Source organism: Notamacropus eugenii, chromosome 2, assembly GCF_028372415.1.
Source record: "Notamacropus eugenii isolate mMacEug1 chromosome 2, mMacEug1.pri_v2, whole genome shotgun sequence".
In the NCBI taxonomy this organism is placed as follows: domain Eukaryota; kingdom Metazoa; phylum Chordata; class Mammalia; order Diprotodontia; family Macropodidae; genus Notamacropus; species Notamacropus eugenii.
Genome location: NC_092873.1, coordinates 291,558,244 through 291,846,601, shown reverse-complemented (window position 1 = coordinate 291,846,601; position 288,358 = coordinate 291,558,244). Strand labels below are relative to the sequence as shown.

At 40.7% G+C, this 288,358-nt stretch overlaps 7 protein-coding genes and 1 long non-coding RNA gene across 24 annotated transcripts; 4 read left to right on the top strand and 4 right to left on the bottom strand.

Annotated features, from left to right (window-relative positions):
* Positions 1-31,139: 31,139 nt before the first annotated feature.
* On the bottom strand, positions 31,140-41,410 carry TAFA3 (TAFA chemokine like family member 3). Its single transcript, XM_072644377.1, has 6 exons — positions 40,925-41,410; positions 39,102-39,188; positions 38,669-38,784; positions 37,694-37,843; positions 35,903-36,027; positions 31,140-34,065 (listed from the first exon to the last, which is right to left on the bottom strand). Exons 3-6 carry the CDS (start codon positions 38,781-38,783, stop codon positions 34,054-34,056), a joined length of 402 nt encoding a protein of 133 aa, XP_072500478.1. The 5' UTR covers position 38,784; positions 39,102-39,188; positions 40,925-41,410; the 3' UTR covers positions 31,140-34,053.
* Positions 41,411-44,690: 3,280 nt separating this feature from the next.
* On the top strand, positions 44,691-50,623 carry PPM1J (protein phosphatase, Mg2+/Mn2+ dependent 1J). Its single transcript, XM_072644374.1, has 10 exons — positions 44,691-45,046; positions 46,348-46,462; positions 46,898-47,194; positions 47,620-47,732; positions 48,013-48,097; positions 48,771-48,889; positions 49,101-49,164; positions 49,322-49,429; positions 49,686-49,837; positions 50,328-50,623. The coding sequence occupies exons 1-10, from the start codon at positions 44,727-44,729 to the stop codon at positions 50,473-50,475; spliced, it is 1,521 nt and encodes a 506-aa protein (XP_072500475.1). The 5' UTR covers positions 44,691-44,726; the 3' UTR covers positions 50,476-50,623.
* Positions 50,624-50,759: 136 nt separating this feature from the next.
* Positions 50,760-56,417, top strand: RHOC (ras homolog family member C). 2 transcript variants are annotated; one of them, XM_072644375.1, is made up of 5 exons: positions 50,760-51,118; positions 54,439-54,602; positions 54,979-55,099; positions 55,408-55,538; positions 55,789-56,417. In XM_072644375.1, the coding sequence occupies exons 2-5, from the start codon at positions 54,447-54,449 to the stop codon at positions 55,960-55,962; spliced, it is 582 nt and encodes a 193-aa protein (XP_072500476.1). In that variant the 5' UTR covers positions 50,760-51,118; positions 54,439-54,446; the 3' UTR covers positions 55,963-56,417. The 2 variants fall into 2 exon arrangements, with proteins under 2 accessions (XP_072500476.1, XP_072500477.1); XM_072644376.1 differs by lacking the exon at positions 50,760-51,118 and adding an exon at positions 53,843-54,035.
* On the bottom strand, positions 51,798-77,904 carry MOV10 (Mov10 RNA helicase). 11 transcript variants are annotated; one of them, XR_011974803.1, is made up of 24 exons: positions 76,787-76,966; positions 74,245-74,389; positions 73,997-74,097; positions 67,247-67,485; positions 66,716-66,974; positions 66,077-66,208; positions 64,900-65,068; positions 63,492-63,643; positions 62,953-63,129; positions 62,585-62,732; positions 62,026-62,184; positions 61,590-61,693; positions 61,313-61,410; positions 61,059-61,172; positions 60,494-60,596; positions 59,395-59,512; positions 58,483-58,674; positions 58,176-58,250; positions 57,954-58,079; positions 57,766-57,854; positions 57,272-57,390; positions 55,045-55,146; positions 54,824-54,874; positions 51,798-52,113 (listed from the first exon to the last, which is right to left on the bottom strand). XR_011974803.1 is itself a non-coding variant. In XM_072644371.1 (23 exons), exons 1-23 carry the CDS (start codon positions 76,921-76,923, stop codon positions 52,100-52,102), a joined length of 3,021 nt encoding a protein of 1,006 aa, XP_072500472.1. In that variant the 5' UTR covers positions 76,924-77,193; the 3' UTR covers positions 51,798-52,099. The 11 variants fall into 11 exon arrangements, 10 of the variants coding, with proteins under 10 accessions (XP_072500472.1, XP_072500466.1, XP_072500467.1 ...); XM_072644371.1 differs by lacking the exon at positions 55,045-55,146 and having other exon boundaries at positions 76,787-77,193; XM_072644365.1 differs by lacking the exon at positions 54,824-54,874.
* On the top strand, positions 67,755-70,009 carry LOC140527443 (uncharacterized). Its single transcript, XR_011974804.1, has 3 exons — positions 67,755-67,835; positions 68,531-68,562; positions 69,926-70,009. It is a non-coding gene; the product is annotated as an uncharacterized lncRNA (long non-coding RNA).
* A 32,950-nt stretch (positions 77,905-110,854) lies between the features above and the next one.
* Positions 110,855-157,675, bottom strand: CAPZA1 (capping actin protein of muscle Z-line subunit alpha 1). The gene is given in 11 exon segments (XM_072644362.1): positions 110,855-112,581; positions 112,978-113,040; positions 114,586-114,657; positions 116,333-116,411; positions 117,065-117,144; positions 119,244-119,450; positions 119,878-119,941; positions 133,830-133,881; positions 135,570-135,633; positions 157,516-157,636; positions 157,638-157,675. Coding segments are annotated over 11 exon segments (981 nt in total). The 3' UTR covers positions 110,855-112,440.
* Positions 157,676-157,870: 195 nt separating this feature from the next.
* On the top strand, positions 157,871-245,092 carry ST7L (suppression of tumorigenicity 7 like). Of its 6 annotated transcripts, none has more exons than XR_011974801.1 (16): positions 157,871-158,354; positions 162,337-162,419; positions 165,658-165,820; positions 169,549-169,603; positions 171,019-171,134; positions 186,605-186,683; positions 190,044-190,198; positions 191,576-191,673; positions 191,999-192,113; positions 193,227-193,299; positions 193,984-194,086; positions 203,769-203,919; positions 206,446-206,538; positions 215,144-215,283; positions 243,482-243,654; positions 244,815-244,902. XR_011974801.1 is itself a non-coding variant. In XM_072644356.1 (16 exons), exons 1-16 carry the CDS (start codon positions 157,871-157,873, stop codon positions 244,894-244,896), a joined length of 2,088 nt encoding a protein of 695 aa, XP_072500457.1. In that variant the 3' UTR covers positions 244,897-244,990. The 6 variants fall into 6 exon arrangements, 5 of the variants coding, with proteins under 5 accessions (XP_072500457.1, XP_072500459.1, XP_072500460.1 ...); XM_072644356.1 differs by lacking the exon at positions 243,482-243,654 and adding an exon at positions 220,274-220,371 and having other exon boundaries at positions 244,815-244,990; XM_072644358.1 differs by lacking the exons at positions 243,482-243,654; positions 244,815-244,902 and adding exons at positions 220,274-220,371; positions 220,539-221,647.
* Positions 245,093-245,873: 781 nt separating this feature from the next.
* Positions 245,874-259,599, bottom strand: WNT2B (Wnt family member 2B). The gene is made up of 5 exons (XM_072644361.1): positions 259,107-259,599; positions 253,685-253,905; positions 251,153-251,430; positions 249,602-249,866; positions 245,874-246,414 (listed from the first exon to the last, which is right to left on the bottom strand). Exons 1-5 carry the CDS (start codon positions 259,307-259,309, stop codon positions 246,185-246,187), a joined length of 1,197 nt encoding a protein of 398 aa, XP_072500462.1. The 5' UTR covers positions 259,310-259,599; the 3' UTR covers positions 245,874-246,184.
* Positions 259,600-288,358: the final 28,759 nt, after the last annotated feature.

The window sequence follows — 288,358 nt, the reverse complement described above, 5'->3', positions numbered from 1 at the left end:
ATACACACAGCCCTCAAATGTGTACCTCTGTGTGTGTGTCTCTGTCTCCCTCTGCTTCTATCTCTATCTCTCTCTGTCTCTCACACATGCACCAATATCAGGATCAAAGATGTGGAAAGGTGATTAGGAGGAAGATACCAAGTTTTGACCCCCTTTGCATATCCCACCAAGTCCTTGTCAAGAACCCATCTGCCTACACCCTTGACTTCCCTATCTGTCCTTCCAATCTTTTTCTCAAAAAGGAATCATGGCTCTAACAAAATAAAGAAGTCAAGGTGCAGAATGAGGTATGCATTTTTGGACCTGGACAATGTGGAGATTTCTTTTGTTTTACTAACAATATCTCACACTGGGTTTTGTTGTTCTTTCAATTTGGGAAGAAGGGGGGAGTAGAAATGGGGTTATTAAAATAAGGAAAAAAAGAAAAGAGGGTCATTGAAGCATTTAAAAGTGCAAAGAAGAGAACAGAAGAAAGGCCAGTAGGAAATGTAGACAAGCAGGACAACTTTTAAAATAATGTTTAATTTATTACATACTTAGAAAACCAAGCTGTTCATAATACAGATTTATAGCTTCATGGACAATCCTCTTTTTCTGTCCTAGTTTTGTGCATTACTCATCTTTTGCAGTGTTGGTTGAGTTCAGAATTTTTCTTAAAAAGGAAACTGGAATGACTAGCAAAGAGAGGTATTAAGGAGTAAAAGGAAAAGAGTTTCTTAATTTTTTTCAGTTTTTGGAGTTTCATCTATCCTTGGCCACTGTAACTTCTAATGGTCCCTCAGGATCCTCATCACCCCTCATTTCTCCAAGTTAAAGTACTGTTTCCAACCCCATCCTTTCAACTATAGACCAGAATCATTTTGTGATCCCTGAAACTAGGTCACCCCTCAAAAGAAGCTCCCTGATTTGCTCTCCCCTGCACCTAGATCCAAACCCCCACTGCCCAACACCTGACACTTCTCTGATGTTCTCTGACCTTAAGAGGAGGATTAGATTTTTAATCAGCAAATTGTAATCTCTGTCAAGTTCATCTCTTCAGCAAATGTCACCCGCTGGAGGCCCTTCCTTCCCTCTCACCCTCCTCTTCTTTCCAAAGCTAATGAAGACTCAGTTACTAGAGATAAGAGTGAGATTCAGAGGAAGGGTTTCCATGACCTAGGGCAGAGGTATCAAATATGAGACCTGCAGGTCACATGTGGCCCACATTTCCAAGTGTAGCCCAAACTAAATTAAAATGCAATTGAGAACTATTTAATATAATTACATTATAAAATGTAATTGGGAACCAGCTAGGTGGTGGCAGTGCTGGGCATGGAACTCATTTTCTTGAGTTCAAATCTGACTTCAAACACTTTCTAACTGTGTGACACCCAGCAAATTATTTAACCCTGTTTGCCTTAGTTTCCTCATCTGTAAAATGAACTAGAGAAGGAAATAAACCACTCCGGTTATCTTTGCCAAGAGGCAAAGGGGGCAAACATCGAAGATGCCAGTCATCCACTGCATCCGAGGCTATCACAAGCCATCCTGACTTCTGTCTTGATACTCGACTTCTATGACATCGAGAGAGAGAGAGAGGCTGATAACTGTGCAACTCTGCCTCACTTAAATACAATTCTTGGGTCAGTCAAAACATCACCCTGTAATGTCATTGGCCTTCTTCAAAAACAAAGAACAAACATCAACACAAATTTTTCAGTCATTCCCAAGTTGATATGCCTAGTTTCTGTCATACTGTTTTTCCATTTTCCTAGCATTCTTTTTTGTCAAATTGTGAGTTCTTGCCCCAAAAGCTTGTATCTTTAGGCTTATCAAACACTAGATTACTATGATCATTTATTACTGTGTATTATGTACCTAATCAATTCCACTGATATATTCCACTCTACATCTTGTTCAGTACAAGCTTGTTCTGATGATTACTGCTCTATAATACAGTTTGAGGTCTGGTATGGCTAGGTCACCTTCCTTCACATTTTTTGAAATCAATTTTGTTGATATTCTTGACCTTTTGTTCTTCCAGATGAATTTTGTTATGATTTTTTTTCTAGCTCTATAAAATAATTTTGGTAATTTCATTGGTATGGCACTGAATTAATAAATTAATTTAGGTACAGTTGTCATTTTTATAATATTGGCTCAGCCTATCCATGAGTAATTACTATTTTTCCAATAGGTTAGATCTGACTTTATTTGTATTAAAAATGTTTTATAATTGTGTTCCTATGGATTGTGTTTTAAGTTTTGTAAAGTGCTTTACAAATATTATCTCATTTTATTCTCACAACAATCTTGGAAGATAGGTGCTATTATTATCACCATTTTACAGATGAGGAAACTGAGGCAGACAGTGATTAAAATTACTTTCTTACACACAACTTACAAGAGTTTGAAGCAGGAATTAAACTTAAGTCTACCTGATTTTAGGTCCAATAATCTATCCCCTGGACCACCTAGCTCCCTCCTTTACCATTGTTTCTTCCTTTACTCCAGTCTCTCATGAGGAATAGGACCTTTTCACCAAACTCAACACTTGTTACATTCACCCTTAATTTCATCCTTTCTAATCTCCTACAGCAGATTGCCCCCATGGTCATTCCCTAATCTCTCTAATTTTCTATCTATCCATTATTTGAAGCCCTGATATCTCTCTCTCTCTCTCTCTCTCTCTCTCTCTCTCTCTCTCTCTCTCTCTCTCTCTCTCTCTCTCTCTCTCTCTCTCTCTCCTCTCTCTCTCTCTCCCTCTCCCTCTCCCTCTCCCTCTCCCTCTTCCTCCTTCCTCCTTCCCTCCTCCACCGCACACACCTTTTTATAAATTTTTAAAATTTTAAGTTCCAAATTTTCTCCCTCTTTCTGGCCCTTCCTCACCCATTGAGAAGGTAAGAAACATGATACCCACTACACATATGAAGTAATGCAAAATGTATTTCCATATTAGCCATGTGGGGGGGGAGGAGGGAATAAGCAAGAAAAAGAAGGAAAAAGAAAAAAAATGTTTCAATCTTCACTCAGAGTCCATCAGTTCTCTATTTGGAGGTGGATAGAATTTTTTAATCAGTGTTAATCACAGTTGATTATCACAATATTGCTATTATTATATCTTTCTCCTGGTTCTGGTCACTTCATTTCGTATCAGTTCATACAAGTCTTCCCAGATTTTTCTGAAACCATCACCTTCATCACTTCTTATAGCACAGTATTATTCTATAACATTCATGCACTATAATTTGTTCAGCCATTCTCCAATTGGTGGGTATCCCTTCAGCTTCCAATTCTTTGTCACATGAGGTCATTCTCAACTCTTCATTCCCATTCTCTCCAAACATCCAATATGTTGCCAAATCTTGTCATTTCTACCTCCACAACTTGTCTCCCATCTGTCTCCTTCTTTACATTCTCACAGTTACCAGCCTAGTTCAGGTCTTCATCACCTCTCACTTGGACTTTTGCAATAATATCATAATTCATTTCCTTGACTTAATAATAATAGTTAGCATTTATGTAGTACCTACTCTGTGCCAGACACTGTGCTAAGTACTTTACAAATATTATCTCATCTGATCCTCATAGAAACACTGGGAGGTAGGTATTATTAGAATTCCCAATATAAAGTTGAGGAAACAGAAGTTAAGTGCCTTATCCACTGTCACACAGCTAATAAATGCCTGGGGCTGGATTTGAACTCATGTCTTCCTGATCCCAGGCCCAGTGCTCTATCCACTGAGCCAGTTGGCTGCCTACTATATCACCTACCTGCCTCAAGTCTCTCCTCACTCTGCTTCACCCTCCACAAGGCTGCCAGAGTGATGTACCTTAAGCACAGATCTGATTATGTCAGTCCCCTAATTAATGAACTCCTGTGGATCCTATTGCCCCAAGAATAAAACAGAAACTCTTCTGTTTGCATTTAAAGCCCTTCACAGCGTGTTCCCAGCCTATCTTTCCAAGCTTAATACACACGTTACATTTCCTAAAGTCTTAGGTCTAGCTGAACTGACCTTACTGTTCCTCATACATGACATTCCCTTTCATGCCTCATGCCTTTGCACTGGCTGTCCCCTGTGCATAGACTGCTCTCCTTCCTCTGCTCTCCATCTTAAAATCCTCAGTCTTCTTCAAGACTAAGCTCAAGTATTACCTTCTGCTTGAAACCTGTCCTGATCCTTCCAGCTTCTAACACCTTCCCCATGACTACTTTGTATTTATTGGTATGCCTTTATGAGTACTTGTTGCAAAGATAGAATGTAAACTCTTTGGGGAAGAAGCTCTTTTATTTCTTTGCCTCCGCAGTACCTAACACAAGGTCAACACATAGTTGGTGCTCAGTTGACACTTTTTGGCCAGTCAATTGGTTGATAGACTGATTAATCTGCAGGCTTAGGTTGCAGTAATCTTCCCTCTTGGTTTCAGTCATGCTGAACATATACCAAAGGAAGAGGGAGTGGACTAAAATTAGTCAGATATGGGAACTAACAGGACCATTCTGTTTGACAGAGAATAAATCTGATAACTTTATCTAACCTTCCCCCACAGCCAGTGCTTCCTTTTATGACACCGTGGAGAAAAGAGATAAGAGTCTTTGCCCCTACAGAACTTAGGGATGAAGGAGGTGACAGGAAAGAGATAAGCTGGCAGGCAGAGAAAACCCAAGAGAGACAGAGAATGAACTTTAAAGCAGCATAAGAACATTTGCAATGTGTGCAGTGCTGAGAAGACCAGGTAGAAAAGGATTAAAGTTGGGACAGACTTAATCAGGGAAGTCTCCCTGGAGGAGGTAAGGATCACACTGAAGGTACTGAGTAGGGATGTAAGGGATGGTGAAGTGATATTCAGGAGGGAAGCAACTTGCTAGCCCAGTGATTCTGATTGTTCTTTGATGAAGGATTTTACCAGAAAGTAATTTCTGCTCCAAAGAATCTCATTCTGCTTCATTTTGTTATGTATTTCAATTCAGTTTAATTCTTCCAGCTATGGTGAGTGAGTGAGGAAATTCTGGGAGTGAAACAATGGTGCAAATAAGGTTCTCCTCCAAAATGACTGTACTCTATCGGATAGCAGCCCTCTTTTGTGTCAATCTGTCTCTCTGTCATATGTGTATATATTCTTTCCCCAACCTCATCCCTGGAAGTTGGCTTAGTCTACAAAAGGAAGCCAGGTCAGCACCACACTGAAGCCCCCATAGACCTAAGGTTGGGTCAGATTTTGCAGTTGCCATGGTTACCATTCTCTCTACCCTGGGCCTTATCAACTTCCCCCAAAGATAAACTGAATCCTAGAGTGAAGAGACTTGTTTCAAGGTCCCAGAGTGTCTCAGAACTGGAATTGATCAATCAGATCACTAAGTCTGCCGTTGAGGAGAACTGGAGAGGGGGCTGTGTAGAAAAGCCTTTCTTATTCATTTAAAAGGAGAAAAGGTAAGCTACTGTTTCTTTGGACCACTTCTAAAGTGGCTAGGGGAAGACCCAAGTTCAAATTCGGCATCAGCCTCTTACTAGCTGTGTTATCCTGGTCAAGACACTTAACCCTGTTTGCCTCAGTTTCCTCATCTGTAAAATGAGCTGGAGAAAGAAATAGCAAACCACTTCCGTATCTCTGCCAAGAAAAGCCTAATTGGGGTCACAAAGAGTCAAATACTATTGAACAATTGTTTCTTTGCCTTTTCTCTCCCCTCCCAACTGGCTTCCCCCTTCTTAGTCTCCCCGTCCGCCCCCCCACCCACCCATTCCTCGGGAAAAGGTGCTGTCGGACTAGACCGTGTTCCCCAAGTAGACTTGATCAATGTCTGGCTGACATTAGATTTGTCACGTGCTTAGGCCATCTGGCTCTGTCCTTGGTCCTGTTCCACAGACTCCTTCAGGAGCCAGTGTCTGAAATCAGCTCAACCAGCGCCTGAAAAGAGAACCAGGCATTCAGCATAACACAGTTTTTCTTCTTCCCGGATCCTGGCAAAAGAAATTCAGGACGAAATGGAGGTGAATGGAAAGAATGAACAAGCGCCTGCTAGTGACTTCTTCCGAAGATGGGGATGGACCCACATAGCTGCTAATTCAATTGCGTATTGGATTGTCTCTCCCAGCGTTTGTCTGAAAATCAATGCGCTGAAGCGGTGGGACTTCGATGGAAGGGGCGTGTATGTGAGAAAGGAGTGACGGGGGTGGGGTGGGGTGGGTGGGGTGTAGATTCAAACACAGAGTAAAAGAAAAAGATAGGTGCAAGGGAGGGGGGGCACACAGAATGAAATAAGTAGAGGCACAGGGTGTGTGTGTGTGTGTGTGTGTGTGTGTGTGTGTGTGTGTGTGTGTGTGTGTGTGTGTGTAACAGTGAGAGAGACAGAGAAAGAAAGACACGCAGAGATAGACACACAAAGAGAGACAGAAAGAGACAGACAGACAGACAGAGACCCTGTTGGTGACTGCTAAAGTACTGTGGGGGTCCTAATAGAAACTCACTTATTGTCACACCACCATCCAACCTTCAATTTGCCATTTACAAAGGGAAAAATTCATTTGGTGAAAAATTAGATTAAAAAGTTAGAACTGGAAGAAAAAAGAAAACAACAAATACAACCACCCACTGGCAAAAATCTCCAGGATCTGGAACTATGGGGGTTGGGAAGGAGACAGCATAGCACTAGCATTCAAAAAATGGACATTTTTGTGTCCTCAATTTTGTTATTCAGCTTTCCTTTTTGCTGAGCGGAAAAGAAGAGGAGTTACTAGCTGACTTTTCCAATTCCCTTTCACTTGACCTCCTTCTTCAGGCCCTTTTTGTACCCGCGCTGCACACACACACACACACACACACACACACACACATACACACACACACACTTTCACCCCTCTCCAGATGGTCACCCTGAGTACAGGTGGGAATGAACTGATCTAGGTCAGTACTAAGACCCAGGGACCCTCTCTGGCCACCTCTTTCACCCACCAGCTGCTGCTGGCTGGATGTTATTTACCAGATTGAAAATTACATACAGCAGCCTCAGCACTGAATTGGAAGCACCCAGATAGGGAGTAACTGCAAGAAATGGCAAGGCACTGTGAGAGGAATGGAAGGAGAAGCTTTACAAACCACTCTGGTTGTTCTCCAGTCAAAAGACACTTAAAAGCAAACCAAAAAAAAACATTGTCAGAAATGTGGAGAGGGAAGGGACTACAGATGCACCTGCCCTGGCAGTTCCTCTCTGGTTTCCTTTAGGTGGATAAGGTGAAGAGTAACAGAACTATAGATCTGGAAGAGCCCTTGGAGAGTCTACATGACTCATTTTAAAGTTAAGGAAAATGAAGCCTTGAGTGATTGTTTAACTTATTCAGTCACCCAGCTGGGATGACTATATCTGTTTTTGAAGAGGTGTATCTCTGTCACTTCATATTTAAATAAAATAGGTATTTAATAAATGTCCAATAAATAAATGAATGATTAAGAGCTTGGGAGAGGACAGGGAAAGTGATAGAGAGTCTAAGCCCCTGGAGACTTTGAGTGGTGGTTTGTTATCCTGGGAATTAGTCTATTCTGACTGTGTCTTCATATAGTATCTTCATACCTAGCTTCTTCTGATTAGCTCCAGGGATTTAGGAGTAGTTAGTTTCCCATCCAATGGGTTTAATTAAATTACCTACAAAGCATAGGAAAAATGAGTAGCCTGAAAGTTGATCTTTCCTTCTTACCACTCTCCCTGTGCTGCCTGCCCCTTCCCCCAGCCCCTAATTCATAAGCAGGGAAATCAGCCCTGTGCCAACCTGACAAACTGGACTGATAATTCACATTTGTTTCAGAACACACCAGCTGTTCTGGGGCCTCTGTCTTTCCCCTCCCTCCTCCCAGTGAGCACCTCACCAGGCAGTCTGCTTGGCCACTAGTCCCAATGAGATTAATCAATGCTCATTTAATTGTATTATGCCATTGATTTCCTTTTAAGCCTGGGACAGAGCTGCTTATGCTCCAGGAAAGTCACTAGGAGCAAAGGCCAGTTAGTTGGTAGGGGTGGGGGTGGGGAAGTGGGCTGAAGAAGCAGAGCTTATTAAAATTAGAGGTGTGTGGAATCAGCAATTCCTCTTTTTAAAGAAAGGCTTTACAAAGATTTTGTGTGTAACTCTGGACCGTAGGAGAAAGTGCGCTTAATGTGATGTCAAAACACTAATGGGAATTTTGATTCTGCTATTTGGAAACAAGTCCTTCACCTCTGTTTGCCTCAGTTTCCTGTGAAAATGAAGGAGATTAACTATTTATGTCCAACGTCTCCTCCAGCTCTAAATCCATGGTTTTGTTCTTTGTCCCTTACTAAGATGTAGGGTCCAGGGGACATGCTGTGTAGGTTATTCAGTTGATACTCATAAGTGATTCATTTCCCATGCAGATACAATCCTTTGGACTCCATCATGCCTCCAGGAACCTCATCAGCTGGAAATTCATCAATGTATGAGACTTCACCAACTTTAGACTCACAATTCATCAGTCCCCTCAATACCTGATGCCTCTTTGATTGGAGGGCTGGGGCAGAGCAAAGAACTCCTCCCAAAGCCTCCATTTAAAGAGTGCTTCTGGTCAGACATCTCTTCATTTCCAACCTAACTACACTCTTATGTACTGGACTCCTCCATCATGCCCACTCCCCCATATTCAGCTTCCTTTTGTGTGTTATCTTCCTCCAAGGGTCAGCTCCTTGAGGTCAGGGACTTTCTTTTTCATATTTGTGCATAGTACCTAATGGGTAGTAGGTACTTAATCAAGACAGACTCCAAATTATTCTTCATAGTTCATTCCTGGCATCCTTTCCCCAAGAAAAATGTCAATAGGACAAAGACCTCTCCCTTTCATTCTCCCTCTTCCTCATAGTAGGCACTCAATAATTTTTTTAATTTAGTTGAATACCTCCCATCTACTGGCATGTAAGTACAAAGCTTGACATTGTAGACAAAGAGCTGGACTTGGAATTCAACTTCCCCTCCCCCCCCATACACACACTTAATCTTTAGCTCTGTGAACTGGGGCAAGTTGCTTTATCCAACTCTTTTTTTCTGAACTTATGATTACATTGATAAAGGAAAATAGCAGTGAGGAAACACCCTCTACTAATGTACTTCCTCTACTATTCTGCAGCTTAGTCTTGGAGAGTTGTCTGGTGTCACATACTATATTTTATAATATATACATATCTACCTATTATATATTATATATGATAAGGTCACACAACTGATAAGCAGCAGAGGATAATAAATCTAGTGTTTGTACGGACCTCAGAAACTCTCTAATCCAACCACCTCCTTCAGCATATGAGAAAACTGAGGCCCAGAGAATTTAAATGTCCTGGTCACCTAGGAGCAGCTATCCACTGTGCCTCCACCTAGGGAGAATGCTGGGCCTGGAGTCAGAAAGATCTGAGTTCAAATCCAGCCTCAGACACTTTCTAGCTGTGTGATTCTGGTCAATTCATTTAACCTCTCTTTGCCTCAATTTCCTTATCTGTGAAATGGTGATAATAATAGCACCAACCTTCCAGGATTGTTGTGAGGATCAAGTGAGATAATCATGAAATACTTAGCACAGTAATAAGTGCTATATAAAGGTTAGCTGTTACTGTAATTTTATTATTGTTCATGCTGAAAATAGGTAGTACATGATATATCTTCATAGTATGTGACATATTGGATATTGACATATTCCTAAGGCATTGGGATGGGAAAGGAGGGCGATACTCTAGAGAACCCAGATTTCATCCAAATGGGTACTCCCTTCATAAGTAGAGATTGAAATTCATCTCCCTCCTTACAAGATGGTCTTCTTAAGATGATGTAGCTGAAAAACAATCACTTGGCAGCTACCCTTTAATTGATGAAACTCTTTGCCCTTGACTAGGCTAGCTCTGAGATGAATTGATCAATAAACATTTATTAAGCACCTACTGTGCCAGGCGCTGTGCTCAAGAATGGAGATACAAAAACAAAAATATAGCAGTCTCTAGCCTTAAGGAACTTACATTTTTTGAGGGGAAACAACATATAAGCATATGTAAGATAGATACAAGATAATTTCCATGTCAGGACCCTAGCAGCTAAAGGATCAAGAAAGACTTCTTGTAGGAAGTGGTGCTTGAACTTAATTTTGAAGGAAGCTAAGGATTCTAAGAGGCAACAATGAGAAGTGAGTGGATTCCAGGCATGGCAGACAGCCTGTGCGCAAGCATAGGGATAGATGTGTCCTGTGTGAGGAACAGCAAAGTCAATTTGGCCAGAAAACAGAGCACAGGATGAAGTAGGATGTCAGTCCAGATAATGGAGGATTTTAAACGCCAAACAGATTTTTATCCTAGAGGCAATAGGGAGCCACTGGAATTTAGTGAGCAGGAAGGCAACATGGCAACCCTGTGCTTAAGGAAATTCACTTTGGTACCTGCTGGGAAAAAATGAATTGGAGTGGGAAGAGATGGGGGAAGGGACATCAATTAGAAGGCTATTTCAACAGCCTAAAAAAGATAAGTGCCTGGAGTAGGATAGTGGCTGTGTTAAGTGCTGAGAAGGGAACAAATGAGAAATGTTGTAACGATAGAATCAACAAGACATGGCACCAGATGACAAAGCCCTTCCTCAGATCCCTACCTACAGCTATGAGGTGTTCAGGACCAGAACCTCTGGTGGGAGAGCTCCTGAGCCCTTTTAGGGCTGCTCACTCCCCTTTGGAGGCCACCTGGCACTGAACTTTCACCTGTAGTTCCAAGAAGCTATAGCATGTGTAGCAGTCAAACCCCAGGAAACCATCTCAGCAGACAGGCTAAACCAGATTGAGGATAACCAAGGGTCCTCAAACTTGTGGGCGAGTTAGGGGGATGTCTATTCCAAGAATGTGAAGACTTCCCCCCAGGAGAGTAGGTGGATGAGAATAATTTGTTCCAATGGCTACAAGGTGACTGAAGGAGTGCTTAGAGGGTCAGACATTGACGACACTGAGGTCATGTACGGATCCTGGATCATTGACAAACACTTGTCTTGACTTTTGTCTTGCCACTGGCCTTTGATGACTCTAAAAGAGAGAGTGCAGCTGACAACTCTGTGCAATTCTGCCTCACTTAAATCCAGTTCATGAATGAATCAAGACCTCACCCCATGGTGTCATTGGTCTTCTTTGAAAATGAAGGACAAACAAGAACTTGAAGTCTCTGCAGCTTAATAGACTCTACCAGCCATGTCAGTGGCTAGGCACTGCCATAGATATGCCTGGAGTTTCAAATCCAGCCTCAGACACTTAGTAGCTCTGTGACCCAGGTCAAGTCACTCTACTTCCTTCCAGAATGGTGCATCCTTCTAGAACCCTAGGTCACTTTCATGATTCCATTGTTTCAGTTTCATGATGTGTTGTGGCAGCACCAGCTCAAAGAATTCAGAGGCAGACCACCTCTATTCCAAGCACAGGTATTTATTGTGGATTGACACCTCTTAGAAGCAGGCTAGATTCCAAGAGGAACCAGCAACTTAGTAAGACAACATAGGCAAATTTATAGGGTAATGATGCTGATTACTGTAAAAGCAAGTACCCAACATACACAGGAGGGCCTGCTATCACAGGTTCTTAGATCTGCATTTCTAAAAGGAAGGCAACTTTTGAGGAGTCAACAATCACTTTAATCATTCACTTAGTTCAGGGGAAAAAGTCAGCACCTTAAACTTCAGAGAAAATACAGAGAAATCAAAATCAACAGACAGGATTTCCAACTGTCTGACAGTAAGCAATGCATACATCACAAATCAACAGATAGATAACTGTCTGACCATACATACATAGTTACCAGAGAGAGAAGCACCAACATCTAGGTTTTCAAAGTGGGAGGGAGGGAATTGATCCTTAGCAGCTGCCCAGAGTCTCATCTGGCCAAACAAATACTTTCAATGAGTAAGCCCCAAAGTAAAACCTTACGTCAGAGTATTTATACATTTTTCAGAGCCAGAGGTCAGAGAACTCTGGAGAACTAGTGCCTCATTAGAAAATTAACAAAAGGTGTGGGCCTCCCCTAATCAAGATTTGCTGGGGTTGGAAGCTCAATTCCATGTGGACAGTCTCGGGCGGGTAAAGGTGGGAACTTCTAAATCTTAGAGTTCTCACGAGACCCCCCCCCCCAGGAAACGACTGGGAATCGAGGTGAACCGAGCTATCTCGTGTATTTCCGCCTCTTCCCGTGAGAAACGTGATGGGAGAGAGCTCTCCCCGCCCTCGAGATTGTCCTGGATCTGGGCACACCTAACAGCACGGTATTCAGATGCAAACTATACGCCTGGAGAGCTTAAGTAGGATCAGGAAAGCCTGAAAGCTCTTTTGGGCGGAAGGGCTCGGAGCGGACAGGACACAAGGCTCCGCTTTTCCTCTCTCCTCTCTCCCCTCACCCTCTCTCCCCACTTACACTTCTATTTCCAATCTCTTATTGTAAGATCTTTGCCTCCTTGGGAGATTCTTCGCTCCCTCCTAAGGAAGAATTCCCCTGCACTTGTAACTAGACCCTGAAATAAAGCTCAACTCTTGTTCGACTCTGGAACGTTCTTTCTCTCATACGAGCATCCGGTTTGGCCAGCCAAAGACCTCCGATAGAGGTAAGGGAAGACTCGGGTAGCCCACAGGCCTCTAGGCCTGGCAAAGATTCCCTTAATGGACTGGCCCATCAGTGGATGGAGAAGATCTTTAACTCATTAGCATTACAATTACACAACAGATATTATGAATATTGAAAAGGCAGGAGGAATTTATTAAAGAATTAGGTCATGGGGGAGAGGGTCTGTTCCATGGGTCAAACATCCTGGTTGTGTTGTTTTCTGATTGGTTAGCTATTGTGGTCCTGTCTTGGGTTAAATGGATGATGAAAGGTGCAGTGGATAGAGCACCAGTGCAGGAGTCAGGAGGACCTGAGTTCAAGTCTCACCTCAGACACTTGACACTCACTAGCTGTCAAGTGTCACTTGACAAGTCACTTAACCCCAATTGCCTCATCCTGGGTCATCTCCGGTCATCCTGATGAATGTCTGGTCACTAGATTCAGATGGCCCTGGAGGAGAAGTGAGGCTGGTGACCTGCACAGCCTTCCCTCACTCAAAACAAAGTCAAGTGCAAGTCAAGTCATTATTTCTCTGATGGCATGGTCTTCTTCCACAATGGTGATTGTGGTTGAGTAGAAGGACATGCCTGTTCAAATATATGAATTGGATCTGGAGGCAGTGGCTATCTGGGGCAGTGGCTGTTTTGAGTCAAGGGGTCTGTGGTGTGGTTAAATCCAGATTGTGTGGTTAAAACAGGATATGCCTGCTGTTCAGTGGGGCCCATAAGGAAGTTAGAATGTTGGGGCTGGGGGCTGCTTTATTAGGATTCCAACTATGAGGTATTTGGAGCATTTCTTTAGCTAACGTCATGGAGCTTCCAAACTGTCAGAGGCACACAATTAACTATAATATCTATCAAACAGGAGTTAAATGGCCTTAGACCAAGTCATGTTTCAAAGCAACTATCCACCTGGCTTTCTTCTAGCTGTCTGCCCTCCAGTGATAGCTGTCCTGTTCTCACTTTTTAACTTCCCAGAAACGGGATATCAATCCACCACCCTGTGGCTCCACTCATCACTCCAGTTATTTTCCAGGGCAAAACACCCTTCCTTTCCCCCGTACCACTCTACTGTATTCCTAAACTCCCAGAGGGAAGGGAACTATCACTTTTGTATTTGTATATCCAGGACTTAGCACAGTGCTTGGCACATGATAAGCTTTAATAAATAAAATCCCCCCCGAGGGATGTTAAATAAAGCACAACTTTCATAACAAGGGAGTGGACAAAAAGGCAAAAAAATTTCCTGCTCCCATCTCAGCCCAGACTACCTTTGCTGTTCAGTTTCATCCTCTAGAACACACCCAGTAACAAAAGTTTCTCCCATCTTTTTCCCTCTCCCTCTTTCCCCTTTCATCTCTTCCATTTCCCCTCCACCTTCCCTCTCCATTTCTCTCTCCCCTCTACCATTCCGCATCTCCCTTTCTCTCTACATCTCCACCACCACCTCCCTCCTCCAACCCTCACCAGCATCAATTGGACAAGCTCCTTGGACCTGGAAGAGGGAACTTCCTCCAGCTTTCTTTTGCGCTAGCCCCGCGCTAAATTTCAGGCAGGAAGTCTGGCCTCTGTAATTCATATCAGCTCATTTACCGAGAGGGGAGAAAATGTCCTCAGGACTGGAGCGGATTCAGAGAGAAATGTATTTAATTTAAAATAACTCACTTCAGGGAGCTCGGAAGCAGAAAGAAGTACACTTAAATAATTGATCAGCCTGGGACTGAGAAAAAAGAAGCCGGAGGGAGGGAGACAGATTCCGCCCAGGTAACTTGCTTAAGTGAAAACACGCAAATATACACACGCGCGCGCATGCACGCACACACACACACACACACGCACATACACACCTACTCGCTCTCTCATTCCCTGGCAAGGGCTCCCAACGACCTCTCCGGAGCCCCAAGCAGCACTTAATTAAAAAAATGAAATATACAAAATCCAAAGGGACCCCCTCCCAGCCGAGAAGCTCCCCCAGCACATACCCCTGGTGCGTGTGTGAACACACACACACACACACACACACACACACACACACTCACCGCCACCCCGCCCCATCCCCAGACACTACGACACTACACACTCGCGGGAGTGCGGGTCCTATCCTAGGAGGCGCCTTAGCCTCGGTCCTTCAGCCGCTCTTAAACCTGCCCCACCCAACAGTAACTCTCCACCTGTCCTCACACAAATGCTCAACCCCTAGCTTGTCCAGTGAGGGGCTTTTTCCACATCCATTCTTAGCTCTCCTTCACTCCTATGTACCCTTCATTCCTCCAGTCGTCAGAGTCACAAAGTTTGCTCAGAAAAGAAAGAACCTCCCACGATCTCCCTGGCTTCTTTCTTCACTGCCTTCGTCTTGATTTTGAGAGCTCGCATAATAGTTATTAATAAAATATGCTCACACTGAGTGGTAGACAATATTTACATCTTCAGCGTCCACTTCCCCAACCTGGCTCCTCATCTTCAGTTTGGGCTGGACTGGGAACCCACTGGGTGTGAAGGTCCCTGTCCTGCTCAGTGGCTGGGGTGGGGGTGGGGGTGGGGGTGTAGGGAATGGGAATGGGGAGAGGGGGAGGAATCACCAACAATTCACGGTTTGGTAGCTTTTGGGAATCCACATCTTCCTAAGTCCTTCTTGGACCAATAACCAGAAGCACCTCAATTGACAAGGAAATATATTCGATAATATCTTCTTGCTCCTATCCGTACAAATGAACTTTACAAATAATTACAAGCAGATATTATAATTTTTTAAATTAAATTTTTCCTTTAATTTTTATTTTCTCTTTGCCTTATGGGCCAAAAAATATATACAATTTTGTCAACTGAGAAGCTTGATCCTTCAAAATATTTTTTATTTCGATCCTCCTTTGGTCCTCCTAGTATTTTAATCAGATAGTCAAATGCGGCGGAGGGGGGGGGGTTGGGGGGGAGAGGGGGGAGGGGGGGAAGAATGGAGGGAGAAAGCCACAGTAAGGTTGAAATGGGCAGTAACAGCCAACTGCTTTTAAGAGTGGGGCTGTACAGTTACTGTATTATTACTGGCCTTTATCATGTTCCTTTCTTTTTTTCCTTCTAAAAGATGGTTCATTTCTCTTTGACTTTTGGGAAGGGTAGTTCCTACTCCCTCCCTCAGATCACAGTTGTATTCCCCTGCCTTGTTCTTAATAAGACTTACTCCCTCCTCTTGGCCTACTAATTCCAATCCAATCCACTCTTAAAGACCCTGAACAACATCTCATTTTGCACTCATAATAGCAGCAATAATCATAATGGTTAACATTTGTAATAGCACTTTCAGCATGCCATGTCATCTGATCCGCACAACAACCTTGTGTTAGTATACATATTACAGAACCACAGAATTTTAGAGTTGAAAGAAATATGAACAACCCACGACCAGAAGGAATTCTGATTCTGGAAAGTCATCTAATCTCTTCTACCAGGAGGGAGAATTTAGGCAGTCCCTTACACTTTGGCTTTTTGTCCTGTTTTTTATTTTATTTTTAATGGATCTAATAAAACAAGCATTTCCATAACATGGCATAATTTTTTAAAAGTTGATTGCACGTGAAACTGCAAATCTATTATGTACCACTTGTTATTCCTTTTAAATATATAATAGTTATCATGTAAATGTCTTTTTTTCTCCCCCTCCCACCATGGTTACCATTAGACACAAATATGCACATATGTAAAAATTATTCTATACATACTTTTATTTATTAGTTCTTCCTCTGGACTTTGGGACAGATCTGTTAGGAAGTTTTGCACATTAAATTAGTGTCTTTGCAATTTCCATCCAATGCCTCTAGGTCCAACCAGTCTCATCCCTCTTTCACTTGTTATCCCTTGAACAAAGCTATCATGGGTCCTCAATACCTTCTCTTCTTTGGGATAAAGATTTGTACTCCTGGTGCATAGCAGAGCATGTAGCCACAAGTGCTTAATAAAGGCTTTATCTATATGACATGGAATCAAAATCCTTCACCAGTCCGATTGCTCTCCTCTGAAGGTGGGTGCCTAGAGCTGAATAAAATAATATAGATGAGTTCTGATGAGGGCAGAGTATAGAGGAATTATTACTTCAACATTCCTAGAAACTATCCCTTTCTTAATGCAACCCAAAATCAGATTAATTTGTTTTGTCTGCTGCATCATACTATTGATTCATACTGAACTTGAGGTCCACTAACACTGTTAAATTGTTTTCAAACAAACTTCTGTCTAACCATGGTATGTTGTAAAGGAGATTTGGATCATCATTCCTATTTTATAGTAAAACTGAGGCCAAGAGGTAAAGTGCCTAGTACAAGGCTACACAGCAAGGAGTTGTCAGGGTATTCCCCAAACTGAATTTCTTATTTTCCTCTCATTCCATCGTAACCTACCTCTCTCCCACCCCCCCCATTCAAACTTTGGTCTTTCTGTTAATGCTGCCATTATCCTTCCAGTCCCTTAGGTTCACAAGTTTGGAGTCTTTCTTGACTCTCCCCTTCCTCTCATCCATCGTGACCAATCAGTTCCTAAGATTTGTTCATTTTATGTCCACACCTCTTGCATCTCTCCTCTCCACTGATAAAGCCTTTCACTAGTTCAAGCCCTCATCACCCTTCACCTCTATTTCAATAAACTTATCAAGCTCTTCTTTCTCTTACCTCTATCTTCAACCCATCCCCCACTCAGCTGTCAAAATTACTCACCTAAAATGGAGGTCTGACCCTGTCACTCTCCTACTAAAAAATCTTCTAGAATAAAATAAACACTCTTTTCTTTGACATCCAAAATTCTCTACAGACTGGGCCCCACCTACCTTTCCAGTTTTGCTCATAGTAACTATTTTCACCATTATAATTAAACTGGCTTCCTGTTTCTCATAAATGACATTCCATCTCCCACCCCCATGCCTTTGTATAGTCTGTTCCCCATGTCTCTCCCCACTCTACTTTATCTTCCACGTAAAGTTTTTCCTTCCTTCCCCCTCCCAGTTGTTAATATTTTCTTCATCTTTAAATTATTTTGTATTTACTTGTCTATGTACAAGCTATATTCTCCCTACCCCCAGAAGAATATAAGCTTCTTAGAGGAATTGCTTTTTCAATTTTATCTCTGTATCCCCAGTACAAAGCAATTCCACTCCATTCAATAAATATTTATTAAGCACCTACTCTATGCTAGGCACTGTGCCAAGTGTCTTGCACATAGTAGGAGCTTAATAAACAGTTGTTGACATTGAAACTGAAGCAAGGACAAAGACCAAGCACGTACTGCTTAATATTATTAGTAAATTTCCATGTTGGCTCATCTTTGTATCCTACCTAGTAGATGCCCAATAAATGTTTAATGGGAACATATATTCTGAGAGAGAGAGACAGAGACAGAGAGAGAAAGAGAGTTTGGATGCCATTTATTACAAGTTATTTTGTACCCAAAATAAGAAACTCTTCTACAAATTATACAGACTGGATAGTCATGAGTTGATGGGGATCTCATTACCTCATGGGGTTTACTGTTCCATTTTCGGACAGCTCTAATAGTTAGAAATATAGATCATTCCACATAACTCATTCATTAGGTCTAATTCTGCCCTCTCAATATCTTCTCAGCACTTATTTGTGGTCCTCAAGAACCCCCAGATCTTTTTTCATAAAAACTGTCAGTTTGTGCATGGCATCGTAATGCTTACTAAATGCTTATTGACAACTGCCTGACTGATAATGTTTATTCCCCTTGTATATGATGGCTCTTCAGATATTTGAAGAAACTTCTGGTGTCTGCCCTCCTCACCCCAATTTCTCTACAAACTCCTCCTCCAACCAATGAGAGCCTTGAGGTCACACTGCATTCTCAAAGGCTATATCAGTGGAGTCCAAGATCCATCAAATTCTACCATGGTGGAAAGACTTTGAGTAAGGTCAGGGAGGACATTTCAACAGAACATCTTTCAAATATTTCTTGAATGACATGACTTCTCAATACCCTGATCTTCCATAAGCACTTAACTTGTCAGTGGCCCTACTTTGTTGATTGATTAATTGATTGATTAAGAGGGAAATAAAGGAGGAAAACCTCAAGCCTGTCTATTTGACTTCAGATTAAGGATTGGATAGGGAAGGAGACTTTGAAATTAATGATTAAGGGATATGGGAGAAATTCAGTACAGTTGCTGACACATTGAAGATCCAGGAACAACTTGACAGTTAATCTCAGGGATCTGAAACAAAATTATGGATCATGGGATCTCAGTGTTGAAAGAGAACATTAGAAAGCATCTAATTCAACCTGTACCTGATGGCAAATTCCTTCTACAACTTGCCTGACCAGTAATCTTCCTATTTTTCCTTAAATACCATGAGTGGATAAGGAAATTTTATGGAGATTTTCCTGATTCAAAAAATGCTTCCCTAAGACTTCCATTCATTGTTCCTACATCTGCTGCCCTGGGGCCAAAGAAAATGAACTGTATCTTTTTCCTACATGACAATCCTTTAAATACTTGAAGGCAGAGTCCTGTCTTTTCCAAGACAAACATCTCCAGTTCTTCCAACTTCATATGATATCATCCCAAGATCTTTCACCACTCTAGTTGCCCTCCCCTGGACATTCTCCACTTATCCACTTATTTTAGGTAGCTAAGTGGCATAGTAGATAAGACCTAGACTCAAGAAGACCTGAGTTCAAACCCTACCCCGAACTCTTATTGGCTGCGTGACCTGAATCAAATCATTTAATCACTCTCTGCCTCAGTTTTTTTCATCCGCAAAATAAGGATAATCATAACCCTTCCTTCACAGAGTGGATGTGAAGAACAAAGGAGATAATGTATGTGTCAGTTAAGAAACCTTAAAGTGCCATATAAATGTTAAGGATCATGATTGTCAATGCCTTTCTTATAATTCAGCTCCCAGAACAGAACATAATATTCCCTAGCACAGAAAGATTATGATTCCCCTTGTTCTAGATACTGTCCCTCTCTTTATTCAATCTGAGATTGAATTAGCTTTCTTTGAGGCCATAAAAAATAATAACTGACATTTGTATAGTCCTTTAAAGTTCACAAAGCTCGTAATGTACATTATCTCTTTTGAACCTCACAACAAGCCTGTGAAAAGGATACTACTGGCATTATATATTTTACAGATGAAGAAACTGAGGCCCAGGGAAGTTCAGTGTCCTGCCAGAGTCACATAATTAGTAAAAATCTGTAGGTTTCTCTGACTCCAGGTCCCAATCTTTGGCCACTATATCACTTGGCTGACTAAAACTAAATGAATAAATGAAAGTGTTCAGAGAATGAATGGATGGATGGATGGATGAATGAATGAAAAAAGCTTTTATTAAGGGCCTACTTCATACCAAACACTGCCATAACACATTAATGATTCATGTTAAATTTGTAGTCCTGAAGAACCCTCAGATCTTTTTCATAAAAACTGCCTCTAGGTAGTTGTTCATGGCATAGTGAATCCAGTGCAATGTGGGCAGTTGGGAGGCATAGTGGATCCAGTACAGGACTTAGAGCCAGGAAGACCAGAGTTCAAAGCCACCCTCAGACATTTGTTAGTTGTGTGGTCCTTGGCAAGTCACCTGAAGTTTCTCAGCCTCAGGTTTCCCATCAGTAAAACTGGCATAACAATAGCTTACTTCATGGGGCTGTTGTAAGGATCAGCTATGAGTAAAGTTATTTGTAAACCTTAAAACACTATGTAAATACTTGTTGTTCAGTCATTTCCAACTCTTTCTGACCCCATTTGGGAGTTTCTTGGAAAAGATAGTGGAGTGGCCTATCATTCCCGAATCCAGTTCATCTTACAAATGAGGAAACTGAGGCCAACAGGGTTAAGTGACTTGCCCAGGGTCACACAGCTAGTAATTGTCTGGGGTCAAATTTGAACTCAGACCCTCCTGACTCAGGCACCTCCGGTTCTATCCACTGCACCCCCTAGTTTACTCTTCTGGAATCAGGGATGGTCATCATACTGATTAGCATTCTTACAGCTTTCAAAGTTGTTTGTTTTCCCGGTGTTGTTGTTATTGTACAAATTGTTCTCTTGATTCTGTTTATTTCATTCTCATCAGTTTGAGAGTCTTCAAAATTGTTCTTTTTTGATATTGGTATAACGATATAACAATATAAGTTTGTCATGCTTCACCCTGCCTTAGTTCATCTAAGCCTTTCCATGTATCTTGGAAATCCTCTATTTATTTCTTACAGCACAACAGTATTCCATCACATTCATATACCCCAATTTGTTCACCTCCCCATGTATGTATGTGCATACACCCTGACCCCAGCCCTTGCACACACACCCTACAGACTGAACTACATCCTCAAATCCAGGCTTAGAGGAAAAACACCCACATTCACAGTGGCTAATCGTTATAATTGAAGTCAATTGTTTTTATGTAAATTTAATTAAAAGTTGTTTCCAGCCTGATTGTTGATGTTCATTCATCTCATTAGAAGACTAATCTTTAAGAATCAGCAGTTAAAAAGCAAACAACTTATTAGCATCTCATTGATTCATCCCTGCCTCTCTCTTTCTCCTGGAAATCCTGAATTTGAGGGTTGAAATATATTAAGGAAGAAAAGTTGCTTTCTGGAATGGTAGGAAATGACAAACCCTACATTATAGCATTGTAAGTTAGAACATGGTGATACTATATCCGGGCACATGGTGGAAAGGGAGAAATTAGACTGTAAGCAAATAAAATCTTCCTTCTACCACTATCACCATCACTCTCACCAGCAATCACCCCTCACCTCTCGTTGCTGATTTTCTCTCCTCCCTTTAGCTAGATAGCATCCTGGGTGGTACTTGAGGACATTTTGTGGTCTAAAGGATTTAGGGGATTCTATCTGCAAGGTTCTATTATCTTGGTCTTTTAATGCAGTAATTCCAAAAGAGTTTATATTTTAGCATCTCTGTGGCATTTTAAATTTCAAAGAGCTACATTTCACACTGAAAAAAAATCAAATTGACTCTACTTCATAATTGATTTCATTTTGTAATACCATGGACATTTTTTATAACTGCCTAAGTCACATTTTATTGTCTCTGATTTAACTTTAGAAGTGTAGCTTTTCTGTGAAATCAATGCCTATTCTTATGTCAAGGAAATCTGTCATCTCTATCAGATAGAATAAGGGTACTTGCTAGCCCCACATACACAATCATATTGTTTCCCTATCTATGAAGCTAACTATTACTATGGATTCTACTCTATATTATCTGTAAGCCTCTCCTCAGGATTTAGCTGTTGATGAGAAGGTTGAGAGTCTATTGGCAAATTCACATTTTGCTAATAAATCAATCTCTCTTGGAACTTTGTGCCTCAATTTACCTTCATTTTAATCTCGATAACATACATTTCCAACCAAGTATCTAAGGGATGCAGGAACAGCTTGTGGATCTGCCTCTCTCAAACCAATCAAAAGACTTAGGTATTTTATCTTCACATGCTGGCCCAGGCCAATGCTCCCACTGAAAAGGAAAGAGCCGTAACTCAGGAATACACATGCATGAAGGGAAACTTAATTCTGAGACAAAGTGAAATGAGAGACCTGAAGCCCTAAACCACAGGAGAGTCTTTGGACAGGAATTATTTATGGTCTGAAGGATCCCCTATCTCTGTATCTCAATATTTCCTGATCAAGAGAATCTCCTCACCTTAGCCAGCCCAGAAGAGGAGAGGATGAGAAGCCCCCAGGAGGCTAAGGGGCATGTGAGCCTTTGTATTCTTATAAATTTGACTCAGTTCTCTATATATCTGAAAAATGAGGCCTTTATCAGTTACTTGCTGTAAATTTTTTATATTTGATGCAATTTGAACTCATCTACTTTTCCAACCTTATCTCCCACTATGATCATCAGAAACAGTTGGGAATAGAGAAAAGGGAATAGGATTTACAGTAGCAAGACCTGGGTCTGAATCCTACATCAGATATTGGAAGACTTACTCCCTCACTCATACTTTGAAAAATTAAAATAATACTAACTTCCATTTCTGTAGATGAAGTACTTTCTCCACAACAACCCTATGAGGTATATTGTTCAAGTATTATGATCTACATCTTGTAAATCAAGAAACAGGGGAGTTAAATTTCCTGCCCAAGTATGGGAACCAGGATTAAAGAAAAACAATAATAATAACCTTGTATATTTCTTTAAGGATTGCTAAGAGGTTGCAGATATTATCTCATTTGATATTCAAAACAACCCTGTAAGGTAGATGTAATAAGAGATGGAAATGAGAGCTGTGATTTCAGTGACACAGGGAAATACCAGGTGAGGAAATTTTATCCATCAAATCCAGGACTTTTTGTGAAATTCATCCTCTTAAAAAGTTGCCAAAAACAGGGAGAATATGAGTGACTTGCCCAGGATCACACAGCCAATATATGTCAGAGATAGAGTCAACCCTCTGGTGTTTAGCCCCTAGGGAAATTTTATTTTGGGATGCATCTATATAAACAACTTGATTTTAAAATGTATTATAAATTTAGACAAAAAGGGTTATACCATAAGCAAATTAGGAGAGCATGGAATAAATAACCTTTCAGATCTGTGGAAAAGGGAAGAATTTGTGACCAAATAAAAGAAAGCATTATGAGATGCAAAATGGTTGATTTTGATTATGTTAAACTAAAAAGGTTTTGCACAAACAAAACCAATGCAGCCAAGATTAGAAGGAAAGTAGAAAGCTGGGGGGGGGGGGGGGCGCGGAAATTTACAGCAAGTAACTCTGATGAAGACCTCATCTTTCAGATATATAGAGAACTGAATCAAATTTATAAGATTACAAATCATTCCCTAATTGATATATAGTCAAAGGATATGAACAGGCAATTTTCAGATGAAGAAATGAAAAGTATCTATAGTCATATGAAAAAATGCTCTAAATCACTATTAATTAGAGAAATGCAAATTAAAACAACCCTAGGGTGATTACTTCATGTCTATCAGATTAGCTAATATGACAGAATAGGAAAATGATAAATGTTGGACTTGATGTGGGAAAATTGGGATATTAATGCATTGTTGATGGAATTGTGAACTGATCCAGCCATGCTGGAGATTAATTTGGAACCATCCCCAAAGGGCTATAAAAGTGGGCATACCCTTTGACCTAACAATATCACTACTAGGTCTGTATCCCAAAGAGATTTTTAAAAAGGGAAAAGGACATATTTGTACAAAAACATTTGTAGCAGCTCTTTTTGTGGTGGCAAAGAACTGGAAATTGAAGAGATGCCAACCAGTTGGGGAATGGCTGAACAAATTGTGATATATGATTGTAATGGAATACAATTATGCTATAAGAAATGACAAGCAGGAGGACAACCTGGAAAGACTTACATGAACTGATACAGAGTGAAGTGAGCAGAACCAGGAGAAAGTTGCACACAGTAACAGCCATATTGTACAATGATCAATTGTGCATGACTTAGCTATTCTCAGCAGTGATCTAAGTCAATTCCAAAGGACTCATGATAAAAATGCTTTCCATCTCCAGAGTTTTAATGCAAATCAAAGTGTCGCTTTATTTTGTTTTCTTTTTGAGGGTTCTATTTATTTATTTAGGTCTGTATTTTTACAATATGACTAATATGGAAATTTTTGCACAATTGCACATGTATAACCTATATCAAATTGTTTGCTGTTTCAAGGAGGGAGAAAGAAAGGGAGAGAGGAAGAGAATCTGGAATTTAAAATTTTTTAAAATGAATGTTAGAATTTGTTTTCATACGTAAGTGGAAAAAATAAAACATTATTTTAAAAAAGAGAAACAAGGGGGTTGAACAATATAAACTCTAAGGTTCAAAAAAGTAATAAAATGTATTACAAAATTCATGGGCCCATGTGAAGTATACCGATTTACCATTACATTGTAGCATACATTAAAAGAAATATAAGAAATATAAAATTGAACTTTAATATATTTTCCAAAATGTTGTATCTTCTAAAGTATTCAAAACTTTCATTCACATCCTTGAGTAATCTCACTAAATGAGGTCCAGGATAGTTTTAAAGACCTAAGTATAAATGAATATTTTGTTACTATCAATACTTTACTTTTGATCTCTGTGACAACAAACTAGGGCAGCTAGGTGGCACAGTAGAGTCAGGAAGACTCATCCTCATGAGTTCAAATCCTTCCTCAGACATGTAGCTGTGTGACCTTGGGCAAGTCACTTAACCATGTTTACCCAGTTTCCTCATCTGCCAAATGAGCTGGAGAAGAAAATGGCAAACCACTCCTGGATCTTTGTCAAGGATACCCCAGATGGGGTCATGAAGAGTCAGACATGATGGAAAAAAAAATGACTGACTGAACAACAAACTAAGCAAATTTGGTCTCCTTCAGAACCCTTCTCTAAAGCACATTCCTGCATACTTGTATTCATATTTGGTGTTTTTATCATCTCAGTAATAGGCATTAGCACAATGAATGGTGTAGCAGAAGGGAAGACAGAAAAATCCTTAAGGCAGCTCAATATTATTATGTCTAGGTTGTGTTACCATGCAACCACTGATTAGTATATTTGATAGAGTTTTTATATGAACGTTCACAAAAACATCCTTTTCATTGCATCCAAAGTGTTGCAGGTTATTTTTGGATTTGTTTCTTACTTTTTCAAAAAAGTCCAGGGTTTTGATTTTTGTCAGTAATGACATTCATATTTTCAGTGACCTCCTCTCAAAGTCATGTAGCATTAAACAGAAAATTACATTTTAAACAATTGTCTTATGTAGAATTATAGTGAGCAGTGAACATCACTGCAATCTCAAATTTTTTATCAGGATTTTATATGATGTCTCTCTTTCCATTGCTTAAATCTAGGATCAAAATTACTTACTCTCTAGTTTCTACTGTTCACTAAACACACACCTTTAAAATACAGGACAAATTGACAGCTTTTTTGACAAACTGTCAGTTTTTGGAACAGAGGGACATATCTTGAAAAAAGGAATGATTTCATAAAATATGAGACCTATATGAACCCTAATCATTCAGTGGTAGTCATAGGTTCTTTGTGTCCTTGCCATAAAGTTTACAAAGATTTGGCTCAACCTGCATGGTATCTTGCCTTGAAATTCTCCCTTGTACAAAAATCACTGCACTGATCTCAGTGAAGGACAGCTGTGCCACTTATAAGTGCTCTGCACTGCATGGATTATGGTGACAGTCCAAAGTGAGTCCCCCTACTCATCCTCCTGGCTATTCATGGGAGACAGGGGTCAAGGCAGAGATAGTGGCAGAAGGCATGGGTTGAAGAGGAGGGGAGAAGAGACAACCCACAGTGAATGGCCTCAGTTTTTTTCAGTGAAATATAAGGCAAGTTTCTCAGTTGAGAGAGTAGGGAAAGGAGCAGGCATGGGAGGTCTGAGGAGGGTTGAAAAGGTTTTGAAGAGGAGATGTAAAAGAATTGCTCTGTAGTAGCAAGCACCCAGTTGAGATTATGTAACATTAGTTTATAGTGGATACAGTCAGCATTATTATATGATTTTTCTTCAGCTTCATTCAGCATCATGTGAGTAGGAACACAGGCAGAGAACAGCGGAAGTAATAGAGGACTGAGTCTTGGCAGGGCAACATCAGTGACAAGACAACGAGGGAAGAGATTTGAGAGAAGAGGACAGTGTAGAATTGGTTCACTATGGAGTCAAGATGAAGAGATGAGAGGACAGTATAGCTGGTGCAGGGGTGAGAGCCTGGGGAAAATGAGGGGTTGAGGAATTAGAGGTCATGGTGAGGATGAAGAACAGGGTTTGGGGGTTGCAGGACAGACAGAGTAGAATGATAATAGATTTTGATCAGATAAGGTAACTCCAGAGTTCATAAACATGGAAATGGAGCATTCATGGGTGATAGCAGGATCCAAAGGATGATCATCTTTGTGTCTAGTTGAGGTGAGCTGGAGGAGTAGGTCATGGGAAATGAGCAAGTTGAGGAACTGGGAGGTAAGATTGTGCTATTGAGAGAGCATCATTATCTAGACTCAAGTTGCTTAGTATGAGAGCAGGAGTTGGGGAGAAGAGAAAGACTGCACTGAACTGATTGAGAAAAGAAAGGGAATGTCCTAGAGGTCTGTGGATAACAGTTACCAGAGTATTGATTGGGGTAGCTGATATAGGAGAGGTTACTGAGTGATGGTGGTAGAGGGTAAGGTTGGAAGTGGTGATAGGGAGCTAGGAGTATTCCAACTCTCCCCCCAAACCTGTGAACATGTACAAAGAATTTGGAGAAGTTTGGGAAGACATATCAACTGAGGTAGAGGCAAGTAAGAAAACCAGAACTTACAAAATAATCACAATAGTGTGAGGAAAACATTGAGAAAAGATTTCAATACTAGTGACCAATCATGTCAGAGAGTTGATAAAGACTTGCTTCCCAACTTCAAAAAGAAAGGTGGTGGACTATAGGAGCAGAATGGGGCAAACATTATCAATGTGTTGATTTGCTCTGCTTAATTGTACTTCTTTCTTTGAAGAAAAGGTTATATGGGGAGGGTGTTTGGGGAGTTAAGGGTTACTGCGAAGTAATAGTGACATGAAAAGAGGAGAGCAGCAGCAAAACTTTAAAAATAATAACAATAAACATCTGTATAGCACCGAATATGTACCCCATCATTATACTGAGCACTTTACATATATTGTCTCATTTGATTCTTAATAGCAATCCTGAAAGGTAGGTGCTATTATTATTATTCCCATTTTACAGATGAGTAAACTGAAGCAAAAAGATTTTAAATGACTTGCCCATGGTCATATACCTAATGAGTATCTGAGACTAAATTTGAACTAAAGTCTTCCTGACTCCAGACTTGGCCTTCCATCCACTGTGCCACTTAGATGGCTAAAACATTAATAAATAAAACAATAAGTTTTTTTAAAAACGATAACATCCATAGATATCCAGGATATGTGTGTGTTATTGTCTCATTTATCTCTATTTCCTTTGTTGTGGTCATTATGAAGATTGTCATCTTAGTTCTGCTTACTTCAGTTTTTATCAGTTCATATATGTCTATTCACCATAGTCGTAATTTCTTATAGTTCTGTAACTAACAATTATATTCCTGTACCACAATTTGTTTACCCTTTTCCCAATTAGTGGACATCTATGTTGTTTCTAATTCTTTGCTACTACAAAAACACTGCTTATAAATATTTGGATATATATATAGGGACTTCCTTCTTCTCTTGACCCTCCATATTTATATATAGCAGTGGCATCTCTGGGTTAAAAGGTATAGACATTTTTGTAGCTTTCTTAGTATAATTGAGAATTACTTTCCAAAATGACTGTACTGATTCACAGCTCCACCAGCAGTTTTCTATGCCTGTCTTTCTCCAACCATTTCACCTTTGACTATTTCTATCTCTAGCCATTATTGCCAATCTTCTGGATTTGAGATGAAAACTCAGAAATTTTTTTATTTGCATTTCTCTTATAGTGATTTGGATTAATTTTTCACACAGCTGTTAATAGTTTGCAATTCATCTTTTGGGAACTGCTCATTTATTTCTTGTGACCACTTATCCATTGGGATATAACTTTGGGGGTTGGATATTGGTATTAATTCCCTATATATGTTGGATTTTGGACCCTTATGAAAGATAGGTGATACAAAGTTTTTCCCAGTCAACAACTTCCCTTCTTATTTGAAGTGCTGTGATTAGTGCAAAAGCTTTTCAATTTCATGGAACTGAAATTCTCTCTTTTATTTGTTTTCATTACCTAGAGGTGGATGGTTAAGAATTCTCCCCTTAGTCATAGTTGTAAAAGGTACCTAATCTGGATTCCTTCTAATTTTTTGTAGTATGGGTTTTAATATTCATTCACATAACCATTTTGAACTTAATGTGGTATGAGGTATATTTGTCCAAACCTAATTTCTGCCAAGCCACTTTCAAGTTTTCCCAATAATTCTTGCCAAATAGGGAGTTTTTATCCAAGTAATATATGTTCTCAGGTCTATGAGCAACAGATTATTTAGTTCGTTTCAGATTCTCCTTTCATCTAATCTCTTCCACCAATCTTTTTTGTCTGTTCTACCAAATAGTTTAATGATTACTGCTCTATAGTATACTATGAGGTCTACAAGTGTTTCATTTCTACATTTTTCATTATTTTCCTTTAGATTCTAGATTTCTTCAAAGTTAATTCTGAAATGAAAATTCATTATAAGCCTAAAGAAATCAGGCCAGCTGCTCTTCCACACAGGGGGAAAGGAAGACAAGCCCCATTCTCTACAGTAGGGGCTCTAACATCCCCGACTTCGGTCCACAAGAAGTGGGAGCGAATCTGTGTAGTCCTAGTGTACACAGAGATAAACAAAGAGGCAACTTTATACACAAACGGAACCAGACACGCATGAGTACACACACATGCACAGAAAATCACAGTCACACATGCACCTATGACTATTTTTTTTAAAAGATCTTAAATCAAAATGTACAATACAAGATGAATTCTCTTCAAGTACGGTGTGACTGCTTCTTTCTTATAGAATTCTCACCGTCTCGATGTCTCTCTCTGAGTCTCTCTCTGTTTCTTGTGGTTGTTAAACATCATTATGGGCATTTTAAAGGATCAATGGGAATGGAATTAGTGCAGGACCAGTCTCAATAAATCTGGAAAGATGCAGCAGGATGGCCCAGGAAATAAATTCAAATTCATCATTTAACCATATTGATTACGGTGAAGGCCTCGTTTGCTAAGATTTAATGAGGAGCTTGATGGAAGTACCAGCATCTCAGGGCCCCTCGATCAGAGCAGGCTAGTCTTTAAATAAACCACTCAAAAGACTCCTCCCACTCAACCCTGTACCTTCTCCCCCTTCTCCCCACCCCCACCCATGACTGACTATAATTCAATAGTTTCATACAGAGAATTAAAGTATTCCCCAGTGTTCTGAACACCTGACAAATTCTTCTAGATAATCCCTCCTCCCTCTTTCTCCCTAACTGTTCATCTCTCTCTGTCTCCTAATTGTTTCTTATTTCCCTTCCTTTGTCCCCTGAGCTCAGAGGGCTGGGTGACTCAAGGAGAAAGCACATTCATATTCATCCCTGCCTGGAGCCTGCTTTCTCTCAGATCCTGGGTGTGTGTCCAAAGACAGGACTCAGAGTACAGCTGGAGCTGTCAATGCCCCCAACCCTGAGAATTATTTGGGGCCGCTAATTAGCATGTAACTCACAAACCTTAATTAAGTTGCCAGGCAGTGAATACGAATCATCCACATGGTCTCCAGAGGACAGAACTTTCTTTTGGCCTGAAGGCTCCCTGCACAGCTGGCAGGGAACCTAACAGCCCTCCCTCACAGCTGGGGAGGGTCTCAAGAATCCCCCCACCCCAGGGAAATACATTAAAATTCCTAAGTTGTCATCAAAGCTGATTTTTAAAAAATTATCACAACCTCTTTAAGAAGGAGAAGGAAAGGGACCGTATCACTAGTGATGCCCAATTATTTGTATAGCACTCTCATTGATGAAGGAGAAAAGCATGATAGAAAGGAGGAAAGGGGTCTGAAAAAAGAGAAAAGAAACAGACCAGGGGATGGAATTAACTAATTTCAGCAAATGGAAAGAAGTGTGTTTAATAAATGCAGATGGGATTTTGAAAGAATAGGGTGAGATAGGTTGGGAAGCAGATGAATGTTTATTGCTTGATCCCAGTTGGAGTAGCTAAGGCGTTGTCCCAGACAATGTCTTCAATATGTGTGATGCTTCATGGTTCTCTCACAGCTCTGCCCCATCCCATAAGGGGGTTGGGAGAAAGGCAAGAGAGGTCACAGGAGCTGGCATTTCAACTAGCAGAGGTTGAGGAAGGAAGGGAATAGGACAAATCGTCTCCCCCTGGGGTCTGATTATGTTCTGTGTCTCTCAGTCTCCTGACTCTTTTACCACCACCATATTGCCCTCAGGTTAAAAAAAATTCCCATTTATATGTCTGGAAAACAGAGGGGACAATTGAAATTAGTCAGGGAACATTGCCTGTGCCGTATTTCCCACTGACTACTAGGTTCAGGCATGATTTTACCATCCTCATTCTCTGTCTCACTCCATTGCTTAGGACCCGCTTGCCCATGGAGAGAATGGGCTTGGAGATACTGGATCAGAGATAATTCAGGGAGAGTCCTTCCTTGGGCCAAAAGGTTGGGGATAGTATGATAAACTGTGTTAGGGTCTGGGACTCCCTCTTCACTTCCGGTCTCAGTCCTAGGAAGTGAGGAATCTTCTGATCTATCACCTATGAATTCTAAAACAGTATTTCACTGACCAACTCTGTGACTGCTTCCTTGTTCACATTCTAAATTATTCACTCATCAGTCTCTCAGAGAGAGCTATTAAAAAAAAATAGGTCTGCTCCTTAGGTTCCTAACACCCTAAGGGATAGGACGAACAGGACATTGTCTTGATGCAAAGACCTCCAAAGATCATCTAAACCATTTCCTTGCTTCAAAGGAGAAGAAATCAGCTCCCAGGTCCTGCAGGAAGAGATAGCAAATCTTTCACCTATTCCTCCCCCTGCACCACCTCTTAACCCCGGCATTTGCAGAGATTAAAATGAATTTAATATTTCAGAATCTGGTATTTACAATCAAATGAGAAGCTGAGATTAAATATTCAGCTACAAAAATATGAAGATAATAAACTGACAATCAGGTTGGAGTGGAGGAGGGGGTTGAAGATGTAGTTGGGTTGTTTCAGTCATGTCTGACTCTTCATGACACCATTTGGGGTTTTCTTGGCAAAGGTACTTGCCATTTCCTTCTCTAGCTCATTTTATAGATGAGGAAATGAGGCAGACAGGGTTAAGTGACTTGCTCAGGATCACACAACTAGGAAGTGTCTAAGACCAGATTTGAACTCAGGAAGATGAGTCTCCTTCACTCCAGGCCCAGCATTCTATCCACTGTACCACCTAGCTACCCATAAAAAAAAAAATTTAAATTCTTGATTTTTAAATTTTTGTTGCTATTATGTTTAGTTGTTTTCAGGCATGTCCAACTCTTCATGACCCCTTTTCGAGTTTTCTTAGCAAAGCTACTAGAGTAATTTGCCATTTCCAGCTCATTTTATAGGTAAAGAAACCGAGGCAAGCAGGGTCAAGTGACTTGCCCAGGTCACACAGCTAGTAAGTGTCTAAGGCCAGATATGAACTCAAGTCTTCTTGATTCCAGGCTCAGCACTCTATGCACTGTACCACTTAGCAACAACACAGGATATAACAGAGCAGCATTGAGAGAAGGTAGAGAGGATCAGATAGGTAGGTACTCTCCTCAGGAAGAGATAGGACTAGGTGCTGGGGTGGGGTTGGGGGAGCCCAGGTATTCCCTTACCTGCCTGGAGAGCCCCCTCTTGTTGGATTCCCTATAACTGGAGGTCTTCAGCTTGAGACTAGATGACCATTTGTTGGGGATGTGAAGAAGGGATTTCTATCCAGGTATGACTTGGTCAAGATGACCTCTGAGATTTATCCAGACATTCTGTAATTCCTTGAAGGCTTGTCAGCCTAGTTTGGGTCAACATTCAGCCTTACAGTTCTTTCCACCCAAATAGCCCTTTCTGCCCAAATTTGAGTCACCACCATTTTTCATATCCAGGATCCACTTGGGGTGATCATAGCCCAGAGGTCTTCAATAAGTTTCTTTTTTTCTTCCACTTGACTCCACCACCTTCTACTCCAATACCCTGAGTCCCCCCAAACTTAATCTTGCCAAAGACTACATCTCATCCTTGAACTCTCTTGATTCTGGTTCCAGGGACATATGTTGTAGAGGGAAATGGAGCTGACTGGATTTTAGGAGACCTGGATTCTAGCCTGGCTTTGCTACTAACTACCTATTTAACCTGGGTGTTTTATTTCATTTCTCTGGCCCTGGGTTCCTTATTCCTCTGTAAAACAAAGGGGAGATTATCTCTAAGGCTCTTTTCACCTCTGAATACTGGGGGTCTATAAGATCTATACCAGCTTGGTTATGGTAGATAGGAGACACAAACCTCTTACTTCTATCTTCCTAAGGATCAGGGGTAGGTGGACATAACACAACAGCCTTCACCCAAAATGCATTTGGATATCTGGACACAGATGACCTTTGAAAGTCAACTAGAAGCTTTGGACTTTTCAGAAATTGAGATTGAGAGCTGCTCAGTATTCTGAGACCATGCAGTTAGATTTGGAGAGGGTATCCAGCCCTCGGTGGGTAGATACTGAAGACAATAGAAATCGAATTTGACAACTCCACTCTGATCTCCCCACTCCTTATCTCCTCCCTTCCCTAAGTCAGTCCACATCATGCTCCTATACTTAGGAAAAGAACTACATGACGAGCAACCCTTATTTAAATACCTCTTCCTTCAATATCATCCCAGTTAGAACCCCAAATTCATAGGATGGACAGAAGACAATGGCTTGAGAGCAAGGGAAAAACTAGCTGTATACCCCTGGGCAAGTCAATCAGTCATTCTGAACTCACTTTCTTTGTTTGTTAAAAAACAAAAGTTGAGTAAAGGGGCCAGATTATGTGAGAGCAATACTCTTATCTTCATATAGTACTTCAAAAACTACAAAACACTTTCATATCCATTATCTCAAAGAACCTCATAGAATCACAAAAATAAAGAATTCTTTGAAGGGACCTTAGAGATATCCTGTTTAACAGATGAGAAAACTTTGGGTCATAGAGTTTAAGTGACTTGCCCAAGGTCACACAGCTAGTAAACGTCAGAGTCAAGACTCTAATCCAGGTCTTAACTCTATGAGCAATGTTCTTTCTACAACACTCTGCTACTTCATTTGCTCCACTCACAGATGTTCATTTAAAGATCCTTTCCTCTTGTAAGTAGGCCCTTATAAGGTCCCATTCCAAAATTCTATGGAAACTACTGCTCACCAGGCTACCCCACTGCACAAACTCCACTGGGATATTGTTGTCCAGTATCCTCCCACATGCCTCTCATTCATTCAAGACAGAGTTTCCTTCAGAATGTCAGCAGCTATATGAAGATGTTTGATTCAATTGGGAACAGTGGATGTGATTCCCCTAGCTTGCTACCATAAACCCAGGGAGAGAGGGAGGTTTGAAAGACAGAATCTAATTTCCCAACCTCCCCTCTCCCCTAATAGCTTCAACAATGATAAATAGTTCTAGCACTCACTTATCTCTAACAGTTTGCTGTGTGTGTCTGGTCTCCCCAGCTAGACTGGACTCTCCCTCAGGACAGGAATTAGGTCATATATGTCTTCACTTAGCATAGAGCTCTCCATATAGGATATTGTGGAAACCCTTGTCACTGGCTTAATGGAAATGCCCCTGGGAAAGAGGACATTGCAATGATGTTCAGGTCCACCAGAGGACAGTGTTTCCATTGCTTTGCAATTCTGATGAGGCAGGTCCACCCAAGAGCTTCTTTGGCTCATGGTTCCATTGATCCTCTCCAGGCCAGAATGTATCCTTGAGGGCTATCGTGTGACCTGAAAAATAGGGTGAGGATTAGGTGTGGGTATGCCCAAACCCACCCTCACCACCCACCATGGTCTGCTCAGAGAGAAGCAGCTACCCCCTCTTAGCAATCACCAATTCCCCATGATTAAAAGGCCTTCCAGAGGTCTATTGACTCTTTCCCCTGACCCATAACCTTGGCCATGCTGAACAGAGAGATTTGAGAAGGGGCAACCAGGGGTCCCCACTTTGTATTGAGGGTAACTCCCTATGCTGCAGGCATAGCACAGAGACAATTAGCCAGCCTCTCTTTAAGGCAATGGTTAACTGGAGATCTGTGGATAGATTTCAGGGTTTCAGTGACTTCATTTTTTAAAAATATTTTGATAATTGTATTTCAGTATAATTGGTTTTCTGTGGAATCCTAGGTATTTTATTTTATGCATTTAAAAACATTATCCTGAGAAGGAGCCCACAAGCTTCACCAGACTGTCAAAGGGGTAGGGTAATAAAATAAGTTTAAGTACCCTCTGCTTTATAGAAACTTGTACAAATCCAATCCTATTAAGTGAATAATAAATGCTTCAAGTGGCATAGGGTGCCTCTTTTATTCTTAAAAAGATCCCAGGAAGATTCCATAGCCTTTCTCTCAAATAATTTGCAAATTGCAAATAATTATAATAGATAATGTACATACATATGTATACATATGCACATATACATACATATACACAAATGTGTGTGGGCATGTATGTGTATAAATATATACACATATGCACATATACACATATATATACATATATATATCTTTGATGTACTTTACCCACATTTTCTCATTTGAGCCTCACTTCTTTGTGAAGGAGGCATTTTACAGGTTAAATGATTTGCCTCTGGTAGTAAGTATCCCAAACCCATTTGAACTCTATTGTTCCTGACCCCATGTCCAGCACATTCCTCAATACAACATACTGGCTTTCCCAGTAGACAACTAAGTTCTGCTCTATAGCTAACCAAACTCTCCGGTGCTGCTGTTCCAATGTAAGCCCCTCTCCTTTTGTTTCAGTCTCTTTGGAGATGGAGAAGAGCTAACTGGCATCCTCCTTATAACAGTCCTTCAGACTAAGGCTGCTTTACAAAGCCTGTCTCTACCTGTCTTTTCACAATCATTTTTGGGCTGAGGCATGAAAGGGGGCACGGCCAGGAAGCTGCCCAGCTCCAGCATAGATAGATGAAGCCTTACTTGCTTATATAAATGGTGATGAGAGAATGATACTGATTAAGCAGGGCACGCATGGAATTGCTAATGAGTTTGATAAAATTTTAATTACCCCTTGTTCTGTGGGGCAGGCAGCAAACCATGAAAATAATCACTGTGTCAGGCTCTACCACAGCAGAGCTGTCAACCTAGAGGGAAGTGGGTAGGAGGGTATAGGGAGAGCTAAGATGAGAGGGAGGAGAGGAGCCCTGGACCAAGAGTGGGTAGGCAGGGAGGCTCCAACCCCAGGAATTCTGGTGGAAGTAGGCTTATCTTCACTACTATTGCATTTCATTTCATCAGTTCTTGACTTATAGAATGACTTCTCTCTTTTCAATGAGGCTTAAGGGTAGGTTTCTAAAATTTCTCTCTAACCCTGGAGCAGAGAGAGGATATATGAAAGGGACAGGACCCTGCCAGGGATACCCAGCACCTGAGATGTGGAAACAAGATGAAAATTCAGATCCTGATTAGTTCTCAGAATCCAATCAGACCCAAGGCATTTCTCTGGATTCATCCCCACGTTTTGGATATCTGCCATTGGCCTCCCCTCTCCTTTCCTTTCTTCCTTGAATAATGAGGGTCAGGAGGAGGAGGGATCCATTGCCAGGTACCTTGGTGGTTTTGACCTTGTTTCCGCTGCTACAGCTCCATCCAGACAGGTCTGGGAGCACTTTACACTCTTCTTCAGGCAGACAGGGCTGCATCTGACACCACCACTTCTGCAGGACAATAGAGGCTGTGGGAGTGGACAGTGGTGAGGGGTCAGCACTGATTTCTGTGAGCACATCTATGGATGAAGAGTAGGTCCATCCTCCTGCTGCTAGAGGGGATCATGAGACAGGCCTTCATACACAAACCCCCTGGGGTATAGGCTCCTTAAGAGCAAGGAGGGAACCAGAGCCCCAAGGCCAGCATATGCCCTCTGCCAATGCCAGGAAGGCTAAGGTGAGAAGGGACACCTGCTGGACTGAAGCCTCAAAGTGCTCCGTGTAGTGACTTCAAGCCCAGGTAATCCCTTCATCTCTGCAAGGCCAACCCAGGCCAACCAAAATCCTTTCTATGGCAACTCTACAGTTCCACCATATCACTGGGGTGAAAGTGGTTCTCTTGTACTTTCCTGTAGTCCTTTCCTGTGGTAATACAACTGTGTCTCTGCTTCGGTGGGTGAGCAAATGTTCAAGTGGAGTTGAAGGCCTGCACATGTTAATAAGTTCATGAATACACAAGACTACTAATGGATGAGGGAATGGTCAGGGAACAAGCACTAAGTGTCTGCCACGTGCCAGGCACTGCTAAGCCCCAGAGATGCTAAGACAAAAATGAAGTAGTCCCTGCCCTGAGTGTATAAGTGTGCCAGAGTAAGTGTGTGAAAAGGTATATAGTGGAGTGTTCATGTTGTATGTGTATGTGTGGGGTAGAGTAAGAGAAGACAGAAAGAAATAAAGAATAGAAAGCGGAGAGAGAAAAAGAAAGAGAGGAGAGAAAAAGAAGAGAGGAGAGATAGAGAGGAAGGAAGAGGGAGCAGAAAGGAGAGGGAGGGGCAGAGAGATACTGACAAGGAGAGGGAGAGAGAACTGTAGATATGTATGTGTGTGTGTGTGTGTGTTGTATATGTGTTGTGTATGTGTGTATGTAGGGAGAGAGACACAGAGAGAGAAAGAGAGAGATCTTAATCTATGCATATAGGGAAGTAAAGGTATGAGTTGTTGTTCTATTGTTTCAGTCATGTCCAATTCTTCGTGACCAAATTTGGGGTTTTCTTGGCAAAGATACTCAAGTGATTTGCCATTTCCTTCTCCAGATCATTTGACAGATGAGGAAACTGAGGCAAATTGGGTCAAGTGACTTGCCCAGGGTCACACAGCTAGCAAGTGTCTGAGGTCAGACTTGAACTCAAGTCTTCCTGATTCCAGACTCACCACTGCATCCAATGTGCCACCTCACTGCCCTGAGGATATGAGATCATATGAATTTGTGATGCTGGGCAAACAAGGGGTGGGTATGAGAGTATATCATGAGAGGAGAGTACAAGAAGCAAGTGGAGAGAAAGGTAAATGTGGGAAGAGACAGCGTGTGAGAAGACAAAAATGTGAAGAGAGAAGTATGCAAGAAAGTCTCTTCTCATTTGGAAAGAAGGAATAATAATGCCTTTCATGCTATGTGGACGGAAAGAATGATTATTTTTATTGTTAGTATCATCACCATTGTCAGTTACTATTACAACAGCAATGTCTCAAGTGGGCAGCGGAACCAGGAGCAGGAAAGAGAACTTTCTCTCCTTTCACAAGCCAGAAATGACACTTGAATTTCTACAATTTTCTTCACTGATCTCATGTGGTCTTGCTACTACCTCCCTCCCTCCCCCCTACCCCCCCACCCCCGCCACATATCATGTCACTCACCATCCACACAGGAGGGTTTTGCCCTAGTGGTCCCTGCCACCTGGCCTGGGAAGCAGGAACATTTGACTGTCTGGGATCGCTCCTCGATTCGGTTCCGGTTGCAGCATCTATGAGCAGCAATCACTTCACAGGTACCAGGTTCCACATGTACTGGAAGAAGAAATGTCAGAAAGGATGCTGTCCTTCCTTACTCACCCATCCTTCTTCCCACAGGACCATGCTGGACATCCCCTGACACTTAGCTCCCCACCCTCTGGGCAGAGAATATTTAAAAAAGTTATTTCCATTAAGAAATAAGTAGAAATCCCCCTGGGTATTTTCAGAACACTCCCCCACTCTTCTCAAGAAGTACTTAGTCCAAGAGAGAGCCTGAAAACACACGGGTCACACCTTCCAAAGAGCCCTACCCACCCAGTCCAAAAAGAATGAGCTTCCAGCTCCTCCCCATCTTGCCTTCAGTGTGGGGGGATAGAGAGGACTAGGGGACTTACAAATGAGTAGGGAGGATTATCCGATTACATAGGCTTTCACTATTCCAGAAGGAAAATCACAGAATTAGGACAGGGGTCCAGACTTAACCCTTGAATCTCCACTCTCCTGTATAAAGCTTCTTTTCTGGTTTCTCTCCAGGGTGGGACTACTGTGTGGAGCAATTGGGCATCTTCCCTGTGCTCTATGGAATGACCTAAGCTTGTTCTTTTTTTTAAGCGTGGAGACAGAAAGCAGCAGCAAGGGAAATAAGTCTATGGAAATTCTACCCACTAAGCTTAGCATCTGTTCAGGATGGATGGTGCCTAGCTCTCTAGTCTTTCTCCAATCCCCTGAGGCAGGGTCCAAGGTCATGTCAATCAAACTATAATTCCAGTCAAGCAGAGGACACCCCTCCTCATCTCAGCTCCAAACCTCTCCAAGAGTCCCAAGTCTTTCACAGGCACATTCCTCATGTACCCATTCCCAGAAGAAAAAAAAAAAAACCTGTGTGGGTCCGAGGATGTGATGAAGCAAATGCCAGTCGTGCCCACAGTGTGATCAAACAGAGCACCAAAAGACAGACTCCTGTGCTCCAGCTCCGAAAGTCCCTCTCACTCATTCTGAGGAAAAAGAGAGACAAGATGTGTGGGGATGGAACAGGGGCACAACTGCACACCTCCTATGCCCTTCTTGTGCCTCTTTCAGTCCTCACCAGAATAGCGTCCCCAAATACACCACTGAAGGAGGCTGGAAATTAGGTTCACAGAATAGGAGGATGGTACCCAAACCAGAAGAGACAAATGGAGAAAATAGCCTCTCAAATGGGGATGGAGTTGAAATTCACACAAAAAATAGGTGGAGTCAGTATGCTTCCTACCTTTCTTCTGCAAAGCCTTAGCTACCACCCTTTAATTTGTCCCATCTCCCCCTGACTCACCTCTTACTGGGCTCCCAGCTATTGCCTGTAAATGCACTGGACTCAAACTGACTCCACTTGGGTAAGTGGAAGAAAACATTGGGGTCTCTGGGGAGAAAAGAAGGGAGGGAGAAAAGAAGGAAGGGAGGGAGGGAGAGAGAGACAGAAAGATGAGAGAGAGAGAGAGAGAGAGAGAGAGAGAGAGAGAATTTGAGATTGAGTGTAATGTTAAAGCGGAAGGAGAGAAGGGGAAGATACTTATGGGGTTGTGGGGTGCTGGATACTAAAGTTAATCAGACAAATCCCTCAGATGTCAGATCCCCAGGCAAAATTTCCAGGGGTCCTAAACCATACTTTCTCCTTTCCTTTACCCTGAGAGGGTATGTGTTTCCTCCTACCTCAAAGACCTCAGGTCAAATGCTTGATCCTTATCCAAGGGTATCTCCTCTCCCCCTCCTACCAATGGATGGGAAATCTAGGGAACCAGGACTGAGGAATTCTTTGTGCCTACCCTGGGGTGAAGACGATTGTTATTTCCCCAGAGATTGGGGGATAGAATGGGTTGGGGCTGGCTAGGTAACAATTCTTGTGGGAACTGAGAGACAGTCAAGAAACAGAAAACACCTGGTCCTCTTCCTGGTGAAAATCAGTAAAATCACTGAGCTCCTCCCCCCAGGGACCCTGAACTTGGTTCTACTCCATCTCTCCCCAATTCTCTGTCTCCCTCAGCCCTCCACCTTTGTAGGGTTTCTGGTCACTTTCTCCTTGAAGGATAAACTGAGTTAATCCCACTCTGACCGTTCTCACATCTATTCTAGAGGGCTGGATCACACAAGATCTCTGATCCCCAGAGAGCCGAACCCCCAATAGTTACCCTTTCTTTCAAAGGATCCCCTCTACACAATACACACACACACACACACACACACACACACACACACACACACTCACACATACAGGCTGGGTGGCAAGAATTAAAACATAAAGATGATTCTCAGGACCACAAAGTTGGAGGAGGAACCCTGGTGTTTTCGTTCCCAGTTCCACGAGGAGTGGATGGAGTCAGTGACCTTGCCATAGCTGGTCACTTTACCCCTAGTAGGAAGACTATACGGTGTTTTGAAAGGAGGGAAGAGAAAGGGGGCTGGGAATCCTTTTTTGTTTCCATTTTACCCATGGAAATAATATTCACACAGTTTGGTAGGTAGGAGGAGCTCTGTGAATAAGAAAGGCCACTCTGCTAGGATCTGGTCACTTCTCCCCTCTACCTGTTAATAATTTCATTTTGATTATCACCATACCCCTATTCTCTGCTGGCCCATTCCTCCAATTCTCATAATCCATAGAAATACCTCTCTCCCAGCTCCAAGGGGCCCTAAACTGTGCGTAAGGGAAGGATGCCGAAAAGAGACAGATTGGTGCCCTCCACCGAGGCCTTTTGCAACAGTCTTCCTCCGCCCATCCACTCCCTCTCTCATTAACAACTGGAGAAAGTAGGTTCTCCTTGGGGGGGGTGGAGAGGGTCTGTTTCCGCTACGACATCGAAAGATTTGGAGTCTACTTCTGCCTCAGTTTCCCCTCCTGTCTCCGAGGGGTGATATTCATGGGACCAAATCACTACCCAGGCACTGGAAGAGATAAGACCCTCCTCTCCTCTCCCTCAGTTTCACACATCATTACTAACAACGCCCTACCTTACAGAAGAAATTCAGGGCTAGATATGGGGACATCAGGAACCCTCACTCTCTTCCTAGCCTATGGGACAGGACTCCCTCCCCCTCTTTGTCCCAGCCCCTCTAGACACCCTCCCAGATCTCGACACCTGGGACTTCCTCGTCTCGTACCTGCGGCCGCTTTTGCCCACCGAACCCGAGGTCGCCCCTGCTCCTACACTCGAGGACCAAAAACCTGAGAGCCTGTAGCCGCACCGGGCCGTTGCCGCCCTGCAGTCGCTGTACTGTCCGGCTTCGTTCCGTCGGCCACTGTCCAGAATCTCTGGATCTCTGTCCTCAAGGCGTGCGCTCTCCGGGCAGCTGGGCTCCAGCTAGACTGTCTTCGAGGATGCCGCTCCCGGAGCACTGGGGAGCTTTGGGCCCGGCCCAGCCCAGCTCTGCGGAGCTCGGCTCAGCTCCCTCTCTCTCTGGTTCTCCCGCCCCAAAAGGCTAAAAAGCGCGCAGCCGCTGCGTTATCTGTCCGCTGCGGGCCGCCTCCGCTCCCCTAGCCCTGCACCACCGCCAGCAGCCTTCTACCCACTCCTGGGACAGAGCTGGGCGCAGCGCCGCCGAGCCCCAGCCGGGACAGCAGGGACAGCGGGGACAGTGGGACCAGCGTCTGTGAGGGGGCGGCCAGTGGGGACCAGGTAGCAGCGGCCTCTGGCGGCCACACGAGGAGAAGGAAGGGACTGGGGAACACCTCGACCCCCATCCCCCGCCGGCTCTTGCTCCTGTAGTCTAGAAGTAACCTTTATTACCAAGCTGGCTGAACTCACACTGACAAGTTCGAAGGGAAGATACGCCCGGCTCCAGGCCCCAAGGTCAGATGATCTCTGAGGTCTCTTCCAACTCAGAAATGACACCATTCTTTGGTCCGTTCCCTGATGCGCCCTCAGAGCGGTGGAGGGAGGGGCAAGAGGGGGTTGAGAGAACTGGAACTAAGGGTAGGCAAGGTAGACCGTCATCCAGGGTGCAACATGGGGGGGGGGGGGGGGGGGGGTGTGTGCAGAGGGACTTAAGTGTTCCTTTTTATAGACATGTATTTTTAATGCAGGCCCCCAGGGCTTAGGAACACAGCTGTGAAAAACTTCTTTCCTAACTGAATTCTTGAAACCAAAGAAATTCCTCTTTTAAGCAATAAAATTGTATTCATACTTTCACGAAGACTAGAAAAAGGAGGGAACGGAGAAATCAATCGGCCTCAGATTCCCCATGCCTGGTAGGTCTTACCAATGCCTTGGCCCTAAGTTGGGGCATCGGGGATAGTATGGGTGAATGAGGTTGGCTTTGGATTCCCTCCCCAGAGACACTCTATAGGACTGCACCAGTCAGCAGCCAAAGTCAGAACTAACTAGTACCAGGCAACTAAGGCATGCTCTAGAGCATTGATATGCCCCACCACACCTTTTCCAACCCCTCCCCAGGGACCAACGGCCATTGTACCCATAGACTCTGGTCTGCCTACAGCCGAAAATCTCTTCAGGGTAGAGTTAAGATTTGGGGCTTGATTGCACCTACAGTCTGGTTATCCTGTGGGTCTCCTCAGCTGATCGTACCACCCTATTTCCCTCCACATCCACTACTTTCTTTGACCTCAAGTGAAAAGCTTCCTAATTATGGGAGCAAACCTGACTGATGAGCAAGTTTTTTGACTTCCAGGAACCACATTTATCCTTCTGCCCAGTGCTATTCCTAAAGTACAAACAAGTCTGACCAAGTCATTTCCCTACTCAATAAATCCTAATGGCTCCCTGTTACCTCTAGGATCAAATAAAAATTCTCTCTAGCATTGAAAGCTCTTAATAACTTAGTTCTTCCTACCACTTTTCTCATGCGTCATTCTCCTTCCAGCGCAGTCTTGGCTTACTTGATGCTCTCTCTCCATTTCCTTATTCCATGCCTCCCTGTCGCCCATGCCTGGAATATTCTGCCTTCTCACCTCTCCTCTTCTTATAATGACTGGATTTCCTTCAAAATTTCAGCTCAAGTGTCTTTTACATAACACCTTTCCTGATTGCCCTAGCAGCTAGTGGCCTCTCTTGTCAAATTACCTCATTTTTTGTGGGTAGATGGGGAAGCCTGTCATTCCTGGCTTGGCATCAGAAAGACTCATCTTTCTGAGCTGAAATTCACCTCAGACATTTTCTAATGGTGTGATCCTAGGCAAGTTACTTAACCGTGTTTGCCTCAGTTTTCTCATCTGTAAAATGTAAAATGAACTGGAGAAAGGAATGACAAACCATTCCAGTATCTTTGCCAAGAAAATTCCAAATGGGGTCATGGAGAATTGGACATGGTTGAATATTCTAAGGTCCTGACTATATATATCCCTTGTAGTTAAGTGAGGAATGTAAAGCATAAAGAATGGTTGGGTAACACAAGAAAGGAGGGAGATGCCCCAGAAACACTGAATAATAAGAACTAGGATATTTCTGGAAAATTGACATACAGTGACATTCTTATCTATGCCTTCAGTTCAATTCAACAGACATTTATTAAGATCTTTTTAGTTCCGGGGTTGGGGGGGCAAGGTGAGATGGCATCATGGCTTAGTAGCTAGTGGGTGCTGGGCTTAGACCTGAGCTCAAGACTAGCCTTTGACACTTCTTAAGTGAATGACCCTGGATAAGTCATAAACCTTTCTGCTTCTCTGGCTAAATTGTGATCTCTGAACTGGCGGAGAAAGATTGTGATCTCTGAACTGGCGGAGAAAGTTCTCTGAGCTGATGAAGTCATAGATTCTTTGGATGTATATTATATACATATATATGCATATATATGAAATTATAATTTTATATAGTCAGGATATTGTGTGTATAATATATGTGTGTATACACACATACACATATATACGCACATAAATATATATACACATACACACAAACACACACACACACACACACACACACACACACACACACAATATCCTGACTCTGTCCCTGTCTTGGTCTCTCTCTTTTTCTGATTTTCTGTTGTGCCCCTGTTTTTCTGTCCTTTTTCCCCAAGCAAAGATGGTTAGCTTGGTCTGTGACTCCCTCCAGTGGTAGTTACATGAGAGGTTCAGTGTCCCACTGAATTTACTTTGCCAGTTATCATATATATCACTTCCCCCCTAAAAAAAACTTGGGCCCCCTTAGATTTCTGATACTGGGAAAAGAGGGTGGTATGAGACTATGGCAACCAAAAAGAAAGGAGGTAGATAGACCTAGAACCTGAGAGTGGGGAGGGACGAAGGCAGAAAGAGAGAGTGACATCAGAGCCTTTGCTACAGGAGTTGGTCTGCATGGGAAAGTGACCATAGGGGAATTCAATTAATTCACTAATTCCAGTTAGTTTGCTTATTTTCAAAGTCATTGACTTCCCCTCCTCGCCCATCCTCCCCACACACATATAGAGGTGTTGTCACACCAGGTCACCAGGCAGCCTGGCACCCACCTGGAGGTTGTTGACACTGAATTGCTCAGGTCAGCCACCTAGTTAAAGCACTGAGGTATTCTGGTCCAACTCTGTCTTCAGAAAAGTCCTTCTCCAAGTCCAGTATGCAGGTGGACCCTATTCTCACAGAGATTCACTAAAAAACCTCTTGGATTTTCCCTTCCTTCTTTGGTTTCCAGCTACTCAGGAGACTCCTAGTTTTAAGTCTGGAACTTGAGAACTGGAGTCCCAAGCCACTTTCTACAGACAGGTGACCCATTTTCTTCCCGGGTCAGTGAAGGGAAACGGAGGTAAGGGAGGAGGCAGGAAACAGTTCTAGGGGATGCTGGCGGTGATGCTGCTCCCCAGCTGGCCTGGGAGAAGCGGAAGCCAGCGATGGAGAATTAAGTACAGTTTAGAGCTCCCCCCTGTCCCCGGATCAGTAGGGCTGGCGTCAGCACCTCCCTCCCAGAACCCTCAAAGGGTAGAGCGTTCCGGAGGCGTGGCCAAGAGTAGCAGCATGTTAAACCGAGTGCGCTCCGCGGTGGCGCACCTGGTCAGCTCTGGGGGCCCCCCGGGGTCTGGGTCCAACGAGCTCCCTACCCCTGCGTCGCCCGACCCCGTTGCTCACCCAGTGGCACCTCGGAGCCCTCCTGCGGGGGCTGAAAGCGGAACTAGGGCATCTGGGGGCGCTGTGGAGAATCGGGGGAGTTCCTCTCGACCGACCTTCTTGCAGCTGAGCCCCGGGGGGCTACGACGAGCCGAAGATCACGCTGGCCGGATCGTACAGAGCCCCCCGGACACAGGCCGACGCCTGCCCTGGAGAACGGGCTATGCCGAGTGAGCCCCCCGCCCCGACCCCTACATACTGACCTCGGGCATCTTGGGGGTCCGAACTTCAACATACTTCCTCTTACCCCCAGATTTGCCCCTGAAATCCTGAGATTCACTCTCCCTCCCTGCCCCAGCCCCTCAGACCCCAGTATCTTTTTGGGATGCCCCCACTCTAGGAATCTCGGCTCGAGGCTGGTATCCCCAAAGTTTCACCACTCAGGGACCCTATCACGCCCCTCGCTCTTTTCTGGGATTCCCACTCCACCATCCCGGGGTGGGGAGACAGAAGGCGAGACTGGAGAACCTGTGATATAAGTTGACCGCTTCTCGGCTCGCAAGCCGGCGGTTAAATAGACAAGTGAGTACGGAAGAGAAAAAAGGGTGGGGTGGGGATGTGTTAAGAGAGGAACTAGAATGGAGCCAGGGAGCTCCCCCTGCTCCGACTCCTGGACTCAGGACCAGATATTCCCCTCCCCCTCCAGACCCAGAAATAGCTCGGGACTCGAAGCTTCGGCCTTGCTCTCTTGGGGGTGGGGGGGGGTGGGGTAGCGCGAGGTGCTAGGGGCAGGTGGAGAGGGAGGGAGAGCTGGATAGCTCCTTCGGGGCAGCAGAGCCAAGTCAGGGCCAAGGCTAGCTCTGCGACCTCGGGAGTCAGGATCCGGGCGGGTTCCCAGCCTGGGATGCATTTTTAATATCTCTGCCGGGAAAGCAAAAGCTTGAAATGGGATGGAGCAGGTGGAGGGACTGACTTCCCTTCCATCCCCCGCCATCATCATTCCCAGGTCGCATGGGCTGTGTGCTGGGAGCATATAAGAGGGATGTCTTCCACTCCCCCTATAATTTCTCTTTTCCTAACTGAATTATTGCACTTCCTCATTTTGTAAAGGACCAGAGTCTGTTCCTTGTCCCATTTTAGGATCTGTAGCCCAGAAAGGGTTTGGTTTTCTTCCTGGAAGATATAGGAGACAGGACCTGAGGAAGTAAAATTTCCTGTCCTTTTCTTCTTGTGTCCCTCACCCCCATTATAGTATTTCCTTAAAGACTCCTTCTAACTGAAATGGCCTTCCCCCTTGTCAAAATGAGGTATGAGGGGAGGGAGTTCATGGAGCTTCTGTCATGTGGGAGGGTAGAATCCCCAAGGTTCTGTGTATGTTTCCGTTCCCTCCAGTCCTTGTGCCTGTCTCTGGCCTATATCCCAGCCCTGACCTTTCAACACTTGGCTGGCAGGCTGAACGTGATGGGGGAGGGGAGTTCTTCTGGGTCCCTGGCTATGTGTCCAGCCTGATGTGGTCAATCTGGCCCAGCAGGGTCATTAACGCAGGCAAGAGTCGGCATAATGAGGACCAGGCATGCTGTGAGGTGGTTTATGTTGAAGGCAGACAGGCCAGGATGGGTGGGCCAGGGAAATCCATCAAGGACCAGGTAAGTTCCTATGCCTCTGACCTTTCCACTGTTCTAAAATATGAAATCACTAGGGAAACTTGTTTGCCCACCTTGGCCCAAACTGTAATTAACCAGCTGCTCAGCTTTGACTTTCTCATCTCCAGCTTTTGATTTTTTTTAACCTGTTATTTAGTTGGATTTTTAAAAAATTCCTAGAGTTGTCCTTGAGCTCCCTTTTAAAAAATTCTTAGTTTTCATTTTGCAACATCTCACACACAATAAGTGCTCCAGCCCTTGTTAATCAGTGAACTGCTTACTAGTTTGACATTTGACCTTGATTTTATCCAGCCTCAGGTATTGGACCCCTAACTTTTGGCCTGGCCAAACTGACTCCGATGTTTTTCTCTGATCCCATCCCTTATTGACCTAGAAATTTCTCCAACACATCTCACTCTCTCTATCATTTCTCTTCAGGGTTACCCGGGTCTCTGCTTCCATTATTGGGGCCTCTTTGATGGGCATGCAGGGGGTGGGGCAGCAGAGATGGCCTCTAGACTCCTTCATCGACATATTCGGGAGCAGCTTCGGGGCCTGGTGGAGATCCTGCAGGACCCTTCTCCACCCCCTATCTGCCTTCCATCCCCTACTGAAGCCTCTGTCTCCTTGGAACCCTCATGCCCTGGTGGGTCCCAGTCATGTTGGCCACTGCAGAAAGAGGTGACCCATGAGAGCCTAGTGGTGGGGGCCATTGAGAGTGGCTTCCAGCGCATGGTGAGAGGCAAGAAGATTATTTGGGTGGGGAGGGAGACCCCTTAGTCCTCACAGGGGAATCATGGTTGAACCAAAGGGGGAGGGCAGATGCTGTATCAGATTGACTGGCCCTTGTGGCCAAAAGGGAGGGGTCCAAAGAATCTCTATGAGCTCAGCCTTAGGAACAGAATTGAGGGAAGGGAGAGGAACAGGTTTGCTTTCGTTTCTCCCAACTCTGTGGATTCCATCCATTTCTGACTCTTCTTCCGATTAAAACCTCCCCCCACTCTAGCAGCATTGTACCCCCTTTGTCCCTGTCATGCCAACAATGTAGTCAGGTTGAACTGGGGGAGGGGCAGATATGGCACAATTTCTCCCTGGGGTTGAGATGAGCCTCTTTACCTCCAACTCTCTGCCTTTACACTTCTCCCCTTCCTTGATGGCAGGATGAGCACATGGCACGAGAACAGAGGAATCGGTATGCAGTAGGGGGCTGCTGTGCCCTGGTGGCAGTCTACCTCCTAGGGAAGATGTATGTGGCCAATGCTGGAGACAGCAGGTATGGAGAATGGAGAGGAATCTGGTTTTAGGGGCTAAAGGTCAATGGCTGTGACAACAAAGGAACTAACCACTTACAGAAGGCAGGAGAGATATGAGAAGTTAGAAATAGCAAGGGGTTAGCATTTAGGGACCGAAGAATTGTGGGGAAATTCATTGGGAGGGGAGCTGGGCAGGGCCTTTTGAGTGATAGGTCTGGGGAGGTTTGGCCGGAGCCCCCTCAGCCCTGGAGATGTAGTTTGATCTTGAAGCTGATTCTACATTCCCTCCCCTCATCCCAGGGCTATCATTGTCCGGAATGGGGACATCATTCCAATGTCTCGGGAGTTTACCCCTGAGACAGAAAGACAGAGACTGCAACTCCTTGTAAGTGAGACCCAACCCTCATTCTTCCTTTGCATCTCTCCTGGGCCTCAGTTTCCCCAGGGCTGCCATGCTTCATATTTCATACACAGACTTTGCCTTAGTTTTTTCTGCTGTAATGAGTAACTGCTCTCTGGGATGAGGAAAGTCTACCAAAGGTGGGGAACCTTTAGCCTAGAGGCCACATGTGGTCTTCTAGGTCCTTGGGTGGGGCCTTTTGGCTGAGTCCAAGTTTTACAGAACAAATTCTTTTATTAAAAGGAATTTGTTCAGTGATGTTTGGATTCAGTCAAAGGGCCACACTTGAGGATCTAGAGGGCCACATGTGGCCTCTAGGCTGCAGGTTCCCCACTCCTGGTCTAAACTTAGATGATGATCTGATGGGAAGAAATAAATGTAGGCCATTTCAATTTCATATTGTGCATCCCTAATTGAGGAAGGGGATTAAGGTAAAAAAATGAAGGAAGGATAAGAAGATCCACTGGATAGGAAGGGGAATATTTTGGTCACTATAGGGGAGTCACACACTGCTGTGCCCAGAGGGACAGATTTATCTTGCACTAATAAATTATGTGCAAGATTGGGGGATGATGCAACACATCCCTAAGACCCTCCTGATCCCTCAATTCCTTTGGGTGCTACCTGGTCCTCACCAATCCCTGCCACAATCCATCAGGGCTTCCTGAAACCAGAGCTGTTGGGCAATGAGTTCACCCACCTCGAGTTCCCCCGGAGAGTCCAGCCAAAAGAGCTGGGTCAGCGAGTGCTGTATCGGGACCAGAGCATGACTGGCTGGTAACACTGCCTTTCTGCTGGTTATTGCTTGGTCCCCTCACCTCCCCATCCCCTTGGTAACCCAGGTACCTCACTGCAGAGGCTGGAGGGTGGTTGTGGGGACAGATGCTCCTATCCCAGGGAACTTGAATGAGAGTCAAGGTAGCCTCTACTTAGAGGGATGAAGTCCTTTGATGCCTGGGTAATACTTTCCCCACTTCCCCCTCCCCAGGGCCTATAAAAAGATTGAACTTCGAGATCTCAGGTTTCCCTTGGTTTGTGGAGAAGGCAAAAAGGTAAGTCCCATGGGGAAGTGTGTGTGAGGGGGTGGATGGAGGAAAGGACATGGGACAGGGAGGAGGGCCACAGGGAGACATGAATCTTTTAATCAGAGTGTGTACAAGTAGACCTAGGTTGTGAAGAAGAATTTAAATTTGTACCCATTCCTTTCAGGCTCGGGTAATGGCCACTATTGGAGTGACCCGAGGCTTGGGTGACCATAATCTTAAGGTGTCCAGTTCTACTCTGCCTGTCAAACCCTTCCTCTCCTGTTTCCCTGAGGTGAGTTGTATCAGGCTTCCCCTGGACATCCTGATTTCCCTGATTCTTCCCTTCATTCTCAAATTTTGCATCCCTATAATTACTCCCTTGAATTACTTACCTAGAAAGTTTTGTCAAGGGCCTCCTTTAAAGTTTTACACAATTCCCATCCCTCAGCTATTTGTCCTGCCCTCCTGACTTTCCCACCCTCTAACCCCCAGTGACTCTCTATCTAACCCACCCATCTACTTACCCACCCCACCCTATACTTCTCCAGGTACAGGTGTATGACCTTACTCAGTATGAGCACTGCCCAGATGATGTATTAATCCTGGGCACAGATGGATTATGGGATGTCAGCAGTGACAAAGATGTGGCTGCAACTGTGGACAAAGTACTGTCCAGCTATGAGCCCAACGACCCCAGCAGGTGAGGTTGGATGGAAAAGTGACAGAGGAAAGTCCAGTTCTACCTGCCTCCATGCATATTACTTGCCTGTGTTTCTCAAGCACTGGACTTGGCACCAGAAGGCCAAGTTTCCATTTACCACTTGGCCACTCTATCTCGGTGACCTACAGCAAGACACCTAACTTGTTTTATTTTAGTCTCTTCCTTTGTAAAATGGGGATAATACAAAATCTCAGCTCTATGACTGTTTCTGAGACCGTGGACAAGTCACTTAATTTCTTTAGACTTGGGTTTCCTTATCCCTAAAATGGCTAGACTACAGTCTCCAAGGCCGTTGAGGCTCTTCGTGTCCTGAGTCCATAAACCATACCGTAGGGCTGTTGTGAGATTGTAAATGGGGAAGCCCTGTCTAAACTGAAAGAAGATACAAATTAAGGTGCCATCGTCACTGTGACCATTGCTCTGACCATTACAAGAAGGTGTAACCTGAGTACATGTGTGTTCCTGGCAGGTACACTGCACTGGCCCAAGCCCTGGTCCTGGGGGCCAGGGGCATCTCCAGGGAGCAGGGCTGGCGGCTCCCCAATAACAAAATGGGCTCTGGCGACGATATCTCTGTCTTCGTCATCCCACTAGGGGGGCCCGGAAGCTACACTTGAGGGGCCCTGTCCCCCCCTCCCCCCCAGCCCAGCCGGACCTTGCAGCTGGTTCCAGAACACTCTTCAGCAGTACTTTCACTGGGCAGGGACTGTCAGCCGGGTCTATCCTACCCCGGACTGGGTATAAATAAAAGCATACGGACCCCCCAACTGCGTGCGCCTGTCCTTTGGGGAAGGGCTGAAAGTGGGAGGGGAGGCCTTCGGGAGGAGCCCCCTGCTCCCCTCCTAGATCCAGGTGGGCCCCCGGGGGCGCAGGCTGTGCTGGCCGCGGGAGGGCCGCTTCCGGACCCCAACCCGCGCGGAGCTTTGCCCAGCTTTGCCAGAGCCGCCCCAAAGTCCGGACGTCGATGTGCCCGGGCCCTCCTGCCCGCTCCCGTTCCTCTTCCCCAGAAGCGCGGGCAAGCCCAAGCATCCCCAGCCGGGAGAACGGGACTCGGAGCTGGGGAGAGAGGGGCGTGTCCCCCGAGGACCGGCCCAAGCTCAGCCTCTTCCCCCGTCCTTTCCCCGCCCTCTCCTCCGGCCCTACGCAGCCCCCGGCCCGCCCCCTCCCTGAGGCGGCGCTGAGGAGGGCGAGGCGGCCCGCACCCCCGGGTCAGTGCCTTCGCCTCGGCCGGTGACTGCGCAGCGTGGAGCGGAGCCCGAGGTACGGGGCGGGAGGCTGGGGGCCCCGCCAGCTTGTCCTGGGGAGGGGGCGGGGGGCGGTCCGCTAGCCCGCTTCTTCCTTCCTCGATGCCAGGTAGGGAGCCCTGGCTCGGGCCGGGGGCCGGGTCCTGCCTGCCCGCCCTGCCCTGTCCGGCGGACGCCGCTCCCGGCGCGGGCTGCGCTGGAGAGGAGGCAGCTCCCTCTCCTCTGCCCCCTCCCCCCGCCCCGTCGGTTTCCCGCAGCCCTTCCCCAGCGCCCGCCGGCCCCCAGGTGAGGGAGGCCGCCCCCGGCGCCGGGGCTCCCCGGTCGGAGCCCGGCGCGCTGCTGCTCACTCAGGGCCTGGGGCCAGGAGCGCAGTCCGCTCCCCGGAGTACGGGGCGGGGGCGGGGATCGGGCGGCCCTCCGGAGCACGCTCTGCAGCCCCCAGCCTCCCGAAGCATTCCTGGAGGTCAGGCTGGCGGAGGGTAGTAAGGGAGCCCCGAGCCGCGCTCCGAGGCCTCTGAGCCCTCCCTCCCTCCGGTCCCCACCCAAAGCCCTTCCACCGCCCCGACCCAGCTCCCAGTGGTTGCCGCTGTCCTGGACCACCCCAGGCGCTTTGGTGTAACCGACCGGGCCGACTTTTTTTTTAGGATAGTGGTTTGTTGCTCGCCTTCACCATTAAAGAAAATGCTCAATTTCAGTTAGAAGTTCATAAAAGTAATATTTTCCTCATCCAAGTGGGCACTCAAGTTAGAAACTCCTCGGCCCTGTAACCAGGCTGAAGAGGGAGAGCATTCCGGCCTCAGCACCCCGCGCCCGGGACCTGATCTTCTCAACATAGTTTCAGGGCTGAGGGTGGTGTGTTCTCCTGAGACCCAGAGCTTTTCTTCTGACTCGGGGACACCTGGGGGGAGGGGCAGGTCACGTCTCCCGGGAAACACCAGAAGCAGCCTCTTTGGAGCAGGGGCCTCTTCTTACAGGTCGGGCGGAGAAGCTCGGGTGTCTAGGCCCTCCAACCTAAAGGGGATTCAGCGAAAGGGTCCTGCTCCGGGGAGCTGGCTGAGGCCTAGTTAAGGCCCCACGGGTGGGGTTCACGGGGCAGCCCTGCTGCCCTTTTACTGGGAGTTGTTGGCCTCAGACCTGAACCCAGGGGTCAGTTAATCCTAAAGCCTATGTGGCAGTTTTTCACTTTACCTCCCTGGGCCTCAGTTTTTTTATCTGTAAATTTTGGAGTTGAGCTGGAACACGGGAGGAGGGAGAGCTGAACGTCCTGCCCTGCAGTAGAAGAGGGTGTCACATCCCCAAACCCCAGCCAGACATGACTTCAGTGACTTCAGCCATGCTCCTGCCTGGTACACTTGCTCTTCACTTTCTCAGTACAGAAGCCCTCGATCTCCTCGGATTGACCTTCACCTGCAGTTTCTGCCTTGGAAACTGGGATAAGCTAGAGCAGTGGCACCTTGGTGACTTGAAATCAGGGTCCCCTTCTCCCACCCCAGTGGGGCTTTCCCCAAATCTGTCTCGACCCCTTAGTGGTGACAGTACTTTAGTGGGAACTGTAGCCCTTCCCATCTCTGTCTGAAGTCTTCTATCCAGCATTAGTTGAAATTTGAGGTAGAAGAAGATGGTTTGTAGAGAGAATCTTGAGGCTATAGCTGGAGGAAGATTCTTTTGTCTTTAATTTTTGGAGAAGGGGTCCCTGCCTTCCCCCTTTTCATCCTAGAAGAATCCATGTGATGCTTATAGAGTGTGGTCATGTCTCTGCACTTACATGGTATGGCAGCTTAGGTAAAAGATTTAGAGCTGAGAGGAATCTTAGAGAGAATTTAACTCCTCAATTTGTAGACAAAGGAACTTGAGGCCCAGGGAGATAAAAAGCAGAAGACTGTCACTCAGGTAGGAGAAATGGGATTTGAAGCAGTTCTCTCCATTTTTTTAGTCCATCCTCCTTTCCAGTACACCACTTTTGCCCCTGTTGTAGACAGTCACTCAAATGGATGAACTGAATATTCATTCTGATTTGTAACTTTCGCCCTCCCCAACCCCCAAACCTCATATTTGCAACCAGCTTAACCCTAATGGTCATTATTTTCATATTGGTGGAAATGTTTTTCCTTTACACTGATGAAAGGTTTCTTCCCAGTGAAAGGAAGATTTTAGACCCTGGCAGTCTGAAATGATTTGGAGAGGGGGGTTGGTTTATCCTGGCTGCTCTTAGGATGAAGGAGCAGAAGTAGTGGACAGTAGCCCCTAAGTGAAACTGAAAACATACACCAGTGGGATTCAGTGCCAGAACTAGATTTCCCCAGTTGTCTCCCTCTCCTTGTTAGAGCTCTTAGATTAAGCCTCATTTATCTCATCCTTTTGGGGCCCCTCCCAGCTAGGTTACAATCCTCACCCCAGTCTTTAACACACTGAACTCATCAGGTTTCCAGAACTGCCCTCCTCCCCAAGGCAGAACGAGATCTATGTGAGCACTTAAAAGTGGCCAGGTCAGCCCCTCTCCCCAGGGAAAGAGGAGAAAGGGACTCTTCCTTCCTGGTTGAGGAGGGAGCTGGGCCAGACTTGGTCTCTGTGATAGGAAGGTGTGATGAGTTGTTTTGGACATGTGTGTGGGGGGAGGTTGGTGTTGGAAACCCCAGGAAGCTGACTCTCCTAGCCTGAGTCACAGGGAGGGGTGTCGGGATGGACTGGGCAGGGCCTGGGAGGGAGCTGAAGTTGGTTAGGGGCTGGAGGGAGAGGAGCCAGGAAGGGTTGTTTCAGGGAGCAGGACTGAGCTGGAGAAGGCTATTCTCCTGTGAATTCTTTTCAGCCAGAGATGCTGTGTGTGACTGCTCTACAGTGTGGCCATTGTCCCCCTCCTGGGTCTGAGTGACCCAGTGTAACTGCCAGTCCTTGGGGGAGGGGGTGGGCAAAATGCCCAGGCACCAGAGATGAGGGTATTGCCAGGACTGAGCCTCTTTTGTGTTCTCTGCTGGGGGGTGTGGGTAGAGGATCTGTTGCTACTGTCCTCAGTCTGGGGGTTCCCTGTTTTTCTACTCTTGGTTCTAGGGACTACTACATCTCCCTGGCCTTAGGGGAAGGCTGATTCCTGAGCTCTGAATCACTGGGAGTGACCCTAGCTGGACTGGGAGGGCCTACCCCCTTCCCCTAGTCCTGCCTCCAGCTCCAGTCGGGGACCTGGGACATTCCTGTTCAACAATCCTAGCAGGGATGTGCCTGGGCAGACCCCCTCCAACTCTATTTGTCTGTTTCCATAGGGTTCAAAGGGAAGGCTTTGGGCCTCATTGGAGCCTTACTGTGTGAGGGCCAGCTGTCCCCACTGACTCTTATCTTTTCCAGCTCCAACCATGGCTGCGATTCGGAAGAAGCTGGTGATTGTGGGGGATGGTGCCTGTGGGAAAACCTGCCTTCTCATCGTCTTCAGCAAGGACCAGTTCCCAGAGGTCTATGTCCCCACCGTCTTTGAAAACTACATCGCTGACATAGAGGTGGATGGCAAGCAGGTGACTCAGGGGAGAATTTCATTCCACAGCAAGGACCCAGTTATTACCTACCCTAGATGTCATTCTTTCTGATTCTAGTGCCAACTAAGAATGCCCAGTAGAACTGGAGGCAGAGACCCATTTAGCAAAGTGCCAGCCAGAGTCAGTCCCTCAGTCTGGTTGGTACAAGGGAAAGAACTCTTTAATTACAGAATCAGAATTCAAATCCTTCTGGTGCTTACTGTGTAATAACTTTAGGCAGCTCACATCACGCTGGGCCTCAGTTTCCTCATCTGTAAAACAAGGGCATTAGACTAGATGCACTCTTTGGTTTTCTTCCAATTCTAGACCCAAGGGGGTGGGAGAGGACTGACCACTGACTGTGCCTGTCCTTAAGGTGGAGCTGGCACTGTGGGACACAGCCGGGCAGGAAGACTATGACCGACTTCGGCCACTCTCTTACCCCGACACCGACGTCATCCTCATGTGCTTCTCCATTGATAGCCCAGACAGCCTTGGTGAGGCATGGGGAGTAGGGTGGGGAGTGGGAGGTTCCCTGACAGCCCTGTACAAGAATGAGAACTCTCAGAGCTAGCCAGTGAAACCATATTTCAGATTCTAAGATACCTGAGGCTGTGGGGGAATTTGGGGGGGGCAGTGGGGGCCTGTTTTGCCTTTTCCCAGAATGCCATTTAAGTGACCAGTTTTTTCCTCTTCTAAGCTCATAGAGGGGGAGAAGTAACATTCTGGGATATTTGGCAGGTATGGGGATAGATGCTGACATCTTTCCTATGTTCACATGTTGGGGGGGGGGTCTTCTGTGCAGAGAACATCCCTGAGAAATGGACTCCAGAAGTAAAGCATTTCTGTCCAAATGTGCCCATCATCCTCGTGGGAAATAAGAAGGACCTGAGGCAGGATGAGCATACCCGGAGAGAGCTGGCCAAGATGAAGCAGGTGGGGGCTAAGAGCCAGCCTAGGGATGGAAGGGTGGGTGGACTGCGTTCTTGGGGAGACTGATTACCCCTCCAAGGAAGGAGGATAGGGGTGTGGATCCAAGGAATAGACTAGCAGAAGCCCTTGAGATTTAGCTGTTCTAGGTCCTGGTTTTTCCCTCCACACAAGCACTGAGGTTGGTATTTTTAGCTTCCTGGCAAGAGTGGGGAAGCCCCAGCTTTCCTCCTAACCTCTCCCACCCTTCCACCAGGAACCTGTGAGGTCAGAGGAGGGCCGGGACATGGCTAATCGCATCAGCGCCTTTGGCTACCTTGAGTGTTCTGCCAAGACCAAGGAGGGGGTCCGAGAAGTGTTTGAGATGGCCACCCGGGCCGGTCTGCAGGTCCGAAAGAACAAGCGGCGGCGGGGCTGCCCCCTCCTCTGAGCTCCCCCCATCCACCAAGGTCTACACACCATTGGACTCCATACGGCTAGTTTTGGGTTCCTTCCTGCCCAAGGCTGCATGTGTTCTAATACTCTCCTGCTCTTGAGTAGGAAAGATCCTTTAGAAGGACAGGGACCATTTGTATGCTCATGGGTATCAGAGCTTAGTGCTTGCTCCCATCTGAAATAGGACTGTGCTTTCCATGTTCAAGAAGCCAGGGGTAGGGGTGAGGGGAGTGGTCTTTACTGTTTATCCTGCGCTATGGTTCACCCACCAGCATTTTTTTACATAATTAATTCTGGAGCCTACTTCTTTTTCAATGCCTCCCAATGAGTGGGGCTTCCTTCCCCTCCCTTCTTCCCCCCTCATCCCCCCACTTTAGGCATGGCTGAGGATTATTTCTCATTGTCCTTCCTGATGGACGACACTCAATAAAAGTCTATGGGGGCTCTAAAGATTTGCGATCTGGCGTGTCTTTCCCCCGTCTCCACCTTGTTCCCCTCAGATATCTTCCCGTTCTCCTTCCTGGAGGAAAAGGAGGCAGCCAAGCCAGGGGCTGATGTGTAGGGCCACACAGCACACCACCCCCCTTTCCCCCAGGCTGGGCTCAGAATGAGCTCAGTCTTGGCCCTGTGCCGGAGAAGGCGGGGTGGAGGGGAGTGGCCTTTGGCTGTGGCTAAAATTAGAAGCCTGTGTGGGTGGCTTTCCGGGTCCACCTCCCACTCTGCTTCCTCCTTCAGCCCTGGGGTTTGGTTTGGGGGTGGGGACTAGGACCTTTTCCCTGCCCCCTTCTCTCTTGGTCCCACCCCATCCTTGGGAAGGGAGAGTCTGGCCCAGCAGGAAGCTGTGGGGAGGTGGACTGTGGAGGCCCAGAGGTCACGACTTAGAACAAATTTTATTGTTTCCAGAGTCCTCTTCCTTCCCTCTCCCGGCCAAAAAACAATCCCAGAAGCCTGATGTGTCATCTCTAGCTGGGAGGAGGGGGGGAACAGCTTGGTTTGTAAAGTTCTCCCTTCCATCCCCTTCTTCTCCCTCCTCCTTTCCTGCCCAGTGGGAGTCTTCTGTTCCGTGTTTGGAACAATGAGGTTGGCTGATGGCTGGGTCGGGGGCTAGGCCTGAGGGGGAAGGGTCTCTTTAAAGCTCATTTCTCCAGGGTGGTTCCACTTGCTCCTGTAGGCCATTTGCCTGGGAAACTCGGTCATGAGGGTGAATTTCTAGAAAAAGGAGGAGGGAATGCCAGGTGGGCAGAGAAGGGTTTGTTTGGACCCTTGACTTGGGATGTGACCTCTTAGTGTTGGGGCTACCTTACCTGAGGTAGAGGGGCCAAGGCTCAGGGTGCTCAGCTGGTGCTCCAGGCTCTGCTCTTGTTCCAGACTGGGGAAGGGGCACCCAGTATAACCACCATTTCTTTTACAGAAATTCAGAAACCTGGGGAAGATGGGAGCGGGGAAAGGGGAAGGACAGTGACATCTCATTTCATTGTAGGGTATGATTATCCCCAGCTAACACACAGTGTTTCAGAGTTTAAGTGACTTACATAGCCTGTCATTTTAATGTGTGTACACATGTACTTGTAGATGCAACACAATTCTAGAATCTTGAATACTGTACTCTCCTTAGAGATTACAATATTGTCCACCCTCTTCCCTAGAATCTAGAGTAGAGAGAAGTGGCTGTCCCCTTCCTATACCCCCCCCATCCCCCTACCCCAGCCCTAGGTGATTCTGAAAGGCTCTAAAGTGGGGAGGAAAAGGTTAAAAGACTTGGTTAGGAAAAGAGGTAAAGGCACCCCAAGTTCCTCACAAGTTCCATTCCGGATCCTGGCACAGCAGTAGAGGGTTCCCCACGATAATAAGTAGGGCTTTGGCCCGTGTTACTGCCACATTGAATCTCTGCAATAAGGAAGGGAGAACAAAGTTGGGTGAGGAGGGCCAGGGCTATCTCCCCAGGCCTTAAACTTATCCCATTCCCCCATCCCCTCTCCTTCTAACCTTGGGATTTCGGAGAAAGCCCAGATTGAAGTCGAAATCCATCTGGACAAAACTCTGGCTGCTGCGGACAGTGGACACGAGAAGAACGCTCCGTTCTTGACCTTGGAACTCCTCCACGGATCCCACCTACAAGCAACAGAAGGGAAAGAGAGATGTCAAGGTGAGGGGTAGGGCAGAAATGGGAATGGAAATGAACCCCCAGGCCTTGAAGAAGGCCATCACCTTCAAATCCTTGATATTGTCAAGCCCTCGAAGTTCCTTATCCAGCTTGGTGATACACTGGTAGATTTTTTCCACCTGAAAGAAAAGTGGGTGCTTAAGTTGACTTCTCCATCTCTTCATACATCAGGGAAGGGCTTAGATTATATGATTTTCTAAAATCTCTTCCAGCTCTGTAAGATTGCAATTTTTCCTTTTAGTTGGGCTGCAAGGAAAGAAAGTCACACCCTTCCTTAGAATAGCCACCATAACAAAGCCCCTCCTATGGACTTCTATCGGTGAAGATGGTCCTAGGAGTTTGAGGTCTAACCTGTTTCCTGTATGGGGAGATAACTCCCACTTGCTGGGGGCTCAGCCGGCCTTGGCCTTTCTTAGGCAATGGGGTCAGAAGTTTCTTCAGGTAGGAAACAATTGTGGCTGCTTCCTCCGAGTTGAAGAAGGATGGGCTGTTTCCTTCACGGTCATCCTTGCCCATCACACCATGAAAGATGATCGGGAAGCCCTGGGGTGATAAGTGTATGGAATAAGTCAACCCAAAGTGGTCCTACCTTCTCTCCCCATCACTGGGGCCAACTGCAGAAATGCTGCACTCAGGACTAAGTGAATGTTTCTGCCTTAAACCTGCCTCCTCCCCCCAATTCCCCAAGCTCTTTGACCAAGACAGAGTGGTCTTCAGAAGTAAGGAGAAAAGAAGGGACCTGAGATACCCAGTTCCCCTCTCCACCCCAGGACCCTACACAGTTTTCCTGAGTATCTGCTTCCCACTAAGTTACCCCTTTCTGGTGAAAAATGGGGCAAACAGGACAAAGAGGCTACCCTGGGCTAGCAAAAGAAGGGATGTTTGCTGGGATATGGGGGGAAATTCCTTTCATCCACTTATAAGTGCTTAAGTTTAAGACAGCTAGTCTAGAGTCAGGAAGACCTAAATTCTAGTTTTTCTGCCATATATCAGATAAATGACCCGGGTAAGTCAAACCAGGAGTAACACACTAAGACTCAGCTGCAAAGCAGGGGTATATCTGAACTGGCATAGGTAAGTTTACTCAAGGGGAGATTCCAACACCCACCTTCCCCACAAAAAACAAAAACAGGTTAAAATAAGCTCCTTCATCCCACCAATCCAAAGAAACAGTAGATCTGCTCTTCACAGATGGAAGAAAACCTGAGTGACCGTGCTCACTCTGATTTCTCTTAAAAACTCCTACCCCCCAAACCTCCCAACCTGGTGAGGCAGCTCCTCCCAACAACAATATCGTTCTCTGTCCATTTGGTCTGCATACGGCTGTAGTTCACCATCATAGTACCGATTATTAGGGATGAACAGGATGTCAGGGTGAGACCTGGAGAGCACAGGGAGGAGGGAGACAGGAGAGGAAAGGAAATAGAGGTGTAGATCAGGAACACGATTACCCTTAATGAGCTGTCCTTATGCACAGGTCTGACCGTATTATTCAAAGTCACTGCTCAAAAACCCCAGCATTTAAAGCCTTACAGAGTCTGGCTCCACCCTCCCTTTTCAGCACCATTACTCCCATTTCAACTCACTATGCTTGGGCCAAATTGAATGACACTCTCCTGCCTCGATGCATTCCTTTGTTCAGACTGTTCCCTGTACCTAGAACACACTTCTCCCTCACCTTCACTCTTGAAGGCTCAGCCACAATGTCCCCCATGACTTCTGAAAGTAAGCTCTCTATTGACCATCATGTGCTAACTTGTGTTCATATGTCATATTCCCCCATTAGACTAAGCTCCTCAAGGGTAGGAACTAGTTTCACTTTTTTACACCATGATAGGTGCTTCACAAATGTCCTGTTGTGTGGTTAAATCTTCTTATATACTCCCCTGTCCCTACTCTCTCTACTCTCCTGAAATCCATATATGTGAACATTTACCTCCACTGGCTAGGGGGCTTTGAGGGGCAGTCACATGACAATAGTCCCATGTCTGGGTCAGGAGGAGGTATGTTTTAAGTCAGAAAAAAAACCACTAGGCTAAATAGAAGTCAGAAGACTAGCATTCTTGTCCTCACTCTGATACTAGTTGTATGGGCAAGTCATTTAACCTTACTGTGTCTATTTTTCCATCTGTTAAGTGGAGATAACGGTGGGTGTTCTCACAATCTCACCAAGTTGTTGTGAGAACCAAATGAGATACTGGTGGCGAAAGTACTTTTGTGATTTATAAAGTGCTAAAGTGAGATAAGGGGATGATTATTTTTATGGAAGGACAGTTAAGAGGGCCAACAGGAAGAGACTGATGGAAAGGAGGTGGGGTTTGGCGAGGAGAAGAAGGGACGCAGTGAATCATGGAGGGGATACCTGTAGTTGCGCAATAACTTGGTGACAAGCTGGGGGTTATACCCATTGGAGCCCTTCTGGTACAGAGGGTTGTGATTCAGAAGCCGCTCCAGCAGAGAAACACCTGCATGGGGATCAGTTGGAAACTGTTGAGCTGCGTTGGAATAGGGAACGGGTCACTCCTAAATTGTTGAGGTAAAGGGAGATAGCACGGGGTGCTTGGTTTTCTTGTGGTCCAGTTCCTGATAAATCCTAAGATCCCTTTGCCAGAGGAAGATAGATAATGTCTAGATAATGTCATAAGAACACCAAATGAAGGAAATGGGGATGCTTAGCCTGCAAAAAAGAGGCCTGGAGAGGACAGGATAACTCTCTTCATGTATCTGGTCATGCAGAGAAGGGAGGTAGAGTGGGTCCATCTCCCCTTCCCCACAAACATGCACACACTTTCAAGCAAATGACCACTTACTAGGACTTTGGAGTCACACAGCAGAAGTGGAGGAGGGCAGAGGGACAGCCTGAGTGTCATACTGGTATTTACAAAATCATCTAATATTGACATGTTCTCCCTATCATCTCTGCTTACCCAGCCCATGTTTCTGGGCAAGGGAGGACCGCAGCACAGGCCCCAACTGCTGGGGATCTCCGGCCAGGACCAGCTGTCCGCCTGGATTATTTGAATCCCTAACAGCCAGCAATCCTGGAGAGGACAGAAGCATTAGAAGGGTGAAACCTTGGAGATTTTCGGGGGAAGGCTAAGCAAAGGGGAGAGCTCCCCAGCTGATGATCCAGTACTCTGCATCCCATCTCCACAGCCCCTCACCTCACCCATCTTCTCACCTGCTACAGCCACAAGGCACTCAGGTTCCACTGCATGGCCAGCCTCGTCAATGAAGACATGTGTAAAATGACTGAGCGGGAACTCAGCTGAGACCAGCCTGGGGGTATCAGGTGGATCAGGCTTCCTCCAAAGACAGCCCTATCCCAACCAACCAGCCTTCTCTCTCTCTCTCTTTCACACACACACACACACACACACACACACACACACACTCACACACACACACACACACACACACACACACACACACACACACTCAGCCATCCACCCACCCACCTGGCAGCAGTGATGAGGGTGGTAATGAGAACACGGTATTCCTGCAGCTTTTTCTTGGAGGGGTAAATGTAAATCCCTTGGTGTGGGTCCCAATTACAGCAAGGCTGGGGATAGGAAGTATCAGGTAGGACAAGCTGAGAGTCAGCCTGTCTTCCCCATTGCCACCCCACCCTATCTCCCAATCCTCATTTCCTAGCTCCACTGAACTGATGCCATCTGCCTTCCTTTATTGGACTCTGCTACCTACTACCTGTGTGATGTAGACAAGAAGAAATTCAATCTCTCTAGGCCTGTTTCCTCAGCCATATAACAAAGCAGTTGGACCAGATGGTCAGCTGACATTCTTAGTTATAAATCTCATAAAACCTCTGTTCCCCTCATTCTCCTCCTCCCAGAGTCCCCAGATACCTTCTCAACCACCTCCATCCTCAGTCACCTTGATTTCCTCGGGCACAATGTGGATGTCCCTACTGGGTGCCAGGAGGCGGTAGATAGAACTGGGCAAATGAGGCCGGAGGTTCTTGCATAGCAAGTCAGCTGCTGAGTTGGACGGGGCACAGGCCAGGACATGGGCATCTGGCAGGTGCTTCACCACCTGGGGGTGCAGTATTCTTCAAAAACTCCCCATCCCCAGACCCCCAGTGGGAAAGAGAGAGCACAGATCAGTTTTTTTTAATTTTTCCAGGTCTGAGTTTCCCCAAGAGCAAAGGTACATTTGCCCTATGACCTACAGGAGAATTAAAATTTGGTGAGATTTTTTTTTTTTTTCAAAGGGAGAGGGAATCTGTTTTGAAGGGACGGGAGCTCCTGGAAACCTTTACCAGGGAGGGGTCTGAAATCCTGAGAATGTGCCCAGGTCAGAGTACCCTCCCCATTACAACCCCATTCTCTAGCTACTTTCAGGAACCTGGAGGGGGCGCCAAAGTCTTGGGAAACATAGATGGTGCTGGGTGGAAAGAGTTCAATAGGAGAGATTGTTTCTGCTGGACCCAGACCTGCTTAATAGCCTCCACCAAGGTGACCGTCTTTCCAGTCCCTGGAGGCCCAAAGATGATGTAAGGACTGGGACGTGAAGTGCCCAGAACTATGTGCCTCACTGCTTGCAGCTGCTCAGGGTTGGACTCCAGACTACGGTCATACAGCCTTGGGGAAACACAAGACAAGAAGGGCAAGCGTTGGGTGGACACTGCATGGACCCTTCCATTCCCAGGACCACTGGAGTCAAACAGCTTCCCAACCTGGACCTGATGCACCCTCTCTCCATTTTCCCTCTCCTTGTTTCTAGCTCTTTCCCCAGCTTCACCCCCATTGCCCCACAGCTCCAGTATCCCTCCATCCGTTTCCCCACGACCAGTTTGCTCACGAAAGCTGCAATCTGGAAGGCAGGAGAGGGATCCCACGGGGGGAAGACGGAAACAGCAGTGGCTCTAGCATGTGGGGCCTTGCCAATTCCAGGGCCCGGTGTTGAACTCGGAGGGGTTGCCGGTTGAAAGTGAAGGTCACATTGAAAGTCATCCCATTCACAAACCGGTTCAGGAGTCTGAGGAAAGGTGAAAGGGGCAGGGGAACGCATAAGATTTAGATGGGCAATACATCCCCCCTCTCTGTTTTTCCCAGGACTTTTAAAAAAAAATTCTCATAATTTCATGGAGAAAAGTTCAGACTTAACTTGGCCTCTCCCCAATCCATGGGATGTTAGACGACTCCTTCTCCTACTTTGACCTCAAGCTAAGAAAGACTTTTGCTATAGCCTCAGCTTTCCCCTCACCCCAACTTTACTTCATGCATGAAGAAGTCCATCCACTTCCCTAATCTCACTTCCCCCAGAACCAACATGAAGAGAATGCCTGTTCCCATTCCCATCATTTAATACACCAAGCTTCCCCCTTCCTTCCACCTTACCCTGGAGAAAAGCTCAGCTTGACCCGATCCAACTCAACCCAATGCACAAAGCCCTTATAGGTGACTGCATTTTGACCCTGGTCTGAGGTTAGCATAGCAAATAAGTGGTCCCCTCGAAGCACAGAAGGACGGTTCTCAGCTACTCCAGGAACCTGGTAAGAAAAAGCATGGCAATGAGCACCCACTGGGAGAAACACACACCACGTTACCATTTTAAGAGGCAATGTTTTGGGAGGGTAAGCTCTGCCATCTCTAGCCCAGAGTCTTAGGGATGTGCCACTCTCTACCAATCCCTTCTGCAACTCTTCTTCTCCCAATTCCTATCTCCAGCCAATCACTCTTTAAGGTATAGTATGTTCAGGAATTTTTTAGTCATATCCAACTCTTGGTGACCCCATTTGGGCTTTCTTGGCAAAGATACTGGGAAATGTATGTGATTTCCTTCTCCAGCTCATTTGATAGATAAGGAAACTGAGTTAAACAGGGTTAAGTGACTTGGCCAGGGACATACAGCTAGGAAGCGTCCAGGATCAGATTTGAACACAGAAAGATGAGTCTTCCTGACTCCAGGTCTGGCACTCTATCCACTGTGCCACCAAGCTGCCCACACATTCTAAGGTAAGGGTTTGGGGAAAGGTAAAAACCAAGGCTTATCAAGACAAGACAGTTTCAGCAACACAACTGAGGAGCCAGAATTTTTGTAATTAGCCTTGTTCCTTGACCCTCCAGGAAACCTTTTTTAAGAGTCATCCTGATTCTGTCTAGGGCAGCTAGGTGACGCAGTGTAGAGTCAGGAAGACTCATCTTCCTGAGCTCAAATCCAACCTCAGACACCTCCTAACTGTGTGACCCTGCATAAGGCATTTAACCCCAATTGCCTCAGTTTCTCATCTGTAAAATGAGCTAGAGAAGGAAATGACAAACCTCTTTAATATCTCATGCAAGAAAACCCCTAATAGGGTCAGAGAATCAGGCACAACTGAAAAATGATTTAACAACAATTATGTCTAACACCATTTCCTCCTCTTCATCTGTTCTCCAAAGCTTTAAAATCCTCTTCAAATTCAGTCCCTCCAAGAAATTCTCCCTAATTCTACCCAGTCTCAATCCCTATGACACTCCTTTAGTCTGTGCACCCTCAGGCATGGTTTCTCAATTAATTGCAATATATTATTCCCCGCTTGTTTCTAGTCTGCATGGTGTTCTGTTTTCAGTGTGCTTAAGTGCACATGAATGCACTTTTCTCTAGGACTGGCTGATTGTCTATCCACAGGACAGAGATCCAAGCCTCCCTTCTCTACTTCCCCACTTTCTCTTGTACTGGCTGACTGATCATCTCCAGGACAGAGATCCAAGCCTCCCTTCTCTGCCTCCCCACTTTCTCTTGGTCCTCTCACAAAATGCTGACCTCTAGGATGAGGAGCTGGGGGTTTCGTTCCTTTGGGTCCAAGATCATAGGGACAGCCTCCAGATCATAGTGGCGAATGTCTTGCTCCATCTGCAGCTCTTCAAGGTATAGAAGCAGCCGAAACTTCTCCTCATAATTCCTCCAGCTTAATCGGGTCTTCAGCTGGTTTCTAGGATAGAAGATGGGATGGATCAACCTTCTTCCCCCAATACCTTCTACCCTCTCCCAGTTATAGCCGTTCGTACAAGAGGCAAAGGAGAGGAGTAGGGTTTCAGGATCATAGAAACTGGAAGAGACCGTCTCGTTTAAACCTGTTACTTTTGTAGATGAGAAAACTAAGGCCCAGGGAGCATGAGGGACTTGATCAAGGTCACTCAGGTAGTAAGAAAGTAGCAGAGGAGCAGCAGTTCCTATCTCCATTCAATTACATTTTAAGGTGTAGTGTGTTCAGTCATTTCTCAGTTATATATCTGACTCTTGGTGACCTCCTTTGGGTTTTCTTGGCAAAGATACTGGAAGACATATGTGATTTCCTCCTCTAGCTCATTTGACAGATGAGGAAACTGAGAGAAATTAGGAGGGTGGGGGAGATAACACTAATAATAAGAGCCTATGTTTATATGACAATTTAAGGTTTGCACTGAACACTATCTCATTTGAAACTCTCAGCAACCAGGTGAGTTAGAATTATTATTAGTAGATAATATTATATTCCAGTTTTAGAGATAAGGGAAACTGAGGTCAAAGAAGGTTGGTAGCTGGCAGAGCTGGTATACAACTCGGGTATTCTGACTGTGAGGTCTGTGCTCCCTTTCCATGAAGAGAGCCTCAGCCATACAGCAGTTCTTTCTCCCCCAGGCCCAGGCTTTTTGCTTTTTCCCTCTTAGAGACTTGGGAGGACCCCATCTATCAGTCTGGGTACTCTCTGCATTGCTGTCACACACACACAAGCTATCCATATCTTTCTTCTTACACCATGTCATTCTTTTTCATATTTTTCCATAAGTTCCTCCACAAGAGCTCTACCCTACACATTTAATTAATTTTACTCCCCAAAGGGTTCTTAAAGAATCAAACCTATTCCACTAAGAGGAAAAAAATGGAGGCACAGGGGTGAGAAGAATGCACATGGCTTCAACTGAAGTGGGGCAGTGAGGCTGGAGAGTTAAGTACATACTGGATCTTAGCCACATCATTACGATGGTTGAAACTGGTTGCTTTCAGGAGCTGTGGAAGCAGTTGCTTTAGGTTGTTCGGGCAGTGGTACTTTGGAAGGCTCAAAGTCATCTCCAGGTCATACCCCTGACCCCTGCAGGGATGGGGAAAAAAGGTAATCATACATAGTTAAGACAACCGCTGTGGATTTCATACATTTCCTCCTTTCCAAAGTAGTAACCGCTAGCATAGTAATTAAGGTTTGCAAAGCACTTCACTTAATTTGATTTTCCACCCTCCTCCCAGCCCCCCCCCCCAACATCTCTGAGTGAAGTGTAATTATTATTATTTATAGATGAGAACCCTGAGACTGAGAGAGGTCACAAAGCTAGTGAGCCTCCAACTTGGCTCTTCCTTTCTGCAGTTCACTGCACCACCCCATTGCCTGCACCATGGCCTGCACCAACTCAGTAGCATAGTAGCTAGTCGTTATCTCTGCTTTCAAAATGAGAAAATTTAAGGCCCAGAGTTTAAACAGCCTGTAATAGGTCAGGAAAAAGTTAGAAGTGAGAAATCTACATCTGACTTCCAATCCACTGTAGGGTCCTGGGAGGCAGGGAGTTGGTTGGGAAATGTTTGTCCCTGGAGAGGATGTTGTTACCTGTCTGGTCTCTCCCCATCTTCCACCCGGCTGGTTAAAGCAGGGTGTGGTGTAACTTGTCTGCGTTGGTAAGGAGCTATGGGCTTCAGCAGCTCAGCCAAGGGGCTTCGGGCCACAACAGCAAGAAATCGGGCAATGCGGAAGATTTCTGGCTCCTCTATCCTTGATCCCAAAGGTCCCTGTAGCTCCCACAGAACTGTTGCAGGGAAGTAACCTACATCACTGGTCTGACAATGGACCTGGAGCTCATGAGAATCACCTGAGGGGAGAAAATTTTGAAAGGATAAGGGGGCACCCTGAAAGGATCCCTCTCCCTAACAGAGGGTCTTCCATCATATAGAATCCACCCTTGGTGAGAACTCATTCCCAAAGACAGAGATCCTGTCTTTGAAAGCCTCTTTTCCCCAACACACAGATGGCCCCTTTCTTGCAAGATCACCTTGTCTTCATCAATGACCCTCTCTTGAGAATCTTTCCCCAGAACTGAGACCTCTTCACACTCAAGAAATCCTTCTGCCACATCCCCCTCACCAGGATCTAGTGTGATCGGCACATCTTCTTGGATATCTGACTTGAAAATTATCTGGGAGACCCGGCAAAGTGGAATGATACGAAGCAGGATGACAGGATAACTTCCTTCATTCTGAAGCCTCAGGGTCAATGTTACATTCTGGTTCAAATCCAGGTGGACAACCAATTGCCCATCTCGGCACCTGTAGATTCCTTCCACCTCTACATCCACTCCATGTTTCCCACGGATGTATTCAGCCCTGCAGGACAAAGAGTATGATTATTATCTGGGACTGGGAAGGGGAGAGGTAAAGATGGCAGGGGCAGAACTTTGATGACTGCCATTCAAAGGACCTTATGCCTACTGAGGGGCTTCAGACCTTATTTGTTAAGCAACTGCTGGACTTGATAATAAATGAATATGCTCAGATTTCACTTCCTCAGTCTTTTATTAATTTTATTTAAGACAGTTTTGGTAAGCCATCCAGGAGGTTGAGAGAAGGACCCTGGCCTGAGGCAGCCTCTCAGAACTACCTAGACTTCTCCCTAAGAAGGACTATCTCAGAGGTTAGACCCCACGTCAACCACGATCTCAATCTTCAAAGCTAAGGTAAGCCTCCACCCTAGTGGGGGAGTCCCTTAAAAGTATAAAGCTAAGGGAAGGCACGGTAAAGCAATAACAGGATACAGTTGATGAGTAGCATTCTAAAAGGAATTCCAAAGGGAATCCCCCAGAAAAACTTCAAATACCCAGTTCAGCCGAGAATGATTTTTTTTTTAAAAGCACACTATCAAATTGTGTGAAACTTGGTCTACAATTGCAAAGGATTCATATGAACACCCCCTTAGGGAAGTTCTTATTGGCCTAGGAGCAGGGGAAACCTCCCATTGAGAAGGGGATGACTAAACACAGACCTCTTAAATTGTGTAAAGATTGGTATAAAATATATTTGTTTTCCTTTTTTGGAGGGGGGAAGGCAAGGCAGTTGGGGTTAAGTGAAGGCAGGTGGGGTTGAATGACTTGCCCAAAGTCACACAACTAGTACGTGTCAAGCAATATGAGGCCAGATTTGAATTCAGATTCTCCTGACTCCAGGTCTGGTGCTCTGGTCACTATACCACTTAGCTGCCCCTGTTAATAGATTTCTTAAAAATCCAGATGGGCCCCTGATCTGGCCCAAAGAAGGGACTTTCAATTACTGCAAATTAAGGCTTTGATAGAGCTTTTAGGAATTGTGCACACTGACTTTTGTTGACAGGGTTTTTTCCTTCTTATCTCCCATTGACTTGTGTTTATTGTTTCAGAGTGAGGTTAAGAAGAGGAACTTTACCAGCAGGTACATTTTATGTGTCTATCTTATTGTATTATCCATGTTTTGTGTAAATCAAACCAACTTCTTCCTGTGTCCCAATCAGTCAAAGAAAAAAGAGTGCAAGAAAAAATGAAAAAATTTTTTGAAGAACTCTGAGTCTTCTGAAAGTCTCTCTCTCTCTTTCTCCCCCTCCCTCTTTCTGCATTTCTAACTCTGGCTAAGTTGGGGGGAGGCAGACAAGAGACAAAGATAAGAACTAAGGGAACCTTATATCCAATCTGCAGGAATTTATGTCATTGTAATATAATTAGACCATAAATTTGTGACTTAAATGTTAGCTAATAAAACTCTGTGACAGTTACATGGAAACAGTGCTTAGATCTCTTATCACTCTTTCTCCAGAGAGTGGCAGATTTGTTGCAAAGCAGGAAGGTGATTTTATTCATTAGAGAAAGCAGTTTACATTTCTCTGGCACTTAAGAACTGCCTATCACTAACTCTTGATCGTGAAACAAGAGAAGGTTAAGAAAGTAGAGAAAGGAGAAAAAGAGGTAGAAAGCTGAAGAAAGGTAGAATGCCTTTGTATTGATCATGTGAGTGAAAATTGATCCGAAGGAAAAAATTTAGCATTTGGAAAAGGGTTTGAGAAGGTTCAATTCCATTGAGATAAGAAATATTTTAGAAACTTTTAGAGAAATGCCTCTTTGACAAATACTGAATGTCTTCTTCAGTACCTCTTTCCCCAATCAAGTTAGGATTACAACTTGGGGGCAGCTAGGTGGTGCAGTGGATAGAGCACCAGTGCAGGAGTCAGGAGGACCTGAGTTCAAATCTCACCTCAGACACTTGACACTCACTAGGTGTGTGACCTTGGGTAAGTCACTTAACCCCAATTGCCTCATCCTGGGTCATCTCCAGTCATCCTGATGAATATCAGGTCACTGGATTCAGATGGCTCTGGAGGAGAAGTGAGGCTGGTGACCTGCACAGCCCTCCTTCATTCAAAACAAAGTCAAGTGCAAGTCATGTCTCTGATGGCATGGTCTTCTTCCGCAATGAAGAATGAACACACACATAGGATTATAAAAGAAAACTCATAGGACGTAGCAAATGCAAACTGACTGGTAAACAAGATAATTGTTTTCTTTGGTCTGGTGTAAATAGTTATGCTAAAGGCCTTCGTAGGAATCTAAGCATCCTTTAAAAAAAAATATGTAGCACTCCCTGCCTACCATGTACCCCCATCCTCTTTGAACTTTCCAGAGTTACAACTGAAAGGCCTGAGGGTAAGGTGAGATGTACCCAAAGGCTGCTCTCTAAAGGTATCTGCTTGTGTTAGGTTAAGAAAACAAAAGGAACTGATTTGGGTTTTTGGGTGATTTTAAAGGAAGCAAAAGTCTTGGGGAGAATACTAGCACCTGCCTCCCAGGATTGGTATGAGGATCATATGATTGTAAAGTGTTTATCACACTGCCTGGCACATGGAAAGGACTATATAAACCTTAGTAAGTATAAATACTGTTTCTAATTTTTGGGGGGTGAAATTGAGAAACTACTGCTTCAGAAATGCCATTAGAAAAGTAATTTCTTTTATCTTGATACTGTTAGATAATGATTTGAGCTATTAAAATAACATGATCAAAATGTTTAAAAAAACTGCTGAATCTCAGTCTCTCACCTCTTTATTCACAACTGTTTATTTTTTAAACTTAAAAAAATTACTTATAATTTACTTTTATTTTATTGTATAATTATATAAATCACATTATTTATTATTTCAATTTATTTTAATCAATTAAATCTAATAATTACTTTTATTATAATTTATATCAATTGATTAATATAGTTTAATTAATAATAAATATATGAATTATATAATTATATCAAATTATAATTTATGATTATAAATAAATAAATAAATTTAAAGCAAGTATACCCAAAGTAATATTTAATAGGATAATTTCTTGTTGGGAGACAAAATTAACAAAATCCTTAAGTCAACCTTGTTTGTGACAGACTTCCTATGTGGACTCAAGTCACAAGAACTGATCAGCTCTGCTAACCACATGTTGTAAAAGTCTGAAGTATGGAAGTTTTAGGAACTAAGACCCCTCTCAGCCAAAGTGGGGAAATTTCCAAGTTTGTTTATAGAGACAAGTGGATTTCATCTAGGATATCTGATCATCACTTATGAAAATTATGAAATTGTTATCAGTTAATAAACAGATTTAACTTCAATACATAACTATTCACTGCATGTGTCAACTAGTATTCATTGAATATGTGTGAAACTCCAGAATGTAATAATTCTTAATTTATAAATGTAGCATAAATGAAATGTCCTTACATTGGCTCATTGTTAATTGATACATAAGAAATGTAATAACCTAGCTCTAAACTGTGATTAGCAAAATTTTGCTTATTAAGTTAAAATCTTGCAGTTTTGTGTTTTGATGTTGTTCTAAGGGTGATTTCAGGTAGAGTTGACTAAAGTGCCATTAAACTAATAGTCTACCATTCAAGAGAAATTCCATATGCTGCTCAATAACTGCTGCAGGTGGATGTCTGTGTGTGAGAAAGTTGAGGGGCCAATCTTAGTATGGACTGAGGTAGGAGCCTCTTGACTCATCTCCCCCATTTTGATATTTTCCTTTCTGAACAGGAAATTTTCCCAGCTGCTTAATTATGAGCCTGGCTTTTGCTATCCTTTGAATAATGTGTAAATTTAAAAATGACTCATGCCTTAAAATGAACAAAGGAAGAAGAATTTTCCCTTGTTAGGACTTCAGGTCAATCTGTGCCCTTGGGGAGATAGTTTTCATGTTGCTATAACCATGTCCCTCTTTTTCTGTTCATAGCAAATTTCTACAGTCAGAGAAGTGGAAGTTTAGTATGCAAGTGGGACAAATCTTACTGTTGCAACTAAGTAAATGAGTTGTTGGATTTGCCATCCACTTGCTAACAGTTATATATTGATGTTAAGATTAGGTCCCTGAAGTATCATTCTGTCAAGCAATATCCTCAAAAGGGGGGAACTAAAAATTGAATATATATGTGTGTGTGTGTATGTATGTGTGTACATATATACACATATGTGTATGTATGTGTTGCGTGTGTGTGTGAAAGAGAGATTGGCTTCCAAATGTTTCTGATGGGATATAAAGACCTTGAGTATATTATAGTAACATGTTCTCAAAACTGGATTAAGGATGTTACATATTGCATTGACAACTATAAAGAAAGTGAAATTGTTTTCCTCTTTTGAAATTTCTGATAATTTAAAGAGATAGAAGGGTTCAGTGTTTAAATCAAGCTCTCATGGACTCAGCACTAAGTTACATTAAGTACAGTTATCCCTTCCACATCTTGAGGGTTAGGGTCTCAGCATCCCCAAGATCTGGAAGATCCATAAAAATTTTTGGCCCTTCTTTTGTACCAGAGAAGAAATCTGAATTTTTTTCTTTTTCTTTTATGGGGTGTTTATAGTACCTTATTGTAAAATTTGAATTAAGTATTTGGTCATAGGCTCTGAGTCATCTTCTAGCCTTCATCTGCAGCTTCTACAAAACTCCCCCCAAAATTTCCCTTTAACTTCTTATGCTGATCCATGATATATTGAAACTGGGATGAGGAAAGTCATGACATGGAAGGCATAACTGTTATTTTTACTGGCAGATTTTAAAAGAATTACCTAAGAATCTCCTTTCCATTCTGCCTTCGCAACATCTCTTATTCACTCCCTTGTCAACTCTGACACTGCCTTGGAACCACAGAAGCAAATCTAGTAGGAAGAGATTCCTTCAGAGGTGCCCTGAGAATGAGAACTATTCCAGAAAGTCCAAGGGAAGATGTTTCCAGAAACCAGACAACTACATAGGACATCTGAGACTCAAAATGAAATGTACTGATTAAATGGCCATTAGCAGTGCGTTATCAAGTTACAAGGAAACTTGATGTTATTGTTTTTAGAATGCTTTAGCATGGTGTTTATATTTGCTAAGTTTTCTTAGTTACCTCGGTAATTTAGGTCAGGCTAAGTGTATAAATAAAGGAATTTAAAATCCTTGCTGAAACTCACTTAAAGTGTCCTGATATAGTTTCCCTTGCTTTATTTTAATTGTGAAGCAGACTAAAGTGGGAATTACAGGAAATGCTGTTTGGCCACCCTTCCATACAAGCAAAAATCATGTAAAAAGCTCAGATGCTCAAGCAAAATCACATGGTTTAAGTCTCCACAAAATGCAATATTTATTATTGCGTTGTATTAGAAACCCAATTGTTCAAGAAAGATGAACTTACCCCATGGTGGGACCCTCTTCTTGGTTTTACAACTATAATCAAATGGGGACTCACTATTGTAGGCTTCATAATTTTCTTTTTGCTTTGTGTTATACTATGTATTACTTGTTATACTAAAACTCGTTCAAAATTAATTCCCAATAACCTGATGATGGCCCAAAACATTGATCTTGAATGTACAATGAACTGTATGCAATTGGCATTGGATAAGAGATCCAGGGAGAATAGATTTCCCCAAGGATCAAAGAGGGGAATTGAAAGAACCAAACCAACTCCATCTTGTAAATGACATCCATTTTGTGACTTAAAATTCTATATTCCTATAAATGTTTTGTTCATATAATTTCTGGGAAAATGAATAGTACAACCGCAAAATGTTCTAGGACAACTTGTGGTTAGTTAGCATAACTTGTGATTAATACCCTTTGGTACTGTCATGCTTTAGCCAATCAATAAGAAGGAATATCTTTGTTGCCACTCAAGAACATGTAACCTGATTTGTTCCTCATTATTGACTATATGAAAGCTTTGATGACTACCACTGGGGTCCTTGTACCTACTAAGGGGCCTTGGATCCTATTTGTTATACAATTGCTAGCCTTGCTAATAGTCAATATGTTCAGATTTCAATTCCTCAGTCTCTTATCAATTTTATTTGTGACGTCTCTCAGCTACTGAGGAGATTTCACATCCTCCATGAGCTTACTTAGGAACACTTGTCCCAGGGTTCCCAGCAAATTCCCCACCTGATTGTTCCTGATCTCTTTAAGATAACAAAATTCATAGACCCTTAGGGCTCACCTCTCTGCAACTTCAGGTGGGAAAGCTGGCAGGAAGTCAAAACTCTGATTTATCCCAACACTTTTTTTCTCCTGCTAGAAAACTCTCTAATTCAAAGTCAAACCACTCTCCTCTCCTCTCATTCACCTTCATATCATTTAAAGAAGGGCAGGGGGAGGAAAAAACAAGAGAAGATTAAAGGAGGAAATTTCATCCCTAAGAGTACCTTATTTCCTTCAATATGGAAGCTGTCAAAGTCAAGAAGCCAAGAAGAGGGCAGAGTAACTACAGTAATCCCACCCAACAGTCCTTGGTTCTTATCTCCCTATCCCCACCATGCCTCATCTCTAGGTCCATTCCTCTTCCAATTTCTACATACCGATCTTGGAAGATCTTTGCTAGTTGGGACTTTGCCTTCTTGGATCCTGGAGGTTTGATCTCCCTAAAAACCCTTTCCTCCTCCTTCACTTTCTTCTTCTTCTGTGGGAAGGGAAGAAGAAAATCAGTCAAGGGAAAGAAACACCACCCTATCTCCTCTTTAAACTATTCTTTCTCTCCCTCCTCCTGGGGACATAATGGGGGGGATGTTAAGGGGTGAACTTAGGTCACAGGATTTCATTGTCTCACCTTGTGATTCACCTTACAAAATTTGACCTTGTCCTTGGTGACCTTAGCTTGCCCATAGAATCGCATCCCATACAGCATGGAGGAGAAGGTAGGTACAGGATTCTCAAGGTCCCCATGGTCCCCACAGCTGCTGGAGGACCTGAGACTAAGAAATGAGAGTAAGTGAGATTAGGGTCCAAGGTAAGAAGGGTCCTCTAGAGGTTCAATATATTGCCAAGTCCTTTTCATTCTATCTTCACAATTCTTATACACTCTTTTCTCCTCTGACGCTGTTACCATCAGGACACAGGCCCTCATCACCTCACTCACACCCAATCTTTTACAATAGCCTTCTAGTTGGTCTCTGTGCTTCAATTCTCTTACCAGTCTAGTCCATTCTACAAGGAAGTGATCTTCCTAAAATGCAAATCTGAAGGTGTCATCCTGCTCCCCTCACCCTTCATTCAATAAACCCCAGTGATTCCCTATTATCTCCAGGATCAAATATAAAATCCTTTTTGGCATTCAAAGAACTTCATAAACTGGCCCTTTCCCACATTTCCAGTCTTCTTACTCCCCTCCATGTACTTTACTATTCAGGGACACTGGCCTCCTTGTTGTTCTTTGAAAAGGACACCAGATCTCTTGATTCCATTAATTTTCACTGGCTGTCCTCCATGCCTGGAATTCTTTGTCTCTTGGCTTCTTTCAGGCCCTCAGCTAAAATTCTATATTCTTTGAGAGGCCTTTCCTGGTCTTCCTTAACTCCAGTGCTTTCCTTCGGAGATGATGGCCAATTTATCTTGTATGTACACAAACATCCATCCATCCATCCGTCTGCCTATCTCGTTTTTATATGGTTGTTTGTATGATGTCTCCCCCATTATATCTTAAGCCCCTCTCGAGCAGTAACTACTTTTTCGTTTCTTTGTATCCCCAGAACTTAGTTCCATGCCAGATGAGTAGTAGGTGGTTAATTAATGTTAGGACGACTTGGGGGGAAGGAGCAAATTCCTCATTACAAAGGCCTCTTTGGTGTTAATATGCTGTAATGGAGATGCATTAGAGCTGGTCCAAAAGTCCTAAAGAAAACCGTTACCGAACCCTGCCACCCAACCATGGAGATGGAGGAGCAGACCTCAGACTAGGGCCTGAGGATTGACGTACTAGTACGTAAATATGGGGGTCTAAAGTATTTAAGACATTTTAAGGAGAAACAAGAAGGTGACAGCCTTTACTATGCAAATGTATGTTGTGAATTTCTGACCCTAGGGCAATGTGAGCTATTAAAGAAAGCAGGACAGAAGGAGGACAAAGGTAAAAAGATTAGACGGGTTTTTTTGGGGGGGTGGGGGAGGATCGCTTTTAGCTAGAAAAAAAAAAGCGAAAGCTCCAGATCTAAACCTGTAGAGGTGGCGAATGCACGTAGGGAAAGGAAATGTAATAGGGGCATCTAGGACTCAGCCCAGGGGCTAGCTATTGAGCGGATGAATAGGTCCAAAGGGCTAGAGGAAGAGCCAACACAGGAAAGGACCCTGATCCTGGTGGGAACCAAGCGATACTGAAAGCACTAACTTGGACGAATTCGGGTCTAGGGGTTCAGGTACACGAGAACACAAGTAACCCAAAATACTAGGCCAGGCCTAGATGTCCAAGAGGAAGAGAAAACAGGGAGTACCTAGAAGGTGCTCGGACCTTTTGCCTAGAGAATCATCAGAGGACCTGTTTGGACCTTTGCCAAGTCACTTTCATACTCGTGGCCTCAGTTTCCTCATCTGTAAAATGACGGGGCTGGACTGAATTTGAGCTCCAGATCTCTAAGCCGGCAGTGTAAAGTGGTACTTGTGTTTCACCTCACCGAAATAGAATTAAACCCCTTCTCGCGGTCCTGCCCCTCATCTTAAAAAGGGGGCTTTAGAAACTCTAGTCAAGGCATGAGTTCATGTAAACCCTTTGGGGGTGCTGGCCTGCACAAAGCAGCCAAGGCTCATCCGTCCGGTCCGCCCACTCCAGAGGAGCGAGCCCCCAATTCATTAGCCGGGAAATGGATTGGTGGAGTTGAGGTTCCCAAGGAAAAGAACCTCTCGGGCCCGCCTGGTGCCCGCCCCCTCCGTGTGTTTTCATAAAACCCAAGCCAACAACCCTGGTCAGGCGCGGGTTCTGGGCTGCGCCGGGAAGTGGGCACAGGAGAGTCTCTCTCTCTCCCGGGCGCTCCTGGCGCGCCATCGTTCTTCATCCTCCCCTCTCCTAGATAAACCCGGCGCTCTCCATCCCTCGACATAGGGTGGCACGCGGGTGGCGGGGCACGAGACCAGTGCCCTCTCCCCTGTGGGCGCGGGGAGCGGCGGGGCACAGGGAGGACGGCGCTCGGGGCTTCACGGGCGGGTGCAGGATGGGCAGCGGGACAGGCAGGGAGTGGGCGGTGGGAGGCGAAGCCTGGAGGTCTGCGCCCCCGAGGCGGGCAGAGGCCCCGCAACGGCGGGCTGGGCTCCGCTGCGGGAAGGCGGGGGCGGGAGGGGTCGCCTGGGCTGGAGAGGGGAGGGGGGCTGAGCCCCGGGGGTACCTGCTCTTGAAGTCTTCGTTGTAAAGATCTCGCAGCCGCTCGCGGTTGGTTTCCTGGCCCTGGCCCCGGGCGGCCAGGAAACTCTTGAACCTCTGGCCGGCCTCTCGGAGCTTGGCGCGGGTGAACTTTTTGGTCATCGTGGCGGCGGGGACTGAGCTGGCGGTCCGGAAGGGGCCCGGGCTGGAGCGGGAATGAAATGAAACTGAAAGTCCCCAGGCTAGAGGAAGTCCCGGCTCTCGAGATTCGGGTCGAACCGGGGCTGCAGGGTGCCCGGAGTCCGCCCGACCTCTGACCCGGCAGGCTCCCTAGCCCATCCTCAGCTGCCCTGCCCAGCCCCGGCTCGTCCGGTCCCGGCGCCTCCTCCCCTCCCCCGCTCCCATTAACTCTGCCTAGGAGCCTGACCCCTCCCTCAGGGCCCTCCTCTCACCCTGAGCTCCCTCCCCTGGCACCCCGCCCGAATCCTGGACACTGCTCTGCTGGGGGCCCCCAGAGGAGCCAGGAAGGGGTGGCTCTCCTCGCCCTCCCTAGCCCAGGGCCTTTGTATTTATTTGACAAGTAGGGAGCAAAGGTCAGGACCGAGACCCGAATTAGCGGGGGCTGCCCCTGACCCGGCTTGGCAGACCGCCCCTGTGCCATCCATCCCCAGCCTGCCGCTCCTAGGCCGGGCAGGAGCCCGGGGAGGGCGCCAGCCGGATGGTCTGTGGGGACCCTAGACGAAGGGACCAGGGAAGAAGGCTAACGCCCGCAAAGTTTTCCTGGCAGCCGCTTCGACCTTTTTATTTGCCTCCCTTCCCCAACTCGGGTACTGGGCTGCGCTAGGTCTTGCGGTCCCCTCCCAGTTAGCTAGGACAGGGTCTGTGGCACGTCCCCTGGACAATGAAGGGTTAACCGCAGTATCAGCGCCAGGATGAGAACAAGAACAGGATGCAAAGTACCAGGCAGAGTCCTTCGGAATGAGATAAAATGAAGACAAGAAGAACTCACTGGCACTGGCTGCGTGCGGGGGTGGAGATTAGGAGAGAAACACAGCGGGGATGAGGCGGCCGAGGGGTGGGGAGGGGGGCCCTCTGGGAGCCCGGAATGGCCCCTGCACCCTTTCCTGGGTCTTCCCACTGGGTGGGAGGCAGACTGACTCTACGGAGAAGCCTGTATCTGCCACTATCCAAAGGAACCCAGCTCTGAGCCTAGGTCACCCGGCCAGAGATGGACCAAAGGATCCAAAGCCTTCAGAGCCCAGGCGAAGTTAGAGCAGGAAATAGAATGCCTTTATTTAGCATAATCTCTAGGGAACGTGCAGTACAAATGAAAAGACTGGGAAATTGACCATTACTTTTGTAGCTTTCGTCACCTCCCCCCTCCCACCCACCCCTTTCCCCCAGAACCTGGAAGTAAGAGATGAAGTCCTCAGTACCTTAGCTTGGAACAAAGTGTAAAAAACACTGTAAGAACTGGGGAGCTATCGGCCTCTAAGAGCTTTGTAACTTTGGCCAAGTACATTTTCTAACGTCTCCTCTTCCTTATCTGTAAAATGCTGGAGAGAAATGGGAGAGTAAGGAACCAAAAGTGACCTCTTGAGGAAACTGAGGCCCAGAGAAGCTCAATGACTTGTCCAAGCTCTCACATAAATGGCAGGATGAGGATTTGAAATCAGGTCTTATGACTCCGATTTCTGCAGTCTTTTCAGTAAAAAAACCCAACTGCGCCCCCCCCCACACACACACACACACTTGCCCTACCCATCCAATCATAAAAAAAAATTTGATATAGTTTTTGGGGTTTTTTGAATCACTTCCATTTTCTTGCCCTATTTCAGAACGATCCCAACAAAGAATTTTTTTTAAATAGAAGAAAAAAATCGGTTCAGCAAAACTAACACACAGAAAACAATTCAAACGTTACATTCCTTCACTTCTTTAAAGAAGGGAGGTATGGTGCATTCTCACATCTTGTCCTTGGGGCCAAGTTTGGTACTGCCCGTTCAGTCTGATTTTGAACCACTCCCTACTGTAGACATTCTCCTTACTGTCCCCTACTCTATATTCATTCCTGATTCTAAGATTTTACTCAAGTTCTTAAGCAATCAGAACAATTTAGCCAAAAATCATCTGGTTGAAAGCCTTCATTTTACAGATAAGTAACTCTTTCCTAAAGAAATCTTAAGACTTTCTTATGGGAAGAGCTTCCCTCCTCCCTTTGACTTAGCTACATTCTACTTCAAGGTTCATCCACTTGATGTCCCAGAATCTCCCTATGAAGCTTCTCCGGGTCAATACAGCCCCAAATGATTTCCTCCTGGTAAGAAATTATGCTGCTCTATAAATTGATGAGACCAATCCCCTTATATGCCTGTCTTGGAAAGCAATTATTTTTTTAATTTATAAATTTTATTTCAATAATCATACTAACTCTGCTGGCAGGGCTATCAATTAAATTTCCCTCAAAAATGAGTAAATGAATAAAAAAATAAAATGAATAAAAAAATAAATAAAACATCAAAGTGCCTACAACAGATAGTACATGAAACTTTACCATCATTGTTAAAAGAAATAACAGGGTGTATGCTTTATAGATTACTATGAGTGTTGTCCAATTTTTTTATCTGCATTTTTTTGGCTTCTTAAAAGTTATCTTCATTTACATCCTTGCAATAATCAGGCATACTTTTCCTTTGGTTCTGCTCTCTATTACCACCCACTGCCTAGTACCCTGGGGGGATAGGCATCTCCCTAACTCAGAGAGTGGGTCTCCTATATAAGGTTAAAGGTTTTCTGTGGGTCCCCATCTGAGTGAAATCTGCTATCTCTTAACTTCCCCTAATTTAGTTCCACACCTCAAAAACCTGTGAAAGTAAGCCTGTGTATAGCTGAACCTGAACAATAAGATTTGTGTTATGTAAAACTGTTTAATTTAGAAAACAGTTTTATGTGTGTGAATTGTAATTGGCACTAAGCAAATGAGTCTGTGCACAGTAGAGACTGGACTTGTGATTTTATTAGTAGAGAGAGTTACAGGACAAGGAATCTCCCTCTCCCAATGCAGGTGGGCAACTTAGTCTTAAAAAGTCATGTAGGACATTGAAAAAGTTAAGTGACATGCCCAGGATGACACAGCCAACATGTGTGAGGAACAGGACTCGAACCTAGGTCTTACTGTCTTGGAGGAAAGTTCTCTATCCAGTAGCCATGGCTGCCTCTCAACTGGTATAGGCAACCTAGTTATCTTTCATTTTCCTTTCTTTGTACCTTCAATGCTTAGCACATAGGAATGTCCAAGGAATCTTGAATGAGTTTTGACATTTGGGAGATAATTTGTTGGAGGGTTAATTAAAAAAATAAAATTAAATGAACAGAAATATATAGTATTGCATACTCCTATATAATGGCTATATATACACATATTTTAATGTATTCATGTATGTATGTACATACATATATATGCACACATATGCATATATAATAGATATATACATGTTATTAATGTATTTGTGTATCCTCATATCTGGCACACAGTAAGCACTTAATAAGTGCTTGCTGTTGCTGACCTAGTAAATAGACCTATAGATGTGAATTCTATTAGCTTAGTTTAAGTTTGCTTAATTCAGCTTAGCTTATTTTAGCTAGGTAGCACAGTAGAAAGAGCACTGGTCTGAAGTCAGAAAGACCTGAGTTCAAATTCATCCTCAAATACTAGCCATGTGACTTGGAGCTGATGAGGTTCAGACTCTGGGAACTTCCTTGAGCTCCTCTGGAATTTCCTCACTTAACCTGGCTTTTCATACTCAAATTGTGCTCTCTTTCTCCTCACAGAATCTGGCCTTTCATACACAGATCTGTGATCATTGTCTGTTATCCCTTGATTGCCCTACCTGCTTCCCACCCAAACCCTCCATTGTCTATCTCCTGATAGCCTCCAGGTGTTTCCAGTCTTTGACCCTCCTTGGACTTCTCAAGACCCTTCCCAAACCCCTCCTCCCATCACCCTGGACTACCAGAACACCCCCCCCCAGATCCCTCCTATACTCTTTTCTGTATTTAAGTCCCACCTTGCCTCCATGAAGGCGCTCAGATGCAATCCAGCTCAGACTCTGTCTAGCTGGGATTGCGTCTGGCTGGCTTGTTACAAAAGCTTAGGCTCCTTAAGAGGCAACCCCATTAGGAGAATCCTTAATAAACTTTTGTTTTCTTTGGCTTTAAGAAGGCTTGAATTGAATTCATTTGGCATGACCTGGACCATCGGTATTTTGGGGTTCCCCTCACCATTAACCTCATCAGAGCCTCTGTCTGCCTCAGTTTCCTTAACTGCAAAGTGGGGATAATAGGGTTGTTGTAAGAATCAAATGAGATAATATTTTTGCCAGTGCTTAGCACAGGGCATATACATACACACATTATATATATTATAATGAATATATACACATTATTAATGTATTTATGTATATATATACATACATACATACACACATATACATATACACATTATATACATGTGATCCAGAAGGAAATTCTAAAAGGGCACAAAGTTGTGTTGGAACAACTGTTAAATCTGATAAATATTTTTTAGAAACCAGCTGTACATAATGGACATTTATAGTGTCATATATAATTCTCTTTTTCTGTCCTTTGCAAAAGAGAATGTTTGTCAAAGCCAATGCAACCAAGATTATGAGGGAAGCAGAAAACTGGGCAGGAATTTTTACAACTAGTGTCTCTGATAAAGGCCTCATTTCTAAAATATATAGAGAACTGAGTCAAATTTACAAGAATACAAGTCATTCCTCAATTGATAAATAGTCAAAAGATATGAACAGGCAGTTTTCAGAGGAAGAAATTAAAGCTATAGTCATGGAAAAATGCTCTAAATCACTATTGATTAGAGAGATGCAAATCAAAGCAACTCTGAGGTACCACATCACACCTATCAGATTGGCTAACATGATAAAACAGGAAAATGATAAATAGTGGAAAAGAGGTGGGAGAGTTGGAACACTAATTCATTGTTGGTGGAGCTATGAGCTGATCCTACCATTCTGGAGAGCAATTTGGGACTATGGCCAAAGGGCTATAAAAGTGTGCATACCCTTTGACTCAGCAATATCACTTCCAGGACCGTATCCCAAAGAAATCATAAAAATGGGGAAAAGACCCACATGTGCAAAAATATTTATAGCAGCTCTCTTTGTGGTGGCCAAAAGCTGGAAATTAAGAGGATGCCCATCAATTGGGGAATGAATAAGTCATGGCATATGAATGTAATGGAATACTACTGTGCTATAAGAAATGATGAACAGGTGGACTTCAGAAAAACCTGGAAAGACTTATCTGAACTAACGCTGAGTGAAGTGAGCAAAGCAAGGAGAACATTGTACACAGTAACAGCCACAGTGTGTGAGGACTGTATCTGATAAAGGACCTAAAACATTTCCAGAGGACTCATGATGCAAAGTGCCATCCACATCCAGAGAAAGAACTATGGAGTTGGAACACAGAATGAAGCAGACTGTTTTCTCCTTTGTTATGTTTTGTTTTTCTCATGGTTTCTCCCATTCGTTTTAATTCTTCTGTGCAACATGACTAATGTGAAAATGTGATTAATAGGAATGCATGTGTAGAACTTATATAAGATTGCATGACATCTTGGGGAAGGAGAAGTGGAGAAAATTTGGAATTTATGGAAGTGATTGTTGAATAAACTAATAAAAATTAAAATGAAGACACTAAAAAAAAAATAGGTCATGCCTATGACCTGTTCTTGACCTAATCTAGATAAATATTATGTTGACAGATTTATTAGACTAGCAGATCAGGCATCTATCTGTATCTGGATGATGGAGGCATATTTCATCTAGATTTTGGAAAAACATTTGTCTTTGGGGGTCTTCTTGTGGAAAAGATAGAGAGATGTGAAATGAACAATAATTAAGTTTACTCTACCCCCCCCCCCAAAAAGAGACTGTTTTTTGGTTCATAATAATAAGTTTTTTTGAAAAAAAATTCTAGAGTCATATTCCCTTCTAGAAAATCAAATGATCTGGGTTCCCAGTGAAGTACCTCTGGATTCCTTCTACCTTTCAGTCAACCTTGTGACTATAAAGATGTGATCACTACTGGAAAATCTTGACAAACTCATAGACGTTCCAGCTTCCCAGAAAGAAAATGTAAAGACTCTTTAGGGAGGCTTTTCTTTTGCAGATAAGGTAAAACTATTTCCTCCCCTCACCCCCATCCCAGGGAAAAGAGATAAGAGAAGTGATCTTACAGAGGTGTGGCCCCTGACTTTCCCTAGCTTATTGTCAGGGTATTGGGGAGAGACCCCCTAAACCCACTGCTATTTGGACTGTTTCTCTGAGGATCATGAGAAACTCTTATCCTGCAAGTTTTTAAGTATTTGGTCCTGATGGGATTGGGTCCCTGCATACAGAAAAGAATGTTGCACCACATGGCCTTTCAGACTAAGAAACAAACTAAGGAACTAGATGAGAAGGAACTAGATGTTAAGAAGATGTCCTTGTCTGTAGCAATTCCCTTGGTCGAAGCTGGGCTGTAGGGATGCAACCTTAAACAAGGGGGAGGAGTTGTTGTGAGGACAGGGTGCGTGTGCTTGGGTACAGAGAGAAGGTTATGCTTTCTGAGCAGCTTGATTGTATCTGTGCACAGGAGGTGGTACTGGTCTTAAAACAGCCTGCACAAGTAACCAACAGCACTCCAAAAGTCCTTTAACGGCATATTGATTGTTACCTAGAAGGTAAGCTGATGATATAACAAAAAAGAATCTAGGGGAGCAAATAACACTCAAAGCTAGAGATCATGAGCCCTCACTGAGATATCTATCTTTATTTATTAGCCAGATGATGCAATTAGTTTGAAGCAAAGGCATTTTATGAACGAGCATGGTAATAAAAACAGGAATAAAACATTACTCTCCACAAGCATTTCTTTCCATATACTTTCTCACAAATACCAACACTCTCGTCTGGAAGAGTAGATGCATGAAAGGAGATATACACAAATAAGGAATGCCTGAAGCCAAGGGAAAAGTGCAGAGGGACACACACATCTAACACATGTAATCAGGACAAACACATAGAGAGAGGCACGTACAAGAATGTGGAAGAACACATATAGAAAACACACATGGCAAGGCACATGCGGAGGGCATCCACAGAGAATATATATATATAGTCAGAGCAGACAAGGCTAATGTGCTACTCTGCACAAGCAGAGGGACATGTACCAGGGCACATACACATAGGAAGATTCGTGGACAGGGCCCGATTGTAGAGGGACAACTTATGACTAGAGTCTGTAGGGTTATTGCGTTGATGTCTCCAGTGATGTCACTGCACAGCTTCCAAGAGGTCTACCTTCTCCAGATCTCTACCGGGAAGGTAGTATTCACTGGATGCTACTTCACTAGACCCATTATCATTGTAAGATGCCACTCCTCTAGAGCTGGAGTCTCTGCTGACTGATTAAGCATGATTCCACTGGACGTGGAGATTTTTCTCTGCTTTTGTGCTTTGCATGGAGTTAAATTCTCAATAAATATGTTTGCATTCATTCATTCCAGCTTCTGGCTTCATGCTTTGCCATGGTGCTACCTCTTCCTCATGAGCTCTACCATGTGGGCTCCACCATGATTTTTTAGTTTAAAACCTTGAAGCTCTTTTAGAACAGCATCCCTTAGCCACAGACGAGGAGAAGTCCTCTTTTCAGGGGGTTGAGGGGGGGACCCAAACCTCTTTCCTGCTTTTTTCCTGAAGGAGTGATATGTCTCATTTGCTTCAGAGTTTTTGCCAGAAGGCCTTTCTTTTCCAGCAGAAGATTCTCTGTCCCAATCACTGAGCAGAGTGTAGAATACAGAGTAGGGTAATTTCCAGATGAACAGACTTAAGTCTATCTTTGGACTTCTTGGCCACAGAGGTTTGGGTCTCTTCCAGAAACTATTCTAAAGTTTAAGGTTAGCACATCTATATGGTTTTCTATTTAATTAAAATTAAGGATCCTGTGCTCCAAAATTCATTTCAGGGGAGCTCTGTCACAGAAACCTAATGGAGGTCTGATTCACTCTCTTTGGGGACCCAAAAGACTTTGTGTCTGTTACACAAATGAAGCTAAACTAGCATAAAAACTAAATTAAAGGAGGCACAGGCATTATATTCCTTAACCTAGGCAACATTCTCATCCTTTCATATGTATATGCAGCTGCAAAGTCTTTATGTGGAGCCCTTTTACAATTCATTCAAATCCCCTCATATGTCTTTATATTTGTCACTGCCTAAGGCAGAGATATGAAAAGAATGACTGATTGTACTCTTATTTTACTCTAATCAATATTAGTCAATTTAGTGTGATTCCATACAGGTAGTGATTATAGTGATATGCTTATCGAGTAATGCACATTTAGTCTAATCAACTAATATTAATATAGGAACTACACATATTAATACATAGTTGACATATATTATGTCTAGGAATAATTACACAAGAGAGATTGTTTCTCATAATAGGCCCCAAACTTTAAACTACAAGTTTTAAGTTCACTGTTCAATAACCTGTTATAAAAGTTCCAAGGTTTACTTGCATAACCACAAGAATGCTGACTAGGAGACTCTCTTTTTTTTAATCACTGTGACCAAACTCAGCATGGATGAGATGTCTTGACATGATATGGAAAATCCCCAACTTATTTTTGTACCTCTAGACCATACTCTCTTGCCCACCATGAGGAGGGGCCTATCTTATGACCACTTAGTCAGTGAAAAGAACTCTTGCCTTGTTCATCCTGTGACCACTCATGCTGATGTATCATTTGCAGATTTCATGGAGGGCCAAGAGCAAGGTCTATCAACCAATGAGACTCTGTACTTTACTTTGCCCCTTCTGTGTCTCTGCATGACAAACACTATGAAACTAGGGCCCTGGAAACAGGCAGCATTCCAGATCGTGAGGGAGATCTGATGTCCCATTCATTTAAAGGGTCTGGTCTCTTTAAAAAATGATTACTGGTTCTTTAACCCACTCATTCTCTATGGTTAGTTTTTAATATATGTTTCCTTGGCCCCTTATTAAATATAATTTTATTGCATTATGATATGAAAAGGATACTTTTAATATTTCTGCTTTTCTGTGTTTAACTGTAAAATTTTTGTATGCTAATATATGGTTCATCTTTGTAAAGGTACCATGAAAAGTACCATGAACTGCTGAGAAAAAGGTGTATTACTTTCTATTTTTATACAGTTCTCTTCAGATATCTATCATACCTAGTTTATCTAAAATTCTATTCATTTCCTTAACCTCTTTCTTATTTATTTTTTGGTTAGGATTATATCATTCTAAGATAAGGGGAAAATTAAAGTCATCTATTATTATAGTACCACTGTCTATCTCCACCTGTAATTCATTTAATGTTTCTTTTAAAAATTTAGATGCTATAATATTTGGTGCATATAGGTTCAGTATTGATATTGCTTCATGGTCTATGATACCTTTTATCAAAATATGATTACCCTGTTTATCTCTTTTAATTAAATCTATTTTAGCCATAACTTTGTCTGAGATCATAATTGCAACCCCTGCCTTTTTTGCATCTGATGTAGCATAATAAATTCCACTCCAACCCTTCATTTTACCTCTGTGTGTATCTCTTATTTTAAAATTTTTTTTTTTGTAAACAACATATTGTTGCATTCTGATTTTTAATCCATTATGCTATCCATTTCCATTTTATGGATGAGTTCATCCCACTGATATTCAAAGTTATAATTACTATTTGTGAATTTCCCTCTATCTTATTTTTAGTCTAAAAATCCCTACCTTATCTATTCACTCCACCTTCCTAATCTTAATCTATACATCCTTCTAAATCCCCTCCCCCACCCTATTCCCCAGTTTTCTAGATGTTCTTCAGAAGACTTCTAAACCTCCTCAGATGTATATGTTGTTTCCTCTTCAACCCAGCTGAGAATAAGGTTCCAATACTACCAGTCCTTCACCCCCACCTGCTTCCTAGATCTTCCTCTCCACCTTGTTTTTATTTCTCCTTTTAATCTTTTCTACCCAATTCTTTTTTTTTTAGAATCACATTATCGTGTACAACTCAGCACCAACTTTTCTTTCAAACTACCTTAGTAATGATGATACATTTAAGAATTCTATTACTACTAATAATACTACTAATTACTAATATTACTAATATTTTCAAATATCATAAGTAAACATTATGACCTTAATCACTACCTTATAATTAATCTTTAATGATTCCCTTATATTTCTTCTAATTCTTTTACACTGAATTTTCCATTGAGTTCTGGTCTTTTTGTTACAAATACCTGAAAGTGTTTTCCATTCATTAAATTTCCATTTTTTTCATTCAGGATTATACTCAACTTTGCTGGATAAGTTATTTTTGAAGGCAACTTCAGCTCCTTTGCTCTTCGAAATACAATGTTCCAAGACCTACAGTCTTATACTGTAGAAGCTGCTAGGTCTTGTGAAATCCTGACTATTTATCCACAGTATTTAAATTGTTTTTTTTTTTTTTCTTGTTGCTTGCAGTATTTTCTTTTTAACCTGGGAATTTTGAAAGTTGGCTAAGGCATTCCTACAAGTTTTCTTTCTAGTATCTCTTTCAGGTGGTGATCACAGAGACAATTAATAACTGTATTAAAGCAAATGACCATACTGAAACAACATATCAAAACCTATGAAATACAGCAAAAGCAGTGATTAGAGAAAATTTATATCTCTATACCTGCCAACAAACCCAGGAACTAGATAAACAAAATTACAAAAAAAAAAAGCTTTTTATATGAATAAAATCAGATTTAAATAATTGGATAGATATTACTTGTTTATGGGCAGGAAAGGCCAATATAATAAAAATGACAATTGTACCCAAACTAATTCATATACTTAATGCCATCTCAATTAAATTGCCAAAAATTATTTCTTGTGCTAGAAAAAAATTTCGTCTGGAAAAACAAAAAGTGAAGAATGTCAAGAGAAATAATAAAAATAAGTGTAAAGAAGAGAGGTTTAGCGGTACCAGATCTTAAGCTGTATTATAAGGCCATAATTATAAAAACTACCTGGTACTGGCTAAGAAACAGAAAGGTAAACCAATGGAATAGAGGAGACACACAATTTATAACAGCAAATAAATATAATGACTTTGTAATTGAATACACAAATACTTAAAACTTAAGATTTGGGGATAAGAATTCATTATTTGGTAAAGATTGTTGGGAAAACTAGAAAGCAGTATGGCAGAAACTGGGCATGGACCAATATCTCATACCATTTACCAAGATACATGACATAGAGATAGAGATTTTACAAGAAAATTAGAATGGAACATATTACTTATCAGACTTATGGACAAGTGAACGATTTATGAATAAACAATAGAGAGAGCAAAATTATGTGTACAATGACAATTTTGATTACCTTAAATTAATACAGGTTTTATACAAATAAAATGAATATAGACAAGATTAGAAGGAAAGCAGAAAATTGAGAAAAAATTGATAGACAGCTTATCAGATAAAGGTCTCATATCCAAGATATATAAAGAACTCTGTCAAATCTATAAGAAGATAAGTCATTCCCCAATTGATAAATGGTCAAAGGATATGAATAAGCAATTTTCCAGTGAAGAAATTAAAGCAATCTATAGTCATAGGAAAAAATACTCTAAATAATTATTGATTAGAGAAATACAGATGAAAACAATCCTAGTTTGATTTAAAAATTGACATAAAAAGTATGACACGTTATTAATAATGCAATAATAATGCACAATCAATGTACGGAGTATGATTTCAATTTAGCAACTTTAGCAAACTTCAGCAAAATTGCAGTATATAAAATAAATCCATACAGATCATCAGCTTTTCTCCATACCAAAAAAACTCAGCAGGAAGAGACAGAAAGAAAAGTTCTTTTTACAATAACTATAGAATGTATAAAATACTTGGAGTCTACCTACCAAGATAAAAGCTAGAACTATATAAAAACAACTGTGCTATTTAGAGAAATAAAAACAGAACTAAATAACTGGAAAAATATTAATTACTCATGGATAGGTGAAACCGATATAGCAAAAATGACAATACTACCTAAATTAATTTACTTATTCAGTGCTGCACCAAATCACCAAACAACTGCTTCATATAACTAGACAACAATAGTAATGAAATTCATCCAGAGGAACAAAAAGTCAAGAATCTCAAAGGAAATAATGTGGGGGGGAAGTGAGGGAAGAAGGGGAGGAAGGGCCAGCAGCATCAGATATATAACTAAATAAATATACATATACTTTGTGTGCGTGTGTGTGTGTGTGTGTGAAACCAAGCAGTAATCATCAAACTATATGATACTGCTTAATAAAAAGAGAGACTGATCAGTGGAACAGATTAGATAACATGATATAAAAAAGCAAACAAATCTAGCAACTTAGGTTCAATAAACATAAAAATCCTAGCACTGGAATAAGAATTTACTATTTGATTTTAAAAAAACAAATGAACAAAACAACTGCTGGGAAAATTGCATAGCAGTATGGAGGAAATTAGGTTTAGACCAACACCTCATTCCTTACTTATATCAAGAGAAGATCTAGATGGATATCTGACTTAGATATAAAAGGCCTCATCATCAACAAATTAGAGAAATAAAGAAGAAATTGCCTATTAGAGCTATGGTTAGGGGAAGAGTTCATGACCAAAAGAAAGAAAGGATCACAAAAGATAAAATGAATAATTTTGAATACATAAAATTTAAAAAATTTTTGTCCAAAGAAATCCAACACAGTTCAGATTAGAAGGGAAACTGGGAAGAAATTTTTATAGCAAGTTTGTCTGATAAAGATCTCATTTCCAAAATATATATGCGACTGATTCAAATGTATAAGAATAAAAAATATTCCCCAAAGACATGAACAGGCAGCTCTCAAGAGAAAAAATTCGGGTTATTTGTTTGTATTCATATAAAAAATGTTCCAAATCACTAAAAATTAGAGAATTGAAAATTAAATCAATTTGACTTTACATCCATCAGATTAACAAAGATGATAAAAAAAGAAAACGTTGGAGGGTCTGAGGAAAAACAGGCACATGGAAACACTGTTGGCAGAGATGTAAATAGATCCAAACATTCTGTAAAAGAATTTGGAATTATTTCCAAAAAGCTACTAAACAGCATATGCCCTTTGTCCCAGATCTGCCACTGCTAAGCCTAAACCTCAAAGAGATTTAAAAAAAAAAAAAAGAGGAAAAGATCTACTATGTATAAAAATATTTATAGCAGCTCTTTTTGTGGGAACAAAAAACTGGAAACTAAGGAGATGCCCATGAGTTGGGGAAGGGCTAAACAAATTGTGGCAGGTGAATGTGGTGGAGCACTATTTTACAGAGATTTAAGTTGATTTTAAAGAGATTTGGAGAGACCTGTCTGAGCTGAGGCAGTGGGCAGAACAACACATGCTGTAACATCCATAGGAGGCAGCTGCATCTTTCTGGACACTGTCACTCCTAGAGTTCTTCTCCCTCCCTCCCCACAAAAGAGTGGGGAGAGCCGTATCTTCATAGGTCTTGTCTGATGGACAGGCTGTTTATGATCTACAATACGCATTTCCTTTTTTTTCTGTCTTCTCTTTATAAAACTAGATTTCACTGATAACTTATTTTTACACTGCTTAGATGTCTCCCTGCATCCTTCCTCCTTAGAGTAGACAATTTTTTTAAGCAAAGAAAAAAAGGAGGCCTCCTGGTGCCAACATGATGGAGTGAGGAAGGAACCTCTGAATTCCTCCCAAATTCCTCTCCAAACAACTAGAAAACTTTCTCAGAATTTGATAGGTGCAGGAAAGCAGCTTACCATCTTACCAGCACAGTGAGAAAGGTCTGTCTCACTGGGGTGGGCTGGGAGCTGAGATCTAAGAGCAGCTGCAGCAGCAGCGACAGCCTGCCAGCCTCCTAGCAGGGAGTGTTGCAGCAAAGCTCCATGCCTGGGGCAATCCACCAGTGAGGACCCACTCTGCTGCAACCAGGGAGCTCCCCTAGGCAAGCCAGCAGCAATCTGTGCAGCACAGCAAGGCTCCACCCCCAGCACAAGCCACCAGTAAGGCCATGACCCCATTGCTGACCAGTAGTGAAGCCCCACCCCCTGGGACCCTCCAGAAGAGAAGCCCTGTTTCTGTAGCAACCCAGTAGCAAGACCTTGTCTCTGTGACAGGCCAGCAGAGAAACCCCAAACCCTGGGGAGGCCAACAGGGGAGGCCCCACCCCCTAGTACAAGCCAGAAGAGAAGCCTACCCTCTAGTATAAGCAACGAGCTACCTCCTGAAGCCCACTGAAAGCCAGCAGCCAGACCCTGAACCTGAGCACAAAAAGCTCCAGACAGTGCAAGATCAGAACCCGACTTTCACATAAAAACACCAAGTCACTAAAGAGGCAGAAAAAAATGAGCAAACCCTGCCCCCCCCCAAAAAAAACCCCACCAAACAAACTTGACTATATAAAGTTACTATGGTGACAAGGGATGATCAAGCCACACATTTAGAAGAGGACAAGAGTGTCAAAACGTCTAAGTGTGAAACCTCAAAGAAAAATGTAATTTCATGTCAGGACTAAAAAGAACTCCTAGAAGAGATTAAAGAGGATTTTAAAAAAGCAAATTAGAGAAGTAGAAGAAAAATTGAGAAAGGAAATGACAACAATGCAAGTCAATCATGAAAAAAGAGTTAGCAGCATGGAAAAAGATCTACAAAAATTCACCAAAGAAAATAACTCCCTAAAAAAAGACAATTGGCCAAATGGAAAAGGAGTACAAAAGCACACTGAAGAAAACAATTCCTTAAAAATTAGAATTGAGCTAGTGAAAGTTAATGACTCCATGAGACATCAAGATATAATAAAACAAAATTTTAAAAAGTAAAAAAAAAAAAATAAGCTATCTATAATCATATGAAAAAATGCTCTAAATCACTATTGATTAGAGAAATGCAAATCAAAACAACTCTGAGGTACCACATCACACCTATAAGATTGGCAAACATGACAGAACAAGAAAATGATAAATGCTGGAGAGGATGTGGGAGAGTTGGAACACTAATTCATTGTTAGTGGAGCTGCGAGCGCATCCAACCATTCTGGAGAGCAATTTGGAACTATGCCCAAAGGGCTACAAAAATGTGCATACCCTTTGACCCAGCAATATCACTACTAGGACGATATCCCCAAGAGATCATAAAAATGGGAAAGGGTCCCACATGTACAAAAATATTTATAGCAGCACTCTATGTAGTTGCCAAAAACTGGAAGTCAAGGGGATGTCCATCAATTGGGGAATGGCTGAATAAATTATGGTATATGAATGTAATGGAGTACTATTGTGCCATAAGAAATGATGAACAAGAAGACTTCAGAGAGGCCTGGAAGGACTTATATGACCTGATGCTGAGTGAAAGGAGCAGAACCAGGAGAACTTTGTGCACAGCAACGACCACAGTGTGCCAGAGTTTTTTCTGGTAGACTTGGAATTTTGTAATAACGCAAAAACTTCTTATAAAAAAAAAAAAATCCCAAAGGTGGTTCTCAAGGCAAAATGCCTTCCACACTCAGAGAAAGAAATATGGAAGTCATTCACAAAATGTAGCAGATCATGTTTATGTATGTGTATGTGTTTGTGTATCATGTTCTGATTTGTTATACGATCTCTTTCATTTATTTTAGTCTGACTACATAGCATGACTATAGTGAAAATCTACTCAATAGGAAAGTATATGTAGAATCTATACAGAATTGTATGCAGTCGTGGGGAGGGAGGGGGGTAGTGGGGGGTAGGTGTGGGGGGGATAAAATCTCAATTGTATGGCAGTGATTGTTAAACATTAAAAAAAAAAGCTGAAAAAAAAAGAAAAAAAAGTAAAAAAATAAAAGAAAATATGAAATTTCTCACTGGAAAAACAACTGACCTAGAAAATAGATCCAGGAGAGAGAATTTAAGAATTATTGGACTATCTGAAAGCCATGATTAAAAAAAAAGGTCTGAACAACATCTCTCAAGAAATTAGCAAGGAAAATTGCCCTACTAGAACCAGAGGGCATAACAGAATTCAAAAGAACTGATCACCACTTGAAAGAGATCCCCAAATGAAAACTCCCAGAAACATCATAGTCAAATACTGGAGCTCACAGATCAAGAAGAAAGCAATGTAAGCAGCCAAAAAAGAAATAATTCAAATATCATGGAGCTACAATCAGGATTACACAGGATTTGTCAGCTTCCACATTAAAAAACTTTTAAAGGGCTTGGAATATGATATATTGAAAGGTAAAGGAGTTAGGATTACAACCAAGAATCACCTACCCAGCAAAGCTGAATATAATTTTTCAGAGAAAAAAATAGATATTTAATGAAAGAGAAGATGTTTAAGAATTCCTAATTAAAAGACCAGAGCCAAATAAAAAAAAATTACCTCCAAATATAAAATTCAAGGGAAACATAAAAAGTTTAAAAAAAAAAAAGAAAAAGAAAACATAAAAGATTCAATAAAGTTAAACTGTTTATATTTCTACATGGCAAAATAATATTTGTAACTCTTAAAGAAATATATTATTATGAAGGCAATTGGAAGGAGTATATGTAGATGGAATGTATGGATATAAGGTGACTTGGATAGGATGATATCCCCAAAAAAACAAAATAAAGGGGTGAGAAAGAAGACTGCACTGGAAAAAGAAAGAGAACAGAGATAGCATAGGATAAATTATCCCACATACAAGAAGTATGAAAGAGCTACAATAATGGAGAGAAAGATGGGGACAGGGTGGTGGTGGGCAAAGCTTAAACCTTACTCTCATCAGAACTGGCTCCAAGAGAAAATAATATACATCCTCAGTTAGATGCTGAAATCTGTCTTACCCTATAAGGAAGTAAAAAGCGATGGGATAAAAGAAGGAAGAGGGAGGTCTTGATAAAAGGGAGGACAGATTGAGGGAGGTGGTTATCAGAAGTAAAAAACTTGTGAGAAGGGAAAAGGTGGTAGGTGAGAGGGAGGGTGGGAGGGAGAGAGGGAGAGAGAGAGAGAGAGAGAGAGAGATTGGGACAAACAAGGAAAAATAGCATGGAGGGAAATACACAGTTATCATAACTATAAATGTGAATGGAATGAACTCACCCATATAATGGAAGTGGATAATAGAATGAATGAAAAAACAAAATCCTACACTATGTTGTTTACAAGAAACTCATTTGAACACAGGGTAAAAGGTAAACGGGCTGGAGCAGAATTTATTATGCTTCAACTGAAGCAAAGAAAGCAGGGGTAGCAATCATGATCTCAAAGTAAAAGCAAAAATACATCCAATTAAAGGAGATAAGGAAGGAAAATATATCTTGCCGAAAGGTACCACAGAAAAAGAAATATCAATACTAAACATATGTGCACCAAATAGTATAGCATCTAAATTTCTGAAGAAGTTGAATGAGTTAAAGGAGGAAATGGACAATAAAACTATACTAGTGGAGGACTTCACCTTTCCCCTCTCAGAATTAGATAAATCTAACCACAAAATAAATAAAAAAGAAGTTAAGGAGGTGAATAAAATACTGAAAAAGTTAAGTATGATAGATCTCTGGAGAAAACTGAATGAAAATAGAAAGGAATATATCTTTTTCTTAGCAGTACATCGCACCTACATAAAAACTGACCATGTATTAGGACTTGGACCTCGCATTAGGACATCACAACCAAATGCAGAAAAGAAGAAATAGTAAATGTATTCTTTTCAGATCATAACACAATAAAAATTATATTTAATACTGGGGCAGTGGAAAGCTATATTAAAATTAATTAGAAATAAATAATTTAAATCTAACCCTAAAAAACAAGTGGGTCAAAGAACAAATCATAGAAACAATTGATAATTTCATTAAACAAAATGACAACAATAGACCACATACCAAAATTTATGGAATGCAGCCAAAGTGGTATATAGGAGAAAATTCATATCTCCAGTTGTTTACATCAATAAAATAGAGAAAGAGTATATCAATGAATTGGGCATTCAACTAAAACAAAAATTAGAAAAAGAACAAATTGGAAATCCGCAATTAAGCACCAAATTGGAAATCCTAAAAATTAAAGGAGAGATTGATAAAACTGAAAGAAAACAATCAAACAATTAATAAAATTAGAAGTTGTTTTTATGAAAAACCAATAAAATAAACCATTGGTTAATTTGATTAAAAAAAGGAAAGAAGAAAACCAAATTACTAGTATCAAAAATGAAAGGGGTGAATTCATCAGCAATGAAGAGAAAATTAAGACAGTTGTTAGAAGCTATTTTGCCCAATTATATACCAATAAATTTGATACTCTAAATGAATGAATATCTACAAAAATATAAATTACCCAGATTAACAGAAGAAATAAAATGCTTAAATAACCCAATTTTATAAAACTGAAATTGAACTAAGAAAAATTTCTCAGGGTCAGTTGGATTCACAAATGAATTCCATCTAACATTTAAAGAACAATTAATTCCAACATTACATAAACTATTTGGAAAAATTGGTGAAGGAGTCCTCCCAAATTCCTTTTATGACACAAATATGGCACTGACACCTAAACCAGAAGAGCCAAAACAGAGAAAGAAAATTATAGACCAATTTTCTTAATCAATATTGATGCAAAAATTTAAAATGAGATTACAGCAATATATCACAAGGATCATACACTATGACCAGGTGGGATTTATACCAGGAATGCAAGGCTGGTTCAATATTAGGAAAATTATCAACATAATTTATGGTATCAATAACAAAACCAACAGAAATCATATGACAGTCCCAATAGATGCAAAAAAGGCCTTTGACAAAATACAACACCCTTTCCTATTAAAAACACTAGAAAGCATAGGAATAAATAGAACTTACCTTAAAATGAAAAGTAATATTTACCTAAAACCATCAGCAAGCATTATCTGTAATGAGGATAAGCCAGAAGCCTTCCAATACAATCAGGGATGAAGTAAGGATGCCTATTATCATCTCTATTATTCAATACTGTACTAGAAATGTTAGCTATAGGAATAAGAGAAGAAAAAGAAATTGAAGGAATTATAATAAGTGATGAGGAAATGAAATTTGTAGATGATATAATGTTATACTTAAGAGAATCCTAGAGAATCAATTAAAAAAACTACTTGAAATTATTAGCAACTTTAGTAAAGTTTCAGGATACAAAATAAAACAACATAAATCATCATCACTTCTTTATATTTCCAACAAAGTCCAGCAGCAGGAGATATAAAGAGAAATTCCATTTGAAATAACTGTAGACAATATAAAATACTTGGGTGTATTTCTTTGCTTCAACTGAAGCATAATAAATTCTGCTCCAGCCCCTTTACCTTTTACCCTGTGTTCAAATGAGTTTCTTGTAAACAACATATTGTAGGATTTTGTTTTTTCCTTTGTTCTGTTACCCACTTGCAAGTAGACACCCAAGTATTTTATATTGTCTACAGTTATTTCAAACCCAGGAATTATATGAACACAACAAAAAAATACATTTCACACAAAGTCATATCTAAACAACTGGAAAAATATTAATTGCTCATGGGTAGGCCAAGCCAATATAATAAAAATTATAATTCTACCTAACTTAATCTATTTATTCAGTGCTATACCAATCTACTATCAAGAAATTATTTTATTTTGCTAGAAGAAATAATAGCAAAAATTCATCTGGAAGAATAAAAGGTCAAGGATAGCAAAGGAATTCATGAAAAAAAGGTGAAGGAAGTTGATCTACTTGTACCAGACCTCAAACTGTATTATAAAGCAGTAATTAACAAAATAATCCAGTACTGGCCAAGAAATATTGTGGTAGATCAGTGGAATAGATTAGGTACAAATTACATTACAGTAAGTGACCACAGTAATCTAGTATATGATAAACCTAAAGACTCAAGTTTTTGAAACAAAAACTCATTATTTGACAAAAATTGCTGGGAAAACGAGAAAACAGCATAGCCGAAACTAGGTATAGACTAACATCTCACACTGTATACCAAAATAAGATCAAAATGGGTACCTGATTTACACATAAAGGGTGATACCATAAGCAAATGTGGAGAGCAAGGAATAGTTTATCTGTCAGATCTGTGGATAAGGGAAGAATTTAATACCAAAGAAAATATAGAAAGCATCACAAAATGTAAAATAGATAAATTTGATTATGTAAAATTAAAAAGTTTTTGTACAAACAAAATCAACGTAACCAAAATTATAAAGAAAGTATAAAACTGGGGGGAAATTTGCAAACGTATCTCTGATAAAGGTCTCATTTCTCAAATATATAGAGAACTGGGTCAAATTTATAAAAATTCAAGTCATTTCCCAGTTGATAAATGATCAAAGAATATGAACAGGTAGCTTTCAGTTTAAAACAGGTAGTTTTAAAGCTATCTATAGTCATAGGAAAAAATGCTCTAAATCACTACTGATTAGAGAAATGCAAATTAAAACAACTTTGAGGTACCACCTAAAACTTATCAGATGATGGATGTTAGAGGGCATATGGGAAAACTCCAACACTAATGCACTGTGGATGGAGTTCTGAACTGATCCAAACATTCTGGAGAGCAATTTGGAACTATGCCCAAAGGGCTATAACACTTGTGAATACCCTTTGATCCAGTAATGTCACTGCTAGGTCTGTATCCCAAAGACATCCAAAAAAGGGAAAAGGACCTATCTGAACAAAAATATTTATAGCAGCTCTCTTTGTGGTGGCTAAATCAAAGAGATTCCCATCATTTTGCGAATGGCTAAAAAACTGCAGTATATGATTGTGATGGAATATTATTGTGCTATAAGAAATGACAAGCAGGATGATTTCAGAAAAACCTGGAAAGACTTACATGAACTGATACATAGTGAAGTGAGCAGAATCAGGAGAACATTATGTACAGCAACAGCAGTATATGTTTGATGAAGAACTGTGAATGACAACTATTCTTAGCAATACAAGGATCCAAGATAATCCCAAAGGCCTAATGGTGAAGCATACTATCCACCATTAGAGAAAGAACTGATATTGTTTGAATATAGACTGAAGCAAGTTATTTTTCACTTTCATTCTTTTTCTTTTATTTGAGTCTTGTACAGAATGACTAATATGAAAATGTTTTACATGATTGTACATGTATAACCTATATCTGATTGCCTGCCATCTCAGGGAGGGTAGGAGGGATAAAATTTGGAAATCAAAACTTAAAATAAAAAAAATGTTAAAAAATTGTTTTAATATGTATTTGGGGGAAATTATATACACATATACATACATATATGATAAAAACTGAAAAGAAAAAGAGGGATAAAGAGAAAAAAATTATCTAAATCAATCAATACAATGAAAAAATCAGACTCCGCACCCAGAGTGGATCTTGGATTTGGTCTCTGGCCCAGTTTGGCAATGCAAAGCCATCTCCTTGAGGTGTATGAATCATAGACTCAGCACAGAAAGAATTCTTGGGTAGATTAGCATTGCTAGGTTAGCTAGAGCCAATCACTAGAAGAATGAGTAAAAAAAAATATATAAAGAATCATTATGAGGCAAAGAGTACCTAAGGCACAAAGCCATAAAGGCAGAAAAACTCCAAAGTATCTAAAAAGTAAAACCTCAAAGATCAGTTAGAATTTGTAGAAGTCATTTAAGAGCTTAAAAATGAGTTCTAAAATGGCATTATAAATGAAATGAGACTAATAGAAGAATAAAAATGAGAGCTTTGGAGGAGAAACTTAGAAGGAAAATTAACAGCTTAGTTTAAGAGGAATAAAACTTTATCAAGGTTTCAGACTCCCTGGACCAAACAAGTTAATGACTCCACAAGACAACACAAAATATTAAAAGAAAGTCAAAACACTGAGAAAGAAAAAAAGAGAAGAAAATGTGAGGTATCTCATAGAAAAAAAAACCAATTGATTTGGAAAACAGATCAAGGAGAAATAATTTAAGAATCACAGTGCTACCTGAAAGCATGACTCAAACAAGAGCCCAAATATTGTATTTCAAGATATCATAGAAGAACACTTTCCAGCTCTCTTAGAACCAGAGGACAAAGTGAAAATAGAAAGAATCCAGCAGCCCTCTCCTAAAAGTAACGCCAAAATGAAAACTCCTAGGAACTTTATAGCCAAAATCCTGAGCCTCCAGATAAAATTTAAAAAAAAAAAAAAAGGAAGCTGTCAGCTGACAAAAAGAGTTTGTGTACTGAATAACCAGTCAGGATTACCCAACATTTAGCAGCTTCCACAATAAAGAAGTGGAAAGTATGGAATACTATATAGGCTAAAGATAAAATTTACAATTAAGAATAACTTACCTAGAAAAACTGAGTATAATCTCAAAAAGAAAATAAAGAACTTCCAAGCATTCCTGATAAAAAGACTGGAACTCAGCAGAAATTTTGAAATACAAATAAAAGAGTAAAGAGAAACATATAAAGGTAAATACAAATAAGCAATCAGAAAAGTACTTTATAAGGATAGAGTATTTGTATTCTAATGTGGAAGGGGAAGGAATGATATACAAGTGTCCCTTGAAAACCTTGTTATTAGCACTGAGGGCCTGGGAGTGATATTTATTATGTTGTGATGATCTTAAAAGGAGAAAGGAAAGGGAGGGGTAAAGGACACACTAGAAAGGAAAGGAGGAAGGGGAGGATTTATCTCATATAATTGGGGTATACCAGCAGAACTCTATCCAAACAAGGAAAGTGTATGTATCATTTGAATGTCATTTTGAACTGATGCATAAAGAAATGAGCAGAACCAGGAGAATAACTTATACTATACCAACTATATTGTAAAAATGAATAATTTGGGAAAGACTTAAAAACTGATCAATGCAAGGACCAAGGAGGATTCCTGAGAATTGAATCTAGAATGCTCCCCAATTCCGAACAGAGAGGTAATGAACTAGATCTGCAGTGAGGCACTCATTTTTGGCCATAACCAATGTGGGAATCATATTTGTTGCAAGGGCTTTATTTTTCCTTCGCCACCACGGTGGAGGTGGTGGGGTGGGAGGGAAGTAGAAGGTGGAAGACAAGAGGGGATAGATGCTTATTAACTGGAAAAAAATTTCACTTGTAAAAACAGAAAATACATAATATGCATAAACATGGCTCACAAATGACATGAATAGATGAGATCCGAGCGGTGTCCTGCCTCTACAGAGAGGAAAATAAACAGGGGCTGGGCTTGCATGCCCAGTATACTAGCTAGGGGATAGTGGAGAAAGAAGAGAAACAGATTCCAAGAATTCTGCAAGACTGAATGTTTTCTCCTATCTATGAGAGGGATATTGGGTTTGAATTGTACCTGTTCATTCCCCTCAAATATCTCTGGTCTAGAGATATGAGTCTGAGTTCAGAAGGAAAGTTGCTTCCCTGGTCACTCTCAAGGGACAAAGGTAGCCTTTAGCTTATACTTGCCAGTTTAGTTTCTTCTCACTAGATGTTAGTTATACAAAAAATAACAAAACAAACACAAACACAAAAAAATGAAGTAGCAAGTAAATCTTATCAAAGCTAAACAGCAAATAGAAATTGGAGTTCTACGGATTAAAATATACCAGAAAATACACAAGAGGGAATGAGCTTTTCAGTTGGGAGTGATATAATATCTTAGCTCAAACCAATAAAGAGGGGCTGATCTCACCCAAAGAAGTCCATTCTAGCAGTCCTGAGGAAGTAAGCTGGATATCGAGAACACGTTGAGACTCCGGCTTCCCCTACATGTCTACTGCTTCTCTCTCCATGCATCTCTCTGGAAGACTCTCTGGAACCACATTTGTCTCTTTCCAAAGAAACTCTGTATGTAGTATCATCAGACTCAGTATTCTCCTGGATAACTCAGTCACATTTCCCTCTGCAAACGCAGTAGATACAAAATGTCTCTGGCTTCCTAGAAGCTTTTGACTACTTTTCTATTGGACAATGACTTTTGGTTTCATATATTTCTATGTATCTTAGATAATAAATCCTTATCAGAAGTAGCTGATACTAAGATTTTTTTTTCTGTTGACTGTTTCCTTTCTTATTCTAGATGCATTATGTGTGCAAAACTTTTCAATTTCCTATAATCAAAATCATCTACTTTTATCAATTGCAATTGTTTCTACTTGAGAAATTGTTTGAGAAATAACTACTTCTAGTTATGAAATACATGATAAGCTTCTAGCTTTTTATAATATGATTTTTAACATTCAGTTTGCATATCCTTTTCAATTTGCTGTAGAATACAGTGTAATATGTGGATCTAAAGCTAATTTCTGCCAGACTGCTTTTTAGTTTTCCCATCAGTTCTTATTATTATAGGAGGCTCTTTCCTAAGTAATTTTATGTTTTTGGGTTTCATTATTTCTTATGGTACAATAAATACATATCCATGTACTGGAACAATTATTCCTCAATTGATGGGCATCTATTTTGTTTTCATTTATTTGCTTCTACATAAAATGTTTTTATAAATATTTGGTTGGATCTTTTTTTCTGTCTTTAGCCTCCTTAGGGCTAGTTCTAAATATATCTGAAGGAAATGGACAGGGGTTGAAATATTTGGGGAAAATGATGGACGTCATCACTATACAAAAAAGGCACTGAGGAAGAGATCAATGACCACCAACCCATATGTCTACTTTCTCATTTACACAAAATCTTTATAAATAATAACTTACACAAATATCAAGGGAATCCTTGATAAAAATATAAGAAAATAACAGGTACATTTTCTAGAGTGCAGCACATTTTTACAGTCACATGATTGACTAGAAGGTGAAGAAAATACAAGATGCCTCTGTGCTTATGGTTTCATTGTTAAAAAGCATCTCATGTAGTAGAGGAAAACTTAAAGACTTTCCTGCAAGAAAGTGTCTCTCAATTCAATTCAACAAGTATCTATCTATTGTGCATAAGATACTGTACTAGGTGCTAAACAACAGAGACAAAAATCATCTCTGCCCTCAAGGATCTTTTATTCGCTGTTAAGATTACAAAAAAGCTTTTTAGATAGATGCACCATCAAGATAACTTTGTTTGGATCCTCTAAGTATTAATAGCAACCATTGTACAAAACAAGTACAGGCTACCTTATCAATCTCCTGTACCTTGATATGAGCAATACTTTGAGTATTAGTCTAGGTAAGCTACTAGGTCAGGCAATGGGGAATCTCAGATAAGGAAGGAAAGGACCTGAAAGATCATCTAGTCCAAAACTCACCTAAGCAGAAATCCTCTCTGTAACATCCCTGAGAAGTGGTTATCTAGTTTCCAATGGAAGATAACTAGCGAGAGGGAATCTTCAAAACCTCATGAGGCAGCCCATTCCCCTTGTATGTTCAGGAAGTTTTCCCTTATGTTTCAGTATGTGGAATCAGGACTCTAGGCATATCTTTATTTAATTGCTCTTCTGTGGTTTGACATTATTGCAAAGGGTGAACAACTACGTGAGATTGTCTCTGCTATGGAAAACTGCTGCCTCTAGGAGAGAACAATCAAAAGCATTTGTTCAATTTGCTATACTCAATTGTCCTGTTAATATTTTACCCTTTCCCCAGAATATTCCAAATGACAGCTTTGGTTGATGAGCCTGGCTGACTCAGTTTTCTGTAGCTTCGTTTATCTCCCAACTTTGTACCCACCCTTGTGATTTTTTTTTTCTTTTCAAAAAATTGTAAAAATGTTCAGCCTTATGCAGTTCTCAGAATAGTTTCTTGACAGATAAGCTAACTGAGCCTCAGATAGGTCAAGATCTTGGGACTAAATGCCAGAACTCCATTCTATCCATAATAAAATTCCCTTTATACTAGACATTTTCCTCTTACAACACTCACAGAGAAATGCACCACTCTCCATCCCCTTCTCCCCAAGACACTGCATCCTGACTGTTCTTGTCAGTATTGAATATCACATCTCTCATGCTCCTCCTCCCTTGACACACTGTACTCATAGTACTGTTCCCTATTGATACTCTGCCCTTCCTCTTATCCCCTATTCTGCCTCCTGATGTTCTTCATTCTTTGGAGGTTGGCTTATCCCTTGGGGTTATCTGCTGGTCATCCACCCTACTTCTCCCCCCTTCCCTTATTTAATATTTATTTTTTTTAAATTTTAAGTTCTGAATTCTCTCCCTCCCTCCACCCCCTCCCTGACCCATCAAGAAGGCAAGTGATATGAAACCCATGATACATGTGAAGTCATGCAAAACGTATTTCCATAGCAAGAGAAATGAAGTTAAAAAAGTATGCTTCAATTTGCACCTAGAGTTCATCAGTTCTCTCTCTGGAGTCTACCCTCCTTTCCTAAGGAATTCAGTACTTGGATCATAGTCTTCCTCTTGCCTTTATACTGGGAGACTTCAACATAACATGGTAATTTTTCCTCAAACATTCTGGCTTCCTTGTTCTTTGACTTGAGCAGCCATGATCTTTACCTTCATTTCACCCCAGGGACTGTCATGGCCTTATTTCATCATCATTCCATGGTCAAAAAATTGCTTGATCTGATCATAATCTTCTACTCTTCCAACCCAAGTTTACCAGGTGGTGCACTGGATAGAGTGTCAGGCCTGGAGTCGGAAAAGACCTGAATTCTCATCTGGTCTTACCAGCTGTAACTCTAGGCAAGTCACTTAATCTGTTCGTCTCAGTAAATCTATTTGTCTACTGTAAAATAAAGATAATAATATTTATAAAGCACTTAGCACAGTGCCTGGCACATTGTTGTTATTGTTCAGTTGTGTCCAGCTCTTTGTGACCTCATGGACCTCTGTCCATAGGTTTTTCTTGGCAGATACTGGAGCAATTTGCCATTTCCCAGCACTTTTTCCTGTGCCATCTAGCTGCCTTGTCTGGATAGGAGATGCCTAATAAATGCCCATTTCCTGCCTTTCCTTGTGCTTTACCTCTCCTAAACTTCTTTGTTTTTCCCACGTCCTCCAATCATGCTCTGCTAGGCCATCATACCTTTTTACTCTGTATTTGTATCCTTTGCCCCCTTGTCCTACAAGTCCCAAGACTGGGTTATCCCCACCATTTGCTTTCCTTACTTTAACTCAGTGCTGATGAATGCTGCAGAATAAAGTCACATAACTATGCTAACTAAATTTACTACAAATTTGTCATCTAATCTCAACTGGATCTCATTGCACCAAGACAATCCTTTTAATATTTTCTGATTGAATGACATGCTTCTCTTAGCAACTGTTCCAAACCTTTTCTTCTCTCCTTAAATCTTCCACACTAGCTCCTCCTCACTTCTTAGCAGAGGACGTTAGAACAGAGCTCATGCATTTGTGAGCTCTCTCATCTATTTACCTCCATAAAACCCCCCTCTCCCTATACCTCAGCTCCTCAGCAAATTTACCTCCAATCATGCTCTGTCCCTTATTTATTTTTCTCATTTTCAGTCTATCTACTGGCTGGCTCCTTCCCTACAAATATGTTCCTTTCTCTGACCTTAAAAAACCACCTAACCTTTCCATCCCCTCAAGCAATTCCTTTTCCTTACTTTCACAGCCAAACTCCTTCAAAAATCAGTCTACACTGCTTTTATTTCCTCCTCCATTTCTCAACCCTTTGTGATCTGACTTCCCACCCCTATCACTCAAATATAATCAGTTCAAGATGACCAATGAGCCATTATATATAAGATATGGCAAACCCATAGACTTTTCTTAATCTTTATTCTTCCTGATCTCCTTGAAGCACAACACTATTGACCACTTCTCCTCCTGTGTGTGTGCACGCGAGAGAGAGAGAGAGAGAGAGAGAGAGAGAGAGAGAGAGAGAGAGAGAGAGAGAGAGAGAGAGAGAGAGAGAGAGACAGAGAGAGAGAGAGAGAAAGACAGAGAGAGAGAGAGAGACAGAGAGAGCTGTCTGGACATTCCTCAAACTCCTTTATTGGACCCATGTCTGGCTCCCTGTGGTTATATTCCAGCTCTCACTTTGCCCTTTTTTTGCCCTGTACTCTCTTTAGGTGATCGCCTCAGCTCTCCAGGATTCAATGACCATCCCTATGTAAATAACTCTCAGATCAATGTAATCCTAGTTCTAGTCTCTCTTTACATACTAGAAGTTTCCAAAAGGATAGATGTCCTGTATCTCAAACTTAACATGTTCCAAATAGAACTTATCTTTTCCCCAAAATACAACTCTTCTCAAACTCTCTACCTCTGTCAAGGGCACCAGCATCCTTCCAGGTCACCTAAGGTTTGCAACCTCAGGGTTATCTTTTGTTTCTCACACTCCCTCATAACACACAGCTAATCTGTTGCCAAGTTTTGTTGACTCCCAACCGCCCCTCTTCCTCCCCCATCTCAAACATCTTATCTCCTTTCCACTCATAGCTTAGTTCAACCTATTTATCATCTCTAATTTGGACTATTCTAGTAGTTTTCTAATTGCTCTCTTTGCTTCCAGTATTCTCCATCTCTATTTAATTTTCTACCCAGTTACTAAAGGGATGTTCCTTTAAATACATACATACATACATACATATGTTATGTATATATTTATGTTTTCATTTACTTTGTGGTTTCCCAATTACATGTAAAATGTAAAAAAATATTTTATAAAGCTTGAGCTTCAAATTCTTTCCCTCCTTCTTCTTTCCCCTTGAGAAAACAAGCAATTTGATATCAGTTATATATGTGAAGTCATGCAAAACATTTCCATATCAGCCATGTTGGAAAAGAACCCACTCCTCAGTGAAAAAAAAAAAGGCTTCATTTTGCATTCAGAATTCATCACTTCTCTTTCTATGCAGGTGGATAACATTTTTCATAATGGTTCCTTATCATTATCTTGATCCGAGTAGTCAAGTTTTTCCGAGTTCATCTTCCTTACAATATTGCTGTTATGGTGTACAACATTCTCCTGTTTCTGCTCATTTCATCTATCATGAGTTCATCTAAGTATTCCGAGGTTTTTCTCAAAACTATCCTGCTTGTCATTTCTCATAGCATAATAATATTCTATTAAAATCGTACACCACAACTTGTTTAGCCACTCCTTAATTGATGGGTATCCCTTCAATTTCCAATTCTTTGCCACCACATAAAGAGCAGCTATAATTTTGTACAAAGAGGGCCTTTTCTCATTGATATCTTTGGGACATAGACCTAGAAGTGGTATTTCTGGGTCAAAGGGCATGCATAGTCTTACAGCCTTTGGGGCATAGTTCCAGATTGTTCTCCAGAATGGTTGGAATAGTTCACTTCATCAATGATGCATTAGTGTCCCAATTTTTCCACATTCCTTCCACCATTTGTCATTTTCCTTCTGTCATGTTAACCAATGTAATAGGCATGAGGTGGTATATTTTAATTGGCATTTTTCTAATTAGTAGTGATACAGAACATTTTTATGTGACTATTGATAGCTTTGTTGTCTTATTTTGAAAGGTAGCCTGTTCATGTCCTTTACCTATTTATCAACTGAGAAATGGCTCTTATTTTTACAAATTTGGCTCAGCTCTCTCTATATTTGAGGAATGAGGCCTTTATCAGAAAAACTTGGTATAAATTCCCCTCCTATGCAACCCCCCTCCTGCTTTTCTTCTTATTTTAATTGGTTTTGTTTGTGCAAGCTTTGTAATTCCATGTAACAAAAATTATGTTTTATTTCCCATAATCCTTTCCATCTCATTTGGTCATAAACTCCTCCCTTAGTCACAGATCTGATAAATACATTTTCCCACACTCCCTTAATTTACTTATGATACTATACTTTGTCTCAATTATTTATCCATTTTGACCTCATCTTGGTCAAACTGGCTGATGTCTAATTTCTGTAAAGCTGCTTTTCAGTTTTCCCACTAATTTTTGTCAAATATTGAGTTCTTAACCCCAAAAGTTTGTGTCTTTGGGTTTGGGTTCATCAAACACTAGATTGCTACAGTCACTTACCACTGTGCACTGTGTACCTAACCTATTCCACTGACCCACCACTCTATTTCTCAGTGCCAGATTGTTTTAATGATTATCACTTCGTAATATAATTTGAAATCAGAAACTGCTAGGCCACCTTTCTTCCCATTTTTTTCACTGAATACTGAGGGGACAGTCCCATAGCACAGATCTGAACATTTCAGTAACCTGGTTCAATAAACTCCAGTGGCTCCCTACCACCTCTAGAATCAAATATAAACTTGTCTGGCATTTTAAGTCCTTTACAAGCTGGTTTCAACTTACCTCACTGTGACCTCATTGTGGATCAGTCTCCTTTTCATTCTTCAGTCTAGCCAAAATGACCCTCATTTCTCACATGGCATCCCATTTCCCATCTCTTGTCTTTGCACCTGCTGACCCCTTTGTTTAGAATGCAATCCTTCACCTCTAGCTCTTAGAAGTATCTTCTATTTTTGGAAGCTTTAGTCTCTTTTGAAGCTTAGCACAAATGTGTCCTACATGAGGCATTTCTTGGATCTGTCCAGTTGCTAGTATCTCCCTCGTAGCACACAAATCATCTTCTACTTATTTTGTTCATATGTGCACGTACTTATTGACTCCCTCAATAGAATGAAAGCTCCCTGAAGGTCAAAGATTATTTCATTTTTTTTGCCTTTGTATTCCTAGTACTTAGCACAGCTAAGCACAAAGTAGATACTTAATGTTTGTTGACTTGAACAGTCATAACTGGATACAACAGGGTTGTCAGATCTTCCTGGTTTTGAATTCTGTATTTCTACTAAAATCTTTGGATTTTGTTTTGTTTAAGTACGAGACTTGATTTACTCTCTGAGGAACTTTCTATACCAAAAGAGACCAACAATTTCCCCACAATTTAAGTCTCAAGAGCTGCCTGGGGGCACTAAAAAATCAAGGTCCTGGCCCAGGGTCTAGTACGTTTCTTTTTTTATTAAAGTTAAGCAAGTCTCTGGGTCTTCTGAGAAACTGGTGGTGAGTGCTTCCCCTAGAACTGATCATCATGTCAGATTCAAATTGGAATGGGCACTGGTGACTTCATTTTACAAATAAAAGATCTATAAAGCTCAAATGAATTGTAAAAAGTTACAGAGTAACAAAGCTGGGATCTGAACCTGGGCCTTCCAATTCCAAATCCTCCTTCCTCCCACCCTGCCTACTCCAAAGCAGGTGAAGCCTAGTTAAGCTATGAAGGCCTGGTCTTCAACCTGAGACCAAGATCTGAAAAATCTCATGAGACATCTGCACTAGCACTACGACCATGTCTTGGGCTTTAATTGTTGTTTCCTCTTCCTTGCTTAACACACCATTTTCTAACAATCTTCTTGCTGAACCTCTTGCTGCTGACAGCTCCATTTTCTATGGTCCTAGAACTGGGATCAACTCTGCCATCGAACCTGGAAGAGACGATAATCTACTGTCCATGGTCTCATTCATCACCACTATGATTTCCATGACTTGCACTTGACTTTGTTTTCTCTGATGTCATGGTCCTCTTTGAAAAGGAAAGATGAACACAACCTGTGAGTGGATCAAACTGCCTAAATGGGGACCCAGCTAACTGGGTAACTCAGAGCCTTCTCCCTTTCCTTCTCCTCTTCAAAAGAAGGTAAATTTTGATGGCCAGAAGCTGCCCTGTTAATCTTCCCTAAACACTTAGACCCCGTGCACTCTGAAGCCCATGGATTGAACAAGGAAGGGTCCCTGCCCAATGTCCACTCAATGGCTGGTTTTGGACCATTCTAGCTTAGGGTGAATGTCAATAGTAACAGTTTCTCTTCCAAACAATAACCCTGAGGCTCCTGCCCCTCCCAGTGTGATTTATGTACTTATTTTCTCTCTTCTATTAAAGGGCCATCCTCCCTACCTTTTAATGAGGTCTATTTCACTGAATGGGCATTACCTCACTTTTAAGTAAGTACCTGAAAAGGCCTTAGCCTAAAAGGCCAAGGTCTCCCATTGCATCCTGGGCCATCTCCAGTCACCTTGATGAATATCTGGTCACTGGATTCAGATGGCTCTGGAGGAGAAGTATGGCTGGTAACCTTGCACAGCTCTTCCTTACTCAAAACAAAGTCAAGTGCAAGTCATGTCATCATTTCTCTGATGTCATAGTCCTCTAAAAACAAAGGACGAACACACCAGCAACAACTTTCCATACTGGAGTGTCCTTCCTTGACCACTATTAAATGATGGATGTTGTTCTGCCTCTTTACAATGTTACAAACTTACCTTTGCGATTATATTTATTTCCCTAGTGTTTAACATATAGTAAGGGGCTAATAAAATGCTTTTCACATCATTCACTTTACCAAGGCACAATTACTCAGACCCTGGTTAAACAAATAGCTTTCAACATCACTGCCAATCTTAAGCGTAGGTGTAAAGTCTAGGCCTGTGGTTGTCATCATGAAAGGAAATTCTGGCCTGGGTTTTGCCATTAACTAGCTCTGTGACGATGGGTAAATCCAATTGCTCTGAGTAGCCTGGAGAAGGTCAGACATCAGTGTTTGGAAAACTATAGTTTATGTGATGCACAAAGCTGTAAAAGAATATTTTGGTGTTAGTAAAAATTTTCCCTATATTAAAACAGGAAAATGTTAAAAAAACAAAATAAATTTCATGAATTGCTTTTGTTTTAAAAATAGGTTTAATCTCTATTCTGCTTCAAAATTTTCTATTATCTTTTGTGCCATGGGCATACACCCCCCCCCTGGCATTTATGTGTTCTGTAGGTGTATTTTTGAACCTCAAGGCATTCCATGCCCAAATCACTTTGGTAACATCTTGCTAGCTATTCTCTGAAGTTATTCCTACCTCTAAAATTCTTTATATAGCAAATTTACGACCTTAGAATACTATTGGGCAGATTACTGTAAGAATGCCAACGGTAAGCTGAAAAAGATATAGAAAACAATAAGATAACAGCATGCAGTAAGCAGCAGAGGGCTGACTTCCTCATTAGGTTAGGTCAATGGGGGCCTTCAATGGTCGTCCATGGGATTCAGAATTCTTGCATGAAGCACTGTCTGGGCAAAGATGAACTGATGGGGTATCCTGGGGCAGGCTGACATGGAGGAATACAAAGCCAGCGGCAGGAATGTTTGAGGTCAACAAAAGTTACACACGTTGCCAAGAGCTACGTTCGTTGGGAGACAGGAAGATCTGAACTGGCCTTGGGACGGGTGAGGCACAGAAACTCCCTCTAATTCTTTGCTGGGAAACGTGATAAAAGCAATTCCCACATGTCGATAGCTAAAGCAGAGTAGGAGGGGGTGAAAATAACCTTCAGAGCTAAGCCCATAGTTACTACTTCTTGTTTAAGAAGTTCAAGAATTCACAGACTCATAAAGTTAGAGCAGAAAGGGTAATCTAGACCAATCTCCTCATTTTACAGGGGAGGAAAATCAGGGCCAGAGAAATGGGGAAGGGGTAAAGAAAAGGGAACAAAACTGACTAAATGTCTACTATGTGCCAGGTACTGTGCTAAGCGAATTACAATCATCATTTAACTTAATCCTTACAATAATCCTGTAAGGTAAGTGCTATTATCTCCATTTTTACAGCTGAGGAAATTGAGGCAGAGAGCACTAGTAAATGTCTGAGGCTTGGAACTCATTTTCTCTTGCCTCAAGGACCAGCCCCACTAAGCTCACGCAACCAGTTTTGTCCTGTGACCTCAAATACATATCTCTCTTAGTCTTTAAAAAAAAACCCAAAAACCCAAAACTAATTTAAAGGTGAAGATTACACCCCTGCACATACTCACCTACTTACCCTTAGACTTAGAAATTCTGACTGACAAAGAAAGGTAAAATAAACAGATAAGGGAAAAATAGGTGTCTTCCAACAGGAATCAATGCAAGCTCTATAGATAGCTTCTAATTATCCTACTCAGGGTTAGGCTGATTTCTTTAAGTCTCTCAAAGTTCAGTGAGGGTGTAAATATTAAGGGCAGGGACTAGATTCAGATGGTCTGAATATTCTTCTCAAATCAGATCCAAAACAGACATTTTCACTTCCCACCCTGAGAGCAAAATCAGAAGAGATCATAAAGGAGAGACTCAAATAGTTTTAGAACAAAACCGTTGTATTTCTACTAGTAGGTACAGAGGATTTTGTAATATGGATGGATATTATGAATGGCAAATAATACAAATATACTTTATTTTGGAAAAAAGTTTACATAAGTAATGGGACACTTTGGAAACACTCTTGCTTAACCATGTTAGTGAACAAAAACAATGCCACTTTAAGCACAAACATCCTCCTCTTCAACGTGTATTTGGAGATAGGAAGACAGCACTTGGTTTTCAAAAGAACAAAACAAAATGACCTCATGTTAAGGCCTGGTCACCTAAGTGTAAACAATGCAGAATGAATTCACCATACGTAGTTCTGATGCTAGCTATAGCAAATCTGCGGTATCTCTGTGTTTTGAGAGATATGGAACACATACCTTCCCTCACCCTCCTGGAAAGGCTGCTATATCACAGTCAAACTTAAGTTCTGGGCAGGCAGGACTGAAGAGGAATGTCAAACAAGTTTTACAAACCATTTAGAGGGAATTGCCAGTGTTCCCTTTAAGTACATTAAAAACAGGTAACAATAGAAAGACACTGCTTAGAAGTTAATTCTTCTCACTTTGGTGCAAATCTTTTTTGTTTTTAATTGTGATTTATGCACTTGTCTGATTCATACACTTACAGTACAAACTCTAGTAACCTGCCACAAAGCATTAAAACACAATATGCCTATTATTCCTTAGGCGTCTGCATTTTTCAAGTTTCAATATTTATTCTTCTACATCCAGACTGTGTCAGCAGTACTTGAATATAAAAAAATATATAAATGGGGTAACTATATTCTAAAAATGCAGATGCCCATAACAACCATGTTACTAGGGGGAAGGGAATTTTCAGAAAAGGAAGAAAGCAAACAAATTCACTTGGAAGGAATGTGGTTCAAGTCTTTGGATTAAAAAATAAACAACAACACAAAACCCCCAAATTTTCCCCAGAGAAGCTGGTCATTATGGAACTTCCAGAAAACCCCCTTTTTTTCCACTGGAAGATGTGGAAAGATCTCACTGGACCTTAAAAACCCCATTCCAAATATTTAAAAATCTACAGCTACCAGGATGCCATTAAGTGGCAATCAGAAGAGAAGGGATGTCTGTAGATATATCTTGCAGCATCTTTACCTATTGGCTGATCAGTAAAAACCACCGGTGTACCAGAAGTGCTATTAAGGATAAGGGTAGGAGAGTATTGAAAATATTACCTGCCTGTTTGTGAGAGGGCTTTCATGGCTAGGAAATTTTCTAACCAGTACATGAATTCCAGGACATATCTTTCTCTTTCTTTTTTCAATGTTAAAATAACTGAATTAAAAAAAATCCTACAAGTAGATACAGTCACAATAGGAAGTTACATGGCAAGGACCACACACACACAAAAAAACATCAAGACAATGCTATTGGTTCAATAGTATTCCAAGAGGCTAGAAAACCTGTTAACTTTGAAAGCCCTAGCAAAATACCGCACTTATTTATAAACCACCTACTTAGAAGACCATACTTTTGAATATTTTTTTCCTTTCCTTTCTTCTTCTTTTTTTTTTGCATGTTACAAATGGCGAATTTCACATCCAACTTTAAGCATTTTGCATTTCTTTGCCAATCTTGTAGCTGAGTATCTTGTTCCAGTCGATTTTGGTGCGGGTGACTGGAAGCTGCCGGCGCAAGGCCTTGAATGTGGTGTCTGACATTGTCTGATAGTTCTCACTAATCGCGGTCTGCAATAGATAATTGATTTGTAGATAAATGTCTAGACCAGAAACTGAAGCTGGATCAGGTTGCATTAAGAAAGTAGCTTGAGTAATAAAGGAAGTGTTTAAGTAGCCCCCAATTGACAAGACTTTTGATTTTTCCTGAACGTTTCTATTAATCACTAAAGTAGTTCAAGGAAACTCTCCAGTATGGAAGTATTAAGAACTCCACTTAAATGTATTTTTAAAATGGAACCAAGGGGAAATGCAAACATAAGAATTTCAGAGGGACAAGATCCTTAAGTCTTGAATTAGTAGCATTTATGATACATATTAATATTAAACAGGTATCTGAGAAAATGTGTTAAGACAACAGGTTCAATATCTCTAGATAAATTACCAAAAAAAAAAAAATCACCTTACCTGATACTCATTTTCAGCATGTTCTATGATTTTAATAAATTCCTTGGCAGTTTGTACATCATCCTAATAAGAGGTGAGAAAAAGCATGAATAAGATTATCATGTGTAAGCCAATACATAAAAAGCTTACTGAATACAGGAATTTAATCTCCAGTGGAAGAGATCATGAACACACCTTTGGAAATATCCTTGGTGCAAGAAGCTGTGACAGAGGCACCAATTACATAAAAATTAACTAATTAATCCCCAGAACTGCTGCTTATAATTGGTGACAATTAGTGATATTTTGCTTTTTTAAAAAATGGAATGGATTTTTCTTATCTTTTCATCTTCTTGCTGCCACTGAGTAGAAAAAGATAAAAGTTAAAACCTAGGAATTGGGTCACTAGAGTGTTACAGGACTGGTGGTCTTGAGACCATGATAAAATTCTCTCCTCATAGAGGCTATAGCTTAGAGAATCTATTCATGGAAAAATAAGGCAATATTTTTTTAAGGCTAGTGCAGCTGTGTACCCAAAAATAATGTCTTTCCAAAAGTTGGCTTGCTTTTTTCCCTCCACCTGTGTAGCCCCAAAATCTCATATGTCCTGAACCCTGACATACATGGCCAGCTTCAAGTGACCATCAAAGCCAGATAGAAGTATCACGCTCTCAGAAGGGCACCTCAGAGTACACTTTCCTAGCTGAGTGGACCTGTGTCTGTGCTCCCCAACACAGGGCTGCAGAGCTTACAAAAGACTATGTGAATGTGTGTGTTTGAGCTGTATATTAACTCTCCTTTATCCTTTACACTCTTCCCCCACTGCTTGTCAATTAAGCTTTACACTGAACTAGCTCCCATTGTTTTACATACTGTTCTCAGCATCTAAACTCATTAACAGATTGTTTTTTTCTGAATTCTCTGGCTGGTCCACGGGCCTTCTTTTAAATTTACATATAAACTATGACTGGGTAAGGACTGGATGTGTTGGTAATCACACCTAGGCTGGAGGAACCAGCTGGGGAATAGAGGGACTTGTCACAAGACAGGGGAACTACCTTGCACAGTGACACAAGATCTCACTGGTACTTTTTTCATTATGGACACTTTTGTACAAATCTCTTCCTGCTTCCCAACTCTCTCAGTGGAGCTCTGCAGGATGTAGTTAGTGCTTTGCATGTAACAAGTACTGAAGTTTTTTTTAACTGAATAGAAGAGCAGCTTACAATATTAGGCACCATACATTTCCCAATCAAAGGCATGCTTTCTAGCCAACAATTCTATCATCTCACTGGTCAACATGTTCTGATTTTGGCAATGGTAGAAAGAAGAGATTTCTGGATTTTTTATTTATTATGATCATCTCACAGAAAGAAGGAACACTGCATTCCCTAGAGTCAACCCTACTGCTCTAGGTAAAAGATTAAACTGGCAACTGGTAAAACTGGTTTTACTGTTGTCCCAGGAAATTTGTGCTGCTTTACTTATGGAGACTTCCAAAATTAAAACCTTGAAAGCAGAATTTGTGTTTGTTTTACTTTTTCACTTTCAAGATCAGCTCTGAAGTAGAATAAAGATTCCTTCAGGGATAACCACAGTATGATGAGACTTGAAGCATTCCATACTTACAGTAACAGTTATTGAATCCTGTACATCTTTGTGACTAACCAACTGAACATTGCCATCTTCATAGTAATGTACCTGAGTGGGGGAGTGATTGAATAAATTAAATAATAAGCAGTTCACATGGGAAAAAAACCTAAATATCACCTTCTCTGGGCAGGTTATTCACAATATTGCAAATGGAAATTCTTAAAACTCCAAAATATCTCTGATTTCATTATTGTGGGTACTTCCTTTATCAAGGCAGAGTGTTTAGTGGATTAGTGGTTTTTATGAGTTGCTGTGACTAATATTTGGATATTTACTTCTGGGTTCATACTCTGAAATCTTTCTAAGATGGTAGGACCTGCTAGACTTTGTATTTGCTCCACAGTTATAGATTATGAAGACCCATAATTAGAAATGAGAGGATTTTTGTGGAAGTTACTCTTATTAAAGGTTTAGTAGGGATTATCAGTGAAGCATAAACATTAACTGACATTACAAATATTATTTTTGAAGAAAAGACATAATCTTGGAATAACATTCAAATAAAGACACATGCATGTAGTCTTTTCTCTGATCCTTAACTGTATCAATTGCTACTTAATTTTTTTCCTTGAGAATGAGTCTCCCTATGTCACCCAGGCTCAATGTGCCCACTAACAGCCCTGATCCTACTACTAATCAGCATGGGCACTTTGCCTGGGTTAGTCTGACCCTTCTAAGGCCTCCTAGTAGCCCCCAACTATTCACCCTACTGGTGCTGGATTTAGTGTGAACACCCACTTCACCAGCCTCAGCCTCTCCAGTGACAGGGATTACAAGCCTGGTAGTCACTGCTTAATATCCCTAGGCCTGAACAGAAATGAACCTGATGTTGAATTCTTCTTGACACAGATGCCTATTAGGACAGATGAAAAAAGACCTTTATAAGATGGTTGGTTTCAAAAGCCTTAGGGCAGTTTTCTTGTTGGCTGCTTTTTTTACAAAAAATTCTATTTAGCCTCCCTTAGCTGAAGACATATCTTTCCAGTATCTGAGGACCCTTTGCTGTTTGTACTCTAATTACATGGTTCTCCTTGCTGTTCTCATCAAGTTTTTGACTTTGACCTACTTGGCTCTATCCTATTTACTAAACTCTAAGTTCTTCAATATCTGAGAATGTCATTTTTTTTTTTTTTGCATTCCTCACAGCATCTGGTCCATAATAGATACTCAGCAAATGTTTACTTAATGAGGTAAAAATCTCCCAGTTTTGAGTTTTAGCTCAAAATTAAGACTTCTTTATATTTATAGTTTCTTTTCCAACTATAGGTTGGATCTTATCTTTGCTTATTTACTCTAGGAAAAACTTGGTAATCCTTAAAGTCACAATTCATGCCCTCAATACTAAAAGTTCCTGCATCTTCACCTACTCCCACCCCTCCCCCCAGGCAGAAGCAAAAAGAGAAAAACTGGAATCACATACTGTGTTCCCTGAGTGGGAGTATATGTGTATTACTGTCCTTTTCTCATCTGATCCTAATGCTGCTCTGGCTTTCCAGTTACAATTACAAAAAACTAGTTTCCATATCAATCCATTCTAACTCAGGACATGACACAAACTTGCCTTTTCCATTCTAAAAAGTCATATCTATTTTCTCATTACAAAATCCAACTTCTGGAATAACTTTTAAAAACACATTTAAATAGAATGCAATCAAGTTCTGGAGCAAAGTTATGAAAAGGCTTCATATTCTGGGGTCATTGTCAACTGATCAGTTGACCTCACCTGAATCTTTAGCACTCCAACCACCTGAGCTGTAGGTGGTGTGATGGTAAACTTCCACTCTGATCTCCAACGACCATTCCTATGCCAGACCAAAATGCAATTAGAGAATAAGTGAACGGGGGAAAAAAAAGGCTGAATTTTGAATGGATAGGGTAGGGAACTCTTTCTGTATTCTGACAGTGATGACTAGAGAGGACATGCCAACCAAACTTTGGATTCAAGAAGACTCAGCCATAAATACCAAGTTGCCTTACCATTTCTCCTTGGGAAGCACCATTTAAAAAACAAACCCCAAACCAAAAAACCCCATAACTCTCTTTAACCAGTGACTTTGTCAATATAATTCACTTTTGCTCCTATTCAATTGAGGGAACTGAACAATAGTAGTAATTACCAGTAATGATTCACATTTCTATATTTCACATTTGACAGTTCTATGAGGTAAGCAGTGTAGGCTTTACATCTTGTTTATCAATCAATAGAGAAACTGAAGCTTAGAGAGCAAAAGCTGTTTTGCCTAAATTCAAGTGACAGCTAAGAAGCGGCACAGCCAAGACACAACAAAAGCTGGTGATGTCCACTAACTTCAAATTTAGTGCTCTTTCCCCCACACTTCACAGTTTACTCCTATGAACATTAAGCAGTAAGCCAGACAGAACAAAGGGCAGAAGATGCTGGACCAGGGTGACTAGGTAAGGCAGTGAAAACAGAAGACAGACTCTACATTCTTACCAAAAGTTTTTAGGCTGAAATTGGTGGCTCTCAATACAGGCAATAATAGTCTTCTGCCCATCTATAATTTTAGCATAAACCTATTTGTGAAAGAAATAAAAAAATCAGAAGGGAAGAATTCTTTACCAAAGGAGAGATAGAAAGCATTATGAAATGCAAAATGGATAACTTTGATTACATTAAACTGAGAAGTTTTTGCACAACCAAACCCAATGCAACCAAAATCCGGAGGGATGTAGTAAATTGGGAAAGAATTTTTACAGCTAAGCTCGGGGATAAAGGCCTCATTTCTAGAATATATAGAGAATTGACTCATATGTATAATCATACAAGTCATTCCCCAATTGAAAAATGGTCAAAGGATATGAACAGGCAATTTTCAGAGGAAGAAATTAAAGATATCTATAATCATATGAAAAAATGCTCTAAATCACTACTGATTAGAGAGATGCAAATCAAAACAACTCTGAGGTACCACATCACACCTATAAGATTGGCAAACATGACAGAACAAGAAAATGATAAATGCTGGAGAGGATGTGGGAGAGTTGGAACACTAATTCATTGATGGTGGAGCTGCGAGCGCATCCAACCATTCTGGAGAGCAATTTGGAACTATGCCCAAAGGGCTACAAAAATGTGCATACCCTTTGACCCAGCAATATTGCTACTAGGATGATATCCCCAAGAGATCATAAAAATGGGAAAGGGTCCCACATGTACAAAAATATTTATAGCAGCACTCTATGTAGTTGCCAAAAACTGGAAGTCAAGGGGATGTCCATCAATTGGGGAATGGCTGAATAAATTATGGTATATGAATGTAATGGAGCACTATTGTGCCATAAGAAATGATGAACAAGAAGACTTCAGAGAGGCCTGGAAGGACTTATATGACCTGATGCTGAGTGAAAGGAGCAGAACCAGGAGAACTTTGTGCACAGCAACGACCACAGTGTGCCAGAGTTTTTTCTGGTAGACTTGGAATTTTGTAATAACGCAAAAACTTCTTATAAAAAAAAAAAAATCCCAAAGGTGGTTCTCAAGGCAAAATGCCTTCCACACTCAGAGAAAGAAATATGGAAGTCATTCACAAAATGTAGCAGATCATGTTTGTGTATGTGTATGTGTTTGTGTATCATGTTTTGATTTGTTATATGATTTCTTTCATTTATTTTAGTCTGACTACATAGCATGACTATAGTGAAAATCTACTCAATAGCAAAGTATATGTAGAACCTATACAGAATTGTATGCAGTCGTGGGGAGGGAGGGGGGTAGTGGGGGGTAGGTGTGGGGGGGATAAAATCTCAATTGTATGGCAGTGATTGTTAAACATTAAAAAAAAAAAAAGCTGAAAAAAAAAGAAATAAAAAAATCAGACTTAAAAGGCAATAAAAAGTTCTACTAGGGGTTACCCACACGACACTACTTTGGATGGACAAAGCTTAAATGACAATATATCACTAAGGCATAAACCATGCCAAAAAGATCAGAATCATAAAATAGGGGGTCACTAAATCCCTTCTTTAAGTCCTATAAATTTACTGTACAACTGGACTACTGGGATTATTCACTTCTATGTGATATTTTAGGTTTCCTTACATGAGTATACAAGGTAGGTGATGCAAAATATTATTACTCCTGTTTTACAGACGAGTAATTTGAAATTCAAGGACCATTAGTAAGTGATGGCACTGGGATTTAAACCTAGGTCTCTTGAGTTAATGTCTAGGCTCAGTTTTCTCTATGACAGCTATTATTTTAAAGTCATTCTTATGATCACCATATTTTTTTGGGGGGAAATATATATAAAAACAAACAAGATTTCCTTTCTGAATGAAATCTTTTTCTTTTATCAAGGACAGTTAACTCCCAGAGAATCACACACAGGGCCATTGGTTCTTCCTGAAAACCTTATTTTGACATTTTCTCCATGCCCAACTTAGAGCCTGTCAATAATGATGCCAAAATAACACAAACCTGATATGGATTTAAAAATTAATGTAGAGACATGTAGTGATGCTATATTATTTTTTACCATTCATTTCAAAAGTGACTTAGGTAACCTACACAGGACTCCTAAATAAATATCTAGTAGGCCGTGGATCCAACATGTCAAGGAAATGTATATATAGAGAAGTATTTTATTTAACAGTGAAATAAACAGATACTTAACAGTACAGAAGCCGTTGGAATAATGATCTTTCACATAGGCCCTTAATGCACTGTCACACGATTCCCTCCATGACTTCAGAGCTCCATCTATGTCCTCAGGTTGGGGGTCACTTGCTTCTTTCCGTAAGTGATCAAACTTAAAGGAAACTTTATTTCTTGGATCTAAAAATCTGCCACTACCCAGGTCACCATGTTCTGTAATTAAGACCTTTCAAACACAAAATTTATATACATAAATATACTGAAAATAACATTTTGCTCAACACATTTTTGAAAATTCTCATGGGTGCAAGCTAAATCCTTATTCTATTACTTGCCATTTATTCACAATTCATTTTTGTTCTTATATAAAGAAATAGATGACGAGAAAGTAGGCAGTGCTGCAGGAATCAACATCTCTCATTTTACTTGTTCTGCTCCTTTGTTAGAGATGACCCTTCTCATCACTATGGAGGCTTCCAGTGGATAACTTGTGCACTAAAATTAAGACTAATTTTCAATGAGTAATTGTGTTACTCAATGACTTGTGGAATAAAATTTTAATTTTGCCTCATTTAGGCTTTACTTTGCATCTGACTCTCAAACATCACTTTTTGCTTTTATTGAGATCTCTTCTGGTCAGAACAGATATTTACCTGGTCATCATACCCTTCTATTTTCACTGGAGTGAACTGATCCATATTATACTGGGCGAATGCACTGTTTAAAAAAAAATGTAAACAAGTAAACTCAATAAGACTAATGGCACACCAAAAACTATGTAAATAATATAAAGGAAAACTTACTTTTGAAAAATACCATAATAATGAAAGCACTATATAATGCTGCCTGGGTCACAGACTGGTCTTATCTTTAACAATAACATAAAAATATCCAAGATTGAATAATTTAGCTCTTCAGTTATTTTAACTCATTCAGTCAACCAACAAGCATTTATTAAGCACCTTCAATGTGCCAGGCATTGTGCTAACTGCTGGTGACAAAGACAAAAAAAATCAGTCTGCTCACAAAGAGTTCATATTCTAGTAGGGGAGACAACATGTATGTAAAGTTTCAGCTGGAAGTCAGACAGTAAAGTTCCATGATCTTTAGGACACAGCAGCAAAGCAGATAGTAATGTGCCATCTTTAATGATAAAGTCTTATCAGTTTCTGATGATGAACCATTTGACAGTGCCAAGGACCTTGGTGGAAAGAACTTTCTTTCCTGGATCTTGAGCAGGTATGACTCTGGCTATCTATCTGTGAGGGCTAGATTGGACCTGGTAATGGGAAGTTGGGGGCACTGTCAAATCTAACTTACCTGCTCATGGTGACAGCTGATCAGCATTTGGTACTGTTGACAGTGAGAAAGGGGAGCCTTTCTTCCAACAGTTTCTCCCCTCATTGTCGTGTGTAGCCCAGGCTAGAAGCAGGACCAGGTCATATGGAGCATCCGGCTATTCCTAAGGTTCTTGGGTTCAGGGTCCTGAACTATTTTCATTGGGGTCTCAGGGGAGGTAGTGACTATGGTTTGATGTGCCTGGCTTCCTATCGCTCCCTTAAGGATGCTCCCATGGCTTTAGCTAGATTGGTTTGCCTAACTCATAGACTGCCTCTTGTTTCTCCTGGAGTGCCAAGCTCCTTTAGGCTAGCTTGCCTATCCCACAGTTGGCAGTTGTTGATATAGCTGGCCCCTTCTTCACAGGAAACTGTGCCCTTAATTCCCTGCTTTCTCCCACCACTCACTCTGATTTCCAATCTCTCCCTTTCTACTAACTCCTTCCCTGATACCTACCAGGTCTCCAACATTCTTAAAAACCTTCCCTTGACTCTAAATCCTCCCCACTCTGACCCCCCATCCTAATACTCTATCTCTCCTCCCTTTCATTGAGTAAACACCTAGAAAAAGCATTCTATTCTCACAACCTCCACTTTCTCTCCCATCACTTCTAAATCCCTTGCAGTCTGGCCTCTGATCACATCATTCAACTGATTCTTTTCAAAATTACCAATAATTTGTAAATTACCAATCTTTATCCTACCTGACTTCTCTTGCAGCATTTGGCCCTGCTGGCCACTTTCCTCTTGGATATATTTTTCCTGGGTTTTTGTGACACTGTTTCTCTTGGTTAGTCTGTCTGAACACATTCTCTCAAGTTTCCTTTGCTCATTCATCATCCATATCATACCCTGTAATTATAGGTATATATCCCAGTGCTCTATCTTGAGTACTTTTTAAATTCTGTCTCTCCATTTTGTTTTTGTGAGTTAATGATCATTTCTATGCAGATGACTCCCAAATCCATAGAGCTGGCCCTAGAATCTCTCTTGAACTTCAGTCCCATATCTTCAGGCACCTATAAGATATTTTAAACTGGATATACCATAAACATCTCAAATTCCACATGTTCAAAATAGGACCAAATGGCTCTTTTTATCTTGGACTCCACCATCTTTCCAATGGTCCAAGTTTACAATCTAAGCCACCCTTCACTCCTCACTTCACATGTCTCACCAATTGTCATATTTTGTGTTTACCAAACATTTCTCACATCTAACTCTTTCTCTTTCACATGGCCACCATTCTAATTCAGTTCCTCCCCACCTCTGGTCTGGATTATTGAAACTGTCTAATTGGTTTCTCTGCTTCAAGTCTATCCTTTTTAAAATTCATCCCCTTCATGCTCAGAGAAAAAAAGAAACATTTCATGGGACAGTTTGTCATTATATATTGTAGTATTCATAGTAAGTATCTGCAAAAAGATTCTCATGAAAACTGGAGCTTATGCAGCAATGTTGGTTGCCACGAACAAAATAGCAGAGAAAATCTACAAGAATTTGATAATATACTCCAGATCAAATCAAAATATAATGCAAAGTTATTAACAGTGAGGTTGTGAAGAAGAGAGCTCCATAATACAAACACGTTATTTGAGTTACCCTTGAGTAAGCTCTGCATATACAGTCAGATGAGTGATACAGCAGAGTTAAGATTAGAACTGGTAAGAAACAAGAAAGCATAATAATCTATGCGGTACACTCAGAACCAAGGAATCCCGAATTATTTAAACAAATTATTAAAAATGGAAAGATACCAGATACCAGAAACAGATACCAGATATGACATTAACACTAAGTTATTAAAAGTCAAAATGAAAAAGACAGAAGAAATTATGACACTAAGTTTCTAAAATTGATGTTTTGTTCTTTTTGTTACTTTGACTTTTCTTGATGCAAATCAAATTTCTGACCTTTGCTCTAAATTGGTGATGGAAAGAATCTAAATTTTCATGTGTTTATTTTCTGAATTCCTTTTCACATTTTAGTTCCCTTTAGTTAGGAAATGTGATATTCAAATTTTCTACTCATGTACCAGCTAAATATTGAAGTATTTTTCTAATGCTGTTCTGTAGATTTATAGCTACTGAATAGCTCTCAAATCACTTCTATAGTGGCAGTGTTTGACATCCGTCAATAGTAATATTCCTTGGTATCTCTAGACCTTCCCTCCTCTGGTTTTTACCATGTGCTACTGGGTATAGATCCTAAAATATTTTTATGCTCTCAGTAAATTCATTCATGATGGTTTTATAGAAAAAAATCATCCTCTTCATAGATCCCAAAGTGATCTTTTGGGGTATTTACTTTATATTTTATTTTTCCCCAGTTAGATGTAAAAGCAATTTTTAACATTCCAAAGTGATTTTCTTAAAGCACAAGTCTGACCAAATCATTATTCTTATCAAACTCCAGTGGTTCTCTATTACACACCTAGGTTTCCAGTGGTATGTTACTCCCCTTCACATACTATTCAGTTTCAAGCTACACTGCATCTTCCATCTCTCTGCCTCTGCAAGGGTGTCCTTCACGTTTGCAATTTGTTTCCTTGTTACTTCTCACAAGTCATTGTTTCCTTTACAACTCGGGTCATCTTCCATAGGAAGCATTTCCTGATCTCCCAGACATGTGTGCTGCCCCCTCAAATTACCTTGGATTTATCACAAAATAAACACTGACTTGGTACTTGCAAACACCTGTTTTATACTTACTATGTGCCGGGTCCTGCTAAATGAGGAGGATAAACACTGCATCTCTGTTCAGTTGCAGTCTTCACTTTTAGGAATGATTAGGCAAAGCAGCATGACCTTCTCCTTCAGGTCAGATGAGCAACTATTTTGATTTAGGAGCTCCCCAGGTGACTACTATACACAGGCTCAAATGTTCAGGTGATCATCACAGCTTCATTAGCATCTGGAATGAGCTCCACCTTTCTCCTGTGGCCCTATTCCCATTCCCACCCTCCAAATAAAGACAGTAAGAAGTATGATTACCAGTGACTAGGCTAAAATAGTTTTATTTGGCATCTGAAACCCCAAATCATTGGCCTCTCGTTTGGGTCGCTGGTCCCCGAATCTGCCACAAACAGGCAGTCCTCTTCTCATTTCCTAGTCAATGCCCAGGGAACCTCAGGGTGCTCATGCTTCCAATCTTCGGTTTTATTATACACCATAGAACTTTTGCTACTTTCTATCTATTCTATATATATATGTATTATATATATATTTCTATATATTTTGCTTGCATACTTTTATACAATTAAAAATAGATTTTGTTTAGCTCCACCCCCTGCCAAAAAAATGCTCTACATCACAAAATTTCCTTTTTCTTCACATCGCACTAGTAAAACTCATATTCTTACACTTACAGCTCATTACTGAGGCCTCTGATTATTTGATCAAAGTACTTCATAGTTGCACTATTAGACCTAACCTTCCTACAGTGTATTTATATTTTTAAACAAAAGTTTACTAAATCTCTATTTAGTAGCTAGAGTAAGAAGATACTTAATTGTAGAATCTCAAGTGAAGAACAAGAAATGCGTAGACTTGGTTCTTAAATCTGATCTTAAGTGAAGAGTGCAATAGACAGGACTGATTCTAGGTAAAAATTAGAAAAGAGCCAAATTTTATTTTGGCACTCCTAACTTTATCTACATTCCTTCTTACCTCCTTTCATTCACATGGTGGAGTATAAAATAACGACACTAGCTTATCTAATAAAGACAAAATAATAAATGTAAAATTTCTTATTAATCTCTTTTCTGTCCTCACCACCTGAGTTCTGAGCTAACTTCTCCCTTGGCAGTCTGTATAAACTGTTTCAATTTTTTAAACTTTCAGTCTCTACCTTTTCCAAAGGAATTTTAATGTATATTAAAGGATAATATCACTCATCTACTCAAAAGCTTTCTGGGTCTTCTCATTTTTACAGAATAAAATACAAACCTGTTAGTTCAGTTTTCAAGATCTTCCACAAACTGATTCCAACCTATATCCTTCCAGTTTTTTCTGCAAACTTGATTCTGATTGTTTTCCATCTCCTTTTTCACTCTCCATGTATGTGCACAGATTTTCCCATGAAATGTTGTTCTTCTCCCACTCCTGCCTGCCTTTGAAGTATTTCTCTTTTTTTAACGTACAGTTTAGGAAGTATTCTCTCAAGAAGAAGTAATCTTTCTTTCCTCTAATCTCTTTCCCCACCTTGAATTTTCCAATGCACTTAATCAAATTCTAATTTATATTATGGTCACAACTTCTGAGCCAGAAGAGCCCCCCACAATCATTTAGTTCAACCTTTTATTTTTACAGATGAAAAAACTGAGGACTGGAGATGTTAAATGCTCTATCAGGGAATACAGGTAGAAAAGTAGCAGATGTGGGGTTTGAGCTTGGGTCCTGACTCCAAATCTGGGACTTCTGTTACTATGACACATAAATACATTCCTCATCTTTGTTACTAAACTATAAGGACAACTTAGGGACTAAGACTTTGTAGTTTTAAATCTCTTTAAATCCAGTGTCTAAAACAATTTCTTGTTCATTTTTTTTTGGGGGGGGAGGTGGGGGTCTAGACCTGTGATGTCCACATTTCAAGGAACTTCCAGTGTGGGAATTACATACCTCTGCCAATGCAGATCAGCAACTGTCTAATGTCTAGTTTTAGAGAAGCTCCTGCAGCATTAAGAGGTTAAATGGCTCACTCTCACTAGCATCCTGTATTGTCAGAGGTAGGGTCAGAGCCCTATCTTCCAGATTCCTTGGCTGGGCCATGCTACCTTGGTCTTACACAGAGCAGTCACTGAATAAAAATACTTGCTGTATAAAACCATAGGAGACCAACTAAATATGTAAGTCCTTAACAGACAAATGGTAAAGAGTTATCACAGCAGGGTCAAGTTTGAATTGGTACTAAAGTACTTAGAGAGGGGAATGGTAAAGATTTGAGGAAATGTTAAATTTCATCTGGGGGGAGGGGATAGCTCCATTCAAATACTGAAGTGGAAGCACAGACAGAAAGGTTCAAGACAATAGTAAATAGGGGAAAGTGCCACAATAATTAACCAGAATAAACTATAATCACCAAACAAACAAATATATTTTAAAAGGTATCCTTTTAGGGTCCAAAAGAAAAGCATTCTGCCTATTTGCTTAGTTGAAGATTTATGGAATTAAATTTGCCTTGGCCTTTGCCTGTCTGTTAACCAGTGTAAATGGAGGAAACAAAAACAGATCAACTGATACAAGCAACACCAGTTCTGGACTCTCTGTTTACTGATAATCAATTCACCCGCCATCTCTATCTTTTTGTTCTCCACTCCTACCCCCAGGCACTTCAGAAATCCCCATTCCTAAGGCCTATCAGAAGCAAGCAACGCAATAAATGAGTTTTTCCAAGAAGATATTTAAGCCTCATCTGTTCTTTAAAAAATTATTTCTCCTCCGAAAAATCCAATCATGGTCCAAAACAACAAAAATTCCAAACCTTGCAAATAAGGAAGCAAAATTAAACAAAAAAGTGGTTGTTCCACATTTACCCTTCTCATAATTTACCAAATGATAAGAGATGTAAAAAAAACCATACCCAGGATTTTTGAGGCTATCTATGTCTCATCTTCAACTCCCCTTTAGTTTGGTTTCTCACCCAGTAAATCTTAAGGTTTCTAAATGAATAATTTCCTCTTACTAAGCCCTAGACAGTAAACAGGCACAGGCTGTATAGTGCAAAGGAAAAAAAAATGTATAAAAGGAGGTCAAAACATATCCGCCTCCAAGAATACTTTATAATAAATACTCATAGGAAAAAAAAAAGTGCAGGGGGATTGAATGCCAATACTGTTTAAAGCTCCAGGAATGGAGACTGACTAAGAAAATGATACCTAAATTTTGTTCAAATATTACCATTTAATACAGTTTAAACACATTTAAATATGTGTCTCAACAGGGTGTACTCTAGGAGCACAGCCAATAGTTTCTAGCTGAGTCATATCAGCCCTAACTAATGCATATATTTCCACACTTCAACCTCAAAAAAATGGACTGAGTCTTACAGCTCAAGCATGTCACTTCTATCTCTTCTCCCCTAAATCAGCCCAGGCAATGAAATCCAAATAACTATTCAAATGTAGTGCTGGGCCTGATGCACTGGTCATCAGTGTAGTTACACTGTCACCTTTTTGTTATCCTAAGGTAGCTCTTGTTCCTGAGGCCAACCCTTACACAGGATCCTACAGATATTATTCCGTTAGGAATCAATCAGTTGTCTGACAGCCCATACTAACTAGCCAGATGATATTGCTGAGAGAAGCCCTGGTTTCCCATTGATTTAAAATGACACTTTAAAAAATTTCTGGTTTCTTTTTTTTTGGGCAGGGGGACAGGGGACAGATGGACGGATGGGAGTAGTGACTGTAGCTAATTTTTGCACTTCCCCCTTTTCAATGTTATCATCCACCTCTCTGCCTTTTCCTTTGTTGGCTTTTTATGCAGCCCAGACAAGGCAGCTAGGTGGTGCAGTGGATAGAGCACCAGTGCAGGAGTCAGGAGGACCTGAGTACAAATCTCACCTCAGACACTTGACATTCACTAGCTGTGTGACCTTGGGCAAGTCACTCAACCTCAACTGCCTCATCCTGGGTCATCTCCAGTCAGCCTGATGAATATCTGATCATTGAATTCAGATGGCTCTGGAGGAGAAGTGAGGCTGGTGACCTGCACAGCCCTCCCTCACTCAAAACAAAGTCAAGTGCAAGTCATGTCATTATTTCTCTGATGGCATGGTCTTCTCTGGCAACGAAGGATGAACACACATGTAGCCCAGACCCACAACGAAGCCTGAAGTCAGCAGGTCTCTGAGGTGTTGCAAGAGCTATTGGTTTAGACTGACCAAGTCTTAAGACTCTTTCCCACATTATTAGTGTTCCCCTTCTGTGAAACTATCTAAAATCACTTTAAAAACTATATCTGAAAGCTGGATTCTGTCTTTCTCATTATCTATGCCTCCTCATGCAATGTTGTGCATTTTACTGGTATCAAACCCTCTGGAATCCTTTGGAAAACAGGAGGTACCTATTAGGACAGAAGAAGCCTGGTAGAAATCTACGCCCAAGTTATCCATGATCCAGCTGTACCATGGCCCTGTGTAAGCAACCATACAGATAGTGCCCTTCCAAACCACACTGCTGTGTCAGTCTTCTGAGCCTATCAAACTCTGGCACAGGAAACTCATTCTCATATGCAGCCTACAGAGTGGCCTGTGACTACTGATTGCCCAAACTTTTCTTTCTGCTCCCTGAGTCCTCTTCAACAGTGTCTCCTGCCTCAGCATCTAAATCCATATTACTATAAACTCATATGACACTGCCAATGCATCAATACCAGGAAATGGTGCTGGTGTGGACAACTACCCAACCAGGACATGGGTGGACAAACAGTGTCACACTCAGACTTGAGATCCTGTAATACGTAATTATCAAAACCTGAGCTACAGCTGACTAGTACCAGTGATGACAACCATCACCTCCAAAACATAGCCGGACTTATCTCAGCAATCTCTATGTTTCAGTGGCCAAGAGACTCTATAAGACAGCAAATCTGACCAGCTGTTGGGCTGGTTTCCAGGGTTCCACCTGGGAAAACACTATGGGAAGTTTGTCTTTCTCCCCTGGCAAGACCCATGAAAGCTTGATGGACTGAAGAAGGGAACGGTCTTTTCCTACCACCTCAACACTGGCCACACTCTCATACCATCCCTGATCAACATCATGCACTCTAGCTATTATGCCTAGATGATTCCCAAGTTAGATGAAGGTGGATGATGCTTTGGGCTGCAGGACCCCAACTGCCCAAATGATAAGTATTTTAGGTTCTAGACTAAGACAGCCATCATCATCTGCGCAAACCAGACATATTTACTTCCTTTTGTCATTGGTTGGTAGAACTACACTAAGGACCCAGCAAAGGAGATTACTGGCACTGAATTCACACAAATCTTCCTCAGCTTTTCCTCTTTAACAAACATTACCTGCCACACTGTGGCCATATGGCACCTGTTAGCTTCTTTCAAAAAGAACATCACTTTACCCCCACCTATGTCAGGTGTGGAGAACCCAAAGCCTCAAGGCCAAATGTGGCTCTCTAGGTCTTCAAGTGTGGTCCTTTGACTGAATCCAAACTTCACAGAACAAATCCCCTTAATAAAAGAATTTGTTCTGTAAAACTTGGACTCAGTCAAAAGACTGCACCCAAGGACCTAGAAGGCCACATGTGGACTCAAGGCAGAAGGTTCCCCACCCCTATCCTAGGAGGTTCAATTACAAAAGCCATGGGCAGGACCCATGGCTCCAGGACTCTGTCAAGACCCTGCGAATAGCTCAGCTGGTCAAGACATAAGAACTAATACCACAAACGATCAAGGTCTGCTGCCCTGCATCTATTGGCTGAGGACCAATGAGTCATGGGGACTATGGTGCTCAAGAATTGCATGGCCTCGGATTACCTCTTGGCAGATTAGGGTGGAAATTCTCTTGCTGCACGTGGGTCAGTCAGACTCACTAAGTACTAGCCACAGCCAATCCACCCAGAATTCTGGGTGGAGCAAGTGCTAGGGAAAGGTCACAGTTACAGAAGAAACTAAAATCCTAAGTTTCTCTGGGGTCATCAGCTAACTGTCCCTGTGAAAATGGGGGAACAAAATGTGTATCCTCCTTGAGATTCTGGTTGCCACAGTTGTGGTCCTAGGTGATAAATCTGTGCATTAGGGAAATGGCTTCACAGCAAAACAGTGACAAAGTGGCAGCCCTGTGATCTACCTTCAATACCAAAGAGTAAATTAGGGAAAAGTATGGGAATGATACATGGTTGAGGCAAACTACCTTCCAGACCTTAGACCCATTCTGTCTTGAGGGCCTTAAATAAGGTTGTTTTAGGTCTATAAGAATGTTCTTCAACCTTTCTTTGGAATGTGGCAAACTGCCGTTTCAAACTCCCCCCAATCCAAGGACACTGAGTGGCTACCAGGGCCAAGAGTTGGACTGTGATATAAAATAGAAGGTCCAGAGTCCTGACTTTATTAAGCTACATGTCCCTGATGTCTACCAGTAGACTACTAAGCTATTTTCAGTAAGATCAGTACATATGTGATACCAAATTATTAGAAACTTTGAACCTCTTGGTTTTTGAGGGATTACCTGTCTCTGGCAGCAACCTGTACCATCTCTTCAGTTCCTGTATATCTATCCCATGTGGCATAAAGGAATATTTTTGGCATGTTTGTACCTACTTTTTGAGAGGGAATCAGCTATTTTTAGACTTACTGGTAAGGACCCTTTTTTTTTTCATGTTTCATATCTATATACACATGTATATAGATATAAAACGTACAAAGTTACATTCTAAACCCCAAGGATTCAATAATAGAAATAAATACTGAAATAACTACATTACTAGATGAGCTGTTTTGCTCATAGAAACAAAGCCTCAACATCAAACAAGACAGCCAGGAAACTGCTATATGGTAGTAGTACATGTCAGGTTACAGAGGCAAGCAGAACTCAGCATAAGATGTCTAAGACAAAACTTATAAAAAAGCAGACCTTACAATGTTTAAAATATGTTTTATGAGACTGAGAAATATGTAACTGGTTTAACAAAGGAAACAGTTTTGTTGAGAAAGCAAAGACATTTAGTGCATAGAAAATGCTCAGAGAGGCAGCACCAGTGGGGATGGGGGCAGGAGGCAGAAAGATCTCTGTGGAAACATGTTCCAGTTTCCCCTGAACTACGCTTAGTCTTCTCTTCTTCTCAAGTTTTAGACCAGGGACTCAACTTGTCCCTATCTCAATGAGGGCCATCAACAAGAAAACTAAATAAGGTTGCATCCTTTGGTAATATTCCTAATAGTCACAGGGAAATAAATATTCAGTTACACAGGATTTGAAAAAGGAGGCTAAATCAGAAGTTTTTGTTTTGTTGCTAAGGCAGCCTATGTTAAAATGACTACTTTCTGCCAACTCTTATCTGTTCAAATGCAGGAAGACCTTTACAAAAAAAAGAACAATAGAGCAGCTTTCAGAATTCATTTTCACTTTTACCATACAAACATGCTCATTCTGATCAGTTATGTGCTGCATATTTTGTGCTCCAAATGTCCACACCATCACCAAGCTACAACTATCAAGACATTCATCCCTCTTTCTGAGAATGACATTTATTTAATCCACATGAGACTGATATTCATCAACATCCTCTTGAGATCACAAAGTTTCTAGAGCAGATGCTCCCTGGTAAGCACCCTCTTGCAGGTGGCTCAGCTACCTGCAGCCAAAATGGGTATAAGACCCATAGGATCATCCCCTAGAGTGGGAGATGGTTCACCATCACACATGACTGTATCCCTCTCCCTGTGAATATGATCATGTAACTGGCTATTTCTGGCAACCAATTATACACACATATTATCTACATAGCAGCTAAGTTGAATGCTGAAGAGAAGGATGTTAGGCATAGACTGTTTGAATGCATGGAATACCCTCCACTGAGTAGTGAGACCTCCATTTTCTGTGTGACTGATACTGGAGAGATGTCTGATAACATTCCCCTGCAAAGAGCCCTCAGGGGCCTATCTGAAAAGTTTAGTTTAGAATTCAGATCTCAATAGGAATATTGCTACCACTGAAAAGTTGGGATTTCAGATTTTTATTAGAGGAGGTTGCCAGCCACTTGAGGAGTGTTTTTAATTCTGTTCAGTAAATGTACTTTAGATCTATAATATAAGTGTGTAATCCTTTGGGTCACATGAAGTTGGGAAGAAAATAAGAAGCTTAATGGAGGGGGGGATAGAAACATTTTGATATGAAACTAAATTACAGATTGCCAAATATCTATTAGGCAGCCACAGTGGGGGAGACACAATGCTAGGAGCTGGGACATAAAGAGGAAAACAAAACTATCTTTATCCTCAAGGAGCTTATGTACTAATATTTGTACTTTCAATTCTACCTGGGACAAGCATAAAAAGAAAACCTCAAAGTTGGAGAACCCAGGAAAGGAAGGCTATGCCTCTTTGAGAAAGAGGGAAAAGAAACAGGAGCAGCTGGAGCTCAGAGCACCACCTGGTGACTTTCAGAGAGACTGCACTTTGAGCAGCCACAGGTGTTGACCATGCCACTCTTAGCACTCCGACTACCCTCCCCTTACACAGAGCAGATGGTATGTTAAAAGAGCAAGAAGTTTGGCTGGAATGTAGAGTGTTTGAAGAGAAATTATATGAAATAAGCTGGAAAAGTAAACTGAAACCAGACTGGAGTGTCTCAAGTAGGGGCAATAAGGAATCACTGAGGGCTTTTGCATACTAGAATGACATCATCAGACCTGTCCCTTAGGAAAATTATTTTGGCAGCTCTGTGAAAGATAGATTGGAGAAGGGAGTGACTAAAGGCATACAGACAAATTAGGAATTTACTTTAGTGAGAAAGGTATAGGGTACATGGATGCGAAGGGGATGATGTCAGAGATAATACAGAGACAGAATTAACAGGATTTGGTGAGGGAATGACTGTGAAGGAGAGAAAAGAGCTTTCTGAAATTATCAAATGGGTAAAAGACACAAAAGCTATAAAGAATAGTAATGGATTACCAAATCAAGATTTTGAAAGATCTCTAATAAGTTGGAACAAAATAAAATTTAACAGGGAAAAATGTAAAATTTTTACTTGGGTCCTAAAAGTTACTTTGTACAAGACCAATTATAATAGTAGATATTTCAGAAACACCTCAGGAGCTGAGAAGCAGCTGCAGCACTAGAGATAGAGAGCTGGGCTCAGAGTTGTCAAGAAACAGGTTGCCTCTGAAACATGTTAGCTGTGTGACCCCAGGCAAGTCACTGAACCTCTCCATGCCTCAGTTACTCTAAGATCACAAGTAGAGCAGGTGCCAACTGGCATCAATGGAGGGAATTTCTTCACTAGTCTTCCTAAAGTGATGAAATCAAATGTTGGATCCAAAAGGAAAAGGAAAGAAGAGAAAAAGTCTTACGGGTTTTACTTAACAATAGCAAAATAGTGTAACATGGCTGCCAAGAAAGCTAATATGTCTTAGACTACATTATGAGAAAATCTCCAAAGTAGAACAAGTACTACTTTTGCTGCACTTGGTACTGAGAGTACTTGCGACATAAACCTGTGACATATGCAACTCTAGCTGATATTTAGGAAAGGTGATTGAAAATATGAAGCACAACCAGATGACGATAACAAAGATGGTAAAGAATTTCTAAGAATATCTTGGGAGGAATGCTCAAATAAAGTTAACAAGTATTAGTATGATAAAGAGAAGACCATAAAGGGGAAAGGGAACATAATGGGTGTCTTCAAATGCTTAGTAACTATTTTGTGACATATCTACTACATAAATGAAGTTAACTTTACATAGGAACAATTCTCAGATAAAAAAATGTTATTACTGATTAAAGTTAAAGCATATGTCTTGCTTTTAAAAAAAATGACAAATGACTAACGTATTAATACAGCATGTGTTATGAGTTTAAAAGATGGCAGAGAAAAATTCCAACTGTTTTGAGAGACTGTACACAATGGGGGACTGAACTGTGAGTTAGAGATCTGTATGAAGTGCTGAAATAATTTATTAATAAAAAAAGGAAAAAAGTGACATATGGAAGAGAGATTTGATTGGGGGTGAAGAGTTTCACAAAGCAGATGATTTAAGATTGATGAGTTTAAGTTGCAGGCAAATTTCCATTGGAATTAGGACAGATTATCTAAAATGCTATAGATGGTCTACATGTTACATGTGCACTACAGTTCTAGACTTATTAGCCAGGAACTTTTTGGGAGGTGTCTTGAAAAACTAAAATTTTTCTAGATAAAAGAGTAATCTCTAACTTTTTCTAAACTAGTAATTATATAATTATACATACACATATATATAAACTGATATGTTTATACTTGAACTGAATATATATATATAACTCACTAAATGCAAATGAACAGTCTGTTTAGCACAGTGCCTGGCACATAGTAGGTAATACTTAACAAATGTTTACTGACTGCTTATTAATATAAATCAGAAAAAAAGATGATGGTGCTTATTAAGTTTTTAGTAACTGTTTTTCCCAACATTGTTTAATGACAGACAGATGCTGAAAATCTGTTTTATTTTGTGCAACATAAGTTTCCCAGAGGTCTGGTTCTCTACAAATATCGTATTCAACATTAAGGTGGTAGACTTAAGTAGGTTTTAAAAAGTACTTACTGAGCTGCCCCTTCCCTGAGAAGATTGTCATTGTTAAGTAGTAACCGGACATCTGGGGGAAAATATTAAAAGGGTTTAGAAAAGGACAAACATACTCCCCCATTTTTTTTTTAGGAACTCTAAGTTAGATTGTGAGGTATTAAAAAACTAATATTTGTACAGATATGTCACCAGACAGTAACAAATGCAAACACATTCTAAGTACAGGAATAGGCATGGAGACTGGATCTGTGATTTCATGCAGGTGAGCACTTTCTTTGTAACTTATAGTCTTAGAAAACTGCTTAAAGCACTGAGGTTAAGTGACTTATCAAGCGTCACACAGCTAGGATGGGTCAGAGGTGGAACTTGAAGCACTTTCTCAATCTACACTGACATACTATGTCTCAGACTCTGTGCCTACTACTTCCATAGAAGGTACTAAGTAAATAAAAACCATTGAAGGTTTCCTTCAAAGGATTTTACAATAAATGAAAATACTCTAGTATCATTTTACAAACAAATTACAATGAGCATTCTTGTCCTTTTATCTTAGGAGATTTTGATACATTCATCTAGATGGAGATAAAAGAATCATCTGAAAATACTGAACACTGGTCAATGGCAGTGATGTTGCTTAATGTTTCTCTATGCAGGGGTCAGTAGCCTTTTAAATAGGTGTGCCCAAATTCATCTCACTTTCCTTCTGACATGCTGGGGAAGACATTTGTGGATGAGAGAAGGAGTCTGATTATAAACTCAGAGGCTACTGATGCTCAAAGATCCCAGGAGGCAGGAACAAGCATCAGGAATGCTAATAAAAATGGGTAGTCATGCCACAGAAAAGTTGCCAACATCTGGTTTAATATTTTGGTCTCATTTGTCTTCATGATAACTCCAATGAAGTAGATATAACTCTTAGTTATGAAACAGGGAACTAAAGTTTGTTTCATAAGATTAAGGGTTAAAATGAAGTAAAAGTTTAAATAGTACTTTTTAGTTGCAATGCAAGTGTTTCAATGAGTTGTTTGAAAGTTATGCTTAGAAATGAGGGAGAGAACTTGGGGAAATAATTACCACTCCTCCCCACCCCCAAATAACCAGTAGATGCCAACCAGGATAGTAAATGGTTATTGATCCTAATTCTGCTTTGTTGCACTAGGTTGATTCACTCAATATTAACAGCTGACATGCTTACTGATTTGGTTTTTTTTTACTGGTTACAACATTTCGGTGTTCCAATAACATTTTTATCTAGAATCTTGAAATAAAGCAACTACACTAGATTGAGCAATGAAACTTAATTATAGTCAAAGTGTATAGAAAATTCTGGAACTTATAACACAGGATGGTTTGTTTTATTTTTATATTTGTATCTCAAGAAATGATCAGATAATAAATTAGCACACAGCATAAACTTTTGTATTTATTTATACTGTCCTACAATTTGGGTCCATCTTTTGAGTCTCACATTTTGGGATCATATATGTTTCTTGTTGGTCTTTTACAATTTTTGTTTTTAGCCTCAGTTCTGGTTCTGGATCACTCAATCAGTATTCTGGAGATTGGAATAGCAGAAAGATGATATGGAACCCTGGTATATGGGTATTAAGGGTTATCAAATATTTTGGCTTGGAGAAGAGTTAAAGTAATGACTTGGAATGATAACGAGAAAAATACAAGGTCAAGCCATTATACTCTTTCTCTCTAATGAAGCCATCATGTAATAATTTAATCATTTGCTGGTATTTAACTACTCACCATTAAACACTTCATTAAATTCTCCTGGGGGAGCATGAGTGATGAACTTGGCAGCTATTCGTACCTATAGGAAAAGCAGAGAATTAATGGTTAGTGATTACTGGTAGCTAATGTAAATGGTGAATGTATTAAAATACATCTGATTTGATGATGGGGTACATGTGTTTACCTAATCATTCTTTCTTTAGGAGAAAAGACCAATTTTCATCAAAGAATATTATATTCAACAAATTGGACTTCAATTCTTTTTTTTCTCTTTAGCCTCTAGAATAAAAATGCATCTACACCTGAATCTTACTTATCTCTTAGGTCTTAACTTCAGAAAATGTCCAAAAGTTATCAGTTTCTAAATGAATTAGGTAGGGTAAAAATCCTAGGGAATATCATTCCTTCTACAGCTTGGAAACATTTACTTCATGAATGTACATTTGCTTCTCCCTCCCAGGGGTGGAGTGGCAGGTAGGGGGGCAACTCTCTGGGGACAGGTGGAGTGAATTCTCTGCAAACAAGGTCAGTCAATAAACATTTATTAAGGGTCTGCTATGTGCCAGGAGTGGTGTTAAATGCTCTTGGGATACAAACAGGAAAAAAGGAAGACAGTGCCTGTCCTCCAGGAGCTTCAGATCTAAAGGGGGAAGATAATACTCAAAAGGAAACTGAATGGGTAAGGAAGGGCACAAGGAGAGGATAAAGGTACCAGAAGCCAGGCACAGTTAAGTCAGTCAGTAAGGTCCCAAGACAGGGCAGCCAGGTGAGAAATGAGGAGGCATCAATATTCTGTACTTTTAAAAATACATAGAGTATGTGAGGGTGCATGCATGCGTGAGAGAATGACTAAGGATCACTATTAACAATTCAGGAGCAATTTGGAATACAACCCTATATTCACTTAATGTGATCATTGTAGGCACTGAAAAGAAAATATAAGTACCGTAGTACAAATTGTTTGGGCCTCTATTTGAAATAGAAACAACTTACAAAATTATATAGTATAAATAAAGTACATGTATAAAGTATTAACTATTTGGTATACAATCTGGCAACATCTACAAATTATAGTAATATTAATTATCAACTAGGATATCTTTTAGAGGTTGCAGGAATCATTTTAACTGGTCAGCAAAACAAGGATTGTTGGGGGTTTTCTAACATTTCATATAATGATATGAAAATCAATCATTTTCACATTTATATATAGGACAAATGATAAAAATCTAAGAGATGGAAGGGACCTCGATTATTCAACCCCCCCTTGAAGACTTCCAGTGATGTGGACCTGCTGTCTTGTAGACAGCTCTATATGGACAATTTCCCTCATACTGAGTAGAAAATCTGAATCTGCAACTCTCACCCATGACTGGTAGGTCTCCCCCTATAAAAACAAATGTAGAATCTTTCTTTCATATGGTAGCTCTTCAATTACCTGGAGATAATGTGTACTTCCTAAGTCCTAGGATTTTTTTCCCCAAGCTCAACCTCCCTTGTTCCTTAACTGATCCACATTGGCATGATCTTTAGTGTTCTCACTCTCCTGGTCAATATCCTTCTAAAAACATGGAATTCCAAGTATAATAGATGTGGTCTGACAAAGGCAGGGACTATCTCAGAAGATAGGGAAGGCCCTCCATGCTGAATACTATGCTTCTTCTGAGTGAAAGAACACTGCTGAACAGGAAAAGAGCATTTTCTCAATTCAAGTATGTTTCTGGTCTCAAAAACAACTGGAAATCCTGATTATTACCACCAAATGGCTACTGCTTACACAGTTAAAACTTTTCCTAATTATTAAGTATACATTTGTTGAGGGGGTAAATCAAGAGTCTTAGGAAAAGGCATATTGAACACAAACAGAAGACTTGTAAAGCACAGGGGAACTCCACAAACTACATGTCCCTCAGTTTATTAAAGTCCCATTCAATAAGCTTTTATTCAGTTCTTAACTAGATACAAGGCACTATGCTACAACTAAGGATATTAAGACAAAAACACTTTCTGCTCTCAAAGAATTTATACTCTATTTGAGAGAAAGATGTATACAAATAAGTGACTATAAAATAATTTCAGGAGGGAGAGAGTACTAATAACTGAAGGGACCAGGAAAGGTTTATTACCAAGGGAGATAGTACCTGACCTGAGCCTTCAAGGAGGGTAGGGATTCTAAGAGGAAGAGATGAAGATCATAGGATCTTAGATCTAGATTTGAAAGTTAACTTAGAAGCTATTTAGTTCAACCTCCACATTCAACAGATGAAGAAACTGAGGCCTAAGAAATTTAAATGACTTGCTCAAGGTCATATAAGCAAGAAGCATCAATGGCAGAATATTAACCTAACTGCTCTGACCCTGGCACAACTATGTTCCTTTCTACTTTACTACATCACCTTCTTATATTACATTACCTGCAACTGCAAAGGTCACATACCCAGTTCAAAGAATAGGTAGGAAGACAATTTGGCTGAAGTATAAATTGTAAAAATGGGAGCGACAGCGCTACTACCCATAGGAAAATCTTTCCTGGGACTCTAAGCTACTAGTAGTACGTTTCCTTCTAAGGCTTCCTTCCATCTACTTTGTGTGGTAGATGCTGTCTCTCTCACTAGAATAGAAGTTCCTTGAAGCAAGTGCTGTGTTTGCTTTTTCTTTTTATCTCCACTGCTTAGAACAGTGCCTACCACATAGTAAGTGCTTAAATGCATATTAATTAATATGAAATAAATCTGAAAGGATATAATGCAGATTGTATACACCTTTAAATGCCGGGCTGAGGAGTTTAATCCAGTAAGCTGTGTTACTCAACTTCCACCCTTTAATCAAAGGGGTTTACATTCTCCACCAGTCTGCTCTTATCAATGGGCACAGGCTAGCCCTGGGTGTCCTTCTTATGAGAATGGTTGATGTTGGCAGGAAGTTTGTTTTGCTTTCAGGTATTCCCTGACCAGTATTATTTTTTCCCTATTTTTTTCTCGTTAAAAAAATTCTGAATTAAATAAAAGTAAAAGTCATTCCTGTATACATAGTAGAACAAAAAGAGAACCGAACACAATACTGAAGATCTCATATATTCTCTTATGTACAATTTGCTTTTGTCTGAAAGTATTTAAGTTTAATGCACAACATTCAAAACTGTGCTGCTTGCCTGCCTTTCTGTTTGCTCTTGTAAAAAAGACACCTCAGTGACTTATTTTTTTCCTGCTTTTTTTCTACTTTATTCCTATCTCTATCCCTTTTTATCCCATTGGAAACAAAAGAAAAACCAATCCTGTGCAACAAATATGTACAATCAAATTCCCACACTGTCTAAAAATGCATGTCTTATTCTGTACCTCAAATCTACTGGCTCTTTTGTTAAAAAGGGGCTAGCATGCTTCATCATCAGTACTCTAGGAAGACAGTTTGGTCACAGAATTCTCAAGTCTTTCAAAGTTGTTTTTCTTTACAATGTGATTATGGCATAAATTCTTCTGGTTCGACTTATTTCATTCTGTACTGGTTCATCTAAGTCTTCCTAGGCTTCTCTGAAACCATTCGATTAGTCATTTCTTATGATGAAATAATATTTCATTCTGTTCATACCCTGTAATTTGTTCAGCCAAATTGATGGGCACATTGTTATATTCTAGTTCTTTGATCTTTTTTCCCCCTTTAGTCTCTCTGAAGGATCAAGAAGTTTGTTTTGCTTGTGGTTATTCTCTCCTCAGGATTATAGCCCCTCATAATCAACTCCCTCCTCCACCTTGTTAAGTCTACTGAGTTTGATGTATTTATATAACAAATTGTGTCTGTGTTCAACACTGTTTATTTCAGTAAGAGGTTCATCTGATGTTCACTCCCCTCCTCTCCTCCATGTTTAAGTATATTTATCATACATTTTTCTACAATTGTTTATTTCTTTTACTCTCCTTTCTCTTTACTTTCTTAAAATCTCCAAAACACAACAAATCTATCTCCAAGGCCTTTGTTTTTTTAAATTAATTTACTTTTAGTTTTCAACATTCACTTCCACAAAATTTTGAGTTCCAAATTTTCTCCCCATCTCTCCCCTCCCCCAAGACATCATGCATTCTGATTACCCGTTCCCCCAATCTGCCCTCCCTTCTATCATACCTCTCCCTTCCTTTATCCCCATCTTCTCTCTTTTCTTGTAGGGTAAGATAGATTTCTATACCCCATTACCTGTATTTCTTATTTCCCAGTTGCATGCAAAAACAATTCTCAACATTTATTCCTAAAACTTTTAGTTCCAACTTCTCTCCCTTCCTCCCTCCCCACCCATCCCCACTGAGAAGGTAAGCAATTCAATATGGGCTATATATGTGTAGTTATGCAAAAGACTTCCCTAACAGTCATGTTGTAAAAGACTAACTGTATTTCCCTCCATCCTATCCTGCCCCCTATTTATTCTATTCTCTCCTTTGACCTTGTCCCTCCCCAAAAGTGTTTACTTCTAATTACCCCCTCCTCTCATTTGCCCTCCCTTCTATCATCCCTACCATGCCCCACTTATCCTCTTCTCCCCTACTTTCCTGTAGTGTAAGATAGATTTTCATACTAAATTGAGTGTGTATGTTAATTCCCTCCTTAAGCCAAATGTGATGAGAGTAAGCTTCACTTTTCCCCTCTCATCTCCCCCTTCTCCTTTCCATTTTGAAAAAGCTTTATCTTGCCTCTTTTATGAGAGATAATTTGCTCCATTCCATTTTGCCTTTTCTCCTCCCAATACATTCCTCTCTCACCCCTTAATTTTATTTTTTTTAGATATCATCCCTTCCTATTCAACTCACCCTGTGCCCTCTATCTATATGTACCCAAATACTGAGAAAAGTCTCAAGAATTACAAATAGTATCTTTCCATATAGGAATGTAAACAGTTCAACTTTAGTTTGCCTCTTGTTTGCCTTTTCATGTTTCTCTTGACCCTTGTGTTTGAAAGTCAAAATTTCCATTCAGCTCTAGTCTTTTCATCAAAAATGCTTGAAAGTCCTCTATTTCATTGAATGACCTTTTTTTTCCCCCTGAAGTAGTTTATACTCAGTTTTGCTGGGTAGGTGATTCTTGGTTTTAATCCTAGTTCCTTTGACTTCTGGGATATCATATTCCAAGCCCTTCAATCCCTTAATATAGAAGCTGCCAAATCTTGTGCTATCCCGATTGTATTTCCACAATACTCTAATTGTTTCTTTCTGGCTGCTTGCAATATTTTCTCCTTGACCTGAGAACTCTGGAATTTGACTATAATATTCCTAAGAGTTTTTCTTTTTGGATCTCTTTCAGGAGGTGATCAGTGAATTCTTTCAATATTTATTTTACCCTCTGCTTCCAGAATATCAGGGCAGTTTTCCTTGATAATTTCACGAAAGATGACATCTAGACTCTTTTTTTGATCATGGCTTTCAGGTAGTCCCATAATTTTAAAATTGTCTCTCCTGGATCTATTTTCTAGGTCAGTTGTTTTTTCCAATGAGATAGTTCACATTGTCATTAGGTTCCATCTGCTCCATTCTAATTTTTAAAGAACTCTTTTCTTCAGTGAGCTTTTGAAACTCCTTTTCCATTTGACTAATTCTGCTCTTTAAAGCATTCTTCTCCTCACTGGCTCTTTGGGCCTCTTTTCTGATTTGAGTTAGTCTATTTCTAAAGGTGTTATTTTCTTCAGCATTTTTTGGGTCTCCTTTAGCAAGCTGTTGACTTGCTTTTCATGATTTTTCTTGCATCGCTCTCATTTCTCTTCCCAATTTTTCCTCCACCTCTCTTACTTGATTTTCAAAATTCTTTTTGAGCTCTTCCATGACCTGAGAACATTACATATTTATTTTGGAGGTTTTGGATGTAGAAGCCTTGACTTTTATGTCTTCCTTTGAAGGTATGCTTTGTTCTTCCTCATCTCAAAGGAGTGAGGAAAATACCTGTTCACCAAGAAAGTAATCTTCTATAGTCTTATTTTCTTCCCCGTTTTTGGGCATTTTCCCAGCCAGTTACTTGACTTTTGAGTCCTTTGTCAAGTGGAGGGGATACTCTGGGACCTGTAAGTTCTCCAAGGTGGCACAATCAAGGGAAAGGAAACTCCTCTCCTGGCCTGCACTTTGGTCTGGAAGCAACCACAAGCTTTTCTGCCCAGGATCCGTAAGTAGGGTTCCAAGTCCACAACCACCTCCAGCTCCACCATACCAGTACTCCTCCTCACCCCAGGACTGCCATTCAGGGCTGAGAACCAGATCAGCCACTCAATTCCCCCAGCATCTTTAGGCCAAGGGCTCCAAAAATGGACTCCTACCACAACATCAGCCACTGCCCTGGGGCCGGGGCCAGACCATGTTCCCTTCTCACCCAGGTGAAAGCATTTTCTTACTGATCTTTGAAGCTATCTTTGATATTTGTGGATTGAGATATCTGGGAACCACAGTTGCTGCCTGTGATTCTGCGCTCTTGAAGCCTGCTCTAGTCTTGTCCATACTGTGTTGTGACAGACCTTTTTTGTCGGTCTTCCAGGCTGCCTTGAGCTGGAAATCTCTTTCCCTCCATCATTTTGAGGCTTCTACTGCTTTAGAATTTGTTTAGTTGTTTTTTACAGGTATTTTATGGGCTTTGGGAGGACAGCTTCTACAGGTACCCTTCTACTCTGCCATCTTGGCTCCACCCCCTCTGCTTTTCTTATTAGCTCCCTTCAATACCCTTTGAAGACAGCATGATTCTATTCTATTTTGTCTTAACCTGTTTATTAGGATGTTTTGTTGTCACTGTTTCAGTTATGTCCAACTCTCCATTACCCCATTTGGGGTTTTCTTGGCAAAGATACTGCAGTGGTTTGCCATTTCCTTCTCCAGGTTATTTTATAGATGAGGAAACTGAGGCAAACAGGGTTAAGTGACTTGCCCTGCTTGCCATATATCAAGTGTCTTCCAGATTCCAGGGTTGGAGCTCTACTCCTACATTATCAGTCTCTCAATTGCTCAAATGTAATTACTATTCTGCTGTTCTCTAGACTCTCTGTTCCCACTTAGCCCTGGTCTTTTCATTAGAGACCATGCTTTTTCAATCCCCTAGGCCATTAAGTCTATTTTTTCCCTCTCAAAGAACTGTATTAATATCTTTGCAGGGTGAATCATTCTTTATTGTAAGGCTAGCTCTTCTGTTCTCTGCAATACTGTATTTCAAGATATAGAAAGAACTGTCAGGTCTTGTGTGATCCTGACCGCATTTCCTTGGTACTAGAACTCCTTTCTGGATGCTTGTAACATATTTTCTTTGATGTGAGAAATTTGGGTTTTTGGCTATGATATTCCTGGAACTTTTCCTTTTGGAGTTTTTTTCAGGAGGTACTTCATAGAGTCTATCTTTATTTTGTCTTCTAGTTCAAATACATTTGGGCAGTTTTTCATTTATGATTTCCTGAAATGTAGTGTCTAGGATTTTATTTTTTAAATCACTGTTTTCAGGGAGTCCAATGACTCTTACATCATCTCTAATTGACCTGTTTCCTAAGTCATTTTTTTTTTAAATACCAAATTATCTTGCATATTCTTCCATTCATTTTAATCTTCTAATTTTGTCCCTAGAGGCAAGTTTGTGACTAGTCTAAAATCTAGTTCTTAGGGAGTCTGTTACTTAGTTAAGGATGACCTCTTTCTTTTCTAAGCAATAGCTCCTTCAGATTCTTTGCTCCAATTCTTTTTTTTCATTTTTTAACTCATTTCATCTCTTCTAGGTATTCATGTGGTCCTTGAGGAAAACTCACTTTCCCCTTTGTGTCACAATTTGATTACTAGCTCCTAGTAATTACTAGCTAGAGGGCTAGCTAGATCTCATTTTTTTAAAAATACCTGTCATCTGTTTTTTCTCATGGTTACTCCCATTCATCTTAATTCTTTTATGCAACATGATCATAGTGAAAATGTATTTAATAAGAATGTATGCATAGAACCCATATAAGATTGCATGCCACCTTGGGGAACGAAGGTGAGAAAATTTAAGACTTATGAAAGTGATTGTTGAAAACTGAAAACAAATAAATTAATTAAATAAAAAAAAATCTGTCAGTGTTTTTTTTAATTTAGCCATTTCTATAGCTTTAGTTTCTGAACTGAAGCTCTGTGCCAGAGACAGGCTGTGCTCCTTTATGCTTTGGGTCTTACCTTGCGTAAGACCTGGGTTCACAGTACTTGGGATGTTAGAGCCCCTAGTCTCAGGCTGAAAACTAGTTACTGCTGCTCACAAGGATTTCCAGGGTTTTTCACCCTTGAATGCATGTGTGTGTGTGTGTGTGCCTGTGTGCATACACAAGCTTGTGCTTGCCCTTGGCAACGGAGAGGGAGCCTCCATTTTTGATGGCCCTGGGCATAGTCTTGTAAGCCTCATATGTCTCTGGTCCATCTCTGGTCATGCTGGGAGTCTGGAAGCTTGTTTGCCTGAGCCTACCCTGGCTTTGTTGGTTGTCCCTTTCCTACTGCCAGTGGGCATCTGGCTGGCTTTCTATGTAGTTCTGAGTTGAAAAGAAATCACTTAATATAGTTTCTAATTGGATTTTTGATCATTATTTGGCTCAGTGAAAATTTCAGGTGTTTGCTACAAATTTATGTTACATAATCTTAACAGGGCTCCCAATTCAACACTGTGATCCTTTTTAGACCTCCCTAACAGATTTATTCTCCTTCTTCCCATAAGGACTATTCCAAATCTGTCCATCCCTCTTCACACCTCCCACTACAGCCCGACACTTTCAGCTGAGAGGCTCACCTCAGACTTCATTCAAAAACCTTAGACCATTTGACAACAGCTCCCTCTTTATCTTACATCTCCAGCAAGTCTTACTAACTTTACCTTCACCCCTGTCTCTCAAGAAGAGGTGGCCCTTTCCTGGCTAACATAATTCCTTCTAAATGCATCTTTAATCCTATTTGATCCCATCTTTTCAAGTAGATTGTCCTATCATTTCTACTCTCTAATCTTCAGTCTCTCTCAACCTACCAGATCCTGCTTTATTGCTTACAAATATGCCCATGTGTTGTCCCCCATCCCTGTTAACTATTTGCTTATATCTCTCCTCCCCTTCTAGGCTAGACTCCTTGAGAAAGCCTTCTGTACTTAGTTTTCCAAGAAAGAAATCCAAGCTACCAACAGCCATTTGAAAAAACAATGCTCCAAATCATTAATAAATAATATATCAGAAATGCAAATTAAAGCAATTCTGAGGTTCCATCTCACAGACATCAGACTGGAAAGGTGACTGAAAACTCCAATTCATTCTCTTTTCCAAGCAATGGAATGGCATATTTATATGATTATAAGCATAAGGAAGCTATATTAGAGACGGGAAGTGAGAGGAGTTTTAGTGAAATCCGGAGCGGGAAAAACAGAAGCTTCAAAGATACATGCAACATTCAAACTGAGCTATCAAGTCTTGAAATCCCGAGGAAGAGGGTATGAGACTATACAATGCAGTTGCCCAAATAAAATAAGAACATGTGCACTACTGCCTTCATGAGGAGTAGATGAGGGAGGGAGACAGTTATACTATCTGAGGGAGATGGATTCCTATGCCTTGGCAGGACGGAGCGTCCAAGGAGGAGATAATCAATGGGCCTGGGTGCCTTACAAAACCAGTTCTATAAGTTTTGGAAGTTTACACCTAACAATACATTTCTTTTTCTTTTAGCAAAAAACAGGTCAACCAGGCCCTTCTTGTGTCTAACAAAAGAAACTAATTTAGCGTATTAAGATAGTCCATGGAAAGCATATCAAAAGTAAAGCAGTTCAATAAATGAGGAAGTAGGCAAAGAAAATGTTTAGATATAAATAAAGAATTCCTTTCCCACTACACCACTAAGTTTCAGAGCAACAATGATAGTAGCAGCAATAACAATTCAAGCTTATGCTGTACACTTCCAATAATAACCATGTGAAATAAAGTGTTGTATTATTTCCATTTTATAGATGAAAATAAGTCTCAGAGCAGGTAAGTGACTTGTCCAAGGTTACAACTAATAAATGTTGGGAGTCAGGATTCAATTCAAGAAACATTTATTAAGTGTCTATGAGAGACAATATATTCAAAACCTAGGTTTTTCCTTATTTTTAAGACCACTGCTCTTTACCATATTACACTGCCACAAAAAGTAGTAAACAAGAATAAAAGAAGTGGCTGAATCAACTAAGACTGTTTTTACTGGGGAGGCAAAGTATTTGGTTACAACAGTAATGAGAAGGGTTTGACTGCTCTGAGTCTGTACTTAATTCATTACTGCCCCCTAGAGTCCTGCATTGCCACATTAGCCCTTCCTTGTCCAATGTTGGAACATCATGACTGATGAAGTGAAGCCCACCCTAGCTGAGTTAGATCCTACCCGGTTCTCCTCAGGATTACTATTAGCAAAATGTTTGCTATACTGAACATGATCAGAATTACAATGTTGTTTTTATGTAAAAACATCTTATGTTCCTAACAGTCAATTTACAAATAAATTTCTAGATTTCAGCTTTTTCATAAAACAGGAATTGAATCATTTAGCATATCCTGGAATCTATCAAACTATTCGCACACTTTTTCACTCTGCCCCTCTACTGAATCCTAAAGAATATCTCAAAAATATGAATTGATATAAATTTGAATTATCTTCAATATAAAAATCTATTAAGATAATTGAGCTAAAGTATCATTGCTAGAAGGTAGGATGGAGAAGCAAAAGAATAAAAAAAAATTGGTAAAATATTTTTAAATGGTAAAAAATAAAAATAAAAAACCACTGGTCAAAGAAAAGTCTTCATTTCAGCATTTATTAGCTATATGATCCTGGGAAAGTCACAATCTCCCCAAACTTCAGTTTCCTTATCTAGAGAATGTGGATATACTTATACTACCAACCTCACAGGATTGGTAAGAGGACAATGTTTTGTAAACCTCCATCTGAATTGTATGAAAAATGATGATGATGATTTATATGGAAACAGAACCCTAGACCTGTTGTTACTGTTAGAAATTATTATATATTAAATTATTATAGTTATTCTGTTATTCTTTTATAAAGCTTGACATTACTACAAAGTCTGTGGCCAGATCAGTATTGCTAACTTAAAGACATGAAGAGAAAGCTTGCTTCCTTCTAGGTAGAAAAATAAAAGGGTTGTACTACTTGCTTATGTAATTTTTTACATTATCTGTTAATATTTTACTTCTCTCTGAATATTCTGGAGAACACTGTTAAGCCTCACAGGTTTTGTCTTTCAGAGTATCAACAAATAATTCTGTAGATTCATCATTCTCCCAAACATCTATGCTCTGCTTTTCTATCTAAAATACCTCTCATTGTCTGATTCTGCACCTTTTATCCTTTGATTCTGTTTCCACAAGATGATAAGAAGTTTTGCTTTGCACCACCTATGGAGAGATTTTTGCTATCATGACAAGACTTGAATTGAGGTGGGTCTCTCATGTAGCTATATGTAATCAATAAAGGAAATGTTTTGGTTATTCAGTTTAAGAGATATTGGTGGATTAGCTCCTATACTTAAAAGAAACATCATGCTGATAATAGCCACATTTATCTAGAATTTAGAAACTAGGATAAAAGGTGTAACTTTCATTCTCACAAAGCAGCAGTCTGGTGGTGGGGGTGGAAAGCAGCAGTTTTGGAGCTAAGAAGAACTGGGCCCAAGTCTTAGTTCTTTGTCTCTATCTCAGATTATGTCTTTCTTAAATGCATACCATGCGACCTGCTAATATACAATTATGGAATAGTTTCTACACTAGGAGTTGTCCAAATTGATGAAATTGCATGTCACAAAAAGCAAGAGAAGGAGTAGAGGGTTAAACCAGCTTAAATAAAGTTTTGCAAGACATGCAATCAGGCAATGTCATCTCGAGATGTTCATTCAAAGATGAATACATGCTAAGCACTGGGGATACAAAGAAAGACTGAAGACAGTCCCTGTTCTCAAAAAGCTCATAGTGTAATATGTGTATATACACACATATCTATATGTAGCTATATTCATATAGCATTCGTAAATAATTAACAGAAGGAAGATACTAGAAATAAGAGGGATCAGGAAAAGTTCCCCAACTTTTAGCTGGGACTTGAAGTCAGGAGGCACAAATGAGGAAGAGGAGCATTCTGGGCTTAGGGGACAGCCAGAGAAAATGTCTAGGGTCAGGAAATGGAGTATCCTTTTTTTGAGGAATAGCATGGAGGATAGCATCACTGGACTCAAAACGGCAGACTATAATGTGTAAAAGACCAGACAGATAGGTAGGAGCAGGTTGTGAAGGGTTTTGAACACCAAACAGAGGGCTTTATTTGATAGTGGAGGTGACTGGAAGCCAATAAAGCCTACTGAGTTGGGGGAACATGGCCAGATCTGTGGGACATGAATCCACATCTTGGCTGAGGCTAAACCTCAACCTACCCCACCATCTTGGTCCCACCCTAAGTTGAGAAACACAGCACATAGGTAACTAGTTCCATAACTAAATAGGTGAAAGTGACAGAATAGAGATGTAATGCATGAGAAACTGCTCAGCAATTACTATTACAAAAGTCAATCCTTTTCAACACTAACATTTTCCTGATAATGCTGTGAATCACAGAACACATGACCTTAATGTAAAGCTATATGGTAATGTGCTACAGCCTATTTACATTTTCAATGATAATGTGTAAAAGATGCCATTAAGAATAAGAATAACTATAAAAGCAAGTAGGCTATTCATACAATGAGAATGAGGGAAAACATGGAAGGCCCAAGCATCCCGATGTTGTCCAGACAATACTAAAGGAACCAAAAGGCCTCTAGCAAATTAGGTGGATACACTATGGAGGATTTACGGAAAAATTTAGAGAAGAATTGGCAAATAAGGCATGGCGGGATTATAGTCTACATCAGAGGAGGAAGTATCCACACAGATAAGATCACATATCAAATATAACTCAAAACATACTGTAACCCAGCACAAACCAAACAAAACCTAAATACTTTCAAAAGCTACTAAATTAGAACTCAGAACCAAAATGATTTCATCCTATTCAAATCCCTGCTTTAGTCTGTGAGATAAGACTATACCCTGGTAACTGTTTAACAGCTAACATTTATGATTAGCATGTTATCAGGCTTACCTAACACCCTCCTCATATGTTAAAACTACTCTTAATAAACATACTCACTCTCTATTAAGCGTATCAGGGACAATATGTAACATTCTCATTTGCTTTTTAATAGCTGATGTCGATTGTTACATACATTACAACAGGCAAAGTTTTGTACCTGAACATTCCTAACTCCAAGATCACAGAATTTCTGAGTCAGAAGTGTCAGTGCTCACTTTAGTCTCATCTACAGCTGTAAAAAAAAAACAACTGCTATTATAATATACCCTGACTGGGGAGTTTTCTCCTAATTGTTTCATCAAAACTTGCATAAATTGTGTCATTTCCCTAAGACTATGTTGAGTGAATCGCCAGCTAATCTGATAAATCAACCCAACCTTCTCAAATAACATTTTAATTTTTATAGGGACTTTTAAAGTTTTAACCAAAATTAGTAAATACTATGGATATAGCAGGCACTGTAGAAGAGACAATGGGGAAATACTTTTGGATGGGTTGATCATTTGTTCTCTTCAAATTATCAACTCATGATCACTCATTAAATATCTACTATGTGCCAGGCACTATGCTAAATACTGGGGACACAAATACACAAAATAAAAATTCTCTACTAGAAATAAGCTTACATTTTAATGGGAGGGGGGGAGAAGCACATATATAAAATAAACACAAAGACAATAAGCACAAACACAAAATAGTTAAAAACAAAGTAGTTTGCAAAAGAGGGTGCTGGTATTTGGAGTGGGGAAATCATGAAAATCTCTTTGTAGAAGAGGGCACTTAAGCTTTGTCTTGTTCCTTTGAGATTATACCACTTTGTTTATAACCATTACAATCTACTACTAAGTGGATACTGGATACTTCATTTCTCAGAAGCATTAAAAATGAGTATCACTCAGAAAGCAACAGAGAAAGATGCACAGTGGATGCGAGCAGGAAGAAATACATAAATAAAGAAATCACAAAGACCAGGCATAAAGCATGACATCAAACAAGTGTATGATTGAAAAAAATGGGCTAGTGATTTGGTAAAAGCAAAAGAGGAGCAATGGGTAGTCTCCACTGGTATCCTCATAACATCAAAACAAACTGAGAAATGCACTTCGATGCAGGAGGAGGACTTCCTGTGGCAATACCTCCCATAGCATTATGTTTGACCACAGACAAGCATTGCACAGGATGGGCTGGCATGGATGCGCTGTGAACTGAACTGCAGAAGGGACTATCCATAATAAGCTCACAGATCTGTCTGAGAACCTACCTGAGAAGTACCGAAGTACTGAAGTTGCATATGCTATTGGTTTTCAGACAAATATCTCCCATATCTTCATATCCTTTCACAGTTACACATGTATAAAAAGTTATCTACTCTTGTTGCCTCCACTTCTCTCATTTCTCAACATCTTGCAATTTGGTTTTCTGACTTCCCTTAATTGAAGCTACTCTCTCCAAAGCTATCTGAAGTCTCCTCTTTGCCACATCTGATGGGTTTTTCTCATTCCTTATCCTTCCTGAGCTCTCTGCAGTGTTTCACATGTTAACCACTCGGTCCTCTTGCATACTACTCACCTGGTTCTTCTGTTAACCACTTTTTCTCTCTCTTTTCTATATTGTATTCTCTCACTGTACATTTGCACAGTGAGGGTTTCCTTCTCATTATAAATTTTATCTCAGTGACCTCATCAGTTCTCATAGGTTCAATTATCATCTCTATAGAGATGTCTCAGACAGGTATATTCATCCATATTCTCTCTCTCTCTCCAGCCCCACATCAATTGCCTAATGGACACTTTGAAGTGAAACACTCGCAGGCATTATAAACTCAACATGTTCAAAATAGAACTACTTTTCTTTTCTCTTAAACTCACCCCCTTCTGAACATCATAGTTACCATTTATAAAGCATCTACTATGTACCAGACACTGTGCTAGGCGTAACAGAAATACCTCATTTGATCCTCACAACAATTCTGGGAGGTAGTTACCATTATCATTATCATCATTATTTTAGGGTTGAGGAAACCAAGGCAGGCAGAATAGAATGACTTACCCAGGGTCACACAGTTAGTGTGAAGCCATATTTGAACTCAAGTCTTCCAACCTCCAGGTCCAGCACTCAATCCACTGAACCACCTAGAAGCCTCGTTTTTATTATCTTTATTCCATTTTCTCCACTTACATGACAGTAACCCTAGCTAAGATGATTTTCACTGCCTGCCAGGAATACTGAAATAGAGCCCCAATTGCCTTTAACAAATTGTAAAGTTCTTTTAATGATACCAAACTTCTTCCTGAAACAAAGGCTCACCTTTATCACACCTATCCCCTACTAGTGGTGGGGTATGCCTGTGGGTCATGGAACACTACAAGTACAAAGAATTAAAATTAAGTATTATTCAGAAGGCAATGGAGAGACATATGGTGGGTGCAAGGCTGTGACATACAACCAATAAGGTACAATGAAGAAGAACTGAAGTTAAAAGATATTATCCAGAAGAAAAAAAAATATCTGGTCACATGGGGAAATCAGTGGATAATTCCTATAGGCCAGTGACATCCTTGGATGCTAGCAGAAAGAGAGGCACAGCTCCAACACACTATTTGGAGTCTGTGGGTTGAATTTATAGTAGGATATGGACTTGGGTTTCAAGGACTGAACTGGCATGGATAAGCTGTGACCTTACACTGTTAGAAAGAGATCAGAAACTCAATTATTACAATTATACCCAGAAACAACATTTTTTTCAGTCAGATTACTTTTCCAATCTTCCAGAAAATTCAATAGGAGTATAGAAAAGTCAAACTAAAATTCACTTTACAATAAATTTTTCTGGCATTCCTCTTTTATACCTCAAAGGTAACAAAATCACGTAGGATATACAGCCATTTATTTTCACCTGACAGCATCAAAACTAGTGCTTTAAAAGAGGTCTTAAGGAGAGTTTTACCATCTAAATTTCAAAGTAACACACTGAACATTAATAGCTATCCTGGAAGCTGTACAAAAATACTTAAAACAATAGTTAGAACAGAGAAGAATTAGCTAAAGTCAGAGGTATTTAGTTTTTGGCTGGTCAGTCATTATTTTCAAACTTAAAGTTATCTTTAAGTCATACATTTATATCAAGAAATAAATTACAAAAAAGTGGAAATATGCAATTTGGATATACACTTTATAAATTTGCCTATTTTAAGCATTCTAATTACAGTGTTTTATCACATTCACCCTACTATACAGAATATTTGGAACTAAGAAACCATGTTCCTTATCACATCAGTGAAACCCAGAAGTGATATCTTACTGTTTTTTTAATTGATTTTTAAAAATCAATGACGAACCATTCTTTGTAGCGAAATCTAATTAAGTAAAACAAACCAACATATAGACTGTGTCTGATAACATGTGCCTTATTTTGCAGCTCTGTCAAGAGAAGGTGTTTCATCCTAAGTCCTATGAAGTCAATGATGACATTCTTGTTTTCTTTTACATTATTGTAGTCGTGTGAATTGTTCTCCTCATTTAGCCTACTTTGTTCCTCATCCATGCGTATCCACCTTGCCAAGTTTTTCTGAATTTTCATGTTCCTAATTTCTTATACTGTCGTAATTATCTTCAAATGCTATAATCTGTTATGCCATCAGACAAGGGGCATCTCTTATGCCTCCAGTTCTTTACTTTCACAAAAAATGCTATTTATATTTTTGTATGTATGGGATCTTTCCATTCATCTTTGGCCTCCTTTGGGCATGAGTTCAGTGGTAGTATGGCTGGATCAAAGACCATGTAGAGTTTAGTGACTTTTTCTGGCATAGTTCCATATAGTATGTTTTCCAAAATGGAGAGAACAATTCACAGTACCAATATCAGTGCAATACCTCCAACATATCATTTTTGTCTTGTCAAATTGTGAATGACAGTTGTAAAACTTCAGAGCTGTTTAAATTTCACTTACTGAGAGTTATTTGGAGTATTCTTTCATATAGCTGATAGTTTGCATTTCTTCTTTTGAAAAAATGCTTGTTCATATATTTTTACAGTTTATATACTGAAGAATCTTACTGTAAGACTAAGACTAGAAGCATTTTTGCAAATTTTTGCACTTTCAGCTTCCTGGTTTATTTGAAAAGATCATGACCATTTCAGGTAAAAATGCAGAACTTGAAAGAACCCACTTCCTCTGTTAATGGCATAAAAACTTCAGCAAGTTACAGCTGAGAGACTCACTGGTTTCATTAGCTTTTTTTCCCCCTCGGATAAATGCATGCAAGGTAAGGAGAAGCCCCTATTAATCAATAAATCTCAAGTTCTAACTCTTTTGGAAAATATTTTAGCACTTATTTCAGAAAAATCAAATTATGTAAAGAGAAAAAGTAATTAAAAAATATACTTGGTATTATCATGTTATTACAAAAAACAACCCCTGGTTTTGCTGAATTGTTTTTTTCCTTTTTCTGTTTTAATCTTTGATACAAAGGAAGGTTTGTTGGTGGGGAAGGCAGAGAGGGAAATCTCTGAAAAATAAGTGTGATGTCAAAACAAAATAACAAAATACATTCTCTACTTTCAAACCACCCCCTCCAAATCTCCCCTCTTAAATGTTCTCTTTTTATGATTTACACCAAACCAATTCCATTACACCAAATGTAGGTAAAATCATAATTCAAAAGAGGAAACAGATCAGAAAACAGATTTTCCTGCAAAGAAAAGCTGGAAAACAAATCAAGGGCTCAAAATGTTTAGCCTGTTTTTTTTTAAACCAGTTTTAATGTCATAATTGTGAATATGACAGAAGACTAAAGTCTAATTTAGAGAATATTTTTATCAACTTTTAAGACATTCATAACCATAAACATGCTAATCAAAAAATAGTTTCTTAATTTCCATTTCACTGGATTCAGAAAATAGTTAAAAATGGAAAGAAAATGTTAAAATGAGTACGATTGATTACAAGGAGACCACAGATACACTGAGTTATGTCAGCACCTTGTTGACTTTTCTGTGGAAAGAATTATGCATATTCTAATTGAACAAAACTTAAAAAATTTTTAGTAATGATTTACACAGCAAGCCTGATATATAGTAGCACTTAATAAATGCTTATTGGGTAAGACAGGTATAATCCTCATTTAATAGATGAGGAAACTAAGCGGCTCAAAATATTTGCTGAAAATCACACAGCTATAAATAGTTGTAGGTAGCATTTATGTAGCACTTAAAGGTTTGCAAAGTACTTCACAAATATCTCATTTTATCCGCACAGCCTTAGGAGGGAGGTGCTATTATTACCCCCATTTAACAGATGAGGAAACTGAGGAAGAAGGAGGTTAAAGGGATTACCCAGGCTCACACAACTATTATGTGTCTGAGGCTGGATTTGACTTCAGGTTTTCCTGGCTCTGGGTCCAGTGTTCCATCCAATGAGCCACCTAACTACCTACAGCTAGTAAGTTTGCGACTTGGGCTTGGGTCTTTTGACTCCAAGAATGTTTCTTTCTCATACATTGTGCTACACTACAGGGAAAAGTTCTTCATAACAAAATTATTTTATATGTCATAGAAAGAATGCTTGCTTTGTCTTGTTACAAAGTATGCCCTGCAGTATTTCCTCTGGTCAATGAAATGAGTTTACTGAAAATAGTCTCAAATCAAATCCCAGCTCTAAGAACAAGCAGCTGTGGGTCACAATCTTTCTGAGCTTCAGTCCTCTGTGTAAAATTGAAAATGAGAGTTGACAAACATTTAGTGAATGCCTACTGTGCGACAAGCACGCTCTGTGTAAGCAATGATGAGAAAGACCAATATCTTTCAAAGATTCTCTGCCCTTCAGGAGCTGATATTAAAATTTGTGTTCAATGCCTGTTACCTACCTTCCCCAACAGGGCTGATGTGAGGAAAATAATTAATTATTAACAGCCATTTTATATAATAAATGCTTGATGCTGTACCTACACAGTATGTTGTCAGAAGAGGATCTGGAGTCTTTACAGCTCAATCTACAAATATTTATTGAGAATCTCTACGGAAGGCATTGTGTCTAGTGTGACACAGTTAATCCTCTGCAAATGAGTACAAATTACCCTTTAAATACTTCATCTCAAAAATTTCAACTTACATGAAACAAGAAAAAAACCCTAATCTCCTAGTCACACAACAAAATGAAATATTTTCAAAAAGATCTTGAAAATTGAGTTAGAAAGGTATGAAAGTCAGATGCTTGCTAGCAATGTGTTAATTTAAAAAAAAAATCTAGATTAAAAGCATACTGATTTGTTAGAATGGAACCTTTGTAGTTATTTCTCAGTTATTTACTCTAATGGAGCGGCATATAACATAATTAATCTGAAAGCTACTTCTATTTATTTTAGAGTTTGGCACTAAGTTTGGGGTGTGTGTGTATGTGTATGTATGTGTGTGTGTGTGTGTGTGTGTGTATGTATGTATTATATTTTGCTTAATTAAATTAGACAACAAGGATCTGCTTGGTGATGGAAAGAAGTAGTTCTGATATTAAAATCTGTTGTGGAATCTGCAATTACTATGAAGTTAAGGAGTACTTGTTAACACGATGAATGGAAAAGTCAAAATCCAAAAAGATACTGACAGGTTAAAATACAGGGCAAACCTAACAACATGAGGGATAAATGCAACATTTTGTACTTGAATTCGATAAATCAATTTTACAAGCACAAGATGAGGGAGGCATTGATAGACAACAGTTCCTGTGAAGAAAAAAGATCTGAAAGTTTTATAAGACTTCAAACTCAATAAGAAATGAATGATAAGGCAGATAAATAAGCTAATACAACATAAATGGCTTTAAGAAGCAGCTATTTAGGACTAGGGAGGTGGTAGGTCAATCATCTCTGGATTGGTCAGACTCACACATACACACATTCCTAAGCCTTGCAGGGCCTTTTACAAATATCTCCTGTGACCCCACAACAATCTTGTGAGATAAATTCTATGGATTTGTTATCACCATTTAACAAATGTTATCTTAAGATAGTTGATAGAACTGTGAATATTTCTTTAGCTTAGGGAAATCTACTGGGAGAAAAAAAAGAGGGGACATAGTTGTCTTCAAGCATTCAAAGGGCATCAACCTAGAAATGGAACTTGTTCTGTTTGACCCCAGTAGGCAGAGGGGCAATTTGGGTAAATTACAAAGAAGTTAATTTATTCTCCATGTAAGGAAAAATTACATAATAATTAAAGCTATCCTAAAGTGAAATGGGATGGTGGATTCCCTATCACCACAGATATGACTTGGATTAACTGGCCCCTGAAGATCCTTCCAACTCTTGAGATTATGATATTCTATCAACTAAAATTTCATGAATAACCCTTAATTTAAATATCTGTCAACCTATTTATTTATATTATATAATAAATGATTTCTATTGCTTATGTCCTTATAAATCAGTCTATGAAAAATTAAGTAACAGATGGCATACCGTCTGCAGAGTATATCCAAAGGTGTTTAAATTTGCTCTTCTCAAACCAATTTCCCTAAAGTGTCCGTTTTAGATTCTGGATCCATTTCAAATTAAAAGGACACACTGCCCATGTCCATTGTCTAGCACTCTCTGGTGCGCAGCAGCTGATTCAAGAATGCTTGCTGAATGAGACTCACCCCGCCCGACAGAACGCAGCAGAATGTACAGTGTACCACAGAATCTTTTGGTTGCACAGAAATTTTGTTGTGATTCTTACTTCACAAAATTAAGTTGGCCATTGTTTGGGGGTTGGAAAAATTTTTATTAATGACTTGCACTTTAAGTTTTGAGCACTAATAAGAACGGGTCAAATAAGAGAACTTGTAGAGCGTAAAGAGCAGCTTCAAGGCTTCGGCCTTCAGCATCGATCCCACGTCTACGATCCAAGAGTGTGAACCCAACCCGAGAAAGCAGGTCCCCCTTTTCAACCTTCTCCATTGGGGATCCCCGCCGGTATTAATGAGCCCCCCAGCACGTGCGAGGGCTACTGCAGAACTCCGGCCCTTCACCCGGGAACGTGGCTTCACCTTTAAATTCCCCCAACGCTTTCGCTAGTGAAATGTTAAGTTAATCTCAACAGTGGATCAAAACCGGGCCGGAAAGCGTTCTTCTCGGACTCGGCCAACCGGGACAAGCGGGGGTTCCGTCCGTCCGGGGGCACTTTCTACTAGGTGCTGACAAGAGCGGCAAAAAGCCCGAGAAGGATCCGCTCCGGAGCTGCGCCCCAAGGGGCCGGGGAGGTGGGCCCGGCCGGGGCTTCCGGGGAGCGGGAGCCCGCGGCCTCGGCCGGGCCGGGAGTCCCGATAGTCTCCGAGAAAGGAGCGGCGGAAAAAAAAAAAAGAAAAATAAATAAATAAAAGGCGGCCACCCAGACCAGGAAGTGACTCGCCCAGAAAAAGCCCGTGTCACGCCTAGAACCTGGGGTGAAGGGGAGGATAGAGAACGGTCAAGGCGGGGCAGGAGAGAAGTGTCACATCGCGACTGGTCGCGACTTCCTCCCTCCCCCCCGTGTTTTAGAAAGCCCACGGACAGTCTACAGCAGGGCAGCCTCCCCGCCCCCGGCCTTCTGGGGACTGCGGGGTGCGTGGCCGCAGGGAGGGGTGGAGGCTCGGGTCGGCCGGGAAGAGACAAGCCGAGGAATGGGGAACTGGGGGCCCCCGCCAAGAGGCGGCGGGGAGCCCCCGGGGGAGAAATCGGACAAGGTGCGCGCTCCGAGTGCCGCCTCCTGCCCTGCCCCTACTTGGACCGTTCTTTCTAGGGGGGCCCCATCAGAGCCCCGATCCAGCCGGTCGAAACCCCATCCTAGCAAGTTGCCAGGGAGGGGTGGCGGGAGGCAAGGGGCGAGCCAGTCCCTACCTTCTCCTCATCCGACACTCGATCCTCGAAGTCGGCCATCTTGGGCTGCTCTGGCCCAGCCCGGCGACTCGCGCGGAGCAAGCCGGGAAGGAAGCAGGATGACTGAAACCAACGTAGGGGGTGGGGAGCCTTCCGGAAACTCGGTCCACTGCTGCGCCATGTTCGTTAAGGGCACGAAGCGGAAGAGCCCCGAAGGCCATGTTGGTTTCGGACGGTTCCCAAGCGGGCCCTGGCCCTTCTCACAGTGACACGGAGGCTATAAATCTCGGGTCAACCGACTGGTAGTGACTCCTCCCGATGTGCGAGGCTCACGATAACCACCCTAGTCCAAAGAACGGCTCATTAGGGAGCAGTAATGGGGGCGAGGGCGAGTGTCGATGGAAATTCAATATCAATAAAGCCCCGGCTAATAACAATCAACGACGCGGATTCCAGTCTGGTCCCCATACAGAGAGGGACGCCGACGTTTATCTCCCCTAACCCCTCCCCAAGGACCCAGGGCCGGAAGGGAGGGCTCATCTCCTCTTCCCCTGGCTCCCTGGGCTGCCCTCATCACCATCCCCTCTTCCTTCAGGTCCGCCGCTATCCCAGGATTCCCGCCTCCGCCTCCTCTTTCCCGACCGTCCGCGGGACCTGCAAGATGGCGGACGACGGCGAAGAGGCGGCCTCGGCGGTGCCCACTCCTCCCCCTCCCGAGGGCCAGGGCTTGGGCGCGGGCTGGGCCCAGCGCCTGCGGGCTGGGCTGGCGGGGGCCGGGGTTTCGCTGTGGGTCGTGGCCGGGCTGGGGCTGCTTTACACTTTGAGGGCGCCCCTGAGGCTGTGTGAGAACCTGGCGGCGGGTGAGAGGCCGCGGTCGCCCCGAGGCGGGGGGCCTGGGGGAGGAGGGCGGGCGGGCGGGTCAGCCGGCGCGGGGCCTTAGGTCCCGGGGCAGGGGAGGTGGAGGGAGGGGAGGGGGAAGGGGGCGCGGGCGCGGGCGGGGGCGTTCCCTTTTCCCCTCCCCTCCCCCCCTCCGGGCCTGCAGCTGATTGTCAAACTGGAGCGGGCTCCGGCTCCTCCCCCTCCCGAGAGCGCCGCCCGGAGCAGGCTGTTACCTAGAGTTAGCGACACTCCCTCCGTGCTCTTCCCCTCGGTAGCCCAGGGCTTGCCGGCGTCGTCTGGCGGCTGCCTCTCGGTACGGCATCCCCGCTGGGAGAGGCGAAGGGATCCCGCCGCCCCCACTGGCATCAGTGCATATGGATGGATATTGGGCAGAAACTAATTTGGGGATGTTCTTTGACTTTATCCCTGCCACGCCCAGCACGGAACTTTGCATCTAGCAGAAGCTTAATAAATAAATAATAAATACCAACTGTTCCAAGAGATCTTTGTGCAGGTTTAAATTGTAACCAGAATTAACGCTTAAATTTAAGATAGAAGAGCTTAACACTTTGAGGACAACCCTGTACTGATTGTATTACGCACCTATGGTGCAGTGCGGGAAGAGGGGAGAAGAGACTGAAGTGTGTGTCACACCTCTGACTTCTGTCCCTCCTCTGCTTGGGGTGGGAGTGGGAGTGGGGGGCTTGAGGGACTGATATTACACCAGCTCTTAAAAGATTTCCTGAGAGGGTCTGCCATAAGCCAGAAACGTCAGGCTGGCAACACTCCCGAGCTGCTGAGGGGAGTAAAATACCGGGGTATTTAACGAAGCAAATGAAAGTGTAATAAAACAGACATAACATTTTAAAATAAGCGAACATGCAGCCCTCCGGGATCGTTATAGATGGATTGGGACTCCCCTCTGCCTCTGAGCTGGACTCACTGCAACAATGTAATCACCTAGAGTAAAGAAAGTCAAGATCGGTAACGAAAATCCTGTTGTGTGCAAAGGTGGCTGGGCATACTGTTTATAGTTGGAGACCTGGGTTCTCTCTCTATAGCTGGGCATACTGTTTATAGTTGGAGACCTGGGTTCTCTCTCTATAGCTGGGCATACGGTTTATAGTTGGAGACCTGGGTTCTCTCTCTATAGCTGGGCATACTGTTTATAGTTGGAGACCTGGGTTCTCTCTCTATAGCTGGGCATACGGTTTATAGTTGGAGACCTGGGTTCTCTCTCTATAGCTGGGCATACTGTTTATAGTTGGAGACCTGGGTTCTCTCTCTATAGCTGGGCATACGGTTTATAGTTGGAGAACTGGGTTCTCTCTCTATAGCTGGGCATACTGTTTATAGTTGGAGACCTGGGTTCTCTCTCTATAGCTGGGCATACGGTTTATAGTTGGAGACCTGGGTTCTCTCTCTATAGCTGGGCATACTGTTTATAGTTGGAGACCTGGGTTCTCTCTCTATAGCTGGGCATACGGTTTATAGTTGGAGACCTGGGTTCTCTCTCTATAGCTGGGCATACTGTTTATAGTTGGAGACCTGGGTTCTCTCTCTATAGCTGGGCATACGGTTTATAGTTGGAGACCTGGGTTCTCTCTCTATAGCTGGGCATACTGTTTATAGTTGGAGACCTGGGTTCTCTCTCTATAGCTGGGCATACTGTTTATAGTTGGAGACCTGGGTTCTCTCTCTATAGCTGGTCATACGGTTTATAGTTGGAGACCTGGGTTCTCTCTCTATAGCTGGGCATACGGTTTATAGTTGGAGACCTGGGTTCTCTGTAGCTGGGCATACTGTTTATAGTTGGAGAACTGGGTTCTCTCTCTATAGCTGGGCATACTGTTTATAGTTGGAGACCTGGGTTCTCTCTCTCCATAGCTGGGCATACGGTTTATAGTTGGAGAACTGGGTTCTCTCTCTATAGCTGGGCATACTGTTTATAGTTGGAGACCTGGGTTCTCTCTCTATAGCTGGGCATACTGTTTATAGTTGGAGACCTGGGTTCTCTCTTTCTATAGCTGGGCATACTGTTTATAGTTGGAGACCTGGGTTCTCTCTCTCCATAGCTGGGCATACTGTTTATAGTTGGAGAACTGGGTTCTCTCTCTATAGCTGGGCATACTGTTTATAGTTGGAGACCTGGGTTCTCTCTTTCTATAGCTGGGCATACTGTTTATAGTTGGAGACCTGGGTTCTCTCTCTCCATAGCTGGGCATACTGTTTATAGTTGGAGAACCTGGGTGTGAATACTTACTGGCTTCAGTGACCTTGAACGCTCATTTCATTTCTTTGACTTCATGTTTCCTCATCTATATATAATGGTGGGTTTGCATCTTTTAGCTCCAAATCTTTTGATTCTTGCCTTGTAAGGAACTATTTTGAGAGACAGCAAGGTATAATGTTTAGAGAGCAGACTTCAGATTCAGGGCTAACTGGAACTAAGTCCTGCCCATGAAACCTATCACCTGGGTGACCTTGGACAAGTCATTGGACTGCTCAGTGCCCCGAGGAGCTCTTTAAGACTAAGTTGTTGAGCAACTGGTTACTAGTTTGTTTTTGGGGGGTTTTTTGTATGGGGAATTTCCTCACCAGGAATTTCCTACATTGATTAAATCACAAGGTTGGAGCAAGGTGCTGTAGCCAATGTAGAGAAAAGTGAGATGCGATCTTTGCTTTTATGGAGAACATGTAATCTGTAATAATAAAGCATTAAGTGTAATACAAGGTAGAATAGGAAAGTGAAATGAAAATGACAAGAAGATATTGGCAAAGATGAGTATATTTGAAATGGGCCTGGGGTTGAAGTGGAGTGGGAGGACATTCCCCACGTGGAACATTAAAAACAAGACTCACAGGTGGAAAATTCAAGGCTGAGTTTGAGGAAGAACAAAACCTCTTCCTTTCTGCCCAAGAAGTTGTCTTCCCTGAGGTTCCTGCCTAATCTTTATTATTCTTTGTCCTAGGCAGTAGTGTGATGTAGTTAGAGAAATAAGCAGTACCAAAAACCGATAAATTAGCCCAGCAGACGTTGTTCTGTGGTGCAACCAGAGAATAAAATAGTCATTTGTGTTAAAAGTTGAACGAATCTGGTCTTATCAATTCACTTTTGCTGCACCCATATGTTCAGTATTTGGAATATTCTCTGAGAACAAATTTCTTTCTCTCATTTTATTTTAACTGTTGATATTCCATTTTACATATAATATTTGACTTTTAATTTTAAAAAAATTTCCTTCTTAAAAGTTAGTGTATTTAAGAAAAGTAGTTTCCTGAACTAAATGTTTAATCAGAGGTGGGGAACCTGCGGCTTCAAGGCCATACAGTAGCCCTCTCAGTCCTCAGGTGCAGCCTTTTTGAGTGTTTGGATTCAGTTCCCTATCCCTGGATTAGTCCATTATTTAGAGCATGAGGACAGAACCAAAGTAAAAATTGTCCTCAGAGTGCTTTCTGTTATATTTATTGAGTTGTTTTGATTCTCTAAACAGTAACCCGGAAAGACTTTTTCTGAATGAATGGTTTACTGATTCATGCCCTCCATTTTCTCAGTCAAATTTCAGCATTCTCTTTAGAGTGACTTGGTGTCTCTAGTAAAATCTCTGAGGAAAGTTTAGTAAGGTCTCCTTCCACCTAGAAAAGTAAATGTAATTGAAGATGACTGGGGTTATTGGTTCCCTTTGCAAAAGCAAACACTTTACCGATTTTGTAATGCTTCTTGGAATTCCACAGATTAGTGTCCTAAAATTCTAAGAAGATTAAATTTTAATTCTGCATAAGAAGTAATAACAAAATGGAAGTTGTTGGTTCAAGTAATCTTTTTGGAATTTGCATTTTTAAAAAATGATATTTACCTGCATTAATGAATCTTATTCATAATGTACATTGTGTTTTTGTGCTCATTTACTGTATCTCAGAGCTTGAATGTGTTTTCACTTGGACATTATTTTCTCATTGCAGTGACAACATTTTTAAATTCTTTGACTCCAAAATTCTATGTGGCGCTAACAGGGACATCATCTCTAATATCTGGACTAATATTTGTAAGTAGTTTGTATTTTTAAATTCATGTTGTGCATTTGTTAGTGAAAATCTTGAAAAATAGTTCATGCAAAAAAAATTGTGAATGTGTAAAAACTGAAAAAAGTGAGTGTGTACTATGATTATTATGCTGGTGAACTCTTCTATTCTTATTTCTCCTCGCTAGGTGGTGCTCTCCAGCTGTAGTAGAAATACTGTTGCTTGTTTAGCTGTAATAGATGTTTCACAGTAACTTTAATGTACTAACTAATGAATTTAAGTGAAAAGCTGGTCATAAGAAATGGATTACTTTGATTCATTTTTGTGCATTATTAAGGAATCCAGGGTAATAGCTAAGTGTAAAATATAAGCCTCAAAATAAAATTATTTGTAAATTTTATTCATAGTTAAAACATTCTAGACAAGCATAGAATATATCGAAAGGTTGTACCTGAAACCATTGGGTTTTTAATTTGCAAAAGAAGGGAAATTTATATAAACTTTCTATGGCACCTTTAAATAAAAACATGAATCTTATTCAGAGTTAAATCTATTTTGTTCTAATTTTAGGTATGCCTGAAACACAGCTAAGGTTGTTCCTAAAACCAATGACTTTTTAAACATGAAAAAGGGGAGTCAAGGAAAGTTTCTGTGCTGTCTTTAACTCTCATTCTATGTGTTGTAAATTAGTATTCATTATATAAGATCATGTGTTTAATAATTCCTTGTATTTGCATATTTTGAGCTAGGTTATGAAAAAATATAATTCTATAACACCAATGTAGCAGTTACAAAGCACTAGGAGCCAACATTTTATAATGTAGTTATTGTAAAAAGACATCATTGGTAGTTCGTTTGGTGAAGGACAGTTTGTTTTTCCTGACTTTGAAGCAACCAGATTTTAGTTTTCATGTCTCATGAACAATTTTTACTTGTGAAAACATTTTCCTACTTCTTAGGAAGACACTAAACGGGGACCACATTTAGTGATAATTAACTCCCTGTTGTTTCAGTAGGAATAGAAGTAGAATTAAGCCATTTCAGGTCAAGCATGAAACAGCTATAGTATGGAGGAAAGGGAGCCAACCCAATTTCCAGCTCTGTACACAGTCTTGCTGCTAGTAGTTTATCAGTTAGTAGAAGCATTGAGATATATAGACAAATAATTGTGTTACACGGTGTAAGAAAGAAAGATCCTGACAAAATGTTTTAAGAAATTTAAGGAGGAAAAGATCACTTGGGGGCTGAGGGAAGGCATCCAGAAAGGCTTCATGGGGAGATGACACCTAAGCTGGGCCTTGAAAGAAGAGAAGGATTTTAAATAGGTGAAGAAGATGAAAGAATGTATTCCAGGAATAGGGGAAGATAGAAGCAAAGGCCTGAATGTATGTACTGATGCAAAGAAAACAGTATGAAGTTGGGGAATAGCTCAGAGTTATTTAGTTGAAACATGCATATGTAGAGCAGATTGAAGCTAGATTGTGGAAGACCTTTAAATGTTAGGCTAAAAAGCTTGAATTTTATTTTCTAAGCACTGGAAAGCACTAGACAACAGTGTTTTGGACAGCCGACTTATACATTAAGTATGATTATTTTGACAGCTATGTGAAAAATGAAAGGTAGGAGGAGAAAACTGGGAGACCATTTAGAAGATTGTTTTAGTATTCAATGTAAGAAATGACTGGGGCCTGAACCCGAATGGTAATCAAGTTAATAGAGATGAAGGGATGGATATGGGGGATGTTTGAGAGGTAGAATTGACAGTACTTGCAAGTATTTGGATGTAGCTAGTGAGCAAGAAAAAATAGTCAAAGATGATACCAAGTTTTCTAGTCTGGGCTATCAGGATGATGGGATGTTATGTTTATTTATATGAATTCGTTTGTAGCATGCTGAAAAAATGACAGTTTAAACCTAGAGTTTGTGTAACATTTTTGTTATAATACCTACTAAGGCAAAAAAAAATTCCTTAAGTTTTGGAAGATTTTATTTTTTAGACATCTGTCTACTCGATATATTTGTGGTTATATCAAAAGCCTAAGAAATGGTTGTGATTTAGGTTGTGGTAGGTATTTTTTAAGTAAAAGAAAACATTGTATTTAGCAGAAGAGAGTTTTTCAGTTGGTTACTTAGAGGAAATATATATATACATATATATATATGTAAATGAGAGCCATTTATAGTTAAATTTCTGCAGTCAAAATGTAAAAATCTTATCATTTAAAATCTGAACATATGGAATCTGTGGTAGGATAACAAAATAATTCATAGAATATTGACGTTGGAGTTAAGAAGACCTGACTCTGACATTGTGACTCTGGTTAAGATATTTTAACCTGTATGTACCTCAGACAACTCCTAAAGATGTATCTATTAAGTTATAGATCGTCTGAGTAGTGAAGGGAGTTCCCATACTTGGAGTTTCGTATGATAAAGAAATCATAGATCCTTTGAACATTCATGTATATATAGAATCATAGATTTAGAACGGAAGACACCTGAGAAATCATCTAGGCCATCCTCCTTTTGCAGTTGAGGACTGAAGCCAAGAAAGTTGTGACTTGCCAGAGGTCACAGAATAGCAGAGTTGTCATTTAAATCTAGGAACTCTGACTTTGAGCTCTTTCTGTTACATCGTATGTGTGTGTGTGTGTGTGTGTGTGTGTGTGTGTGTGTATAAAATTTGAAATTTGGTCATTTTCAGAATAAAGGGCAGATTAATGTTAGAGAGTATATAAAGCATTGTGATGACTTGCCTGCAGATTTTTACTTTGAAATTATTTGTTGCTTTTGTTGTCCTATAGAAACAGGAAAGCTGTGACTACTTGTGTTTTATAAATGGGTTCAATGTGGAACTTCAACTGCTCTGAATTCATACTTTAAAAAAAAAATAACTCAGCTGTTTCAACATTATTTTATTTTTAGTCTTAATCTTGATACACTACTAAGTGCAATATAAAATAGATGTTAGATTATTTAAAAGTTAAATTTTGAGGGATGAAATAAATACAATTCCTGCTTTTATTGTTTTTGAAGTTTTCATAGATCTTTTGGGTTAATTCGAGCTTGTCTAAAACCTGATTTTTTTTTTTTAAGTATATTTTATTGGGAGACACTGTAAATTTGGCTTTGTTTTTAGAACAAGAACTGGTTTAAAATACTGACTTAAATGGGAATAACTTTTTAAAAAAAAGGTCAGTTTGACTTTTTGTGTGCATGGTGACCATATCTGTCTTAAGTACTATTTTCTATTTGTTTCAGATATTTGAATGGTGGTACTTCCGGAAGTATGGCACATCATTTATTGAGCAAGTATCTATAAACCATTTGCGGCCACTTATTGGAGGGACACAGAGCAATGTTCCAGAGCCAGGTTCTTCTTCTGGTAGCAGGGAAGCTGATACCAATAGGCAAAATTTGTCAGGTGACTGATATGTCTTATCTTAATTTTTTTTAAGTACAAAATAGGCAAGTGTCTTTTTTTCTCACTTTTTAGTTTTTTTAAATTAAATTTTATTTTATTTTCACATGAAGATCAGTCTTTTCTACTTCCCACTTGCCTTTCCTCCATCTTGAGGAAGCAAGTAAAACAAAACCCTTGTTATAAGTATGTATAGTTAAGCAAAACAAAATTTCTCATTGGTCACATTTGAACAAAATGTCTCAATCTGAACTAAGTTGTTCACCTCTGTCAGAAGGTGGGCAGTATATTTCATCATGAAACCTCAGGAATTATGGTCGGTCAGTGTGTTGATCACGGCTCCCAAGTTTTCTTTTTACATACACAGGTGTGTGTATGTATCTATATCTGCATATAGATATACACACGTACATACATACAATATACATATATATGCACACATACATACATTTATATATACATATACTCAGATATATATGTATATATATACATATATGCATATACGTGGGTATGGTTTTGTTTATTTTAATCTACTAAAATCCTTCTTACCCTCCTTTGCTAAGCTCCCCCTTCCCCCTTTTGCAAACACATATAAACAAAACCCATTGTGAACGCATGCATGGTCAATCAAAACATTGGTCACGTCCTAAAAAATATTTGTCTCATTCTGCCCTCATTCTACACTCTCATTCAAGAGGTGGATAGCATATTTCATCATTAGTCCTATGGAATCCTGGTTGATCATTAATAAAGTCAGTGATTAGAGTTTAGTACAGTAGTATTCCATCACATTTATGTACCATAACTTGTTCATTTTCTAGTGGACAAGGATACTCTCAGGTTCTCATTCCCTGCCACCTCAAAAAGAGCTATCATACATTTTTGTACATCTTTAGAATTTGTTTTGCTTAGGACAAATCCTTCCCTTAGTCTGTCTACAAATATTGGCTATGTTGAGAAGGTAAAACATTATCTTGTTTTATTGACTGTTTTGGGGGAGAGGTGAGCCAATTGGGATTAAGTTACTTGCCCAGGGTCACACAGCTAGCGTCAAGTGTCTGAGGCCAGATTTGAAGTCAGTTCCTCCTGACTCCAGGGCCCCCTTTTCCCTTTCTCTTTGATTTCACCTTTGAATGAAAGATATTTGTGTACCTAGCTCTCTTTTTGTGTGTGTATATGTGTGTGTATTCTTTTTCCTTTTGACCAGTTCAGATGAAAGTGAAGTTCAAGTGTCTACTTCTATTTATATCCTCTTTACATTTTTTATATAGATATATACTTGGGGTTATGTGGTATTCCAGGAAGGCTAGCACCTCTGGTGTGAGGCTGCTCATCTACCTTTGGTGTCTACCTGGCACGCAGCTCTCACCTGTGGCTCCAAGAAGCTGTAGCATGTAGCTCATACTTATCTGTAGCTAACACAGCCCATTAAACTTTCTCAGCCGACAGGCTAAATCAGGTGGAGGAGTAACCTATGGGCCTCAACCCTGTTGGTGAGTTAGGGGGGTGTCTTCCTTCCTGTGGAATGGATGGATGAGAACATTTTGTCCCGGTGGCCACGAAGGTGGCTGAAGCAGGCACTATGGAAAGCTTAGAGCCTGGTCAGGCATTGAAGATGCCAAGGTCATCCACTGCATCCCTGGCCATTACCAGTCACCTTGACTTTTGTCTTACCACTGGACTTTGAAAAGAAAGTGAGGCTGACGATTTTGTGCAACCTTGCCTCACTCGATCCGTTTGATTCATGCATCAAGACATTACCTGTGGTATCATTGGTTCTTTTTGAAAATGAAGGACAAACAAGAACTTGTATATTCTGATTATGTAAGATAATTTTCTCTCCCTCCCCCCAGTATAGCCCTCTTCTTCTCTTTTCGTTCTTTGGATCATCAAGACATAACAGAACCATTCCCAGACCTTGTCTAATTGAATTCCTAAAGGGACACATGTATCATCTCCCCATGTTTAAATGTTAGCAGTTTATCCTTGTTTAGTCCTGTGTCATTGTTCATTCATGTTGACTTTTTCATGTTTCTTTTCAATTCTTTGTTTGTACTTCAGAGTTTCTCTGCAGGAGAATTTTAATCAGGAATGCTTGAAAGTCCTCTATTTCATTAACAACTCATTTTTCCCCCTGTCGCATTATACTTAGTTTTGATGGGTTAGTTATTCTTGGCTGTAAGCTCATATCCTTTGCCTTCTGGAATACTGTATTCTAAGGTCTCTGCTTCTTTACAGTGGTTGACAAATTGTGTGTGATCTTGATTTTGGCTCCTCTGTACTTGAACTCTTGCTTTCTGATTGCTTGCAGAATTCTTTTTTCTTTTACCTAGAATCTCTGAATTTTAGTCATGATGTACCTGAGAGTTTTCTTTTTAGGGTTTCTTTTTTTTTCTTCAGGAAGTGATTGGTGGATTCTTTCTGTTTTCACTTTGCCCTCTGGTTCTAAGATATATGGACAATTTTCTTTCATAATTTCTTGAAAGATGATGTTTAGGTTCTCTTTTTGATTATAAAACTCAAAGTCTAATGATTCTTTAATTTTTTCTCCTGGACCTATTTTCCAGGTCAGTTATTTTTGATATCTTAATTTTTAATTTAATTTAATTTAAATGAGATATCTTAATTTTTTTCCCATTTTCAGCCTTTTGACTTTGTTTTAATATTTCCTCTTGGCTCATGGAGTCATTGGCTTTATTTAATCCATTCTAATTTTCAGGGAGTTTCTTGCTTGGGCAAGGTTTTGTACTTTTTGTGCCAAGCTGTTAATCCCTTCCTTTTCTTTCTTCCATAGTTCTCATTTCTTTTCTAGTTTTTTCTTCAAGCACTTTCATTCCATTTATAAAAAACATGTTAAGCTAATTTTTAAACTCTCAATTCATTTCTTTTAGGAAACCCTTTTCTATGCCATGTCCTAGCTGATATTTACTATAGTAATCTTCCTAAAGTAACATACTTAATGTTGTTCCATAATTTGAAAACTTTAAATGGTTTTTGTTGCCTACTGAATAATGTCTAAACCTTTGGAATAAAAATCAAATAGAAAGGGATTCCTGTATAGACTTAGAAACCCACAGACTAACATATCTGTGTTGTATTATATTTTTATTTTTTTTGTTAAACATTCCCCTTTTAATTCCCATTTAATCTGATTCTAGCACTAGTAAGTTTTACAGGTGGTTTGAAAATTTGCAGGCTGATGAATTTCTTAGCCTGCTATTCAAGGCTCTTCCAGAGCCAGACTGCTTTTCCAACCTGACTTCTTGTTGGTTATTATTCTTTGTCTGTAGCCAGACTGGATTATTCCAGCACATACCCTCCATTTTCCTCTTTTTGCTTTTGTTCATAAATATCTACCCCTTTAAGTTCTTATTCAGCCTTCTAGGCTTAACTGAAATAATATTCCCTCCTTTGGACTTTTTCCTGTTTTTTTGTAACAGGAAGTTAGCTGTCCTCCACTGAAATTCTTGAATATTTTACCTGCTCCTTTATGGTCTAGGTTTCCTTGTCTCATCTCTTCTTTGAGAGTATAAGATCGTTAGAAATAGGGACCAATTTTTAATCATCTTTGTTTTCCCTAGCATAGCACCTAGCATAGTAGAAAGTACTTAGTAAATATATGGTGAATGAATGAATTAATGGTCTTCTTCATGTCTAGGTATTATTTCTTTAATTGTCATATGTAGTTTTTCTTTCAGGATTTTAAATATGTTTTCATGTTACTTTTCTAGAATGCAAGGTATGGCGAAACCCTTTAAATCTTTTCAGAGGAGCTGAATATAGAAGGTAATTTAATTTAATTTAAACAAATTAGTAATGATGATGCCTAGTTCCTGATGTAAAATGCTACAGAAACACCACATATTTTGTGAATATTAAAACTACCACTCTTATGTGGAATAGGTTAGCAGTGGTTGGGAAAAACCAGAGTAGACTGAGGCAGTGTGATTTGCCTAAGGCTTAACTTGTAGAAGCGTTATTATTACTATTTCCTTTAGTTCAGTTGACATTTATTAAGTGCCTGCTATGTACAAAGTCCTGTGTTAGTCACTGAGGGTACAGAGACAAAATTTTACCCTTGAGGTACTTATATTCTATTCAAATCCAATAAGCATTTTTCCTTCAATAATAATAAGCGTTCCTTCAAAACAAATATTCTCTTGATATAAAATTTAGGAAATTGATATTTTGACTCTCAGTATTTACTGAAAGTGTTCAGAAGTAATCAGAATAAAAGAACATTTTATGTGTCAGCATATTTCCCAGTAAAACTCTAAACTTCATAATGGGGGGGGTTTACTCAAGTATTTCATTTTTAAAATAAATTCGTTATTATAGAACTCCACTTGGTCATAGTTTAGTATGATTTTCCTGGTTTTTTGGTGTGTGTGTGTGTGTGTGTGTGTGTGTGTGTGTGTGTGTATGTATGTGTGTTTACATTTAACTATACTGCTTTGTCTCTTTCTTAATAATATTTGGCATTTTTATATTACATAGAAAATATATATTTTTAGTTTGCTATGTGGCTATTACTCTTCAATTGTGGTCAATATTGTATTTTAGTTTACCATTTCAAGACTGAGAAGTGCCACGGTTCACTTGGAGGCAAACTGAAATATTTTCTTAGGCAATGATAGCCACACTTTCATGAATCTCTTGGTAACTTGGGGAATTTTTCTTGAGGTGTTTTTTGTTTTCTTTGGAGCTTTGATAAGGGAAGAAGGACCTAAACTACTTGTGATTGGTGTCAGTAATAAATACACATTTATTAAGAGCCTACAATGTGATAGGCACTATGATAATATAATCATTCAGAGTTCTGTAGCACTTTAAAATTTACAAAAATACTTTCCTTAGAATAGCCTTGTGACATAGGTAGTATAGACATTATTATCCTCATTTTAAGTGTATGCTCAGACAACTTATACAACTTTACATAGTGAGTATCAGAGCTGGTATTCAAATTTGGGACTTCTGATATCATATCCAGCATTTTTCCCATTCTACCCTACTGTTTCTAATTTAATTTTTCTTTTTTTAATAAATCAATAAATTACTTTAGTAAATAATAAATACAAAATTGTAATGCTTTCCAAAAGTAAAATTGACTCTGGCACATTTTAGCATTTAAAATAATGTCTGTTGAAGTTGGCAGGTTGTTTGTTATATTCAATTTGATTATTTCCTTCTGTTTTATAAAGATATACATGGGTGACTGGTAAGGAACCACTTACGTACTACGATATGAACCTGTCAGCTCAGGACCATCAGACTTTTTTCACTTGTGATACTGATTCTCTGCGTCCTTCAGATACAGGTACCCTTTTCTTTTGTCCCTTATAATATTAAGGGTAGTGGTGGTTATGGAAGTTATTTAAAGGTTTCTTTAGCTCTCTCTTCACAGTTATTGATTATGGTGTACATATGTAGCTAAGAGTTAAATATTTTTGTATAAGAAGCTCACATTGAGTTGAAACTTTCATAGAAATTGGGAATTTATTTGACATTCCTGTTGGTTTCCCTGAGAAATAACACACTATACTACTTAATAAACTTTGTGAAGTTGTTTCTTTTATTATCCAAAGGAAGTCAACCCTCAGATGGACGATATTGATGACTTAATCATACATAGACTGCACAGTAGTTTAGAATAGAAAATGCTTATCTAAAAAATGTGTAATAGGGTAAGAGGGAGGAAAATAGGGATAGAGAGTTGGTCTGTACTTTGCCTAGTAAGTAAATTAGGGATGCAAAGTGCTAGAAAGATCAATAGTTCTCACTGAAGATATTAAAAAACATGTACTTTAAAAAATAATAATAGTTAGGATTTAAATAGCATCTACACTTATGTAGCATCTACTATGTGGTATTGAGGTAAGTGCTTTATAGGTATTTGATTCTCAGAACACTTGGAGGTAGGTGTTATTATTATCACCATTTTACAGTCAAGAAAACTGAGGCAAACAGAAGTTATGTGATTTGTCCAGGGTCACACAGCTGGTAAATGTGTGAGGATGGATTTGAATCAGGACTTTCTGACTCTGGGCGTAGTGCTCTCTCCATTGTGCCAGTCTAGCTGCCCTTAAATAAAGCTCTCCAGAAAACAAGCAAAACCATACAGTCTAAAGATATAGACAGTGTGTCTTCATTGAAATGATGTTTACCATAAAACACTTATGCTGGACTGAATGTATATGAACCTGAAATAATCAGTGTATATAGTTAGTGAAAACTGTAAATAGAAACACAAGGTAGAGGAAATGCTTTAAATGTATATAGCTTCTGGCAGTGTGGTATAACGATAGATTCAACATTCATTCCACATTCAACAAGCATTCACGAAGATATTACACTATGACTAAGTTGGATTTATACTAGGAATTCAGAACTGGTTCAATATTAGGAAAACTCTAAACACAGTTGACTCTCTTAATAGCAAGTACAATAAGAATCATATAAGAACATATATTTAATAGATGCAGAAAAAACTTTTGAGAAGATAAAATACCTAATCCTGTTAAAAACATTGGAAAGTATAGAAAAAAATTAATCTTTCCTTAATGTAAATGGTGTCTATCTAAAACCAAGAGCCAGGATTATCTGTAGTAGGGTTAAACTAGAAGCATTTTCAGTAAAATTACATATAAAGCAAGGATGCCCATTATTACCACTACTATTTGATATAGTTTTAGAAATTCTAGGTATAACAATGACAAGAAAAAGAAATTGAGGAAATAATCAGAGGCTAAGAGGAAACAAAATGCTCTCTTTTTGCAGGTGATGTGATAGTTTACTTAGAGAACCTTAGCATTAACTAAAAAATTAGTTGAAATAATTAACTTCAGCAGAGTTGTGTAAGATAAAGTAAGTCTACAGAGATCATCAGCATTTCTGTATATTACCAACAAAATCCACCAGGAAGAAGTAGAAAGAGAAGTTCCATTTAGAATAATTGCAGACAGTTGAGAGTTCCTCTTATAAAACACATGGAAACTATATGAACATGATTATGAAACACTGCACCAAAGACAAATATAGATAATTGGAGAAATATCAGTTGCTAATGGGTAGCCCAATATGATAAAAATAACAACACTCTTTAAATGAATTTACTTACCCAGTACCATGCAAAACTATCAAAGGATCACTTTATAGATCTAGAAAAAAATAATAAAATTCTTTTGGAAGAATGAAAGGTCAAGAATATCAAGGGAATTAATGAAAAAAAATGTGTAGGGGTGCCTAGCAATACTAGATCTCTAACTCTGTTACAAAAAAGTAATTGTCAGAACTGTGTGATACAGGTCAAGAAATAGGTTGATCAGTAGAACAGATTAAGTACACAACATATAGAAGCAAAAGAGCACAACAGGTGGGTGATGTCAAGATGGCAGAGTAGAAGAACGCATCTCTAGAAGTTCTCCTCCCACAACCCATAAAATACTGGTAAAAAATGACTAAACAAATTCTAGAGCAGCAGAAGCCACAAAGCGACAGAATGAAAGAGATTTTGAGCCTAAGACAGCCTGGAAGGCCGACAGAAAAAGTCTATTACACTGGGCAGAATGGAACACAGCCCAGCCTTGGCCATGCTGCGGCAAGGACAGGACTGGAGCAGGCTTCAAGGTGCCACCAGCAGCAGCTGGGGGTCCTAGATTCCTTAACACACAAATGCCAAAGACAGCTTCAGAGGTCAATGAGAAAACTCCTTCACCCATGTGAGAAGGAAACACAGTGGTCTAACCCTGGCCCCAGGCAGCAGCAGCTTCCATTGTTGGAGCCCTGACCTAAAGACTCTGGGGGGATTGAGCAGCTGATATGGATCTCAGCCCTGAATGGTGTCCCTGGGGTGAGAAGGAGAGCTGGTTGGTGTGGTGGAGGCTCTGCAGAGGGAATCCTGCTCACAGACCAGAGTGAAGGCCAGGAGAGGAATAAACTCCTGCCTTGATTGTGCCACCTTGGAGTAACTGAGAACTTACAGGTCCCCAGAGTATACCCTTCTCTTGACAAAGAACTCAGAAGTCAAGTAACAGGCTGGGAAAATGCCCCCAAAAGGGAAAAATAATAAGACAATAGAAGGTTACTTGTTTGGTGAACAGATATTTTCTTCCATCCTTTTGGATGAGGAGGAACAATGCATACCATCAGAGGAAGACCTAAAAGTCAAGGCTTCTACATCCAAAATCTCCAAAATAAATATGTAATGTTCTCAGGCCATGGAAGAGCTCAAAAAGGATTTAGAAAATCAAGTAAGAGAGGTGGTGGAAAAATTGGGAAGAGAAATGAGAGCAATGAAATAAAAAAAAACCTTGAAAAACAAATCAGCAGTTTGCCAAAGGAGACCCCAAAAAAATGCTGAAGAAATTTACACCTTTAAAATAGACTAACTCAAATGGCAAAAGAGGCCCAAAAAGCCAATGAGGAGAAGAATGCTTTAAAGAGCAGAATTAGTCAAATGGAAAAGGAGTTTCAAAAGCTCATTGAGGGAATAGTTCTTTAAAAATTAGAATGGGGCAGATGGAAGCTAATGACTTTATGAGAAATCAAGACATTATAAAACAAAACCAAAAGAATGAAAAAATACAAGACAATGTGAAATATCTCACTGGAAAAATAACTGACCTGGAAAATAGATCCAGGAGAGACAATTTTAAAATTATGGGACTACCTGAAAGCCATGATCAAAAAAAAGAGCCTAGATGTCATCTTTCATGAAATTATCAAGGAAAACTGCTCTGATATTCTGGAAGCAGAGGGTAAAATAAATATTGAAAGAATTCACTGATCACTTCCTGAAAGAAATACAAAAAAAAAAGCTCCTAGGAATATTATAACCAAATTCCAGAGTTCCCAGGTCATGGAGAAAATATTGCAAGCAGCCAGAAAGAAATAATTAGAGTATTGTGGAAATACAATCAGGATAACACAGGATCAGGCAGCTTCTACATTAAGGGCTTGGAATATGATATTCCAGAAGTCAAAGGAACTAGGATTAAAGCCAAGAATCACCTTCCCAGCAAAACTAAGTATAGTACTTCAAGGGAAAAATGGTCATTCAATGAAACGAGAACTTTCAAGCATTCTTGATAAAAAGACCAGGGCTGAAAACTTGACGTTCAAACATAAGAATCCAAAGAAGCATCAAAAGGTAAACAGGAAAGAGAAATCATAAGGGATTTACTAAAGCTGAACTGTTTCCTTTCCTACATGGAAAGACAATATTTGTAACTCTTGAAACTTTTCTCAGTATTTGGGTAGTTGGAGGCATTACACACACACACACACACACACACACACACACACACACACACATGCACACATATAGACAGGGCACAGGGTGAGTTGAATAGGAAGGAATGATATGTAAAAAAATAAAATTAAGGGGTGAGAGAGGAATATATTGGGAGGAGAAAAGGAGAAATGGAGTGGGGCAAAGTATCTCATAAAAAAGGCAAGAAAAAGCTTTTTCAATGGAGGGGAAAAGGGGGAGGTGAGAGGGAAAAAGTGAAGCTTACTCCCATCACATTTGGCTTAAGGAGGGAATAACATGCACACTCAGTTTGGTATGAAAATCTATCTTACACTACAGGAAAGTAGGGGAGAAGGGGATAAGTGGGGTGTGAAAGGGATGATATAAGGGAGGGCAAATGAGAGGAGGAGGGTAATTAGAAGTAAACACTTGAGGAGGGATAAGAGTATAAGAGAGAATAGAATAAATGAGGGGTAGGGTAGGAGGGAGGGAAATATAGTTAGACTTTCACAACATGACTATTATAGAAGTCTTTAGCAAAACTATGCATATATAGCCTATATTGAATTGCTTGCCTTCTCAGTGGGGATGGGTGGGGAGGGAAGAAGGGAGATAAGTTAGAACTCAAATATTTAGGAACGAATGTTGAGAATTGTTTTTGCATATAACTGGGAAATAAAAATTACAGGTAATGGGGTATAGAAATCTATCTTGCCCTACAAGAAAAGAGAGAAGATGGGGATAAGGGAAGGGGGAGGGGTGTGATAGAAGGGAGGGTAGATTGGGGGAAGGAGTAATCAGAATGCATGGTGTTTTGAGGTGGGGGAGGGGAGAGATGGGGAGAAAATTTGAACCTCAAAATCTTGTGGAAATGAATGTTGAAAACTAAAAATAAATAATTAAATTGGAAAAAATGAAAATAATAATAAAAAAGAGCACCACAGATTAGTGTTTGATAAATCCAAGGATAAATCCCATCTATTGGGGTGAGGCAACCCATTATTTGACAAAAACTCTTGGGAAAACTGGAAAACAATCTGGAGGAAACTAGGTATAGTTTAACAACTCACACCATATAAGCTTCAAATGGGTACATGACTTAGGTTTAAAGGGTAACATCATAAATCAATTAGAGAAGCAAGGAAGAAATTACCTCTGGTCAGATCTATGGATGAAGGAAGAGTTCATGAGATAGAGAAGGATTGTAAAAGGTAAATTTTAATTACATAAAATGAAAAGGGTTTTGCACATACAAAATCAATGTAGTTAATATTGGAAGAGAAGCAGGCAAAGGAGAAAAAGCTTTCCAGCAAGTTTTTCTGATAAAGGTCTCATTTGTTAAAATGTTTCAGAAGAAATAAGAGCCACTAGCTAATTGATAAATGGTTAAAGGATATGAATAGATAGTCTCTGAGGAAAGAAATCCAAGCTATCAATAACTATATAAAAAAATGCTCCATATCACTAATAATTAGAGAGACACAAATTGAAACAATTCTCAAGTTTTACCTCATACCTATCACATTGGCAAAATTGACAAAAAATGGAAAATGACAAATGCTGGAAGAGTTGTTTGTGGAAATAGGTACATTAGTACACTAGTGGTAAGCAGTTTGGAATTATGCCTCCAAAATTGTTGAATTGTGTATACCAGGAGTGTATACACATGGCCCTCTAGGTCCTCAAGTGTGATCCTTTGACTGAATCCTAACTTCACAGAACAAATCCTTTTAAGGGGATACATCATATACCTTTGATCGAGCAATTAAGATCAGGAAAGAGATCAAGGAAAGGAAAAGGACCCAAATGCACAAAAATATTTATAGCAGTTCTTTCTTTTTGTAGTGGCAAAGAACTGGAAACTGAGGAGATGCCTACCAATTGAAGAGTGGCTAAATATGTAAATATGATGTAATACTGTTATGGTGTTAGACATGGTGCAGAGAAATCTGGGAAGACTTATGAACTGATGCCAAATGAAGTGAGCAGAACCAGAAGAGCACTTTACATAATAACAACAATATTATAAAGACAAACAGCTTTGAAAAACTTAGGATTTCTGATCAATTAATTAGTAAACATTGAACATTTAGTGTGTTAAGCACTAAAACTAAAGAGGCAAAAGATAATCTTTGTCCTCAAGGAGCTTATAATCTAAGGAGACAACATGCAAATAAAAATATGCAAAGCAAGCTATATATGGGATAAACAGGAAATAATTAACAGAGGGAAAACACTAGAATTAAGAGGGATTGAAGAAGGTGGGATTTTAGTTGGGACTTAAAAGGAGGTCACTAGTTAGAGTGAGGGAGAGAGAACATTCTAGGCATGAGAGACAGCCAGAGAAAATTCCTGGAACAGAAAGATAGAGTGTCTTATTGAAACAGCCAGGAAGCCAATGTCACTGGGTTGAAGAGTACGTGTTGGAGAGTAAGGTGTAAGAAGACTGGAGAGGTAGGAAGGAGCTAGGTTATAAAGGGCTTTGAATGCCAAGCAGAACATTTTGTATTTGCTGTTGGAGGTAATAGGGAGCCACTGGAGTTTATTGAGTATGTAGGCAGGTAACATGATCAGACCTGGGTTTTAAAAAATCTCTTTTAAGTGATTGAATGAAGGAAGGTGGATTGGACTTGGATAGGGGGAGACCAGCGAGCTACTACAATGCAAATTATATACAAAGTAATTTCTAGAAGAAGAAAATGGTAATTGAGGGAACCTGGATATTTATCCTATTGAAGGTGGTGCTTTAGCTGAATTTTGAATGAAACTTGGGATTTTTAGAGGCAGAGGTAAGGAAGCAGTGTGTTCCAGAGAGGGACAGTCAACACAGGGACATTGAGATGGGAGATGGACTGTTGTATGTGGAGAATTAAAAATAGGCCAGTCTGACTGGATTTTGAAAGGCTTTAAAAGTCAAATGAAGGAGTTTATATTTTATCCTATGGCTATAAAGAAGTCACTGGAGCTCACTGAGTCAAGAAGTGACATGGTCAGTTGTGCTTTAGGACTATCAGTTTGGCTGCTGCATGAAGAATGGATTGGAGAGAGAGACTAGATGTAGGGAGACTACTATTTAGAAAGCTACTGCAGCAATACAGGTGGAAGTGATAAGGGTCTTTATTAGGATGGTGGCAATGTGAGTGGAGAAAAGTGGTTAAATTCAAGAGACATTCTGGACATAGAATTGACAATATTTGACAACTGATTAGATACATAAAATGAAGTAGAGAGAAGAGCTGAGGTAACTGAAGTTTTGAACCTGAGTGACTGGAAGGGTTGTGGTGCTCTGGGCAGGAATAGGAAAATTAGGAAAAAAGAATAGTTGGAGGGGAAAGATAATGATTATTTTAGATGGCAGAGAAATAACAGCAGTATCAGAAAAACCTGTGCCACTATGTCTTTACATGTTTTCCTGAAATAGCTGCACCTTTACCCCTCTCAGGATCACAGCCACAGCCTCACCTTCAAATTTATAGCAGTTTACTTAGCTTCCTACTCTTCTGAAATGGTTGAAGTGAGCCAGCAGGAAAGCTCTCAGATTTCCTCTTCTCTTCCTCAAAACATGTTAGCATCATCATAAATTCTTCATTCTATCTCAGCTTCATTCTGTCTCCCTGCTCCCTTTTAAGTCTGATCCCTCTACCTGCATCTTTGATCTTATGTGTCCTTGATTTTATTATACTTCTTTCAGAATTTCATTCCAACACTCATCTCATTTTTGTCATGCATCTTCAATCTCCTTTCTATTGGTTGCTTCCTATTTGCCTGCAGACATGCTTAGGTCTTCCTAATCCTTTAGAAAAAAAAAAAGGTTTTTTTGTGTTCTGCTATTATATCCAGTGACTTCCCTATCTTACTCTCTCCCCTTATTAGCCAAACTTCTTAAACATCTATGCCTGGTTTCATAGCAACAGATCCAGCTTGGGGCACCAGTTCTTGTTGAACTATATTAGTTTCCTGAGTTTCCACTTCCTTCTCAGAAGGAATCCAGAGGGACTATATCTCTGACCTCAGGATTTCCACCTCTTATCGTTTTCTTAAGTTTTGTGTTATCTCTAAACTCCAGTCTGAAACACTGAACCTAGACCTTCCAGGTGCCAGAAAGTTGGCACACCTGATTCCTAATTACATTCACCCCTGCCTTCTGTTTCTACTCATTCAGCATTCATTCTAATGATGGCAGTTTTCCAGGGAAGGTATTAGCAAAAACTACAAGACTAAGAATCTTGGTTTTAGTAGGTATAGAGAACGAGTCTTTCAGTGACGTGTGGAAGAGTGTGTAAGGTTTGTATTTCTGCCTCTATTAAATAACTTATTTAAGCTCAAAATGCAGTCTGATTATTCTCCCAAAAGGTAAAATAAAAAGGCTTGATAAACATCTCTTAATTCTTAAAGTTATCAAGGCAAATGAAGTATTTCTTAAAACAAAAGTGCTTCAGAAAAAAAGAAGGATCTACGGTGCCAGAGGGTAATTTTGACTTGTGTCTGCTTGGAGATTTGAAGAATATCATTTAGAAGAAAACAAAGATCGCTGAATATTTGGAACCAAGAAAGAGATGTGAGGTTATTTCTGAAGGAGTGAAAACTCAGCACTCTCTTTAAAAAATAATATTTTATTTTTTCCCAATTACATGTAAACAATTTTTAACATTCACATTTTAAAATTTTGAGTTCCAAATTCTCTCTCTCCTTCCCTCCTCACCCCCCTTTCTAAAACAGTGAGCAATTTGATATAGGTTATACATGTGCAGTCATGTAAAACATATTTCCATATTAGTCATGTTGTGAAAGAAAACACAGAGAAAAAAAACCATCACAGAAAAATAAAGAAAGTAAAAAATAGTATGCTTTGATGTGCTTTCAGTTTCCTATCAGCTCTTTCTCTTGATCTGGATAGCATTTTTTCATCATAAGTCCTTAGGAATTGTCTTAAATCATTGTATTGCTGAGAATAGCTAAGTCATTTGTAACTAATCATCATACAGTGTTCTTCTGGTTCTGCTCACTTCATTTTACATCAGTTGAATCTTTCCAGGTTTTTTTGAAATCATCCATCTTGTCTTTTCTTATAGCACAATAATGTTCCATTGCAATCATATACCACAGCTTGTTTAGCCATTCCCCAATTGACGGGCATCCCTTCGATTTCTACTTCTTAGCCAGGGGCAGCTAGGTGGTGCAGTGGATAGAGCACCAGTGCAGAAGTCAGGAGGACCTGAGTTCAAACCTCACCTCAGACACTTGACACTCACTAGCTGCGTGACCTTGGGCAAGTCACTTAACCCCAATTGCTTCATCCTCGGTCATCTCCAGTCATCCTGATGAATATCTGGTCACTGGATTCAGATGGCTCTGGAGGAGAGGTGAGGCTGGTGACCTGCACAGCCCTCCCTCACTCAAAACAAGGTCAAGTGCAAGTCATGTCATTATTTCTCTGATGGCATGGTCTTCTTTGGCAACAAAGGATGAACACACACACACATGCTTCTTAGCCACCACAAAAAGAATTGTTCTGAATATTTTTGTACAAATAATTCCTTTCCCCATTTTATGGATGTCTTTGGGATATAGACCTAACAGTGGTATTACTGAATCAAAGTGTATGCCCAGTTTTATAGCCTTTGGGCATAAGAATTCTTCACTGTTAAGAAAGCAGCTTTCTACTGTCCAAAGATGGAATGAGGCTGCCAAGTTTGGAGGTCATCCCATAAGGGTTGAGGAAGAAAAGACAAATTGTAGTAGTTGATAACCCCTTGCTGAAGGCTACTGTTATAACTATTTGATTTTTGTTCTTTTTTATGTCTTTCGATTCCTTCAGCTCTTTGTTGAACTGATAAAAGTAATACAGGAGTGTGGTATTTTCCTAGGTCTTTTATTCAAGATTTTACAGAGAATCTCTCCAAGATTGGAAAACCTGACAGCAAATACTCACTTACATTGATTCACAGAGACACGAATCATACTGCCAGAAAGAACCAAGAAAGTATTCCTAGAGATGGTACAGTTTTGGGCAAGAAACTAAATACCTTAGACCACAGGTGATGTTTTCCTGCTGCCCAGGCAAAGAATTCAAAGTAGAGAAACACATTTGCAAAGTGAATAGTTATTTAAGAAGATGGCATATGAGGATAGGAACTGGAGTTTTGGATCATGTCTTAAAATTAAAAATTGACAGATTCCTAGATAGGAATGGAGGAATGCCTCATTTTATTGTCCTCCACTTTATTGTACTTTGCAGATAGAAATTGAAGATTTGTGGCAGCCCTGTATCAAGCAAGTCTGTTAGTGCTGTTTTTCCAACAGCATGAGTATATTGTGTTTCTGTGTCACCATTTGGTAATTCTCGCAGTATTTCAAACTTTTTTGTTATTATTATATCTGTTATGGTGATCTGTGATCATTTATCTTTGATATTACTGTTGTAATTGTTTTGGGGAACCACAAACTGCAGCCATATAAGACGGTGAACTTAATAAATGTTGTGTGTGTTCTGACTGCTCCACCAACTGACTGGTCATTCCCATCTCTCTTCCTCTTCTTGGGCCTCCCTATTCTTTGAGACATAACAATATTAAAAATAGGATGATTAATAACCCAGTAATGACCTCTAAGTGTTCAAGTGAAAGGAAGAGTCAGTTCATGAGCAAACTTTGTTGTTAACTTATTTTAAGAAATTGCTATAGCCACCCTAACCTTCAACAGTCCCTCCACCAGCAAAAATATTGCAACTTGCTGAAGGCTTAGGTGATGGTTAGCATTTTTTAGCAATAAAATTTTTTTTAGTTTAGGTATGGACATTTTTAGACATAATACTATTGCATACTTAATAGGCTATAGTATAGTATAAATGTAACTTTTGTATATACTGGGAAATCAAAAAATGTGTGACTCGCTTTATTGTGATATTTTCTTAATCTGGAACTGAAACCACAGTCTCCCCACAGTATATCTGTATGTTCAGTAAGGACTTACCAAGGCAGGTAGGTGGCATAATGGGTAGAGAGTTGACCCTGGACTTAGAAAAGACTTGAATTCAAATCCAATTTCAGATACTTACTAGCTGTGGGACCCTGGGCAAATCACTTAACCACTATCTGTAAAATAAGGATAATAACAGCACCTACCTTCCAGGGTGGTTATAAGGAAAAAATAATTGTAAAGTGCTTTGCAAATCTTAAAGTGTTATATAAATGTTAGTTGTTATTTTAAAAGTGCATTTGAATAGTGTCTTGAAAATCTAATCAAAAGGACTTTGAAGTAAAGATGAACAAGAAGGGGAAAAACTGCCTATGTAGATCCATTGAGTTAGATACTGTAGAGACTAGCCACAATTTAGGGAGAAGAATAGTAGTAGAGACACCCAGAAGTACACAGGAGACAAGATAAAAACAAGCTGTATTGTCAGAGTAATTTATAGATTACCTACCTAGAATGAGGAAACAGATGAGTCAGGAAAACTGATCACAAGTCTAACAGAGAAGAAGGATATACTAGTGATGGTGGACTTCAATTATTTAGACATCTGCTAGAGTTTTCTCCTGCCAAAAGTAGAGTAAAAGTTAATCAGTTTTTTTGACTTAATGTTAATTTTATCCTTCCAAAGATGGAGGAACCAAAAAGGGGAAATGAACTGAATCTGATTCACACTAACAAAGAAAAACTGGTTGCTAGGTGGCGTGGAAAAGTGGGGGTCTTGGGAGGACCATTACCTTCTCATTTGCAATAGAGAAGGAGAGGAATGTTGGGCATAGTCTAATGTGTATCTTAGATTTGGGGAGAACACATTTTAGTGGGCTAAGAGAAAGGATTAGGTAGGGTCCTATGGACTAAAATTCTAAAACAGAAGTCAGCCCAAGAGGGATAAGAAGGTTTTAAGTGTAAAATTCTGAAGATACCAAGAAAAACAATTCAAATGAGGATGAATGGAAGTTGTCTAAAGAGGTCAATATGGATGCACATGGAACTCACCAGCCAACTTGAATTTTTAAAAATACACATGGAGAAGATGAAAGCAAGGATGAGTAGTAGAAGATGGATACAAAGCATGGCATCTTCCTGTAAGAACGGTGTTAATAGTATTATAGCAAAGCATAGCAGAATTTATGCTGGGGCAAAGAAAAGGTTCAAAGAAGAGTCAGAGTTGCTATTTACAAGGAGGCAGGATAATGACACCGGATGTCACAGAGAAGGTAAATCTTCCCAATTCTTATTTTTCTTTTTTTTTTTTTTTTACCAGAAAGAATCATCTTCATACTGAAAAGGACAGAACAAAAATTTCAGATTAGGAGGTTGATACCCAGCAGAAATAAGGAGCTAGAGAACATATAGCTGCTCTTGATGAGTTCAGGTCACCTGGCTCAGATGCATTATGTCCTAAGGTAATGAAAGAACTGGCAGATGTGGCTACTAGGTTCTTGTCAGTGATCTTTGAAAAATTGTACAGAGATGAAGAGGTACTGCAGGATTGGAGAAGGCAAATGTCCAGTTTTTTTTTTAAGGGAAGAAAATAGAGTTCCAAATTATAAGCCAGTGAGCTTGACTCCAGTTCTGAGCAAAATTCTAGAACAAATTATCATAGACATGGTTAGTGAACATCTAATAAAGAAACCAGTGCTCACAAGAGGCAGTGTGATTTCATCAAGAATAGGTTATCTATGGCTAGCCTTATTTCCTTTTTGGATAGAATTTTTAAGCTGGTAGATCAAGGGAATTCTGGAAAATAATTTATCTAGATTGTAGCAAAGCACTTGATAAACTATCATGCTATTCTTGTGGAAAAGTCCATATTGGAATTTACCCACTGCGTTATGCTGAATCAAGCTTATTTTCCTATTATGAAATTTCAGGCTTATTCTTAATCGCTTTGTAAATTTTGGTGCACCATTCATATTACTGTGTTTTAATCACCTCCTACCTCCCAGGGTTGTTATAAGGAGAAAACATGTGTAAAGTACTTTGAAAATCTTAAATTGTTACATAAATGCTAGATATTATTTAAAAATATGTTTGCATGGAGTCTTGCAAACCAATCAAAAGGGCTTTGAAGTAAAGATGAACAAGGGGAAAACTGCCTTTGCAGGTCCCTTGAGTTTGATATGCAGAGAGTAGCTACACAGCGTCTCTGAGGTATGTCTGTGGAGTTAGTAATTTTTTTTTTTTAGGAATTGTTTGCCCTTCAGAAGGTTGATTAAACTGATAGACTGATAAACTGAAGATGATAAGCCCAATTTTTTCCATATACTTTTGATGTGCAAAGACCTAACTTTGCACTAAACTAAACAATCTGTCTACAAATATTTGAGGGCCTGAGTGTTTTGCCATTTCCTTCTCCAGGTCATTTTCCAGATGAGGAAACTGAGGCAAACAGGGTTAAGTGACTTGCCCAGGGTCCCACAGCTAATAAGTGTCTGGGGCCAGATTTGAACTCATGAGGATGAGTCTTCCTCACTCCAGACCCAGTGCTCTATCTACTGTGCCACCTACTACCCCTTAGGAAGAATAGAATTCTCCTAGAAATCTACTAATTTGACACTTGTTAATAATCCTTAATTGGCAATGTTGGTGATTCCTTTCACTAGTAGAGTTTGTAATCCATCCATACCTTCTCATCTGTAATTCTTGTCAGTGCCTTGTCCTAAGTCTTCTATCGATTATCTAACCAGTGTATTTGAGGCCCTCAACTAGGTCTTTTAGTATTTTTATGGGTATTAGTGCAATGCTCAAACAGTCCTATTATTCGGTATCTGTCTTACATTATAAATTCACCTCCTTTTCTCATTATACACGTCCTTGATGATGTTTGGCACGTATGATCAAAACAGATATGAATCTTTTCCTTTGTAAAACCACCAGTCCCAGTTTCCTTCTCTGTAACACCCCCCAATTCAGGTACTGCCTTGGTTTTGAAGAGCAGTTTAGAATGCTTAGGCAGAGGCAGGTCATTGGGAAAGCCAGGAGTAACCCAGCTTACTTTTTTTTCTTTTAAGGGTTTAGGTGATAACTCTTGATTCTACAGCAGTTCTCCCCTCACCTAAGTTTATCTTCTCAACTTCTCCCCTCCGTCTCCTTAAGAGAAGGGAGAGAATATATTACTAAATACGTGAAACATATTTGTAACGTCTTTGGAGAGCACATATCTGACATCTTTCCTGATGATTTTCATTCATTACATCTGTTTACGACAATAAATAACTCATAGTTGCTTTCCATAGATGTCCTAAAGTATATATTTCCTCATAACTTTGTATTATTTGTGAATTATGGAATATCTTTTAACGGTGCTTGTTTTTGAATCTCTGGTTATTTGGCTGTTCACTCATGTGAAAAGTACGGAAGGAGAAAGAACTTAAACATATTTTATTTTAGAGATCCAAATTCTGTTTTAATTTTTACAGCTTGATTTGATAGTACTGTGTAGTTTTTAAAGGAGAGTCCCATAACAGTGTAACATAACTAATTTAGGGCGGAGGAGTAAGCTTATCTAATATTGTCTAAGTACTTCCTTCTTGGGTAATATTTCAATATTTCACCAGAATTGCTATCTTTTACCTGGTCATTGTTAGATAGATGCTGACTTGCATCAATTTGTCAAGCTCAGGAAGCATTACCTGTCATCTAGCTGGTGACATGTTTGATATGAGGAATGTATTTTTGTTGCACAAGTGGAGTATATTGTCTCCTTTTCCAAGCCAAGACTAATATTTTGTTTCCAAAGGAAAACTCAAGCATTTTCCACATTATTCTTACTGGACAGTTGCAGGTTTCGTTCCAAAAGAAACATACATAGATTCTCTAGGTTTCTTATCAAACCTAAAATAAGCCAGATAGTTCCTGGGATGTAATTTTGGGTTATTTTTTAGAAACTTTTGATGTGAAATCTTTATTTTAATCCAATAAATGGTAGTAACAAAGTGGCAATGTTCTTCCTTTGATTGAGTGAAGCTCCTAAATTAGGGTTTTGTTAAAAATTAAAGTAAACCACTGACATTTCCTAGAAGTGTACAGTGTATGAAGTTGATTCTCTTGTCTTTTACATCAAAAGCAAATTAAAATACACTTTTTGGATTAAAACATAACACAAATGAATACTTTTTTTTAATGTCTCAGGTTTCATATCTTTTTAGCAGCTTCTTTTTAACCTTTCAGAATGTTAAGAACTGGTGGTATATTTCAGGTTGATTATAATGTGACACGTGGCTTGAACTCAGTGGCTATTCTTAATACAAATAGAGTACAACTTTCCAGGTGTACGTGTGTATTTATATTTTTTAGAGGCTTGGTAAACTTAGCATTTCCCAATGGTGCTTATTCACACTTGTGAGGAAGAAGATATACTTTGTAATTGTTATGCTTCAGGCTTTCACATTAAATGGAAATTTACCTCAAGTAACTGGGTTAATGTGAGGTATTAACCCAGTTCCATTCACATGAGTTTCAGGAACATATAATTTGACAATATTTGCCTCCATAGCATTTTGTACATTTTACATAAGAAAATTTATATTTATAATTTTCTTTTTTGAAATTTTTTTCTGTAGTTATGCAGAAGGCATGGCGGGAGAGAAATCCTCCAGCTCGTATCAAAGCAGCTTATCAAGCTTTAGAACTGAACAATGAGTAAGTTTGAAATATGTGAAAGTTTGTTTTGAAGAAATAATCAAGATATCTGATTTGTCAAACTTTTTTTATGTTGTTTTACATTTATTATTATTTTTCAAGAAACTTGGAATAGTTTTATAGTCTCTCTCCTCCCCCCTTCACTCCCCCCTCCCCCCCATAAGCATACCATGAATATAGTAAAACTTTTTTGGACAATTGTGCTATGTTTTTGGAACTATGGGTTTTGTTTCTTTTTAATAGATGTTAAAAATCAGAACAGTCCTTCTTTTAAAAAAGTTGAGATTGCTAGTACAGTTGACAGAAATTCGTATTTATAGGGGTGGAGAACCTGTGGCCTTGAGGCCACATGTGGCCTTCTAAGCCCTTGGGTGTGGTCTTTTGATTGAGTCCAAGTTCTACAGAACAAATACTTTTATTAAGGGGATTTATTCTGTAAAGTTTGGATTCGGGCCACACTTGAGGACCTAGAGAGCCACAAGTGGCCTTGAGGCTGCAGGTTCCCTACTCCTGACATACCATAGTTCCTAGGTCTTTGTGAAAGTACAGAAGCATTTACCCTCTGAAAGATTTTTTTCTATCCTGATAGGTTTTTGAAAGGGGTTCCCCAGAATTCCAGGTTTTAGCTTTCTTTGTACTGTTCCTTAAAATTATTTCATTTTATTAGTAAGCATTTATTAAATACTTAAAGTTCTCTGAACCAGAATGGTATGTAAGGGGCAAAAAGGACATTCAAAGTAAAAGGCATAGTCCCTGCTCTTAAGAACATTAAAGTTTAATTTTAGACAAAATATGTACTCATAAATAAACTTAACATTAAAAACATCATTATCACTAAGTGTAAAATAGGAAATTACAAATGCCAAAGGATGCAGAATGAAAGGAATCAGAGTTGGTTTGTCAGAGTATATATCCTGGATGGGGTATTTGAGGTTTCATTTTTAAGGAGTTAAGCAGTGTCAATTGGTAGGCATTGTAGGGTAGAGAGATATTTAAAGCAGTCTTTTTTACTAAAATATAATTTCAGTAATACTTTCTCTCTGGTTTACATGTACTTCAAAACACATTGAGATTAGGTACAAGTTCTGTTTTTTAAGTGTTTTTCCTTCATTAGTGGAATTATTATATACTTCACTTTTTTTTGAGGCAGTTGGGGTTAAGTGACTTGCCCAGAGTCACACAGCTGTCTGAAGTCTGAAGTGTCTAAAGCTAGATTTGAACTCACATGCTCCTGACTCCAGGGCCAGTACTCTATCTATTGTGCCACCTCCCTACCCCATGTTTCCCTTTTATTGAAATTTCTTACTCAAAATATGAAGAGTATTTACATAGTGTGATTTGTTTTTTCTTGTATGGCCCTTAATTGGCTCCTTGCCCTACTATCATTTTCTCTTTTTACCTGGCCAGATATTTCTAAATAATTCTATCATTCTTTTGAGTTAAAGAAACAAGGTAGGAACTTTGTCTTCATGAGGATACTTTTAAAATGGACATAGAACCTGAAGGGAACAGGCTACCTCCCATTTTTGAAAACATATTAACAAGATTCAGTTTACCAAGTTATATAGTCATTACCTTGGGAAATTCAGGGAACCTGACCCCAAAGGAAGAGGAGACATAGGACAGGTAAGTTTTAGAGGAGAGGAGGACTGAGACTTGTAATAGTGTTGGTGATTGGGAAGACCAGTATAGGGGCCATAGGGGGGATGGACTTATTCTGGATACCATTAATAGGGCCCTAGACAAAAAGGACACAGTGGGAGAAGGCAGAGCCAAAGTGAGGAGAGATGTAGCTATTGCACTGGGGGGGGGGGGGGGGGGGGTGTTTCCTAGGTTATTGGGAACACAGTAGTGCTTATCAGGCACAGTTATTTTCGCCTCCATTGCCCTCATCTCCCTTGATTTTTTTCACTTTTTTTCTCCATGACTGTTGGGGAGATGTAATCACTTTGGAAGAATTTACTAGGACATGAATCAGAAGTTTTTAGAGAAAGAAATTTATCCCACATAAATAGCATGTCTTAGTCACCCTATTCCTGAAAAATTTTTATTCATGGGAATATAATTTTCTAAAGTAGACAAATAAACTAAGATAACCATCTCAGTATATACAGATTAAAAGCAGGTTTAGCTGTGGTAAAATTCATTATGCCACCTCTTTATATAATATGTTATATACTTTATATTTTTATCCAATATATTTTATATTCCTCTCTCTCTCTCTCTCTCTCTCTCTCTCTCTCTCTCTCTCTCTCTCTCTCTCTCTCTCTCACTGTCCTACTTCTTCATCACCTCAAGAAAAAATGGAGAAGGAAAATATTTCGGAGAAAGAAAAAGTAGAGGCAGAAAGATAAATAATGGGACAAAAACTCCCAGAATGTATGAACGACAAAGCATTTTGAGCTCCTACTATGTGCCATTCACTAGGGATACAAATACAAGCAAACAAGAGACAGTCCCTGATCTCAGAGAACTTCTGTTCTATTGGAGGAAGGCTGCATATAAAGGGGAACTAAAAAGCTGGGGTGAAAGGGAGTAGGTGAGCAGCAGGGTGGTCTGGAAAGGGCCTGGAACTGGTAAGGAGGTGTGATTCAGAGCAAGATAAGACAGAAGCTCCCCTAGAGGCAGATGGGCAGTGGAGAGAGTGCTTAACTTACAGGATGACAACTTCTCAAAGGCATAATTTTCTCCTTTCTGGGTTGTGAGGATCCACTGAGATAACTGATGTAGTAAAGCACTTTGCAGATTTTAAAGCATTGTATAAATGCTAGCTATCAGAACCCAGAGATCCAGGGGTGGAATTTAAGTGGTTCTGGTATGGAAAGGGAAGGAATAAGCATTTGTATGGCACCTACTCTGTGCTGGGCACTGTGCTAAACAGCAACCCTGAAAGCTGGATGCTGTTATTTTCCCCATTTTTACAGCTGAAGAAACTGAGACAATCAGAGGTTGTATGACTTGCCTGGGGTTACCCAGTTGGTGAATGTCTGAGACTGGATCTGAGCTCAGGTCTTCATGACTCTAGACCCAGTGTTCTGTGCACTGTGATAGCCCCAGCTGTCCACAGGAGCAGGGAGTCCAGAGGGATGGTGAAAGATGGCTAGAGTGGAGGCAGCTCAGTCCAGAGATGGCTGGGAAGTCAGAGAGGACAGTGAAGAGAGGGACCAAGAGGAGGAGAGAAGAGAAACTGACCTAGGCAGGGGGTGCTGTGGTTATTTCTGTGGGATAGGCCACTATCCTGACCAGCTTCATTTTAAGCTTAACGGGCTAGAAAGAAGGGGTCGAAGTGAGGACACACGGGGGGCAGAAGAGGAGTGTGAAAGACGGACTGTTCCCTTCATCTTTTTACTTTGCTTGCAGTTGTGCTACTGCCTATGTTCTCCTGGCTGAAGAGGAGGCAACCACGATTGTAGAGGCTGAGAAGTTATTTAGACAGGCCCTCAAAGCTGGGGAGACAATCTACAGGAGGTCACAGCAGCACCAGCACCAGAGCCCTCAGCATGAAGCCCAGCTTAGTAAGCACATCTAAACTGAGTTGCGCATATCTTTCCAAATACTCCTTTTTTTTTTCTTTTCAAGGTAAATGCTCATAGGTTAGCTCATTTTCATAGGAAGTGGCTAATCTACTTACCGAGGTTATTTGTAAACTTAAAAAAAGAAAAAAATGTACTCATTAAGAGAAAACATACTGACATAAAAGTTTTGCTCTGATTATGTTGAAAGAGAATACTATATAGATCCACTTCCAATTTTTATAATAGTTACTGTCAAAACAAATATAATTCATCTTAAGGGGGAGTTGGGAGAATCATTGAAGAGACTCACCTTGGAACAGTTTGTTGTTCTTAAAAGGAAGTATTTTAGAGTTTTCTTGTTGATAATATGATGCTACTGTGTGTCTCTGTCATCCCCAAATAAATGCTGTTCAGTCTCTAGATGTCTAGAATTAGGGCCAGGGAACTGCAGTGGGATATGGATGAATTCACTTTATTAAATTCTGAGCACAATACCCACCCTCATACCTTATAGTAATTGTTTCGAAATTCTCCATGAAGTGCTTGAGGTGGTCTTTTGGTGAACCACAAAAACTGAGGCCTCCCTTTTTTCCATAGGGAGACACTTTTACCAGAGATATTAGGAGCAACAGTACTGCTGCTGCCTTCTCTTTGTGGCCAAAGGGCTTTGGTTCCATGATTTTGGCAGTTAGTGGACAATAAATTGAAATGTTTATATATTGTATTATCTGTTAGCAGTTAAGTTCTAAATCTTTTTGTTTGTGGAAATTCAGGTTTGGATAATGTCCCCTTTCTAGGCTAAATATTGATGTATACAGTATGTTTCATTACTGCATGTTATTATAAAACACAACTGTGGGAATTTATAATTTTGTAGGCTGAAACTAATGAAATTGCATCTGTTAAAAAGTATCATGTTATTTATCCTTGTAATATCTCAAATATGAGTACGAGATCATTACAGAAACATTTTTAAAACAGTTTCTAGAAGTTTGAGTTAGTTAGTCATTGGCAGCTTTTTTTTTTTAAAGTTTAATTGTCCATGGAAATTTTATTTTGGAATCTCTTAGCTAGCCAGTCAAAACAAGTGAAGATTATAGTGATACTGTTATTTAAATAGAAATATAGATGCTGATTTTCTCAGTTAATATGTGCTTTTTTTCTGTGAGTCTTAAACATGAACTTGTGACATGCATGTGTACTACAGACTTTGCATTGTATTATTCTTGGACCAATTATTTGTAGAGACATAAATTATACACTTTTATTTCAATTAGGTCTTCCAGTGTAAGTAAATAAATATAATGGATAATATAAATAAAATTTCAGATAATCATGTTAGCCAATAGTGGTATCATTCTTTCCTTTTTCATTTAGGAAGAGACACCAATGTATTGGTTTATATTAAACGAAGACTAGCGATGTGTGCGAGAAAATTAGGAAGAATAAGAGAAGCAGTAAAAATAATGAGAGATGTGAGTAGTTTTGAAGATCATGCTAATGCTTTTAATAATTTGAAAATGTTTTCAGCAGGTTCTGATTTTTAGTTGAATCACTGTTTTTAATTGACTTAGTAACAAAACATATATGGAATTATGGAATCTCTTTTCTTCAGCAAATTCAGTTTAGTAAATATCTGTTCAGCATATTCTAGCTCTAGGCACTAAAGATTAAAACAAAAATGAAACTGTCTGTGCCTTCACGGGGCTTATATTCATCTAGGAAGAGGCAATATGTTATTATTTTGATAAACTACAACTTCTGTGTTCCATATTTTAATCATTTTTTTTTAATATGCAGCTAATGAAAGAGTTTCCTCCTCTTAGTATGTTGAACATCCATGAAAATCTCCTAGAATCTCTTCTAGAATTACAGGCTTATGCAGATGTTCAGGCAGTTCTAGCGAAATATGATGGTAAGTGGTGTTTGTCTAACACTTTTACCTAACAATTAGATTCCCTTTAGTGTATCTGTCAGATGATTCAACATCAATATGCATGAAACATTGGGATCCAGAGAGATTCTCGGACTTTATATTTTTCCTCTAATACAGTAATTCATTAATGGTAACATGAAGAACAGACTGGCATGGGTCACTAGGAAGTGTCTTCTCATCAGGGTCTTTAAATGAATCATAAATTTGAGAGGGATCCCTTTTATCCTGCCAAGATACCCTGGTCTTGCTACTCTGAAGTAGTTGTGTCAGTTCATTTCGGGAGTTGTAAGGATTATCACAGAGACACCGCAACTGTTCTTCCCCCTGGGGACATGAACATGTCCCCTGTAGCCACGAGCTGAAGGGAGCTTGACATCATTCATCACGGCATCCTTGGACATGCCTTTCGGCTTATCAGAGCACTTTGTCACTTACCCCACCTATCCTGTTGTGGATTCTTGACCATTAACCTAGAAATATTTGTGACCTGTTCCTTTTCGCCTGTTGACTTGGAAAGTTTGAACGTGTTATGTTTGGAGAGAGAAGTTTATTTCTTTTAAACATCTGGAACACTTAAGAAGTGCTTCAGAATGATGCACGCTCATGAAGAAATTTGTGAAAAATCCTTTCCATATGTTACTTACCAGATGCTTGGCCTGCTTGGGCTACATATACTAGATGAGCTTGGAGACTGTATTTAAGAAATCAAAGTGAGCTGAGGCTAGAGAAAGCCCAGGATTGGAGACTTAACTGGTTTAAAAAATTTGAGATTTGCTCCTGTGTTCTGAATTATTTATTCAGTATTCTAACACTGCTATGCTGTAGAATTTCACTGTTGTATTCTTGGAAAAAAATAGGAGGTCCTGTGTGTTAGTATTGTATTTGCTAGTTTCACTTGGACTTTGAGAATCACTAAAGAGAAGATCTTTACCATCGTAGTTCTGGTGCAAGAACTTTAACTTTTTGAAAGTCAACTTTGACATAAAAAAAAGTTGTGAAATTTGCATAATGTGTTTATAGATATAATTTTGACATTATTTTTCTTAAGCAATATAAGTTTGAGTTCACTGGTTTTGAATCTTTTTATTACAGATATCAGTCTTCCAAAGTCAGCAGCAATTTGTTATACAGCAGCACTGTTGAAGACTAGGACTGTGTCAGATAGGTGAGTAGCTGTGGAATTTAGAGCGTCTGGAGAAGATACTAACTGTAGACCCAAATATGAAACCATTAATTTTCTTTCTTTGCTGGTTTTGAATAATTCTCCTTTTAAAGTTGTTTTTCTTTTGTTACTAAGGCCTTGGAACTCTTTAGCCAAGTCTGTGAGCCTCAGAAATGCTTTTTCTTAATTACTTGACATTTTATATATTGGAATGAAATATCACATGCTATTTCCCTGAGTTTATATTTAATATGGGTAATTTTGAATTCCCTTAATTCTTGGTTTTTCTGAATGTATTTCTGAATATGTTTGATGAAGGGACACTTCTTCTTTTGCTTGCATTCTTCTCAGGTAACTATTGGTAGAGGTCTCTTTTTATGTAGTAGGACTGTGGATGTTCCTTTGTAGCTTTTTTGATTTTATTATTCTTCCCAAAGGGTCTAACTTAGTTTCTAAGTACTGCTCAAATATGTTTAAAGATTTCTATTCCCTCTGCTTCCTGGTTGTATATATTGAACCAGGTGGCTTTACTTTCCATATTAGAAATCAGTTGCTTTTTCCTATCACCAGAAACCTCTTAATTTTGAAACATTGAATTATGGTCTTAACTGATAATTCTTACTGTTTTCTTTAATCTTTTTTTTTTTTCAATTTGAAATGTTCCCTCTTTCCTTCCCCTGCCTCTAGATTCTCTCCAGAAACAGCCTCTAGAAGAGGACTGAGCACTGCCGAAATTAATGCCGTGGAAGCAATTCATAGAGCAGTAGAATTTAACCCTCATGTTCCAAAAGTAAGTGTTGCTTTTCTTTTAGTACTGAAGTTTTTTTGATGAAAATATCAATCTTACGTCAGGTTATAAAGTCAATGGCAGACACTGGATCAAAAGCTAAATCTTCTAACTTCAAGTCCAATAGTCTTAACTACTCTAGCTTGCTTTTTTCTCATTTGACTGAAGGGGATATTAAGAACATTTATAAAAACCATTAGGAATAATCACTTTAGATTTGGTGGCTGCTGCGAATAGTCCGAAGTCTATGCCTTCAGTTAGTTGTTGCTTTCACTATAGTTTTAGGGGAGAAATAGCCAAATGGCATGGTTTTAGTGGAGGGTCATTCATATTTTGAATCATTAAATCAAATTTCCTGTGTTTTACTGTAAGAGTGTTTTCTAGGCAAATGCCTGAGTTTTGGACCTGAGCTGGACAAAGACTGGAGACAAATAGATTAAAATAATCAATGATAGGAAACAGATGTGGAAGTTCCCAGAACTGCTGAGTTGATGTTTGTGTAGTCCCTGATGAAACTGTGTACCAGTTTCATTTTTCTTTGCTACAACACCCTATCAGCGTGGTTTGTTGAATAATATTTATGCATTCTCACCTAACATTGAATATTGGTTGCTGTTTTCTAAGGCATATTAAAAATATTTTAAAATTTTAAAAAATATACTCTGTACATCATATTGAGAAAAAGTTTTAGTTGCAGTAATACAAGATAAGATTATGGAATTTGGAAACTGTAACCTCCAAGAAATAATTTCCAAAAAATATAGAGTCTACAGAGATGAGGCCTTTACTGAGAGCTTAGTTGACCCTCCTGCCCCTAGGCAGATGGGTAGAACCCACAACATGAGATACAAACAGTGTGCTTGATTTAGAGGTCAGTAGAGCTAGGTTTAAATCATGATTCTGACACGAATTGTGTGACCTTGCACAAGCCAGATAACCTGTGAGCCTCAGTTCCCTTATCTGTAAAATGGAAATAGATAATAATGCTGCTATTACCTTTCTCGTGAAGTTGTTATAGGCAAAATGTTTTATAAACCCTACAGTGCTGTGCACAAAGGTAGTGTTACTGATAAATAGTAAGCTTATAAAAAGAATAAGCAGTATTAGTCAGGATTGACTAGAAAATGATTGCAAGTTGTAGAACTAATTACTCACTTTACATTTTTGTACCTTGAGTGAGTTATCCTTTCATTACATAAAACCGATAATCTTAATTTTTTTTAATGAAACAGGTATTTTGGAATCATTGCTATTCTGGATAGTGGTAAAAATTGCCTCTTTTATATATGGGAACACAAGTAGAATGGCTACTGAAAACTATTCTTATTAGGTAAAGCTCACTAGGCTCTTCAATGGGACTTTTTAATACCACTTTAGTTGAAGAAAATATAAATGATCATTTTATAACATAGGAGATTAAATTGTGAGGCATTCCAGGTTGAATTTTCAATGGAAAAACTGCTGTATTGAAGAGATATTTTCTTTAAGGTTTTCAATAATAGGCCCTGTTTTAATTTTTTTTTTTTACTTAAAAATAATTTTCATTAGTAATTTATTAAAAACAAAATTGTACTTGTATTTTTTAGCCAGTCCAACAAATGGCCTGATGAGAAGATGGGACTTTTTTGAATAATAGAATAGGTGATGACCCAACTTTTATTATAATATTCAATTGAAAGTTGAATTGTGCTGCAAAATGACATTATTTTAAAAGGGTAGAATCCTTAAACTGAACTCTATCAAACAGAACAGTCATTAAGGTACTTCTGAGAAATTCTGAGTCCCAACAATCTGGACAGTGTCCCACTTAAATAACATTAATGTTATATGAACTGACACAGCTCTGGAATTTGCGGCTGTCTGTTTTTGCTACAGTCATACATTGATGAAGTATGTTCAGGCTTCTCTCTCTCTTTTTTCCCCCTTGTCATGGTCTATATTCCTAACTCTCAGCTGGGGCCAAGCAAAAATAAAGGACTTTGCGGGGTTTCCTTCTCAAACTTCTATTGAGGGTCGTGATGACTTCTTTAACCTAATGAACAATGACATTTTTAACGTTTAAAAAAAAAAACCTTTTTATTTCTTCTTACAAATTTCTTATGCAAATTTGGCATAAATGATCATACGAAACATAACAATAAAATGACAAAGGATAAAGTTGACTTAGCAGAGAATGTTTGTTGGCAGCTTTCCATATAGCTCCAACAGGAATGACTAGGTCTAGAGCTGTGCAATTTGTTAAAGCTGGAAACTATTAGAAGTGCAGTGGAGAAAGATCACATAAATTTCTCCAGGCTATGCATTTACTTTTAGGTATTTCATTAATATTGATTGCTTGCACAGACCTTTGATTCTTCTGAGTAAATTTCAGTATCCAGCAGTTATGATAACCCTGTGGTCTTCGTTTGGGGTTTGTATACTGTGTTTATACCAGCAAGCTTTTTATTTGGTTATGAAACTTTTGTATGTGTTATCACTAGAAGTGCTGCGTATTTTATGTCCAGGCAGATTGGGGGAGCCTTTTACCCTTTGGTTAACTCATCTCCCTGCTTTCAGGCTAGCTTCATTTAGTCAGTTCTATACATATGTATGTCTATCACATTCTCAAATACCTTTGGAGAAGAAGATTCCATAATAATACCTATGACCTTATTTACTTGTTTCTCATTCCTTGTCACTAGCCATAAGTTTCTTTTCTCCACGCTTTGAATACAAGGTTTCTTTTACCACCATTAACATTTTTAGCTGTCCTTCATACGTGCATTTGATTAGAATGGAATTATTATCCACAACGTTAGATTATGAGACCTCTAGACAAATAAGGCTGGCATCTTTCAGAAGTACCTTGTTACCTTCCTAGGCCTTAGTTTCCTCATTTATAAAAAATAGAGATTAGACTACAGCCAGTCTGTAAATTTGGTTTTTAAAAATACTTTGGTAACTGTATTTCATTATAATTATATTCCTTTGTAATCTTAAGTATTCTATGCATTTAAAATCATTCTTCTGAGAAGTGGTCCATAGGCTTCACCAGACTGCCAAAGGGATCTATGACTCAGAAGGTGAAGAAGTCCTGGATTAGATGGTCTCCAGAGTTCCTCTGTACTGTCTATAAAAACTGACTCTTGTTTTGGGCAGGCAAAGATCCTCTGACTAAAATTAGACCATTTCTTTTTTTTTTTTAAATTAATTTATTTGGTTTCAGTTTCCTACAATCACTTCCATAAGTCTTAAATTTTCTCCCCCTTGCTTCCCCCTCCCTTCCCAAGATGGCTTGCAATCTTATATGTTTTCTATACATACATTTTTATTAAGCATATTTTCACATTAGTTATGTTGCAGAGAGGAATTTAAATGAATGGGGAAACCATGAGAAAAACCAAACCAAAACAAAATGTAACACAAGAAAATATTCTGCTTCATTCTGCATTCCAGTTCCATGGTTCTTTCTCTGGGTGTAGATTGTATTTTGCCTCAAGAGTCCTTTGAGAATTCTTTAGGTCTTTGCATTGCTGTGAAGGGCTAAGTCTACCAGAAAAATTCCTCGCACACTGTGGTTGTTGCTGTGTACAATGTTCTCCTGATTCTGCTCCTTTTGCTCAGCATCAGTTCAGATCTTTCCAGGCCTCTCTGAAGTCTTCCTGTTCATCATTTCTTATACCACAATAGTATTCCATTACTTTCATTTACCACAACTTGTTTAGCTGTTCCCCAGTTGATGGGCATCCCCTTGATTTCCGGTTCTTGGCCGCTACAGAGAGCTGCTACAAATATTGTTGTACATGTGAGACTCTTTCCCATTTTTATGATCTCTTTGGGATACAGTCCTAGAAGTGATATTGTTGGGTCAAAGGGTATGCACATAAAATTAGAGTATTTCATTGAAAGATTTCCTATTTTCATGTTACCAGGATTGATTGTCACTGAAGATCATTGCCTCCTCATTGGCATACTCATCCTTTTCTTTTTCTTGTCTTAACAGTCCTGTTTCCCCATAAATGCCATTTTTGTGCTTTTAGCCAAGAATATATGAAATTCAGGCATTCCTCTACTGAAAAGAGTGAAGATCCAAGGTAAAGGGCCCAAGACAGATGGGAATTAGCTAGTTTAAATCCTGTCTGACAGTGAGGAAAGCTTGTTTGTATCTTGCAAAATGAAAGCAATCAACAGTTGACAAGCTTTTAATGTTTATTATGTTTGAGGGCACAGTGCTAAGCAGTAGAGATACAAAGCAAAAGCAAAAACAGCCCCTGTCCTCAAGGAACTTTCATGCTAGTGTGGGAGACAATATGTACATAAATAAGTATAGATACATTACAAACAGTAGTAAAGCAGATTTTTCAAAAGAGAGACATGTCTTGAGTGTGTTCAGGAGTACATTGTTTTGTTAGCTTTTTTTTTTTTTTTTTTTTTTTTTTAGAATTTCTTCTTTAATAATAAAGCTGCTTTTAGTCTGGTGCTGGCAAGAAAGCTGACTTGGCTTGGAGCTTTTATAGTTGCAAGGGGATTTTAAAAAAAAATAAGTAAATATGTAGAATATAAAGTCTGTTCTGGTTAGTCTGGAGCACCTTTGAAACCTTCAGGATCATAGACTATTCTTTTAGCAAAAGGGTCAAGGTACTGCTTCACTAGCCCAGAATACCTGTCCTATGGTGGTACATGCCCAAAGTTACTGAGAGAAGGAAAGGTCAGATCATGAGTAGAATAAAATGAGTGATAAAAGAGATGAGGTGGCTATAGATGCTGACCCACATATAGTTCCAGTGGTACCTGCTTCTGGCCCTTTGAGTGTCCCTGTTATCCAAACAGTGAAAGGCAATTAAAATATTAAGTACACATATTAAATGGATGATCTTCCTCTTTGCCACTTCTTCAGTATAGGATCATATCCCCTATGTCTTGAGGCTATTGAGGGTATGTATAGCAGCTGTCCCTTATACAGAGCCACGTGGCTTTCTGTATTCAGCTCGCTTGTCCAGTCTCATAGAATGTGCACTGAGAATGATAATTGCAGAGAGAAATTGGCATTTGTGTGCATGACTGATCAAGAGCAAAGCAACTTAATTTCAGATGCTTTGAGACAGATTTGTCTTTAACCTCTGCCTTTACAAGGAAGAAGATTATAGAGCATTATCATTACTTCAGGTCAGAATTTTATTGCATTTGACCAAAGACCATTGTAAGACTTACAGAGCTGGAGTTAGTTATAAGGTGATCTTTAAAATAAATTATAAAGATCAAAGCACAACAGAGTTAGTTTGAGTATAACAATAGGTATTATTGAGAGCTTTTATTATAAAGCTATATACCAGACCACTGTATCACCATGTTACTTTAATCCTAATGTCCAAAGTATCTGTTGCTCTAATTTTCTACGTGACCAGTGCAAATAGGTTCTCTAGTAGTTATTTACTGTCTTATAGATATATATGTAACTTAGCCTTGCTCCTGGAAAGTTCTAGTGTTCATGGAATAGATTCCAAATTAATAGTGAAGGTCTTCTGAGCTCAGGAGTTCTACAGATAACATATGATACGTGAACTTAGTGGGATTTACTTGGAGTATTGCAGTGAGATTAATTTGGAAACAGATTACTATGACAGCCTGTCTAATTTTGGGGAAGCTCAATTGACCCATTACTTTAAAAGATCCAATTTTGTTTAGCTTAGCTTTTTACTTTGTTACCTTATTTAAAGATACTCTTATTTTTTTCTTTTCTGGATAGTATATAATCCCATCTTAATATAAAAAAATACAATAGCATATTTGATTTGTGCTTATTTTGTAGTTTTTAATTGAGCCTTTACCCTTCCTTTTACATATTTATTTACAATAAATTAACTAAATGAACATTTAAATCATACAATTATAGACTGAAAATTGGAAGTAATCTTTGAAGCATCTAGTCTAATCCTCTCATTTTATAGTAGAGGAAATAGAGACCCAGAAAAGTTAGGTAACATGCTAAAGGTCACACAAATTAGTGGTAGAGTCAGAATTTGAGTTCGGGTCCTCTTGCTTCAAATCCAGCATTCTTTCTACTATACCATGATGGAGTGACTTCTATTTTGCACACATAATTGGAAAATATTCTCACATTTACTTTAGAAATCTTTGATTTCATTAGTGTAGTACCATATCAATAACATCATAGTATCCTCTCTGCTTTAGAGGCTAATCCTCTTGTGTTTCTGTAGCCAGAAAAGTTCATTACCAGGTTACCAAACTCCAAGTGTTATACCTCTGCATATAATTAGGTTGGTTCTCCAACAAGAGAAACGTAATCCATCACCAGCCCTGTACTTGACGCTTTCTTGGACTTGCCAGAGCTTATGCTTCAAGAATCTAGGATCACTTCCATATCATGATGAGGCATTGGGAAAATACTTTAGTAGAGAATCCTAAAGTCTTCAGCTATGTGTGTTAGACCGAGTCAGCCAACAAATAGAATGGGTACCATGTGTGGAAGAGTATATTAGGTGTTGGAGCAAGATACAAAAAACATGGTTACAATACTCAAAGGAAATCTGTAATTTTAAATCTTATCTTGATCATCATAATAGTCAGTTCACCTGACTTATCTTTTCTCCTCTTTTGAAATCATTTCTATGTTGCTGTCATGCCAGATTGGTCATCCTAAAATATAGCTATTTCTCCTGTTCAAAAATCCTCAGTGTTCCTCAGTTGCCTCTAGGATAAGATACAAATCTTTGGCCTGACATTGAAACCCCCTCTATCTTACTGCCACAGACTCTTCCTAATTGATTTCCCATCCTATCCTTTAAAGAACTCTCTGTTCTCATCATACTGGTCTCTTAGCTGTTTCTGAACAGGATATTCCATATCCTGCCTCCATGAAGTTATATATACTCTCCCCCATGCCTGGAATTCACTCTATCTTCACCTCCCCCTCTTAGAATTCCTGGGTTCTTTCAAAGCATATCCCTAGTTGTTAGTATTCTCTATGTCTTAAAATTTTATTTTGGTACCATGTTTTTAATAACATCTTTACATTTTTTATTCCCTCAGGAGCATGTAGGCTTCTTAAAGGCTGGGCCTGTTTCCTTTTTGTCTTTGTATCCCCACTGCCTAGCAAAGTGCCTTGCACATAGTAGGTGCTTAATAAATGTTTGTTGGTTTGATTTGATGAAATGTATAAGTTGAAGTTGGGTAACTCATCATCCCCTTTTATTATAGATATCTTCATTAAATGGAGAATTTTTCTTGAATTTTAGAGCAATAATTTTTTTAAGCTCAGAACAACATGAATTGTTCCTGTGAGATAAATGTGTAGAATATTTTAACTTGAATCATTGGGCAAAATTTGGTAATATGTAAGTAAATTATTGCAAGGGAGAATTTTAAAATTTAAAAGTTGCAGATTTGTTTTCCTAAGAAATAGCATGAACTTATTTTCTCACAAATATTTCTTATAAGTTTGCATATGTGTATGTAGATACATATGTCTGAGATTGTATACAGAGATATTGAGTCAGGAAGACAAGGATTGAAGTCCTACCCTCCCCCCCCTTTCTTCCCCACCCAATACTAATTGGCCAGGTAATTTTCTAAACCTGTAAGTTGTAGAAAAACTGCTGGAGGAAATTTCCTCCCTGGGATTTTCCTACATCTATGAAACTGCAGGTCTGGACAAAAAAGTTACACATGTCTGAGTCACACATTTATTGCCTGAATTACTAAACAGCAAATTATTGAGAAAATATTTATTGTGAATCTTCAAATGTTTTGCTCTTATAAGATAAGAATTATTCTAATCAAGTTGAGGGCCTAGCAATGTTCTTTGTAGCTGTGTACATCATTTGGAATCCAAGGTTTTAGTTAATAGTAAACTAAAATCTTTAGGAGTGTAAATATAAAATAATTGCAATATTTTTACAGTTTCATATGAGCTGCTATTTGTAAAAACTAAGATGAGCTTTAAGGGAAAATTCCTATGTGATAAGTAGATCTCAAAATTAAAAACTTGTAATTTTTAGGTAGAGACTTTCCTGTGATTACAGCATTGTGTGTGTGTGTGTATGTGTGTGTGTGTATTTGTGTGTGTGCGTGAATGCATGTGTGCGCACTCGCCCTCTTCCTATTGAAGCACTCAGAGCCCTTGTGGCATATTCAGCCCAGAGAGCATAAGGAGTCATGTCAGAGGTCAGATATTTGAGCCAGTTTTCCCACAGCCGCCTGGTGTGAGTGATCTTTTACTATGTTTAAAAAAAAAATGGAAGAGGATTAGAGGGGATTAGAAAGAATATTACCCTCCCAAGTATAGGCCCAAGGCACTAAAGGAGAGAACCCAGCCAGGCAGCAAATGGGCTTTGCTTGACCAGGGCACAACCTCTGCTGCATTCCTTTAAGAAACTGAATGGGAAATGTTAAGTCCCCAAACTGGATTAGTAAATAATCTCATAGCTTGTGACATCTGCTGAAATAAATTGATGAGCAGACTGCATTCTTATACTTTGAGGAGAGAGTCAGAAACATCAAGAGCAAAAATGATTAAAGGTGGGGATTAAGTTGAGTCATTATCTAAGAGGAGAATTTCATAAACAAACTGGAAAAAAAATCATTTTATATATATTTGGATGATCGAAGTGAGCTGACATTTAGGTGCATGTATTAGAAACATTTTAGAATGCAAGACTAATGGGCTCCTTTAAAAATTTTTGAAACTGATGCAGCTAAAATGTATTACAGGACTATAGAATCTCAGTTTTACAAACTTCTCTCTTATATTTCTGTTCTTTTTATTTTGGCCTGTAAAAAAGCCATGGGAACCACATTGTTGATTTAAAGTGAAAGAATATGTTCCTTATGCAACACATCTGCAAGTAGGAACTTTTTCCCTTGCATTTTATAACAAGTTAGTGTGGTTTGGCTATTACAATTCATAATTTAATCTCAGCTTGCTTATAACCAATGAGAGTCTTCTGAGCCCATTTTAGTGAGAGAAGAGAGTGTCTTGAGCCTTGAGTGGAGAAGAGCTAGATTGGCAAGTTAAATAGTATTATCATGGATAATAAAGATAGCATGTTCAGGTGGACATTTCAGTTTTCATCCTCAATTCAGTATGATTGATGAATGCATTAGTCATTATTGCTCTGTTATTAATGATTTTAATGGTAAAGCACGGTTTTTATGTTAGAGTAAAAGATGGATTTCAGGATGAAGATTGGCAATTCTATTCATTCTAGTTCTCCTTCCTGAAAATTCAGGAATAAGAAGAAAAAAGAAAAATTTGAATGCAATACTCCCCAACTTGGTGCTTTGTAAATTTTTGACCTTATTTTTCCTTTGCTGTGTTGTTAACCTCTTCATTTTTGCTTTCCTCTGGGGTGTTCATGGGAAAATTATTTGTCAACCAACTTTCTCAGCCTCTATTTCCATTTTAATCTTAGGGAAACTTTATTCTTTTTTGTCATTATTGTGGCCAATGAGAATATCATGAACTTTGAGAATCTTGTGTATGTTTTTTAAGCAGTATTTAACTCCCCCACACCCCTCAGCTGGATCCTCAGTTTCATCATGAGTCTATCACTCCAAATACTCTGAGATTTCATTATAGCAAACTTCCTAACATTTTGAAATCTGTGTTTTTGTGAAGTTTGAGTCTAATCCAGATAACTTCACTTTCTTTTCTTCTCTTGTGTGTCTTTGTGTGTTATTTTTCCAGTATTTACTTGAAATGAAAAGTTTAATATTACCCCCAGAACATATTCTGAAACGGGGGGACAGTGAGGCAGTTGCCTATGCTTTCTTTCATCTTCAGCACTGGAAGCGAATAGAAGGTGCCCTTAATCTGTTGCAGTGTACGTGGGAAGGCAGTAAGTATTCTTTTCCAAGCCTACTAGCTAATCTCTCTGACTTTATTCACAGCATTCACTAGCAGTCTGCTTTAATGAGATTGTGTTAGCCTCCTTAAGGCTTTGTTGTTCAGATTAATTTCAAAGTGAACTCAACACTATTATGTTTGGTTTGTTGCTGGAAATGCTTAATTCACTTATCTTGATGCCACATTTGGGGTGGAACTGAAGCTGCAATCTTAAAGTATCCAGTAAATTACATGTAACTAGCTGTAGTGATGTAACATACAAACGTTATTTCAAGTACACTGTTGTAGGGAATGCTGCCTCATCATGGCATGGAGGTGACTCTGGGCTCTTCAAAGATCAAGTTCTGGCAGGTCCCACTGAGCTATGAAGATTTCTGTTACTGCCTCATTGACAGATGTTAGTTATATCTGTCCTCTGAGGATCAGCCAGGCTCAGTTTGGTGAGGCTTTTCCCTAGAGTATTAGATACAAGATGATTTTTTTTTTTTTGCCACAGCAGTTGATGAAGTTATCTACTAAGGCATTGTAGGGTAGCAGTCTACACTGGTGAAGGAAACGCCCACTTGGAGGAAATTATGGATTTTTGAAATGCTGTAGTTGTGGGGAAATAACAGATAAGCACAGGAGACTTTAGTGAACTTCTTCAGGTTTGTTTAATTGTTTTAAGGTTTTCTTTGTAAGAAATTATATAGTTGGGCTTTTTTTTCTTTTTGGCTTTTTAAATAGTAAGTAGACAAGAAAGTGAAGATACATAATTAGATACCTGGTTTTTTAGCATTAGAAATTCTTATAGTCACTCTCATGCTGCAAAATGAATTCTGATGGTTGCCTCCAGAAACTACGGCTTTATTTTTAAACAAGCATTCATTCAGAAAATTAAACTGACTTAAGTAGTAAAATATTTTTTCTTTTCATTGTTCTCTCATATAACTTCACCATAGCACATCATTCACTTTTTCATGAATGACCATCTTGTTATATGACTCCTTAACTTTGTCACTTAATTTACAACTTTATACATAGCGTTTTCTCTCTTGTGCTCAATCACCCACAAAATGATTTAAGTGAAAAATATCAAAAACATTGTCAATATCAAATTAAGTAATCATAAAAAAAGATATGAAAGAATTATCAATGGCCAGCACCCTATCAGAGAAGAAACTGATAGTTCCCCAGTAAATATCAGGGTAGTGACCAAAGTAAGCACTTAGCTGAATCAATGCCCTTACAAGGAGTCCACAACAATTTTTAACAGTTCCCATTTTATGCCTAGTTCCTTAAGGGAACCATTAGAGGGTGTTCTAAGGTGAATCCACGACCAATGGCAGTTCCCTTGATGGGATAGCAAAGCATATAACCTCAGCCATAACCTAAGGAATCACATGTAGGAGTCCCTCTGGAATAAAGTCAGCTGTCCATAAAGTGAGGAAAATATTCCCAGTCCACTTCATAGAGTGGTCATGCAGAAGTGGAATATAAATAGTACTAAGTAAGTGAATGATAGAGTTGATCTTTTGGAGGATTTGGTGGAACCCTCATGGTTGTTTGGTAAAACATGTCTATCTTGCCTAACCTGTGCTACAGGAGTCTCAGGAAGAGGACTGTGAAGTAATCAAAGTTTGTCTTCCAAAGCCGTTAGCTTTTTCTTTCTGTACTTTCTTCATTGCTCCCTATCTCCAGTTTCCCAGTGTCCTCCTTGTCCCCAGTCTCTTCACAAATAAGTAACTGCCTCAAAGAAAGGTAGTATAATATTCATTCATACTGATAATTGTCCTATAGAAGCTGTTCCAAATCTTTTCCACTCTCTAGCTCCTTACCTTAGCCATATCTCAAAAGAAAACCCTAGCTCTTACTTTCTCAAGGCACCCTGAGGGAGAAATAGGAGGTAACATATACCAGGCAAACCAAACGAAACCACCACCACCATCACCTTGAGCACTATCTCCCCTCAGACCCTGGTGAAGATAGTCCAGGACCTTGAACCCAAGAATCTTAGGAAGTGCGATACTTCTATCCCGGTGCCCTCAGCCATAGTCTTGGAAAGCAATCCCTGTGCATATGTAGCCTGGCAAGTATTCCTGCAGATGCTATATGTAGCCACAGTTATTGAAGACCTGGAAAATACTTTTCTTGCACCTAAGTCCTTTGCACTGGACAAATGATTTAACATCAGAAACTGATATGCTTTTTATCAATGAAAATTTCATTTTAAAAAAGAGTCATTAACATCCACTTTGCTGCCATACTGTAGGGACCCTGGGAACTTTCTATCTGACTTATTGCTGAAACCTTCTATATGTGTTGTTCCCCTACTGGAATATAAGCTTCTTCAGAGTAGGGATTGTTTTAATCTTCTGTCTCTCTAATACTTAGCGTGGTGCTTTGCATATAGTAAGTGTTTAATAACTGCTTTATTCATCATTTTTATTTATATTGAGAATGCCATATAGTTTTTCACTGAAGTATGGGATAAGTTATCCAGCGTTGAATACAAATATTTTGCTTTTGTTTCCTTTAGCCTTTAGAATGATTCCATACCCATTAGAGAAGGGCCATCTATTTTACCCTTATCCCAGCTGCACAGAGACGGCCGACAGAGAACTATTACCCAGTAAGTGAATTTTTCATGTTTTCTAACATTGTGCAATTACATTTTCCACCATAATTTTGACCTTCCATTTTTGAAGCATTTTCAGTTGAATCCCAGAGCACTGTACAAACCTGTCTTAGCTATCCTCCATGTGTTTTTAAAGAATAAATTATTGTTGATGTCTTTTGGTTTTTCATCATCTATATTTCCCCAATGTATCCTCTTCTTCCATTCCCCAGAGTGCCATTCCTTATAACAAAGGAAAAAAGAGAAGAAAAAAATAGTTTTGCAAAAATAACCAACATTGCCTTGTTTCATTGAAGGAGAGATAAAATAACATCATTTTTATTACATCTTTGAATGACAGGATTGTTTACTATCCTAGGCAATAGTGTCCCTACTAAAATATAGGTAGAATTTAATTTACATTCTTTGGAGGAAAATATTTTGTAAAATTCAGTAATACACTGATTATTTTCTCATCTAAAACAGCATGGTTTCAGTTATTGGTACTTTCACCATTGTTTGGTTAAGTCAGTGGGAAGTAAAAAACTCACAAAAATTTAACAGTCCATGCCCTAAAAAATCTGTACCCTTTTATTAGCCCCATACATCTTTCCTAACTTGTACTACAGTAGCAACTCACTTATGAGCTATGAAATGGTTGGAGATTGCCTTCCATAGCCTTTAGCTTTCCATTTTTATGCCCTATTTCCCAGTTTACCAGTGTCCCGAATCTCCCGACCAATAAATACCTGCCTCCAGGATAAAAACTATAAAACTCATTCACACTGATAATTATCCCACAGGAGTTGTTCAGATCTTGTCCACCATCCTCAAGCTTTTAACTCTACCTTTATCATTCTCAGCAGAAAACCTCAACTCTTACTTTCCTAAAAAAAAATGAGGTTGGTTATCCAATATAAGAAAATATTTCCATCCCAAAATTTGTATTGTCACCCAGTCTCTTGGTTCCTCTTCCTTTCTAGGCCCAATCCTATCAGTTTTCTCAATTATGTCCTTTCCTACTTCTTTTGAAAGCTTGTTCCATCAATTATTCCTCTTCTCTCTTGAACCTTTAATATCTCCCCTTTTTTGGATCTTTCCTGAGCCTCTGTCCTTAAAACTAAAACAAAACAAAATAAAATATGTCTTCCAAGCCCTGCTACTTGTTTGAACTACTGTCACATCTCCTTTGAATTTCTCAAAGACGTGAATATTTCTGCCTCTGTTGTCTCACCAGCAGCCCTTCACTACTTAACTTCTAGCAATCAGGTTTCTGCTACCAACTCTTCACTAAAACTGGCCTCTTCAATATTATCTCATGTTAGAGGCAGAAATGGAAGAGAGCATAGAGATTGTTGAGTTCAACTCTCTCATTTTATAGATGAGGAAACTGAAGCCCAAGGTCACACAGCTAGTATGTGGGGCAAGAGTCCAACAACCAGGTCTTAGAGATTCCAAGTTCATCAGTCTATCCACTAGACCATGCTGCCTCTCATCAGTGACCCCTAATTGCCAAGTTCAGTGTTCATTTTCCAGGTTTCCTCTTCTTCCTTGACCTCTTTCTAGCTCTGCTGACTATTTCTACCTTCCTCAGACTTTTTTTCCTTTCCTCAGAAGGCAGAACTTGTAACAATGGATAGAAGTTGCATAGAGATAGGATTCAAAAGGTTTCCTAATAAGAGCTATTCAAAAGTGTAATGGGCTGCCTTGGAAGGCAGAGGTTTTCATGGAGATTTTCATGCTTGTGGCTGGGTAACCATTTGTTGGTGTTGCAGAAGAGATTATTGGTCAGATAAATACTGAACTAGATAGCCCCTGAGGTTCTGTTCTGATTTTTAATTCCTTTCTTGGCTTATGTGTTACTGTGGTCACCTATTTTTCTTTCTTTTCTGACTCTTCTGGCCCCTGACTGTTTCTTTTACTATTCATCCTGATCCTCCTGCCTTCTCAGTATAGATGTTGCCAAATATTTTATCCTTGGTTGTTTTTCTCTATATACATTCTCTCCCTAGTCAGTTTTATCTTATCTGCTCATCTTGCTTCAGCTGTCACCAATAAGCAGTTGACTGTAATACAGCTGATTCCCAAATTTCTGTTGCCAACCCATCTCCTGAAGTCTGTTCTATTATGTCTGGCTGTCTTATGGTCATTCCCACTTGGTTATCCTGTTGGGAGCTCAAACTGACTCCTCATCCCCAAACCAGCTTTTCCTAATTTTTGTTAATAACATTATCATTCTGTTTCCCAGATTCAAAACCTCTGAGACGTTTTTGACTTTTTTCTCCCCTTACATGTAGTCAGTTGTCAGATCCTGTTGATTATTCTTTTGAAAAAGTGTTGTTCAAAATAATTCTCAGAGGAATTGTCTAGGTGGCACAACAGACAGAGCATTGGCCCTGGAGTCAGGAGGACCTGAATTCAAATTTGGCCTCAGACACTTGATGCTTACTAGCTGTGTGACTCTGGGCAAATCATTTAACCCCAATTTACTCACCAAAAAACCCCAAAACAAAAACAACAACAAAAAGAGCTCCAGAGTATTCACAACCACATGAAAGAATGCTGCAAATCACTAATAATAAGAGGAAAGCAAATCAAACCTGAGGTTTCACCTCACATACTACAAATTGGCAAGAATGACAAAAAGAGGCAGGGGTGGTAGAAAGATAAGCACACTAATACATTGCTGGTGGATGTGTGAAATGGTACAACCATTTTGGAAAGCAGTTTGGAATTACGCAAATAAAGTGACTAAAATGTCCATACCCTTTGAACCAGAGACTCCATGACTGGGCTTCTACCCTAAGAAAGCTATTGAAAAGAAGAAAGTCCCATATACTCCAAAATAGTTAATAGAAGCCCTTTTTGTAATAATTAAAAATTGGAGACAAAGGAGATGCTGATCAGCTGGGGAATGACTAAACAAAATTGTGATACATGAATGTAATGGAATATTACTATGTTGTAAGAAATTATTTTGATGATGAATACAGAAAAGCATGGAAAGATCTGTATGAACTGATATACAGTGAAGTCAGCAGAGCCAAGAAAACAACAATATAAATGAAAAGAATGACTGTATGCAAAATAATCAAAAGTAAATATAACAAAATTACAAAATTCAAACAGAACTCACATGAAGAGATATGAGAAGACATCCCACCCTACCCTTTCAAGAAGGTGGGCAGTCCACAGGTGTTACACCTTGAAGACATTTTTGGACTTTCTCAGTGCATCCATCAGTTGTGCTGACTCTTTTTTTTTCCTGTCCAAAAAATACTATTAGTAATATGGAATGACTCTCTGGGAGGGGAAAGGAGAGGGGTATCCAGTGACACTTAGGTTGTATAAGAAACAGAAACTGTCAATAAAACTTATTTTTTTAAAAATGTACTGTTTTTCAAGTACATCCCATCTTGTTTATGCCTTCTTTTCCTTTCATCTGAACTCCTAAAATAGTCTTCCACCAAAGGTGGAGACATAGTAGGTAGAATGCTGAATTTTGAGTCAGGAAGGCCTGAGTTCAAATCTAACCTCAGACACTTGATAGCTGTGTGACTATGACCAAGTCACTTAACCTCTGAGTGCTTCCATTTATTCAGCTGTAAAATAGGGATAATAATAGCTCCTAGCTCAAAGAATTGTTTTGGGATCAAATGAGGTAATACTTGTAAAGTGCTAAACACAGCACCTAGCACATAGTTAGTTGGTTGTTGGTTGTTGTCCTTTGTTATCGAAGAGGACCAAAATGACCTCACCATGATAAAGAGAAGTTTCAGTTTGTCCACCTGTGGCTGATCAGACCAATATGAGCTCAGAATGCTCTACCACAGATTCAGCACAGATAGTCTGTCTGAATATTTGGGGTGGTTACTCCAAATTTGTGCATCCTCCATTTCCTTTGTGCTGTCTCACTTCTGCTTTGCTCATAGAACACAGCACCCTTTCTGATGTGGGCACACCATAGTGAGTGGTCCTGTGCCAGAGTCTCCCATGTTGCACAGTCAAATCCAAAGTTCTTGAGAGAGACCTTGAGAGTGTCCTTGTATCACTTCTTCTGATCTCCATGTGATTGCTTACCCCATGTGAGTTCTCCATAAAATAGTCTTTTTGGCAAGTGTGCATTTTTCATTCAAACAAAGTGGCCAGCCCATCAGAATTGCATTCTCTGAAGCATAGTTTGAATGCTTGGCAGTTCAGCTTGAGCAAGGACTTCAGTGTCTGGTACCTTATTCTGCCAGGTCAGAATCTTCCTAAAACAGTTCAAATGGAAACGATTCAGTTTCCTGGCATGGCGCTGGTAGACTGTCCATGTTTCACAGGCATACAACAATGAGATCAGCACAATGGCTCTGTAGACCTTCAATTTGGTAGTCAGTCTAATACCTCTTCTCTCCCAAACTTTTATTTGGAGCCTCCAGAGCTAGCTCTGGAAATGCGTGCATCAACCTCATTGTCAATATGTACATTCTTGGAAAGTACGCTACCAAGGTAAGTGAACTTATCCACAGCGTTCAAAACTTCTCCATTTGTTGTAATTGATGGTTCCACCTATGGATGGTGTGGTGGTGGCTGATGGAGCACCTGCGTTTTCTTGGTGTTAATTATAAGGCCAAAATTAGCACAGGAAGCAGAGAATTGATCCATATTTTGTTGCATCTCAACTTCCGAGGATGCATTGAGTGTACAATCATCTGCAAACAGAAAATCATGCACCAACATTCCCTCCACTTTGGTCTTGGCTTGTAGCTTTTTCAAATTGAAGAACTTACCATCAGTATAGTAGTTGACCTTGATGCTGTGTTCATCCTCATTGAAAGCATTTGACAACATAGCTGAAAACATCATGCTAAAAATTTTAGCATGGGAGCAAGCACACAGCCCTGTTTCACTCACTGGTGACTGGGAAGGCATGAGAGCATTGTCCACTATCCAAAACCCAGGCAAACATGCCATCATGAAATTAACATACAATACTGATGAACTTCTCCAGGCAACCAAATTTTGACATAATTTTCCATAAGCCCTCACGAGTACAGTGTCAAAGGCCTTTATAGAGCCTGGTCAGCTCTATAAATGTTGTGTACAGACCTCTGCTCTGTTCCTGGCATTTCTCCTGGAGTTGTCAGGCAGCAAACATCATATCAACTGTTTCTCAACCCTTTTTGAAGTCACACTATCTCTCAGGTATATGACCATCTTCCAGGTGAAAGATCAGACTAATAAGGAGGACTCTAGCAAGAATTTTACCAGCAATGACTAAGAGAGACCCCCCCCTTGCAATTGTCACAGGACAATCTATTCCCTTTACATTTATAGAGATGGACAGTGGAGGCATCCTTGAACTCCTGAGGCATAACCTTCTCTTGCCATATAACTTGGAAATTTTCACTCAATTTACCTTGTAAATCTCAGATGGAATAGAATCAGCACCAGGTGCTTTGCCACATGAAAGGAACCTAATGGCCCTCAAAATCTCTTCTTCAGTTGAAAGTTCAGCTAAGGAGGGATTGATTTCAACCTGAGGTAAACAGTCAGTGGCTTCAGCATTGATTGGTGATGGTCTATTGAGAATACTGTGGAAGTGTTTAGCCCATCTCTCTAGGATTATGTCCTTATCACTAATCAATGTGGCTTCATCATCACTGAGTAGTCTTTATATAGCAGCTACTATGTGCTGGGGGTATAGGGTGTGTTCAGGGAGGACCAGTACCTTTGGTGTGAAGTCTGCCAACCCCTTTTTGGGACTCTTTCTACCTTGGTGTCCACCTGTTTCACCCAACTCTCACCTGTGGCTCCAAGAAGCTGCAGCATGTGCAGCGGCCACATCCCGGTAAACTGTTTTGGTAGACTGGCCAAACCAGGTTTAGGGTAATGAAAGCTTCTCAGATCCATTGGTAAGTTAAGGGGGTGTCTAAACCAAGAGTGTGAAGACTTCCCTTGGTGGAATGGGCAGATGAGAACAGTTTATTCCAGTGGCCATGAAAGCAGCTGAAGCAGGCAAAGTGGAGCGCTTAGAGCTTGGTTAGACACCGAAGACACCAAGTTCATCCACAGCATCCTGAGGTATCACCAGCCATTGTGACTCTATCCTGCCACTGGACTGTGATGACTGTGGAGGAGAGAGTGAGGCTGATGACTTTGTGCAACTCTGCCTCACTTAAATCCAATTTACCCAGTAATTAAAAGATATCACCCATACAAATACCTATTGCCTCCTTGCCTCTAGTCTCTTCTCCAGTCTGTCCTGCATGAATTTGTCAGATGAAGATTCCTAAAGCTCACTTGTAATTATATTACTTTCCAACTTCACATCTTTCAGTGGCTTCATATTACCTAGAGTATAAAGTCTAAATTCCCTAGCCTAGCAATTCCCACACCCTAGCATCTTCCACACTCTGACCCTAATTTAGCTTTCCCATTCTGTCTTCCTCTCCCCACTCTCCTATTTGACACTCTATACCAACCTAGACTATTCTACCTTTGCCTTTTGACTTGAACCATTCCTTCCACCTAGGATGTTCTCTTTACTTTTGCCTATACAAGATCTTGAAAGAAATCCCTTAAATGCCAGCTCCTTCAGGGACCCTCAGGGACCTGCTTCCTCTGAACCCCCATATTACTTTACACCTCTTCCATAAGATTTACTGGGTGCTGCCATTTGTCATAGTTACTTGTGTGCGTATCTTACCTTCTCTACTAGATAAAGCATTATCTTTTATTCATTCTGTAGTGCTCAATAAATTTTATATTGAAAGTCTGAGTGAAATGATTGATGAGATTTAAGTTGCTACATTCTCAAAGGAATTTGCATTTTAATAAAAGGTTGGGACTAGAATTTGTAAGCCAAGGGAATGAATTTCTAATTGTAGAATTTCACTGAGGGACATGGACACTGTTGGAAGAAGGAATGGAGCAGTCTTCTTCATTGCCTCTGAAATTGTGCTACATAAATGGCTATTTCTCTTCCTAAACATAAGGCCAGGCCTGGATAATAATATAACTAAAACCAGAATTCTCTGCTCTGTAAGGCCACAATTTTGGCAGCATGCCTTTTGGCAAGGTTGAGTTAATGCTAACTCTACAGATATGGATGTTGCCTGCTGATTTTACAAATTGGGGGTGGGGTTGCATGCTCTGATTTTTTTTTTTGTCTATATTGTGTCTCAGTGTGTCAGATGACTTATAGAACAGACAGGTTTTTTTTTTTTTTAATAACATGAAGTCCTAATGTCTACAAGTGTTTAATACTTTTTGTTTTTAATCCTTCTTCACCCTTGATTTGACTTATTACATACTGGGATTTACTTGTGAGCATCAGAATGAAGGTCAGACTGGAACTATTTCCTTTGTTTGCTCACATATTTAGTAGAGTCTTCTATAATACCCCCTGATAAATTTTTTTCATGCAAACTAGTGATGAAATCTGAAATTTGGCTCCAAGGGAGTACTTCTCCCTTAGTCATCTATTATCTTGAGGTATTAACTGAGCATTGACTGACAAGTGATTCTCTTTAGAAAGTCATTCAAAAAGAAATAATTAGAACCCTCACACAGTATGAACATTTCACATTTTAGAAAATCATGTAGTGGTAGCTATGACAAGGCTTTGGCATCTGTTCTCCCTCCCCCCACTACCTTTGTGTAGCAGACTTCATGGGACTGGAGTGAGAACTATTGGCACACCTCAAACTACATTCCCTCCCTTCTAAAGGACAAATGTTCTTTCTTTCCCTATATGAGTTAGACTAGGAAAGTGATGTGATCAGAGGTATTCTTTAAAAAGCTTTGTCTAATATTTGCATGCAGGATAGATTTGAAGGGGATAAGATACTTGAGGCAGAGTTTGGGAGGCTATTTTGGGAGTTCAGATGAGAGGTAAAGAGGGAATAAATGAGGGTATTGGCACTGGAGACAGAAAATAAGGGATGGCCATACATGGCTGAGAGGAGAACAGTGATTCCAAATACTACTCTGTCTGCCTGGTGGAGGCAGGTCACAGATGGGTTGCTATGATAGAAGCATGGGTGCTATAATCCTGCCTAGAATATAGAATGGTTCTTATTTCTAATGTATTACTAGTATTTTCTTGATATGAACATAATCTAGATCCCTGAGGATTTACTATGTCTATAATAGAATTTTAGCTTTTGTAATGCACATAGTAAATTTAGTGGAGACACAAAAATATTATAGCTACTGAAAGCAGTAAATTAGGTATGTTAGATCCTGTGAATATGTTTAAAGAAAGTATAATTTATCACTGACCTCCTTAAGACTGCATTGAATTGTACATTTTTCACAGAAGACTGGGTGTTTCTTCGGGAATCTCTGGGTTGAAGGCCAACTCTGGGCCTTCAGCTTCATAGCCCATGAAATCCTAGTATGGGCACTTGTTTGAATACTGGCACTCATACATTCTTGCGTCATTTAAAATAAGTAACCATCAGTAAAGTAATACACACACATCTCATGTGGCCTGGGACTTCCTGATTTTCTTTGTTTCCTCTTAATTTTTCCACTTTTAAAAATAAATTTTACTTGAAGTTACTGTTGCTTTAGATGAAGTTAGATGCTGTTTGGGAAAATGTGTAATTATTCTGACTTTTTTTTCTTGCAGCATTTCATCATGTTTCTGTTTACCCAAAGAAGGAGCTTCCTTTTTTTATTCACTTCACAGCAGGCCTGTGTTCTTCTACAGCAATGCTTGCCCTTCTCACCCATCAGTTTCCTGAAATCATGGGTGTTTTTGCTAAAGCTGTAAGTATGGTCTCAAGGACTTGCTTAGAATATTTGTGAGACACACAGGAAACTGTTTTGATTTGTCTGTGCAAACCAGTTGAGATGTAGAAAATGTGCATTTAGAGTAAATTATGAGTCATGTCTTGTACAGTTGCTGCCATGGAGCCATCAGATTTGGGTCTTGGGTGATTTGACCTATGATTCTGTAACTTTAACAAAAAACTTGAAAGAGTGCAGTGCTGAACATTATAAAGTTGGTCTCTGTAGATCACTCTTCATAGTAATACAGCACTCATTACTAACTTAAGAACAATCCAGCTTTTCTTGGCTTGCTTACCATTATTGTATGTTTTGTTTGGCATTTTAAAAAAATTCCATATTTTATGAACAAGGCTTCTGGTTTTCCATTTAATCTAAATCATTAGCTCTAAGATCCACTGAATTTAGGTTAAATTTAGTAATACAGCCAGGGTGGTGCAAGTAAGGTGATTAGATTAGTTGCCCTGGATACAGAATGTGATTTGACCTAAAATTTGCCCCTGGCCACTGCATCCAATTTGCTGTCCTGACTTGAGGGACTCATACACATCACTACTTGGTTCTAGACCAGGCAGTGCTTGTGGGCTGGGGTTCAAGGAACTCATAACTCAGGGTATGAGTGTCTTCACCAAGGATAAAGGGGTACACTTCTTGAAATTTGCCAGATATAAAAATAACATGTTACATCTTTGAATGATTTTATATTATATTATTTATATTATATTAGCACTAGTATATGTTAGTGCTAAGAGAAAACTCAAAAGAACAGTCCCTTTCCATGTCCAACTTTTTCAGTGCTATTTACTTAGGCATCTTTTCATCTTCACGCTGGAGACGTTAAAAGATGATAAGAATTAGACTATATCAAGAAAAAGGTGATGTTTCCCTCTCAATTAAAGACATTACTTTCTAATGTTTAGGTTCAAGTAAAGATATTGATTTGTAAGTTGGTAGTTCTATCTGCACTGATACTAGGAGCCAAAAGTTTTTTGCGGGGGAAGGTGGTGGTGGAAAGGGTCAAAAAAATCCCTCATTATGCATGAAGTTTCTATCTCTATGTTTCCTGCAGTTGTTTTTTTTCTCATTTCCCTCCCCTGCCCCCCCCCCCCCCATTTAAAACCTATTTAAGTAACAGCCTATTCTGTGCCTTAAAGATTAGCTGGCTTTCCTCTAGCATTGGTTGTAAGACTGCTGGTCCCCCTTTTTCCCTGAAGGTCAGCTTCACAGTGTGTTAGGTTGCCACTGGTGCCTAGCCAGTTTGCACTTGGTCAAACCTGAAGAAGAATAACTCTCCACTGTTTTTGAGGGAGAATAGATACTTGGGTTGAAAACAAATTATTTTGTTTCCTTTTAGTGTAACAAGAGAGCTTATTGATTGCACTATAACTGTTTCCTGCAATGGTGCTGAGTAGGGAGAGAGTGTATTCTATAGAACTCTGAAACAAACAGCTTCCATTATCTGTCATGGAGAGGAATGGACTCCAAAGAAAATCTTATCTATTTTACAGTTTGAAGAAAGATTGCAACTGTGCATATGGGATCATGGAGGAACAGTGGGAGAAAATATTCCTAGGTATATGACAGGGTAGCAGGGTCAGAAAGGGAAGAAGAGAAATCTGGAATAGACTTGTAGACATTGGAACAACTGTATTCCCTTGACAGTGGCCAAAAACTGGGGTGGAGTATACTGTTTCCACCATCTATCATTGATAGCATGTAGTGCCTGCCATGATCTGAGAGATCACTAATGGCTAGAAGATCCCATAAGTCACATGGAATAAATATACTTCTGGTAGGGTGTATCCTATATTCATTGTTCCTTTATGAATAAATAGTAACAAATTTTGAAGTGCAACCTCCTTTCATAAATTAAAATATAATCAAATCAAGTAATCTGTGCTGCAGAAAAAAATTTTTTTGTACTCTTAAAGCCTCTGGTTTTTGTAAAATTGGCTTTTCACCATTAACTTTTGATTTAAAATATTGATATATTTGTAACTTTTTTGAATTGATATGAAGATTTTTGTATGTAATTTTAAAAATGGTATCCTGCCAAAGTAAACTTTTATAGATCATGTTTTATCTCAAAGATTTTTACATATGATCTTAAAATTCCTAAAGTTGTGAGAAGATGGAAAATAGCTTCAGACTAATATGGAGATATTGTCATTTAGTGGGAACTATCTAACTGTTATAGATGGGTGCTAAGTAAGATACAGACACTTCTCAGTTTATGAATTTACCCATACGTATGACCACTTTCTTTATCTGGCACCTCTCTACTCCTCCCATTCACCTGCCCATTGATTTTGGTGGGGCCAGTTGACTTTTGGTAAGGGAGAAGAGGGGTATTTTATACAAATGTAAAACTTGGTCTCTTATGTATATACGAAGAAAGGGAAGATCTATTGCATTTTCTCTTAGAAACAGCCAGTAATGGGGGTTTGGTATTATTGAAACATTGCAGATATTTTACTGATTAAATAGTCTTTTGTGGGGTGGTCTGGAAACTTTACCACTATTTATAGCACTTTCTTATAAGAAAATCCATTAAATTCCATACAACCCAATTATAAATGGACTCCTGGAACACAACCCATTCCTAATTTAGCAATTGCCTATTGTCAGGCATTCATTAAGTCATTAAGATACTTATTAGAGGGGTCAACACAACAGATAATGGGGACAGTTCTCTGAAGCATACTCATTTAGTCAAGGAAAACCTTTCAAAAAGTTTTCTTAGTTTATTTCATAGTTAACATCTCTCATTTTTCCCCTTTCACTTTAGGATTTATAAAATTGTGACAAAAATTTGCTTTTTCTAAATTATCTTTAAGAAATTTTGATATCTTTCATACTTATGAGTCATAAAACCTTAGAGCTGGAAGAGATTTTGGAGGTCATTTAGTCTAACCTCTGTCCAAATCATAAAAATCCTCATATAACATGGATTATCCAGATGATTAGCTTCTACTTAAAAGACCTCCAATGACATGGAATTCACTACCCCCCAAATGAACTAAAAGGATTGGTGTTACGTGCTCATTTAAATGATACTGTACTTTATAGAGCTTGACTTCACTTTTACAAAGCTGATGTTTTTTTTCCTGGATGATATGAAAACTTCATCTAGCATCAGATAAAGTGAGAGAAAGAAGACGAGAAGCAGAATATGCTGATACCACACTCTATATTCTCCTTTTCTAAAATGTCTAAAAAAAGAAGGATTGTCTTAAACCAATTTGTTTTCTTAAACCAGTTTGTTTTCTTACATGCTGTGTTAAAACATTAAAATTCAGAGTAAGGATAGTGAACAGGCTAGTTGAACTGTAATATGATTCTTGTTATCTGAGAACTTTTCTTCAGGAATGATTCTGCATGCTCCTTAAAAAGCCAACCCTACTCTGCTTGGTTTCATTTTTCTTTTTTTGTAAAGCAGGCTTCCTTCTTATTCAGTAGCATTTGATTGGGCCTTCTTAGCCTTAGCACTCCAAAAAGAAGCCACTTAAGGTGTCAAGTGCTGCTTTTGCCAGCCAACTAATAATACGGTAATGGATCTCAGTTTCTTACATGTGACAGAATTGTTTATGAACATAAAAATGCTATCATTTGAGTTTAACAAAATACAGGAAATGTGTAAAACTGTGGAAGAAGATGCTTTAATTAATAACATGAAGTGGAGAATCAGAAAGGTCCCTGACTCTCCAAATAAAATGCTGACAATTATTTTCTCCGAAGCAGCACTTCACTAAACTTTGGTTCCACTTGCTGTGTATTATAGTTATGCTGATCAGCGAGTGGACCCCGCTTTTACGTAGTTCTTCTAATCTTTATGTGGGAAAATGTAGTTGGACATGCCAGTGATGAATTTCTGAGCAACTTATAATTGGCCAACTCCAGTGTAGCCAGGGCCTAACAATCTGCTTGATTAATTCTTTAAGGGCTGCATTAGCCAAGTTGTATGATTTCCAAAGAGATAGGTCAAATGTTACACTAACAAAGGACCTCTATGTAAAATTTTTCTCTTGGGCTCCTTCAACTCCTTCCCAAAAATAATTAACTTTTTTCTTCCAAAATTACATTTGGTTTTGATACAGATACGAATGCCAAGTGCTGCCCTCCCTGAGCAGTCACTAAACATTTAGGAAGGTCATTCTGACCATAGAATTTTCTAGAGGGTAAAATTAACTTTTGATCCTGGCATTACTGAAAAGATACCAGTGTAAGAAGAAAATATAGTTATTAAGTATGCTTAAAAAACCATTATTATACCCAGCGTTTAGCTTCACTTGACATAATGCCATTTTGACAGGATACAATTCTAGGAAATTATCTGAATAATGCCTAAATAGGTAAAGAATCTTTTAAAATAATACCATCTTATTTCAGGAAGACTGAATAGCTATGACTAATGTGTACCTCTTCTGCAAGTGTATAGTGTCACAATCAGTCCTCAAATTGACAACAGATGACTTTGTATGAAAATTGATTATTTTAGAAATGGATTTCTATATTGCATGCAAACTCATATGGCAAAAATGATGTATGTTTTCTTCCCCCAACTTTCCAACTTAGATTTTACTCCTGAAAGCATTGTTCTGTAACTGCCTGTTGAGGATACGCTGTACCAGAGGTGTTTCAATGGGACTATAATGAATAAAATGAGCCTTCTAGAAAGCATCTGAATTTTCAGCTATATGACTTTTCCTTCCATCCCTGATGCCTGTCTTCATTTATTTTTTTTTATTGTACTGCCTTTCTTTTTTACTTTCTTATCAGCAAACTCTCAACACTTTTTTGATTCTCTTTGGAAACTAGAGAGTTGGAACAAAATATATGAGATTTCTCGGTGTTCATAGGCAAAGGGGTATAGGTACGGGTGTGTCTTTTCTGTATTCTTACTCAAAAAAGAAAAATGACTAGTTTGAAGAATTCATGAAATTGCTGCTGATTCTCTTTTCTCCCATAGAATGCCTTAGGACTAGGCTCTTCTCAGAAAAGGATGAAGAAATCAGTGCAATATGTATTGCCTAATGGAGAAACAAGAGCAGAATCTTGTCACCATAGGTCAGTTCATAGAAAGCACCCTCTTTTCCTGTTATATATTGTCCATTAGGCATTTGCTCATAAAAATTGATATATTAGAATTATCTTTTCCCCTTCTAAGGGAATGTTACAATTTTATAACTTCCTGATTAACTGCCACTGACTAATAATATTTATTACTTAACAAGGTCCAGTGTAATGTAGCAGTGGACTTTGGGACCTGACTTCAAATCCTACTTCAGATGTTTGCTACCTCTGTGACCTTTTTCTTCCAATCATCAACAAACTGTTAGTGCTGCTTTTATTCTCTTTGATAACTTGGGAAAATCACTTAATCTCTCCAGCCTCAGTTTCCTCAATTGTAAAATGGTAGAGGTGTGGGGGGAATAGAGTCAGGGGCCTCTGAGGTCCCTTCCTGATATAAATCTACGATCCTCGGAAAATCTGGGTTCAAATCCTGCTGCAGATACAAGCAGTGGGGCCCTCAATAAGTCATTTAACCTTGCTGACTCTCAGTGGGGAAAATAATTGTGCTTCTGCCAGCTATTATTATTACTTACTATTGGCACTTAGGGCAAATAGACTGCAAAGCAATTTTTATATGCCTTTACTTAGTACAGTTGGTCTAGACCAAATTGGTTCTATCAGAATTCCTATTAGGAAGCCTTCCTACGTCTTTGTTTTAGAAAAACATCACGGTTTTTTATAGACTCAGCCCAGACTTGTGAGTCATAAGTAGAGAGTATAGGTATAGAGAGAGTAATGGGATGGTGAATCTAGAGAAAGAGCAGGATTGGGGAGAGGGGAAATATTGAATATGGTTTTAAGACTTCTCTTTGAATGTTTTACTTTCAGGATCAGATTTATAATGATTAAAAAAAGAACTAAGTCCATAAGGATAGTTGACATTAAAATATCAAATAAGTAACCATTTGGATTCAATTAGCATCCTTTTTTGTTGATGTACTTTCACAGAGAGTTGCTCAGATATTCACCACAGTCTGGGGAGAGAAAGTATACTTATTTTACTGTGGGGAAGTTGGAACCCAGAAATGTGTAGTAATTTACTCAGAGGCACACAACTTATGATTCTTTTTTTCAAAAATTATTATTAAATTTTATTTATTTTTTGTTACATTTTAAGTTCAGAACTACCTATCTCCTTCCCTCCTCCCCTCCCCCCAACTAGAGAAGGCTACCATTTGATACAGATTTATAAATATATGTAAAATCATACAATGCATAATTTTATTTATCAGTTGTGATTCTTAGCCGTGTTAATTAAACTGCCTTATCCTACTCAGTTGCATTGGTAAGAATCTATCTTAAAGCCTATCTCATAGTTTCTCTACCTTTTCTAGTCCTTTTCCAGTGACTTTCATCTCTATCCCTATAAAGAACCAAAAGCATTGCCACACCTTTCTGGGGTGGGGAACCTGCAGCCTTGAGGCCACATGTGACCTTCTAGATCCTTAAGTGCAGTCTTTGACTGAATCCAGGATTCTAGAAGGCTACATGTGGCATCAAGGTCGCAGGTTCCCCACCCCAATCTTAGGCCCTATCATCCCATGGAATTGCTTCAACATCTAAATTTAGAAATTCCCCTGCCCAGTGTCCTCATACTCTTCTGCCTCTTTATAACCTCACTCCTGCTGAACCTATTCTTTATCCTCTTCTCTCAGTCCATCAGCCTCTCCTCTTTTCTCATTCCTCCCTACCCAGCTTCATCAGTTATTTCAGTTATATTCTTACTAGTACCCTAGAATTCATAGAGTCATAGGAGTCAGAGTGGTAAGGGACCTTAACAGTCATCAACTCCAGTCTTATAGATGGAGATCCCACCAATCCCTTCATTTTATAGTTGTGGAAATTGGGGTCCTGGAGAGGTGGAGAGACTTGCGTAAGGTCAGAAGAACTGAGAGTTGTATCCAGGTTCCATGACCACATCAAGTGTTCTTTCCACTGTATACCACATTGTATAGCACCCCCAGGGGCATGTAGGTGGATAAAGGGCTAGGGACTGGAGTCAGGAAGACCTGAGTTCAAATGCTGCCTTAGACAGATGTTTTTTGACCTTCAGCAGTGTGATCCTGAGCAAATCACTTAATCCTGTTTGCTCAGTTTCCTCACTTGTAAAATGAGCTGGGGATGGAAGTGTCAAACCACTCCAGTATCTTCAAGAAAATCCCAAATGGAGTCATGAAGAGTGAGACATGACTGAAACAAATCAATGACAACAACATAGCACCCTCAGAGACCTTCTACTGTCATCCTTTTTCCAATATTTGATTGACTTTCTCTGCTGTCAGTACAGGATGCTGAATATTGCTGGAGAAAATAATGTGATTTTCAGACCAATGTGTTTGTCTTTCCTGTATTTATTTGTTACAAAAGAGAGGTCTGTGGGTGAGGTGAGAGATAAAGATGGAGGTGGGGAGGAGTCACTGGGAAAGGACAGGGATATTAAAGGAGAAAAAAAAATCAATAAAACATTTTAAAAGACAAAATCGTGTAACCTTGCTGACTTTTTCCACTGAAAAATTTTGCTGACTCACCTTAGCAAGATCCTCTGTTCTGATCCATAGCTCTTGTTTCATCTCATCTTTGTTGATTCCCTGTAGCAGCCTTTTGAATCCTTTTCTCTAAATTTATAATTCTATCCTTCTACCCCTCACTTAGCAGATTATTTTAAATGTGATTTTATTTGAAAGACAGTGAGTTCTCTCAACTTCACCACTTCCCATTTTGCCCTCACCCATCAGCTCCTCCTTTCCTGTCTCAGTAAGAAGTAATTCCCTTCTTTCACCTGTGTTTTTGATTCCATCTCTATCTGTGTTTTCTGGGACCTTAAACTATCAGATATCCCTTTTCTTAGAAATCCCGCCTTTCTCTCCACTTGATCCTTTCTCTTTATTTGCAGATATCCATAGATCTCCCCTACCTTTAAAAATAAAAATGAAACAAAATAACCATCTTTTAGAGTATTATTCCTCCAAATCACTGCTTCTTCTCTCTCTACCCTTCACTGCCAAAAGTCTGCAAGAAGTAAAATACATTTACTGCCTGTATGTGTGTATATATATATATAATATATATATATCTATACATATATGTATATATATATACATATACGTATATGTATATAGATATATGCCTCCACTTATGCTCATCATTCCTACCTTGTGATCTGACTTCTGTCTTTATTACTCTACTGAAACCACTCTCTCTGTAATCATCAATAATATTCATTCAACAAACATTAAGCAATCAATAAACATTTTACCAAGGGTCTGCTATGGGCAGGTCCTGTTCTAAGTGCTTGGGATACAGAAAGAGGCAAAATCAGTTCCTGTCCTCAAGGAGTTTATAATCCATGAGCAAGATACTAGGTGCTAGGGTTAAAAAGTTACTTTTTAAAAAAAAGTTTGTAGTTCTTGCCCCCATGGAGCTTACAGGTCATCCAGATCACCAAATCTATTGATCTTTTTTTAAACTGTTCTCAATCCCATCCTTGACCTCTTTGCAGCACTTGACACTGTTAACTACTCCGCACTGAAATCAGGTCCTGCTTTGGCTTTCATGTTACTGTACTTTCCTGATTATCCTATGTTTCTGAATAGTCTTTAGGCTCCTTTTTTGGTTCCTTTTCCTCTTCCCATTCAGAAATAAATGTAAGTGTTTCTGAAAGCTCTGTTCTTTGCCATACGTCCAGAGATGCATGCTCCCCCTTGGCAATCTCAGTTATTCCTCCAGGGTAGATATACCCTAGATTTGTATCTCTGAACCTGTATCCTTTCTGTTAAGCTTCAGACCCAGTCTTCTGCCTCATCCACAAACCTGTTACCTCCCTTGATTTTGACATTTCTCTTAATAGTATCACTAGCCTTGAAATCTCTTATTTTCCTTCTTCTTTGACCCTATATCCACTTTTTGAGATTTTAAAATTTTATTTTATGATTAATGTGAAAGAGCTTTATACCAAGACTTGAAGAATTAAGTTCAAAATCAGTTCAACCACTAGCTCCCATTTATGATATTAGGCAAGTCATTTAACTTTTCTCATCTGTAAAATTCGGGATTTGGATTAGATAACTCGTAAAATCTCTTCCAGCTCGAATAATAACCTTCCATGTTACCATTCCCACTGTTTATCACCCTTTTTTAGGACAATTACAATCACTTCACTACTCCCTGATTTTCCACACCATCACTCCTTTCTTGGTTTTGCTCTACAGAATTTCAGCCCTTTAGTTCACCATTTCAACATTAAACTGTCCTATGCTCTTGTTGCCACTTTCCAGATCATAATCCTGGATTATTCCCATCATCTGCCTTTTCAACTCCTGACACCTACACCACCCTGCGACATGCCCATCCTTTCTCTTCTCTTCTTTATTCTTCTCTACAATGGCTGCTCAAGATCCTCCCTCTCAGCAGAGGACTTCACTTCATGCTTCAGGCTCAGAGATCCTGACCTGGCAGGGACCTCAGGGGTCATCTGTTTCTGCCCCCTCACTTTACATCAGGAAACTGAGCCCCACAGATATTAAGAGACTTATCACAGATCACATACAGTTGACATCAGAGATAGAATCAGAACCACAGCTCTTTCTGCTCCACACATGGCCTCAGAGTCATCCTCCATCCTATCCTTCTTTGGTCCACTCTTAGAGCATGAGTCCTTGTGGGGCTTTTGATCCCCTCCTGCTGCTTTCTCCTACAGTAGCTTTTGTCCTTTTCATCCTTCCCCATCTCCCTGTATATCTCAGTATCTTTCCTGTCTTTAAGGGTTCCTCATATCCACTTATTCTTCCCTTGCTGTCTGCAAACATGCCCAGATCTGTGCCGTTTTTGACCTTCACTTGATCCTACTATCTATTCAAACCATCATCCGAAATCTTGCCTCCCTTTCACAGCCAGACTTCTAGGAAAAGCCATCTATGCTTATTTCCTCTGTTTTCTCATCTTATTTTTACTACTTCCCTCATTGAAATCTGGTTTTCTTCCCTTCTACTTGACTAAAACTACTTTCACCGAGGCCCCAGTCATTTCCTTATAATCCACTGGCCTTTTCTCAGTCTTTGAGCTTATTAGACTTTCTGAAACATCTGACATGAATGGAAATCGATCCTCTCATTTCATTAGTAGAGGGGACATCCGTACAAGTGCTTAATAAAGCTTGGATGGTTTCGTGATAACCTTGTATAACCAATGTCCTTATTTATGGACTGTCTCCTCCAGAGCTTCTTTCACATTGTATTACCAGAATCATCTTCCTACAGCATACATATAATCATTTCTTTACTTAGAATAACACTTACATGGTTTCCTAATGCTTATAGAATTCAGTCTTCTATCATAATCTTTTTCCAGCCTTACTTTCCAACTTTGTCTGCTGCTATCTCACCTTCATACTCAGACAAACTGAACTATTCATTTCTCAGAAAAATTGTCCCTTGTGTCTGTCTTCCTAGAATGCCCTTTTCCTCACTTCCAACCCCTCTACCCTTCTCACCCCCAGCTTCTCTTGAAATTCTGCCCATCCTTTAAGGATCAGCTTAAATGTCACCTCTTCCATGAAGTCTTTCCTGAACCAACCATAAATGTATCATGTCTCTGTGCTCTCATAGCACCTTGGTTATTCCTCTTTCATGGCATCTAACTCATTCTACATTGTATTGTCATTGTTTGTGTATCTGTAATTATAAGTTCTTTGAGAACCAGAACAATGTCATCTTCATCTCTGACTAGTGACAGGGAACATTTTGTTGAAGAAAACAACTTATAGCTCCAGAACCTGTATCTTGAGTTGCTTACAAAAATAAGACTAAAAATAGGAGCCTCTGAGCTTTGTAGCTGTACTGAGACATATCCTTGATAATGGAATGGCTGCTGACTTTTGAAGAGCTGTAGCCTTTCAAAAGTTGAAATGTTAGAAAGATGAAAAATAAAGGTTTAATTAGGGAAATCTTGTTGGGGGACGTAAATTCGGGGACAAGTTTTAAGGACAGAATGGACTTCTCCCTGCCTTTGTTCCATCCCTCATTATTCCTCACTTGGACTATTTTGACAGCTTTCTAACTGAGTTCCCAGCTTTTTCCATCTCTTCATTTTCCAATCAGCTGCCAAATTGTTGTGCTTAAGAACCTTCACTCGCTTTCTATTGCCATCAAGATAAAACACAAATTTGTCAATCTGACATTAAGAAGCCTTCACAATTTGGCTCCAAATTACTTTTCTAGAATATTTCATGTTTCTCCTCTTCACACATTGTGTTCCAGCCAAGCTGACCTTCTTACTTCCTCCAAATCTGGCATTCCATCTCCTGTATAGGCTGTAGAGGCAGGTAGGTGACACAGTGGGTAAAGGGCACTGGGCATGCCATCAGAAAGACCTGGGTGCAAATCCAGCTTCAGGAACTTAATAACTATGTAATTCTGGACAAGGCCTTTAACCTCTGTTTGCCTCAGTTTCCTCCAGTGTAGAATGGGAATAATAATAGCACTACATCTTAGGGTTGTTGTGAGGATCAAATGAGATTTTTGTGAAGTTCTGAGCTCAGTGTCTAGCATATAGTCGGTGATTCATAAATGTTTATTTTCTTCCTTCCTCCTGTATCCATGCCTTTGCTCAGACTGCCTCCTTTAGAATGTACTCCCTCCTCTCCTCTATCAGAATTCCTAGTTTCTTTAAGGCTCAAGTCATATGCCACTTTCTGTAGGAAGCCTTTCTTGATCCACCTAGTTGTTAGAGCTTTAGAGTGCTCTCTTAAATTTTCATGTATGCATTTGCTTATCTCTTTAAATATTGTAACCCCTCCTCCTAGAGAATGTGCACATTCTTGAGGGTAGGGGCTATTTTTTAAAATTATCTTTTCATCCCTAATGCTTTGCACACAGTAAGTGCTTAATAAATGATTGATGAATCAGATGAGAAAAATGGAAAAGGCATTCAGATGTCAGGAATGTAATTTTCAACGGCAAGCAAATTTGTTGCTGGGGGAGCGTCTTCACAATAGAAGTCTATTTGCAGGACTGCTGCAGCAGAGTGAGTGAAACAACTTGGCTTTTCTGTCCTCAGAATGGCAGTGAGGTCTGATTTCAGTCATGTCCTTGCTGGTTTGCAATTGTAAGAAAGAATGTCGTTCATTCATTTGTATTACAGACACTCATGCAACTCTATGGAGTTTATTGGACTTGGCAACTCTTGCCTAAAATGAATAGCAGGGCTGGGGGAACATATACCCACTGGTTTCCTGATGATTCAAATTGGATTTCTGTTGTCACTCTGATTGACTTTTTGAAGTGTTTTTTTTTTTTAAGGTATAAAATGAGTGTCTTTTGTTTCAACCTCAGTTTTACCACTTTCAAGACCAAAAGGAAAGCTCGTAAGGAATCTTAAGGATAGATTTCACTGAAGTAGAGTAAATCTGCTTCTGGTAAAATTCTAGGTGTGTTTTCTGATAACTAATCTTCAGGGCTCTCCACACATTCACCTCTTGTTTAATGAATCAGTCACAAAGGCCTGCCTGTGGAATTTCAGGGCTTAAAAAGGTGGTTCTGAATTTGGCATGATAAAGTATAAATGCCAATACTAGGGGCTCTTAGTAATAATAACCTCACCCTTCCAGTATAGGCATGCTCATTTTCATGATGAAAAGGGAAGAAATTTGGCTGTGGGGCTATGGGGTGTCTTGCAAGTTCATTGATGACTTAAATATGACAATTCATGATTCTTAGCTGCAAAAGTGGGATTTTTAGAGGTCAAGAGTAATTACAGAGGTTGGTGTGCTGTCAGTTGAGAAACCCAAGGTGTCTGCCTTCAAGTAGAAGAAACTTCAAGGAAAGGTTAAATGGTAATGATATTTGCTCTGACTTAAACCAGACCAGAACTGTTTGGAGCTGAAAGTGAAACTGCCCCTTCTTGATCCCTCTTAACATTAAGATCACGGTAGGGCAACCCCATTTCTGTCTGGCTGTCTGGTTACTTACTTCAGGGAAAGAAACATCCTCCAGTCTAAGGTGGTACCCTCAGGTGGAAGGAAAATCTGGATAGAGTATTTAAGTTACATTGCCTGGGTAGACAGGTCATGCTCTGTCTCCTCTCCTTCATGGACCATATGACTAAATTAGCCAGTATAGATTGGGATTCTAGAACTTTTGATACATTCAAAGTGTAGAACAGGTGTGCTCTAGCTAAGTTTCCTCTGCATAGCATTTGAGTGACCTTCAAGGAAAGAAATCTCCCTCCTGAGGATATAGCATGCTAGTGTGCTCTCTCACACTTTTCAGCTGCTCCTTGTCAGGAGTGTGCCAGCTCTTGTCCTCCTGATTCCCATTCTGATGCCTCAGAGGTTTAAGCTTTTGTTTCCATGTGGCAGTCCTTTCACAATAAAGTTTTAGTCCATAGGTTTTAGAAGCCCTACAGATTGAACTTTAGTTCTTCTTGGCAGGCAAATGTATCACTATTTTTTTCTCCTCTATATACAATGAAATAGAAAAATGTTCTCCTACTGGGGTATGAATGGAGAGGCTTCACTAATCTTACACGTAATTAGGCCTTGATTGCCTCCAAGTCAGAACCCTGCTCCCAGATAAAATTCAGCAGGGTTTTTTATTTATTTGACTCTGACCCCTTTGGGTTTTTATCACTTGGGAACCCCGGGATTCTTATTCAGTTAAACCCTGACTATGAAGGCTTTGCTTATTAATTTGACTGTGGTTTACTTTAGTTATTGTAATATTCCTAAAAACAAAAAACCCACCATGGTAGAACCTTCAATTCATGGACATGATTACCTGAAGAGATATTCTTCTGTGATTCTGTGAGGGTTGGCTCACAGAAAAAGTATTCCCGGGGAAGAGAGGGAGATGAAACCATCACACAGTCTTGATCTTAATTCATTTCCAGACTGTTTTTAAAGAGCTGTTGCTAAATTCATAAGCTATGTATACTTTAAAATAGAACAGCTTCATAGTCCAAAATGTACCTTCCTTGCATTAAAGTGACTTGTAGGACTGGATTTGGAGTCAGGGGACCTGACTGCTATGTCACTACTAGTTGTGTGATCTGGGGCAAATCATTTCTTCTCTTCTGGGTCTTAGTTTCCTCATTTGTAAAATGATGGTATTAGACTAGATGCCCTCTGATATCCCATGCACTATTCTTTTGGGTTTAGATTCATTAGATTCATCTTTGCTTACTCATTTGGATGGAGTAGTCTGATGTTAAGCTATTTTCAAATGTTTCTTTATAGACCTCAGCTTCCTTTGAGTGATATCACACAATAAGGTAGAATGATCCAAATAGTCAATCAGCATTCACTGAGGCCTCTTCTTTTCAAGAAGAGTTATACAATTGGGATTCCTTTCAAAGAGCAGGACCTCAGGATGAAACCCTGATGTTTTTCCTTATTCATCTAATCAGCGTGGAAGGTTTTCATGTTTACTACCACCTCGTTGAATTTTATATATCTCTAAGTAGGTGGTACATGGTAGAGTTTCATTCCCCCACATAGGTTGAGAATATGTAATAAAGTGAGAGCCTCAATACACAGTTATAAGAAATATTATATATCAGACTTACACAGTATTGCCCTAGGATAGAAGCTTCCCACAATAATCTATATGTTTATTGCCGTATTTCCATTTCATATGTTTGCATTCCTGCTGGCTAAATATAAATATTGTTCAAAGTTATGGAGGAGAGATTGTTGTATGTGAAGAACAGCAAAGACAGAAAGGGAAGTGATACCTAATAAGACTGACAAGGTTGGAGGGAACAGGGTTTTCAAGGGCTTTAAAAGCCAGACAGAGGGGTCCATACTTGATCCTGTAGGAAATAAGGAGCCACTGGAGTTTATTGAACAGGGGTCAGATATGGTCAGACCTTTAAGAGTGTCACATAAGCAGTAGTGTTTGGGGCAGGGGCGGGGGGGTGGAGAGGAGAGAAAATTTAGGCAGGAAAACCAATAAGGAAGTGGTTGCAATAATACAGATAAGCAGCGAGAATGGCTTCCACAAGGGTGGTTGCTATGTACATGTGAGAAATGTGGAAGTAATGACAAGACTTGGCAACTGATTGGATGTGTAGGGTGAAGAAAAGTGAGGAAGGAATTGAGGATTACTGTTTAGAAGGAGGCTAGTTTAGAAGAGAGGTAGATTTTGTAGAAAAGATAATGGATCTGATTTGGATATACTGAGTTGTAGATGCCTACGTCCAGTTCTAAATGTCTACTAGGAAGTTGATAAAGTAGAATTGGAGCTTATAAAAAAATGGATTTTGATATATGGATCTGAGAGTTATCAACACAGAAATTATTACAAAACCCATGTGGCCCAGTGAAGAGAATGCTGGACCTGATGTTCAAATTAAGCCTAAGACCCTTACTAGCTATGTGGCCCTGGGCAAGTTACTTAGCCTTTGTCTAACTGTTTCCTCATCTGTACAATGAGCTGGAGGAGGAAATGGCAAGCCACTCCAGTATCTTTACCAAGAAAATCCCAAATGGGGTCATGAAGAATCAGACACAATTGAAAACTGACTGAACAACAAATTGGGGGTGGGGGTGGGGGTGGACGCGCAACTAGGTGGTGCAGTGGATAGAGCACAAGGTCTGGAGTCAAAGTCAGGAAGACCACAGAGTTCAAGCTCAGACACAGACACTCACTAGCTGTGTGATCCTGGGCAAGTCACTTCACCCTGTTTGCCTTAGTTTCCTCATTTATAAAATGAGCTGGAGAAGGAAATGGTCAGCTACTCCAGTATCTTTGCAAAAAACAAAAAAAACAAAATGGGGTCATGAAGAGTCAGACATGACTGAGCAACAATAAAATGGGGATAATAAGGTTGTTGAGTGAAAGCTTCATGTAAAAGGTGGTGTAAAAGCTGAGTCTTGAAAGAAACCAGAGATCTCAAGAGGCAGAGGTAAGGAGAGGTTGCATTTCAGGCATGGGGAACAGCCAGTACAAAAGTACAGACCCAAGGGAGCAAGGGTTGTGTGTGTCTGATGATAAAGGGGCCAGGACAGTTGGGTTGTAGAGGGAGGAGGAGGTGAGTAAGGTCTGAGTAAATCAGAAAGGTGGAAAGGGGTCTGGTTATAAAGAGCTTTAAATGCCCAACAGATGGACTTAACTTTGATCCTAGAGATAATGGGGAGCAACTGGAATTTAATGAGAAAGGAAGGCTGCTGTACTTGATGAAAATCACTTTTCAGGTTACACAGAGAATTAATTGGAGTATGAAAAGGCTTGAGCCAGGGAGACCACAGAGGAGATCATTAAAGTAATCCAGGCTTGAAGTGATGAAAGTCTGAACCAGAGTCCTGGCTGTGAGATGAAGAAGGAAAATGTATATGAGAGATACGGACACAGGAAGGAAGGAAGGAAGATGGGGGAGAAGGAAATAAAAAATGTATTAAGCTCTCTCATGTGCCAGGCACTGTGCTAAGTGATTTACAAATGCTATCTCATTTGAGATGTTCTCATGACATTCATCTCCCATTTCTGTGCTTTTGTACTGGGGCCCATGCATAGTGTGCCTTCCCTTCTTAGAAGGACCTCCTGGAGTTCTCTTCCTTTAAGATGCTGCTTGAACACCACATTCTGCAGGAAGCCTCTCCATACTCTTCCATCTACTTAGTAATGATGTATTTTTTATATTGTCCCTCCCATCCCCCTTCCAGAGAGCCATCTCATAAGACAAGTAGTATTCTCAGAAAAAAAAGTTTAAAAATGAGCTTAACTGATTGATAATTTGAAAAAGTTTGAAATTATGTGTACTGTATAACACCTATGGGCCTTCCAGCTCTGCAAAGGGCATATCCTCTCATATCTCTTCAAGTTATACTCATTCTTTATAATCTCACAACATTGGCTTTTAATTTTTTTTGTGTGTGGTTCTTTCCACACATTTAAGACACACTTTGTCTTAGTTATTGTGTATATTTTCATCTTAGCTTTGCTTACTTCGTTCTGCATCAGTTTAGGTAGATCTATCCATGTTTCTCTGTATTTATTACATTCATCATTTCTTACAGCACAGTAATTCCATCACATATTCCACATATTCCAGCACAAGTATTCCATCACATTCATAAACCATTCCCTTTGATGGGCATCTGTTGTTCTTGTTCAGTCGTATCCAACTCTTCGTGACCCCAGAGACCGGAACACGCTCAAAGTCTATCCAAGTTCATGTTTGTTGTTTCCATGATACTGTCATCTAATCCTCTGCCATCCTGTTCCTTGTGCCTTCCATTTTTCACAACATCAGGGTCTACTTTTTTCCAATTCTTAACTATCACAAAAAAATATTGCTATAAATATTTTGGAGTATATAGGCACTTTTTTTCAGTGGCCCCTGTTGGAGTATAAGCCTAGCGATGGACTCTTTGGTTCAAAGGGCTATATATACTTTATATATTCTTGTTGTCTACCTCATTAGAAAGGAAACTGTGTCATAGGGATTGTCTTATTCTTTGTACTTCCATACCCATTGCTTAGCTCAGTGTTTAGCTGGTACAGTGGATAGTGTTGGACCTCTAGTTAGGAAGACCTGCATCTGAATTTTGCCACTCGTGACCCTTTTTTAAGCCTCAGTGTCCTCATCTGTAAATGAAGAGGATCATAGCACCTACCACACAGGGTTGTTGTAAGGGTCAAATAAGTCAACGTATGAAATGTTTTGCAAACTTTAAGATGTTATATAAGTGTTATTATTAATAGATACTTGATGATTGCTTGATAGTAGAAAATAAAAAAATCATTCTGATTGAAATAAATTCCAGTGGTTACCTATTGGATCCCTAGGATCTTATATAAACACCTCTGTCATTTAAAGTTCTTCATAACCTGATATTTTCCTATTTATCCAGTCTCTGTATTCCAGACTTATTGACTTACTTGCTGCCCCTCAGACACTTCTCCCATCACTGTCCCTTTTACTGTCAGTCTCCCATGCTTGGAATGTGCTTGCTTTCTGTCTCTCTGTTTCTCTCTCTCTCTCCTCTCTCTCTCTCTCTCTCTCTCTCTCTCTCTCTCTCTCTCTCTCTCTCTCTCTCTCTCTCACACACACACACACACACACACACACACACACACACACACACACACAATTTCTAACTCATAGAATCCTTGGCTTCTCTTACATTTGGAATCATAAATGCCTCCTCCTAAACCAGGGGTGGGGAACCTGTGGCCTTATAGGTGCTTGGGTGAAGCCTTTTGACTGAGTATGAAGCGGATTTGTTCTGTGAAGTCAAAGGACCACACTTGAGGACCTAGAGGGCCACATGTGGCCTCAAGGCTGTGGATTCCCCACTCCTGTCCTAAAGGATGCCTCTCCCCACTTCCCCTCCTCTGCCCCCTAGCAACTAGTGCTTTCAGTTCTAAGGCAACCTTCTATCTGCTCTCCTCTGTATTTAGCTTGGAATGAGTGTGTGTGTGTGTGTGTGTGTGTGTGTGTGTGTGTGTGTATGTGTGAATATATATATGTACGTGTGTGTGTGTGTGTGTGTGTGTATACTTATGTCTGGGTTGTCTTTCCCATTGGAACGTAAGCTCCTTGAAGGCAGACTTTTTTTTTTTTAACTTCTCTTTGTATCCCCAGCACTTAGCCTAGTGTCTGGCATGTAGTAAACATGCAATAAATGCTTATTGATTAATTGAAATGGTCTCATGTTTGCACTTGGCTTAGGAGATGACAATGACAAGTAAAGTCCTACTTAGAAAAAAATGAAACAAGTCAGGTAAACTGTGGAAAAGAAGTAGGTCCACTATCAAGTTTATAATTTTTATGGTACTGAATGTTGAATTAGAAATAGCCTTCTTTTACAATCTAGAAAAACATAACAAATATTTATTAAATGTCTTCTAAGTTTAAAGTATTATATTAGTCACTGGGGAGACAAAGATTAAGACAATCTCTGACTTCAAGGAGTTAGTCATTCTAATAGGGGATAGAAGACTATCCTATGTTGCATGAAAATAGGAACCCTGTAAATTGAGCTGTGCTGATTGTGAAATAATGTGATATAACTAAAAATGATATAAAAGAAGATTCAAACAAAGTGCTATGAAAAAATTCAAGGGAGAGGTTGCTCTTGTGAGGAGGCAGTGGGGTGGAGTGAGAAAAACTAGGGAGTTGGAATCCAAAGACCTGGTTTGGAGTCCTATCTTTGATACTTATTTTGACAACGTCACATTTTCTGGACCTTGGTTTCCTAATCTATAAAATGGACTAGATTCTCTCTAACCACATATACCACTCAACTTGGAGGGTCTGGGCTTAGCCTGCCTTGGGCAAATTGCTTCACTTCTCAATCTCAGTATCCTCATCTATAAAGGGAAAAGACTAGATAATCCTTCCAGAACTAAATTTCCAAATCAATAATCTGATGCTCAGCTCAAAAAGTCTATTTGGGAAAAATCACATAGAAAAATAAGTGGACACAAGGAAAGGCGAGATAAGTTTATACCGTAGATATCCAAGCAGTTTGTTGGTATTGTGAGAAATCTGTGGGGACAAAGGCAGCTTTGCTTGGCATTAGGAGGGGCTTCCAGCACCCCCCTGCATTCCTGAGGATACTGCCCAGGAAAGATAATGAGATTCCTTACTTAGACTTGGTCTTTTTCCTGGGCTTTTATCTTTCTAATGGAATTGGGAGTAACCATAGCCTTTGTTTGGCCTTAGGCTCCATATTGAATTTTTTAATTGCTTTTCTGTAATAACCTTTTTTTTTTTGGTCACTTAACCAGTTGTACAAGTTGAGACTTCTGTCTGTGTCTATTTTAGAACAGCTGCTCTGGGAGGAATAGCAAAGAATAATAAGTCAGGTAGATATTTTATGAGTATTGAAATCCCTTTCATTCAGAAATGCAAATAAAATAACCAGCATGAGCAATCAGCTTATGTCAGATTCCATGGGTTTATATTACACAGGGAAATTACAGTGCAACCTGAAACATGCTTCTTAATGAATTCAATATTCTCCGCACTATCGTGGCTCAGTGTAAAACCTTATGCCTGATTTTTGTGAGATGCTTCAGAAATCACCTCTTATTAAGTTGCCTAAAGAGAAAAAGGCTAAGATGATACTGATGAATGGTTTGGTCATGAGAGTCTGTCGATGCTAAGTAGCTGACTTTCCTTCCCCACCATGTTCTATGACTGAAATGGGTAAAATGAATAGAAAGATGGATTACCTTTCACAACTCCTGTCATACCCATAGACTTCAGTGAAGTGGCACCCAGGGATATTCTATGGAGGGGTATGGCTGTTTTCATTCATGTCAACCTCAGAGGTTAGTCAAGGACTCCAGAACACACTAGTTGGTCCCAATGACTATGTTCTGTTATGAAGTATGAAAATGGCCTAAGCAATATCTGTATGTTGTTATTTCAGGGAATACGAGAGACCAGAGGGCTTGGGAGCACAAACATGAATTCTCCTCCTGTCCCTAGCTGCCAGCACTCTAACACCCTCTTCCCATCCTCCAACTCTGAACACAAATTGGGGGGGACCTGAGAGGCCACCTGGTTCTGTCTCCTGCCTGTTGCATGAGTTCCTTCCACATTGTCTCTTACAAGTGGTCCTGAAGCTTTTGGTGGAACACTTCTAGTCCCTGTTGTCTTCTTTCTTCTGATAACTTCTTTGGACTGACCTTGTGACCAGCTAGCTTTTTGCTAGTCTTTCCCTTAGCAATTAGTGGATGCAGTGAACAGAGCACTGAACCTGGACTCTGGAAGATTTGAATTTCCTGTACAGCTTCAGATACTAGCAGTGGGACCTTGGGCAAGGCTCTTCACCTCTTTTTGCCTCAGTTTCCTCAACTGTAAAATAGGAATGATAATAAGTACTTCTTTCCCAGGGTTGTTGTGAGGATCAAGTGAGATGCTATTTGTAAAGCATGTATCACAGTCCCTGGCAAGTGGTAGGTGCTGTGTAAATGCTCATTCCCCCACCCCCAACTTCCCACAGGCCTCAGCCTCTTAAATACTTATTAGATGAAATCCCCTCATCCCTAGCACACAATTTATCCTTATGGTTTCCTTTAAGTGACTAAATATTTAATGATGTGACCCTGGTGTTAGACCTTCCCTTCTGGCACAAGGATCTTGGCACAATTTTGTGAGTATCTCTTTAAAAACAATCTCTAATGAATTCATCTGGAAAACCCTGAAAACTTCAGTATCTGGCTCATTTTACTTATCTTTCTTCCTTTCTTTCTTCCATCCATCATGAAAGGCAGCCTGGTGTACACATAACACTGGACTTGGAGTCAGGAAGACCTAGTTCAAATCTCACTTCAGATACTAACTATCACTTAACTTGTCTGTGCTCTGGGTTCTTTATCTATATGAGGACGGGCTGAGTTGGCCTCTCTAAGATTCCTGAATCTATGCTCTCCCCTAGACTGCACAGTCTGTACAATTCCTCATCCAACTCTGAACACAAATTGGGGGGGACCTAAGAGGCCACCTGGTTCTGTCTCCTGCCTGTTGCATGAGTTCCTTCCACACTGTCTCTTACAAGTGATCCTGAAGCAAAGGGCACAGTCCAGGTTTGCTTCTCTACATCATGGCCCTGTACCTTACTGCTCTTCGTTTTAGATTTCTCTCCCAATTCTGAGTTCCATGGTTTCCTTTTGCACCAGTTTTTCTCCCCTCTGGTGCAGCAGCTGCCTGGAAGGTGCGGGGGGTGAGGGGAACCTTTAGAACATGTCTACCTGTCCTGGGCCATGTGTACTTCAGCTTATTTCTCTTGTCGATCTTGTCACTATCTCCCCCTTTGACACTTCCCCCAGGTTTGCAGGATGGCCCTCTGTGTTCCTGTAGTCCTTGTCTCTCTTGCACAGATGCTCCCCTGCATCATGGACCAAGAGTCTTCTGTGCATGAGAGGAGTTGGGTTTACTTAGCTTCTCTTGGTGTATGTCCACTGCATTGACACAGACCCTAAGTAACTTCATTAGCCACAAATAACCAAAATCCATAAAAATAGGATCAATAACTTACAAGTGGTGACAGGGAAGGTCAGATTTTCTATTTTAATCAAAATCATTTTTTCTACACTGGTTACAAAAAACCCCAAACAAGCATGTAATAAGTATATATGTGTACAAGAAGATTATTAAAGTAAATATATGGAGGTGAGGTGGGTCAAGGGTCTGTGAGGCCCATCCTGATGCTATTGAAAGTGACCTGATTCCTTTCTGGAGTTATACTAATGCACTACCATATGAGGACCCAAGTACCCATGACCGCAGTCTCTGAAAGCTAAGTAGCTGGTGTTCCCTAGGTCTGTAGTGAGGGATTCTCCCTTATCATTTCCAACACCTGTTAATGAATAGCTCATCAGCATCAGCTGCTATTTGGAGATGCTTTTCTGAGGAATGGGAATAAGACCTGGGATTCTAGGCCTACAGAATAGCCAGTTACCTCCTCCCCCTAATCTTACCAACCTAACTTCTTATTACTTCCCAATGCATACTGTTGTCTGATGTCCACTGAACGTACATTTTTCTTTCCTGTCTTTCAACTTCCACTATCAAGGGTACTCTCCCCCTCCTCATGGCCAATCCATGCCCCCCCCTTCCTTCAGAATCTAATTTATAACTCATTACCTTAAAAAAAAGTCAAATGCCACAAAACAAAAGCAATTCCTGACATTCATAAAACATTTTAAAGTTTACCAAGTGCTCTGCATATATCTGAACTCTGACACTGTCAGTGAGACCCTTTATGTGCTTGTATTCAGTCAGTTGGTAATCACCCACTAGATAAGTACCTACCTGTGCTTAGCACTGAGGAATACAAAAAAAGGAGAGAGGGGCAAAAACACATCCCTGTTCTCAAAGAGCTCCCTTTATAATAGGGAAGACAGTATGCAAACAGCCACACACAGGATAAACTAGAGATAATAAACAGAGAGGAGGCACTAAGGGAAATCTGAAAAGGTTTCCTAACCTTAGGCCTTTTCTAGTTAAGTCACAGATGGGTTGTGATCTGCATTAGGGAATGAATTCCACACTGGGTGCTCTCCATCATGATAAAATCACAGGGGCTTCACAGATTCTCCTATTACTTACACTATCTCATTTGAACCTCACAGTAACTCCCCCTTAGAGTCAGTGTAATAGAGTGGAAACAATCCTAGTCAGTCAGCTCTGCAATACAAATCTTGTTATCACCGTTTCTGAGATGGGGAAATTGAAGTGAAAGATGCTGATGAAGCAGGATTTGAGTCCAGGGCTCTTGACTCCAAATTCAGCATTCATGCCACTCTATCACCTTGCCTGTCATGGAAAGAGCACTTGCCTCTGGGTTCAGATCCCATCTTCAGCACTTACTATAGTTGTGTGGCAGTGGCCAAGTCTCTATAAACTCTCAGCTGAAGCTTCCTCTTTCCTCTAGTTTCTTTTAAGTGTTCCTGAGTGAGCACTTTAACCCCAGTTGACTGAGCTTCCCATAACAATAGCTCACATTCACACTGAACTGGACAGCTTACAAAGCACTTTCTTCACCACTACAATATGAGGTACCTCCGCTTCACCTGGAATGGGGGATGTGTTTCTTCCTTTATCCTTCCCGTAGTACCTCGAATGACGCTGTGTAGTACTGAGTCAGTATTAGTGATGGTCTGACACTTGGCGTGTTTATTTCATGCAGACATTCTGAAGGCTTATCAGGGACCTCTTAAATTCCCCCCAAATCTTTGCCGCATCCCCATGCCTCTTTCCTCCTGGTTCATTGTGTTGCCAGAGAATGAGGGAGAAAATTCAGGGCTTGGACTCCATTCCAGCATGTGTGTGGCAACCTGCTGAGTAGGTCCCTGCAGTTGAGAAGGTTTTAACCGGGTGGTTGGACTTAATCTCTGCATTCCACCCTGACACCTTGGAGAAGTGTAAGAGGGAGATCTGGATGGGGGATGGGTGCAAGGGTGGGGAAACTTCCTGGGAAAGCCAAGTTCACCATCTCCTTTCTGATTACAAAAGACTCTTGAAGTCACTGCTGCTGCCTTAGTCATTAGTTCACTGGCCACTCCCCTTCTCTGCCTCTTCTCTTAGAGTCAGGGTTAGTTTAAGAAAAAATAGTTTGCAAGAAGCCATGACCTCAGGCTTTTATCCCTTCCATCTGGTGTGCAGCCTTATGGGGCCATGCTGCTATGCAGGAGGTGAGTGAAAGCATTCTTTAGATGATGATTCCTAAACCCACATGTGGAGCTCTAGTGGGGGGTGGGGTAGTAGAGAAAGCCAAGATGGATGGACCAAAAAAGCCAAAATTCTTGGGGGTGGGGCAAGGGGGAGCCCAAAATACAGGTAGACCTTTTATATGAGGTGTTTATCTCCTAGCCAAGACTGGGGATCAGAAATTCAAAAGGAGCATCCCCAGGCTTTGATTAATGAGTTCTTGATTCTTATAGCTTCCCCTTCTCCATCCATAGTTGGAAGGTTAAGGAAAGTATTGTTAAGGTAAGTGAAAGTACTCATTTTTTTTTCTTTAGTTGAATGTGTTATAGGGCCAATATGAGGCTGAGACTGGGAAGAGCTCCTCTACTGTGCATCATCTCTAGGAGCCGTTTTTTTCCTCACCATCTTCCTTTTTTGATCTGTAACTGGCAGTCCAGATGAGAGATAGCACTGGCCAGAGTTATCCGAGCAAGTGAATATCTATCTCCCTGGTTGTAAAGAGGCTTTGCATCTAGTACCCTCATTTTGACATTTTGCAGATCAAAGAGCCTGCAATTGGGAAATGGGAGGTTGAGAGCTGTAAGAACTCAGAGATAGATTTTGCTTAGACAGTGACAAAACTGTTTCTGAGCATATTCATTCCCATTACTATTTCCTATCCTAATGACCTAGAGGCTTTAGGAAATCTTGAACACATTTAAAAGCCTCTAGTATAGAGAATTTCCCCGTTCCTAGCCCATGCCAATGGATTACATCTTCAGGAACACTCACAAAGGAAAAAAAAACACCAAGTAATATCTATTTGTTTTAATATGGAGAACCATGAACAGTGATGTTTTGGGGAAGAATGAAGCAGTGGTTCAAGGGAGATGTTCTGAGATTAGAAGAAACCCAAATTCATTTTTGATGTAGACAGTCTTCAGATACTCTTACATGGAGAACTGGCCCTAGGCCTTCCATACTAGTTTGGAAATTTTTAAACCACCCAGTTTCAAAAGTGCTTAGACTCTAGTACCTTTAATCCTGGATATCTTTGATTCTTCTCTTATACCAAAGCAGGATTGCTTGTTCTGAATCTTTTCTTGGACATACTCCACTTTGGGAGTCAGTCTGCCATGGTTTCTGTTGGATGTCTCAATTGTGGACAGTATCACTTTTCTCTTATCATCATGAACTGAACTTCCTTTTTGTCTATTGAGCTTATTCTGATGGAGACATTATAAGTGGACATAAGAATAGAAATAAAGTCACCAGATTCGATATCATTTGACTACAGTGGAAAGGTCCACCAGTTCATTAGCACCAACTACAGTTCTGCAGATTTTGTAAAGAGTTGTGTCCAGAGATGAACTTCCTTCACTTTGGTAAAGTCTCAGAAGACTGTGTGAATTAACAGTGTGAGAAGCCTCCAAGTACTGAAAGTTTTGAAAAGACTAAGGAAAGTCTCACAAAGGGCAAGATATGGGCAGCACTGGAAGAATCACAGGAATGATTGTCAGTTCGTAGCCTGTGGACCCAGCCAAGGGGAGTTTATGGGGTGAGGGGTGGGATTGGTTGTGAGTGACTGGAGGAAGTAGATGCCTCACTTGGGCCAAGCCAGGATTTAAATCAGGACAGCAAAGGGGAGAGAGGTTGGAATAGGTAGCCTTTCTTTGTCTCCCAAAGGCAGGAATGAATCCTCTGAGTAGAGCAACCCTAGAGATAGGTTCACAGCAGTCATTGATCCCCTGAAGGGGAAATAGAGACATGAGCTTAAAATTATTTTCTCTTCCTGATCCTTTGGATAGTGGAGCTAGGAGTTGGCATAGTATATATTCCTGAATCTTCCAACCTTTCAATGAGAATTGTTTTTGATTTTCATTTTTCATGCAGTCTAATTCAAAGATAGGGTGACTGCTGTGACCTAACATCACTGTCTGCCCTCCTTATGGCCTCTGCCTGAGGTCTGCAGCCAAGGACATCCCACACTCTTCAGCCATAAAAGAATTTAAAAACCCTTGGCCTTTGGAAAGCTACAGACTCATTAAATCTCTCTCACCAGCTTTAGGGTGATTGCAAAGCCCCAAGCTTTGTGGCGGCAGCCATAAAAGATGATCCACCCTTCCATTCGCCCCACTGTTTATTTATACCATGTCCAGCCCTACAGTCCCCATCCCAGGGCACGCGTCACACTTGTCTCCTAGCACGCGCCAGCGATGAGATGCAGTTGGGCCTCTGCTGCTCTCCTTGGGTGGTAATTCTCCTCAGTTCCCCCCCCCCCCCACCTTCCCATTTCCTTCCCTCATTCCTCCTCCACCACCCACCTCTTCTTCTCCACCCCCCTTTCCTATCTCCTCCCCAAAACACACAATCCTCAGCTGGAATGCACTAGTCATTCTAAACTAAAAATAACTGCCTGCATCTTGATAATGTAACATTGTAAAGATCTAAGTCATCTCTTGATTAGGACTTGGGCTGTGTTGTTGGTATGGTTGCTTTGATAGGGTTTGATTGAAGTTTAATTGCCTTTTTCTTTTTCCAGCATATTATCTCCATCCAAGATTTGTGGGGGAGGGGAGATCAGAAGGTAATACCTTGTGTGCTTCTGTAGACATGGGCATATACGTGAATGTGGCCACTTCTATGTGTGCGCAGTGAGGAGGGTTGAAGTGTAGGAAGGGGACAGCTGAGATGGTTTCAGAGATGCCTGGTCCTTGGAGCCACAAATGTCTCCTCTGTGGAGGATGGGGGCAGAGGCCGCCCCTGAAGACATCAATAACCAGGTGGGAGCTCAAGTCTCTGTGTAATGTGAAGCTCTCCCTGTATTTCATTTCTTCACCCAGGGGGCGGCTCTGCATGATTGCTTATGGATCACTCTGTGACTGGAACCTCTTTCCATGAGGCCCAAAGGCCCAGGGTCCCACCACCAACCTGCCCAAGAATGTGCAGCATTATTCTCCACTGCTGTAATTTGGCTGCAAAACTGGAGGCTGACGGCTTCCCAGGGATGAAAAGCAAACCCCCCTACTCCGCCATCCTCCTTCCCATTGGGCTCCCTCCTCACAAGTGGCAGGAGGTGGGGGTGGGCTGGGCAGTGATGCTGGGTAGCTGATTCTCCTCCAGTGAATTAGCAGCCAGCCAATCAGATGGAACCCTGAGAGGACGTGGATATTTGGTAGGTAGTGGTATTTCTGCTAGGAGTGCCAGAAGGGGAAAGGGTAAGTAGGTCTCTCTGTGGAACAGGTAATATCAGAATGAGAACAACAATGAATGCTCGCTTGGCTCTAGGCTTGAAGTGCAAGTCAGGAATGGCTGATAAAGAATGCTGATGTCACTGATATTTTCTTGGCATTCCTCTTGGGACAAGGGAGGGCAGGCTGGTAATGTGTTCCATAGGTTGGTTGGCATCCAGCCCTTTTCAGCAGGTGTGGAGCAAGCTCCTTCTTTCTCCTCCCTAAGAAAGCCAAGTGCTTGTTCTGCTACTCCTTGGCTGAAGACAAAACTGAGTCACGGTAGTCTCGTCGGCCTTTTCTTTCATCCAGGATTGTAGGCTGCAGGAGAGGAGGGGTAATGACTTACTTGTAGACCTGCATTCTGAACCGTCCCTGGCCTAGGATAGATAGTCTATTTATTGCACTTTTTGTATGGCAGCTGGCATGTGTCTTCTTATCACATGGTGAGAGAATGATAATCTTTGCTGGGCAGAAAGAAAAAGAAGAAAGTTCAAGATGTATAGTGAGGTGACCAGAAGCAGAGGGAGCCCTGACTGGATCAAACAAAGTTCTTGACCTGTTAGTAGGACTTCAGTGCCAGACTCCAGAGAGGGATTGCTGTGGTCCACTCACTCTCACAATGCAGGGTCTGTGATGAGGCTTACAGCTGCCCTTTACCTCAGTTTTCTTACCTTTGAAGTAAGCAGCCCTGCTTCTCTATCCTCATCACCCTCTTTCCTCCTTACCAACAGCTTGCTTCTCTCAACTTATGGGAAAATTGGCACGTGCAAGACTCTGCTGTCTGGAATTCTGAAGTTGTGTATGATCTAGAGAGTGGGGCTGAGAGTTGCCAAAGGAGGCCCTCTCTCTTCTAGAGAGAGTGGAAATCTGGAGGGACTAGGAAAGCATCTTTGTTAGAACACAGGTGAGACATGGGCCTGGAACTACCCAACTCTTGGAGGTAATCCAGTATCTGTGCCTTGGCCTGTGTAGTGACCTATACTTTCTCATGTGAGGAAACACTAGGAATGAGCTTTCCTAGAAGGCTGCCATCCCTGGGGAATCTCATCTAACTCTGCCTTCCATTCTAGCTAACCAAGACCCCCAGCCCTCCTCCCCACCACCATTCTGTTATATTCCCCTAAATAGGGAACTCTTTCTCCACTCCATCTCAAACTGTCAGAAGCCCTTTCCTTCTTCCCCTCACTCCCTCCTCCCTAATCCCACTCATCAGTTATCGAGTTGACTCCACCACTCTGCAAAGAAGACATTCCCCTGGCCTGACTCAGCCCTGTTTCTCCACAGGAATCCCCTCACCACAGGCCACAAGGGTCCTGACCAGCTCATGTTTTGTATTAATGGATATGGAGGCTGAAGCATTTTTACTCTCTCTCTCAGAAAAAAAAAAAAAACCACCAAAAAACCAAACCTACCCCAAACCCTCCTACACGGGTCTTGGCAGGTTACACAAATATTAGTCCGAACATCCAAATAAATCTGTCCCTGAGGCCCAGGCCCACAGCCCCCATTCCCCCTCCCCACCCCAGGGCTTCATGCTGTTTGCATGGAGAGTGGAACTGCTTGGCAACTGTGTAGACTAGGGCAGGGAAAAGGAGAATAGGTTTTGTGGAGAGGTGGGGAAGGGGGGCCTATCTGCAGTCCTTGTAAAAATAAAAATATGCTGGGCTCCTAAGCCTGAAAGTCTATGCCAGCACTAAGTGGTCAGCAAGTGATGGAGGACTCATGGGCAGTATGTGCTGGGACAGGCTTCCTGGGAACCTTCCTGTGGGGTGGAAATAGGATGGGGACATAAGGATCCACTTTAGCACAAAACCAAAGAAAGACCTGGTCCCCAGGGCCCTAAGTAAGTACATCTTATTTCCTGATTACTGTCACTGCCATTGCTTCTCAAATTGAAAGGGACTTCCTTGTCTTGGATTATTCAGAGTACTGCCCCATCATTCTTCCATAGGTGTCTCCCATCCCTGTCAATATTTTGTTCCATCAATGCTCTTTCACTATCTGAAATGAGCCTCTCTCTAACCTGGAAACCTACAAGCCCTCGATATCTTTTGTCTGTCCTAGGGTAAAGAGTACAAGAAATGCTAGAAGAAGGGAGGATTTGGAGACTCTGAATTACAGGATCTGGCCAAAAGCAGCAAGCTAGATCTTCCTATGTAAGTGGGTTGGGAAGAGTGTTCATAGTCACAATATCAGATATGTTTCTCCATTTTTTGCTGTTGTAGAATATCTTAAAGGTAAGGAGAAGAAATCTCTTTGGCTTTTAAGATTTTTCTTGTTGACTCTTAAATCAGTGGCAAACAAGGCTATAATAAAGTTACCATTCATTGAGATGTTATAAAGGGCATTCCCATTCAGACACTCCTGATGGTCCCTTCCAATTCAGATTCTGTGAATGGGCCTCTCTCTCTTCCTAGCACCAATGACACCAAGTGGCCTTATGTTTAAGGAGGGCAGCAAGGAGGGAGGCCCAGAAGTAAGGGTATTCTTTGTCACCTCCATCTAGGCATCTCAGACTACCCAGGGAAAGGGCACAATCTTCCTCCACATAAAACACACTGGAGGAGTGGGGGTGAGGCTGGAAGCCAGTGCCTGCTCACCCTGAAAAACAACTACTGAGGGCAGAATGAAAACCAAAAAGCAAAGTGCACAAATGAGGCAGGTTAAGTATTGGTTGACTTGATGGAGGAAACTGCCTTCTACATAGTGGGACCGCTACCTAAGACCCCAGTAGTTAAACAAGTGAGGCAGTAATATCTGATACAAGTTTATGATATATATATATATGTGTATATATATATATACATATATATAATATGTATATGGATGGGGAGGATGTGGGTGCATATAGCTCTGTTTCTCCATGCAAGCACATAGATGGACCCCCATACTGCAGGTCTGATCCTTGTCTAGCAGGCCCAGTCTCCAAGGAATTGAAGGGACTTGGAGTCTAACAGTTACTTCCAGGTGACAGATGGACTGTTCACACCTCAGCAGTGCCCCACCCCCACTCCAATCCTAAGCCAGGCAGGTGTTCATGGCAGTCCCCCCACCTCCCCAAAGGTGTTCTTTCTCCTGTATGCCCAGAAAGTGCCAGGAAGCCAGAGAAGGGAAAAAGAAAAGTGACTCTCTTGTGGGTTCTTTAGTGTAACTCATCTCTCCACAGAGCCCCTTGCTCTCCTTCCACTAGGGGCATGGGAGCTTCCTAAAGAGAAGGCTGATGCTCAGGATCTTCTCACACCTCCTCCTTTGGGCTGCAATACCCCCCAGGACATCTGGGGCCCTTGGGGCAAAGGCAACATAGTCTAAGTCCTTCAGCAGAAGCTTGGGCAGCCCAGAGCTGGGGAGCTTGGGGTACAGGGTGAGCATGCGAGGGGCTTGTGCAGTTGAGCCTGAGGGTTTGGGATGGAGGTGCTGACAAAGTGTGCTGGTGCTCAGGTCTGGTCCAGCCACTCTGCCTTCTTGGGGGCCTTGCAGGTGTGAACGTCCACGGTATCCCGACATTCCTTACAGCGCACAGCACAGCACCAGTGGAATTTGCACTCACACTGGGTGACACGTGTGACCCGGGTTGTGTCATAGCCACGGCCACAGCACATGACCTCACATCCATCTGTCCCTCGAGACGTCTTGCTGCATACACGTCCTGCGGTGCCCAGGGACCCTGGGTGGAGAAGAAAAGGATAAACTCTTACTCCATCCCCTCGGGGTTCTCTTCCCTGCTCCCCACCTCTCACCTAGCATATCAAAGGGAGACAGAGAGAGGAGACCTTAGGTGTGAGCTTCTCTTGCACAGGACTGGGACCTTCGCATCCCCAAGAGTTCACACTGACCAGATCATCTATGTTCAACTCCACTTTACAGATGAGGAAACTGAGACCCAGAGAGGCTCAGTGACTTTTGGTCACACAAATAAGAGCTGGGATTCAAACCCAGGTCCCCATGTTGCCTCCTACATAACATACTTTTCTCTTGCCAATACATGTTCAAATCTCATTTGAAATCCTACCAAATTTCACCTCCTCTAGGAAGTCTTGCCTCCGGTTCAGGTTCCACTGCATTCCTTTGGCACTCTGGTATTCAGTTTGAATTAAGACATTTTACAAAGACCACAAATGTGTGTCCTATGTGCTCTTGTCAGGTGCTAAGAATGGTAGACTGATGATCATGGTGAAGCACAGACTTTTAGAAAAAGGGATGCCTTTAGGGCTTCCTTACTCTCATTGTGATGGGAAACTCCAGAGGGTAGCAACCATGTTCTCCCCTCATCTCCTCCTTTCCATGCACAGGAGAGGCTTAACTGGCCTTTGCTGGTCCTCATATGCATTCCATCTCCTTTGTCCATATTTTTTGTAGAGGCTGTTCCCCATACCTGAGCCACACCTACTTCTCACCTCAACCTCTTGGAATCCTTGGACTCCTTCAAGACTTGGCTGAAGGGCCACTTCCTGAAGGAAATGTTCCTGAAACCCCCCAATTGCTTGTGCCCTTCTCCCTACTGGAAATTACTTTGCATATACTTATATTGCTTCTCAGTGTATGTGTCTGATGGCAGGAATTGTTTCATTTTAGTCTCCCCAGTGCCCAGCCCAGTCCCTGGGGCAGAGTTGGTACTTAATATATGTTCGTTGAATGAATGAATGAATCTATCTCTATTGTAGAATTTTAGAGTAGGAAATAGCTGAAAGATTGTCTGAAGTCACCTGTATTTGAACATAAGGAATACAGAAGATCCATGAAGTTAAGTAATTTGCCCAGGATTACATTGTTAGCTAGCCTGGAAACTCCCATGCATATTGTACCACCTTCCCTCTTTCCTCCTCATCAGGTTTGGGTTTTGCTAGTGTATCTAATGGATCAAAAGGCCTCTGAATTATTCCTTCTCACCCCACCCACACTTTCCTTCCCACACCAAAACATCACCACCAGGGAAACATCTGGTTCCGAGTTAACCCCACTTCCAGGTTTCACCATGTTCCACACGCCATAACTGTCTGTCTATGACCCGCACGCCGTGCAGCCCACATTTGCCTTCAGAGCTGTTTCAAAAACCCATTATCATGATTCCCCAGGAAACTAGGTGATTGCCTTGCCCCAAAGTAATGAAAATAACAATCTCCGACACGCCTTATATGCAGTGATTTTTTTAGGTGTGATTTTACAGCTTGTTCATCAGACCCAGGAAAAGAACTTGAGAGCCCAAAAGGTTCATCCTCCTGCCTCCAAATCAGAACCTAGCACTCGGCATGATGCTCTGCATACATAAAGTGCTAGATGAAGAGAATCCAAAATCAGAAAGCTGTCCTGGGTAGGAAAGTCAGAAGAGCTTCTCCACCCCATTCTTCCCCAGGAATCCCCTTTCAGGCACCCTGCAAAGGACAAACACTACCCTCTCTGTCTCTCAGGCAAGGCCCCACCCTGTTTCTGTGCCCAGTTTTGCTCCAAACCATTTCACTCTCCAAGAACGACAGCGATGGATAAAAACAAATAGAAGCGGGCAGTTAGCGGACTTCTCCATCTTCACCTCACCTCTCCTACTCAGACCAGAGCAGCTGTGCCTGCAGAAAAGACCCTCAGGGCAGTAACCGAAAGAGGGAGAATGCAGGTGATAAGACTTGAGTCCTCCCATATTTACAGTGACAGAAACTGAGGCAGGATCCTATTGGCTTTGGGGGCTAAAAGGGATCTCAGGTACTCCAGATCATGGTGGCACCTACCACTGCATGGAGAGACTATTACTTTCTCTTTTCTTAAAAGAAAATTTAAAAATCTCTAGGGAAACAGACTCTACAACCCTACAAGGTGACAACTCCAGCAACATTCCAACAGTCTAAAAGTCCTATCTACTAGCTGACCTCAGTCTCTAAGGCACTCAATCAAACAGCTGCTCCCTGCCCATCTCCAACTGTCTAGAGGGTATTAGGGAGCTGAAATGCCTGGCTGGAATGGAGATCAGCTACTTGGATTCTTCCTTTCCCATGACTAAATCTTCAATGTGTTCTCATTGGACGTTTTTGTTTTGTTTTTTTAAATTCAAGAGACAAAGCCCTTAGAAGATTGCTATTCTAGGCCCTCTGCTGTATGGTCCAACCAGTGATGCCTTCAGACTTCACCTCTTGCTCTCCCTCACAGCGTACAAGTCTCTATTCCAGTCCAACCATTGGCTAAATATGCCTAGTGCTTTCTTCCCCATCTACCCCTCCTGGAATGCCCTCTAACTATTCAAATCCTGCAAGGGCCAGTCTTAAATCTCACCTCCTTCATGACCTCAACCATTTGGGCCCCAAACGATCTGGATGTCTTACAGCACTTAAACTTGAAGGTAACATGGTAGTCGTTCTGTGCGACTTCAGGCCAGTTACTTAACTAACCTCTGTGATTTTATTCGTAATGTGACTCAGAGTGAGCCTTTAGATCCGCCATCCTGTGATACGAAGTGGGTTAGGGTTACGCTGTAGATGAACTGAATGCCAAGCCAAGAAGTCTGTGAGCCATGACACCTACTACTGTTATTTATCCTTTCATGTCTTTACATCTGCTCTCCCCAGCTGGTCTCAGAAGCATATTTTTTGCATCTCACATACTAATTAGGGCAGTACTTTGTGTGCCACTGTAAGTATTCAATACTTATTAGTAGGGGCAGTTGGCTCTCACATATGGTGCCACCTTCCTCGATTATTCTTAGGTTTGGTAATCAGCTGGTGCTTCCTTCAAGGCTTTCTGGTATTCCTTATTGTAACCACAAGTTACTGGGACAGCAATGGATTTACCTTAGATCCCCATGTTCAGACCTGGAAAATTTTTCTTTTCCTTACCCATTCTCCCTCCACATCTGGCTCTATCTGACTCACCGGCAGCCTTGTCCAGAACACAGTAGTCTGGGGAGTTGTCAAAATAGACAAGGTCGGCCCGAGTGGCATGGCGATATCCCTGACGGGCAGCAGTAAAGTTGGCACCATCCTGAGTGGCAGTCACCTGCACAGCCCCATCATAGCGCCTCCGCAGGTAGTCACCAGTCCGGCGAAAGTCAGAGAGCGCATGCCAGCAGGTGCGAAGGGTACAGGAGCCACTAACTCCATGGCATTTACACTCCAGCTTTAGGAATCGACGTACAGCCTAAGTGGGGAGGGAGAAGGAAGAGGCAAGGGGTCAGGGCTCACTGTCCATCCTATAGGATGGATAAACCAAGGGAGATGGAGGGAGGGAGGGAGAGAAAGAAAGAGGAGAGAGAGAAAGGAAGTGATGGACAGAAAGGGGGAAAGACAGAGAGGAAGATGGATTAGGAGAAGAGACAATAAAGAAAAGACTGGAAATATAAAGTGATAACCTGGAAAATAGGTTTAGAGGTCATCTCCATCCAATTAGGCAACAGGTTTATTAAAAGTTTACTGGTACCAAGCCCTAGGCTGAGTGCAAAGTAAAAAGTAAAGCTTCTAGCTTGAAGGAGCACCCATTAGCCCAAAATCCTACATGCTCTTCAAAGCCCAGCTCAAATTTTACCACTTCTGGGAAGGTTTTCCCAATCACTCTAACCTCTGAACTCCTCTGGCAACTTTCTCCTGAAGTAGGTGAACTAGGAAGGATATTAGATCTGGAATCAGAGGAACTGGGTTTGACTCAGCCCAGTTACTACCTTGTATGAACTAAGTAAGTCACCTGACTCTCCTGAGCCTCAGTTTTTTTGTAAAATTAGGGGGCTGGGCTAGGCGACCTCTAAGTTTCCTTTCACATCTAAATCTATGATCTAATAACCTATGTCAGACAAGTCAGAACTTTATTCTTTTCTGTTACACTATCTGTAATCATTCCCTTAATTGACTCAAGTAATGTATGGTACTTTTTTTTAAGTATATACAAATTTTTTTTTGTATTTTTCCCAGTATTTCTAGTAGAATGATGTAAGCTTCTTGAAGGCAGGGACTGTTTGAGTTTGTCTTTGATTCCATAGCACCAGTTCAATGCCTGGCACACAGTAGGTGTTTAACAAATGGTTGTGACTGACCTGAAAGTCCTTCATGGGGAAGGAATAGACTTGGTATGTTTTCATTCAGCATTTAGTCATCAAAAAACATTTGCAGAGCTCCTACTGTGTGGATGCCACCATACTTGGAAATGGGGAAGATACAAAATTTATTATATAAGATATAGTCCTTTCCCTCATGGAGCTTATAGTGTCTGCTATTTCCTCTGTACCCCCAAAACACCTACTGCAAATTTATCTGCTTGACTGGGAAGGGATTTAGCTTTCCTAAGAAGTGTCTTATGACATTTTTCCTCCCACCACTTCTGAATTTTACCCAAAGCCCTGGCAACCACACCCTCAGCACGACCATGGATGGACAGTTGTACACACCCAGACACCCAGACCCCCACACCCTCCCCTCCTCCCCACACACACTGACCGTGCGGCCACAGCGATTATTGTGCAAGTTCATGAGGGCCCGGGCATCCTTGAGCCTCTTCTCCTTAGCATCCACAAAGGCCTTGGCGAAGCGGACCCCATAGTGGATATTGTCACTGCAACCACCCCAGTCAAAGTCTCCACGCTGATCTCGGTCCCGACCACGTGTGTAAGGGTCACAGCTGCACACACTGAGCTCACCCTGGCTGCAGGCCCGAGTGATGGCGTGCACCACACCTGCTGATGAGATGGCATACACGAAAGCTGCCTCCCGGCTGCCTAGAGCAGGGCAGAAAGGAGGGAGTTGAAAGAGAAGGCCCAAGACTGCCTTCATCCCATGATCTTATATGTTCACAATCCCTTCTTAACTTAGCCAAGCACCAAACTACTCTTTACCACATCTCGTGACTTTTTAGGCCACTCTCTAGATACGTCTGTCCACACCTTCAATCTGGGCACTAACTGTTAGCCCTCAGGTGAGTCCAGTAACCTGAAGAGTTAGAGATTAGCTCTGGACTTGGTATCAGGTTCAAATCCAGGCTCTGCTCCTCATTAGCTTTGTAATTATGAGTAATTATGTAATTAATTAATATGTAATTATGACAACTTTTCTGGACTCATTTCCTCATCTATAAAATGGGGGATAATAACCGTTTACCTTCCTCAGAGGGTTATTGTGAAGATGCTTTTTTGTAGACCTGAAAATACTAAAGCGTAGAATCATAGAATTTTGAGTTGCAACGGAACTATTAGAGATCAGTTAGGCCAATTTCCCCATTGTACAGATGAGAAAACTGAGTCCCGGAGAAAGGAAGGCAGTGATTTGTCCAGAGTTCAATAACTAGTAAGGCAGCAGAGTGATGTAATGGAAAGAATACTGGATTTGGGAGTCAGAGGACCTGAGATCTCACCCCATCTCTTCTAATTCTACTTTTCTTTGAATGGCATTCTTGTCACCATAATCACACTTGACTCTGAATTATTATTGGATGAAGCCAACACCTCTCCTCCTTCCTTCTCCTCCTCCCCTAGTGCTAGACGGCTCTCCTGCTGAGCCCTGGTTCAGCTAGCCTAAGAACCTGAGACTTCTGCTCCCTCTCTTGCTGGACAGTTCTAACATCAAAACTCCAGACCACAGTCAGACTTGGAAAAGAGGAAGACATCAGACTAGAGGGACATCTGCACACTTTCCCCTGTTTTCCTTTACCTAAATGTCCTCCTGAATCCCCAAGGCTGATCTCTCCCCTCTTCCCCTCCCATTCCCTGTTGTTTCCCTTTCAGCCTTTCTCCTGGCTCATCATTCAGTTTAGCCCAGCCTAGTTTTCCCTGTTGAGCAGGGGCCAGGATCGTTCTCCAAATATTTACATATCCCCTTTCTGTTTACCCCTTGTTCCAATTACTGCCAGGGTTGGGTGGGGGTAGGATACCCCCTCCCTGGTCCCTAGCCCTGAAATGGACAGAGGGATTGCAAGGGCCAATAGGGAAGCAGGAAACATTCCACAGCCCTGAAGTACTCCTCTAACATGACTTAGAGCTGGTAGAAATAGAGGTATAGTAGTATAGTATGTAGCACATGTCTAGGGAATATGTGGATCTTTCAAATCGGCAAATGGGGTTTAGAGAGTCTCTTGTCCATGAAGGTAAGAAGAGGGACCATGGTCAAAGGAAAGCAGAACTGAGGGCCCACTCTCAGCTGGGTTCACAGTGCAATATCATCATCGTCATCATCATCATCATAATCCCTGACATTTATAGAGAGTTTTAAGATTCTCAAAGCAATCTATATGTGTGCCCATACACATACACACACACACATACACACATAATATAGACAAAGATTGTCATTTGAGCCTCATAATAGTCCTGTAAAGTGGGTTTATTTCCCCACTTTTACAAATGAGGAAATGATGCAAGAAAGATTAAGTGATTTACCCAAGGTCCCAAAGCTAAGAATATCTGAGGGGAACCAAACTCTGGCTTTCCCAACTCCAAGTCCGGTGTTCTGTCCCCTCTGCCAGAAGTATCAAACTCTCTGCCAACAAAACCCTAATTACTGCAGGAACCATATTAAAGCATAACTGAGAAATGTTTGACAAAATAAATAAAAATACACAGATAATGTTAAGTTCTGATTTTTTAAGAAAATCCCAAATGGGGTCACAAAGACACAAATGAAATGGGTGAACACACACACAAGTCAATATGCAGCCGTTTGGGTTGGACACTACTGCCCTACACCAAGCTGCTTTGGTTATGGAAAGTGTTGGACATGAAGTCTCAGGATGTGTTTGATTCCCAGTCCTGACCCTTATTACCTCTGTTGGGACCATGGGCAATTCATCTTAACCTCTGTGGGTCTGTTTCCTTGTTTATAACATGAACCCATTGGGTTTAATGACCTTTCAGTTTCCCCAGTTATGAACTGGGGTGGGGGGAATAATCTTCTCCCCTTCCACTTGCTACCCCGAGGACATGGAGAGAAGGAAATAAGATGGGAGGAAAAAAGTAAAGGGTAAAAAGAAGGGCACCCTACTTCTGAGCATAACCCGGCCAAAGACGGTGTGGTCGCGGTCCAGGGTTGTGCAGTTCCAGCGGTGATGACGGAACTGGTGCTGGCACTCACGGATCCAATCCCGGGCCCCCTCACCCAGGGAGCGCATGATGTCAGGGTATCGTTGACACAACTGGCGCTGCCGGCTCACCAGCCCGGGGATGTTGTCACAGATCACCCGGGCCCCCAGTGCCCCGATATACCTGCAGGGAGTGGAGGGCACAGCATTGCTGGGAGTGCCCCAAACAGGTCAGCTCAAGAGTCTCACTTTCAGCCTCGGCAATGAATGCGTGGGCCTGGGAGAGAATTAGTTCCCTAGCTCTGAGGGTCCTGTCCCAACAAACATCCTGCCCCAATTTCCCCTAGTGGTGGTGGTGGTAATAATCATAATTAGCTAGCATTCATCTTTAAGGTCTGCCAAACACTTTACATGTTATTTAATTTGATCCTCACAATTCTGTGAGATATGTACTGTTGTCATCCTCATTCTGCAGATGAGCAGACTGAGGCTGGGTTACACAGCTCAGAAAGTGGTCTTCCTATCTCTAAGTTCAGCTCTCTATCCACTGCACTGCCCAGCTCTTTCTAGTATAGGGAGCATAGTGTGGTATGCAAAAACAAGGCAGAATTTTCCTGCAATGGAGACCACTCAATTGGATTCTTGTCATAAACAATAAATGAGTGCTCTCTTGTCTTATCGCTTGGGCCAAATGCTCAAGTAACACATACTAAACCATGGGGCATATCACAGATACCTACTGGTGGTTCTAATGACTTTGGAGAAAAATACTATGAAAATAGGACACCATCATGATACTCCAGCATACAAAGAACCTGTGTTCAAAACATGACTATATGCCTGGAGCAAATCACTTAACATCTTTGTCTTTTTCATCTGTGAACTGAAGCCTTGTCTTCCCCTCTAAAATTGTGATTCTATGGGCTTTCCTTGAACCCTACGTGAAGGTGGAGGGCCTCCCTCTCTCGCTGTCTGTACTGGGCTAGGGTAGAAGGCAAAAATAGAAATGAACAATAGTGGAAATGGTATTCGTGTGGAAGGGCAGTGAGTAGCAGCCCAGGGCAAGGTTCATAACATACTAATGAATGATATTTCTGGTTCTGGAGTGACCCATGTGGCTGGGAATCCAATGTTTCCAAATGCCAAGCTGATGAAAAGAGACTCTCCCTTCCAACTCCACTCTTCCTTCCTTCCTTCCTCCTCTCCCTTGTCTTCAGGGGACTAGCCAAATATTAACCCTACTAACCAGGATGGCCCTGAGTCCTTCTGCCCCACCTTCCCCTTCCCTTGCAATCATTCCCACCGTGGGATCCACTTCCTGAACAGGGATATTCTTCCCCTTTACTGTGGTAAAGTGACTTTTCAAGTCCCTGTCCCCTCCTTCCCAGGCCAAACCAAAGGGCACTGTGCCCTGGGATTGCTGTACAGGCAGAGATTCAGCTTCAAAGGGACCAAGCAGTTCCCACACCCCAAATTCCAGGCTTGATTCTCATCAGCTCAGCACTATACCAGCTAGGACATGCCTGAGGCTTGGCTGGGCCAGTGAAAGTGACCAGGGAAGAGAGAGGGACAGGAAGGTGACTTTAGGTAGAGATTTTCCCTTTGTGCCCAAATAGATTCAACTCCACAGCACGTTCCCAGGGGTCCTACTGCCCAGAAGTCTGAGATCCATGTTACATTTGCTTCCTTCTCTCCAGTTTGGCTCCATTCTCCTCTTATTCCCCGAGCTCACCTACCTCAGAAAACATTCCATAACTCTGAGGAGGTCCTTCTCTCCTCCTTTGTAAATGAATAAAAAGCCAAAAGGTTTTTTTGTGTGTATGTGTGTGCATCTTATCTCAGGGTCGAGCTCTGTCCAGGGCAGGTGGGAATCAGGCATTGTTGCAGACATCCCTGGCTGCCAGAGAAGCCGTGGCTGTGAATCAGACTGTGGTTTGGGAACAGCCTGAGTCTGGTGGGGAGCAAGGGGTGTTCATGACATCTTGGGCCCTGTGTACTCTGTCCCCTCCCCCCTCCCCCACCCCAGTCCCAATCATTCCCACCATGGGATCTCCACCCCTGAGTTGGGATCACCACTGGCAAAACCAAATCAAACAAACACAGCCAAAGCCAGATGCCTTCTGGTGAGTGTGGCCGGCCAGGCTGATGGGACCCATCTGTCCCCCAGGGAGGGAAAGACAGAGAGGGCCGGCTGCTAACAAATCCCATGGAATCAGCATCCCTCGTTCTGTCCATCAGGGCAACAGCTTCCAGGAACAAACAAAATAAACTCCTCCGGCCTAGCCTGGGAGGGACTGCCTGACGCAAAGACCCAGAGTTACACCCACCACTGAGATGCTTTGTTTGGAGAGGAGAGACTTGAGTTGGAGCTAGTCCCTTTCCCATTACCACTTCATTCCCCAAGTTTAGGTCTGGAATATTGCTCTAGGGACTAGGATTTGGGGGCATCCAAAGCTTGGAGAAATACTACAACCTCTGTAATGGGCCAAGTTATTTCAGGAAAGTTTTGTTGTCTAGCTTTAATCCCTTTCGATACAGGCTATACTAGTCCTTCTTGTTCTATGTATCCTTAGTGAGGTGAGAAACAGTCCTGTTCTCTGGCACCCTTCCTGTCAAGATAGCCATTCAGTACCTCTTAGTTCTCCCAGGCCCCACCACTGCCCAGCCTTCAGGTTCCTTCCAGACATTGCCGTGATCCTCTGTGGATCATGGCTGCTAACCATTCCTTCCCCCTATCTTTCTCATCTCTAGACTTGTAGATACTTTCTACCTACCGATCCTGCCTTCTTATTTCCATGGGTTAGGACTCATGTTCCTGTGCTTTAAAACCTGAACCATGACACCTTTCAGGAAGTCTAGACAAATCCTATCTTGTATCAAATATTCCTTCTTGATTCTGTTTCATCGTCCAGAAATTCTATTCATAGATAGTTTGTTTCTTTGAAAATAAGACATGCTATATCTTTGAAGACAGAGACCCTCTACCCTCTTTCTCCTTTCTCAGAATCTTTTCATGGTCCCTAATACTAGAATTAAGCACACAAGGTGTGTGTCTGGGGTGTCTTCAGGACAGGTGTATGATTTCCACCCTACCTCCATCTTTATTTTCCTTTTATTGTCTTTTCTGGATTTCCCCAGGGATCTAGACTTTCTAAAGCTTCCCTATGCTTTCCTCTTTTCTATCCCATTATCCTAGGAAAATTCAGACTGCACCTGCTGGGGTTTATGTCCTCATCTCTACTTCCTGTCCTAAGAGTCATACAGACAGGGAACTTTTCTCTTCCTTTTAACCTGGAAAATGAGAAGAGAAGATCTCTGGCAATACAGAAAATGATTATGAATTATGAACTTCCCAGGGAGCAATCAGGTGTTTCCCCAATGGCTTATGAAGAAAGCTATCATTTTTGCTCTTTTTAAAAGAGAAAGCAGTTTAAAGTAGCCAGAACTCTTGCAAATTTTGAAAAATTGGCATTGAGAAAGTGGTATGCCCACCCTGGCAGCTAAGTACATTGGTCTAGACTCTGTGGTCATGAGCAAAAGGTGGGCAGAAAGGATGGGAAGGCTGGAAAAGCCAACCCTCCATCCCCAGCCCCCGGCTCCTTTTTTGTTTTCCTTTTCACTGGGGCATCTGTTGCCCCTTCTGTATCTCTCTTTATACTTGAGTGTAGCTTTCCCCACACAGTCTCCACCCAGGATTCTTCAAAGATTCTTTAATGTGAACCACGTGTAAGAGAAGGAAGGGAAAGGGGTGAGAAGAGCCATGAGTCTCTAAGATATGTTCCCAATAGGAAGACCATCATGAACCCCAGCAACGTCTACCCTTGGGGAAAAAACCATCAGCACAACTAAGAAACTTAAGAACCATTAGAGGTATGATCCGTCCTCATTCAAACATCCAGTCTGTGCCCTCCAAGATATTTTTCCATACTGGCACGAGCCACACAAGGATCCTCAGAAACATAGACAGACTGAATGCCCTCTCCTGTTTGGGGGAAGTATGTATGTAGGGGAGTTCTGAGGAAAGGGATGTAACCTTTACTGATCTGAGTCTGTAGACAGCCCAGGCTTTCGGAAGGTCGGTTTTGATCTCAACCCTGAACTTTCAAAAGCTTTGCTCCTTCCCCCTTCCACCCCCTTCTCCATCTTCCCTTTTGTAAAGGAATGCTTCAAGCCAGATGTAAGATACCAATGCAATATGGTTCCCCCATCCAGAACCCCCTCCTTTCCCCAACATGCAGAGATAAAAAGATCCAAAAGAGAGATTTTTCTGAAACAGGAAAAAGGGGGGAGTGGTTGGGGGGCTGAGCATCTTGAAATGATAGGAATCTCTAGCAGAACTCCATGGCCCCTCAGCCTGCTACTCCAACCCCCATCCCAATTCTTTCAGCCAAGGATCAAACAAGGGGGAAAACCACAGGGGAGGGTATGGTAAGAAAAAGTGGGATATTCTGGGAGGAAAGGGAAGTGGGTATGGGTAGAGAGGTGCTATTCCTGTGTAGAGTGCCGTTTGGCTTCAGTTCCTATGTAAGTTTATGGGGGGTGGGGGAGACAGATGAAGACAGAGGGCAGCTAGATTGATCTTTGACAGAGAACAGCTTTTTTTCTGTGAGTGTGAGTGAGTGTGTGTGTGTGTGTGTGGGGGCAAGTATGGGGGGAAATGGACATCTAACTGTGCCCTTTATGGAATGAGAGGCTGGGATGGGGATGAGGGGAGACAGATATTGGCGAGAAGAGAAATAGGAAAAAAAAGACAGAAGAGATGGACGATGGCTTTCCCAGGGGTGAGACAGAGACCTCTGCCCTAGAGAAGTGGGGGGGGGGGGGGGGGGAGGGCGGAATGGAAGGGGGAAGGGAGTAAAATAAAGAGGGAAATGGCTGGGATACTTTCATCATCTATCCTTGCTGGGAGTATGGAGTCAAATACCCGGATTATGCAAAGGAAAATGATTTTTTAAAAAACTTTAAGCACACAGTTTTGATTCAGTTTAATTTTTCCTCACTCACCAAATTGGTTGAGAATGATTGTCTCCTGTGGGAGGGTTGCTTTTATAAACTGGGGCTGATGGAGAAGGAGGTGGGGAGTTACCCAGCTTTTCCCTCCTATTGCCCCCGAGTGAAACTGGCAACCCCGGCTGCTATCTCTAGGCTGAGGAGAAAACCAAGAGTATCGCTTTGCCCCCAGGCAATGCCTGAAGCCTTCGGGGTACTGGAGAAACCGAGTCACCAGGCATCAGTTCTTCCTGGATCGTACTCTCGGAGGCAAGGCTTCGGGACCAGGAAAGCCGAGTGCGGCCGAATCCCGGAGGGCCTGAGCAGCCCTTCCTTCGCCCTCCTGCAGCGGTGCCCGCCCCACCTGGTCTCACCTCCCTCTCCACCCACACTCACCACCAGGACGCATCTACGCGGGGCGGCAACGTAAGCAGCAGCAGCAGCAGACAGGCGAGGCCGAGGCGGGCGGGGACTCCGGGGCCGTCGGGGGCCGCTGCCCGGGCAGGGTATCTGTGCGCCGGGGCGAAGGCAGGGACTGGGAGCCGGGCTCGTCTACAGAGGAGCTGGGGGGCTTCCTCCGTGCTGCCTCGGCTCAGCATAGCTCCCCGAGGGCTCTCCCCCTGCGCGTCCCGGGGTGGGGCAGAGCGCAGGACGTGGGGCTCGGGCTCGGGACCCCAGCTGGGGTGACCCTCAAGCTGTGCCAACCTCCCCCCGGCAGGGGCCCATGGACCGCACCGACAGCGGGGCGCCCGGGGCCGCGGACAGCTGCGCCCACCCCGCTGAGGACGGTGTCGGGGACAGCCTCGGGGTGTGCGGCCCGGGAGCGGGGCCGGAGGCGGGGATCTGGCCTCGGCTCTCCGCACGCTCCCGCCTGGCTGCGGGGTCCGGGGCCGAGTGGGGCTGCGGGGCCGGGCAGTGCGGACAACCCCTGCGGCCGCGGGCTCTCATTGGACGGCGCCGCGCGGGGCCGCGGCCAGGGACACGCGCAGCCCCCAGGGCGGGGGCCCCGGCAGAGGCGCGCTTCCCCACCCCAGGTGTCGCGGCGGTCGTTGCCCCCGCCTCCCTCCACCCACGCCCCCCACCTGCTCGGGCGAGACGGGACGGGGCGGTGCAGCCCACTCCGTGCGCCCCGAGCGCCCGGCCCGGTGGACGCCGCGCCCCCGGGTCCTAGCGCCCCTCTCTCCGAACCTGCTCTTACGGGGCGTAGTGCTGTGCCTGGAGTGGGCTGGGGAGGTGTGGGCTTTTCTCCCTGACCCCTAGGTCCACGCGCCACCGGAGAGGACAAGGGGCACGCGCTCAGCCTCCCGGCCTCTTCCTCCACCCTCCCAGCGCAGTGGGTAGAATCCAACCTGCCACGGGGAGAGGTGTGGAAAATCGCGTGAAAAGCAGAGTTCAGCACCGCCGGCAGGGGCGCTGTGGCCGAGACGGCTGTCGGCCCCCCACCCCGAGCCTGTGCTCCCCAGGTCCCTCTGCTCTTTCTCAGAACCACTGCCCACTCTCCTTCCCCGAGCCGGCTGGGGGGCTCCGAGAGGCAGGGACGGCCTCATCTCTAACCCGACACCATCCCTCTGCTCCTCCTTCCCCACACCCCGCTGAGCTGGGGCCGCGGCTGTGCTCCCCAGAGCGCTAGGGAGGTGTAGACCTGTCCTCCCGGAGGATGAGGATCGTGCGACCACGGGACAGTGACCACGGGGGACGGGGCAGGGGGCAGCACGAGGCCTCTCCTCTTCCTGTCTTCAGGATCAGCAGCCCTCAGTTTCCCTCAGTTCTTCCGACCGTGTACACGGGTCCCTCACCCCTTGGCGCGGTGGAGCTGCGCTGAGAGTGAATGAATCGGAAACCATTGGGCCGCTTTGCTTACACTAGAGGCCGGTGGGGGTCCCGGTGACAGGGGGTCTTGGAGCTCGCCCTCCCGCAGTGCCCTGCCACTCTAAGTCACCGAATTGTATAACCTTAGTCACCTACCCCCGCTGCCTCCTTGAAGGACTGGCACAGGAAAGAGAGGTGATTTGGCACGGGGTGGGGAAATCATTGCCCCACCAGGGGTCCTCCGAGTTTGTGGATTCACCGGGAGATCCCTGGCAGAAAACCACCCCCTCCTCTCCTTGTAAGTCTACTTTGGCGCTAAGCTTTAAGAAGACTTGGTTCCTGACTTGCTAGGAGACCGCGGGCTGACCCTTCCCCTTCCCGAGCCTCAGTTTCTCCATTGTTCTCTGTGATGTACCTCTCTCCCGTCCCCGCCTTCCTTCCCTGGTCAACCGCAGCTCAGGACTCATGATTTATCTCCACTATAAATGTCCTGATGTAAACACTGCACCCCGGCCAGTTCTCCGGCCCCTCACCCCAAAGAGGTTCCGCGGGTGTGGGGGGCTGTGGAGACAAGCGCCAGTGTGAGCGGACAGGGAGCAGCTGGCCCAGACCCAAGCTGAAGTCGTCCCAGGCAGAGGAGGAAGATGATTTGGGGAGGGGCTCATCCAAGTAGCCCCCTGACCTTTTCCTCACTTCTAAGGTTCTATGTTAGCACCCCACCTTCACTCAGTTCCAGCCTCAGCTTTGATGTTGTATGAAGACCCTAGCCTACCCAGGAGATGGAGGGCGGGGGCGCCGGGAGAGGAATAGCGGAGAGACGGAAAATCGGAAAGTGAAGTAGGGGCCCCCAAGAGAGCACTGAACTCACCCCTACCCCTCCAAGTTTAGAATTAGGACTAGACAGTGGCTTTAGGGATAACCCTGCTCTCCACCTCATCCCCACTTTAGCTAATGTTTTAGTTCCTCTGAGGCAGTTGGAGGATCATTCATTTAGGGTCCTTGTCATTTTCCTCAAGAATTCCGCCCTTTTCCCCATCCTTTTTCTTTCTTTACCCTTCCCCCCTCGCAGCTCCTGGCGGGACACGCAGCTTGCATCTCTAGTCTCCTGGCTGCCTTTCCCACTCTCTCTCCATGTGGTCAGAACTGGGTGTGACCCTGGAGCTATCCACTTCGTTTCTGCACTTGGATGGGGGTGGGGGCTGCCGATGATCACATCAGCCCTAACCTTGGGCTGGCCTCATCCACTTTGGCCAACAGTGCACTTGTGAAACCTATTTGATTCTTGCTGTCTATACAGTCCCGTAACATCACTAGCTAAGAGGGACATAGGTACCTGTAGAGCCAGACAGTGGCTTTGCAAAGATTTGCCTCGCCATTTCTATCGTGAGGGAATAACCTTGCAGTCAATGTCCTACCTCCCCCACCTTCAGCCCTTTCATTGCCTCCAGTCCCTAGCTCCCCATCTGGGACCCCATATTGGAGGAGCCAGGCTGGCTGAGGGAGCTGTACTCAGCCACTTAAAGAGAACCCAAATACACGGTCAGAGAAGAGAGTTTCTGGGATTTGCCACTTCGGAGCTTCAACTCTGAAAATAAACTTTCAGCTTGAGCTCCTCACGCAAAGAGGGTCAGTGCCAGGGATGTTGGCTCATCACTAGCCTGCTCCACACCCACCAGAAAAAAAAAAAAGCTCAGCACCAATGGGGGTTTATTCTGGGCTGGGGAGTCAGCAGCTTAAGCCCCTCCAATGGCAGATTTAGTTGTCATTCCCCTGACCCCCCTGTCCAATCTATACTCTACCCTTTCTGTCTTTATGAGGGCAGGTAGGTGGCATAGTGCATAAAGCACCAGGGAGACCTGAGTTCAAATTTGACCTCACGCATTAGCTGTGTAAGCCTGGGCAAATAATTTCACTCCGTTTGCCTCAGTTTCCTCATCTGTGAAATGGGGATAATAATAGCACCTATCTCTCAGGGTTGTTGTGAGGATCACCTGAGATAATAATTGTAAAGCTCTTAGCACAGTGCCTGAAACTTAGTAAGAAATATATAAATGCTAACTATTCTTCTTCTCTCATCCTTTCTTTGCTTTCTACCTCCAAGCCCTATATAACCCCTAGTTATAAAAACTAGAAAGTTAAACACCAGTATACTTGAAAGTACTGAGATTCCTTTCAGTTCCACGTTTATTAAGTGCCTACTATGTGTAAGGCTTTGTGTTAGTCCGTAGGACTACCCAGACAGACAATGACATTGACTGCCAATGTATTTCTGGAGTAGGGAGAAAGGAAGGTGATGTATACATACAATATGTATACTACAAGGTAGCGGGTAACTGAGACAAAGGAGAGATCCAGAGAATGGACTCAAGAAAAATGTTGTGAAGGAGAGGTTGCTTTCAGCTGGGGGACCTGAGGGAGTAGGTCAGGGAAGGTACCACAGAGTAAATGGTACCAGAGCCCTTAATTTTGAAAGAGGATTTCTACACAGAGATGAGGAGAGAGGGCGTTCAGGTTACAGGACAGATGCCAGCTTAGAGAACTGATCCTTTCGAAAAGCTGGTCAGTACTGGCTATAAGGGATTTTGACTCTCCTCCTACTTTTCCATTTTTCTTTTTGGTTTTTGCCTAGGATCACATCAAATACTACTTGTTCTTCCTTTCATATTTGTTATGCTCTCAGAACTACATTATTGAATGGAAGAAGAAAAGGAATCAGAAAAGAGGCCTTTTGCCTTGGTTTAATTAAGGAGAGGAGATACACCTCCTACTATGCTGATTCTAACAAGAACAACTTCATTCAATTAATTCAAAAAGCATCTTTCAAGAACTTACTATATGCCAAGCATTACGATAAGTCAGTCAGTGAACATTTATTAAATGTATACTATGTGCCAGGCACTTTGTTAAGCACAGAAATTCAGAGACATCGTGAGAGTCAAATGAGGTCATAGATGGAAAGTGTTATGGAAATTCAAGGAATTCTTATTATTAGACCCTAGAGGTAGTGAGACAATTAGAGAACCACACCAGATAGTACATTAACCAAGTGCCAGATTATGTGGTATAGACTTGATCTGACAAAGGGAAAGGGAATCTCAGACTCCCAGTTTAAGGCTCTGTTGAGGTCTTTATTACTCTGTCTTTAGACAGGATAGCCCCCATTCTAGGTCAGGCACAGCAATTCCTCCTATTCAGGAATATGGCTCAATGATCCATCCCTTATCCCTCAGGAAACACTACAGTTTACAGGCCAATGGTGTAGTGGAAAGAACCACGGGTGAATCCCCACTCTGACATCCTATGTCACTTTAGGTAAATGACTTCATCTCAAACTTTTTCTCCTGTAAATAAGGATAGTATCTACTTCACCAGCTGAAACTGAGGAAATGGCTTTGTAAACCTTAAAGCCTTATGTTAATGTAAAATATTATCATTCCTAAAGTCTAACCTCAGTCCTTCAGCTTAAGATTCATTTTTTTTTCTTGCTTCCACCTCAGTTTCATGGTGTGTCTGAAAGCTTCTGAATTTTTGCTGGAGCTGGTGTGGGGATGGGGGGGGGGGCTTAGCAGCTCCTTACTTTGCTCTGGGATGACCTTACTTAAGGGGCCTCTTTCTCAGTTATGACCTTCCTCTCTCTCCCAGGGAGGAGGGGAGGAGGAGGTGGTATCCAAGAAATGGGAAGGGCCCAGTAGGGACTGGGGGGAGGATTGGATATGATTCAAGGAATTCCTGAGCCTGCTGCTCATACAGGTTCCTTGAGACTTTCCAGGGATTTCTTTGCAAACCAGAAAAGGTTTGAGTAGAAACAACATCAACCCCACCCAGCCCCTTCCCTGTTTATTCAGTCTCATGTCAGAGGCAGCAGAAGGGGCTTGGGAAAGACTTGGGTCAGAGGCTTCCAAACTTTCTGAGTATGAGAACCCCATCTCAAAATGTTTCTAAAAATCATATACTCTCTCCCCCTACAAGTTATACTATTATTATCATTGAGAAAGGATGTAGTGATGAAAATCTGTTATGAATTCAGTCTCAGTATTTCAGTGGGGCTGCGATTTTGTGAATTTGGCATTCCTTCCAATGGTGCATATTGCAACTCATACATACCTTTTTATCACTTATGGCTCTTGCCTGTGCCCTTCTTTAAATCCTTCGTAGGGAGGTCCATCCAACAATTCTAGGTCTCTTGTCACTGGATGTCAGTGGGGGCATGCCGGCTAACCGTTTATCTCTTACTCTCAATGTACTTATGGGCATATTTTCCAGTCACACATTTCTTGGATAATGTGGTTTAAATTGTTTCCCCTATTTTTAATAGTATTTTATTTTTTTCAATTGTATGTAAGACAATTTTTAACATTCATTTTTACAAGATTTTGAGTTCCAAATTTTTCTCTCTCCCTCCCTCCCCTCCCCTCCCCTCTTCCTAAAATGGTAAGCAATTTGATATGGTTTATATATGTGCAATCATGTGAAACGTATTTCCATATTAGTCACAGTTTGAAAGAAGAAACAGACCAAAGAGAAAAAAAAACCAGAAAAAAGTAGGGGAAAATAGTATGTTTTGATCTGTATTCAAAGTCCACCAGTTCTTTATCTGGATATAGATAGCATTTTCTATCCTGAATCCTTTGTTATTGTCTTGGATCATTGTATTGCTGAGAAGAGCTAAGTCATTCATAGTTGATCATCACACAATGTTGCTGTTACTGTGTACAATATTTTCCTGGTTCTGCTTATTTCACTTTGCATCAGCGTATACAACTTTTTCCAGGTTTTGCTGAAATCTGACTGCTCATCATTTCTTATTGCACAATAGTATTTTATTCAGAAATTCCCCAATTGATAGGCATTAGATAATGTTTTTATGCATGATTATGTGTAGATAATATGTTGCAGCCTATTTATGTCCACCATGTATCTCCCCATCACTCTTTGGATGCAATTCTGCATCTTTGGAGATTGTAGTGTTCCATGGCTGGCAGCCTGATAGCATCACTTGGAGAATATTAATGTTTAAAAAATGGACTTTTGTTTCTGTAATGCTTTTAAATGAATTTGTATTTTATTTTCAGTAGTCCAAAAGTGTGTTTCAGTTTGATATGTGTTGTCTACTTGAATAGAGTGTAACCTCCTTGAGATAAGGGACTGTCTTTTCTATTTGTATCCCTAGAGCTTGTTAGAGGGTTTTGCACAAAGTAAGCAGTTGATAAAGGCTTACTCATTCATTCATTCATTCATTCATTCATTCATTCATTCATTCATTCATATATTCATTCATTCATTCCAAGGACAGTCCAAAGCTCAAGGTAATACTATGGGTTTGGGGCAGGCAGGGCTCTGTACCCAACAGTTTCAGACTGATCCCCATCTGCCAAAATCCCACCAGGATCTCCCTTGCCCAATAGTCATAGGCCAGGGCTCCCCTCAACAGCTGGCCGTAGGAGGGACTCGGATATTCACAACCTTTCAAACCTGAGGAGCCATCAATTTTAATCCTTCTGGTATGATGGAGGACCACTAGGTCTTACCATCTGACCTGCCTCTGAACCCTAAGGACCACTGGACCTTATCTTCTACCTTGCCCTCCAGATTTCCCAGGAAAGTCATCCATCCTGAAGCTAAACTCATGTTGCCTCCCCCAGTTAGAATGTGAATTTTTTGAGAGTAGGGACTGTCTTAATTTTGTATATGTATTCCTAATGCTTGGCACATAGTAAGCACTTAATAAGTGTTTCTGCATTTTGTAGTCTGGCTTTTGACCTCATCACTCAATAGAAACTGATCTCCAAGAATAGCAATGGTTTCTTAAACTGTTAAATCTAATGGTCTTTTTTCATTCCTCATGCATCTTGACCTTTCTTACAATATTGGCCACTCTTGACCACACTCTCCTTCTATGTCTTTTTATGACCCCTGATCTTTCCTGGTTCTCCTTCTTCCTGTCTGACTGCTCTTTCCCAGTCTCCCTTGCTGACTTTTCATTTGTATTATGCCCCCCTAACTGTGAGTATACAACAAGGCACTATCGTGGGCCCCTTCTCTCTTGACACTTATGGGGTGATCTCATCAGCTCCCATGGGTTTAATTGTCATGTCACTGCAGATGAATACCAGACCTGTATACCTAGTCTCAGACTTTCTCCTGAGTTCTATTTCCTCATCACCAAATTCCCTGCTGGATATTTCAGACTGGATGCCCCATAGACATCTCAAACACAACTTGTCTAAAACAGAACTTATTCTCTTCCCCTGCAAATCCACCCTTATACTAAACTGTCCTGTTACTTCTGGGGGTACCATCATCTTTCTAGGCTTCTGGATTTGAGATCTTGGCATTGTCCTTACCTTTTTACCCTCCTTTATCAAAATAAATAGCCAACCAGTTACCAAATCTTACCATTTTACCTCCACAGCACCTCTCACATCTTCTTTCTTCTCACTAGTCATACATCTACCACCTGAATTTAGACCATCCCTTTTTACCTCATCTTCCTTAACTCTTTCCCTATGCCAATCAATCCATGCTGCAGCCAACCTGATTTGCCTTAACATAGACGTATGTCATTTATCTACTCAATAGATTCCAGCGACTCCCTATGTCTTTGGTTTTTGAAGGTTTTGCAAACCTACCTTTCCAGCCTCATTACATATCTCTCCCCTTTCTGCACTCTATGGTCTGCTCCGACATAGCAGTCTTGTCTTTGTACCATGTCTGGAAACCTTTCCTCCCACCTCCTTCAAAACACAGTTCAAGCACTGTCTTCTACAACATAGAAAGATGCATGTAGCCTATAACACTCCAGAGTGTGGAAGGAACCAGATTAAAATGTAACTGCGAAGTAATAAAATAAATAAAAACAATAGAACATGGATAATGTTAGTATGTGGTTTTCTAAATCAATATACAGCCCCCAAAGATCCTTATGTATGTTTAGTCTTCCTTGTTTCTATTTACTTTGATACCACCATTCTACATGAAGCCCATCCTGATTTCCTCAGTTACAAGTGCCCTCCCTCCTAGAAACGCATGGGATTTATTTATTCTGTACATATACACTCACATGCACACCCTTTGTGAGGAGGGACTACTTTACTATTGCTTTTGTATTTTGAGTGCCTAGCACAAGTAAATGTTTGTTGATTAATTTATTTATGGACTCTTGAGGGTCCTTTGTGTCTTTTTCATTTTCTGAGGAATGAAATAAAGGCTGTCCTATATTCGATTTATTCATTGTTTCCTTGAATGTATGACACCTGGGATACCTAGATATAAACTATATTTTGAGATTTCCCAGAAGAAATTCTGGGGAAAAACAATACCAATCAGAGACATTGATATTTGGGATCGCCCTCCAATGGAATTTGTCCAGTCTGAGGGTCCCTGGGCCACACGTTATAGCAATACCTACACATTTCTGAAAATGTAGCAATACATCTCTGTGGGAGACTTTTAGTCTACAGAAGTGTCCCAAATAAAGTTGAAAATGGCAATGTTTGGTTCATATACAGATTCAAAGACCCCTTAAAATAAGCCTTTGCCCCACCTCCCTCAGCTTATAGGTTGGAAACTACTAGAGACTTTTGGGGATGTGGGGCCAATGATTTACATTTCAACCTGGTTAGCCCTACCAAATAACTGAGTTTCTCAGGACATTCTGAATAAGAGAAGAAGAAGGAGGAGGAGGAAGAGGAGGAGGAGAAAGAGAAGGAGGAGGAGAAGGAAAAGGAGGAGGAGGAAGAGAAGAAGAAAGAGGAGGAGGAGAAGGAGAAGGAAGAGGAGAAGGGGAGGAGGAAGAGAGGCTTGATAAATTTTTTGGGATGACTTGGTGAGCCCCAAAAGTATGGTAAGGAACTCGAAGCAGGGGAATCTCTGAATTAGGGTGTCCTACTAGTGACTGACTGGCTTCTGTATTGCAGCTCTTATGACCACAAGGATCAGGGAGAAAAGGCAATGGAGTGGAGAGGAGGTGGGAAGGGAGAAAGGAGATGGAGAAAAATTATTGTGGAAAAGACAATAGAGAGGCAAACAAGGAAAGGGAGATGAGGATAGAGATAAACTTTAGGAGAGGAGGGACCAGATTGGGGAAAGAGTGGGGGAGGGAAAAGGAAGATCTGGAGCCTGTTAACACTTTGGCTGTAAACAGACTGGAGCCAGGCAGTGGGCGGGCAGGCAGTTGTCCTGGGCTGGTTTCCATGGGCTCTGGGGACTATGTGTGAGTTTGAATGGGCATGACTCAGGAATACTGGGTGGTCACTGATCAGCTCTTTTCCCAAGGGAGAAAGTTATTCTCCATGGGTCCTTCCCACTGTTTCTTTCCCTTTTACATCCTGTTTCCACCTGTCACAGACCCTAAACTGACCTGGGAGGCAGACTTGCAGATAGCAACAACCAAGGAGCATGGCAAAATAAAACTGAACAGAAGAGTTGCTGTTTTTCCCTTCACTTTCTCAATTCTAAATCCTACTAACTAGCTCCCATGACCTCAGATCTCAGTTACTTATCTTCTCTGGGACTCAGTTTCTCCATCTGTAAAATGGACTCAATAAATCTACATTTCTTTCTACCTCTTACAGTCTGTGATTTTCAGTCTTGTTTCTGTCTGCTAGTCTTTTATTCCTCTCATTTTTATTCTTTACCTATTACATCAATAGCACCAGTCACTTTGAAGCCCCTGCTACCTCTGAGGTCCTATTTCCATCCCTCTGTGACACATCTCTTCGTGGTGCCCCAGTTATGGGGTTAGAAGTTCCTTGGCCTAGTCAGGCAATGTAGGGCCCCCAGGGACAAGCATCCAATTCCTACCCCCTTTCACGTGAAGGTAAAATGGGTTCCCTTCTGGAGCCATGTCTGGGATGCAAACCAGATTAGCTCATCTCTCTAATCCTCTCTGTGCTGGGGCCTCTGCCAGGCAGGGACACCCACAGAGCTGAACTAGGAGGAAAGGGAAAGGGAGGAGAGAAGATTCTTGGGGTAGGACAGCAGAGGCCATCTTCCCCCTCACGGCACCCCGTGGACCTTCCACCACCATCTCCTTCGGATTTCTGGCCCTCACTTTGTGGTCAACCCTGAGAGGCGAGGGTTGGGTTAAAGTAGAATTCATATCATTCCAGATTTTTCTCCCAAGCTTCACTCCAAAACTTCCTAAGTCATCCTTTATGTCCCCCTGTCTGGAAAGGCTGAATCCCAACCCAGACACGGTCTTTTATCTCTTGGACAGGATACTCTGCAGAGGTAAGAACACAAATACACCCCCGCCCCCTCTCCCTGTACCTCTAAAAACTGGGGTATAGTGAGGAGGAGCATAGTAAGGAGACCTCTAGAAGAACAGCAAGTCCCCCTATTCCTGTGCTCCCCCTGGTCTTGGGGATGAGCCAAGTCGGACGACCCCAGTCCCTCTCCAAGGTCTCATTTGGAGCATCGCTCTTGGCTGATAAGATCAAAGCATTCTCTGGGCCAAATCATTACCTTATTTTCAGGGCAGTTACAAAACTTATTGCCTCAATTAGCTCGGCCCCCAGCTGCAGCCGTTTATCTGTCTGTCATTGAGCCTGAAGAGGAAGGGGGCCACCTCCGCCCGGCAGCCAGCTCGGTGTTTGGGTGAGGCGGGCTGCGATCAGAAGGGGAGGAGGGTTCCAACCCCTGATCGGGCTGAGGGGACGAATACGGGCAAGGAGAGTTCCCCCAAGAGGTAAAGGTTTACACCTTAGCAAGGGACGTATCTTCTCCCGACTCTCCACCTTTGTCTAGGAGAGGACAGAATGGAACTCCCCGCCGCGGATGCCCCAAGTCTCTGCCAACACTCCCAATTCCTCTAAGTTCTTTACCAAGTCCTGGGCTCGACACCTGCCTGCCAGATGTGGATGAGGGGCCAGTCAGTCAGGGCAGTCACCAGAGGAGGAATGGGGGAGGTGGGATAGGCCGGGGTCTTGGGCTAGCAGAGAAAGGGGTCAGGCTGGGAGCTAGACCGCCCGGGCTCCTTTCCCAGATCAGCAGCTGAATGAGTCATTCTCTTTCTGCAGCCAGAGGGGATGAGGGAGCAGAGCCCCGGGTCAGAATTCCAGCTGGGGCCACGGGAAACCGGAGACTGGATGGGGAAGTCGAAGCTGGGCTCAGTGTGGCCCGAGCTACCTGCTCTCGGCGGCCACCTCCAGCACCTGGGAGGTAGCCCCAGGCCGCCTCGCCCCTGGAGTCCAGCTGCGCTCCGCCGGCCGCCCCGTCCGTGGTCCGCAGGGGCCGTGCGCCCTCCTGTGGTAGGTGCCCAGAACACGCCCGTGCCCCCAGGTGCGCACCGCATCCCCGACCTCCCCGAGAGAAGGCAACCTGAAAGGGCCGGGGCTGTGGCGGCCCCCGCCCACGGCCTTGAGAGCTAAAAATCACCCAACAGTAGTAACTCATCCTCTCCCCCCAAGCCAATTTGGGGCGTGGCTCTCCAAATGCAGGGAGGTGGTGCTGGACTGTCCCGTATTCGGGTGCTTAGAAGAAACCGTTCTGACGCGACCTTCAGGGACCCACGGTCACGTCCAGGTGGTGATCAAGCACCAGAAGACTGTGTCTAAGGCATATAGTCCTATATAGTCCAATAATAATTATGTGATGTCGATTTTATACACCTATATATTTACAGAGAGCTTTTCAGTTCACAAAGAAATCTCTTTCCAGTGACCTGGTAAGGAGAGTAGTGCAAGAGAGAATAAGAATTGGAAACAGGAAGATCTGGGTTCAGATCCTGCCACAGCACTTAGTGTGGGATCATGAAGGAGCAAATCACTCTAGTTATTTTTATTATGAGACTCAGCATGGCAGAAATCCTGAGCAAGAAGGAAACTCAGAGGTCATCTAATCTCACCCCAACATTGTCCTGTTGAGAAAACTGAAGTCCAGGAAGGTTTGTGGCTTGCCCAAGAGTCAGAGGTGGAGATTCGAACCCAAGACCTATGATTCCAGAGCTCAACTTTCCATTGCACTCAACCAGTTTCTTCAATGGAGGGGAAATTGAACAAGGAATCATGCCTACTGGCATGTGTTCCTGGGTGTTGTCAGTAGGTCAGATGGCTCCCTAAGACAGTAAGTTTCAGAGCACCTGTGAACTGCATTGGTAGACAACTTCTTTAAGAATTCCCTGCACCAGTAAATTCACAGGTTGAGTAAGAAAAAATTATGTACCATTCCTACTTTGTTGTATGACGATGCGTCATGGAACACTACAGTCTTCTAAGAATTGAGCATTGATTCTGCTTATCAGAAGGCAATGGAGAGGCAAGTGACAGAGGTGAGTAGGCTGCAACATAAAACAAATAAAGAACTCACCCTCCTCATCTCTGGTTTCTGGCTTCCTTGGTTTCCTTCAAGTCCTAGTTAAAATCCCACCTTGTGCAAAAAAACCTTTCTCCATTATCCCTTGATGCTTGTGTCTTATCTCCAATTCATTTTACATATGTGTGTGTATCTGTTCAGTCATGTTTCAGTTGTGTCTGACTCTTAGTGACTCATTTTTTGGAAATTTTCTTGGCAAAGATATTAGAGTAGTTTGCTGTTTCCTTCTCCAGCTCATTTTATAGATAAAGAAACTGAGGCAAACAGGGTTAAGAGACTTGTCAAGAGTCACACAGCTAGTAAGTATATGAGGCTGGATTTGAACTCAGGGAGATGAGTCTTCCTGACTCCAGGTCAGAGATCTAACCACTGTGCCACTTACCTTCTCTTTATGTCTGTCTGTTTATGCATCCATCATCTATCTATCTATCTATCTATCTATCTATCTATCTATCTATCTATCTATCTATCTATCTATCTCGTTCTTTTCTAGTCATCTTCTCTGATCACCCCCATGATGTTCTGATGTCAAGAAAGAGTGAGGGAGACCAGCTCAGCTCAGTTCCCACCTCATGGTGAACTTAAATAATTAAAAAACATCTAAGAGTTAAACACAAGAGGCAGGCAGGCAGAGATGACTGTGGGTCTGTATTGTTGGAGGGAAAGTTTATAATTATATTAATGGGAAAACTGAGAGAAGGGTCAAGGGACTTGTCCAAGCTATATCATACCATTAGTATGTCTATGATGGGATCTGAACTGAAGTGAGATTTTGATACTTTGCTGGTTCTTTCTTTTCATCAGTCTGGTTATTGCCTTCTGTAATATACAATCATGACCCATGTATTTCATGACCTTTTGTCCTGGGTGACTCTCATGCCTCTTCTCTAAATCCTCCACAAGGGACACTCTCAACACGCTGGAGGCCTTCCTTTAAATCCCTTGGCATTGGGGCGATGTCCCAGAGAAGCACACTTCCTCAATTAGGGAGTCATCCCTCAGCATTTCCATATGTCCAACTACCCTCTTTTCTGATCCTAATCTCTCTCTCTCTCTCTCTCTCTCTCTCTCTCTCTCTCTCGAAGGTTAAGTGACTTGCCCAGGGTCACCCAGTTACTAGTAAGTATCTGAGGTTGGATTTCAATTCCTGACTCCAGGGTTGGTGCTCTGTCTACTGTTCCATCTAGCTGCCCCTCCTCCTATCTCTCTTTGAAAAGGAACATTCTTCATGCTGTTTTCCTGGCTCACTCCTTCATTTGTCAATCATTGTAGTGCTTCATATGCTTCTCCAGTTTTCTCTAGGTGATTTTCAGCTTTAATTCTTCAAAGACACGACTCCCAGTCATAAAGCATCACTGTACATGAGGCAACTGGGTGGCACAGTGAATAAAGCACCGGACCTGGAGTCAGGAAGATCCAGCCACAGATAAGAGGCTTTCCTCTAGATCTCTTGACACTAGATTGCTTGCCAAGTCCATCTCTGTTTACCTCAATCTGTTCAACTGTAAAATAGAGATAATAATAGCACCTTCCTCAGATCAAATGAGATGACATGAAAAATACTTTGTAAACCTTAAAGTGCCATATAAATTCTAGCTATCCTTATTGCACTCACTGATGTGGGTGTTGCTCCAGTGATGAGGATCACAACCCATCTGTTTTCCCATTTTGTGTCTTTCCAATTTCCTTAGGTAATTCAACCTGTTTGTCTCCTCATTAATTCTTGGGCTCAATTTGTCCATCTATAATGACTGGTTAAAATACGTAAGTTTATGGATACATACACACATATGTACATAAGTATATGTACATATGTATTCCTTTCTTCTTTCCTATATACCTACATAGGTCATCAATTTGGATATTCCCTCCAGTGATACAGCTCATAGCCCATCCATGCCTGCTCAGCCCATGAAAAACTTGTTCATGTCCTCCTATGAGTATTGCATCAATGGTATTCCTCAATTTTTCTTGCCATTGGCATACTCAGGCTGTCCAACAGTTGTCCTAGGTCCTTGTCATGGCAAGACATAGCATATCAAGGGTCCTTGTCAAGAGAAGCCTATCTTCTCTGCTGTCATATATTTCCCTGATAATATTTTTTACTTGTATTCTTTAAAGTCCCTCATTGGTTATATGTTGCCTGTTGACACTCACCCTGTGCCTCTCCATGCATACATATATGTGTATATATGTATGCATATATACATATATGTGTATATACACCCCTATGAGAAACATTGTGGCATAAAGAATCAAGAGTCAGCTTCTGAGGCAGGAATGCCATGTGTTCTGAAACAACTTGGCTCTGTGACCTTGTACAAACTTTTTAATCTCTTATTGCTTCAGGCAACTCTATATAACTATAAATTGCAGAGCAGATGTAAATCTTCATTGATAGAGGAAGTTTCCTCACTACAATTTCCCTCGTCCAGTGAAATCATTGGCCTAGTCTGAAAAAATAAACCAAACCAAATATACACATAGTTATACTAATAGATGCATTCTAGAATTTGTCTAACTTCTAGATATTTAAATATTATATATATGTATATATATATGATATCTAGATAACTGCATTTGGATAATAAGTATTCTTCCTCTACTTGGTTTTGACTTTGTGGATACTTAGGCCAAAAGCTCTCTCCCAAGAAGTTCTTCCATGATCCAGGACTTGATGCAATGAACACAATGTTCTCTGCAAACAGGACCTCCCCATACCCAGGGAATTCACCTTCAATTTGGACTCTGTTGGATCTCCGTCCCAACACAGTAAAACCTTTAGTGAATATGTCTCCTTGCTCTAGGGTCACCTGAAAGTAATGGCAAGAGTCATGGGACAAGGTTACCCATTATATCTTTTAAGGAACTTTGAATAATTTTGACATATGCATGGGAAGCACTATATTGGAAGAGAGGTTAAATTAGTGAGTTGTAGTTTTTAGAGTACTGTACTGAATCAAATGCAGTTTTATACTTACCAAAAACAAAACAAAACAAAATAAAACAAAAAATGACATCAGGATCTTGCATTTTCTACACCAGTGGTTTTTAACCTTGGGTCTGTGGATAAGCAAGCAAACAAACAAATATGTGTGTGTGTAAACACATACACATATATACGTCGTTTGGTTGTTTTTTAGTTATTTTTCTGTCGTGTCACTTTCTTTTTTCTGTCACTCTTCATGACCCCATTTGGGGTTTTCTTGGCAGAGATACTGGAGTGGTTTGCCATTTCCTTCTTCAACTCATTTTACAGATGAGGAAACTGAGGCAAACAGGGTTAAGTGACTTGCCCAGGGTGACACAATTATAAATGGCATAGGCCAGATTTGAACTCTGGAAGATGAGTCTTCCTCATTCTAGCTGCCTAGATAGATTGATATATAGATAGACACACACATACAGACAGAGAGACACACACATATTTATACACACACACACACACATATACACACCCCATGTAAATCTGCAGTTAAGTTAAACTGAGGCACAAAAGTCTGAGCATAATTTATTTGTTAGCAAGGCTAGCAATTACAATAATAGGGGTCAGTGATCCCTCAGTGATCAAAGATCATCCATTACAATGAGAGTAGCCTTTTATACAGTTTGGTTACATAAGTTCATTACATAATGTCAACTGATGCCAACTAAGCTAAGACTATGACTGGTCCCTATAATAATTATGCTGACTTAGAAAGAAGGGGAGGGGGTCTCCAGAATTCATAGTCACAGGAAAAACACAGAGTTGAACATCCTCTGGAAAGTCCCCAATTCATCCCCCCATACCAAAGAAACTCAATGCTAGGAAAAACATCTCCTGACCAGGTTGACTCATCCTCCATCCATCTTCTTTATGTCTCTCAAAAGGCAAGTCCAGTCTCAGCTGCATGCACCCCTATCTGGTCTCTTACAAACTTTTCTACCAAAGTTTATACAAAATAAATCCAAATCTAAGCCCCAGAAAATGGTTATGATGATTACTGCTGTGATTACTAAAATTCTTTTCTTTCTTTTTTAAAAATTAAACTAAAATTCTTTTATGACGTTTTAAATTCTGAACTGTCTCCCTCCCTCCCCCTCACTAGAGAAGGACACAGTTTGGCACAGACACACACACACACGCACACACACACATACATATGTAAATCCATATTAACCATACTCCTATTTATCAGTTCTTTGGAGGTGAATAGCATTTTCTTTCCTAGGTTCTTTGTAGTTGATTTGAATATTTATAATACTCAGAACACCTTAGTCTTTCACAGTTGTCCTTCAAACAATGTTGCTGTTACTGTATACAATGTTCTCTGGGTTCTGCTCATTTCACTTTTCATTATTTCTTGCAAGTCTTTCCATGTTTTTCTAAAATTAACCTGCTCATTATTTCTTACAGCACAGTATTCCATCACAATCATATACCACAACTTGTTTAGTCATTTCCCAATTGATGGACATCTCAATTTCCAGTTTTTTTGCCACCACATAGAAAGTTGCCATAAATATTTTATAACATATAGGTTCTTTTCATTTTCCCCTGATCACCTTGGGAAACAGATCTAGTAGTGGTATTGCTAGATCAAAGGGTATACACAGTTTTATAACTCTGTGGGCATGATTCCAGATTGCTCTCCAAAATGGTTGTATCAGTTCACAGTTCCACCAAGAATGTATTAGTGTCTCAATTTTTCCACATCCTCTCCAACATTTGTGATTTTTCTCTTCTATCATTTTAGCTATTCTAGGTGTAAGATGTAAGGCGTAAGATGACATATCAAAGTTGTTTTAATATGCATTTCTCTAATAATGATTTAGAGTATTTTTAATATGACTGTGTATAGCTTTGATTTCTTCACTGAAAAACTGCCTGTTCATGTCCTTTGACCATTTATCAATTGGGGAATGACTCATATTCTAATAAATTTGACAAAGTTCTCTATATATTTGAGATATGAGACCTTTATTTGAGAAACTGTCTGTAAATCCTTCCTCCCCCATTTTCTTCTTTCCTTCTAATCTTGGCTATATCGGTTTTATTTGTACAACCCCTTTTTAATTTAATGTAATCAAAATTATCCATTTTATATCTCACAGTGCTCTCTATCTCTTGTTTATTGATAAATTCTTCTGCTATCCGTGAGTCTGATAGGTAATACATTTCATGTTCTTGTAATTTACTTACGATTTCTCCCTTTATATGTAGGTCATTATCTACTTTGACCTTATCTTAAGAAAGGGTGTAATATATCATTCTGTATTCAATTTCTGCTATACTGCTTTCTAGTTTCCCCAGCATTTTTTTTCCTGAAATAGTGAATTCTTATCCCCAAAGCTTAACTCTTTATATTTGTCAAGCAAAAGGTTATTATATCATTTACTACTGTACATTGTATGTCTACTCTGTTCCATTAATCCATCTTTCTATTTCTTAGTAAGTACCGGATAGTTTGATAATTACTGTCTTATAATTTAAGATCTGGTACTGCTAAGTCTCCTTTCTTTACATTTTTTTTCATCATTTTCTTTGATGGTCTTGACCTTTTTGTTTTGCCAAATGAATTTAGTTTTTCTAGCTTAATAAAATAATTTTTGGAAATTTTATTGGAATGGTATTGAATAAGTAGATTAGTTTAGGTAGAAGTTTAATTTTTATTACATTGGCTCTGTTCACCCATGAACAGTAAATATTTCTCCAATTATTTAAATTTGACTTTATTTATATAAAAAGTGTTTTACAATTATGTTCATGTAATTCCTGGGTTTGTCTTAGTAGTCATATTCCTTGGCATTTTAAGCTTTCTAAAGTTATTTTAAATGGGTGATCTCATTATTTCTTCTTACAGGATTTTGTTGGTGATATATAGAAATACTGATGATTTGTATGGTTTTATTTTATATCCTGCTACTTTGCTAAAATTACTAATTATTTCAACTAGCTTTTTAGTTGAATCTCTAGGATTTTCCAAATATATCATGATATTATCTGCAAAAAGAGATTGTTGTATTACCTCATTGTCCATTCCATTTCCTTCAGTTTCTCTTTCTTCTCTTATTACTATTGCTAGTATTTCTAATACAATATTGGGTGATAATAGACATCCTAGTTTCACTGCTAATCTCATTGGGAAGGTTTCTAGCTTCTCTCTATTACAAATAATGCTTGCTAATGGTTTTAGGTAGATGTTTCTTATCATTTTAAAGGAAAAATCAATTTATACTTATGTTTTAAACTGTTTTTAATAGGAATTAGTGTTGTATTTTGTCAAGAGCCTTTTCTGCATCTATTGATAGAATCATATGATTTTTATTACTTTTGTTTTTGATGTTAATAGTTTTTCTTATGTTAAGCCATCCTTGCATTCTTGGTATAAACCCTATTTGGCCCCAAGGTATAGTCTTTATGATTTGTTATTGTAGGCTTCTAGTTAGTATTTTATTTAGGATTTTTGCATCCATATTCATTAGTGAAACTGGCCTATAATTTTCTTTCTCTGTTTTGCTCTTTCTGGTTTAGGTATCGACTCCATATTTATTCCATAAAAGGGTTTGGTAGGATTCCTTCTTTGCCCATTATGCTAAATAATTTATTTAATATTGGAATTAGTTGATCTGTAAATGTTTACTAGATTTCATCTGTAAATCCATGTGGTCTTCATGATTTTTTTCTTAGGAAGCTCATTTATAATCTGTTCAATTTTTTTTCTAAAATAGGTTTATTTAGATATTCTATTTCCCCTTCTACTAATCTAGGCAGTTTATATTTTGTAAGCATTTTTCCATTTTACTTAAATTGTTAAGTTTATTGGCATATAGTTGGGCAAAATACCTTTCAATAATTGCTTTGATTTCATCTGATTAGTGGTATACTCACCCTTTTATTTTATGGTACTAGTGATTTGGTTTTCTCTCCTTTTAAAAGTCATATTAACCAATAGTTTATATATTTTATTTTTTTCATAAAACCAATTCTTCCTTTTATTTCAATGGTTTTCTTACATTAAATTTTATTAATCTCACCTTTAATATTTAGGACTTCCAATTTGGTGTTTAATTGGGATTTTTAATTTGTTCTTTTTCTATTTTTAATTGTATGCCTAATTCATTGGTCTGCTCTTTCTCGATTTTATTGATGTAAGCATTTAGAGATATAAATTTTCCGCTGATTGCTGCTTTATATAGAATTTGTTATGTTGTCTCATCATTATCATTCTATTTCATTAAATTACTCATTTTTTTGACTTGTTATTTAACCCACTTATTCTTTAAGATTAGGTTATTTAGTCTCCAATTAATCTTTAATCTGTGTTTCTATGATCCCTTAATAAATATAATTTTATTGTGTTATAATCTGAAAATGATACATTTCTTATTTCTGTTTTTCTGCATTAACTATAAAGTTTATATGCCTTAATGTATGATCAATTTTTTGTAAAGCTACCATGTACCTTTGAGATAAAGGTATATACCTTTGTATTCCTATCCAGTTCTCTCCAGATATCTATCCTATCTAGTTTTTCTAAAATTCTATTCATCTCCTTAACTTCTTTCTTATTTATAGGGGAAAGTTAAAGTCCTTTCTTATAGTTTTGCTAGTTCCACCGGCAATTCATTTAGTTTTTCTTTAACACTTTGGATACTATAGCATTTGGTGCATATAGGTTTAGTACTGATATTACTTCATTATCTATGGTACTTTTTATCATAATGTAGTTTCCTTGTTTATCTCTTTTAATTGAATTTATTTTAGCTTTAATTTTGTCTGAGATCATGATCGCTACCCCTGCTTTTTTTCCTGCATCAACTAAAGCATAATAAATTCTACTCCAGTCCTTTATGTTTATTTTACATGTATCTCTCATTTTAAAATGTTTCTTGTAAACAACACATTGTTGGATTCTAGTTTTTGATTCATTTTGCTGTTTCCTTCTCTCTCTCTCTCTCTCTCTCTCTCTCTCTCTCTCTCTCTCTCTCTCTCTCTCTCTCTTTACCGTATTCCTCCTCAGAGGTCTAATTTACTTCAAACCACTGCCTCCTTAATCCCCACCTCTTCTAATCCATTCCTTATCCTCTCCCTACTTTGACCTCCTATTCCTAGTCTACTCACCTTTCTGAGTCCCCCCTTTACTCTTTCCCCTTACCCTCCTATTTCTTGATCTGCACATCCTTCTAAAAGTCCCTCCTTTATCTTATCCCCTTGCCCTCTTATTTCTTAATCTGGCTACCCTTATCCTCACTTTTATTTCTCTGTAAGTTAAGATTTTTATATCTATACTTGTATACATGCATGCATGCATGTATGTATGTTATTCCCTCTTAAATCCAGTTCTGATGAAAATAAGGTTCTAGCACTACCAGCCCTCCACCCCTCCTGCCCTCCACAGTGACAGTTCTTTCATTCATGTCTCATTTGTATGAGATAATTGCTCCCTTTTGCCTCTCCCTACCCAATTTTATTTATTTTGGGATCATCTCATCATATTCAACTCAACCCCAAGCTATCTATCTATTTATGTTCTTTCAAACTACCCTAGTAATTATAACATTCTTAAGAGTTACAAATAACACTTTGTCATATAAGAAGTAAACAGTTTAACTTTACTAAATCCCTTATAATTGGTCTTTCATGTTTACCTTCTTATGTTTCTTCCGATTCTTGTAGGTCAAATTTTCTGTTCTTTTTCTAATGAATGCTTGAAAGTCCTTTAATTCATTAAATATCCATTCCCCTCCACCATGCAGAATTATATTCAGCTTTGTTGCATAAATTATTCAGCTCCTTTGCTCTTTGGAATATCCTGTCTCATTCCCTTTGGTCTGATTGATTGCTAAAACTCTTAACTCTTAATAAACTCTTAATAAATAAAAATCAATAATTAACAATCAATTTCACACACATATAATACTGTATTTCAATATAATTTTCTTTTTCAATTTTATGTATTTAGTTGTAGGCATTTAAACACATTATTCCAGAAAAGGGTATGTCTTTAGACTTCCTCAGGTTGTCAAAGGGCTCTATGCCACACAAAAAAGAATGAGGAAGAAAATAACCATTTATTAAGCACCTACTGTGTGTTACCAATATTATCTCACGAGTCTCACAACAACCCTAGGAGGCAGGTGCTACTATTATTCCCATTTTATAGCTGTGGAAATGGAGGCAGATAGAAGTTAAGTGATTTGTCCAAGGTCACACAGCTAGTAAGTGTCTGAAACCAGATCTGAATTCACATCTCCCTGACTCCAGGCCCAGTATTCTATCCACTGTACCATCTACTATGGGGAAGAACCCTTGCTCTGCATTTTTTGACCAATTGTGTGATGGTAGGAATGTGTTTGGCTGTGGACAACTGCTTGCAAAAATCTTCTTGTACTCTCAGTGTGAATGTATATTATTCTTATAAAAAATTTTGCATAAATAGAAAAGTAGCATAAATTGGTAGTTTTTGGTGATGTCCTTTGTCTTGGTTATCTTTTTGGTATTCATAAGGTTGGAGATTGTTTTTTTCCCACTGCTTTGATAACTTCCCTTTCTTCAGCTGTCTTGTAAATCAGTCCTTCAATGCCTTCCCATTTGTGTCTCCTTCAGCATGAATCTTCTCTATATTTGTTTGGTCAAGTGTAGCTGCCATTTCTACCTCATCTAAATGCATATCCATGATTGTGATGGGAGAGTCCAAGAGTGGTAGCTTCACTTGATGGATGAAAAGAGTTGGATGGTGAAAAGAGTTGGTTATAAAACTTTCCTTCTTCTGTTTGTTGTCTACTTTTTAGTTTCGTTCCTTAAATTCCTTTAAGATGACTTTGCTTAGTTGGGCCTCTTGCCAAAATTTCTTTAAATTAGTTTTATGAGGCAAAACTGCTCATTATCTTCTGCCACCCTTCTCTGTAAGATTTTACAAACGAATTCATATTTTAACCATTATTGCCCTTGGCTATCACATCTCTCTGCTTGGCCAGTTGGTCAAATATTTGCTGACTAAATTCCTTTCTACCCTTTTTGATCTCATACTGACAACTGATTTATATTGGTTAGACTTCCATATGTAATTATGTAATTGGTTTCCATGTCCTTTGTTTTACCCATAACCCACTTTTCTGGTTGACTTCTCTGCTTCAAGTCTTTCCCCATCCATCTTCCACTCAGCTATCAAAGTGATCTTTCCAAAGCACAGGCCTAACTATGTCATGCCCCTATTTGTTAAATTCTACTGACTCCTTATAGTCTTCAGCATCAAATACAATGGGGCAGCTATGCATTACAGTAAATGGAGCACCACTTCAAGTCTGGCCTCAGGCACTTGCTAGATATGTGAACCTGGACAAATCACTTTGCCCTGTTTGCCTCAGTTTCCTCATCTGTAAAATGAACTAGAGAAGGAAATGGAAAACCACTTCAGTTTCTTTGACAATAGATGACCCAAATGGGGTCACAAGAGTCATGAGTGAACACAACAAATCAAATATAACACCTTCTGTTTGACTTTTAAAGCTATTCATAATATGACCCCTTCCTGCCTTATCAGTTCTTATACCTTACACCATTTCATCCATGGACTCTGTGATCCAATGACTCTGCTCTCCCTGCTGTTCCTTGAACAAGACCCTCTTATATTTTCACTGGCTTTAATCCACTCTGTCCCTCCTTATCTCTGTCTCCTAGCTTCCCTGGATTTCTTCAAGTCTCCCCTAAAATTCCACCTTTCACAAGAAGCCTTTCCCAGTTCTCCTTAATATTAGTGTTTTCCCTCCCAATTTATCCTATACATACTCTATCTTGTTTATACATAGCTAGGGGTGTACTGGTGCCCTACTGTTATATTTTCAGTGTGAGCATTTGGAAATTGGCAAATACTACAAAGCAGGCCTTGTTGATTGTGCTAGGGGTGGGGACACATGTAACCCTCTAGGTCCTTAAGTGCAGCCTAGTATCTTTGAGGATGGTTCCCCTCTCCTGGGACTCTAGACTTAAGGAAGTAATGGGAAAAGGTTAATGCAGATTAAATTTAAGTTTTACAAACACATTTTTTGAGAGTCTGTTGTTAATTATTTACCAGCAAATTCCATGTGCATAGCTGTTTGCCTGTTACTTCCCCTATTAGATTGGGAGCTTGTTGGGAATAGGGACTGTCTTTGCTGGCCAACAAACATCCATTAAGTGCTGATTATGTGCCAGGTATCGTGCTGAGCTCTGGGAACACAAATACAAGCAGAAAGAAGGATAAGCCCTGCCCTCAGGGAGCTAACTTTTTCTTAAAATCATTCAATTAATTATTTTTTAGTATTCAACACTTTTATAAGATTTTGAGCTCCAAATTTTTCTCCCTTCCCTCCCTCCTCCCTTCCCAAGAAAGCATGAAATCTGATAGAGGTCATACATATAATCACATTAAACATATTTCCATAATAGTCATGTTGTGAAAGAAGAACCAAACCAAAAGAGAGAAAAAACCCCAAAACAAAAAAGAAAAGAGTGTGCTTCCATCTGCATTCTTACTCTACAGTTCTTTCTTTGGAGGCAGAGAGCATTTCCCATCATGAGTCTTTTGGAGTTGTTTTAGATCCTTGCATTGCTGAGAAGAGCTAAGTCTATTAAAGTCAGACATCTCACAATGTGACTATTACTGTGTGCAGTGTTCAAGGGCCTTACTTTCTAATGGGGGAAGACAACACATAAAAGGAAGCTGAAAGGGGTCTAGAGAAGGGAAAGACAAAGGCACCTTGAGCTAAGGTACAATGGAGGAAGTCTGGAGTACAGCCTGAAGAGAAATAAGATATGGTGGCCCCAGCAGTCTTCTTAAGTGGAGGATCTAGGACAGTGGTGGAGAATGACCTGTAACAGCAAGGACCCCAGTGTACACAGGAGGGCCTGTTGTTACAGGTTCTTAGGTCTGCTTTTCTAAAAGGAAAGCAATTTTTCAGGGGTCAGCAATCTACATTAATCAAGCACATATATCATTCACTTAGTTCAAGGGAAAAAGTCAGCAGCCTGAACTTCAGAGAAAATTCAGAAAATCAAAATCAACAGACAGAACTTCCAACTGTCTGACCATAAGCAATACATACATAGTTACCAGAGAGAGAAGCACAACATTTGGGTTTTCAAAGCTGGGTGGAAGGGGCTGCTTATCGGCTGCTCAGATTCTCGTCTGGCCAAACACTTCGAATGAGTAAGCCCCAAAGTAAAACCTCACCTCAGAGTATTTAGACACTTTTCAGAGCATGAGGGCAGGACCCTCTGACCCTGTGCCTCAGTAGAAATTAACAAAAGGTGTTGAGGCCTATTAATGGATGGGGAAGATCTTTAACTCTTCCCCCCACCCACCATTAAACTTATATTAACATTACACCATCCAATCAGAGTGACTTGCCAAAGTGGTAGAGCTTACTTCCATTGTGTGAATTTCAGGGCTGTGGGGAGCTTCTTGGATGAAGAGCTTTTTGGGGCATAGTGAAAAAAAGGTCCTGGAGTTCCTTTTGGAGACGATGAGACCACAGACACTTGATTATAGGCACTTAATAAATGATTGTGGATAACTTAGCTTGACTTCGTCATCAATAACATTTGACTAGGTCAGGGTGGAGTTGTTTTAACTGCATGCCATATCTTTTTCTCATTTTTATTATTTCTCCTAGTTTTATAATAATTCTGATCTTTGCTCTAATAAGTTGGTGGTCTGATGGAACACAGATAGCTGATTCAGGAACAATTCCACATTCATAATGAGCCCTTTCCTGTCTCTTAAAAACATAATCAATTTCATTTTTTTGGTGTTTAATAAATCTTTTTTTAGTGTTCACTGACTCTTTTTCCAAGAAAGTATTCATGATTTATAGGCATGAAGCTTCTGTATAGCTTACTAGTCTTTGACCTCTCTCATCTTTATTCCTGAACCCATCTTTTTCCACCATATTTTTCACCAACCAAATCTATTTATCCATCTATTCATATTATAAGAATATTAATGTTCAAAGGAAGATCTTGGTGTCATTAAAACCACTATGCGATTTTCCAAAAGAAATCTAGCCCTATCTCTTTACAATTGTGTTGTTCAGACATTTTTCAGAAATATCTGACTTTTCATGAGCCCATTTGGAGTTTTTTTTACAAGATACTAAAGTGGTTTCCCATTTCCTTCTCCAGATCATTTTACAGATGAAGAAAGCAGTCAGAGATTTAGTGACTTGTCCAGTCACACAGATAGTAAGTGTCTGAGGCCAGATTTGAACTCAGGAAAATGATCCTTGACTCCAGACCCAGTAGTCTATCCACTGTACCAGTTTTAATTTCAATTCTGAGTCCAGGATAATTCTTTATGATCAGTGTTTGTTCAAAATACACACACATATATGCATACTAGTTTTATGCATTGTCTATTCAGTTGCAAGATAAATCTAATTGTTAAGCCTAAAAGACCCAGATTTAAGTCCTGCCACTGATGCATACTGGCTGTGTGACTGTGGGTAAGTCACTGAATTTCTCAGTGCTAGTCTGGGCAACTTTCTAAAGATGGTGCTGACCTGCATTGATAGAGGGAGTTTCCTCTCCCAAGAGTTTCTTAGGAAATAGTTAAAATCTTTGTCAATTGCTATGCTGTTTGGCAGGTGGGTGGCACAGTGGCTAGAGTACTCAGCCTGGAGTCAAGAAGACTTATTTTTTTAGTTCAAATCTGACCTCAGATGCTTACTAGTTGGGTGAGTCACTTCACCCTGCTTGCCTCAGTTTCCTCATCTGTAAAATAAACCGTAAAAGGAAATGGCAAACCACCCCAGGATCTTTCCAAGAAAATCCCAAATAGGCTCATAAAGAATAGGACAGGATTGAAAAATGGCTGAATGATATTCTTTTAGTCATTTCCCCTTTTACCATCTTAAATAGGTTGGATTAGGGTTGTATCAGTTTCATACCATATCTTCTAAATTTTTACTCTTTCTATTAGTTTGGTCTTGATATTAATCTTTTCCTAACAAGATGGCAGTTTGACTATACAGTGATGGCTAATCTAGGAAGGATCAATGTGACATGTATTCTGAGGATGAGAATTCAGAGATAGTGTGCTGGGCCTTGAGTCAGGAAGACCTGAGTTCAAATCCTAACTCAGACACTTACTAGCTCTGTGACCCTAGGAAAATCATTTAACCTCTCTCTGCCTCAGTTTCCTCAATTGTAAAATGAGGATATCTTGTAGGATTGTTATGAGGATCAAATGAGATAATGTTTGTAAAGTGCTTAACACATAGTAGGCACTTAATAAATGCTTACTCCCTTCCTCCCATCTTCCCTTCCATCCTCATTTATCATGTTCCTAGTTTAGGTCTTTATCACTTTACACCTGGATTATTTCAGTCTCCCAACTGATCTCCTGCCTTGCTCATCCACTCTTGTACATTCCAGCCATATTTGTCTTGCCAAAACCTTGCTTTCAGGGTATCACTTTACCCCAGAACCATTCAGAGATTCCCTCTTGCTTACAAAACAAAGCCCACACTACTTAGTTTTCAAAGGTGCTCCACAATATGGTCTCCAATTGTCCTTCAAACCTTAACACTCACTACTTGTCATTACCTAGATCTTGGGTCTAGGGGAGGGATGTCAAATTCGCATTAAATGGGGCCCATTAAACCTTCCGTAAAAATCTCTTCAGGCCACAGATTGACTTAATTTTAAAATGTATTATTATATTTAGCTATATATATATAAATATAAATTTGTATTTATTTTGTTAAACATTTCCCAATTGCATTTTAATCTGGTCCATATAGTCCTCTGGATTGTTGCTGGAAGCATGTTTGTTACCTTTGGTCTAGACAAACAGGTTGTTTCATACTGAATTCCAAATTTATTTTACACTTCCTTTTAAAAACTTTTTTTCAGATATATGATGGCTGTTTATTTCCTCTACCACAAAGGAAACACATAAGACTCATAATGGTTTGATGAATACTTAAAACATGACAGGTTACCACCTGTCACTCCTACTATAATCTCCAGGCAGGCAGGACTCCCAGGAAGCTTGTAAGACTGTTGAAGAGTTTTCATCTTTTTACTTTCATCTCTGACCTGCGCTGTTAACCTAAGTCTGGATCTCCAGGCAAACTAGGACATGGTTTAGTCTTTCTTGTCTTTTTTATCTCAAATATCCTCCTGGTGGTAGTCATTTTTTCTCCCCTGTGAAGCTGTTGTAGAGATCACCACCTACCCAGGAGATCTGGACCTTCTGAGCACATAAGGTTAGAAGCCTCTATCTCAGATATCTGTGCTCAGAGAAAGAATCATACAGTGGAAGGAAGGAAGGAAGGAAGGAAGGAAGGAAGGAAGGAAGGAAGGAAGGAAGGAAAGAAGGAAAAAAAGGAAGAAAGGAAAGAAGGAGGGAAGAAAGGAGAGAGGAAGGAAAGAAGGAAGGGAGGAGGGAAGGAGGAAAGGGAGGGAAGGAAGGACATAAGCATTTATATGGTGCTTATTACATTCTAGGCACCATGCTAAGTGCTTTACAATTTTTATTTCATTTGATCCTCATAATAATCCTGGGGGCACAAGTAGCTCTGTGATCCCAGGAAAGTCACTTAACCACTATTTACCTCAATTTCCTCAGTTTTTAAAATGGGGACGATGATAGCACCTCTCTCCCAGGACTTGTCCTAACTGTCATGTGCAGGCAGTGATCATTCCTGGTACTTAAGGGGGCAGTATGGATGGTGGAAGGGGGAAATGAGAGTGGAGATGGGGGAGAAAGGTCTCATTTGAAGTCTGAGGGTGGCAATGCCTGGGTACCAAGAGATAAGCTCTTAACACATTTCCCCACCACTTGGCTGTCCTTCCTCCAGCATTGATGTGCTCTTCATGAAGATATCTTTCTGAATACTACTCATCCTTCAAGGTTAAGGTCCAGTCTTGACCCCATCTGAAATCACACAGCCCACTATGATCTCTCCGGCTCACTGGACTTTAGGAGCATGTGCTATAATCTGGCATGATAGAACTGGGATTTCCAAACTATGTTACTTTCGGTGTGTAACCAATCATTTTGTCTTCAATCCCATGATGTCACCTACCCTGTTCTGTTCTTTTTTCTGCACTCCCTAAAACCTATACAAGAAAGCTATCTCCTCATTTGGGGTCATAGCTTACTGGGGAAGTTGAGATCCTATTTAATGGTAAATTCACACTTTACTAATAAATTGATTATTCTTGGAACTTTGTGTTTCACTTTACCTAATTTTAACCATTACATGCAGACACATAGCACCTCCAGTTTCACAAAGTACTTTAAACACGTTTTCATTTGATCCTGGCAACAACTCTGTAAAATGGATGCTATTATTAATCTCCATTTTATAGATAAGGAAACAAGCTCAGAGTGGCTTGTCTAGCATCATCATACAGTAAGTGTATGAAGTGAGATTTTGCACCAGGTCCCCCTGCCTCTCTAGGCAAAGCAGTGGATATAGTTTACTAGAGACTGGTTTTGAAACCCCCCTTTCCTACCCCAATAGAAAAAAAAGACAAAGCCCTAATAATGAGTCTA

Coding starts and splice junctions, on each gene's coding strand:
- PPM1J (XM_072644374.1), top strand. CDS start 44,727: ATGTTAAACCGAGTGCGCTCCGCGGTGGCGCACCTGGTCAGCTCTGGG. Junction 45,047..46,347: donor TGGAGAACGGGCTATGCCGA/GTGAGCCCCCCG, acceptor CTGGCCCAGCAG/GGTCATTAACGCAGGCAAGA. Junction 49,430..49,685: donor TCCTCTCCTGTTTCCCTGAG/GTGAGTTGTATC, acceptor ATACTTCTCCAG/GTACAGGTGTATGACCTTAC.
- MOV10 (XM_072644363.1), bottom strand. CDS start 77,426: ATGGATGGCACAGGGGCGGTCTGCCAAGCCGG. Junction 66,975..67,246: donor GCCGATCACACTAGATCCTG/GTGAGGGGGATG, acceptor TTCTCCCCTCAG/GTGATTCTCATGAGCTCCAG. Junction 58,251..58,482: donor TCTCCCCATACAGGAAACAG/GTTAGACCTCAA, acceptor CTTTTCTTTCAG/GTGGAAAAAATCTACCAGTG.
- WNT2B (XM_072644361.1), bottom strand. CDS start 259,309: ATGCTGAGCCGAGGCAGCACGGAGGAAGCCCCCCAGCTCCTCTGTAGA. Junction 251,431..253,684: donor TGGCCGGGTTATGCTCAGAA/GTAGGGTGCCCT, acceptor GCCCTGCTCTAG/GCAGCCGGGAGGCAGCTTTC. Junction 246,415..249,601: donor TGTTCTGGACAAGGCTGCCG/GTGAGTCAGATA, acceptor TTCTCCACCCAG/GGTCCCTGGGCACCGCAGGA.
- TAFA3 (XM_072644377.1), bottom strand. CDS start 38,783: ATGAGTGAGAGGGACTTTCGGAGCTGGAGCACAGGAGTCTGTCTTTTG. Junction 37,844..38,668: donor ACATCCTCGGACCCACACAG/GTTTTTTTTTTT, acceptor TTCTTCTTCCAG/TACATGTGGAACCTGGTACC. Junction 36,028..37,693: donor AAAACCCTCCTGTGTGGATG/GTGAGTGACATG, acceptor CCACTCCCACAG/CCTCTATTGTCCTGCAGAAG.
- RHOC (XM_072644375.1), top strand. CDS start 54,447: ATGGCTGCGATTCGGAAGAAGCTGGTGATTGTGGGGGATGGTGCCTGT. Junction 54,603..54,978: donor TAGAGGTGGATGGCAAGCAG/GTGACTCAGGGG, acceptor CCTGTCCTTAAG/GTGGAGCTGGCACTGTGGGA. Junction 55,539..55,788: donor AGCTGGCCAAGATGAAGCAG/GTGGGGGCTAAG, acceptor CCCTTCCACCAG/GAACCTGTGAGGTCAGAGGA.
- ST7L (XM_072644356.1), top strand. CDS start 157,871: ATGGGGGCGAGGGCGAGTGTCGATGGAAATTCAATATCAATAAAGCCC. Junction 194,087..203,768: donor TTAACCCTCATGTTCCAAAA/GTAAGTGTTGCT, acceptor TTATTTTTCCAG/TATTTACTTGAAATGAAAAG. Junction 215,284..220,273: donor TGGGTGTTTTTGCTAAAGCT/GTAAGTATGGTC, acceptor TTTCTCCCATAG/AATGCCTTAGGACTAGGCTC.